General features: G+C 35.2%; 3 protein-coding genes and 1 pseudogene across 10 annotated transcripts; 3 read left to right on the top strand and 1 right to left on the bottom strand.

Annotated features, from left to right (window-relative positions):
* Positions 1–16,790: 16,790 nt before the first annotated feature.
* Positions 16,791–26,004, bottom strand: SIKE1 (suppressor of IKBKE 1). 2 transcript variants are annotated; one of them, XM_073234395.1, is made up of 5 exons: positions 25,765–26,004; positions 25,427–25,532; positions 24,067–24,209; positions 22,807–22,920; positions 16,791–18,085 (listed from the first exon to the last, which is right to left on the bottom strand). In XM_073234395.1, the coding sequence occupies exons 1-5, from the start codon at positions 25,921–25,923 to the stop codon at positions 18,020–18,022; spliced, it is 588 nt and encodes a 195-aa protein (XP_073090496.1). In that variant the 5' UTR covers positions 25,924–26,004; the 3' UTR covers positions 16,791–18,019. The 2 variants fall into 2 exon arrangements, with proteins under 2 accessions (XP_073090496.1, XP_017517302.1); XM_017661813.3 differs by having other exon boundaries at positions 16,791–21,223; positions 25,765–26,003.
* An 8,201-nt stretch (positions 26,005–34,205) lies between these two features.
* Positions 34,206–38,254, top strand: LOC108398043 (microtubule-associated protein 1 light chain 3 beta 2-like; annotated as a pseudogene).
* Positions 38,255–92,343: 54,089 nt separating this feature from the next.
* LOC108398042 (bile acid receptor-like) lies at positions 92,344–113,085 on the top strand. 2 transcript variants are annotated; one of them, XM_017661798.3, is made up of 11 exons: positions 92,344–92,581; positions 96,804–96,912; positions 98,453–98,815; positions 100,533–100,673; positions 107,884–108,023; positions 108,118–108,222; positions 108,355–108,454; positions 109,095–109,217; positions 109,610–109,732; positions 109,889–110,002; positions 112,059–113,085. In XM_017661798.3, the coding sequence occupies exons 2-11, from the start codon at positions 96,849–96,851 to the stop codon at positions 112,304–112,306; spliced, it is 1,521 nt and encodes a 506-aa protein (XP_017517287.1). In that variant the 5' UTR covers positions 92,344–92,581; positions 96,804–96,848; the 3' UTR covers positions 112,307–113,085. The 2 variants fall into 2 exon arrangements, with proteins under 2 accessions (XP_017517287.1, XP_017517290.1); XM_017661801.3 differs by having other exon boundaries at positions 112,372–113,083.
* A 1,451-nt stretch (positions 113,086–114,536) lies between these two features.
* SYCP1 (synaptonemal complex protein 1) lies at positions 114,537–241,288 on the top strand. 6 transcript variants are annotated; one of them, XM_017661817.3, is made up of 33 exons: positions 114,537–114,865; positions 115,179–115,310; positions 116,226–116,310; positions 116,506–116,549; positions 116,718–116,774; positions 117,892–118,056; positions 118,759–118,826; positions 122,486–122,559; positions 131,362–131,420; positions 132,637–132,706; positions 133,284–133,357; positions 135,761–135,869; positions 144,018–144,112; positions 144,590–144,774; positions 146,020–146,087; positions 157,502–157,563; positions 170,992–171,096; positions 171,921–172,024; positions 173,366–173,483; positions 174,269–174,339; positions 176,542–176,623; positions 179,325–179,387; positions 181,961–182,023; positions 182,175–182,237; positions 187,893–188,009; positions 188,581–188,691; positions 190,142–190,234; positions 190,829–190,903; positions 198,365–198,424; positions 200,584–200,757; positions 223,317–223,457; positions 240,624–240,713; positions 240,822–241,288. In XM_017661817.3, the coding sequence occupies exons 2-33, from the start codon at positions 115,203–115,205 to the stop codon at positions 240,957–240,959; spliced, it is 2,991 nt and encodes a 996-aa protein (XP_017517306.3). In that variant the 5' UTR covers positions 114,537–114,865; positions 115,179–115,202; the 3' UTR covers positions 240,960–241,288. The 6 variants fall into 6 exon arrangements, with proteins under 6 accessions (XP_017517306.3, XP_073090491.1, XP_073090492.1 ...); XM_073234390.1 differs by having other exon boundaries at positions 114,538–114,689; XM_073234391.1 differs by lacking the exon at positions 188,581–188,691 and having other exon boundaries at positions 114,538–114,689.
* Positions 241,289–259,405: the final 18,117 nt, after the last annotated feature.

Here is a 259,405-nt window from a genome sequence, read left to right as displayed (position 1 = left end):
GCCTTAAATAAAGCCTTCTTGCTGTTCAACTTATTGCATTTTGTCTATGCTCTCTTCCAACCCTCTTTTACCTTTTCCGAGTGGTAAGGGTCTTTGTTACTTGGCTATTTCATTCAGTTTTCTAGACTTAAGCACAAGTCTTCACTCTCTTTGTTCTACTTCAGATGAGTAGGGAAGGGCTACTAAGGTCTCTTATTTGGGCTTGCTAGTTCCCATTGTCTGGGTGAACAGGATGGCACTGCCACTTTATGATCATGCTCTCTAGTAGCCTGGCTGAAAATCTCCTTTCTTTGCTTTGGGAAGTTCTCAGAACAGAATCTCACTCCATCCAGTGCTTTGTAGCTCCCCCAAATTCTGAGGCGTTATGGGCTTACGTTCCACACTGTTCAGATTCAAGCAGATGCTGGATACCAGGTGACCCTGGCTTTGGGAGTTGGCAAGGGATCTACCCCATGCTGAGCAGGAGTTCAGTGAACTTTCCTTTCCTCCCTCTTTTCTTCCTTGCTGTCTACTGCCTGCATGGCTGCTGCCATTGACTACTACTCTCGCTTTAATGAATCCCTTCCATACATATACTCATTGGACCTGCTGGTGAATTCTTTCTACATCAGAGTGAAAAACCCTCCCTCATCCAGGCTGAGGTTTCACCTAGTGCACAGGGAGACACATCTCCAGATGCAGCTGCCTGGCAACACGTACATTTTAGCTTCCAATGCATTAAAGAAAGTATACAATGGAGTACTTTGATTAAATCACTAGTTTAAATGAGTTGTTCTTTTTTTTTTTTTCAGTTAGAGATTTTTTAAAAACCTTTTATTGAAGTATAGTTGATATATAATATGTTAGTTTCAGGTGTACAACATAGTGATTTGACATTTGTATACATTATGAAATGTTCATCACAATCAATGTAGTTACCATTTGTCATCATACAAAGTTATTACAATATTATAGTCTGTATTTCCTATGCTGTACTTTTCATCCTCATGACATTTATTTATTTATTTATTTTTTTGAGAGGGCATCTCTCATATTTATTGATCAAATGGTTGTTAACAACAATAAAATTCTGTATAGGGGAGTCAATGCTCAATGCACAATCATTAATCCACCCCCAGCCTAATTCTCGTCAGTCTCCAATCTTCTGAAGCATAACAAACAAGTTCTTACATGGTGACCAAATTCTTGCATAGTGATTAAGTTCTTACATGGTGAACAGTACAAGGGCAGTCATCACAAAAATTTTCGGTTTTGATCACTCATTATGAACTATAAACAATCAGGTCAAATATGAATATTTGTTTGATTTTTATACTTGATTTATATGTGAATCCCACATCTCTCCCTTTATTAATATTATTATTATTTTTTTTAAAAAAATGCTGAAGTGGTAGGTAGATGCAAGATAAAGGTAGAAAACATAGTTTAGTGTTATAAGAGAGCAAATGTAGATGATCAGGTGTGTGCCTGTAGACTATGTGTTAATCCAAGCTAGGCAAGAGCAATAATACATCCACAGATGCAGAAGATTTCTGTCAAAACAGGGGGGGGTGAGGTTCTAAGCCTCACCTCTGTTGATTCCCCAATTTCTCACCTGATGGCCCCTCCTGCGACTGTGCCTGTCTTAGGTTATTCCTCCCTTGAGGAATCTTACCCGTCTCTGGCTAACCAGTCATCTTCCAGGGCCATACAGGGAAATGTAAAGTTGGTGAGTGAGAGAGAAGCCATATTGTTTGAAAAGGTTAGCTTTTTACTTCTTTGCAGATTTATGCCCTGTGGCTTCTATGCCCAGCATTTGTCTTGAGGTATCTTTACCAGTTGGAGGAGTTATGATACTCAGTGAATTCGATATGAGGCACGAATTCTATTTAAGGGTTGTAATTAGGAAGGAAGAAGAAAAGCTATAGAGGTAGCAGATGGAAGAATACATGGGAAGACTGATTATTTCTTTGACATATCTTCTTGTAGAGTAACTTAAGCATGTATGGGTTTTAAACTACTAATTAAATTGCACACACATTAACATAATAGGAATAAAATTACATAACCAAAGCAGATCTATAATTACCAGCCATCTCCAGTGAAGCCAAGAAAACCAGTTAGGCACCCTAGGCATTTGTGAAAATTTGTCTATGATATAATGGATATTGTCCAACTGTACTTGAACAGTCTGAGAGAAATCAGACAAATTAAAACAAACCATTCCTGGGAACTGTTCATATCCCGTATGTTCTTTTAACAGTAGATAGTCTGTAGTTGTAAGATTTTGGGGCGCTACAACTTGCACTTCTCCTAATTCTTGGTTGAGTTCCAACAGTATAGATCCAGTCAAATTTGTTATTTTACTGTATGCGCAGGCCAGCTTAGCTATCTCCTTCTTCATTCCAATGGCAAGTCCAGGAACTGGTGGGATGAATGCAGCTACAACTGCAGCATCGCCTGGATCTCTGTTGAGGTTTTTTGATGATCATCTTCTGGTATGTCTCTTCCAGAGAGTGCTGATGTTGGAAGTTCTTCTTCATATCGTATCTTAGTTCATTTTCTGGGTAGCCAAATTAGGCTTTGATCCTCTGTATAGACACAGACCCTTTGCCCACACTTTGATATGGCCTTTATACCATTGTGTAGAACTCATTGGAGGTCACCACACAGGAACTGCTTTTTTTTTTTTAAGAGAAAGGAATATTATCAGAAAAGTGTACATCCATAGCCGATCATCTGACACCCTTTAAGTGATCAAAATTAAGGATATTTAAAGCATGCATTCATCGTTGATTTACAGTTAGTTTTATCCTATCAGGGAGTAATCCCTCTTCTCTTTCTTTTTTTTTATTATCTTTAATCTACACTTACATGAAGAATATTATGTTTACTAGGCTCTCCCCTATACCAGGTCCCTCTTATAAACCCCTTTCCAATCATTGTCCACCAGCATAGCAAAATGTTGTAGAATCACTACTTGTCTTCTCTGTCTTGTACAGCCCTCCCCTTTCTCCCACGCCCCCCATGCATGCTAATCTTAATACCCTTCATCTTCTTACCCCCCTTATCCCTCCCTACCCACCCATCCTCCCCAGTCCCTTTCCCTTTGGTACCTGTTAGTCCATTCTTGGGTTCTGTGATTCCGCTGCTGTTTTGTTCCTTCAGTTTTTTCCTTTGCTCTTATACTCCACAGATGAGTGAAATCATTTGGTATTTCTCTTTCTCCGCTTGGCTTATTTCACTGAGCATAATACCCTCCAGGTCCATCCATGTTGCTGCAAATGGTAGGATTTGCCCTCTTCTTATGGCTGAGTAGTATTCCATTGTGTATATGTACCACATCTTCTTTATCCATTCATCTACCGATGGACATTTAGGTTGCTTCTATTTCTTGGCTATTGTAAATAGTGCTGCGATAAACATAGGGGTGCATCTGTCTTTCTCAAACTTGATTGCTGCATTCTTAGGGTAAATTCCTAGGAGTGGAATTCCTGGGTCAAATGGTAGGTCTGTTTTGAGCATTTTGATGAACCTCCATACTGCTTTCCACAATGGTTAAACTAATTTACATTCCCACCAGCAGTGTAGGAGGGTTCCCCTTTCTCCACAACCTCGCCAACATTTGTTGTTGTTAGTCTTTTGGATGGCAGCCATCCATACTGGTGTGAGGTGATACCTCATTGTAGTTTTAATTTGCATTTCTCTGGTAATTAGCGATGTGGAGCATCTTTTCATGTGTCTGTTGACCATCTGTATTTCTTTTTTGGAGAACTGTCTCTTCAGTTCCTCTGCCCATTTTTTAATTGGATTATTTGTTTTTTGTTTGTTGAGGTGGGTGAGCTCTTTATATATTTTGGACGTCAAGCCTTTATCGGATCTGTCATTTACAAATACATTCTCCCATACTGTAGGGTACCTTTTTGTTCTATTGATGGTGTCTTTTGCTGTACAGAAGCTTTTCAGCTTAATATAGTCCCACTTGTTCATTTTTGCTGTTGTTTTCCTTGCCCGGGGAGATATGTTCAAGAACAGGTCACTCATGTTTATGTCTAAGAGGTTTTTGCCTATGTTTTTTTCCATGAGTTTAATGGTTTCATGACTTACATTCAGGTCTTTGATCCATTTTGAATTTACTTTTGTATATGGGGTTAAACAATGGTCCAGTTTCATTCTCCTACATGTAGCTGTCCAGTTTTGCCAGCACCATCTGTTGAAGAGACTGTCATTTCGCCATTGTATGTCCATGGCTCCTTTATCAAATATTAATTGACCATAGATGTTTGGGTTAAATGTCTGGAGTCTCTAGTCTGTTCCACTGGTCTGTGGCTCTGTTCTTGTGCCAGTACCAAATTGTCTTGATTACTATGGCTTTATAGTAGAGCTTGAAGTTGGGGAGTGAGATCCCCCCTACTTTATTCTTCTTTCTCAGAATTGCTTTTGGCTATTCGGGGTCTTTGGTGTTTCCGTATGAATTTTTGAATTATTTGTTCCAGTTCATTGAAGAATGTTGCTGGTAATTTCATAGGGATTGCATCAAACTGTATATTGCTTTGGGCAGGATGGCAATTTTGACGATATTGATTCTTCCTAGCCACAAGCATGGGATGAGTTTCCATTTGTTAGTGTCCCCTTTAATTTCTCTTAAGAGTGACTTGTAGTTTTCAGAGTATAGGTCATTCACTTATTTGGTTAGATTTATTCCTAGGTATTTTATTCTTTTTGATGCAATTGTGAGTGGAATTGTTTTCCTGATTTCTCTTTCTATTGGTTCATTGTTAGTGTATAGGAAAGCTACAGATTTCTGTGTGTTAATTTTGTATCCTGCAACTTTGCTGTATTCTGATATCAGTTCTAGTAGTTTTGTGGTGAAGTCTTTGGGGTTTTTTATGTACAATATCATGTCATCTGCAAATAGTGACAGTTTAACTTCTTCTTTACCAATCGGGATTCCTTGTATTTCTTTGTTTGTCTGATTGCCATGGGTAGGACCTCCAGTACTATGTTAAATAGCAGTGGGGAGAGTGGGCATCCCGGTCTAGTTCCCGATCTCAGAGGAAAAGCTTTCAGCTTCTTGCTGTTCAGTATAATGTTGGCTGTGGGTTTATGATATATGGCCTTTATTATGTTGAGGTACTTGCCCTCTATTCCCATTTTGCTGACAGTTTTTATCATGAATGGATGTTAAATTCTGTCAAATGCTTTTTCAGCATCTATGGAGATGGTCATGTGGCTTTTGTCTTTCTTTTTGTTGATGTGGTGGATGATGTTTATGGATTTTTGAATGTTGTACCATCCTTGCATCCCTGGGATGAATCCCACTTGATCATGGTGTATGATCCTTTTGATGTATTTTTGAATTTGGTTTGCAAATATTTTATTAAGTATTTTTCCATCTACATTCATCAGGGATATTGGTCTGTGATTTTCTTTTTTGGTGGGGTCTTTGCCTGGTTTTTGTATTAGGGTGATGTTGGCTTCATAGAATTAGTTTGGAAGTATTCCCTCCTCTTCTATTTTTTGGAAAACTTTAAGGAGAATGGGTATTATGTCTTCTCTGTCTGATAAAATTCCGATGTAAATCCATCCGGCCCGGGTGCTTTGTTCTTGGGTTGTTTTTTGATTACCATTTCAATTTCTTTGCTCGTAATTGGTTTGTTTAACTTTTGTGTTTCTTCCTTGGTCAGTCTTGGAAGGTTGTATTTTTCTAAGAAGTTGTCCATTTCTTCTAGGTTTTCCAGCTTGTTGGCATATAGGTTTTCATAGTAGTCTTTAATAATTCTTTGTATTTCTGTGGAGTCTGTCGTGATTTTTCCATTCTCATTTCTGATTCTGTTGATTTGTGTTGATTCTCCTTTTCTCTTAATAACTTTGGCTAGAGGCTTATCTATTTTGTTTATTTTCTCAAAGAACCAGCTCTTGGTTTCATTGATTTTTGCTATTGTTTCATTCTTTTCAATTTTGTTTATTTCTTCTCTGATCTTTATTATGTCCCTCCTTCTGCTGACTTTAGGCCTCATTTGTTCTTCTTTTTCCAATTTCGATAATTGTGATGTTAGACTATTCATTTGGGATTGTTCTTCCTTCTTCAAGTGTGCCTGGATTGCTATATACTTTCCCCTTAGGACTGCTTTCACTGCGTCCCACAGAAGTTGGGGCTTTGTGTTGTTGTTGTCATTTGTTTCTGTATATTCCTTGATCTCTATTTTGAGTTGTTCATTGATCCATTGATTATTTAGTAGCATGTTGTTAAGCCTCCATGTGTTTGTGAGCCTTTTTGTTTTCTTTGTAGAATTTATTTCTACTTTTATACCTTTGTGGTCTGAAAAATTGGTTGGTAGAATTTCAATATTTTGGATTTTGCTGAGGCTCTTTTTGTGGGCTAGTATGTGGTCTATTCTGGAGAATGTTCCATGTGCACTTGAGAAGAATGTATATCCTGTTGCTTTTGGATGTAGAGTGCTATGGATGTCTATTAGGTCTATCTGCTCTACTGTGTTGTTCAGTGCTTCTGTGTCCTTACTTATTTTCTGCCCAATGGATCTATCCTTTGGGGTGAGTAGTGTGTTGAAGTCTCCTAAAATGAATGCATTGCAGTCTATTTCCCCCTTTAGTTCTGTTAGTATTTGTTTAACATATGCTGGTGCTCCTGTGTTGGGTGCATGTATATTTGGAATGGTAATGTCCTCTTGTTGGACCGAGCCCTTTATCATTATGTAGTGTCCTTCTTTATCTCTTGTTACTTTCTTTGTTTTGAAGTCTATTTTGTCTGATAGTAGTACTGCAGCCCCTGCTTTCTTCTTGCTGTTGTTTGCCTGAAATATGTTTTTCCATCCCTTGACTTTTAGTCTGTACATGTCTTTGGGTTTGAGGTGAGTTTTTTTTAAGCAGCATATAGATGGGTCTTGCTTTTTTATCTTTTTCATTACTCTGTGTCTTTTGATTGGTGCCTTCAGTCCATTTACATTTAGGGTGACTATTGAAAGATATGTACTTATTGCCATTGCAGGCTTTAAATTCGTGGTTACCAAATGTTCAAGGTTAGCCTTTTTAGTATCTTACTGCCTAACTTAGCTTGCTTATTGAGCTGTTATATACACTGTCTGGAGATTCTTTACTTCTCCTCCTTCTTATTCCTCCTCCTCCATTCTTCATATGTTGGGTGTTTTGTTCTATGCTCTTTCTAGGAGTGCTCCCATCTAGAGCAGTCCCTGTAAGATGCCCTGTAGACGTGGTTTGTGAGAAGCAAATTCCCTCAGCCTTTTCTTGCCTGGGAATTGTTTAATCCCACCATCATATTTAAATGATAGTCGTGCTGGATACAGTATCCTTGGTTCAAGGCCCTTCTGTTTCATTGCATTAAATATATCATGCCATTCTCTTCTGGCCTGTAGGGTTTCTGTCGAGAAGTCTGATGTTAGCCTGGTCAGTTTTCCTTTATAGGTGACCGTTTTCTCTCTAGCTGCCTTTAAAACTCTTTCCTTGTCCTTGATCTTTGCCATTTTAAATATTATGTGTTTTGGTATTGTCCTCCTTGGATCCTTTCTGTTGGGGGTTCTGTGTATTTCCGTGGGCTGTTCAATTATTTCCTCCCCCAGTTTGGGGAAGTTTTCAACAATTATTTCTTCCAAGATACTTTCCGTCCCTTTTCCTCTCTCTTCTTCTTCTGGTACCCCTATAATACGGATATTGTTCCTTTTGGATTGGTCACACAGTTCTCTTAATATTGTTTCATTCCTGGAGATCCTTTTATCTCTCTCTATGTCAGCTTCTATGCGTTCCTGTTTCAATTCCATCAATGGCCTCTTGCATCTTATCCATTCTGCTTATAAATCCTTCCATAGTTTGTTTCATTTCTGTGATCTCCTTTCTGGCATCTGTGATCTCCCTCTGGACTTCATCCCATTTCTCTTGCATATTTCTCTGCATCTCTGTCAGCATGTTTATGATTTTTAGTTTGAATTCTTTGTCAGGAAGACTGGTTAGGTCTGTCTCCTTCTCTGGTGTCTCTGTGATCTTGGTATGCCTGTAATTTTGTCTTTTCATGGTGATAGGAATAGTTTGCAAAGCTGGGACTAGTGACGACTGGAAGAACTTCCCTTCTTGTTGGTTTGTGGCCTTCCTCTCGTGGGAGAATAGCGACCTCTAGTGACTTGTGCTGGGTAGCTGCGCACAGACAGGGTTTCTGCTTCCTTCCTGGCTGCAATGGAGTTTATCTCTGCTGTTGCTCTGCGTGTGGCCTAGGTCGGGCTGCTGCTCCAAAGTGGTGGAGTTGTGTTGGACGGGGAGTGGCAGGGAAGCTATTTATCTCCATAAGGGGCCTCTGTGCTCCCTGCAGCCCAGGGAATTAGATTGCCCAGAGATCCCCGGATTCCCTACCTCTGGACCAAGTGTCCCGCCCTGCCCCTTTAAAACTTCCAAAAAGCACCCGCCAAAACAAAACAATGACCACAAAAAAAAAAATAAATAAATGGCCGCTTGTTTTTCTTTATTCTCCAGTGCCAGCCTCAGGCACCCGCTCACCGGACTTGCTGCCCTGTTTCCCTAGTATTGGGGTCCATATCCCTTTAAGACTTCCAAAAAGCACTTGCCAAATCAAAACAACAACAACAACAACAAAAAGAGGTGGCTGCTCGCGTTTCTTTTGTTCTCCGGCACTGGCCTCCGATGCCCGCTCAACAAAAAAAAAAAAAAAAAAGAAAGAAAGAAAAAAAGGTGGCTGCTCGCGTTTCTTTTGTTCTCCGGCGCCGATCTCCGATACCCGCTCGCCATTCTTGCTGCCCTGTTTCGCTAGTACTGGAGTCCCTGTCCCTTTAAGAGTTCCATAAAGCACTCACTACAACAAAACAGCAATAACAACAACAACAACAACAACAAGAACAAAATGGCCGCCCGCTTTTCTTTTGTCCTCCGGTGCTGGCTCCCGGTACCTGCTCACTGTTCTTGCTGCCCTGTTTCCCTTGTATCCAGGGCCCCTTGCATGCACTGTGTCTGCGCTCTGGTCCAGATGGCTGGGGCTGGGTGTTCAGCAGTCCTGGGCTCCTTCTCCCTCCAGCTCAGACCTCTCTCCTCCTGCTGGGAACTGGGGGGAGGGGCACTTGGGACCCGCTGGGCTGGGGTTTGTATGTTACCCCATTCGCGAGGCACTGGGTTCTGGCAGGTATTGATGTGGTCTGGATGTTGTCCTGTGTCCTCTGGTCTTTATTCTAGGAAGAGTTGTCTTTGTTATATTTTCATAGATATATGTGGTTTTGGGAGGAGATTTCCACTGCTCTACTCACGCTGCCATCCTGGCTCCGCCCGGAGTTGTTCTTTGTATAAGTACTACCCATAATTAGAGATAGGTTCCATTTTAGAAGTTCACTACATTTTAAAGCAATATTTTTTCAGAATAATTTTGAAGTCAAATAAAAACCTGAAAACTGTTATCCTTTTTATGTTATTTTTTTTGAACCAAAGTTAATTAAAGCAGGTACTTGTGGAGTCACTTGGGAAACCATCTCCTATACAACAGGGTAGTCACAGATTTGTGGAAGATATTTCATCTATTAGGAAATAATCATGAGAACAAAAAATTGCATATATTATTTTTGATTCTTTATCACACTTTTTCTTCTCTGAGAAAATTACACAATGAAATTGGTTACAGTTGTGTTTTTTTCTTTATATTTATTAATAAGCACATAGCTCTGGAGTCTGGGAATCAAAAGCATCCTTTACACATTTATAAGGTTTTCTTGAGCAGTGACAGATGAGATTTTTGTCAGTTCTCTGTGAGATGAGAAAAAATTAGGTCAATGTAGACATATTTTAAAAAACAAGGCTAAATTTATTCAAGACTTTAAGGACTTTTAAAAGAAATTAAAGTATCATTGATATACAATCTCATGATGGTTTCACATACACAAAACAGTGGCTCAACATTCACCCATATTATCAAGACCTCACCCCCTATATTGTGGTCACTGTCTATTAACCTAGTAAGATGCTAATAGAGTCATTAATTGTATTCTCTGTGCTGTACTACCATCCCTATGACTTACCTTTGTTGTGATTGCCAATTAGACTACCCCTTAATCCCTTCTCCCTCCTCAACCCTTCCCCTTTGGTAACCACTAGTCCCTTCTCAGGGTCTATGAATCTGCTTTTTTTGTTCCTTCTGTTTCTCTTTGTTTTTATACTCCACAATGAGTGAAATCATTTGGCATTTGTCTTTCTCTGCCTGACTTATATCAATGAGCATAAAATCCTCTAGATCCATCCATGTTGTTGCAAATGGCAGGATTTCTTTTCTTTTTATGACTGAATAATATTCCATTATGAATATCTACCTCTTCTTTATCCATTCATCTGTTGATGGACATTTAGGTTGCTTCCATATCTTGGCTATTGTAAATAGTACAGTGATAAACATAGGGGTGCATATGTCTTTTCGAATCAGGGATCTGGTTTTCCTCCAGTAAATTCCTAGGAGTGGAATTACTGGGTCGAATGGTATTTCTATTTTTAGTTTGTTGAGGAACCTTCGCATTGCTTTCCACAGTGATTGAACCAATTTACATTCCCACCAACAATGTAGGAGGGTTCTCTTTTCTCTGCATCTCGCCAGCATGTTATTTCTTGCTAAGAACTGTTTTTATTTTGACATTATGTCCTTCCTATTTAGGGATGTTAAACAGAACTTCTTTTATAAAATTATGGTAATAGTGAATGGTAAAGTGATCCAAATTCAGGAATTCAGAACAGGAAAAGAATTTAGAGCTCCTAGAATGCTTTAATCTAAAACTTTTATTTATTAGCAAGAGCCCAGGTAGAATGCATTGTATAAATAATAATATAATAAGAATGACAATTATGTAATAAAAGATTAGAATTTAAATATGAACAATGCAAAAGCTTTGTATAATGCTTCTCTTTCAGTTGTCAACATTGGACTTAATGGAAGAATTTTGCAGACATGCTAAACTGCTGTGTCAAGAGTAATCACCAATAACATTTTAACTCTGGGAATCAACCAGAGGGAAGGGTGGAGCAAAAGAATCTTTTTAATAAAACTTAAATTGGATCCTGATGGAAACCGAGTGCACTTAGAATGAAAACGAAACTCTTTTATCATGGCCTACAGGTCCTAAATGACCTAGCCCTCACTAAGTCTCTATCCCTGGTTCATCGTGGTTCAGTCCACTGCTGTTTTGTTTCCTCCAACATTCCCAGTTTGTTCCTACTTCAGAACCCTGGAAGCAAGTAAATACAAGTAAATGCATTTGCCTCTGCCTGAAATGCTTTTCTTCATATCATCACCCATGTGGCACTTTTTCATTATTCAGCTTTCAACTCAAAGGTTACAGCGTCACAAGGATCTTTTCTAAAGTAAAAGTACCCACTATCACCATCACTTTCCATATAAATAGCTTGTTTTATTGTCTTCATAGCATATATTGCTATCCAAAAATCAACACATGTCTGAATTTGTTTTCTGCTCTTCCTGAATAACAGAGTAAGCTGCTCTTTGGTTCATCATTGTATCCCATAAACCTAGGAGAGTGACTGATGTGACAGTAAGTACTTAATAAGTATTTATTGAAGAATTGCACTTATTTAACTAAATCTCAGGCAGTATTGGTTATGACACACCATTATTTATGCACTAGCATGAAGAAATGTGCAATTTTCACTACATTGTAATACGTTTATTACCTAGAATTTTCATTTTATATTTATTAAAAGAGCTTTTTAAAACTTATTTTGACCTAGGTTTTTTTCATCATGTATCACTCTCATGTATATATGAAGTAAAAAATACATAAATTGGTTAAGGCATTTCTAAAACTTCTCCACAATGTCCAACTCTCCTGAATATCTTTCTTTGTAATAATAAATTTGACCATATTTTAAAAATTCCATTCCTCAAGACATAGCATAAAAAATATAATGAACCAACAGACTAGGAAAATATTTGCAACATATAATATTGACCATGTATTATGAATATATGCTAAATTAATACATACCAGTAAACAAAAGTCAAGGAAAACTGGAGGAATGACTTGAATAACTACTTTATAAAACCTGTACAGGCAAAAAAAGAAAATTTTGAAATTTCGCTTTGCCTCATTACTAATCAGGGTGATGCATATTTGTTTTGAAATAATTTTCTACTTACAAAGAATAAGAAAAATAGCACAGACATTCTCATAAACCCTTTACTCACTTTCCCAATATGTTAGCTTACCTAACCATAGAACAATTTTCAAAACTAGGTAACTTTGACACAATGTTAAATACAAAATTAATTGTATTTCAACAGGTTTTTTTTTCTAATATCCATTTTCTTTTCCAGAATCAGATCCAGGATCCCACTTTCATTTAGTTGTTCTGTCTACTCCATTCTCTGAGTTTCTCTGTCTCCTTGTCTTTTATGACCTGGATGCTTTGGAACATTAGTTGTTGTTATTATTATTATTATTATTATTATTATTATTATTATTATTATTATTTTTCAATTTATACACTTAAGGCATACTATTTAATGTTTTTTAGTCTATTCACAGAGTTATGCAACTATCACTACACTTTAAAAATACTTTCATTACTTCCAAAAGAAACCCTGCATTGTTTACAGCCACTCCCCATGTCTCTCCTACTCCCATAGTCCCTGGCAATCACTAGTCTACTTTTTGTTACTGTAGTTTCTCTATCTGGACATTTCATATAACCAGAATCATGTAAGATGTAGTCTTTTATTACTGGCTTCTTTCCCTTAGCCATATTTTCAAGGTTTTTCTGTGTTGTAGCATATATCACAATTTCTGTTCTTTTCGTTTTTGGTATCGTTAATGTACAATTACTTGAACAACATTAGGGTTACTAGACTGCCCCTATTACCAAGTCCGCCCCATATACCCCATTACAGTCACTGTCCATCAGCATAGTAAGATGCTATAGAATCACTACTTGTCTTCATTGTACATACTGCCTTTCCTGTGTCCCCCCCAACTACATTATGTGTGCTAATTGCAATGCCCTCTTTTCCCCCTTATCCCTCCCTTCCCACCCATCCTCCCCAGTCCTTTTCCCTTTGGTAATTGTTAGTCCATTCTTGGGTTCTGTGATACTGCTGCTGTTTTGTTCCTTCAGTTTTTTCTTTGGTCTTATACTCCACAGATGAGTGAAATCATTTGGTATTTCTCTTTCTCCGCTTGGCTTATTTCACTGAGCATAATACCCTCTATCTCCATCCATGTTGTTGCAAATGGCAGGGTACGTTTTCTTCTTATGGCTGAATAATATTCCATTGTGTATATGTACCACATCTTCTTTATCCATTCATCTACTGATGGACACTTAGGTTGCTTCTATTTCTTGGCTATTGTAAATAGTGCTGTGATAAACATAGGGGTGCATATGTATTTTTCAAACTGGGCTGCTGCATTCTTAGGGTAAATTCCTAGGAGTGGAACTCCTGGGTCAAATGGTATTTCTCTTTTGAGTTTTTTGAGGAACCTCCATACTGCTTCCCCAATGGTTGAACTAATTTACATTCCCACCAGCAGTGTAGGAGGGTTTCTTTCTCCACAACCTTGTCAACATTTGTAGTCATTTGTCTTTTGGATGTTGGCCATCCTAATTGGTGTGAGGTGATATCTCATTGTGGTTTTAATTTGCATTTCTCTGATGATTAGCAATATGGAACATCTTTTCATGTGCCTGTTGCCCATATGAATTTCTTCTTTGGAGAAGTGTCTGTTCAACTCCTCTGCCCATTTTTTAATTGGCTTACTTGCTTTTTGTTTGTTGAGGTGCGTGAGCTCTTTATATAATTTGGATGTCAACCCCTCATCGGATATGTCATTTATAAATATATTCTCCCATGCAGTAGGATGTCTTTTTGTTCTACTGATGGTGCCCTTTGCTGTACAGAAGCTTTTTAGTTTGATATAGTCCCACTTGTTCATTTTTGCTTTTGTTTCCCTTGCCTGGAGAGATATGTTCATGAAGATGTTGCTCATGTTTATGTCCAAGAGATTTTTGCCTATTATTTTTTCTAAGAGTTTTATGGTTTCATGACTTACATTCAGGTCTTTGATTCATTTGGAGTTTACTTTTGTGTATGGAATTAGACAAGAATCCAGTTTTATTCTCTTACATGTAGCTGTCCAGTTTTCCAACACCAGCTGTTGAAGAAGCTGTCATTTCCCCATTGTATATCCATGGCTCCTTTATCATATATAATTGACCATAGATGCTTGAATTTATATCTGAACTCTCTAGTCTGTTCCACTGGTCTATGGATCTGTTCTTGTGCCAGTACCAATTGTCTTGATTACTGTGGCTTTGTAGTAGAGCTTGAAGTCAGGGAGCATAACTCCCCCTGCTTTATTCTTCCTCCTCGGGATTGCTTTGGCTTTTTGGGGTCTTTTGTCATTCCATATGAATTTTAGAACTATTTGCTCTAGTTCATTGAAGAATGCTGTCGGTATTTTGATAGGGGTTGCATTGAATCTGTATATTGCTTTAGGCAGGATGGCCATTTTGACAATATTAATTCTTCCTAGCCATGAGCATGGGGTGAATTTCCATTTATTAGTGCCCTCTTTAATTTCTCTTAAGAGTGTCTTGTAGTTTTCAGGGTATAGGTCTTTCACTTCCTTGGTTAGGTTTATTCCTAGGTATTTTATTCTTTTTGATGCAATTGTGAATGGAATTGTTTTCCTGATTTCTCTTTCTGCTTGTTCATCATTAGTGTATAGGAATGCAACAGATTTCTGTGTACTAATATTTTGTATCCCACAACTTTGCTGAATTAAGATATTAGATCTAGTACTTTTGGAGTGGAGTCTTTAGGGTTTTTTACATATATGTCATCTGCAAGCAGTGACAGTTTAACTTCTTTACCAATCTGGATGCCTTGTATTTCTTTGTGTTATTTGATTGCTGTGGCTAGGACCTCCAGAACTATGTTGAACAGAAGTGGAGAGAGTTGGCATCCTTGTCTTGTTCCCAATCAATTGGCTGAAATGGTCTCTGCCAGGATTCTCCATAGCAAATTACTATTTTTCCTTTAATAATTGTTAAATATTTGGATATGCTTTGGGACCATAATTGACTGAATATCCTCTCAAACTTCAAGTCTACCCAGAACCTCAGAATGTGACCTTACTTAAAAATAGGATATTTGCAGATATAATCAAGTTAAAATGAAGTCATACTGAATTAGGGTAAACCCTAATCCAACAACTAGTGTTCTAAGAGGGAAACCTGTACACAGAAACATACAGGGAGAACATCATGTGATGATGACTGAGGCAGATTGCAGCAATACATCTAGAGTCAAAGAATATCAAGCACTGCCAGAAATTAAAGATGGGCATTTCACGCTCTCCCTCAAACCCTCTGCATGAACTGACCTTGCCACACCTTGATTCAGATTTTTGGCTTCTAGAACTGTGAGAAAATGGGTTTTAAGCCATCCAGTTTGTGTTAATTTGTTATGGCAACTCTAGGAAACTTCACACAGACTATGCAAATTTCGTTTTTCTGCTTTAACTTTAGTCCACTAATTTTAGCATGCATTGGTGGGTCTTGTGGAGATCTCTTTTTGGCTTATAGATAGATGTGCAGGTTTTTCCACACAGGCTTATTCTTGGCCACTGACTAATGCATTATTTCCTAAGAGCACCTCATTGCTGTCTCCAGGATTTTATTCCAAGCTGCTAAAAGCCATTGCAGCAGGAATTCTAAGGCAATCAAGATTCCCACCACTGCTGTACATGCATTGTATAATCCTCTTGAGCGTGGGCTGGGCCTGTGTGTATTAAAGGGTATCACTCGTCTCCTTTATAGCAGAAGGGATTATTGTGGATGTAATTAAGATCTCTAATCAGTTGGGTTAATAAAGAGGGAGATTATTTTGGTTGGGCCTAACCTAATCAGGTGAGATCTTTAAAGGTAGGAGACAAAGGAAGTCAGATGATCTCTTATCGGCCCTTAAGACAGGCCTTGAAGGCCTAGGAGTTTAATATCTACAAGGAAATGGATTTTGCTAATAACCTTATGACCTTGGGAGAGGAGCCAGAGACTCAGATGAGATGCTATCCTTGATTGACACCAATTTTAGCCTTGTGAGATTCTGAGGACCCAGTAGAGCCTTGCATGGACTTGTTCAGAAATATGACAATAAATGGATGTTGCTTTAAACTGCTAACTTTATGGCAGTTTGTTATACAGCAATAGAAAACACATATAGCCATACCCCAAGTGTTTATACAAGGTGTTAATGGAGAGTTCAGGGAAAACAGCTAATCCCCTATTCCTTTCTCAAATGGCCCTTAAATAGTTTATTAATGAAACAGCAAGACCGTGCCTTTGCCTGGCCATGCCACCAGGAATGCAAACCAATTATACCTATGCTTAGGATCTACCACAGCACAACCCCTACATGTGTAAGCTATATTCCAGTTTTAGAGATATTAAAATATGAAATAAAAATGAATCTTAGGTTCAATGACATACAGAAACCCACTTCAACCAACGCCTCACAACTCCTAGGTCTGGTGAAATGCTAAGTGAATTGTAGTTCATTGAAGCTCTGAATGTTCTGTCTGCTCTTTAGCATTCTTGGAGAGTGGTATCTGCTTCCCACTATGAATATTAGTGGATAATACCCTTTAGTTCACTCTGAAAGATGTGATGAGACAACTGAAAATGAAATAACTGCAAAATATGAAATATGACTGCTTATCATGAAATGTGTCTAATATAAATGAGGTAGATTAAGAATTAAAAATTAGGATGTCTGATATTAGCAAGGATTTTAAAAAATGTTTAATTTTATTACTATATATGTATCCCTTAACAATAAATCGGATAGTCACACAATGAAATACTGTACATGAAAATAACGGCTATATACAACAAAAATATATCTTAGAAATGTGTTGAATGAAAAAATTAAATACCCATAGATGACATAGAGTATACTATTTTTGTAGAGCTCAAAAAGGAACAAAACTAAAAAATACATCACCTTAGGGATTCATACACATTTTAGTTCTTTGACATGGGATAAAATTATTAAAAAGGGGGAGTTGGGAGAGACAGGACAAGGAGCTCAGATAAATGGAAAATAGGTAATGTTCTAATTCTTAGATTACATGATGAATTATTATGGTTGATAATTTGCAATGTCACATCTTTTCATGTCATATAATAAAGTGCAAATTATGCATAAAGTACTGACAAAATTCTATTTGCATGGTTGTTTTTTAAACTATGCTTACTTTATCAGTCAAGGTTCTTAACTATAGGCAATTCAAGTTAATTCTGACAAAAAGTGGTTTATTAAAAGGCTAATAAGTAATCAGCAGGATCTCCAGGATAGCCAGAAAACCAGAATTAGAGGCTACACAGCCTCTAATCACTTCAGGTAGCTGCTTCAGTGAAGATCTCACTGTGTCCACCGTTGGGCAGAAACTCTGCTGCTTACACCGGCTTTGCTGACAATGGATACTGAATGTTGTCACTAAAGCACTTCTGCTGTTCCTTCGTGGAGCTGGATGCAGTAGCATGTTGTAGGTCACCACTTTAGTCAAAGAATTCTGCATCATTCTTGCTTCTTTGTATGACTAATGTTTAAAGCAGATGTATCTTCCCTAGCTGCAAAAGAGGCTGGGAAAACATACATCTGACACTTTCACATTTTTCAGGAGAGAGGAAGGTTCTGCCTTATTAGGTGAGGGGTTCCCTAAATGTAGGAGTTAGGATTGGGCAGCCAAAAAAGAAATGACTTGTCTGCTACAGCCCATTATTCTGGCTATTCAACATCAACACAGTCCTTCAGCTAAAGCCTATTAAAAATTATTCAATGTAAAAGGATCTGTGTCAGACTTTAGGTGCCTTCTCAATTCTCTTTGCTAATAGAATACTGATTTTATTTGGGGCAGCTATACAGCCAGCCTCCTTTGCAGCTGGAAGTGAGCATTTAACAGGCCAGGCAAATAAACAGGGGAAACTCATCTGAAATTTCTGGGAATGAATTTCCTCATAAAAAAGTATAGTTAGACCTGCCTTCAACATGGATATGACATTTGGCACAGCAGCAACACTCCTGCAAACAAGAAAAGCAAGAAGGATGAAAAACATGCTAAGGAGGCAGATTTGAAAGACAGAACTGCACTCTTTCCTGCATTTAGTAAGGGCCACTGATTAGGCATTATTCCTTTTAGTTAATTGCATGCCACATATGCTCAGCTACACCATTCTAGAAAACAGATGACAATTATGTTTCATTAGTTAACATTCCACTTATTGAATTCACAATATTTTCTTCTTTTGCACTATTAGTAAAAATAGATTTGCTAATCAAAAATCACTTTGAACAGTATTTGGCATTAAAGCATCTTAATTTGATGGTTAAGAATATGTTTAAGAGTCTCTCTGGGTTTCAATCTTATTTCCAGTTTGTGCACAAATACACAACCTCCTTGTGCCTGAGTATCTGACGAAATGAGGTACAGCTGAAATGAGATTCTATAATTAGAAAGCACCAAGCTTTTGTTCCCCTACTCATTTGTTGTCTCTATTGGATTCTCAGGTTTAAAAAGTCCCTCCTATGCATCCTATACAGTCTCATATTGGATTTATCACACTGCTTTGTAATTATATATATATATATACTTGTTTGTCTCTCCCAGATTTTTTTTCTTTGAGAACAATGTCAACATCCCTCCCTCCCTTTTTTCTATTCATAACTCCAGATGAAGTACATAACAGATTAGGCACTCTCAAACTAGTGTCCTTAGAATGTATCTGAGATTAAAATACAAATTGCTTGATCCCATCCCCAAATTTCTATTTTGTAAGTCACTGAAACACATTTTGAGAAACACTGAAATAGACTTTCAATGTCTGACTCAAATAATGCATACGATACTAATATGTCAAGGTAATAAAGGTAAATATCAATAGTTTTTAAGCATTTTTCAAGATATTTCCAAATTCAGTTTTAATTTTATAATTTGATTTGTAATCATGTAATTTATGATTTCTAATCAGGAGGAAATCTTGAAAACCATTTCATAAGCAAATATTTGTAAAGTTATACTGCTGACTACATTGTGCTAATTACAAAATAGTTAAGAAAATCCCTGTCTTCTTGACATGTTCCTGGGTATGTGAAAAACAAACTCTGCACTTCTTTATAGACTCATTACTAAGTTAAAATTAGCTGATTTTCTCAAAATGAGGTTTTTATCAGAAAAGACACATTTGCACTAAGATTTTGCAATTAAGTCAAATTCCTCCATCCACTGCAAGAGACTTTACTATCCACTCAAATCAAAGAACATTCCTTCCCTACTTCGACTTTCTAACTATACAGTATCTTCATAGCAGTAACTGTAGCCAGAACATGTATTATGTAGGACACTGACAGCTCTTTAGACTTATACTTTAAGCTTTTGATTTGCTAGGGGGTAAAAGTTAACAGAGGTTTATCCTGATATTGAGATACAAAGAACTTTGTAAGCAATTCTAAAGGAACGTGAGACAGATAAAAGGACATCATATTATACTTTAATGGGCCATTTGACTACATAATCATTTTCACTGAAAAGTGGCCATGGCAACTGACAAATGTCTCCTGAATGAATTGTGGGACATACAGTGGCACTTACGGCATATACTTCAAGGCAAAGACTAAATGTTAGCTCGTTGGGAAATAAGATAAAAATGCCTACTCTTTTGAAGTGATGCAGGACTTTGAGAAGAAATTTGACAAATTCTAAAATGACATATATTCATTCATTAAAGCCCACACCTGTCAGCAAACTCCATTAGTATCACTGGGATCAGATGCTTTTAGGACATCCTAGATTGTTGTTTTAACTGGAGTTAATTCTTTGTGGCAGTACCAAGAAATTTTATGCCACACAAAGCACTAACAAAACTGTTTTAACACTGAGTCTCTCCCATGCAGTATGGTGCTCAGTGCTATTGTAAAATATAGACAGATTTAGCATTACTTCAATTATTTGGGGGTAAACCTAAATTGACAGTAAAACATGAAATAATTTGAAAATTTGAAATGCTAGTAAACGGGAATGAATTGATGGGTGAGCCTACTTGACTACTCGTATTTGAATCTCAACATTGTTTTGCTGTCTACACTGCACTAAGAGTGTAACAACTCTCTTGAGGTGATAAAAAAACTTTGCTTCCTTGTGAAAAATGGATATAAAAAGAAAGCCAACTACTAGTACTAGTAATTAAAGACATCTAACTAAGTGACAGTTCTTAACCATTAAACAGAAGTTACATATAAATTAAACAGAATGTAGTACCTAAGAATTATGATGTAAATAAACCTATTATATGTTCTTTACACTTCTACCCAGGTTACAGATTTCCTAGTTGAACAAAATTGAAAAATTAACTACCAATACCAAATATAATAAATAAAAGCTATTTCCAGCATTTGAACTAAGAGTGCATGTGTGTGTGCACATATGCAGAACAAATTTCTCAGCATTCTTTGAACAATACAAAGTCTATACTACCACTAGAACCTACTGAGGACTAGCAGTAGGTTCTCTCAAATTAAGACTAAAGACATGAGGCACAAAGTGCCAACTCTTAGCACCACAGAGACTTAAAACTTCATAAAGTTGAATTACATTATGAATCAGAGAATCTGCCATTCTAGTTCTGGGGAATAGTATCATTTTTATCAAATGGAAAAAACACCCAGGTTTATGCCAAATAGATTTAAAAAGCTAATTGCTTTAAAAAATTTTTAGAATTTCAATTTACAATCCTATATAAAACTGTTGACTTATAATAAAATGCTTTAAGTTTCAGAGATGTAAAAAAACAGAAATGAACTGAAAACACAGTTTATATAAACTGGGGTGCCAGAAATGAAAATTAAAAAGTACTCTCTTAGAGAAAGGAATGGTAAAACTTCTGTGTATTCTCACTAAACACATCCCAGAACTGTTTTCTGGACAGCTAATTCTGACTTAGAATTATAACTGCCACCTGATACCTTTCATTAACACTAAATCAAGTCTGAATGGACAATATTTGAATAGAAAGATGACAACTTCCTTCCTTGATAATCTACAGCTGTCATTCAGTAGCTCAGTTATTTAATGGCTTGGGAAGCAGTGTCCATTGAGTTTTCCTTTCTGACCGGAAGAGACTCAGTGCTGATGGACAATAATTCTCGAAGTTCCTTATTTTCAAGCTGGTAAAAAGAAAAAAATGGTGTATGTTTATTTCAGGTATTTGACTGACAAACCACATCAGAAAGCATTGTTTTGGGCCTGGAACAGAAAGCATATTATTTTAATTTTAAAAGCTTTAAGGCAACAAAAGAACAGAACTTCAAATTTCCTAAAACATTACTTATTTACTCATGTAACAAATATTTACTGAGTAATTTCTATATGCCATGTGTTAGGACTACAAAGAAAAAAACAAGGTCCCTCTCTACCTGAGGAATTCACTGCTTGTCATACTCTTTATAGTTTCCACACTTTACTACTGTTTATCTTTTAAATTCTTGACAGTAGTTTCACTCTGCTCAACCTTCTCTCCTAGATGCCCTATAGTTTTAGAGAAAGGAAGGAAAGGAGAAGAAAGTACTTACTGGGTACACAGACAGACACCATGTGGGTGTCTTCCATTATTCTCAATCTGTAGGATAGGTACCATTGCCTATATCCATATTCACTTTAAGATGAGGACATTGTGGCTCACAGAAGTCTAAAAACTTGTTCAAACTCAGACCACTCAGATGTGGTATTGCTGGGGTCTCAATGTGATGCCTGTTTTTCTGCATCTCCATATTAAGTAAAATTTGTCCCACATTTTTTTAGAGCTGTTTCCATAGTAAGGTAAATCAGGGATAGTGTAGACAAGGTTGTTCTATCATTTTAACTAACTCCTAATTCCTCTTGTGATCTTGTCACTCCCTTTGATTTCCAGATAGGGCAGCTTCACTCTTCACCATTATTCTCTCTGCAAGAAATTCTGGTAAACCATATAGTATTGTCAGGTTTCACCAAGAGTCAGACCCATGGCCACTAAATTTTCTACCATAAAAAATGCTTCCCTTAGTACTTTGTATCTCTCTTAATATAAGCACTAATGTTATTCCTTTCACTAGACTGAACAGGGACCCCATCTTTTTCTCTCTGGTATTTCTCAAAGGGCCCATGACAGCATCCTGTAATAAGGAGCATTCAAACCATTTATTATAACGTTTTTCCTTAACAACTTTATGAGCACACTAATACCCCAAGCCTTTATTTGTAAATTATTCCTATTTTAATCAAAATATCAAGTGCAAATAGCTTTAAAATAATTAAGACTACAGGCTTATAAAATAAACACCAGTTCCTTGGCTTTGTTCTCCAAAGGCAGCCACTTTTAATACTTTCATCTATTTCTTTTGGTATTTCCTTCCATAATTCTAAATAATATGCCTGTACTTCTAGTTGTTGATCATGAGTTTGAGATATCTATCTATTTGACTTCCTTTAATGCAGGTAAGAGATTTTTAGCTCACATGTAACCTGGCTCTTCTGTCCTCTCTATCCTCTCAATTTGGTAATTTCTCAATTCCTAGCTAATACATAGTTGGCATTTTCATTGTTTGCTGCTGCTATTTCCTTTCTTGAAAAGGGTATGAAGAAGTTTTAATTGTAAATTATGAGCACACAGAAAACATCAGGACACTGCAGTGATGGGATAGCAATGGCATGCCTTCCAGAGTCTATGAAAACTTCCTAAAATATTGTGAACCTAAAACAGCAACAATCTTACCTCTAATTGGGCCAGTTTTTCCTGAATCTTACAAAATTGGTCATCGTCCACCTGAACGGCTTTCCTCATGACTTCTCCCATTTCACAGATTCTGTCAATCTGACTCTCAATTTCCTGTGAAGATATTAAGGAAAAAAAGGTGAAAAAATAATCTTTCTACAGGTATGAAGTTCATGAGAACATGTGCATTATGATCTCAAAAAGTTTACTTAATCTATGTTACAGAGATTTACACAGGAGTTTCACTATAACCTTGGTCCTCAGAGGTAAAGCAGAGTAAAGTTATCTCATGGTATTTCCAAATAATTTGTTTTTGAAACATCGATTCTAGTCTAACCACCCACTGGGTGTTGAACAAATTTGAATACTTTATTGGCAGGAAGCTCACCACATTCCAAGGTTATCTTATTCTATCTTTGGATATACCTCTTAGCAAGTTTTTCATATGAGCTAAACTCTTGACTCCTTCAAGGTTCAACTTTTCTCCTCCAGACTATAGAAAATAAAAGTTTATTTTTCTGTTTCAGATGAAAAGCCTTTCATGTATTTAAAATGACCCTGTTCCCTAAGACTTTTATCTTAGTAAAATCCTTTCAATGGAATTTAAGATATTTATCTTTCAAATTCCATATAGCAAAGAGTGAGGCACCAATTTGTGAATCCAGAATTAAATGATACACTATGTGTGAATGTAGAATGACAACGATGAAGCACTCTATAAACATAAGCACAATTATTAGGTCTCCCAAATTAAATCACAAGCAACCAAAGTGTAGAAAGTATGCCATATGCTTTTAAAAATACCGTATTTCTCCTAACAACATAATATGATGCTACATAGTTCAGTTCAGTAAAGGTTTACTGACTGTTTGCTATGTACCAGGTACTATGTTAGGGATAAAAAATGGACTCATGCTCCCTACAATCAAGGAGCTTACAGTTTAGGGAAATGTACAATAACTAAGTATTTATTGAGCACCTTTAACACTAACTGGCATGTTTGGTGGAAGAACTAAGCATTCATTAACATAATGAAAAGAGATCGTGGTGAAGGACAGAGGGAGGAACATTAGTCCCACTGAAATAAAAGGACTTAAGCAGCCCCTTACCCCCTCTTTTCTATTTATATCTTTACAAAGCTGTAACAAAATCAAAAGCAAATGAAAGGAAACCCAGCTTTTCCTAAAAAAAAAAGCACTCTAAAACAATTTCAAGATTCCAATTCAGTTCATTTAGAATTTATTCATCGAAGTTTCTTACTGCAGAGTGAGACTGGTGAGCTTTCAGGACTGGTTCAGCATCCACTGCTTTTTTAGCAACCATCAGTTGTAACATCTGTTTTCGGTACTTGCTCATGATGAGTTCCAAAGCATCCTGGTGTTCTTCCAAGGAAATCCATAGCTCTATCAAAAAACAAAATAACTTGGCACTGATGTCTACAGATAGCTCCCAAAGCCAAGCTCTCAATAGTTGGAATTTTATGACACACAATGAGATACTGTGAATCCCAAATTGTAAATCAGGGTTTAAGTCCACAAAATTCAACAGTTAAGGTCTATGTGAAAAAGAACTTTCTAGGTTGAGGCAGCATAGTCTGGTAAAACAACATGGAATACAGACTCAGAAGACCTTCATTTGAGTTCAGTTCTACGAGTTACTAATTTAATACTCTCAAGCAAACCATTTAACCTCTCTGGGCTTATTTCTTATCTGCATGCAGTAAGTACCCAGCTTGTCTACCTTAAAATGGAGATAAGAGAATACAATGGGATGATATATGTAAAAACTCTCTGTAAACTTATACACAAATAACTATTCATTCTACTATCATTAATGATGTATTCAGTAAACCTAAGAGTATACAGCCCGAGGACAAAATTCAGTTCTTCCACACTGCACAAGAACATAAAAATACCCTTGAATCTTTTTTTTTAATTGAAGTATCATGATATATGATCTTATATTGGTTTCAAATGTACAACACAGTGGTTCAACAATCACCCATATTATTAAATCCTCATCCCTTCTAGTGTGATTGCTACCAACATGGAAAGATGTTACAGAATCAATGACTATATTCTACATGCTGTACTGCTGTCATGTGACCAACTTATATTGTGATTGCCTATTATTGTGCCCCTTTATCCCCCTCATCCTTCCCTGCCAACCCACCCCAACCCCTCCCCTTTAGTAACTACTAGTCACTTCTCAGTGTCTATGACTCTACTGCTGTTTTGTTCATTATGAAAAACCCTTCAATCTTAACTTTAGTGTTTATTTCAGTATTAAATATTAAATGTTAAGCCCTTGAGGATAGTAATTTTTTATTCAAGCTTCAACCTGGAAAATGCCAAAGTAAGTGGTACAATAGCTGAACTCTACTAAGCACCTCTTTGATAAGCTGCCTATAAATATAACATTGGTCAGTTGCCCTTGAAAAGGGTAATGTAACAAACTTTATTGTTACTAGGCCAGCACAGGATAACTTTATTAATTAAAAGTATTAATCTAGAAATACATATAAGACATGCACTTTTGTGAACGGTTAGCCAGTTTTGTAAGAAATCTTTGAAAAATTACTGGATATGAAAAAACAACTACACAAAAAGGCCTGACTAACCTCTGTTTTCCTGCTGCAAGTCTCTAATCTGTGTATTTTCTTGGGACAGCAGAATGTGAGGTTTGTATTTGGACATGTCCTTTATATCGGATGCATCCTCTTGACACTGGACAAACAGAGAGACTCAGCACGGCGTAAGCAGAACAGCCGCAGATACAACTGAAGCAGGAGTCAAAGAGCTGCAGGGCAGCACTCTCGGCCCCGACACCCCCAGAAATGTCTCACTGTCACCCTCTGAGACCAGGAATAAATTCCAGGCCGAGTGCCCAATTCACCTCTCCCACCACCCTTCCAGGACCCAGAACTTGAGGGCACAGACCCCTACCCTCTTGCCTGACCTGGTCCGGAAGTGCTGTCCCCGCCTCCCGCATAGCGGCCACCCGCCGGTGCAGAGCCGCTGACTGATCTACCAGCGACTCCGCGGCTGCATCGTGCTCGCGCAGCCTCTCCAGCAACGTTTTAGCGTCTGTGAGAATCTTCTCTATGGTGCAGCTCATACCGACCGCAGAACTACAGCGCCAGCACTATCCACCTATATGAATCTTCCCGGAACCCGTCCCAAAGTTACTGACGTCACTTCCCGTTACGTTTAAAAGGCGCCAATGACGCCACGGCACGCGCCTGCGCAGTGGCAGCCTAGTTCGAGGTGACCAGCTGGAACCTGCTGCTTCGCAGTGTTCCTCTCCCTGCGCAGAGCTCAAAGGGTGCCCTTGCCACCGCTTGTTTTCCTGTTCCCACAGCATGGTGGTCGTGCCGAATTATGGCTGGGCGGGTTCGAGCCTCTCCATTCCCTACTGGTTTTGATTGATGTAGATTGTTATACAGTCATCTTAAAAAAAATTAGCTTAAAAAATTGTTAAAATTACCAACTTAACCATTTTTAAATGTACGGTTCAATAGTATTAAGTGCATTCGCATGGTTGCACAACCATCCCCACTATCCACCTCTGGAACACTCTTCCAAGTCTTGCAAAACTGAAACTGTGCACATTAAATGTTCATTCTCTATAAAGCTCTTCTCCCAGCCCCTGGCAACCACTGGTCTACTTTTTCTCTACGAATTTGACTACTTTAGGTACTCAGGTTAAGTGGAATCATATAAATCATAGTTGTTGTTTTACAACTAGCTTATTTCACTTAATATAATGTCCTCAAGGTTCAGCCATACCTATATGAATTTCCTTTTGAAGGCTGTTTAACATTCACATTTGCTCATCTATTCATCCATTGATGGACATGTGGGTTGCTCCCACCTTTGACTATTGTGAATAATATTGCTATGAAAATGGTTTTATAAATGCCTATTTGAGTCTCTGCTTCAAATTCTGTTTCGTATATACCCACAAGTGGAGTTGCTGGATCATAAGTAATTCTATTTTAAATTTTTTGAGGACCATACTGTTTTCCCTAATGGCTGCACCAATTTACATTTTCTGCAACAGTGCATATAAGATGTGCACTTTTGTGAAGTTAGGCAGTTTTGCAAGAACTTTTGAAATATTACTGTTTACGAATGATACATCCAATACCCAATATCCATATTCTTCCTATTCCAGTTTCTTCCCATTCTTGCCAAAACTTGCTAATTCCTGTTTTTTTTTTTTTTGGTAGCCCTCTAAATGAGCCCGTGATAGGTCATTGTTATGTTTTGCTTGCCTATTTTTTTATATTTTAATTCAGAGAAAAAGTGGAAAATTAAAAATAGATTTAACCAGAACAGTGATGACTTTTGTGCTATATTTTATATTGATTTGTAAGAATTACCTTGTCAGGCTTACGTTGTTATACTCTTGTAAATAATTGAAGGTAATGGCAGGATTCGGAGCCTGGTGCAGGAGCAAGAGTGTCGGAGTGGCAGTGAGAGGTCGGAGAGCAGGTGGGAGTGAAATGGGCTTTTTACCTCCATACTCCAAGCAGTTAGCACAACTGAGGCATTCCATAATTGTCAAGAGGAAGATGGGGGTTCATTTTGTTAGACAGAAATGAAAATCAGACCAACAAGAAAAAAAATAATGCCGAGCCACAGAGTAAAGAGGTTTCAGCCATTCATTAAGACTGAGCAAAACACCCTCCCTAAGGGATCTCTTTTGCTTATTTGTGTTTCATTTCCAATCAGGAATGATGACCTCAAATTTATCTCTGTAGTCCAAAGCTCCTTGATGAGCCTAGAATGTTTATATTTGGCTGCTCATAGGATGTTTCTATAGGAAAACCTACAAGAGCCACAGATTCACCATATTCTAAAACTAGTCTCATTATCTTTGATTCTAAATCTATTCCTCCTTCTACTTCAGTAAAGAGTACGTTCATACACCAATTTTCCCAAAACAGAATCCTGGAAGTCATCCTTTATTCTTCCTACATATTCTTCACACTGTTACCAAAGCAATCTATCTCTTTTATATTTTTAGGGAACATTTTCTTCTTTGTATCCTCACTGCTGCTGGGTAGGTTGGGCCATCATCCTTCCTCACCCAAATAAAGCAACAGTCTCCCGACTGGTCTTCTCTCAACCTCAAGTCTTCTCCTCCTCTAATAGCTATCTCTCACAGACCCGACAAAGCCTGCTGCTCTTTTAAAGGTGACTAATTATTCTTCTATGCCTATACACATTAGGGCTGAGAACTAGACTAGTTTAACTCCCCAGTGACACTGCCAAACCATTACTCTTCCTTGCTAGTGTAAAACCTCTACTTTATTTGAAGTTTTCTATCATCCAGTGGAAGAATCTTCTATCCGTTTTATAAAAAAATTATTTTTTACTTGAAGTAGTGATACACAATCTTACACTGGTTTCAAGTATACAACACAGTGGTTCAACAGTTACCCATATTATTAAATCTTCATCCCCCTGAGGAGTACAGCTACTATCTGTCAATATAGAAAGATGTTGCAGAATCACTGGCTGACCAAGCTACATTATAATTGAGAATTTTTGTGCTGCTTTATCCCCCTCACCCTCCCCTCCCACCCACCCCAACCTCTCCTCCGTGGTAACCACCAGTACCTTTTCAGTGTCTATGAGTCTACGGCTGTTTCATTCCTTTTATTTTGCTTTGTTTCTGTATTCCACAAATAAGGGAAATCATATGGTATTTATCTTTCTCTGTGTGGCTTATTTCATTGAGCATAATGCCCTCTAGATCCATCCATGTTGTTGCAAATGGCAGGATTTTTTTCTTTTTATGGCTTGATAATATTCCATTATGTATATGTTCCATATCTCCTTTATCCATTCATTTATTGATGGACACTTAGGTTGCTTCCATATCTTGGCTATTGTAAATAATGCAGCAATAAACATAGGGGTGCTGTTGAGTAAATGGAAGTTTTCAGCCAGAATCCCCACCTGGCCTTGATAGTGATATGCATATAAGGGACTATTTGCACATCCATGTGATGTTTACTGCGGCAGAGCCACTGTCATAGGATTGCCAATCCGGGGTAAGGGATGAAGTGTAGCAGCCATTCTCTCCTGCCCTCTGTTCCTGATACATCATTGGTCAAGCACCTGCCGGTCACCAGGGACCCACCCAGGGAGTCCCTCCCAAAAGGGTCAGGCGGAAGGAGAGTGTGCCATGGCTGGAAAGGGAGGACTTGAGAGCCTGCTGGGAGAAAGAGTGCTGAGCAGCAGGGTCCACCAGGAGAGAAACTGAGCTGTGAGAAATAAACCTTTAATCCCAAACCTACCCTTTCTGTTGTCTTTCTTCAGTCTCATTGGATTCATAGGGAACTTGACCTGGACAGGGAACTAACTGCCTTCCTTCTGGAGCCACAGGTGCATATATCTTTTCGGATCAGGGATTTTGTTTTCTTCAGGTAAATTCCTAAAAGTGGAATTGCTGAATTGAATGATATTTCTATTTTTAGTTTTTTGAGGAACCTCCATACTGCTTTCCACAGTGGCTACCCCAATTGACATTCCCACCAACTGAATAGGAGGAATCCCTTTTCTCCACATCCTTGCCAACACTTGTTATTTCTTATCTTTTGGATAGTGGCCATTCTGACTGTTGAAAGGTGATATCACATTGTGTTTTCCATTTGCATTTCCCTGATGATTAGCAATCTTTTCACGGAGCATCTTTTCATGTGCCTGTTGGCTTCTTTGGAGAAATGTCTGTTCAGGTCCTCCACCCATCCTTTAATCAGTTATTTGTTTTTTGGGTGTTGAGGATTATAACCTCTTTATATATTTTGGATGTTAACCCCTTATCAGATCATTCATGAGTAAATTCTCCCATACTATAGGTTTCCTTTTTGATCTGCTGATGGTGTTGTTTGCTGTACAGAAGCTTTTTAGTTTGATGTAGTCCCACTTGTTCATTTTTAATTTTGTTTCTCTTGCCTGAGATGTGTCCAGGAAAAAACATCTCATATTTATTTTCAAGAGATTTTTGCATATGTTTTCATATATGAGTTCATGGTTTCATGTTGTACATTCAGATCTTTGGTCCATTTTGAATGTACTTTTGTATACAGAATTAGGCAACAATCCAGTTTCATTCTCTTATATGTAGCTGTCCAGTTTTCCCAACACCAGTTATTGAAGAATGCCTTTTCTCCATTGTATATTTATGGCATTTTTATCATATATTAATTGACCATATTTGTGTGGGTTTATATCTGGGCTCTCTATTCTGTTTCATTGATTCATGGGTCTGATCTTGGGCCAGTACCATATTATTTTGATTACTGTACTTTGTAGCATAGCTTGAAGTCAGGGAGTGTGATCCTCCAGCTTTGTTCTTCTTTTCTCAGGATTGCTTTGGCTCGTCAGTGTCTTACATGGTTCCATATAAATTTTAGAACTATTTGCTGTAGTTCACCAAAAATTGCTGTTAGAATTTTGATAGTGATTGCATTGAATCTGTAATTACTTTGGGCAGGATGGCCATTTGACAATATTAATTCTTCCTATCCATGAGCAAAGGATAGATTTCCACTTTTTGTGTCTTCTTCAATTTCTCTCATGAGTGTCAGAGTTTTCAAAATATAGCTTTTCACTTCCTTGGTTAGGTTTATCCTAGGTATTTTATTCTTCTTGATGCAATTGTAAATGGAATTGTTTTCTTGTTTTCCCTTTCAGCTAGTTCATTGTTAGTATATAGGAATATAATACATTTCTGTGTTTTAATTTTATATGCTGCAACTTTGCTGAATCCAGTTATTAGTTCTAAGAGGTTTTTTTGTTGGATTCTTTAGGTTTTTCTGTGTATAATATCATGTCATATGAAAATAGTGGCAGTTTAACTTCTTCCTTACCAATCTGAGGCCTTTTATCTCTTTGTGTTGTCTGATTGTCATGGCTAGCACATCCAGAACTATGTTAAATAAAAATGGTGAGAATGGACATCCTTGTCTTGTTCCTGATCTTAGAGGAAAAGTTTACAGCTTTCCACCTTTAAGTACAATATTAGCTATGGTCTTATCATAAATGGCTTTTATTATGTTGAGGTATATACCCTCTATGTTCATTTTGTTGAGAGTTTTTATCATGAATGAATGTTGAATTTTGTCAAATGCTTTTTCAGCATCTATGGAGATGATCATGTGATTTTGTCCTTTTTGTTGATGTGATGTATGATATTCAATGATTTATAAATATTGTACCATCCATGCATCCCTGGAATAAATTCCACTTGGTCATGATGGGTGATCTTTTTGATGTATTTTTGAATTCACTTTGCTAATATTTTGTTGAGGATTTTTGCATCTATGTTTATCAGGGATATTGTTCTCTAATTTAATTTTTTTGTAGTATCTTTGACTGGTTGTGGTATTAGAGTGATGCTGGCCTCATAGAATGAGTTTGGAATTATTCCCTCTTCTTCTAATTTTTGGAATACTTGAAGAAGGATGGGTATTAGCTCTTCTTTAAATATTTGGTAGAATTCACCTGTGAAGCCATCTAGTTCTGGAGTTTTGTGTTTTGGGAGTTTTTTTGATTACCAGTTCGACTTTGTTGCTGGTAATTGGTCTGTTCAGATTTTCTGTTTCTTCCTGGATCAATCTTGGTAGGTTGTATTTTTCTATGAATTTGTCCATTCGTTATAGGTTGTCCAATTTCTTGGCATATAATTTTTCATAGTATTCTCTAATAATTCTTTGTATTTCTGTGGTATCCATTGTGACTATTTCTTCTTTGTTTCTGATTTTGTTTATCTGTATACTCTCTCTTTTTCTTGATAAGTCTGGCTAGGGGGATCTATTTTATTTTATTTATTTTCCCAAAGAAACACCTTTTAGATACATTAATATTTTCTATTGTTTCATTCTCTATATTGTTTATTTCTGCGCTTATCTTTCTTATGTCTCTCTTTCTAACTTTGGGTTTCATTTGTTACATTTTCTAGTTTCTTTAATTGTGAATTTAGATTATTTGGGGTTGTTCTTGTTTCTTGAACAAGACCTGTTTTGCTATGGACTTCCCTCTAGAACTGCCTTTGCTGTGTCCCACAAATATTGGGCTGTTATTTTTGTTTTCATTTTTTACCATGTATTGCTTTATTTCTGTTTTAATTTGGCAGTTGATCCATTGATTATTTAGAAGCATGTTGTTTAACCTCCGTGTATTTGCAGGCAGCTTTTTTTTCTTCATGTAATTTACATCTAGTTTTAAACCATTTGGTCTAAGAAGCTGCTTGATACTATTTCAATCTTTTTGAATTTATTGAGGCTCTTTTTGTGGCTGAGTATGTGATCTGTTCTGGAGAATTTTCCATGTAATTTTGATTAAAATGTGTATCCTGATACTTTTGGGTAGAGTATTTTATAGATGTATGTTAAGTCCATTTGATCTAATGCATTGCTTAGTGCCTCTGTTTCCTTATATATTTTCTGTCTTGTTGATCTATTGATGTAAAGGGTGTGTTAAAGTCTCCTACAATGAATATGTTGAAATATATTTCACCCTTTAATTCTCTTAGTATTTGTTGTAGATATTTAGGTGCACCTATGTTGGGTGCATAGATATTTATAATGGTTATATTTTCTTCTTGGACTTACCCTTTTATCATTATGTAATGTCCTTCTTTGTCTCTTGTTACTTTCTTTGTTTTGAAATCTATTTTATCTGATATAAGTAGTGCTACTCCTGTTTTTTTTTCTCCCTATTATTTGCATGAAATATCTTCTTCCATCCCTTAATTTTTAGTCTGCGTATGTCTTTGGTTCTGAAATGAGTCTGTTGTAGGAAGCATATAGATGGATCTTGTTTATCCATTCTGCCACTCTATGTCTTTTGATTGCTGCATTCAGTCCATTTACATTTAAGGTAATTATTGATAGATGTATACTTATTGCTATTTTATTAATTGTTTTCTGATTGTTTTTGTAGCTCCTCTTTGTTCATTTCCTCCTCTCTTAAACTCTTCTCTTGTCATTTGATGGTTTTCATTAATGTTGTAGCTGGATTTCTCTTTTAAGCTTTTTTTGCATGTATTATAGGCTTTAGATTTCTGGTTACCAAATGTTCAAGGATAGCTTCCTGACTGTATAACAGTCTATATTAAGTTGCTGATTACTCTATTTCAAGCACAATCTAAAAGCACTTTTTTTCTTCCTCCTCCTCCACACTTTATATATTAGATGTCATAATATGCACTTTTTGTGTATTCCTTGATTGTTTTTGAATATAGATGGATTTGTTACTTTTGTTTTAATTTCTAACCTGCTTGTTAATTAATTGGTCTATTACCTTTACTGTGGATTTAGTTTAGCTAGTGAAGACTATTGAGCCTTAGAAACAGGTCCATATACAGCAGTCCCTTTAACATATCTTGTAATACAGTTTGAGCCATCATTTACCTGAAAATTGTTTAATCTCTGCTTCAAATTTAAATGAGAATCTTGCCAAGTGGAGGATTCTTGGTTGATGTCCCTTTTGTTTCAGTACATTAAATATTTCATGCCACACCCTTCTGGCCTGTAAAGTTTCTGCTGAGAAGCCTGCTGATAACCTGATAAGGTTTCCCTTATAAGTAATTTTTTCTCTCTCTCTGGCTGCTTTCAATACTCTCTCCTTATCCTTAATCTTTGCCATTTTAATTATTATACTTTTTGGTGTTGTCTTCCTGGGGTTCCTTTTGTTAGGGGCTCTCTAAGCTTCCATGACACGAGTGTCTATTTCCTTCCCCATCCTGGGGAAGTCTCCCAGAATTGTTTCCTCAGAGAGACTTTCTATCCCTTTATGTCTTTCTTTTCCTTCTGCTATCCCTAGTATGAGAATATTGCTTCATTTGGATTGGTCATAAAGCTTTCATCATTATTTCATCCTTAGAGATTCTTTCTTCTCTTTGTTCCTTAGCTTCATTGTGTTCCTGTTCTCTAATTTCCATCTTGTTGATTGTCTCCTCTACTTGCAGGAATCTATTATTCATTCCACCCATTTTGTGTTTCATTTCAGTTACTGTATTATTCAGCTCTTGTATCTCTTTGTTGAAATCCTCCCTGAGATCTTTAATACATTTCTGCAGATCTGTGAGCATATTTATGACTTTTACTTTGAAATACTTATCAAGAAAATTCTTTGTTTCATTCAGCCCTCTTTCTGGTGCCTTATCCTGTGGTTTTGTTTGGAATATATTCCTCTACCTCCTCATTTTGTCAGGGTTTCTGTGTTTCTTCCTTTGCATTAGATAGATCTGCTGTGCTTTTTGGTCTGGAGAGTAATGGCTTTATGAAGAAGACATCCTGTGTTGCCCAGAATCCCAAGACTCCTTTCTCTCCAGTTCCTGGTTTTTCTTAGCTGTGGAGCCCCAGTTGCTGTTAGTGAACAATGGACAGTGTTGCCTTTTTGTCTCCTGGCAGTAGTTTACCGTCTGATGAGGTCAGTGGTTTGCTTCAGCAGGGCCTATGTGATCAGAGCAGTGGTCCTGCTGGGATCATTGTGTGCAGGCCAACCTTTGCTTTCCCTGCAGTGATGGTGGAGCTGCTGGGTTAATGGGGTGGATGGGGCAGTCTCAGAGAAAGTTGCACAATGGCAGGGTGCATATGGCTCAGGGTGGTGACAGGTGCCTGGTTGTGGAGCACAGGGGTGCTTGGCATCAGTGGCAAGTTGTGCTGTGGGAGGGCATCTCAATGCCTAGACACTGCAATGGGGTGTGCTGCAGTGGTGGGGGGGCATGCAGTGGCAGCAGTGAATGGCATGCTGGAAGGGCACATGGGTTCACAGATGTGGCACAACATGCATGGTGGGGAGGGAGTGTGGACACAAGGTCAAGTGGTAGTAGTGATTTGCTCAGTGACTGATCTTGCAGTGGCAGAGGCAGCTAGTCATGCCAGGGCAGTGCACACTTGCTGCAGCAATAGGCTCCTTGTGTGCTCCTTAGTAGCAGTGAGGTGTGCAGTACCTGGCTTGACCATCCGTGGGGAGGAAGGAGCTTTTGGAGTTGCCCTCTGCAGAATTCTCCCAAGTTTGGCTGAAACAGGGCTTTGAAAGCTGAGAGAGTCTCTCTGTACCTGCCAGGCAGCAAAGTCTGACACTGCTGGGCTGAATGGGCTGGTGCTTCAGTGGCGAGCCTGGAGGTGACTTGGGGCTAAGCCACCAGCAAGGAGAGTAGAGCACCTGGGGCTTCTGAGAGTGTTCCACCCACTGGGCCAAGGGAGGGCTGGGGAAGTGTCATCCATGTGCCTTTCTCCTTCAGAGACAGTTCCATCCAACCCCTCTGGTTCCCCTCTCAGTACTGTCAAGTCTTTCAAACTGCAACCTCTGTGTTAGGTCTTGGCAGAGCCAGTGGAGAGTGTCTGTCCTCCATAGGTGGCTGGTATGTCAGCCTCACAGAGTTTTCCAACTGTCCCTGGAGTCTAGTCCCACTAATCACCAGAACCCAGTGCAATGTGGACTTATGTTTCTGGAGCAGATCTCCAGGACCAGGTATGTAGAGTTCCTGGGCAACTATTCCCTTCCTGCTTCTCTCCTCTTCCTCTCACCTGGGCTGGGATGGTGGGATGGGATGGTGGAAGGGCTGGGGCCCCACTTGGTTGTGGCTCTTCCCCTTTACCCTTTTCTATGTAGTCTTCTCTTCCCCAGGTGTAGATGCTGTGTTCTTCAGTCTTCATTTCTTTTTCAGGTTTAGTTGTATTTGCTGTAGCTGCTTCCTTTCATGTGTGTGGGAGGAAGTTTCTGTCTGGCCTTCCTACTGCACCATATTGAGGCTACCCACCTTCTATCCTTTTTTATTGCTGACAATTACTGACTCCTTTATTCTTAGAAGATTTGAGGAGTTGGCTTATAGTTGTTTCAGTTACTTTATACTTTGCTCTCATCTTGGGTGACATTCATGTCCGTGTGGACAATTCATCTAACATTCTATCTTTACTTGGCCTTCTCAGATCTAGAAACATTCAATTTATTTTGACTACCCATGGCCATACCCTTGATCATTCACTAGGAATTGTTCCTCATCAGAAATGTTAAGTTTTACATCCAATTATTTGTTTGACACTTTTGTTTCAATCTACCTAGTTCTTGGAACCCTTCCTCCCACTACTGTCCCTCTGATGTCATCCATCTATTTGATTTCTGAACATAACCATATTCTCCCTACCCATTAGATTATTTTCTTGTGCTCTAATCTTTTTTTCCCCCATCCAGACTGGGCCCTTATCATTGGAAAACTGAACCTTTGTCTCTTTATCACCCTTAATTTCTTTGTACCTCTCTTTTTAAGCCAAATGCAAGCAGTAAATGCCAACCCTTGACTGAGCCTTGACCATCTCATAGTTGTTAAAAGGGAATGCAGAAATAAGGGAGGGTTTTTTGTTTCTGTTTTTGCTTTTGTTTTTATGAACAAGTCTTGAGCATGTTTATTAGCTTTATAAGATAAGTATTCAATAGACAAAGAGACTGAAGAGAGTAGGAGGACATTTAAATGAGGAAGAACCAGGAGGAGAAGGGAAGTAGGAGCTATTTAATAAATCTTTACCAAAGTCATTGTCATTACAGTCAGAGCTGCTGCAATCTCAGTCGGGAGCAGCCAGAACCCTCTGCCTCACCATCCCTGCCCAGCCTCCTGCTCTAGACCCCATGAGAAGACCTTCAAGCCATGCTTCACCTTTGAAGAATAGAAGATGTCCAATTTATCCAAGAGCAACATCCCACCAAAGTCCTGGTGATAATATAATGATGCAAGGGTGAGAAGCAGATTCCTGTTCTTTTTTTTAATTAAAGTATTATTGATATACAGTCTTATGAAGGGGTCACATGAACAACACTGTGGTTTCAACATTCACCCATACTATCAAGTCCTCACCACTCCCCACCACATTGCAGTCACTGTCTATCAGTGTAGTAAGATGCTGAAGTCATCACTTGTCTTCTCTGTGTTGTACAGCCTTCCCTGTGACCTACCTATATTGTTATTATTAATTATAATGCCCCTTAATCCCCTTCTCCCTCCCACCCCATCCGCCTGCCCCAATCCCTTCCATTTGGTAACCACTCTGCTGCTGCTTTTTTCTCTCAGTTTTGCTTTGTTGTTATATTCCACAAATAACTGAAATCAGTTGGTCCTTGTCTTTTTCCACCTGGCTTATTTCACTGAACATAATACCCTCTAGATCCATTCATGTTGCAAATGGTAGGATTTGTTTTCTTTTTATGGCAGAACAATATTCCATTGTGTATATATACCACATCTTTATCCATTCATCTTTTGATGGACACTTAGGTTGCTTACATATCTTGGCTATTATAAGTAGTGCTATGATAAACATACAGGTGCATATGTCTTTTTGAATCAGGTATCTTGTTTTTTTTGGCTAAATTCCTATGAGTGGAAATCCTGGGTCAAATGATATTTCCATTTTTAGTTTGTTGAGGAACATCCAGATTGTTTTCCACCATGGTTGAACTAATTTACGTTTCCACCAACAATGTTGGAGGGTTCCCCTTGCTCTGCATCCTCACCAACATTTGTTGTTCCTTGCGTTCTGGATGTTGGCCATCCTAACTGGTATGAGGTGATATCTCATTGTGCTTTTAAATTTCATTTTCCTGATGATTAGTGATGTGGAGCATCTTTTCATGTGCCTGTTGGCTGTCTGAATTTCTTCTTTGGAGAAGTGTCTGTTCAGATCCTCCACCCATTTTTTAAATCGGATTATTTGTTTTTTGGGTGTTGAGGCATGTGAGTTCTTTATATATTTTAAATGTTAACCCTTTATTGGATAAATGAGAAAGAATATATTCCCCCATACTGTAGGATGCCTTTTTGTTCTGTTGATGGTGCCCTTTGCTGTACAAAAGCTTGTTGTACATTCAAGAGATTTTGCCTATGTTTTCTTCTATAAGTTTTATGGTTTCATGACTTACATTCAGGTCTTTGATCCATTTCACATTTATTTTTGTGTATGCAGTTAGACAGTAATCCAGTTTTATTCTCTTACATGTAGCTGTCCAGTTTTCCCAACACCAGTTGTTGAAGAGGCTGTCTTTTCCCCATTGTATATCCATGGCTCCTTTATCATATATTAATCGGCCATATATGTGTGGCTTTATATGTGGGCTCTCTGTTCTGTTCCATTGATCTATGGGTTTGTTCTTGTGCTAGTATCAAATTGTTTGGATTACTACAGCAGCTTCCTGTTCTGCATAAAGCCAAATTCCCTGTACCTCAACATGTCAACACTAGTGAACTCATCAAGGTTTGAAGGTACTTATAGCTTACCACTAATCAAGTCTTCTTCCTGTTAATGAGTGGACACAGCATGGTGAGTGTTTTCAAACTTATTTCTCAAGTATATGAAAGTGAGAAGGATTAAGGTGGATTCCTGTATATGGTATGTGCCTCTCAGGAGATATTTGGAATGAAATTCTCAGTGTAAGATTAGAAAAATGCATCTGTTCTAGAATTAAAAAAAATTTTACCAATGGGGAAAAAAAGGGGCATTAACAACTGAGATTTATCAGTTCATCTGATCACAGATAATCAAAGTATTAGTGTTACTGCCTAGGAGTTTTAGGAAGTTGTTTTTGCACTTCAAGCAGAAAAGCTGAGCTCCAAATGGGCACACTCAGCTTTGGAAAACCCTCTAGCTCCATCCATGTTGTTGCAAATGGTAGGATTTGTTTTTTCTTATGGCTAAATAATATTCCATTGTGTATATATACCACATCTTCTTTATCTATTCACATTCATCTACTGATGGACACTTAGGTTGCTTCCATTTCTTGGCTGTTGTAAATAGTGCTGCAATAAACATAGGGGTGCATCTGTCTTTTTCAAATTGGAGTGCTGCATTCTTGGGGTAAATTCCTAGAAGTGGAATTCCTGGGTCAAATGGTAAATCTATTTTGAGCATTTTCAGGAACCTCCATAAGGCTTTCCACAATGGTTGAACTAATTTACATTCCCACCAGCAGTGTAGGAGGGTTCCCCTTTCTCCACAACCTCGCCAGCATTTGTTGTTGTTTGTCTTTTGGATGGTAGCCATCCTTACTGGTGTGAGGTAATATCTTACTGTGGTTTTAATTTTCATTTCTCTGATAACTAGCGATGTGGAGCATCTTTTCATGTGTCTGTTGGCCATCTGAATTTCTTTTTTCGAGAACTGTCTGTTCAGTTCCTCTACCCATTTTTTAATTGGATTATTTGCTTTTTGTTTGTTGAGGTGTGTGAGCTCTTTATATATTTTGGATGTCAAGCCTTTATCGGATCTGTCATTTACAAATATATTCTCCCATACTATAGGGTACCTTTTTGTTCTATTGATGGTGTCTTTTGCTGTACAGAAGTTTTCAGCTTGATATAGTCCCACTTGTTCATTTTTGCTTTTGTTTTCCTTGTCCAGGGAGATATGTTCATGAAGAAGTCACTAATGTTTATGTCCAAGAGATTTTTGCCTATGTTTTTTTCTAAGAGTTTTATGGTTTCATGACTTACATTCAGGTATTTGATCCATTTGGAGTTTACTTTTGTGTATGGGGTTAGACATTGGTCCAGTTTTATTCTCTTACATGTAGCTGTCCAGTTTTGCCAGCACCATCTGTTGAAGAGACTGTCATTTGCCCATTGTATGTCCATGGCTCCTTTATCATATATTAATTGACCATATATGTTTGGGTTAATGTCTGGAGTCTCTAATCTGTTCCACTGTTCTGTGGTTCTGTTCTTGTGTCAGTGCCAAATTGTCTTGATTACTATGGCTTTGTAGTAGAGGTTGAAATTGGGGAGTGACATCTCCCACACTTTATTCTTCTTTCTCAGGATTGCTTTTGGCTATTCGGGGTCTTTGGTGTTTCCATATTAATTTTTGAACTATTTGTTCCAGTTCGTTGAAGAATGTTGCTGGTAATTTGACAGGGATTGCATCAAATCTGTATATTGCTTTGGGCAGGATGGCCTTTTTGACGATATTAATTCTTCCTAGCCAAGAGCATGGGATGAGTTTCCATTTGTTAGTGTCCTCTTTAATTTCTCTTAAGAGTGTCTTGTAGTTTCAGGGTATAGGTCTTTCACTTCTTTGGTTAGGTTTATTCCTAGGTATTTTATTCTTTTTGATGCAAGTGTGAATGGAATTGTTTTCCTGATCTCTCTTTCAATTGGTTCATTGTTAGTGTATAGGAAAGCCACAGATTTCTGTATGTTAATTTTGTATCCTGCAACTTTGCTGTATTCTGATATCAGTTCTAGTAGTTTTGGAGTGGAATCTTTAGGGTTTTTTATGTACAGTATCATGTCATCTGCAAATAGTGACAGTTTAACTTCTTCTTTACCAATCTGGATTCCTTGTATTTCTTTGTTTTGTCTGATTGCCGTGGCTAGGACCTCCAGTACTATGTTAAATAACAGTGGGGAGAGTGGGCATCCCTGTCTTGTTCCCAATCTCAGAGGAAAAGCTTTCAGCTTCTCGCTGTTCAGTATGATTTTGGCTGTGGTTTTATGATATATGGCCTTTATTATGTTGAGGTACTCACCCTTTATACCCATTTTGCTGAGAGTTTTTATCATGAATGGATGTTAAATTTTGTCAAATGCTTTTTCAGCATCTATGGAGATGATCATGTGGTTTTTGTCCTTCTTTTTGTTGATGTGGTGGATGATGTTGATGGATTTTTGAATGTTGTACCATCCTTGCATCCCTGGGATGAATCCCACTTGGTCGTTGTGTATGATCCTTTTGATATATTTTTGAATTCGGTTTGCTAATATTTTATTGAGTATTTTTTCATCTACATTCGTCAGGTATATTGGTCTGTAATTTTCTTTTTTGGTGGGGTCTTTGCCTGGTTTTGGTATTAGGGTGATGTTGGCTTCATTGAATGAGTTTGGGAGTATTCCCTCCTCTTCTATTTTTTGGAAAACTTTAAGGAGAATGGGTATTATGTCTTCTCTGTATGTCTGATAAAATTCCGAGGTAAATCTATGTGGCCTGGCGGTTTTGTTCTTGGGTAATGTTTTGATTACCGTTTCAATTTCTTTGCTTGTAATTGGTTTGTTTAGATTTTCTGTTTCTTCCTTGGTCAGTCTTGGAAGGTTGCATTTTTCCAGGAAGTTGTCCATTTCTTCTAAGTTTTCCAGCTTCTTAGCATATAGGTTTTCATAGTAGTCTTTAATAATTCTTTGTATTTCTGTGGAGTCTGTTGTAATTTTTCCATTCTCGTTACTGGTTCTATTGATGTGTGTTGATTCTCTTTTTCTCGTAATAAGTTTGGCTAGAGGTTTATCTATTTTGTTTATTTTCTCAAAGAACCAGCTCTTGGTTTCATTGATTTTTTCTATTGTTTTATTCTTCTCAATTTTGTTTATTTCTTCTCTGATCTTTATTATATCCCTCTTGCTGACTTTAGGCCTCATATGTTCTTCTTTTTCCAGTTTCGATAATTGTGATGTTAGACTATTCATTTGGGATAGTTCTTCCTTCTTTAAGTATGCCTGAATTGCTATATACTTTCCTCTTAAGACTGCTTTCGCTGCATTCCACAGAAGTTGGGGCTTTGTGTTTTTGTTGTCATTTGTTTCCATATATTCCTTGATCTCTATTTTAATTTGTTCATTGATCCATTGATTATTTAGGAGCATGTTGTTTAGCCTCCATGTGTTTGTGAGCCTTTTTGTTTTCTTTGTAGAATTTATTTCTAGTTTTATACCTTTGTGGTCTGAAAAGTTGGTTGGTAGAATTTCAATCTTTTGGAATTTACTGAGGCTCTTTTTGTGACCTAGTATGTGGTTTATTCTGGAGAATGTTCCATGTGCACTTGAGAAGAATGTGTATCCTGTTGCTTTTGGATGTAGAGTTCTATAGATATCTGTTAGGTCCATCTGTTCTAGTGTGTTGTTCAGTGCCTCTATGCCCTTACTTATTTTCTGTCCAGTGGATCTATCCTTTGGGGTGAGTGGCATCTTTAAGTCTCCTAAAATGAATGCATTGCATTCTATTTTCCCCTTTAATTCTGTTAGTATTGGTTTCATATATGCTGGTGCTCCTGTGTTGGGTGCATATGTATTTATAATGGTTATATCCTCTTGCTGGACTGAGCCCTTTATCATTATGTAATGTCCTTCTTTATCTCTTGTTACTTTCTTTGTTTTGAAGTCTATTTTGTCTGATACTAGTACTGCAACCCCTGCTTTCTTCTCTCTGTTGTTTGCCTGAAATATGTTTTTCCATCCCTTGACTTTTATTCTGTACATGTCTTTGGGTTTGAGGTGAGTTTCTTGTAAGCAGCATATAGATGGGTCTAGCTTTTTTTATCCATTCTGTTACTCTGTGTCTTTTGATTGGTGCATTCAGTCCATTTACATTTGGGTTGATTATTGAAAGATATGTACTTATTGCCATTGAAGGCTTTAGATTCGTGGTTACCAAAGGTTCAAGGTTAGCTTCTTTAGTATCTTACTGCCTAACTTAGCTCGCTTATTGAGCTGTTATATACACTGTCTGGAGATTCTTTTCTTCTCTCCCTTCTTATTCCTCCTCCTCCATTCTTTATATGTAGGTTTTTTTATTCTGTGCTCTTTTGTGTTTCATTTAACTGCTTTTAGTGGGTAGTTGATTTTATTTTTTGCCTTTAATTAGTATTTCATTGGTCTGCTTTCTTTGCTGTATTTTTGTTTTCTCTGGTGACATCTGTTTAGTCTTAGGAGTGCTCCCATCTAGAATAGTTCCTCTAGAATACCCTGTAGGGGTGGTTTGTGGGAGGCAAATTCCCTCAACTTTTGCTTGTCTGGGAATTGTTTAATCTCTCCTTCATATTTAAATGATAATCATGCTGGATACAGTGTTCTTGGTTCAAGGCCCTTCTGTTTCATTGCATTAAATATATCATGCCATTCTCTTCTGGCCTGTAAGGTTTCTGTTGATAAGTCTGATGATAGCCTGATAGGTTTTCCTTTAATGAAAAAAATTTCCTTTTTCTTCTCTCTAGCTGTCTTTAAAACTCTGTCCTTGTCCTTGATATTTGCCATTTTAATTATTATGTGTCTTGGTGTTGTCCTCTTTGGGTCCTTTCTGCTGGGAGTTCTGTGTACTTCCGTGGTCTGATCAATTATTTCTCCCCTAGTTTGGGGACGTTTTCAGAAATTATTTTTCAAAGACACTTTGTATCCCTTTTTCTCTCTCTTCTTCATCTGGTTCCCCTATAATGCAGATATTGTTCCTTTTGGATTGGTCACACAGTTCTCTTAATACTGTTTCATTCCTGGAGATCCTTTTATCTCTGTCAGCTTCTATGCATTCCTGTTCTCTGGTTTCTATTCCATCAATGGCCCCTTGCATCTTATACATTCTGCTTATGTATCCTTCCAGAGTTTGTTTCACTTCTGTAATCACCCTCCGGACATCTGTAATCTCCCTCTGGACTTCATCCCTTAGCTCTTGTATATTTCTCTGCATCTCTGTCAGCATGATTATGATTTTTATTTTGAATTCTTTTTCAGGAAGACTGGTTATGTCTGTCTCCTTCTCAGGTGTTGTCTCCATGATCTTTGTTTGCCTCAAATTCTGCCTTTTCATGGCAATAGAGATAGTTTGTGGAGCTAGCACGAGTGACGGCTGGGAGAATGTCCCTTCTTGTTGGTTTGTGGGCTTCCTCTCCTGGGAGAAAAGCGACCTCTAGTGGCTTGTGCGGGGCAGCTGTGCGCAGATGGGGCTTCTGGTTCTTGCCCGGCCACTGTGGAGTTTATCTCCACAGTTGCTGTGGACGTGGCCTGCCTTGGGCTGCTGCTCCGATATGGCGGAGCCACGTTGGAGGGGAAATGGCTGGGAGGCTGTTTATCTCAATGAGGGTCCTCTGAGCTGCCCTGCTATCCAGGGGTTTAGGGTGCCCGGAGTTCCCTGCTGCTGGACTAAGTGTCCTGGGACGCTTCTGTCCAGCCGTGGGGTCCCTGTCCCTTTAAGACTTCCAAAAAGCACTCGCTTTTCTTTGTCCCCGGGGCGCTGGCTTCAGGGACCCACTCACAGGTCTTACTGTCCATCCTGTTTCCCTAGTTTTCAGCACCCCATGCATGCACTGTGTCTGTGGTCTGATGCGGATGGCTAGGGCTGGCTATTTAGCAGTCCTGGGCTCCCTCTCCCTCCCCGCTCTGACTCCTCTCCTCCTGCCAGGAGCTGGGGTGAGAGGTGCTCGAGTTCTGCCAGGCCGTGGCTTGTATCTTACCCCCTTCACAAGGCGCTGGGTTCTCACAGGTGTGGATGTAGTCTGGCTGTTGTCCTGTGTCTTCTGGTCTCTCTTTTAAGAAGAGTTGTCTTTGTTGTATTTTCAAAAGTATATGTGGTTTTGGGAGGGGATTTTCGCTGCTCTACTCATGCCGCCATCTTGGCTCCACCCCAGTCTACTTATGTAAATTCTTAATCACCCTTTTTTAGATCATAAACATAATTATATGTGACAGTCTTGTAAATGCTGTGTGATAAAGGAAGATTCCTATAAGAAATTATGCTTTTTCAAAAAACAAAATACCATGCTGAGAGGGTGACTTATATCCCATATTACTGGGTAGTAACTTTATAGGATCTTGGAAACAATTTTTTTAAATGAACAGAAGTACACAATTAAAAACTGTCAAAAAAATCTTTGCTTAATATTGATTGGGATGATGGGCATAGGGTTAAGAACACAAATGAAGATGCTATACTTGAATAGAATAAGAGGCATTTCATTATCCTTCATTGGAAGGAAAATAAAAAGAATAGGTCCAAATATGGATTCTAGAAAGGGGAACATGGAGTTGAAGGGAGTTCTAATCTTCAAACCATCCCAGTACTTCTGCATTCCACCCATCAATTAACCAGTAAGATAAGCTCAGGCACCTTTAGTGTTTTCTGTGGATATTACACAAATTTCCCAAGATCTCTTTTGCTTGTTCTGACTTATTTCCATTCTGACCTAATTTCTTTCTGTCTCCTATATGTTGGCCCCATTCCCTCCTTATTTCACTCTTACTTTTTGGGCTAGGAAGTGATTTTGGGTCCCTCCAACTTTATTCTCATCTCTGACTGCCCTATCAACAATTCCATTTCTGACTCTATCAGAGTATATACCTTATCCTGGTGACCTCCAATGATCCAAATGCCAAATCTGACCCATAGGGCAGTGTCACTGCCACACTTACATGAACTCTAGTAAGGGAGAGACTTTAACAGTTTACTGGAAATACCTTTTCTAGTACCATGCCTACTGCTGCAGTCATACCACAGAGACAGAAGAACAGTCTTATTTCTGTCCCTGAACGTGAGAAACCATGCACTGAAGTGTGGGAATATGGACTCTGGGAGCAGATGGTGGTCCCAGTGGTCCATAACAGAAGCAAGGGGAGAGATACTTGATGGTGCCTGGCCACTAGCATTGTCGTATCTCCCTTGAGTAATTGTTTACACTTTAAAATAATATTTTGTTGATACCACCCCTTTAATACCTCTGGAAAAATTCTATAGTAATCCAAAATGCAAATATTTACAGAAACTTAGAATCTATGATTAGGAAGCATAGATTTAAAGCATTCTATGTCCCATGTTGTATTTATTAAGTACTCTGTTTTGCTTCTTTGTCATTTTCTATGTGGTAAACCTTGAGCTCTCAGACTGATTTTTTCCTGTTGCTGTTAACTAATGGTTTTCTAGGACTTGGCCTTGAAAAATCACAGACCCTCATAATTATGGTAAAATAAATCTCAACAAGATAAGGAAAAATGTTTAGTCTTCTGCCAGAAAGCAAAAAGCTGATACTAGTTTGTATCATAAAACTCTCCTCGTTTATGTTAATTAAGAGATACCCTGATTTCAGAGATTATTGCTGCGTCCCATGAAAGTTATTTTTAACATCTAAAAAGTATGTAATTCTGATTGATTGTCTGACTAATTTATTGTCCTGGCAATAATATTTAAACTGATATTCCCACTTTCTAAAAGGTTTAAATACACTTTATAGTAGGTTAAATTGTGTCTCCCCAAAAGATATGTCCAAGCTCTAGTTCCTGGTACTCGTGAATGTGACCTTATTTCGAAATGGATCTTTGTATTTGTAATTAAGGAAAAGATCTTGAGTTGAGGTCATTCTGGATTAGGGTAAACCCTAAATCCCGTGACAGGTGTCCCTAAAAGAGATGGAAAAGGAGACACAGAGACCCACAGGGAAGAAGTTCATGTGAAGATGGAAGCAGATATTGGAGTTCTACAAGCCAAGGCATACCGAGGATTGCCTACAGCCACCAGAAGCTGGGACAGAGGCATGCAACAATTCTCTCAGTGCCTCCAAAGGGCATCAACCTTGCTGACACCTTGATTTCAGACTTCTGGTCTCCACAAATGTGAGAGAAAAAATTTCTGATGTTTTAAGTCATCCAGTGTTATGTGTTGTAATAGCATAGAGAAGGAAACTGATACACATATATAGGCTTTTTTACAAAAGTGAAATTGGAAGAATATCATTGGCACTGCTCTCTTTTTTTATTTATAGAGATTAAAAATAAATAAACAAAAGCTATGACTGGTGGATTTCTTAAGTAAACGAAGAATCTAATCTTGTTCAAATTACTAAAAGGGAATCTAAGAAAAAGTCATTTTTGGTATTATCAAAATATTGGGGGAGACAGCAAAAATGGGTGGTCGTAGTCATGAAGCCCCAAATCCCTCCTGTGGATTAGACTCTGTATGCTAGAGCTGCTCACTGGGCAGAGTGGGAGGGCAGGTAAGTACAGTCTCAAAATCCTATTAACAATGGTGGAGTCAGTGTGGGACCACAGCCCAGTGAATCTCATCTAATGTGCTCCAAATCTTTCACAAGTATGCTGACACATTTTGATCAGTACATAAAATTGTGTGCAGCAGTCACAATTTTATTACACAGAAGGATAAACTGTAGCTTATTTTCTACAATCTGCAATTTCTTGTGAGACCTCATATCCACCTTGTTAGGTGATATGTGGCAGGGGGAACCTCTTGCTTAGCTTTTAGTCGAGTCTAATAAACTCAGCATAGGTTAGTAATTTAACAGGTTTTGTAGGTAAGTCAGATTCTTCTGTATGATTCAGTCTTTCAGATTTATTCACCCTTTCCTCACTTCATATATGATGAAGTATGGGTGTTTGGTGTTGGGGCAAAGAGTGCCTCCCCCCCACTCCCCACACTGCAGCCTGTAGAGTGTGGTTGCTCTGGTTCCATCCCTTGGTACATATGGTCTACATGCTCTAGGCTCAGTCAGGACCTGTTAGTCCACGCTGACCATATGGGGTGGTGGGAGGGGTTTAGAGATCTAGTATCTGCCTAGGGCTTATCTCTCATTTGGTCCCTGGCCTAGGCAGTGCTTCCTGGAGTCCTTAGCTACATGGCCACTTTAGTACCTCCTGATGTTGCACTGAACCTCTTTGGTAAGCTCCCTAGCCAACGTCTCTGCCACTACTCTCATCTCCTTAGAGGCCTGGGGGAATTTCTGGGAGTTTTCCATGCTGTAATGACCTTTCTCACTTTTATATTAAGGTAACATTTCTTGTGAAGGTTTCACAAGAAAAACAATGTGGTTGCTACATTCACCCATGTTATAGAGCCCCCGCCAAGACCTCATCGCAGTCACTGTCCATCAACATATAAGATGCCACAGAGTCACTACTTGCCTTCTCTGTGCTACACTGTCTCCCCCACGATCCCCCCCACACCATGTGAACAAAGCAAAATGCCCTTCTCCTTTCCTCCCCACCAACCCTCCCCCACGCCTCTCCTTTGGTAACCGCTAGTCCCTTCTTGGAGTCTATGAGTCTGCTGCTATTTTGTTCCTTCAGTTTTGCTTTGTTTTTATACTACACAAATGAGAGAAATCATTTGATATTTGTCTTTCTCTGCTTGACTTATTTCACTGAGCGCAATACCCTCTAGCTCCATCCATGTTGTTGCAAATGGTAGGATTTGTTTCTGTCTTATGGCTGAATAGTATTCCATTGTGTATATGTTCCACCTGTTCTTTATCCATTCATCTACTAATGGACACTTGGGTTGCTTCCATATATTAGCGATTGTAAACAGTGCTGCAATAAACATTGGGGTGCATATGTCTTTTTGAATCTGAGAAATTACATTCTTTGGGTAAATTCCTAGGAGTGGAATTCTGGGGTCAAATATTTCTATTTTTAGTTTTTTGAGGAACCTCCATATTGCTTTCCACAATGGTTGAACTAGTTTACATTCTCACCAGTATCACAGGAGGGTTCCCCTTTCTCTGCATCCTTGCCAGCATTTGTTGTTCCTAGACTTTTTGATGTTGGCCATCCTAACTGGTGTGAGATGATATCTCATAGTGGTTTTCATTTGCATTTCCCTGATGATTAGCAATGTGGAGCATCTTTTCCTGTGCCTCTTGGCCATCTGAATTTCTTCTTTAGAGAAGTGTCTGTTCTGCTCCTCTGCCCATTTTTTAATTGGCTTATTCACTTTTTGTTTGTTGATGTGCATGAGCTCTTTATATAATTTGGATGTCAACTGCTTATTGGAGATGTCATTTATGAATATATTCTCCCATACTGTAGGATGCCTTTTGTTCTACTGATGGTGTCCTTTACGGTACAGAAGCTTTTTAGTTTGATATAGTCCCACTTGTTCATTTTTGCTTTTGTTTTCCTTGCCCATGGAGATATGATCATGAAGAAGTTGCTCATGTTTATATTCAAGAGAGTTTTGCCTATGTTTTCTTCTAATAGTTTTATGGTTTCATGACTTACATTCAGGTCTTTAATCCATTTCAAGTTTACTTTTGTGTATGGAGTTAGACAGTAATCCATTTTCATTCTCTTACATGTAGCTGTCCAGTTTTGCCAACACCAGCTGTTAAAGAGGCTGTCATTTCCCCATTGTATATCCATGGCTCCTTTATCATATGTTAATTGGCCATATATATTTGGGTTAATATCTGGACTCTCTATTCTGTTCCACTGGTCTATGGGTCTGTTCTTGTGCCAGTACCAAATTGTCTTGATTACTGTGGTTTTGTAGGAGAGCTTGAAGTTGGGAAGTGAGATCCCCCCTGCTTTGTTCTTCCTTCTCAGGATTGCTTTGGCTATTCAAGGTCTTTTGTGGTTCTATATTAATTTTAGAACTATTTGTTCTAATTCATTGAAGAATGCTGTCGGAATTTTGATAGGGACTGCATTGAATCTGTATATTGCTTTGGTCAGGATGGCCATTTTGACAATATTAATTCTTCCTATCCTTGAGCACAGTATGTATTTCCATTTATTGGTATCTCCTTTAATTTATCTCATGAGTGTCTTGTAGCTTTCAGGGTATAGGTTTTTCACTTCCTTCGTAGGTTTATTCCTAAGTATTTTATTCTTTCTGATGCAGTTGTGAATGGAATTGTTTTCCTGATTTCTCTTTCTGCTTGTTCATTGTTAGTGTATAGGAATGCAACAGATTTCTGTGTATTAATTTTGTATCCTGCAACGTTGCTGAATTCAGATATTAGATCTAGCAGTTTTAGAGTGGATTCTTTAGGGTTTTTCATGTACAATATCATGTCATCTGCAAGTTTAACTTCTTCCTTACCAATCTGGATGTCTCCTTACCAATCTGGATGTCTCTTATTTCTTTGGGTTGTCTGATTGCTGTGGTGAGGACCTCCAGAACTATGTTGAATAAAAGTGGAGAGAGTGGGGACCCTTGTCTTGTTCCTGATCTTAAAGGAAAAGTTTTCATCTTTTTGCTGTTAAGTATGATGTTGGCTCTGGGTTTGTCATATATGGCCTTTATTATTTTGAGGTACTTGTCCTCTATTCCCATGTTGTTGAGAGTTTTTATCATGAATGGATGTTGAATTTTGTCAAATGCTTTTTCAGCATCTATGGAGATGATCATGTGGTTTTTGTCCTTCTTTTCGTTTATATGGTGGATGATGTTGATGGATTTTCTAATATTGTAGCATCCCTGCATTCCTGCAATAAATACTATTTGATCATGATGGGTGATCTTTTTGATGTATTTTTGAATTTGGTTTGCTAATGTTTTGTTGAGTATTTTTGCATCTATGTTCATCAGGGATACTGGTCTGAAATTTTATTTTTTTGTGGGTCTTTGCCTGGTTTTGGTATTAGAGTGATGCTGGCCTCATATAATGAGTTTGGGAGTATTCCCTCCTCTTCTACTTTTTGGAGAACTTTAAGGAAGATGGGTATTAGATCTTCACTAAATATTTAATGAAATTCAGCAGTGAAACCATCTAGTCCAGGAATTTGTTCTTAGGTAGTTTTTTGATCCCCAGTTCAATTTTGTTGCTGGTAATTGTTCCATCCAGATTTTTGTTTGTTCCTATGTCAGCCTTGGAAGGTTGTATTTTTCTAGAATGTCCATTTCTTCTAGGTTTTCCAGGTTGTTAGCATTTAATTTTTCATAGTATTCTCTAATAGTTCTTTGCATTTCTATGGTGTCCATAGTGATTTTTCATTTTTCAGTTCTGATTATTTTTTCTGTGCAGACTCTCTTTTTTTCTTGATAAGTCTGGCTAGGGGTTTATCTATTTTATTAATTTTCTCTAAGAACCAGCTCTTGTTTTTTATTGATTTTTTAAAAATTGTTTTATTCTTCTCAATTTTATTTATTTCTGCTTCAACCTTTATTATGTCCCTCCTTCTACTGACTTTGGGCATCATTTGTTCTTTTTTTTAGTGTCATTAATTGTGAGTTTAGACTGTTGATATGGAATTTTTCTTCTTTCCTGATGTAGGCCTGTATTGAAGTATACTTCCCTCTTAGCACAGCCTTCACTGCATCCCACAAATTTTGCAGTGTTGAATTATTGTTGTCATTTATCTCCATATGTTGCTGAATCTCTGTTTTTATTTGGCCATTGATCCATTTATTATTTAGGAGCATGTTGTTAAGCCTCCATGTATTTGTGGGCTTTTTCATTTTCTTTGCACAATTTATTTGTAGTTTCATACCTTTGTGGTCTGAGAAGCTGGTTGGTAGAATTTCAATCTTTCTGAATTTACTGAGGCTCTTTTTGTGGCCTAATATATGATCTATTCTTGAAAATGTCCCATGTACACTTGAGAAGAATGTGTATTCTTCTGCTTTTGGGTGTAGAGTTCTGCAGATGTCTGTTAAGTCCATATGTTCTAACGTTTTATTCAATGCCTTTGTCTCCTTACTTATTTTCTGCCTGGTTGATCTGTCTTCTCAAGTGAGTGGTGTGTTGAAGTCTCCTCAAATGAATGCATTGCATTCTAGTTCCCTCTTTAATTCTTTTAGTATTTGTTTCACATATGTAGGTGCTCCTGTATTGGGTGCATAGGTATTTATAATGGTTATTTCCTCTTGTTGGACTGACCTCTTTATCGTTATGTAATGTCCTTCATTGTCTCTTGTTACTTTCTCTGTTTTGAAGTTTATTTTGCCTGATACAAGTATTGCAATGCCTGCTTTTTTCTCCCTATTAGTTATAAGAAATATCTTTTTCCATCCTTTCACTTTCAGTCTGTCTATGTCTCTGGGTTTGAAGTGAGTCTCTTGTAGGCAGCATATAGATGGGTCTTGTTTTTTTTATCCATTCAGTGATGCTATGTCTTTTGATTGGTTCATCCAGACCATTTACATATAGGGTGATTATTGATAGGTATATACTTATTTCCATTGCAGGCTTTAGATTTGTGGGTACCAAAGTTTCAAAGGTAACTTCCTTACTATCTAACAGTCTAATTTAACTCACTTATTATGCTATTATAAACACAATCTAAAGGTTCTTTTTTTTCCTCCTCCATCCTTTATATATTAGATATCATATTCTGTACTCTTTGTGTATACCTTGTCTGATTTTGGGGTAGTTGATTTGATTTTGTATCTGTTTAGTAATTAATTGTTCTCCTTGCTTTACTGTGGTTTTATTTCCTTTGGTGACAGCTATTTAGTCTTAGGAATGCTTCCATCTATAGAAGTCCCTCCAAAATACACTGTAGAGATGGTTTGTGGGAGGTAAATTCTATGAACTTTTACTTATCTGGAATTTGTTTAATCCCTCCTTCAAATTTGAATGATAATCTTACTGGGTAGAGTAATCTTGGCTTGAGGCCCTGTGTTTCATTGCATTAAATATATCATGTGACTCCCTTCTGGACTATAATCATCTTTCTCCTTTCATGTGACAGCATTAGCAGTGGTTGTTTTAGGGGCAGCCAATAAGGAGACTTCTTCTTTAATGAAAGTGAGACATAGATTAGCAAACTCTTTATTTAAAAAAAAAAATCTAGCCATGCCATGGTTTTATTTTTCCCCCCTCTTTATATGTGGGAAAAGAAGGAAGAGTCAATGGTCCTATTTTGATTTGAGAAGAAAATTCTATAATATCTGTTATGAACGGCAATTATAACATTGTTACTAAGGCAATTATAGTGTTATTGTTAAACCATCAACCAGAGATATAAATAACTTTTAAAAATGAACAAACCTTACTTTTTAGAGCAGTTTTAAGTTCACAGCAAAATTGATGGGAAAATACAGAAAGTTCCCATATACCCCTTGTCATAATGGTAAGTTTTAGAGGTTAAAGCAAGGTTTCTTAACCTCAGCACATTGACAGTGTAGACAGGATAAGCCCTTCCTTTTGGGGGGGAGACTGTTTTGTGCAATGTAGGATGTTTGACATCATTGCTGGCTCTGAGATTCTATTTTGCTGGTATTATAAAAGCAAGAACACTTGAATTTAGAAGGCTGGATTCTGGAATTTCTTTAGTTAGAATTATGTGAGAGAATAGACCCGAGGAGTTCAAATTTTACTACAAAAATAATAGTGGGGTATGGAATGCTTTACATCTGCATGGAGTCTCAAATAAGAAGATAGTTCTTCTATTCTGGACTTAAACCTGGGAATTCAGAGAAGAAAAGTCAAGACCTGTGTGTTTTTGTGTCTTCTCATGATCCTGTAACTGATTTTTCTCACAATGCACACTGAAAGACCACATGCTCTTCTACTCCCTCTCAAGACTGGACATCCCCAAAGCATTCTTTCCCTTCTTTTCTGGAATTGTAAAGTGAAAGGAAAGAGAGATCAGTTGATTGATAAGAAAACAAACCAGAGATGTTGTTTCTAAATGTGGTATTTGTTATGAAGGTATAGAGGTATATCAAGGAGAAACCTTGTGCTAAGTGGGATATTAATTCCTGTGTTGTAAAGAGTACCGATTTGAGTTAAGAGGCAAAGTAGAATGATAAGTCGTCTCCAAAGACTCCTAAATATTTAATAAAACATAGGTAAGATTGCATGTGGTTCCTTTTGTAACCCAGGTCAACCTAAATATGTGAGCACTGAGTCTTAAGAATTTAAAAGGGTTATCACCTCTACCCTGACCTTGGCTGGTTCTGTGTATCTTTACATTATGAAAAAATATATCCAACAATGCAGATCCCCTTCTACCATATGGAGAGCCACATTATAGTAGATTCTTGGAATCTGCAGGTTTAACATTCATGATCTTTATGTATTCTCAAGTGACTATGACAGTTCATGACATATTGTAATATGTCTACTACAAGCTAGTGTGTAGGATCTTTGCTTAGCTAGTGAGTTGACTTAAGCAACAACTTAGCATCTGCATGGGCACCATTTTTGTTTTTGTCTGTGTGGTTTCTTAACTCATTTTGTGTGCTAAATTATATACTGTAGTCATCTTTTCAAATTTGGAATATCATAATAGTCCCAGGATTTGTCACTCAGAAATGTTAAGAGTCTACTCTGCAAGTCACCATCATGCCTTCACAAGGAAGCTAATATTGTTTGAGGCATGCTGTGAAACTGGGAATAAAATAGTTAAGCCATCTTCAAGACTATCAGAATACTCTGGCATCCTGAGCTGATGAGGTCTAATGGTCTTGGCTTGGAATAACTCAGAAAAAAATGAGAATGCTTAGCCTGCACCAGGTAAGATGGGAAGTTTTGACTTCTGGGAAGATGGTGGCTTACAGAGAGCTTGAACCCACCTCCTCCTACCTTCACACCAAATTGACACCTACATGCAGAGCAGTTCATCTTAAGGAGGAACTGAGGGCTGAGTGAACGCCTCTACACTCTGAGAGATAGAAAGATCACATAAGAAAATGGCAGATAAAGTGGACATAGTAATAGAGGGAACCCCACCTCCAGTGGGGAAGGGATATGTTGAGGGACCCAGACACAGATTCCCTTTCCTTGGGGCATAGAAAAAAGCTGTGTTTTAAAGTGCATCTAGACTATAAGTGAAAAAACCCAATTTATAGAGCCAGTTGGCACTGCTCACCTCAGCACCTGTTGCACCACAGACTCCCAAACAGTAGCTGTAGGGGTGGGGCTTCCCTGGAGGCTGCACGTGGGCTTGTAAGTCACTGCACTGTGGGTGTGAATCCAGTCACCGCCCACCCCTGGAGAGTGCACTTGGGCCACTGCTGTACCGTGGGTGCAGTCAGTAGCTGCAGAAGCAGGGCTTTCTTGGGAGTTGTGCCTGAGCCTGTGGCTGGACTGCAAGTATGGATCCAGTTGCTAACCACCCCTGGCAAGTGTACCTAAGCTGCTGCTGCACTGCTGGTACACAGCCAGTACACGCAGGCAGGGATTTCCTGGAGATTGTACCTGGAACTGCTATCTCCCCACCAGTATGGGCCCCATTTGTATCCACTCTGACCCCACCCTCCTCCAACCATGCCTTGGGAGCTCTGACACCAGGACACCCCTCACTCATGCTCACTAGGCCTCCAGCCAACCAGCCAAAACCACCAGGCATAAGCAATCTACCCAGTGGGTATTCCTTACAAAAATCCAATACTTTAAGACTGGGGGAGGTGCCCTTTCTACTAATTCACAGAATTGAACACAGAAAGTCAAACACAATGAGGAGATAGAGGAATATGCTTAAAACAAAAGAACATGAAAAAACTTGAGAAAAAGAGCTAAATGAAATAGAGTTAAGCAATCAACTGGATAAAGGTTCAAATTAATGATGATAAAGTTGCTCACCAGACTTGAGAGAAGAGTGGAGGAACTCACTGAGAACCTTTACAAAGAGATAGAAAATATAAAACAGAACCAATCATAGATGAAGAATACAATAAATGAAAAGAAAAATATATTAGAGGCATCAACAGCAGATTAGAAGATGCAGAAAAACAGATCAATGATTTGGATGATAGTGTAATGGAAAGCACTCAAGCTGAACAGCAGAAAAAAAAACAGTAAAAAGAAATGATAGGTTTGGAGCTCTGGAACAATATTGAACATGCAAACATTTGCGTTATAAGAGTCCCAGAAAAAGAGAGAGAGAAAGGAGTAGAAAACTTATTTGAATAAATAATGGCTGAAAACTTCCCTAACTTAGGGAAGGAAACAGAAATCCAGGTCTAGGAAGCAGAGACAGCCTAAAACAGGATAAATCCAAGGAGGTGCATACTAAGACACATTATAATTAAAGTGTCAAAGATCAAAGACAAGAGGGAATCTTAAAAGCATCAAGAGAAAAGCAATGAGTTATCTACAAGAGAAACCCCATAATGCTATTAGCTGATCTTTTCAGCAGAAATTGTATAGTTCAGAAGGGAGTAACATGATGTATTCAAAGTGCTGAAAGAGAAAAATCTCCAACAAGAATATTCTATCCAGTAAGGTTATCATTCAGAATGGAAGGGAACATAAAGAGTTTCACAGAAAAACGTAAGTTAAAAGAGCTCACCACCACTAAACTGGCTTTATAAGAAATGTTAGAGTCTTCTTTAAGAGGAAAAGAGAAAACCCTAAGTAGAAGTGAGGAAAAGAAAAGACCCTAAGTAGAAGCAAAAAAAAAAAAAAAAAAAATGAAAGCAAAAATTCCACTGGTAAAAGCAAACATATACTAGAGGTAGTTGACCAACTATTTAAAAACTAGTATAAAGGTCAAAAAGACAAAAGTAGTATAATCAATTACATCTGAAAATTAGTTAAGGGAATCATTAGATAAAAAGTTGTAAAAAAAAGGCATGATATAAATAAAGTATGGAGAAGGTGGGGTGAGAAATGTAGTGTTATTGGAATGCATTTGAATTTGAGTGACCATCAACTCACTATAGACTGCAATATATGTAGGATGTCACATAAGAACCCCATGATACCACAGGCCAAAAACCTATAATGGGTACACACACACAAAAAGATAAGGGAATCCAAGCATAACACTAAAGAAAGTCATAATGCACAAGCAGAGAGCAAGAGAGGAAAAGAGGATCAAAGAAGAACAACAAAAATAACCAGGACTTTTTTTAAACAAATTGGCAAAACTACATACCTACCAATAATTACTTTAAATGTAAATGGATGAAATGCTCCAATCAAAAGGCACAGCATGACTAAATGGATAATAAAACAAGACCTATCAATCTGCTGTCTAAAGAGACTCACTTTAGAACTAAAAACACACAGATTGAAACTGAAGGGATAGAAAAAGATATTGCATGCAAATAGGAATGAAATAAATGCTGGAGTAGCAATACTTATGTCAGACAAAATAGAGTAACTACAGACAAAGAAGGACATCATATAATGATTAAGGGCACAATCGAGCAAGAAGATATAATAATTATAAATATCTTCACATTCAACACTAAATACATGAACAAAATAATTAAAAGACATAAAGGGAAAGATTGACAGTAATATGATAAATAGTAGGGGACTTTAACACCCCAATGGATATAGATCATCCAGAGAAACAATAAGTAAACAGTAGATTTGAATTACACATTAGACCAAATTGAGATAACAGATTTATACAGAACATTACATTCCAACCAGTAGGACACACATTCTTTTCAAGTGTACATGGAACATTCTCCAGAATACGTCACATTAGGCCACAAACAAGTCTCAGTAAATTTAACAAGATTCCAATCATATCAAGTTTCTTTTCCAATCACAATGGTATGAAACTGGAAATCAATTATAATAAAAACCTGGAAAAAGCACAAATACAAGGAAGCTAAATGGCATGCTGATGAACAACCAATGGGTCATCAAAGAAATCAAAGAAGAAATTAAAAACTACTTAGAGAATAATGAAAATAGAAATACAATAGTTCAAAATATTTGGAATGCAGAAAGTTTATAGCGATACAGGCCTACCTCAAGAAGCAAAAAATATCTCAAATAATTAATCTAACATGGTACTTAAAGGAACTAGAAGAACAAATCCCCAAGTTAGTAGAAGAAAGGAAATAACAAAGATCAGAGTGTAAATAAGCGAAATAGAGACAAAAAAAAAAAATACCTCCAACAAAACATCAATGAAACTAAGAGCTAGTTCTTTGAAAAGATAAAATTGATAAACCTTTAGCTAGGCTCTTCAAGAAAAAAAGAAGGAGGACTCAAATAAAATCACAAATGAAAGAGGAGATGTTACAACCAACACCACAGAAATACAAATTATTATAAGAGAGTATTATAAAAATTACATGTCAACAAATTGTACAACTTAGAAAAAATGGATGAATTCCTAGAAACACAATTTTGCAAGACTGAACCAGGAAGAAATAGAAAATTTGAACAGACAAATTATTAGTAATGAAATTGAATTGGTTATTAAAAAAACTTCCAACAAATAAGGATCTGGAATCAGATGGTTTCAAAAGTGAATTCTACCAAATATTTAAAGAATAATTGATACTTCTCCTACTCAAACTATTCCAAAAGACTGAGGAGGAAGAAAAGCTTCCAATTTCATACTATGAGGCCAGCATCCCCCTGGTACCAAAATCAGACAAATAAGAAAATTAAAGACAAAATAAGAAAATTTGAGACCAATATCCCTGATGAACACAGATGCAAAAATCCTCAACAGAAAATAAGCAAACTGAATTAAAAAATATATTAAAAAGATCATTCACTGCCATCAAGTAGGATTTATCCCAGGGATGCAAGGATGGTTCAATATCCATCAATCAATCAATATGATATACCATATTAACAAAAGGAAGAATCAAAACTATATGATCATCTCTATAGATGCTGAAAAATCATTTGTCAAAGTTCAGTATCCATTCATGATTATAAACTCAACAACATAGGTATAGAGGGCACAAATCTCAACATAATATAGGCCATATATGACAGATTCACAGCTAATATACTCAGTGGTGAAAAGCTGAAAGCGTTTTCTCTAAGATCAGGAACAAGACAAGGATGTTCACTTTCACTACTTTTATTCAACATAGTCCGGAAGTCCTAGCCACAGCAATCAGACTAGAAAAAGAGATAAAAGGCATCCAAACTGATAAGGAAGAAGAAAAACTGTCATTATTTAATGATGACATGATACTTGCTATATATAGAAGACTCCAAAGATTCCATCAAAAAACTATTAGAATTAATAAATGGATTCAGAAAGATTCAGAAAAGTTGCAGGATACCAAATCAATTTACAGAAATCTGTTATACTTCAATATACAAACAATGAAATAGCAAAAAGAGAAATAAGAAAGCAATTCTATTTATAATTACATTAAAAAGAATAAAACACCTAGGAATAAATCTAAGGAGGTGAAAGACCTGTACTCTGAAAACTATAAAACACTGATGAAAGAAATTAAAGAATGCACAAATAAATGGAAAGCTATTCCATGCTCATGGATAGGAAGAATTTAATACTGTTAAAATGTCCATACTGCCTAAAGCAATCTACAGATTCAAAGCAATCCCTACCTAAATACTAATGGCATTTTTCACTGAACTAAAAAAAATAATCCTTAAATTTTTATTGAACCACAAAAGACCCCACATAGCCAAAGCAATCTTCAGAAAGAAGAACAAAGCTGGAAGTACCTCCCTTCCTGATTTCAAACTACTACAAAGCTATAGTAATCAAAACAGAATGGTACTGGCACAAGAATGGATAAATAGACAAATGGAACAGAATAAAGAGCCCAGAAATAAACCCACACCGATATGGTCAATTAATATATTACAAAGGAGGCAAGAGTATAAATGGGGAAAAGACAGTCTCTTCAATAAATGATGTTGGGACAAGTGGACAGCTACATGCAAAAGAATAATACTGGGTTGTTGTCCTACACCACACAGAAAAATAAACAAATAATGAATTAAATACCTAAATATATGACCTGAAACTAGAAAACTCCTAGAAGAAATATAGACAGCTTGAACATCAACATTGGAAATTATTTTTCTGGATATGTCTCCTCTGGCAAGGGAAACAAAAACAAAAATGAACATCAAACTAAAAAGTTTCTGCACACCAAAGGAAACATGAACAAAGTGAGAAGGCAACCTACTGTATAGGAGAATATGTCTGAAAATGATATATCCAATAAGGGGCTGATATCCAAAAAATATAAAGGACTCATACAACACAACACCAAGCAACAAACAGTTGATTAAAAATGGGCAGAGGACCTGAGTAGAAATTTTTCTAAAGAAGACATACAGATGGCCAATAGACACCTGAGAATATGCTCAACATCACTAATTATCAAGGAAATGTAAATCAAAACCACAATAATGTATCACCTCACATGAGTCAGAATGGCTAGTAACAGCAAGACAAGAAATAACAAGTGTTGGCAAGGATGTGGAGAAAAAGGAACCCTTGCACACTGCTGGTGGGACTGCAAATTCTTGCAGTCACTATGGAAATCATCAAATAACTAAAAATAGAAATACCATATAACCTAGCAATTCCACTTCTTGGAATCCACCTGAAGAAAAAAATCATTAGTCCAAAAAGATATATGCACCCCTATGTTTATTGCAGCATTATTTACAATAGGTAAAATATGGAGGCAACCTAGTGTCCATCAACAGATGAATGTGCATATCAATTATACTTCAGTAAAACATATTAAAAGAAAAACAAAAATTTTCACACAAAAATAATAGATGGATAAATAAGATGTGATACATATATACAATGGAATATCATTCAGTCATAAAAAAGGAATCTTGCCATTTGTGATGACAGATGGCCCTAGAGAGTATTATGCTAATTGAAATAAGTCAGTCAGAGAAAGATGAATACCGTATAGTTTCACTTACATATGGAATCTGATAAACAAAACCAACCAACCAACAAACAAAGCAAAAATAGACTCATAAGAACAGAGATTGGATGGTTTGTTACCAGGGGGATAGGGGAGGGGGATAGGTGAAGGGAATAAAGAGGGACAAATTTCAAGTTATAAAATAATTTAGTCACAGGGGTGGAAGTATAGCATAGGGAGTACAATTAATAATATTATAGTACCTTTGTACTGTGGTAACTACAGTTATGGTATGACAGATGGTAACTACACTTATCTTGGTGAGCATTTAGTAATGTATATAATTGATGAATCACTAAGTTGTTCATCTGAAACCAATATAACATTGTATACAAACTATATATACTTCAGTTAAAAAAAGATGGGCTGTTTTATTAAAGTTTTAACTTTCATATCATAAATGTAGCCAGAATTGGCAAATGTAAATTTGTCTATAACTTGACAAAAGCAACACAGATTCCCTGAGAAAGCACAATTAGTGCTCTCCTGTAATTTCCCATGTCACTGCACCACAACCTTATAGGATATCTACAGTATGCAAAGGAAAGATGCTAAGCATACACAACAGGCAGGGACCCATAGGAGAGATAATCTAGTGAAATCTCCTAATTTTGTTCTTGCTACATTTATACAGTTTGTTCCTATTGAAATCTGGAAGATAATTTTTTAGGCCCATTCACAACCACAGAGTAAATCAGCTCTATATTTTACTTCTTATTGCTATCTTGTACATTTTTTCCCTTTGACCATTCTCTGCTGTGCCATAGGAGCCCTAGACCCTGACCTTTCCTCACTTTCTCCTGACAAGGAAAGCCAAAGTTTACAGTAGAAGATATATGAGTTCTGTGGTACCGTAACCATCTCTAACATCTGGTCTAATGGAAAGGGTTGCATCTAGAAGAGATTTTAATGGAATCAGTAAGAATAATAGCAATACTGATGTTAAAAAGTACTTGCTATGTGCCAGTCACTGTTCTGTGGACTTTATGTAAATTAATATATTTAATCCTTATAATTACCCTGTTAGATTCTTTTATTTCTTCCAAATGATGCCTTATACACTAGAGAGCTTTAGTATTATCTATCAAGCTCAAACTTTTCTTTTCTGATATTGATCACTTTCCCTAAGTCAGCTTTTGTTTATGCAAGTTCATAATTCCTTGTTCAAAACCTTAGAGCACAATGTGCTGTGAGATTCAGAAAGTTTCAGATTTTAGAATGTAAAAAGATTAATATACTGTATACTGTATCAACACCCCTGGCAGGGTCTGGGGAACTACTCAAAATTAAACATAGATTTCTGCAGCAAATAAACTAATATTCATTTAATATGGATATTAAAAACTATATATAGCTTCCCTCTGTTTAGGCCACCAAAAATATTCAGGTCAGGTATTTTTGTTTTGTTTTGTTACTTTTTAATACTAGCTTTATTGAGATATTTATATATGATACATTTCACCCATTTAAAGCATACAATTCAGTGGTATTTAGTGTATTTTCAAAGTTATGCATTAATTACTACTATCTAATTTCAGAACAGTCATACCCCACACCAAATCCCATAACCATTAGCAGTCACTGTCCATTTCATTTTACCCCAGTCTTTGGCAACCCTAATTTATCTTCTGTCTCTATGGATTTGCCTGTTCTGGGTATTTCATATAAACAGAATTATAGAATATATACTTGTTTGTATTTGGCTCCTTTTTCTTAGCATAATAACATAATATCTATGTTGTAGTATGTATCAGAACCTCATTCCTTTTATGACAATAATGTTCCATTGTATGGATGTACTACATTTTATTTATTTATTCATTAATTGATGGACATTTGGGTTGTGTCTACTTTTGGGCTGTTATGAATAATGTTGCTATGAACATTTTTTTGTTTGTGAACATGTTTTTGATTTGCATGGGTGTGTACTTTGGAGTGGAATTTCTTGGTTATAAGGTAACTCTCTATTAACACTATTATTATTATAAATGTAATTATTATTATATTTTTGAGAACTATTTATTATGAATATAATAATAATTATGTTTTTTGACAACTATTTTCCAAAACAGCTGCATCATTTTACATTCTCATCAGAAATAGATAAAAATTCCAGTTTCTCCACATCCTTGTCAGTACTTGCTATCCATCTTTTTTATGAGAGCCATCCTTGGGGATGTGAAGTGTTATCGTGGCTTTGAGTTGCATTTCCTTAATAACTGATGATGCTGAGCAACTTTTCACGTGCTATTGGCCACTGCTATATCTTCTCTGGAGAATTGTGTATACAACCCCTTTTATCATTTTGAAATTGGGTTATTTGTCTTTTTGCTCAGTTGTAAGTATTCTTTGTATATCCTAGATTCAAATTCCTTATGAACTATTTGATTTGTAAATATTTTCTCCCATTTTGTGGTTGTTTTTTCACTTTCTTGATGGTACTTTATGAAGCACCAAGTTTTTAACTTTCAAAGAGTCCAAATTTCCTATTTTTTATTCATTTGCTTTGCTTTGGTTTTACATCTAAGCAAACATTGCATAATCCAGGGTCACAAAAATATACTCCTTTTTTCTTCTAAGAGTTTTGTAGTTTTAGTACTTACAGTTAAGTCTCATCCATTTTGAGTTAATATTTGTTTCTGATGGGAGGCAGTCAGATTTGCTGCCAAATGAATTATGAGAAAAGCTTGAAAATTTCAGAGATTTTTAGATTTTTGGAAGAATATATAAGGGATTATGGACTCTTATGATTATTCCCCCTGACCACAGCTGATCAAACTAGATACAGAAAAATCACCTGAGCTGGAAAGAATGCCATTTTAAGCACAGTAGGCAGTATCTATATTGTGAGATGAAGCTTGGAATTGTTCAGTTCAGTATTTTGCTAATCCCTTTTAGTCTTGGAGGTGTTGAGTAATGAGTAATACTATCTACTGTTTTGGGGGTAGTCTTTAATCAGTGAGACAAAACAAACTAATATGCTTCATTGTGAAATGATAAATACACTTTATAGTATTAATTATGTGCATTTTTTATGTATAATTGCATAGAAGATAAATTGCATAATTGGTGGCCTAAACAGAGGGGAGCTATCTATCTTTTTTTTTTTTTTTATATAGAACTGGCTGCCTATAGTTCATTATTTTCTTCACATTCTAGACTAAGGATGATCTATGACAAAAATAATCACTATTTTTCTTTGGGACATGCATGTCTTTGGTATAAATATTTGCTTATAAGAGATTGAGAGAACAGATCACAAGAACATGAAGGTCTGAAATTCTTTTCACTGTAAACTAGAGAAAGTGCAAAAAGGAACTGGACTAGATCTGACATGAAAATGTCTGGCAGGATAGTCAGTGAACCACACATGGTTCTGATTAAGGCCGAAGGTCAGACTAGAAATTGTGCTGTCAACTATTATGGGTTGGCTTCCTGTAGCCAGTGTCTGTATCATACTTTGCATGGTGGGAAATAGATCTTTCCTGAATACAAAGCTTGTTCCTACCATCAGACTTCCTTAAGGAAGAAATGTGGCTCCTAGGTAGAGAAGGCCAGCCTTTTCTCTGGCTGGGTCTGGGAAAGAGTGAGCACCTATGGCTTGGTAAGGAAAAGGTAGTGTTGGAGGGATTCCTAACTTTGGCAGGAGTCATTCTACAACACTAGCCAAATGAAGGATAAGGAGAAAGCTTACTGGTGGTAGGGAACGCTTTGGGGTAAAATGTTGCCAGTAGATTCTAGGGTAGTGATAACTGAACTTTTGTTTTAAATAATCATCTTTTCCTATGTTGTAGTCTCTTATTTTTAGGTCAGTAGTTAAATTTATAAACAATAAAGACTTAGGGTAGCTGTACTTTGGGATTTTAGGGAGGTGTCTATGTCTACTCTTGGGGCAAATGTTAGGGGGATACCTCTGGCAAGATGGAGAGATGATTTTAAGGTAGTATGAAGTGATCTTGTGAGAAACACAGAGCAGCAGTCTGGAGAAAGAGATGGCAAGAAACAATAACAATATATTTACGGAACATGTAAGCATTTTCCAAGGAATCTTAGAAATACCTGGGGAGTGGACAAAACTCTCTGAGGTCACATAGGATGGGAGCTCAGACTATGTTAGTTAGACATTAAAGAGAAAGGCAATCCCCTCAATTTTTGGACGTCTTAGAGAATATTTGAATATTTGGGGGACAAATGGCATTTATATACTTGTAACCCAAAGAATTTTGACTAAGACATACCAGGATGTGTTAGGACATTTTAAATGGCAGAAATCTAGGGCCAGCCTTGGCTCTCCAGCCATGTCAGGATAGGTCTGAACGTGGGAAGTGAGAAGCTTCCCCTGATGCTACACCTTTAAGCCAGTCTGGCATATGGGAATATGTTAGCTGTAGACAGTCTACTGCTGTTCGTATCTATGTATTGAATTTCAATTACTTTTGAATCCTTGATTCCATCTGACTCTGATTCTTGGCTTCACCTCTTAATTACAGTTCTGCTGTGGACTGGCATCAGTATTTGGATTCCCTGGTGGACTCTTGGCTTTTCATCAAGGACATGGCTCAGAGTCACCTTAGTATGTCAGGCTTCAAAAGCAAGCTTTGTTTTGGGATGATGAAAATGCTCTAAACTTAGATTGTGATGGTTGCACAACTCTGTGAATATACTAAAAAACACTGAAATGTACATTTTCAAATCATGAAGTTTATGGTAGATGAATAAATAAATATGGTATGTGAATAAAGCTGTTAAAAAAAGCTCTGCATCACTGGCCAGTGCACAATAAAAATAATAGTAGCTTATTTTTTAGAGCATTCACTATATGCAATGAAATGACCTAATTTTATTTCTAATTCTCACAACAACCCTATGTGGTAGGTATTATCATAATCCCTTCTTTTGCAAAGAAGGAATATGTAATTTTCTGCAGGTCTTACAGCTCATCTGTGTCAGAGCTAAGATAAGAGTTGGGAGTCTGGCTTCAGAATCAATACTTTACCACTATGCTATTAGTGTGGTGTTAGAACAGGGCAGGGAGTTAAGTATGTCTGTTTTTCTCATTGAGAGAGGAGGTAAAATCAAGTGCTGAGAATGGTAGTGGGGGTGGTCATTGAAGAGTGCAAAGGTTTTGAATAAACTAATGACTGAAGTTAATCATAGGGTGTATCATTTATCTATTGCTGTATAATAAAATATGCCAAACTTTGAGGCTTAAAACAATTATCATTTATCTTGTTCATAAGTTTGCCGGGTAGTACTTCTGGTCTGGGTCAGACTCATATGATTCTGGTTTGTGACTGTTTGGTTGGCATGGGCCTAGCTGGTCCTGGATGGTCCTGGAGGGATTTACTCATATGTATGGTGTTAGGCCAGCTGTCAACTGGAGTAATGTGGAAGACTGGGTCATCTGTCTCATACTCTAGTAAGGAATTCATGACTTGTTCACATGGCTACAGGATTACAACATTATTCCAAGCCCTAATTTGAAAGTGTTTTTTCAAATCTCTGCTTAGTTATTTTGCTATGTCTCACTGGCCAAAGCAAATCATAATTCCACTTCTTTAAGGGAGGGAGAAAATGTGTATCCATTTTTGTAATATACCATAGAAAGAGAGATACTGATGGTTAAAGATAAATGAGAGGTTTTAGGGGTCTGACTGAACTTAGAAATTGTACTTTTGGTGGTAAAACAATATTTGTGATTTTATAATCTCTGTAGCATGGTTCAGCTTCTTAGAGGCAAATCATAGTACCAGAGGTGGGAAAAAGTGATGCCTTTGCGAATCAGTTAAAAAATGCCTAGCTGAAGAAGATGGCAGTGGACCTAGGGAGATGGTGCCTGGAAGAGAGTGAGATATCCAACTAAGGTTGGCAGTGGTGCTTATGGAGGCAGTACCATCCAGTAAGAGGCACTTAGTAGAGATCACTTCTTTTAAGGGAAACAACAGGCAAAACAACATGGGTTACAGATAGTCTTTGGTCCTTTTTGTTATCACATGTGATGAATTGCTTGGGACATCCATAAGTATGAGTGTGAATTTTGCTGGAGGACAGCAGTCTTAGAGGAATAATTGGGAGCAAAAGCCAGTGATATGTTATATTTTAAAATTGCATACACAAAAGAAACCATAATTCCCAAGAAGACAATGGCTTCAGTTTTTAATAAATTGGACAGTTGGATGATTTTATTTATTTTCTTTCTTTTTTCTATTCATGAGGTGTGCAGAGAATGTTGTCAGGGCTGGAATTTTACTCTGTTACTCCCAAGTGGGTTAGTACTGATTATTTAGTTGACTTCCTCCACTGGAATTATGCCAAAGTTTCTGCTCGTCCACCTAAGGTTGCACCTGCTTTTAATAAAGATTTAGTATTGTAATGTGCAATTTCTAAATGATGTTGCACATTTTTGGATCTCATTAGACATCTTATTTTCCCTTTGAAAACTACTAGAGGGATTCTTTGGTGAATTTAATTTCATGGAACATCTTTGTTAAGACTTAAACCAGATATATTCTCCAAGGGCATGAAAATATCTTTAAATAATTATCACAATAATAATTAACATTTATCGAGTACTTTCTATGTTTTGTGCATGTGACAAGCAATTACAGATACTAGTACATTTATTCTTCACATTTTATGAGATAAATAAGTGTAAAGGGTATCTGTTGTTTTCAAACTTTCTTAAATGTCTTTTAAATGTAATAATAGTAAGATCATTCACAACAACTACTAAAATTTTTCCATGAATTTAAAATAGAGAAGATGCCCTTGACCAAAAGAGATTCAAACTATCCGTTCAGATATCCCTCCAAGACTACAAAACTAAACATGCTCTCATCAGATGATCCAGAAATTGAACTCCTTGCTATTTACCCAAAGCAATTGAAAACTAGGCCTATATATGTTTATAGCAGCTTTAGACATACTTGCTAAAACTTAGAAGCAACCAAGATGTCCTTCACTAAGTGGTGGATAAATAAACTGTAGTACATTATACAAAAGAATATTACTCAGTGTTAAAAAAAAAAGAGATATCAAGTGATGAAAAGACATGGAGGAACCTTAAATGCATACCACTAAGTGAAAGAAGCTAATATGAAAAGGCTACATACTATATGACTACAACTATATGACATTCCAGAAAAGGTAAAACTATGAAGACAGCAAAATGATCAGTGGTTGCAGGAGGCTGGAGGGAAGGAGGGTTAAATGGACAGAACAAAGAGTGTTTGTGGGGCAATGAAATTACTCTCTATGATACTCTAATTGTAGATACATGACTAAACATTTGCCAAAACCTACAATGTGTAACACTAAAAGTGAAACCAAATGTAAAATACAGACTTTGAGAATAATGATGCATCAATGTAGGTTCACCAGTTGTAGCAAAAGACCAGTCTGGTGGGGGATGTTGATAATGGGGGGTACTTTGCATGTGTGGGGCAGGGGAAAATGGGAAATCTTGTATCTGTTCAATGTTGCTGTGAACCTAAAACTGCTCTAAAAAAGTAAATTCTATTAAAAATATCTGTTGTTATCAGTAATATATTTTTCTCTTTTTTACAGTAAATATCTTCTACTGAAATCAAAGTAACAGATATTCTTTGAACTCATTTTTTTCTTGATTTTCCCAGAAGATTCCCCTGGTGTTTCCTTTATAAAAATGTTCAGTTAAACTTTACTTCAGAATATTAAATGTTTAAGTAATTTTTAAGTGTTACTATCTTATTTAGCATTACTTTTTTTAGTGTATTCTTTGAAATGAATATGGTCATTGACAGATGCGAAAATATTTAAGTTGATTTTCTTAGTTACTTTAAATTGGCTCAAGGAATAATACATCTATCAATTGAAGCATAGTGGAAATTCAATTATCTTGTTTAACAATTACTCTTGATTATCTAGGAGAAAGAGAATATGATGTGTATTTGGGTTATAGATAACATGACCGAGGCTCTTTGCTTAGATTACTTATATTAGTGTCCCCTTGAGACTTCAATCCAGTTTTCTCTTTTAGAGACTATCCTGAAGATCTTTTACTATCCTATGATTCAGCTGTCAAAAAAAAAAACACTCTTTCCAATGTATCTTGGATAATCAATTCTCCAAAGTTCTATCACTGTCATAGAGGAAGGATTCATTTTAGGATTCATTGAATCCATCTAATTACTCAGTAGTCTTGAATGCCTTTATCATACTTGACTTTATTGATCTAGCTAAAAATCAGAGTACCAGTTCTTTGGTTTTTCCAGGTTTGCAAGATATCCATGGACTTTTCCCTCCAGCTACTTCTTTTAGCCCATTTCAGTGATTTTTCTCCCTGACAGTTATGTGTCCCAGGAGATGAGAACTAAACAGCCATGATACTGCTCTGCTGCTGTGATGGACCACTCAGTTTAGTCTATCAGTTCTTTTGATGGTCATGTATGTGATGGGCCATGTTCAAGGGCAAGCCAAGGTCCAACATGTTGCTTCTAGGAAACGGGGATTATGTTTTTTATTCCAGGCCTCTTTCTTTTCTGTGGTCACCAGGCCCTATATATTGTGATGAGTGTTTTGAGGAACATAGTCTGGTTTATCTCTGGTGTTAACATATCCCTTCCTGAACTATTGCATGGACTTTGGAATTGAATATATCTAGATTTTAGTTGGATATACAACTACCAGCTGTGTGGCCATGGGCAGGTCATTTAACTTTGCTGAGCCTCAGTTCCCTCATCTATAAAGTGAGGATTACACTAGTACCTGTATAACACGGTGTTTGTGAAAATTAAAGAGACAGTGTATACAAAGAACCAAATCTCATGCCTGGCACTTAAGGTGATTGTGCCAGTCTGGGATAATTTCAGAGTTAAACAGCACAGAAAATTGAGCTGTACAATGTGTCAGTTATTGAGAAATGACTCATAAAGAAAGCAGCCCTGTAGTAAGGTAGAAAAACTGGACAATCTGACCATAGTGCTGTAAGCACAAGTCCAGCATTGATACTCTTTAGCCATTACTGCAAGGAGGCACTCATCTTAGGTTCTTGCCTGAGGCTGAAAGTGAAGGTCTCCTTAAATTTTGTGCCCTGGGCACCTCACTTGGCCCACCCTAATCCTGGCCCTTGATCTGCAGTGTCCCTCTAAATTCTTTAGCCAAATACTGATCAGCTCAAGTGTGTAAGGAAATTGCCTGAGGCTACAGAAAAAAACCACCTGAAAGATTAGTGGGAAGTTCCCACATGGTCAAAACTCCTGGATAAGAGACAAAGGGCTGTTATTTACTCTCTGCATAGCAGTAGCCAGAGTGTCAGCACCGTTGAGCTGGTTCCCAATTCTTAGTTCCCAAAAGGTGCTGTAGAGAGAGTCAGATGACACTGCACATGTATTGTTGTGATAGGAGAGGAACCTGGAGCTTAGGGACCACAAATATTTTGTAATGGGTGGTGTGTGTCCCCGTTTGGTCTAGAGGGAGATACTAACTTATCCTTGAAGGCTGCTATTCAAAATCTTTGAAAAGATTATATGAACAAGGGGAAGTGCCTCGCTTGAAAGATATGCAGAAATGCACTGTCTCTCAACAACTGAGAACAAGAGTATGTATTATTCCAAATACATACTGTTCCCTTTTAGGAGCTGTAAACTCAAAGGCTAAGAGGGGCCTTTTAAGTGAGTCATAAGTGAGTTAATTGGGCTTAGTGGTATTAATAGGGAGTGGAGTATTCTGTAGTGAAGGTGAATTCAAGAGAGCATGCCTGCCCTCCAACTCTACCTCTTGAAGACATTCAGATTCAAAAAATTAAAAAAATATGGTGCTTGCCAAATGAAATATGGTCACTGTTAACACTCAAAGATCAATGCCAACTCTTTATTTACACATTTGTGTTTGTATACTTTCTATGGTTTTGAAAAAATTGACTTAAATTATCATTTTTAAGTTGTCTTCTTTAATTTATCACCATAAATATGATATATTTACCTTTTGATAAAGTTAGGTAGGAAATAATAAACATTTTATAAGAATTGACTACCTGAAATATATATTTAAGATTATATGGTTTGATCAATTTTGTTTTAATACCTAATTGAATAAAACATCATTTATTGGTAGGTTTTAGTCAATGTCTCTAAAAAACTTTGGGAGTCTCACAAATACTCAATTTATCCAACAACATGGATGAAACTTAAGGGCATTATGTTAAACGAAATAAGTCAGAGAAAGATAAATGTTGTATGATCTCATTAATATGTAGAATCTAAAAAAGAAGACAAAACACAAAATTGTGGTTATGGAGAATGGACTGGTGGTTGCCAGAGGTGGAAGGGTGGGCCAAGTGGGTGAAGGGTACAACTTTGCAGTTATAAAATAAATGAGTCCTGGGGATGTAATGCACAGCATGGTGACTGCAGTTAATGTTTCTGTATAGCATATTTGAATGTTGCTAGGAGAGATCTTGAGGATTCTTATCAGAAGAAAAACAATTAAGCATGTGTGGTGATGGATGATGATGGATGGTGGTGACCGTTCTGCAATGTATACATATATCTAATCGTTATGTTGTATACCTGAAACTGGTATAGTGCTGCAAGTCAATTGTATCTCAATAAAAAAAAAAAGAACCTTAAAAAAAATTGTGACTGCTGTACTGGTCTCCAAACCTCTCATAGTTCCAAGAGATGAGGTATTTCCTTTAATCTGGTCATTGATCTGATACTTCCATTCTTGTGTTTTTGTCTGAGATTCTTTAAGGCCTAAATCAAATGTCTCAATTAATTCAGATCTCAACTCCAATATCTTTCATCAGAGAAGCCTTCTGAAATCTCTCAGTTTTGGTTAGGTTACTTTACTACATGTTGTCACAAAATTGTCTTCTTTCAGAGCATTTATTTCATTTACAGAGTATTCATCATGATGATTTGAGATTACTTCTTATTTCCTCACAAGACGATAATCTCCAGGAGAGTAGAGATAATGTTTGTTTTTGCTACTGTTGAGTCCTAGCAGCTGCACAGCACCTGAAAAATAGGTGCTCAGTACATATTGTGGAATGAATAAATGATGCCCTCAGGGCATTACCTTGAATTTGAAAGATCTTCAATTTGTGTTTGATAGTTAGCTGGACTTGGGGACCACTGATATAACTACATTGTATGTGATAGAGGTTCCTGCTTTATAAGCTGGCCTGGATCAGTGGGTGGAAATATGACAGAATTTGAAAAGCCAGGTACCATTTATTAAGTGCTGTGTCCACCAAGGTTCCTAGTTGCTAACTATAGGAACAAATTCTGGTTGGTTTGAATAAATGATCATATTTTAAAGGTTGCCTATGGTATCACTATGTAGACTAGGGAATCAAGCTCACAGTGGTGCAAATAGGAATGATATGTAAGATCATTTTGCAGAATTTGTCTACTGAAGACATTACAACTATTGTTCTGATCACTAGATGCTTCAGCTTCCTCTGCAGTTTTCAAATACCTTTGCTGCAGTTGCCACAGGAACTTCACTTGCAATTTCAGTCACTACCACAGAGATATCTGGATAGTCTTTGCTACTGGGCTGAGTTGGGTGTTGGGGGGGTGAGGTCTGATCAACTGAACCTAAGTCATGGGCTCATATTCTAGCTGCCAGGGAGGATGGGAAAACCACATTTTTAGTTTCCATAGTGTTAGGCAGGAAAACAGATATGAGCAGGGTGGAAAGAGAATAAGGCCAGTAAAACCCACTAGAAAAGACTCAAGGAGTTAACCAATTAAAAATAGAAAGCTCAGAAGGCCAGGAGTAACTTGGCCTAGAAGTTTGAATACTCCCCAGATGAAGAAAAGTATCTTAGCATAGCCTATGTTTTCACTATGTCAATTAGAACATACCATTGTAAGATTTACTTTAGCACCTGCTAAAAGGTCCAGCTTATTCAGGAAGAATTCTGTCTTAAAGCTAAGATTGCATTTTAGTCAAATGGTCAATGGCTCAGCCCACCTTGGAGGCAGGGCAGACAGTCTTGTTTGATATGCTTCCAGACAGAAGCTGATATCCTGGAAATGAATCAAAGCAGTATATTTCTTGGGTTGTTAAAAAAAAAAGAAACTTGATGTCTTATCAAAGATGAACATTCTGGGACAATTTGGCCGGTCTGCACCTGGCCCTGTGTCGCATTCCTGAAAATCTTCAACCACCTATAAAACCCCAGACCCTAAACCTTTCAATGTGCTCCTCTCTCTGAGGTCGCATTGAGTATAGCCTTAAAACCATATCTCAACCTTTCAGCACACCTCTTGTATGAGGTAACTCACACTCCCCTTTCTCTATAAAGAGAGTGTACACTTGCTCTCTTTAAATAAAGCTTAAACCTTTCAGGGCATCTCTCCTCCCTGAGGTTGCCTGCACTTTTTCTCTCTTTAAGTAACTTTAAATAAAATTTTTACTCTGCTTCATTACTGTGTCTCTTTCCTTCAATTCTTTGTTGCAGTGGGGACAAGAATTGAGGAAAATACTCAACACTCCCCCAACAACAGGGTTGGCTCTGCCTTACTAAGAATCCTAAGGAGAGGGAATTTTACAAACAGTGGAAAGTTTCGGACACCAGGTGGCTAGAAAGAATGATAAATGTCACCTACAGAACAGAACAGCAGCAGACTCACAAACTCCAAGAAGGGACTAGTGGTTACCAAAGGGGAGGGATGGGGGATGGTAGGTGGGGAGGGAGGGAGAAGGGGATGAGAGGTATTATGATTAGTACACATGGTGTGGGGGCATCATGGGAAAGACAGTGTAGCACAGAGAAGACAAGTAGTGACTCTGTGGCATCTTACTACACTGATGGACAGTGACTGCAATAAAGTATGGGGGGCACTTGATAATAAGGGTGAATGTAGTAACCACATTGCCTTTCATGTGAAACCTTCATAAGAGTGTATATCAATAATACCTTAATAAAAAATTGTAATAAAATAATAATAAATAAATAATAAAAAAGTCAGCAAAAAAAGTCACCTATAAATGCTTATTGCAGGTTATGCTAATTGTTGACTTCTTCTTCCTTTGTTATGTCCTCATAATTCTATTTGCATAGCCCTTATCATATTCTACCCTGTGTAGTATTTTCTTACTCTTCACCTAGAAAGGAATTATGTGTATTTATCCCTGCATTCCTCCAGTAGCCAGTGAACTCTTATTTATAATCAGGTGGCAAGAGGTTTGTGGTAGTCAAGATTTGTAGAGAACCTCCTATTGAGGTGTGCTGAGAATGGCTGTAAATTGAATTAAATTTGTGATTAGAGCCACTGCTATCCAAAATATTCTGATTTGAAAATTCTTTAACCTAGAATTCTCATGTAATGTTCAATAAATCAAGTCCTGATCTATCAATAATAAAATCTTGAAATTCTGAAGATTAAATGATTATAGTGAATGTTTCTTGAACAATTCCCTCTCGTACACTTTAGTTGCATCAGTAATAAATGATCAGAATTACCTTAATTAACACTAAAACAACCATTTACACTGTCTCTTTCTTCTGATGCCTTTACTTTGTATCACATTTATTCTTTTTGGCTGAAGTGAAAAAGATCAGTTATCCCTCTAGTTTTTAGTGTTTAACTTAAGCTTGATAAAATACTTAAACATGGGTACCAAGTGAAAAATGAGGTTGCTAAAGGTTAATGTTTTAATGCTTTTAATAACTATTAGTGCCACTTCTGCATCTTGTCAAAATGATACAAGTTCATTTTGGCAGGACTCAGAACAGCTGCTAACAAAGAATTACTTGATTAAGTTAAAGAAGAAGAAAAAGCCACTATTCTCTTTTATAGATAACTTAAAAAATACCCATTCTAACTCAGGCATTAATATAAAGAGAAGTGCCAAGTACTCATAAACACTACATTAAAAATGTGAACCATTTTTTATCCTTCAATGAGAGTCCAAGACAATCTTACAATGAAAGCCCAAGCCCAAGCCAGTGCCCCATTACACAAAACAGACTGACAGCACAAATCACATGCATTTCCATAATATTATGCCAAACATAATATTCATAAGAAAAGGGGAGGTGTAATGATAAAAAGTCTTAGAGCATTTAATTCTATATGTTAAGGTACATTTATGCAAAACATCTGGCAGTCTAAAACCAATGGCCAAATTTCCAGGTAAAGAGTGTCATAAACAGTGACTCAAAAATTCTCTCTGATATTATTCAGTTCTTTAATTCATGCAAAGGAGATTCACCTGGCTATTTAAACCAGGCAATTTTCTTTGTCTCATAATAAGGACCCTTAATAGGTGCTCATATACCTCTGCTAATTTGGAGAAAAAGTAGTTGTTTTTCCTGTCGATTTTCATTAGTATTATGGAAAAATATTGGTCAGTATTTTCCAAATTCTCTAGGTAGGAAACCTGTAACTAGAACACTTTAGAAAATTTTCCTGCCCTTGAAATTGAGATTGTTATAAGATTAAATTTCCTCATTGGTTTTTGTATTAATATGGTTTAAGAAAATGTATAATGTAAAAGCTGAATGAGGAAGCTTCATAAAATATTATTTAATGCTAGAGGCCATGTTTTTGGAGACATTTCTTTATAAACCAGTGCTAATCAATAAGATTTCAAAAATATATTGCTATAAATATTTAGAAATGTCCCTGCCATTATCACAGATTACTGAATTCTGAAAGGTCTGTATTACATTAGTGTATTAGACAACATAAAACAAGGAAAATATTTTAGGAAAAGTATAAACTTTGGGTTTAAAAGCATTTATTGAATATCTCCTATGTGCAAGTTGCAGTATTAAGCACCAGGAAATAAAAATGAACATGTTCTCTGATTACACGGTATACATGATTAATTGGTTCAATTAATGTGAATGAAAACAATTACAGCCAAGGGAGATAAAGTACCAATAGATGCATAAACTAAGTGTCAACTACTAGTGTTCAGTTTTCCCCCTACAAAATGAGAATACATAAATCTTAAATTCAATATAGAAAGTATAAGATAATGAACTCCTTAATTGAGTATTCTGACTTTCCTTTTGCTAGAGTTGTTACTTTCTTACATATTTATTTTTAGTCTCTGGATAGTTAGCTCAGTTGGTTAGCATAGCAGTCATTCATTCATTTATTCATTAATACAAGAAATACTGAGCACTCATTATGAGCCAGACCCTGATAATGGGCAATGGGAACACAATAGCGAAGAAGATAGCCACCGACTGAGTCTAATAAATAGAAATCAAAACAGATGACGATTGAATCACCCTATGAGCCTTTTCCTGCTCCATAGCTACAGTTGACCCTTAGCCAGAAAATCAGTAGAACTTTAACAGACATTCTTTTTGGTTGCTTAATATGAACTCCAACTATAGAGACTTGCTTTTCATGTTTTTAAATTGAGATGAGATTGATGTAAAATAAAATTAGCCATTTTAAAGTGAACATTTCAGTGGTATTTAGTACATACATGTAGTTGTGAACTAGAAAATAAACTCAAAGAACACGCTCAACTGATGATTAGCTATTAGCATTATTTATTTATATAAAGTTTGCATCTCATCTTTATTCCTTATTATCTGAATTAAAATATTTGGAATGTAATTTCTAAATTAATAATAGTTTCAAATTTATATAATATGAAGAGATTTTATAAGGAACTAAAGAGAAGAAGAGATTACAACCCTGGAGCATATTCTCCTATAAATCACTTAAAACTTTGTGGCATTTCATTAAATCCTAGTAGAGCAATCTTTTAGGATATTTAAACCTAGTTTTGTTTTTGGATACACAAACTGATAATTTTGCTTTTGCAATCTCATAAATATATCTTAAACTAAGAAATATGTCTTAAATTACCTCCTATTCTTTTTTTCACTTATCTAAAAATTGGGTAGGATAGAAAATAATGTCTCTAGGGTGGCTTGATTAAATGGGAATCTGATTTTATAATTTATAGACATAAATAAGCAGCTGAAAATTCAGCATTCCATATCAGTAGATAAAAATATTGTTAAAATAATTACTCTTGTATAAAATAATTTGGATAACTATGCCAAGAGAAATGCTGTAGGTCTTCAAGATTCCTTCATAATAAACGGAAAACAACAAAATAACTAGAATACTCTTATAATTAGTTGCAGAAGATTTTGAAGAGATGTTACTTTGCCCAGATCCTGTTCTTTGTTTAAATTTTGTTTGACAAGCACTTTATAAATGATTAGAGGAGGTGGTTTCTGTTTCATTAAATGAAGCTGATAATGGTTAATTACAAGTGGAATAAACAGTTCAAAACCAGATCAAGAATGAAAAGCCCAATTATGTAGAAATGATCCAGCTGTACTATAAATGATTTCCTTTACTACTGAAAACCTCAAAAATGTTTTAAAACACTTGAGAAAAAAACCAGCCAAACCATATATCTTGTAACTTTATTTCTTACTGTTTTGTTCAGAATTTAAAGCCACATCTAGCTTAGTTTTCAAACTCAATGAAACAGCTCCAAACACAAAATAGAATTCAATTGATTTTAACATAAAATGAAAATCAGTAGAACTTTAACAGACATTCTTTTTGGTTGTTTAATATGAACTCCAACTATAGAGACTTGCTTTTCATGTTTTTAAATTGAGATGAGATTGATATAAAATAAAATTAGCCATTTTAAAGTGAACATTTCAGTGGTATTTAGTACATTCACAGTGTTGTGCAGCTACCACCTCTATCTAGTTTCAAAACAATTCATCATTCCAAAAGGAAAACCTACACCCTATTACTCCTCATTCACCCCACCTCCAACTCCTGGCAACAACCAATGTATATTCTGTCTCTAAGGATTGATCTATTCTGGATATTTCATATAAATGGAATCACACAAAATGTGACCTTTTGTGTCCACATTCGTTTACTTAATATTTTTGACACTCACCCACACTGTAGCATACATCAGTACTTCATTTGTTTTGGGTGTTTAATAATATTTCATTATATGGTTACACCACAGTTTGCTTACTCATTTGTCTGTTGATGGACATTTGTATTGTTTCCATCTTTTGGCTAAAGTGAATAGCGTCTCTAGAAACATGTATTTGAATACCTGTTTTCAGTTCTTTTGGGTATGTTCATAGGGTAGAATTGCTTGGTTATATAGTAATTCTATGTTTAAGTTTCTGCATAATCACCAAACTGTAACACTAAACCATTTTATATTCCCATCAGCAATGTACTAGGGTTCCAATTCCTCCACATGCTCATCAACACTTATTTTCTGTTTTTTTTTGTTTATAGCTAGGGAATGTGAAGTGGTACCTCATTGTGGTTTTGATTTGCATTTCCCTGGTGACTAATGATGTTCATCTTTTCATGTGTTTGTTGGCTATTTACATATTTTCTTCGGAGAAATGTCTATTCAACTCCTTTGTCCATTTTTTAATTGGATTTTTTTGTTTGTTTAGTTGTAAGAGTTCTTTATATATTCTGTATACTAGATAGATGATATGCAAATATTTTCTCCCATTCTATAGATTTTTAAAAATCTTTTTGGTAATGTTCTTTGAAGCACAAGTTTTTTGATTAAGTCCGATTTATTTATATTTTCCTTTGTTCCTTATGCTTTTGATGTCATATCTAAGAAACCATTCCCAAATCCAAGATCATGACAATTTACCCCTGTGTTTTGTTCTAAGAGTTTAATGATTTTAGTTTTATAGTTGGGTCATTGACTGATTTATTTTCATTTTAAAACTATTTTTATTAATTTCAGAAAGTTTGGAGAGTGAAAACAGATTGTCTAAATGTCTTATAAGAATAAAATCCTTGAAGAGTTTGCAATTGCCAAAAAAGAATCAATAGAACACATAGAAAAATGGACAAGTCAATTGTCCTGCTTTTTAAATACTAAAGTACATCTAAAGGTGCTTTACAGATTACGGAGTACGCAAGGACAGATTACAGAGAACTGAATGAATGAATGAATGAATGAGTCAGTAAATTCTCCTTGAGAGTAAGTTAAGCTCTTTGGGAATGTTCCTTTTTTTCCTCAACCTACTTACACATTAATGGATGGTGTTCCTTTAGTGCCTGAGGGACTACTCTTAGGCCAAAAGTAAAATATGATGGGTCCAATGTCTTTATTAATTCATTAGTTAATTCTGCATCATTTCATTGAATGCTACAAACAAACACTGTCAGTTATCCAAATTTCTTTTTCTTTTTTCTAATGTACAGAGCTGCTCCAGATAATATATGCTTTTGATTCATTCTCTGTGTCAGAACTCTAAGAGAACTGGTATCCCAGGGCAAGAAAACCAAACTTTCAAAGTTGGTGGCAATAGATCTTATATGATACCAAATATTTCTCTGAGAATATTGATAAAACCGTTCATTTCTACAAGGGCTATTCACACTGATGGAAGGTCAAATAGAAGAAGCAAAATAAATATGGATGACCCTGGCATTGCTGCCTCTAACACTTTTTCTTATTTAATACTTTTTCATTTTTTGTTTTATTTTAATGGTTAAGCTTTTTTAAAGCATAAGAAAAATTTATGAACCAGGAAAATCTCTATAAAAGGCATATAACATTTTCTATATTTATAACCATATAAATATAGATTTTCAGTGAAAAAGCTTCAGTCATTTAGTTCCACTTTCCATTAACTTGTATTGACACTGAATCAATAAACTAAGTAATGCTCTGTATGCATTTCCTGAAGTTGTGTACACAATTCTATAGATTGTATACCACTCTAAGGCTGCAAAACGTTTCCAAATACACTATTTTCTTCATTATTTATTTCAGTTTATATGTATGCTATTAGCTTACTACAAACTGTTACTAAATTTAAGTTATAAAATTATTAGTCAAAAGCATCAAAGTATGTAATAAAAATCAAATATCAGTTAATACTTTCAGAAGTTGATGTATTAGTTTTGTATTTCTGCATTACAAATTACCGCAAATGTAGCAGTGTAAAACAATACCCCTTGATTAGCTCAAATTGATTAGCTTCTGTGTACAGAAGGTGGAGCAGCTGGAGTCTCTGCTTAGAGGTTCACAGATGGAAATCAAGGTGTTGGACATGCTGGACTCTTATCTGGAGACTTTGGGAAGAATTCATTACCAGTCCCATTCACATTGTTGGTAGAATCCAGTTCTTTGCACACATAGGACTAAAGTCTTCATATATGTGTTAGCTGTTGGCCAGGAGTTGCTCTCAGCAACTAGAAGCTACTTTTCAGTTCTTGTGGGTTCTCCCTTCCACCTTCAAAGTCATCAGAGGTGCATCAAACCCTTCTTGTGCTTTGAATCTATCTGACTTCCTCTTCAGCCACCAGCTAGAGAAAACTCCCTGCTTTTAAAGAGCTCATGTGATTAGATTAGGTCTACCCTGATGATCTCCCTTTTGATTAACTTAAAGTCAACTGAGTGGTAACCTTTATTACTTCTGCAAAATGCCTTTATGTAAGATAACATAATCACATACATGATATCCTATCATATTCTCAGTCCTGGGGATCAGGGCAAGAAATGTTGGTGGGCCATCTTTAGGCTTAGCTCACCACAGCTGAGATCTGCAATTAAAACACTGTTTTGCCATTCTTCCTCAATAGAAAAATCCTTTAGAATACTTACAATTCCACCTTCCCAGCCTCCAACACCTGTCATTTCTCTCTTCCCATGAGACTTTCTGAATGCATTCATTCCTCCCCACCTCCTTTTCTTAGGCTTTGTGGGCATATTTTAGTATTTATTTAAGTATCTATTATATGTTTCAGTCATCCTTAATTAACATTATGTTATTTATTCCCAGACAGATTATATTCATTAAGATTTAATTCTTGTCTCTTACTCACTGCAGAATCCCCACTGTCAAGAACTGTGTTGACTTGTGTTAGGCCCGCAAATGTATGGATGAATGAATGAATCTGTTCATATGGCAAGGCTCGTCACTCATCATTTATTCCTATTCTTGTTATTGCCACTCTGAATTGACTTCTCAATTTGAGTTCATTCATATTTTATCTAGACTACCAAGTATTTTCCTCAGAGGGTTTAGTAGAATGACTCTGCTTTGTCATCTGTTGAATATCTTTATTTGGATGAATAATAACTTGGCTGGATATGGCATTATTGAGATGCTATCCTTTTTTCCTGATTCAATTGTTGTTTAGTTTCCTTTGTTTACAGATGACTAGTCTAGTGGCATTATGATTCTTTCTTCTTAGTAGATAACTTAACCTTTCTTCCTGGTTTGATGTGTGCCTTCTCTCTTTTACCAAGTGTATAGGAATTGCTCAAATAGTTACCAGATTTTTTTTGAGAAGTTGCTCCCCAGGTAGCTGCAGATTTGGTGTGTCTGTAAGAGGATGGGAGCCCAGGGTCCTCCTATTGCCATCTTGAACCGGAATCTCTCTCTCTCTCTCTTTTTTTTATTGAAGTATCATTGATATACAATCTTATATTTGTTTCAAATGTATCTCAAAGTGGTTCAACAGTTACTCATATTATGAAATCCTCACCTCCAGTGTGATTACTATTTATCAACAAAGAAAGATGTTACAGAATCATTGACTATATTCTCCATGGTGTACTACCATTCCTGTGACCAATTTACATTGCGATTGTGAATTATTGTGCTTTATTCCCCTCCCCACACCCCACAACTGCCCCAACCCTTCCCCTTGGTAACCACTAGTCACTTCTCAGTGTCTATGAGTCTACTGCTGTTTTGTTCTTTCTATTTTGCTTTGTTTTTATATGCCACAAATAAACGAAATCATATGGTATTTGTCTTTCTCTGCCTGGCTTATTTTACTGAGCATAATATTCTCTAGATCCATCCATGTTGTTGCAAATGGAAGGATTTCTTTTCTTATTATTGCTGAATATTCCATTGTGTATTTGTACCACTTCTTTGTCCATTTATTTATTGATGGACACTTTGGTTGCTTCCATATCTTGGCTATTGTAAATAGTGTGGTGATAAACATAGGGGTGCATATGTCTTTTCAAATCAGGGATTTTGTTTTCTTCAGGTAAATTCCTAGAAGTGGAATTACTGGATTGAATGGTGTTTCTATTTTTAGTTTTTGAGGATCTTCCATACTGCTTTCCACAGTGACTGCACCAACTGATATTCCCACCAACAGTGTAGGAGGGTTCCCATTTCTCTGCATCCTTACCAACATTTATTATTTCTTGTCTTTTAGATAGAGGCCATTCTGACTGGTATGAGGTGATGTCTCACTGAGGTTTTGATTTGTATTTTCCTTATTATTAGCAATGTGAAGCATTTTTTCATGTGCCTGTTGGCCACTGTATTTCTTCTTTGGAGAAATCTGTGCAGGTTTTTAATTGGGTTATGTGTCTTTTTTGGTGTTGAGAAGAACTGGAATCTCCTAATGGTTAAGTTTAAAAATATATTTTTTTAAATTGAAGTATAGTTGATAATATTATATTGGTTTCAAGTACACAACACAGTGATCCAATAGTTATATACATTATTAAATCCTCACCCCAGCTAGTGTAGTTACTATCTATCAACATAGAAAGATGTTACAGAACTACAGACTATATTATCTATGCTGTACTACCAACCTCATGACTAATTTATAGTATGATTGAGATTTTGTGCTTCTTTATCCCCTTTACCTATTTCACCCACCCACCCTAAACCCATCCTCATGGCAACTACCAGTCATTTCTCGGTGTCTATGAGTCTACTGCTGTTTTCTTTGTTTTGTTTTGTTTTGTTTTGTTATGTATTTCACATATAAGTGAGATCATATGGTATCGTCTTTTTCTGTCTTGTTTATTTCACTTAGCACAATGCCCTTTAGGACCATCCATGTTGTCACAAATGGCAGGGCTTCTTTCTTTTTTATGGCATAATAATATTTCATTGTATATATGTGTTGCATTTTTATTCATTCATCTATTGATTGACACTTTGGTTGCTTCCATGTTTTGGCTATTGTAAGTAATGTGACAATAAGCATAGGGGTTCATAGGGGGTACATACGTATTTTTGAATCAGGGATTTTGTTTTCTTCAGGTAAATTCCTAGAAGTGGAATTACTGTGTCATATGGTATTTCTATTTTAAGTTTTTTGAGGAACTTCCATACTGCTTTTGATAGTGGTTGCACCAATTTACATTCCCACCAACAGTGAAAAATTCTCTTTCCTCCAAACCTTGCCAACAACTTGTTATTTCTTGACTTTTGAATAGTGGCCATTTTGACTGGTGTGAGGTAATATCTCATTGAAGTTTTGATGTGCATTTCCCTGATAATTAAGCTATGTGAAGCATCTTTTCACGTGCCTATTGACTATCTGTATGTCTTTGGAAAAATGTCTATTTAGCATTGACCCATTTTTGAATTATTTTTTATATGGTGTGAGGTAGATGTCCAACTTCACACTTTTGCATGCAAATATCTAGCTGTCCCAGCACTATTTGTTGAAGAGACTATTCTCTCTCATTGAATAGTATTGGTAAATTTTCTTTCTTATCAAATTTTCACCCTTATTAAGAAATAAATTAGCTATAGATGTATGGGTTAAAGACTGGCTTTAAAAATAACTGGAAAACCAAGTGGGTATTTTAATCTTACTACAGAGATTCTCAAAAATTTGATTCCAGATAATGGGGGTGTGTAAGGATTTTCCAGGTGTTACATATTCTGGTCTCTTGGTTTAGTTCTTATAATAGGATATGTTAGTGAGGAAGCATTCTGTAGTGGAAAAAGCATTCTCTTTAGGCTGTGTAGGGTTTTAATCACATCTCTGCACTTACTTGTCATATATCTCAGCAAATAACATTGTCTACCTCTATAGGATAATGTCTAGAAATTTTTTAGTTGAATTAATCATTATGGTGTTCATTATTGGTATGCTGCCAAAAACTGCAGTTATGCTCCTAAGCTTTGCTCTTTTATAAATGTCTTCTGCAATGACAACTGGGTGGGGAAGGGGGTCACTGATCTTCTTTCCATGATGAAGTATACTGTGGAAGAAAGAAGTTTCATATTTATTTTTCTATAGTACATGTTGTACCACCTACACGTTTCACTTAGTGGTGTGGACTCATACCGATTTTGAAAGCCAATTGTGTGCAGTTTTGGATAACTCCATGTCCTGTGATATACCGGTAGCTTGAATTTGGCCATGGTGGGAGTATAGACACCAGAGATATTATCAAACACTACAAATTATGTTTGTTTTCTCCTGTGAGCTGGCTTAGTAGCTCACCACTGCTTCCACTTCTGCCTTGTCTTCTCAATTGTTGATAATTCTTCACAAGTCAGTTTAACTGAATCTCACTCTGGAAGTCTTCATTCATCTCTCCAGGTTGGTCACCTCCTCCTTACTTTCATAAAAATGAGTGCATAACTTTCTTCCTTTTTCAAGGATCAAATTTTATATTAGTCAGGATTCAATCAGAGAAGCAGAACCAGGGATTTTTAAGGGATTTATTTCAAGGAATTAGTTAGTGCATTTTGGAGGCTGACTAAGCAAGAGAAAAGTCCATAGACAGGTGGTCAGGAAAGGAAGAGCACAAGTAGGCCAGAACCCATGGGCTTGAGCTGTTTGGAGTCTTATTTTTTTCATTTCCTTGCCTCTCTGTACCATTAGTCTCTCTCTCTCCCCTCTTCACGTGTGATTATTGCTATCATGTACATTCATGGTGTACTGCTTCACATTAAAAACAACAACAAAAATAAAACAAAAAACCTCCCTGGACCTTACAACAAAGCCTAGACACCGTCCTACTTCTTTGCTCCTCTTTGCAGCTTAATTTCTAGCCAAACGAATAGCAAATGCTTCTATTTTACTACTGCACCTCCCATTCATTCTAATCCCCTATAATCTGGTTTCATTGTCACCACACCACTAACGCTGTTGTTAAGGTCATCACTTTTGGTTTAAACCATCTATTCCCAACCCCTTTTTCCTTTGTCCACTTTCACTATAGAGGCTAGAAAAATTAAACTCTCACCTTCACAAAACTTCCTTTGCAGTTCAGGGTGGCATAGCTCTGACTAATGAGATGCAAAAGAATTCTGGAGATTCAGTTCTTGGAAAGTTTTTCTAGTCTTGATGAAAGGACATATGTTCCTGGCTCTACATCTCTGTTTTTGTTTTCCCTGATATAAACATAGGCCCAGAACAATGACACCTTGCAGTAATGAGAGAAAGTCCAAGGGAATTACACAGAAGCAGGCTCCGACATTCAGCTGCCAACTAGTGCCTTTAGCTGCTGACATTCAGACTTTCTGCTGTGTGAAGAAAAAAAAAAGATATTTGGATTTGGACTTAAATGGATTTTTTTGTTGTTTCTTGACTCTGAAATACAATAATCAATAACTTCCATGCTGCTGAATTCAATAGAAATTTTTTATTTTTTACTCTTATTTAGCTTCTCGATAGACTTCCACACTGTTGAGCACCTTCTCCATGAAACATGTCTCTCTTAATTTCTTCGGTGCTTTTTCTTAATTTTTTTGTTTTTTACCTTTTTACTACTAAATCTGTTTTGGAAGTTCACTCTTCTTAAACCAACACTTAAATATTGGAGTTCCTTATTCCATATCCCACTGCTTTTTTCTTTCTAGTGGATCTTATATTGACTTTAATTGATGCCTTTAAATACCGCCAATATCCTGAAAACTTATAGATTATTACCTCCAGCATTGATGTCTCTAAATTCCAACCTCATATATCTAATTATCTGCTTGATATTCTAGATGTTTCATAAACATTTTAATCTCAACATGCACAAAGTTGAAATATTGATTTTCTATTAAAATTGTATTTGTTTTCCACACTTATGCATCTTATAAACTGCAATATAATTCATCAGTCAGAAACCTGTGAGCCAACCATGATTCCTTATTCTTCATCATACCTAATGTGGCATATACTTCGAGTTGGTTCACTTAACAACCATTGCAATAAACTTCTCTTGCCTCTCTCTGCTATAGAGACTAGAAAATGAAATACTCATGTCCTAGCCTCCCTTGCAGCTGAGTGCCAGTGACATAGTTTTGATCAAGGTGATATAGAATCTTTCTAGAAGTGCTCAACTTTCTGAATAAAAAGACTCACTAAAAGGAAATCTTTGCAGTTTTTTCTCTATCTTCCTTTCTGGACCTCAACTGTGCTACTTGGAAGTATAGCATCCAACTTGTGACTATATGTTTCCAAGCTACATGCTAATGATGAGAAAGCAAGGAATAGAAGTATCTTGAGACGTTGATGACCTCAGTAGAACTACTGTACTAGCTCTGGACTGCTTACATTCAGACTTATTGTTATATGTGGGAGAAAACCTTTTACTTAAGTTATTGTAGAGTTTTCTATTATTTGCAGCCACATGCAGTTTCTTACTCTAACCATCCAATCCATCAGCTAATCCTACAGAGTCTGTAGCAAGCCATTGTGAATCTGCCCACTTCTCTCCTAGTCCAAATCACTTCTGTCATCCTAATCTAGGCTACCACGATAGTTCACTTGGAGTACTGTGACAGTCACCTAACTGGTAACCTCACTTGTTTTCTTGTTCTCCTCCAATGTATCCCCCATATAGCATCCAGAGTTATTAAAAAACAAAATTCACTCAGCAAGTTAGGAGTAAAGGAGAATTATCTCAACTTGATAAAAAGCATCTATAAAAATCATACAGTTAACATCACATTTAATGGTGAAAAGCCAAATGCATTCTCCCTAAGATTGGGAATGAGGTATGGATGTCTGCTCTCACCACTCTTATTGAACATAGTGTCAGAAGTTCTAGCCATTGCAATAAGGTAAAAAAAGGAAAAGAAATAAAAGGAAGAAGTAGACCTATTTCTATTTGCAGATGACATGATTGTCTACATAGAAAATTCCAAGAATAACAAAATAAACTTAGAACTAATAAGTGAATTTAGCAAGGTTGCAGGATACAAAATCAATACAAAAATGCAATCATATTTCTATACATGCATACCTTATTTTATTGCCCTTCACAAATACTGTGTTTTTTATGAATTGAAGGTTTATGGTGACTCTCTGTTGAGCAAGTCTATTGGCACCATTTTTCCACCAGCATTTGTTCACTTCATGTCTCTGTGTCCATTTTGGAAACTCTAACAATATTTTCAAATTTTTCATTACTATTATATTTATTACAGTGATCTATGATCAGGATTATGACTGCTGAAAGCTCAGATGATAGTTAGCATTTTTTGGCAATAAAGTGTTTTTTAGTTAAGGTATATTACATTTTTTAAAGATATAATGGTATTGCACACTTTTTAGACTAGCATATAGTGAAAAAATAAGTTTATATACATGGGGAAACCAAAAAATCCATTTGGCTTGCTTTATTGTGATATTCACTTTATCAAGGCAGTCTGGAACTGAACCCTTAATATCTCCAGGGTACACTTCTATACAAACAATGAACATGAAGTAACTGAAATTAAAAACAATACCATTTACATTACTCCAAAGAAAATGAAATACCTAGGAATATCTTAACAAAACATGTACAGGATTTTTATGCTGAAAATTATGACGAAAGAAATCAAAGAAGACCTAAATAAATCGAGAGAGATGCCATGTTCATGGATTGAAAGACTCAACATAGTAAAGATGTCAATTCTTCTCAAACTATCAATAGGTTTAATACAGTTTTTATAAAAATCTCAGTAAGGTTTTTTTTTTGTAGAAATAGACAAGCCTATTTTGAAACTTATTTGAAAAGGTCCAAGTCTAAAATAACTAAAAAAATCTTGACAAAGAAGGGCAAAGTGGAAGGAATCCCTCCATGCAATATCAGAGATTTCTCGATAGCTACAGCAATCAACATAGTGTGGTGTGATGTTAGAGAGATAGACACATTAATCAATAGAACAGAGACCCAGAAATAGACCCACAGAAATATGGCCAACCGAATTTTGACAAGGTGCAAAAGCAATTCAACAGAGAAGGGATCGCCTATTCAACAAATGGTGCTGGAGTAACTGAATATCCATAGACAAAAAAATGAACCATAATTTAAACTTCCTACCATATAAAAATATTAACTAAAAATCAGCCATAGACTTAAATGTGAGACTTGAAATGTAAAACTTTTAGAAAAGAAAAAACAGGATCTAGAGATAGATGAAGAGTTTTTGGACTTAAAACTTTAAGTGCAATCCATAAAAGGATAAATTGATAAATTATACTTCATCAAAAGAAGCAAAACTTTTGTTCTGCAAAAGACCCTGTGAGGAGGATGCAAATACATACTACAGATTGGGAAGTAATATTTGCAAATCACATATGCAACAAAAGACTAATATTAGAATATATAAAGAACCCTTAATACTCAACAGAGAAAAGATAACTCAATTAGAAAATGGGGAAAAGACATGAACAGACATTTCTTCAAAGAAATATACAGGTGACAAATAAGCACATGAGAAGATATCAAATATGATTAGCCATCAGGGAAATGCAAATTAAAATCATGAGATGTCATTACACATCTGTTGGAAAGGCTAAAATAAAAATAGTGACAATACCACATTCTGGCAAAGATGCGGAGAAACTGGATCATTCATACATTGCAGGTAGAATTGTAAAATTGTACAGCCATTCTGGAGAAGTTTGGCAGTTTCTTAGAAGACAAAATACAAACATCATAAAACCCACTATTTATACTCTTGGGCATTTACTCCAGAGAAATAAAAATGTATGTTCACACATAAACCTGTAAATGAATGTTCATAGCAACTTTATTTGTAGTATCTAGAAAATGGAATCAACCCATATCCCCCTCAGTGATTAAGTGCTTAAACTGGTTAAATTATGGTACACCCATAACCATAGAATATTACTCAACAATGAAAATGAGTGGACTATTGATATATGCAACAACTTGGATCAATCTTCAAGGAACCATGTTGAGGTAAAACAAGGGCCAACCTAAAATAATGTGAAATCTATTACACATTTGAAATGACAGGATTTCAGAAATGGAGAACAAATTGGTGGTCACCAGAGACTGGAAATGGGGAAAGGGAAGAGGAAGGTGGTTGTAGTTAAAACAGTGAGACAGGAAAGATTCTGGCGAACTTGGAACTATCCAATGTCTTGACTGTGATGATGGATACATAAACCTATGAGTGATATAACTGTGTAGAATTTAATACTTATGCAAAAATGAGTATAAGTAAAATTAGGGAAATCTGAATAAGATAGGTGGTTTGTATAAATGTCAATATCCTGGTTATGGTAGTGTACTATAGAGTTTTGCAAAATATTACTGTTGGGGAAAATTGGGTTAAGCAGAAGACATACCTCTCTGTACTATTTCATACAACTGTAAGTGAATCTATAATGATCTTAATAAAAAATCCTAATTAAGAAAATAAAATATATACTTAGGATTATGCATCTGTTTGCTTAGAATCCTTCTATGATTTCCTCTTATACCCAGAATAAAATTCAGACTTCTCTGTAAGGCTCTTGCAATCAGGTTTATATTTCCTCTCCAGAATAAAATGTATTTCATCTTGTCCAAATCTTGTCTTCCCTCACCATTCACTACCCCGGCCTTCTTTCAACGTTACATAGGCCAACATACCATAGTGGGTTGTTCCCACTAAAACATTGATCCCTCAGCTCTTCCTGTGATTTGCTTTTTATCATCCTTTACATCTTGGCTTGGATGTCACCTCAAGAGGCTTCACTAATGAGGCTCTGAACTTTACAGCAAACAAGTAGGTTAGACTTGTAATCAGACTTGTGATTCTTTAGATTGTTTGTTACTGATAAAGTAACAATGCTAATATTTATTTTAAATGGCATGTATTGATAAGGTAATAATGTTAATATTTGTTTTAAATAGCATATACCTATTTATCTATATCTAGGCTAGCCATGTATTGAGTGACTGAATAAAAATAATAAACTTCAAGAGATTTCACTATTTATGATTATTGAACTATGTGATAATAAATAGAATGCTTAGGTGACAGTAGCCTGTGTAAAATTTAAATATATGTTCTGCTTTCCTTATTTCAAAATATTAATGTATATTTTTACATATCCAGTTACCTTGAACTTAGTACTGTGTTAACATCACAGTAAGTTTAGGGTGTCGTTATAAACCAGGGAAGTACATGTAAAATTTTGTAAAGTCTGAATGAATTATTCTTTGTAAAACTAAATAAGGAAACCAACTGCCAATGTATTTTAATATCTCAGATATGATCAGTGTGGGATTGAGGGTGTGAGTGATCAAGATGATATGAATTAATGAAAAGTCTGGATCACTGAGCATTTGAAGATATAAAACCTGAATACAGAAACTAATAATTCTGTTTATAAATAAAGGTTAAAATTGGGAATTATTTAAATGGTACAAATAATTTGTAAAACTCCTAGAAGAAAACATCGGTGGTAAGCTCCTTGACATTGGTCTTGGCGCTGATTTTTTGGATATGATACTAAAAGCAAAGGTAACAAAAGCAAAAATAAACAAGTAGGACTACATCAAACTAAAAAGAAATCATCAACAAAATGAAAAGGCAACCTACTGAATGGGAGAAAATACTTGCAAATTATATATCTGATAAGGGGTTAATACCCAAAATATATAAAGAACTCATATATTCAATAGCAAAAACCCAAAAAATCCAATTAACAAATGGCAGAGGATAAAAAATAGACTTTTTTTTTAAAGAAGATATACAGATAGACAGCAGGTACATGAAAAGATTATCAAGGAAATGCAAATCAAAACCACAATAAGATAGCACCTCACACCTGTTAGAACAGCTAGCATCACTAAAAACAAGAAATTGGTGTTGGTGAGGATGTGGAGAAAAGGAACCCTTGTGCACTGTTGGTGGGAATATAAGTTGGTATAATCACTATGGAAAATGGTATGGAGGTTCTTCAAAAACTTAAACATATGATTCAGCAATTCCACTTGAGGGTATTTATTTGAAGAAAAAGAAAACATTAAGTTGAAAAAATATAGGCACCCCTATGTATATTTTTTTTATTAAGGTATCATTGATGCTCTTATGAAGGTTTCACATAATCAACATTGTGGTTACTACATTCACCCATGTTATCAAGTCCCCCCCCACATCCCACTGCAGTCAGTGTCCACCAGCATAGTAAGATGCCACAGAGTCACTATTTGTCTTCACTGTGCTGCACTGTCTTCCCCGTGATCACCATGCACACCATGTGTGCCAATCATAATACCCCTCAATCCTCTTCTCCCTCCCTCCCCACCTGCCCTCCCCCATTCCTTCCCTTTGCACTAGTCCCTTCTTGGAGTCTGTGAGTCTGCTGCTGTTTTGTTCCTCCAGTTTTGCTTTGTTGTTATACTCCACAGATGAGTGAAATCATTTGGTACTTGTCTTTCTCCACCTGTCTTATTTCACTGAGCATAATACCCTCTAGCTCCATCCATATTGTTTCAAATGGTAGGATTTGTTTTCTTCTTATGGATGAATAATATTCCATTGTGTATATGTACCACATCTTCTTTATCCATTTATCTACTGATGGACACTTAGGTTGCTTCCATTTCTTGGCTATTGTAAATAGTGCTGCGATAAACATAGGGTGCATATGTCTTTTGGAATCTGAGATCTTGTTTTCTTTGGGCAAATTCCTAGTAGTGGAATTCCTGGGTCAAATGGTATTTCTATTTTTAGTTTTTTGAGGAACATCCATATTGCTTTCCGCAATGATTGAATTAATTTACATTCCCATCAGCAGTGTAGGAGGGTTCCCCTTTCTCTGCATCCTCGCCAGCATTTGTTGCTTTTGTTGCTCCTAGTCTTGTCAGTGTTAGCCATCCTAACTGGTGTGAGGTGATATCTCATTGTGGTTTTAATTTGCATTTCCTAGGCACCCCTATATTCACTGCCACATTATCTATAATAGCCAAGATAAGTAAATAATCTAAGTGTTCATGTTCATCAATGGATGGATGTTAAAGATAATGTGATACATATATGTAAAATGACATATATGGTTATTTAGCTATTAGAAAGCATGACATTTTGACATTTGCAACAACATGGGTGGGAGTTGAGCACATTATGCTAAGTGAAATAAGGCAGACAGAGAAAGACAAATACTACATGAGCTTACTTACATGTGGAATATAAAATAAAAAACCCACCAAAAACCAAGTTCACAGATAGAGAACAGATTGGTGGTTGCCAGAGGCTGGGGGATAGAGGGGCAGGTGAAATGAGCAAAGGGGCTCAGACAGTAGAAGCTTCCATTTATAAAATAAATAAATCATGGGAATGTAATGTGCCGTATAGCAACTATAGTTAATAATACTGTATTGCATATTTGAAAGTTGCTGAGAGTAGATCTTAAAAGTTCTCATCACAAGAAAAGTTATTTTTAACTATGTATAGTTACCAATGTTAATTAGACTTACACTGATATCATTTTATAATAAATACAAATATGAAATAATTGTGCTGTACACCTGAAATTAATGGATTTTAATTAATCACAGAATTTTAACTCTGTGATTGTTATTCTTTGGTTCACTGATTAAAAATTTTTAAATAATGTGTCCTACATCTGAAAAAGTAAACAAAACTCCATGTGGCAAGGCTTGCAGATTTTATCATGAATTTGGCCCAGTAGTAGATGAGAACCCTTGAAGAATTCAGCATCAGTACAGTAGTTGCAAAGTCAGAAACTGGATTTGGTCTAAGATCAGATCCAGGAAAGGTAGAGGTGTATACTGAAGCTGTGCCATGCTAATGTGAAAGTAGAACTAGGCAGGACAGAGACCAGAGCCTAGAGTCACATGAAATAGGTGAGTTATAGGTCAGAGGAAGTGTGACCAGGAGAAACAGAGTTTAGTGGTGGAATACATTTGTAAGCAAGTCTCTGCAGAAATGCCTTAAAGGCATGAGGCTATGAGCCTAGTATCCAACAGACTTTGTTTGTGTAAGTGACATTAAATAAAAATCATAATGAAGTTATTTATGTATCCTGTTCAGTGGCTTGGACTTTCAGTTTCATCTGCTGCTAACTAGCTATGAGAACTTGAACAAGGACTATTATTGTTGCAGTTTTTCTTTGCCAAAAAAATAAGAGGGCTAGACTAAATGTTTTGTACACATTTAACACTGTTCCAGTCTATGAATTATTATTCACACTTCTAATTGGCTTAAAAATTCTTTTTTTGGGTAGATACTGCAAAGATAAACTTCAAGTTGAATTATTACAGCACCTATATTAGTTTGAATTAATAAGTGCTTTTTCTTTCCTGAATTTATTACCTAGTGGTTTGTAGAGACCAATGTTTTGCAACCAAAATGAGAGAATGTCAAATTCAATCAGGAAAACAAAATATTTATTAAGTAAACAAAAGGAATTCTGGGATAGTGTGACCAAAGGCCTCTATCCTTGAAGATCTGGTTATTATTTGATTTATGTCAGCTTGTAACTGCCCTTGTTTTGACCCAAGAGAGGATTGTGTGGGAAGTTTGTCTCTGAGATAGAGCTGAAACACTGCTCTGCGAAGTGTCTGGAGCCTAAGTGTATGCAGTGTGCCCGCCTCTCCATTCCTTGATAAATAGGGAAACAGCTCAGTTTGCTCCAGCTGGGAAGTTGAAGTCATTGTTAAATGTATTTAGATTCATTCTGTGAGGAAAAGAACAATCTCTAGTAATGTCATATAACTGTGAGTATTTTGTCTTCTCTCAAATGAGAATATTTTTATAATTTTATGCTGTCCAAATTAAGTATGAATGTTAATTTTGTTAATTTAAACTATTATTAAACTGTAAGATGTTAATAAAAAGGGTATTTTTAGAGATCTTTAGTTCCCATTATCAATTTAATTTTTTCAAACTGAATAACCCAACTATTGTTAATATGAAAGTTAAATTATAAAAAGCATCTTCCCTGTGAAAATAGAGAAATTTAATTAAGAAAAGTAGATTACGCAGTGATTTGATTCTCTCCTAAAGAATGACAATGCAATTTTTTAATATAGTTGTATTTTAGTTGACATTTGATGTAATAACTCAAGTCAATTCACAGTAATGTTAACAATTATATTTAAAAATGAAACATGTTTTTAAATCAAGAGCTTATTGATAAAATGTACTTTATTTTTTATAACTAAACAATTGGTTATGAATTCAAAACAACTTGAAATATATTCTGATAAAGGTATATTCAGGAAACTACACCTCTGTTGAAAATGTTTTGATGTTATAATTATGAAAATTATTCCCTATTATGGAAATAGACATAAATATACTTCTATATCTCTGAAGTATATAAAATATTAATTTCATAAACATTAATTTTCTAAATATTTTTTCTATCTTTCCTAAGTTGTGAAAATTACTTGACAGTATTAATTAAATACTTCTTCCATTTAAAACTATATATGAAATTGTATGATTACATTTGTGTGAAATGTCTAGAATAGGCAAATCGATAGAAATAGGAAATTGGTGGTTGCCAGAGATTGGGGGATGAGGGAATGGGGAATGACTGCTTAAGGGTATGGGATTTCATTTTGGGGTGATAAAAATGCTCTGAAATTAGATGGTGGTTCCAGTTGCACATTCTGTGAATATTCTAAAAAACACTGAAATTTTACACCTTAAAAGAATTAATTTTGTTATGTAAATTACATTTCAATACGACTGTATCATGTAACTATCTGTGAAGACTTCACAGTATAAAATCCTCCCTGTATTCTAAAGTTAAAGGATAGAGTCTTATAAAAGAATCAAAAAGCCTTAATTTGTATTGTTACTCAAATATATTCTTTTCATTTTTCTTGATTCCAATAACCTCGGAGAATTTTGGCTCAAAGAAGCCCTTCTACGAAAAACCTTTTTATAATATAGATCATATAGCATATTCATATAGAAGCGTTCATTTTTTAATAGAGGGTATTATGAAAACTAAAATGTTTTTCACTTTTCAGTTATATCAGTTTCATGCAATACATTATTCATGATTAAAGTGGCATATATTGCAAGAGTAAAAATATAAAAGCTGTAAAATTATTTACCATATAGATGTAGCTCTCAGGAGTCAATGTTTTTCCTGTTAAAGTTCTAGATATATTAACATTTACTAAGAACAAATTACAGTTAAGGCAGAGATGATGCAATTAGGCATCTATTCAGTAGAGTAGCTATCATAATATGTGAAAAATAGTTTTTTTATAAAGTTATATTTGTTAAAGAAAAAATATAGACTTTGCCCGTGCCAAATTGATCCTCTTGATAAAAACTCCTCTCTTAACTAAGTTATTTTTATTTTAAATAAATATTTACTAGGAAAGATAACAAATGGAATCATTCCAGGCTCATCGTAACTTTTCTCTTTACTTTACAAGGATAGGAGGTTTTTGATTACATGCTTCTCTGTATGTTATTAATGATTTACTTAAGTATTTTAAAACCAATTTTTTAAACACTTCATTTCTGAAAGTTTTGTTTTATTACACATACATATTATAATACTTCCATTAAACATTTAAAAGTTTGTGGAAAAATTTAATTTAGTAAAAAATTTTATATAGAAAATAATGCAACTATTACTATGAACATACAAAAGAGATAAATATTTCATGTTTAAAAAGGAGTATTTTAAATCAAAGGATTATTAATGTGTATGTCTCATATATGCCCTGGACTATAACTAGTTCATAATATGATAAAAATAGGTTTGCAGAACTGAAGGAACAAAATAAAGGAACAGCAACAGACTCAGAGACTCCAAGAAGGGACTAAGGGTTACCAAAGGGGAGCACTGGTGGGGAGGGAGGGAGAAGGGATTTGAGAGGTATTATGATTAGTACACTGGTATGGGGGCATCATGGGGAAGACAGAATAGCACAGAAAAGACAAGTAGTGACTCTGTAGCATCTCACTACACTGATGGAGAGTGACTGAAGTAGGGTATGGGGGGGACATGATAATATGGGTGAATGTAGTAACCACATTGTTTTTCATGTGAAACCTTCATAAGAGTGTATATCAATAATACCTTAATTTAAAAAATGTATATAAAAAAATAAAAATAAACAACAACAACAAAAAAGGTTTGCATTAGACAATATTTTTGGGCACTTATTTATCAATATTGGAAGGACTTGGTTTTAAAATATTGTTTCTTATGATACAAACCCTTACAGTGGCATTATTATAAGGTATTTATATGTTTCTTTGTCAGGATGTTGACAATTTTGTTTTAATGTGCTACCTCTTGTTCGATCTACATTATTTTTCAATTGAACTCTCACTCAGCAAAGTCTATATCTAAGCAGTACCAAATACTTTTTAATTTTCAATCTTCTTCAGGTATTTAATATTATATGAAGCCTAAAGGTAAATGCATCACTTTTAAAAGAAGGGTGAATAACAACATCAAGTTCTCACATTCATTTTTAATTTTCTAAAATCTAACTGAGACTCCGAAGAGAAGTTTGGAAAGAACTAAACAGGATTTTTGCTAAAAAGTAATCACACAAGTGAAGCCAGTAGCATTCAGAATTCTTTTAATGTGGAGAGCCAATTGACTTGTTGTAATATAGGAAAAACAGAAGTTATACTGTAAAGAACTGATCTTACTGATTTTAGTCCTTACTTTTTGAGGAAAACTTAATACTGAAATTGCAATTTAACTGGGGGCACCACTTTTGCTTCACCTGCTCCATCCCATACAACCGCTGTCAGAACAGTGGGAAATTTAAGTTCTTTTAAAGGAAGCTGGATCCTATTAGATGATTGAGACAAATTTCAGAGATAGCGCTATTTAAATCACCTTCATGAATATACGAAGAAACCTTAGTCATGAAGCCAACACATGAGTAATAAGTCAAAGTAAAAAGTTTTTCAATATAATCTCAGAAGTTTGTCATGTATATCTTTGGAAATGATTTAGAACCCATTTTCTTCTTTTTTGGCTCTTTTTAAGGGTGAAAACATTATCTTCTAATAAAGAAGATAAAGCTATAAAATATGCTGATGGATTCTAGAGTGACCTTTATTTTCTTCTGATAACTTCTGATTTCTTATGCTGTGATTTCCTGTTTAACTCTATTCAAAGATGCATTATTTTTGGAGTTCTTTCACAGGAAATAACAAAAATAAATAGTTTTCCCATAAAGGATAGTCTTAAATTTTCAATAATTTTTCCTCATAACAAATTATGCTTTTTAAGCTTTAGTATAAAAATTAAACACTTTTTTCAGTAATCAATAGTTATTTGCATTTGTCAAGAACCAGAATTAATGTTTTATGTTTAGCATATCACAGAGCTATGAAAAATATTTACAAAGGACGTAGAAAGTTTTTTTTTAAGTTCTATGAAAGCCATTCTTTTCTTACTCTCTAATTTCATTCATGAAAATCTCTAATTTTTCATCATAATTCATCTAAATTTAGAACACTGAGATCTTGAAACTATTAGAATAATTACTATGGGAATCAGTTATTAAATCAAGAACAGTGCTGGATTTTACTTATAGTAATTAAACTCTCCCAAAAATTTTGCTTGGAGGGTTTTATTTATTTCTCTTCAACAAATGAGGAAGCTAAGGTTCAGGGCAGTTTAATAAATAACCCATAAAGAAGTGGTGAAGGTAGTGTATGAAGTCTAACTCCAAAGCTTGGTACATTTTCAAGAGCCACAATGATTATTTCCAAGATTCATTAAGTTTTTTGTAAAGAGCTGAGCCATAAGAAATTGGCAGATAATCCGATGTGTAGAAATATGAAAAATGATCAATATTTTCCAGTTAAACTATAAATATGTGTTTCATGTCTAAATTCAGCCAAAATTCTTTATTTTTCAGAAACAGTATTGTAAAAAATCATACTGATTTGATAATCAGACTTTCAAATAGTCCACAACATTTTTGTTTCCTTCAGGTTCTATGTTGGCATTCACTGATGAAGTGAGAATTGGACCAGATAATGGCAAATACTTATGTCACTGTGTCTGATGGGTACTGTCTTGCTGAACCGGTACAGTACTATGGTATGTAACAAAAACCTACAGTATAATAGCTAATGAAACTTCTTTGGGGAAATTATGGTTAATTACAGAGGCTTTTCAAGAAAAGAAATTAACAAATGAATCAAAGACTTTAAATTATTACCTATATAGGAATATAATTAATTAAGAAAATCGGTTATACTAAAATGTTGTAAGCCAGAATCATATATAATGAAGGGAAAGTACAATAGTCTAGAATTGTATTAAATTTCTAAAAATGGAATTAACATGCAAGTTAGAAGTTACTTTTAGGGGTTAGCTGAACTAGTTCACATGCAAGTCAGTAATGTAGCTCAGAGTAGCTATTTAGAATACTCAAAATTTTAATCGTAATGTAAGATTTTTATCAAAGGGAAAGAAAACAATGCAAGAGACAATAGGAATTTTCACCAAAAAAACTAAGGTTATAATATAAATTTAATTTTAAATGCAGTTTTCTTTTAGTTTGAACTCTGAGTTTCATGCCGATGGAACGTCACCCAGTATTCAGTCTTTTGATGCCTTTATGACAAGGCCCTCTTTTTTTAAAAGCTACTTAATTTTTACCGATAACTTCTCTTCTTATATCAGGGTGTCATTGGTATTTACTCAACACTTTGCACTGTACTGGATGCTATAATGATTTGCAAATGATTTATGTGAATTAATAAAAACTAAACTATTTACCAATCTTGGTAGAATTCTGAGGGTAAAAATTTTTTTGGTGATTCAGCACCAGGAAAGTACAAATTTGACTAGTTAGTTATAAAGCAACTAAGCATTCCTAAGACCTTTGAAGCCAATTTTCTGGACTTTAATTTAGTGATTCTTTTGAAAGTAGAAAGTAAGCTGGTGTTTGGAAGCTTCAGATAATAATAGTAATAATGCTATCATTATCCTTTTATGTTTTATATGTGCTTTTTCATACCATATTTTATTTCATCCTTACAGTGACCCTGTGAGATAGATGAATTTATTCCCATAAAATTGCAAGTAAGAATTGCCAGACAACAAAACAAAAAAGTAACTAGCGATTTTAATCAGGTCTACAAATGGTGAAAGAGGGTGTTAAGATATATTAAATGGGGAGTTAAACAAAAAACTTTCTTTTTGCTTGAAGTAACCAGATAACTGGTAAAATTATGTTTTAGTGGGAGAGGTGGGATAATTAATTAAATTTCTCTATTGACCTGATTGCGTTGAAAACAATTACATCCACAAGGGAATTGCAGAAGATGGGGAACACCTTTCATTCCAAACTCTGGAAAACATTAATTTCTATTTAAGGAGGAAGACTGGATTGGTATGTAAGCCATTAGGAACTCTTGCCTTTTCTCCCAACTCCTGAGCAACCTCTGCATAACAAGGGATGGCAGCACTTACCAGGCATCACAATTCAGTTTACTATTTGTCCCTCATGCTGGACAGCAAGTCCCTGGCATGTTGAACTAACTCTGTTGAGTTTAAAACTCTTTGAAATTCGAAAAAAATTATGAAATTTTGACTTTTTAACAATTTATTCTTTTTTATGTTAAAACACTAGATATTTTGCCAGAACAAGTCAGTTATCAGCTGCATGAAACTGATTTTCAGGAATCACCTTATTGCCAGTATTCTACTGTCCAGTTTCCTCCAGCTCTACAGTCTCAATCTCTACAAAGTCATTTCAGCACCTATAGCTCAGATCCACAGTTCAGTGGTGGAGAGTGTGGACTTGGTTCCTGTGAATTAAATAAACCCACTTATGTGGGTGCCCATGATGCTGAAGATGGATACCCTGGAATAAAAAGGTCCAGACTAACTCATTCTTCCATGCGAATTAAGGGACAGGAAGAACCCTGTGTAGTTTGTGGTGATAAAGCATCAGGATATCATTATAATGCACTTACTTGTGAAGGTTGTAAAGGTAAGGACAAAATTAAAACAAAATTGAAATTCTAGTATTTACTGAAGGGTCCTGAAATTTTAGGCATGTAAGGCTACGCTTACTTTTTAAAGTGTGAAAAATAAAACCAGGGAGAGCCAGTGATATGTATAAAGGTGATCAGTCTATGGCACAAAAGGACATGAAAATGGGATGTAATGAAGTTTTGATTCAGTTTTCATTTTTGATCAGAGCTTTTACACTTAAATGTAATATTCAATATTTATATAGTAGGTTTCCATGATCCTAGATGAATCTCATGTTGGAATAGAAAATAACTTTTAAAAAGACCTGGATATTAATTATTTCATATTCTCATATGGTTGATATAATTCATGCCTTAAGAGGGAATTTGATTAAATACCTTCTAAGATTCTAAGTGTATTTTTTTTGGAATTTTTGAAAACAAATGTGAGGTCTGCAAGTGAAGATTATCATTGACAAAGGGATTTTCAAAGAGTGAAATAGTCCTTCATGACATTCTGAGGTTTTGAAGAACTTCTGCATTGTTTTTATTTACAAATGCTGTATTGGGACAGAGCCTGGAAATAATTAGGCCAGTACAGTACTAGGTAAACATGCCTATTAAGTAGTTCAGGGTGAAGTTTTACTGTCAGAGTCTCACAACTCACCCCGCACAAAATAGCCAAATGAAGACCATGGGAAGTGGGTACCGACTTTATGAATACAATAACTGGGCCAGTGTTTGCTTACTTTTAAAATTCAGGGACTTAAAAAAAATACACACACACACACACACACACACACACACACACACACACACACATATATATATATACACACACAATAAAATGCAGGGCCTTGTTGTAAAAACTAACTTGAAGAATGTGGCATAGTTCTGGAAAACCTAAGCCGAGCGTTCTACTCCCTTTGTTGAAACTAAATGATGAAACTTCTACTCTGAAATGTATCCATGGAGAAAAAGGATATGACAGGCCTCTAAGAAGGGCATTGACTAAGCTTATCAACTTTACTGCTTGGAATGGAATAAGAGGAAGATAGCAAGGATTACTACTTAGGAATGGGAAATGAAAGAGGAAATGGGAGAGGAACTGCTATGCATGGATTTAGGAAGTGAAAGAGAAAATGCAGATGTCCCACCATCTGGAAACACACATATATGTGCAGAAAACATGGCCCAGTCAATATCTCAGACCAAATAAACTAGCAGTATTTTCTTACCTGGGGAAGTGCTAAAAAAAGGAGAGGGTCAGAGGAGAAATTTTGAAAGAGTGTCTCCTCCTTTACGGGAAATATGAGGAGAGAGGACGAGGTTTCCCCAGTTTTATTTTACATGAGCACATATTCTTTCAAGGGAATCTTGAGAGATGCTTCATGGAATCTTGATGCTCTGTATAAGGTAGTTTTAAAAATGCTTTTAGATGACATTATATGATAGTAAAAGAGAGAGTTGTCTTAATGTGATGGGGCTATTTAGTTTAATTTCCAGATGTGATTATTGAAAGGAACAACGTTGGGATAGAACATATTAATCATGAGAGAAATAAAATAATTATCCAGGTAACTGTATATTAAACCAAATCTTCTTATTGAGGGGAAAAACGTTTTATTGGAATAACTTAGGTAACTTGATTACTTAACTCTACTATGAAGGTATATATTAATAAAAATAGCCAAGTACACTAGTAAAATTAAACACTATTTTTTTTGTTATTAGGCTTTTTTCGACGGAGCATCACCAAAAATGCAGTATATAGTTGCAAGAATGGTGGTCACTGTGAAATGGACATGTATATGCGTAGAAAATGTCAAGAGTGCAGACTGAAAAAGTGTAAGGCAGTAGGAATGTTGGCAGAATGTAAGTGCAAGTGCCACTGTGATATTTTTTTGAGGGGGATTTAAATTTTTCTTACTGAGAATTTAATGCATTCCTCAAGTTGTCATTCTGAACGTTAACCTATTTGTCCGGATTTAAACTATTTCTCTAGCAACTGCTAAATAAGGATGGTCAATTACCAACAGAGATAATTATTTCCATAAACCTTGCATACTGCTCTAATTAAGGTAATATATTTTCTTCTGAATTGGAAATCTTTGTATTTTCAAATTACTCAGCCTAAAGTTATATAATGTATCTAAAGAGAGGAGAATTTTAAATTAGTTGTTCTCTTTCTTCAGTCTTATATCTTTAATAGCCTACATGATACCTAGGTGTGTAGAGCCTGCTAACAATTAACACATAGATGTCAAAACCCAGCTCAACAAGCAGAAGAGTACCCTAAGCTTTTTGAGTTCCTTAGATGTTCATCGTGTTTTTACCTTATAAATTATATGATGTCATTTGATCATCACAACAGTACTAAGATTTGGCTTTATTTCCTAAAATCCTCTTATTTTCCAGTACTCACAATCTTACAGTGATTTAAAAGTCACTTTTCTTTTTAGAGTATTATTAGTGTTGTCTTTTCATATCTAGTCTAGTCTCGTGCAAACTTTTACTATCTTGCACTTATGCTATTATATTAGTTTCATGGTCATTTCTCCATTCTCTTTTTTTTGTTTAATTTACCTTCAAATACTATAATAACAACATTTGATTTTTATTAAGTTACAATCTTGTTCAGTAAACACCAATGCAATATTCTCTTTATATTATACTGCTATTGAAATAAAATGCAAACTCATCAGTCTAAGCTTTTTATCAAAAAGGTTCCTATTATTTAAAATTCCAGGGTTGGAGTAATCTTTTCTTATTATTATTTTTTATTTTGTTATCATTAATCTACAATTACATGATGAACACTATGTTTGCTAGGGTCCCCCCTTCACCAAGTCCCCTCCACAAACCCCATTATAGTCACTGTCCATCAGTGTAGTAAGATGTTGTAAAATCACTACTTGTCTTCTCTGTGTTGCACAACCCGCCCCATACACCCCAAAATTATACATGCTAATCTTAATACCCTCTTTCTTCTTCCCCACCCTTAACCCACTCTTCCCTCCCATTCTCCCAGTCCCTTTCCCTTTGGTAACTGTTAGTCCATTCTTGGGTTCTGTGATTCTGCTGCTGTTTTGTTCCTTCAGTTTTTCTTTGTTCTTATACTCCACATATGAGTGAAATCATTTGGTATTTGTCTTTCTCTGCTTGGCTTATTTCACTGAGCATAATACCCTCTAGCTCCATCCATGTTGTTGCAAATGGTAGGATTTGTTTTCTTCTTATGGCTGAATAATATTCCATTGTGTATATGTACCACATCTTCTTTATCCATTTATCTACTGATGGACACTTAGGTTGCTTCCATTTCTTGGCTATTGTAAATAGTGCTGCGATAAACATAGGGGTGCATCTTTCTTTTTCAAATGGGGTTGGTGCACTCTTAGGGTAAATTCCTAGAAGTGGAATTCCTGGGTCAAATGGTATGTCTATTTTGAGCATTTTGAGGGACCTCCATATTGCTTTCCACAATGGTTGAACTAATTTACATTCCCATCAGCAGTGTAGGAGGGTTCCCCTTTCTCTACAACCTCACTAACATTTGTTGTTGTTTGTCTTTTGAATGGTAGCCATCCTTACTGGTGTGAGGTGATATCTCATTGTGGTTTTAATTTGCATTTCTCTGATGATTAGTGATGTGGAGCATCTTTTGATGTGTCTGTTGGCCATCTGAATTTCTTCTTTGGAGAACTGTCTGCTCAGCTCCTCTGCCCATTTTTTAATTGGATTATTTGCTTTTTGTTTGTTGAGGTGCATGAGCTCTCTATGTATTTTGGATATCAACCCTTTATTGGATCTGTCATTTATGAATATATTCTCCCATACTGTAGGGTACTTTTTTGTTCTATTGATGGTGTCCTTTGCTGTACAGAAGCTTTTCAGCTTGATGTAGTCCCACTTGTACATTTTTGCTTTTGTTTTCCTTGCCCGGGGAGATATGTTCATGAAGAAGTCGCTCATGTTTATGTCCAGGAGATTTTTGCCTATGTTTTTTTCTAAGAGTTTTATGGTTTTATGACTTACATTCAGGTCTTTGATCCATTTCGGATTTACTTTTGTGTATGGGGTTAGACAGTGATCCAGTTTCATTCTCTTACATATAGCTGTCCAATTTTGCCAGCACCATCTGTTGAAGAGACTGTCATTTCCCCATTGTATGTCCAAGGCTCCTTTATTGTATATTAATTGACCATATATGTTTGGGTTAATGTCTGGAGTCTCTATTCTGTTCCACTGGTCTGTGGCTCTGTTCTTGTGCCAGTACCAAATTGTCTTGATTACTGTGGCTTTGTAGTAGAGCTTGAAGTTGGGGAGTGAGATCCTCCCCCTGCCACTTTATTCTTCCTTCTCACGATTGCATTGGCTATTCGAGGTCTTTGACGATTCCACATGAATTTTTGAACTATTTTTTCCAGTTCATTGAAGAATGCTGTTGGTAATTTGATAGGGATTGCATGGAATCTGTATATTGCTTTGGGCAGGATGGCCATTTTGCTGATATTAATTCTTCCTAGCCAGGAGCATGGGATGAGTTTCCATTTGGTAGTGTCCTCTTTAATTTCTCTTAAGAGTGTCTTGAAGTTTTCAGGGTATAGGTCTTTCACTTCCTTGGTTAGGTTTATTCCTAGGTATTTTATTCTTTCTGAAGCAATGGTGAATGGAATTGTTTTCCTGATTTCTCTTTCTATTAGTTCATTGTTAGTGTATAGGAAAGCCACAGATTTGTGTGGTAATTATGTATCCTGCAACTTTGCTGAATTCCGATATTAGTTCTAGCAGTTTTGCAGTGGATTCTTTAGGGTTTTTTATGTACAATATCATGTCATCTGTAAATAGTGACAGTTTAACTTCTTCTTAACCAATCTGGATTCCTTGTATTTCTTTGTTTTGTCTGATTGCCGTGGCTAGGACCTCCAATGCCATGTTGAATAACAGTGGGGAGAGTGGGCATCCCTGTCTTGTTCCCGATCTCAGAGGAAAAGCTTTCAGCCTCTTGCTGTTTAGTATAATGTTAGCTGTGGGTTTATCATATATGGCCTTTATTATGTTGAGGTACTTGCCCTCTACACCCATTTTGTTGAGAGTTTTTATCATGAATGGATGTTGAATTTTGTCGAATGCTTTTTCAGCATCTATGGAGATGATCATGTGGTTTTTGTCCTTCTTTTTGTTGATGTGGTGGATGATGTTGACGGATTTTTGAATGTTGTACCATCCTTGCATCCCTGGGATGAAGCCCACTTGGTCATGGTGTATGATCCTCTTGATGTATTTTTGAATTCGGTTTGCTAATATTTTGTTGAGTATTTTTGCATCGACAGTCATCAGGGATATTGGTCTGTAGTTTTCTTTTTTGGTGGGGTTTTGCCTGGTTTTGGTATTAGGGTGATGTTGGCTTCATAGAATGAGTTTGGGAGTATTCCCTCCTCTTCTATTTTTTGGAAAACTTTAAGGAGAATGGGTGTTATGTCTTCTCTGTATGTCTGATAAAATTCTGAGGTAAATCCATCTGGCCTGGGGGTTTTGTTCTTTGTTAGTGTTTTGATTACTGCTTCAATTTCTTTGCTCATAACTGGTTTGTTTAAATTTTGTGTTTCTTAGCTGGTCAGTCTTGGAAGGCTGTATTTTTCTAAGAAGGTGTCCATTTCTTCTAGGTTTTCCAGCTTGTTAGCATGTAGGTTTTCATAGTACTCTGTAATAATTCTTTGTATTTCTGTGGAGTCTGTCATGATGTTTGCTTTCTTGTTTCTGAATCTGTTGATGTGTGTTGATTCTCTTTTTCTCTTAACAATTCTAGCTAGAGGCTTATGTATTTTGTTTATTTTCTCAAAGAACCAGCTCTTGGTTTCATTAATTTTTTCTATTGTTTTATTCTTCTCAATTTTGTTTATTTATTCTCTGCTCTTTATTATATCCCTCCTTCTGCTGACTTTAGGCCTCATTTGTTCTTCTTTTTCCAGTTTCGATAGTTGTGATGTTAGACTATTCATTTGGGATTGTTCTTTCTTCCTTCTTTAAGTATGCCTGGATTGCTATATACTTTCCTCTTAAGACTGCTTTTACTGTGTCCCACAGAAGTTGGGTCTTTGTATTGTTTTGATTTGTTTCCATACATTCTTTGATCTCTATTTTAATTTGTTTGTTGATCCATTGATTATTTAGGAGCATGCTGTTAAGCCTCCATGTGTTTGTGAGCCTTTTTGTTTTCTTTACACAATTTATTTCTAGTTTTATTCCTTTGTGGTCTGAAAAGTTGGCTGGTAGAATTTCAATCTTTTGGAATTTACCGAGGCTTTTTTTGTGGCCTAGTATGTGGTCTATTCTGGAGAATGTTCCATGCGCAGTTGAGAAGAATGTGTATCCTGTTGCTTTTGAATGTAGAATTCTATAGATGTCTTTTAGGTCCATCTGTTCGAGTGTGTTGTTCAGTGCCTCCGTGACCTTACTTATTTTCTGTCCGGTGGATCTATCCTTTGGAGTGAGTGGCATGTTGAAGTCTCCTAAAATGAATGCATTGCATTCTATTTCCTCCTTTAGTTCTGTTAGTATTGGTTTCATATATGCTGGTGCTCCTGTGTTGGGTGCATATATATTTATAATGGTTATATCCTCTTGTTGGACTGAGCCCTTTATCATTATGTAATGTCCTTCTTTATCTCTTGTTACTTTCTTTGTTTTGAAGTCTATTTTGTCTGATACTAGTACTGCAACACCTGCTTTCTTCTCGCTGTTGTTTGCCTGAAATATGTTTTTCCATCCCTTGACTTTCAGTCGGTACATGTCTTTGGGTTTGAGGTGAGTTTCTTGTAAGCAGAATATAGATGGGTCTTGCTTTTTTTAATCCATTCTATTACTCTGTGTCTTTTGATCGGTGCATTCAGTCCATTTACATTTGGGTTGATTATTGAAAGATATGTACTTATTGCCATTGCAAGCTTTAGATTCGTGGTTACCAAAGGTTCAAGGGTAGCTTCTTTAGTATCTTACTGTCTAACTTAACTCACTTATTGAGCTTTTATGAACACTGTCTGGTGATTCTTTATTTCTCTCCCTTCTTATTCCTCCTCCTCCATTCTTTATATGTTGGTTTTTTTATTCTGTGCTCTTTTGTGTTTCCTTTAACTGCTTTTGTGGGTACTCGATTTTATTTTTTGCCTTTAGTTAGTATTCAGTTGGTCTGCTTTCTTTGCTGTGATTTTATTTTCTCTGGTGACTTCTATTTAGTCTTAGGAGTGCTCCCATCTAGAGCAGTCCCTCTAAAATACCCTGTAGAGGTGGTTTGTGGGAGGCAAATTCCCGCAAGTTTTGTTTGTCTGGGAATTGTTTAATCCCTCCTTCATATTTAAATGATAATCATGCTGAACACAGTGTTCTTGGTTCAAGGCCCTTCTGTTTCATTGCATTAAATATATCATGCCATTCTCTTCTGGCCTGTAAGATTTTTGTTGAGAAGTCTGATGATAGCCTGATGGGTTTTCCTCTGTAGGTGACCTTTTTCCTCTATCTAGCTGCCTTTAAAACTCGGTCCTTGTCCTTGGTCTTTGCCATTTTAATTATTATGTTTCTTGGTGCTGTCCTCCTTGGGTCCTTTCTGTTGGGAGTTCTGTACACTTCCATGGTCTGATCGATTATTTCCTCCCCCAGTGTGGGGATATTTTCCGGCATTATTTCTTCAAAGACAGTTTCTATCCCTTTTTTTCTCTCTTCTTCTTCTGGTACCCCTATAATGCAGATATTGTTTCTTTTGGATTGGTCACACAGTTCTCTTAATATTGTTTCATTCCTGGAGATCCTTTTATCTCTCTCTGCGTCAGCTTCTATGTGTTCCTGATCTCTGGTTTCTATTCTATCAATGGCCTCTTGCATCTTATCCATTCTGCTTATAAATCCTTCCAGAGATTATTTCATTTCTATAATGTCCTTCTGGACGTCATCCCTTAGCTCTTGCATATTTCTCTGCAGCTCTGTCAGCATGGTTATGACCTTTATTTTGAATTCTTTTTCAGGAAGATTGGTTAGGTCTATCTCCTTCTCAGGGGTTGACTCTGTGATTTTGGTCTGTATCAAATTCTTCTGCCTTTTCATGGTGATAGAGGTAGTTGTGTGGAGCTGGCACATGTGTCACCTGGGAGAACGTCCCTTCTTGCTGGTTTGTGGCCTTCCTCTCCTGGGAGAGCAGTGGCCTCTAGTGGCTTGTGGTGAGCAGCCCCTTCGCGAGGCACTGGATTCTCGCAGGTGTAGATGTAGTCTGGCTGTTGTCCTGTGTCTTATGGCCTCTCTTTTAGGAATAGTTGTATTTGTTGTATTTTCAAAAATATATATGGTTTTGTGAAGAGATTTGTGCTGCTCTGCTCATGTCGCCATCTTGGCTCTGCCATCACGGTGCTGCAGAGTCTGCTACTTTCTGCGCTGATGCCTGGGGCCATCGCCTTCTCCTCCTCGCATCTGTCAGAAGGCTCCAGGCAGATCCTCTGCCTCTCACCGCCCCATGCCTGGCTTACGACCCTCGTGGCTTTACCCAGGGTTGGAGTAATCTTAAGGTCATCGTGTCCAATGAGACTGAATCCTTCACTTTATCTCTGTATTAGTCTGTTCAGGCTGCCATAACAAAATGTCATTGTCTTGTCTTGTAAGGAAAAACATTGACTTAGTTCATTTTAAAAGTCACAAGCTATTCTCTTGATGTTATAATATAAAAATCAAGAAAAAAGCCCATAGATAAGGTAGTTCAACTACTATACCAACAGATATTCTACATGGATTCCAAGATATAATTAATGTGTCCACTTCTGTAATATAAAAAGGTCTAAATTTACAATTTGGAGATGCAAAACTAATTTTTAATTCATGTCTATGATGAGTATGTACTTTTAAATATACAGGTAGTGTGGAAGAAAAGAGAAAGTAATGTTGTAAATTTAATTGCTGTGCACATACTTGCCAAAAAAGAAAGGCTGTTTCTAAAAAGACAAGTCTATGATCATATGTGTGTACAAGACAATTTTCATTAAATCTTATAATGTTATTTGCTATACACAAAATATTTAAGATGAATTTTGTAATGTCACAGGTTTGCTTACAGAAATCCAATGCAAATCAAAGAGACTTCGAAAGAACTTTAAGCAGAAGAATAATTTTCAGTCTAACATCAAAGTGGAAGTAGAAGGAGTACACAAGCTTGTATCATCTACGACTAGATCTGGAAAAGTGGCAAGACTCTCCTTATAAAACTTCTTGTTTCTTTGATGATGTTTTTGTTTAATAAGTATGCTTTATAGTTTTCCCCCCCTATATTTTCTTATAGATCCAGAAGAGCATGGAATTAACTCAAGAGGAATATCAGCTTATTAATAATATTGTGGCTGCTCATCAAAAATATACAATTCCTTTAGAGGAAACAAAGAAATTTGTATGTGTTCATTACTGGCAAGAAATAATTTATAATTAATATTGTTAGAATATAAGAGCATTAACATAAAACATTTAAACAGTTATTTGAAATAAAAGAAAATCTATTAATTTTATTTTTTTTGTTGGTTAGCTGCAGGAATATGCAACTCCTGAACTGAGCTTTTTGCGACTCTCAGAGACAGTGGTCCTACACATACAGGGGTTAATGGATTTTACCAAGGGACTCCCAGGTAACCACTTTATCTTTGGAAAAAATCTGAAGTAATTTAATTAATTCCCTGTTTTAAAGGAAGTGGGTTTTTTTTGACAAAAAAGCCTCTACTTTTCCACCAAGGATGTTTCTAAATGTAAAAATATGTTTATTTTGCCTGCTTTGATCAATTAAATGGATGAAAATATATACATTTTAAAATATTCAAATGATTTCAAAGATTTAGAGTTAAGACAATATGATTGGTTGTATGTTTTACTTTATTTTCATTTTTTGGAAATAAATTGTTTTTGTTTTTATATAAACAAAGTTGCTTGTACAAGATGAAAAAACCAAGCTATGGTTAGCCAAAATTTAGCTATCTATTAACACGTACAGATTACTCGCTGTAAAAATAAATCCTTTGAGGCTAAATCAGCTCTATTAATTTGCTTTTGCCATAGGAAAGTATTATTATCCAGTTCTAATGAAAGTGCTTCAGAATAATACCTTGTGAAATCAAGAATTTTATTCAGATTTGAAGTAATGTAATGTGATTTCTAAGGAAACATTTATGATTCATATAATAACTAAATGAATAATCAAAAGTGTTAAATCCTATACTTGAAAATTATCTTTTCATTATTGATTTCAAACAATTGTGTGATCTTTTCTTAAAGGATTTGAAAGTTTGACTACTGAGGATCAGACTGCATTATGGAAGGGATCAAAAACTGAAGTTATGTTCCTTCACATGGCCCAACTTTACAGTCAGAAAGAATGTCTTTCCTCGGCTTCTGAAAGTAAAAAAGGCCAACTAACTTAATGTTAATGGTTATTATTAAATTTAGCAACAAATTTTATAACACTGAGTTTTTTAAAATTATATTTTAATTTTACTAGTTAGTGTAGGAACAAGTACTTCATAATAGCTTTTCCAATTCATTGGTTTAGATTTTGCTTTTCTTTTAAAGAAAGCCATTCTCTATTATATAACACCATGGACAACACATTTTTAGGTCTTTTACACAATCTTTATATAAAGTATGAACTATCTAGCTTCATGTTTCAGTAATAAAAATTATAAAGCCACTATTTGTTGGGAACATTTCCTGTCAAACAGAGATTAGACTGAATTTACTATCTGAATAAAGATTTTTTAAGGATTTACATTTCATATTTTTCCCTTTATTAGGTACTGAGAGAATATCAAATCATTTAGATCATTCACTGAATTGTCACAATCAGAGTGGTGATAGAAGTGTCATGTATTCTATGGAGACATTTTGTAATGAAGATTGTCCTACTACACTGACTGGTAATATCACATATACAAAATATTGTATTGGATGGAAAAAATTGGTCAGATATAATGTTAATTTTCCTATATTGCTTTGAGAAAAAGTAATAATGACAACATGTTTGATTCCACACTATGTTCTGATGAAAATATATTTGATATTAATCTTCTTAGGTATTGCTGAAGAATTTATTACCACACTGTTTTACTTCTACAGAAGAATGAGTGAGCTTAATATAACTAATACTGAATATGCTCTGCTTGCAGCAACAATTGTGTTTTTTTCAGGTAAAAACCATTAGGCAGTAAATTTGGATTAAGTTTGACAATGAAATCATGAAGTCTGTGGTTATTATATTATTCATTGTAGTTAAATACACCAATTTTGCTTCATCAAAATTACCTTCTCTATGAATATCCCCTTTCAGCTTATGAACACACTATAATTTCTTGTATCTTAAAAAAATGCCTTCTTGACATCAAAACCCCTTTCAGTTGTTCTCCCATTTCTCTGTTCTACTTTACAGAAAAAAAATTTTTTTTAGAGTTGCCTATACTCCTGCCTTCATTTCTCTCCTCTCATTTTCTCCTGAACCCACCACAGTCAGATTTTGCCCTCCTTTCCGCTCCACCTAACTTGTCAAGATCTTCAGTGATTTGGCATAGCTGATTCCAGTGGTCAACTCTTGCCTCATCATGGATGATCTATCAGCTGCATGTGGCAGAGCAGGTCTCTTCTCTGGACACTTTCATCCTTTGGTCTCAGTTGATCACTTCCTCCTTCTTGACATATTTTTTTCCTACTAGATTTCCTGGACATCACATTCTGGATTTTCCTCCACAGTAGCTGCTCTATTTCCTTTGTTAATTCTTCCTCATTTCCCACATTGATGAGTGGTACTGTCTCAGGGCTCAGTTCTCTTTTCTTCTACACTAATTTTCTTTGAGATTTCATTTTAGCTTATGGCTTTAAATGCCATCTATGTGCTGACAACTCCTAAGTTTATTTTACCACACTGTTCTCCTAAACTCCTTTAAATAGCCTACTCAAGTTTTCAACTTGGATGTCTAGGAAGTGTATCAAATTTAAAATGCCCAAAGGTGAACTTCTGATGTCCCCCAGGTCCTCCTATATTCTTCTGTCTATACTAAATGGCTTCTCCATCCTTTAAATTGCATAAGCCAAAATCTGTGAAGTCAGCCTTCACTTCTCTTATATCCATAACCAAATATGCAACATGTCCTGTTGGCTCTAGCCTCAAAATATATCCAGAGGGCAACTACTTCTCACTGGCTCTGTCCCTGCCACCCTAAGCCAAACTATTATCCTAACTTGCTTTCTTATTTCTGCCTTTGCCTGGAGTCTATTCTCTGTGCAGCAGCCAGTTATTCTTTGAAAAAATAAGCCAGATCATGTCATTCCTCTGTTCCTAACCCTTTAAATGGCTTCCTGTTTTATACAGATTAAGGCCAAAGTTCTTTCCATCACTACCTTTTGCTCTTACCACTACAGTTGCATTACTTTTGATGCATATGCCCCTTGAAAATTTCAAACAGGCTCCTTGCCACAGATTCTAATGTACTCAACAAATCTCCTCTTTGGAAAGCTCTTTCCCCAGATAGCTACATGGCTCCCTTTTTTACAATCTTAGATATCTCTAAATGTCATTTTGTCTCTGATTCCCATTTTAAAAATAGCTACTGCCCTTCCACTTCAAATTTTTATCCTGTTCCCTGTTTATTTCTCTCTATAACACATAACACTGTCACATTATATTCTTGTTCTAAAAAATGTATATATGTCTCTTTCCTCTTCCACTTCTCCCAGATCTAGAATATAAGCTCAATGAGGTTAGGAAATTTTGTCTGTTATGGTTACTGCTGCATCTTCAGCACAATGACTGGATGAATGAATGTTGCATAATCATTAAGAAGTTCTTGGTTGGCTCTCATATTTTACTACTAAGTACTTAAGAAGCTTTGCCTTTTACTTACTGTTGACATTGGGAAATTAATCTTTTTGAGTTTCAAGTAAGCTTTCGCTTATTCTTATAACTACTTACTGATGCTTTTCTTCCTATTTAACTTTGTGGAAATTAACTTCTCCAGGTTTTGAGAAGCTTGCCTAAAAAATGGTGGTAGTTAATAAAACTTACCCCATAAAGTATTACGAGGATTAAATAAGACATTGCACAGCAATAGTTATTTAGCATAATATCTGGCATATATTAAGGGTTCAGTAAATCCTTGTTATTTTTATTATTTAAAAATTGTATTGTTTAAATTAATTCAGTATCTTCCATCACTTACAAGTATTCATTAAGATATATACGATGTTTTTCAGATCGTTCATGCCTTAAAAATAAACAACATGTGGAAAATTTACAAGAACCAGTTTTACAAATTTTGTACAAATATTCAAAAATTTATCATCCAGAAGACCTACAGCATTTTGCTCGTCTCATAGGGAGGCTCACTGAACTGAGAACACTGAATCACAACCATTCAGAAATACTTAGCACTTGGAAAACAAGGGACCCCAACCTGGCTAGTTTATTCTCTGAGAAATGGAATTTGTATTCACATTGCTGAAATTTTAGAATGTTGTGGTTTGTCTTAACCTTCCTAAATGTAGATTGTTTACTCTATCATCATAGGATGACTGATTTGAAAAACATGAACAAGATTACTATGTTACCAATATGTCACCAAAAAATGGACACCATCAGTGCTCATCAAACTTCGTGGAATATAGGACTACCATTAGAGGGACATCTAGCAGTCTTTACAAGATTCAACTCAAAAGAAGTAATGTTTTTTGTTACTGTATGGTTTCTTCAAAAGGGAATAATGGTAAATAGAGATTTTATGTGAAGAACTCTACTTTTTTTCCCATTTACTGGAAAATTTAATGAAAAAATATACATTACTTAGAGCCATGAAAAAGACTATCTAGTGGAAACAGTTGTAATCAGACTAACGGCAGTTTGTGAACTCTATTAATCAGTCCAGATTGATGGATAAGGAACTAACATTTTAACCCTATTCCTGAGATAACATTTTATGAATTATTACAAAGGAATAAAGCTTTGTTACCTTTTCTTAATGTCTTTTAAAAAGATCTTTTATAAGCCCAAGTTAAGAAAATTGTAATGGCAAAATATGGAAAAAATTAAAATGACAAGTTATTAGAATATTTTAACATATACTGGGAAATTTAGCACAATTTACTGATCTGGTAAACCATATTTTGGCATTTTGCTAAATGCCTTTTGTAGTAAAAAATGAAGTTCTTAAAACCTGAAATATTTCCATAAATATTTTAATACTTGTAAGGATAGGATGGCTGTACATTAAATTTCAAAAAAATAAATTTCATATGAAAACATGAAAGTGAGAAATTCTATGGTGGCATTATTGTTTTGAAAGATTGAATGTAAGTAAATAAAATACTGTGAATTTAACAGTAGGAGGAGCATTTTGATTTTCAGTAAACAAACAAAAAAAAGATCACAGTGAATTTTTCAGTTATAAAAACTTTAAAAAATTGGAATATTGAATTTATTTCCTCAATTTGAAAATGATCTTAATTTTATTAATTATTGCCCCCAGAGGGTATCTTTTGCATATTCTTGGTATCATCTCTGGAATGAATATTTGATTTCCTTTATGGTATACATACTCTGCTTCCTTAAAATGCATAATGAAAGAGTTACACTAGATTATTCTGGGCTCAAAAAATAAAAAAATTTTTTTGTTTTATAGATTAAATATACAAAGCAAAACTGGTTATTTAAAATTATTACTAAAATCATTTAGAAAAGCATGAATTCTATAATAGTACTGGGAGAAGTTAGAAAACAAAGTCAGTATGTCCAAAACAGAAGATATTATTTTACTGCTCATACACAGGTACTTAGCATTAGCACTACACTGTTTATTGTATCTACTGGTCCAAGCCTGAACTCAGGCAATCATCTCAGAGTGAAAGCCATTAATATTCTATTAATTTTACTTGCTAAAGTATCTTTCACATTTGACATCTCCTTTTCTTCTCCACGGCCACTGTCATATCTCAGGTCCTCATACCTTATCCAGGCTATTAAAACTGTCTCCCTACTCCAGTTTCGTTAAGCCTGAACCATTTTTCGTATCACCAATTTTCTTCTAACGTTGGTCTTGCCTCCCTTTCTAGTAAAAATTCTTCAAGATTCCCGTCCACAAGTGCTTCGTATTTGCTAAGTCTCCTGTCTCATTTCTTGCCATTTTCCCACTTGGTCCTCACACACCTATACCATACTTCTTGCACTAATCACTCTCACAACTCCAGGGCCTTTCCTTCCTTCCCTCAGCCAGGAATAATCCCATTGACTACCTCTCCAGCTCCTCTTTTCACTCTTCAGTTCTCCAACAGGAGTGTACCACATCTGTGAAGCCTGTCCTGACGCCTCAAACCACTGTAAGGGCCCCTTTCCCTGCGTCCTAAGGACCTTTTGAAAATTACTGTGTTTAAATGACTACAGGGGTCTATGGTTGTTCATTTGCTCATTTCCTTCCTTCCTAAGACCGTGAACTCTTGGAGGCGGTAAATAGAGTTTTCACTCTCGGCCCAGTCTATCACAGAACCTTACAGTTCTGCTTGCATTCTCTGACAATACAAGCTTACACAACATCAACGCTAAGCAGAAACAGAAGCCAGGAAAGAACTGGAACCTTCGTAAAAGGAAATCTCGCGAGATGTTGTAGATCTTTGGCGTCCCGCGAGAGATGCTGCTGAGTGACCGTTATTTAGCCGTTAAACAGCGGTTTGCCTCGCGCCTCCCTGTGGGTCCTGAGGCGGAGCCATTTTTCGCTCCTCCCGAGGTTCGATGTTCTGGGCCAGAATCTCTGGTTGAATCTTTCTGTTTCTCTAATAAGGAGCAGGTTACAGTTCGCGTGGGCACCGAGACCGCGGTTTCCCGCTGGTTCTTTAAAGGTAAGCGCAGGTGGCAGTGAGTTCCTTTCCTGAGGACGGAACCCGAGCGGGGCGAAGTTTTGACACCGTGCCTTCGTCACCCAGCCAGCTGCCCCCGCGCCCGGACACCTCTGTGTCGTCTTCTTGGCAGCCACCTCCCTAGTTTTAGATGGAAGGACCTAAGTTCTTTCGGCGAGGTGATTGAACTTAATTGGGCTGGTGAGGGTAACGGGCTTCTTTTCTCGGGCTGTCGCAGTGAGGACTCTGCCGAGTTTCTCACATACTTAGTCTCTAGCGTGACGACTGGCGGTGGGGGGACGGTGGGAACAAATACCGGTGTTTTCACATTGATCACCCCAGCGATAAGTGACGCTGAAGGCTTATATTGTAGCAAAGGTTCATCTGTTCCTTTATATAGTCATTTATTATGTAAGCAACACCTTTAAAAATAATGTGTTAATGAAACAATGTAAAGCACTTTTTTTTTTAAACCCCCTTCTCGGGCTGTAGGTAATTACAACTGAAAGAGAGGAAATGGAGAAGCAAAAGCCCTTTAAGTTGTTTGTACCACCAAGATTAAGTAGCAGTCAGGTGTCTGCAGTGAAACCTCAGACCTTGGGAGGAGATTCTAATTTATTCAAGGTAAATTTGAATGTGAATCATGATGGACTATTCTTAACTTTAGGTGAATGAGGCAAAATGTACTTAATAACTGGTGATATTTTATGAGTAACTTTTTTCCAGTAAATATGGTCTGATTTACCCAAGACTTGAATAACATTGCTATGAGTGATTAATGAGCATACTTAATGTGTATTGGCATCATTCATTTGAAGAAATGTAGAACTCTGCATACATAATGGCATCTGCTTATTTTAATCTTCCCTCTTTCCTTAAATGATTTGAGACAACTTATAACAAATATACAATGAAATAGTAGAATATTAATTTAGGAGAATATTAGGGTCAAGAGAAGTTAAAATTTGGACAGATATGTTAACATACTGGTAAAAATTGTTGTGTGATTGAGCTCAACATTTGCCTCAGTTTCCTTGTTGACAGGATAGAAAGGAAAAATTCATTTATGTAGTAGAGTTCTTATTGGAATTATACCAAATTTCTCACGTGAAACAGCTTTTTTTAACTAAATTAAAAAAGCTCTCAGTGGAACTCTATATTGGAGATGGAATGAAGCAATGAATATTTTAATTTTACATGATGTAGAAAAATTCTATCAAGGGAAAAATTGTACTGAAATTGAAGAAAACTAATACTCTATGCTACTATTTAAAATCACTAATATTCCTGAATACTTAGAAAGCATTATTGTGTAATTTATACTTTAGTTTTATCTTGTAAATGAAAATACTTAAAGTTTTTAGCTTTCTTTACATAGCAAAAGCATTTGGTATCTTAAACACTGTATGTACATTAAAGGATTTGTAATTATAGTTACTACTTTAAACAGATATAAATAATGTATATAATTACATATTCCATTGCTAGTTATCAGAGTGACATGGGACATTATGTTTAAGAACCTCTTTGTGTTTCTAGAGTTTCAACAAATGCATTGAAGATAATTTTGGTTTTCCATTTGCAATGACTAAGCTCTCCAGAAATGGGGAAAACATTGATTCAGGTAGGAGACTGGAAAAGCAATATATCACCTTACATAGAAACATTTTTTAAATACACATTGCTAGATATTCAGCATAATACAGCTAGAAATACAGCATAAGTATTATATTGAAAGCCTTGATATTAAAGCTAAATATTACTAAATACAGAAAATAAGATTTGGCATATTTAATACCAGTTGTCTTTTATCTTGCAGATCCTGCTTTACAAAAAGTTAACTTTTTGCCCATGCTCGAACAGGTAAGTATAATACATGTTGACATAATTGGTTTAGGTATTGAATTGCTTGCTTGAAAAAGAAAAAAATATTTAGTTGCTGGATTACTAGTCTTCCAATATCTTATTGCTACTATTTGGAAACTCTCATCAGAAGTATTTTCTTACAGGAAACATTTATTTATTTTTTAGGTTGATAATTCTGACAGCTGTCACTACCAGGAAGGACTAAGAGAATCTGATTTTGAGGTTGGAATATTTCCCATCCATATTAAATTTCTTGTAATTGTAGTATCATTTATTATTATTTGTATATATCTTTCTTTTGAGGCTTCAAAAGGATTAATATTTGGCTAATGTTTCGTTATATCTTTAAAAGCCTTTTTTCCCATTTGTTTTCTTTTTAACTGCCGAAACACTAGGCTTCAGTATTTTCCTAGGCTATAAAAGTATCCATTGTTTAGGGGCAATTTAATTTTAAACCGTAGAAAGCAAGAATAGAAAAGGGGAGATAGATACAACCTGTGAAAAAACTGAGAGTCATCCAGTAATTTATGAACAATCCTTTAATTAATGTTATGATTGTTTGGTTTACTGTCTAAGGAATTTATAGGACATGATATACTTTTTATTTTAGTTTTAAGTATCATTCTTACAGCACATAATGTTTTTAAAACAAAGAGAAATTCCATGGCCTGATAAATTGCTGTATACTTTGTGCTGTGATTATGTATCAGAGAACTTAAAAATATGGAACTTATGTATTTTGATAGTAAAGATCCATCAGTAAGTAGAAATCAGTGTGATTTAAAAAAACAAACAAACTTACATTTACCTTATAATATAGAAATGGATAATGTAAGAAATCCAAAATAAAATCCAAGTGAAACCTCAGGTTAAATGATAGCTCTTGTGTTCACTGTTATTTTTCTTTTCATTGTATTTTAAACTTCATGTCATTGAGTTAACTCTTAAACTATTTGTATTAATAAAAATGTTTCAAGACCACTGTTACAATGTATAAATTTTTTGTAGAGTGATTTATTTTAGCTTTTAATGAGCCAGAGTTCTCATTGACTGAAATATTTCTAATTTCAGGTTAGGTACATTTTGAAGTTATTTGATATTATTCAGCAAGGTATAACTTAGGCAAGTGAGGAGTAACATTAGTGAAGTAGCTAATACTGCCTTAGTAGTTTAAAAAACTTATTGTAGTTTTCAGAGTGCTACTAGGACATAAACTGAGGAGAGATTTAATATCAACTCTTAAGATACCATTACTCATGAATATTTTCAATAGGCAGCTGTAGTTTGGTAATACTAAAATTTTGAACAATTTACCATGTTTGAAAACCTATTTTAATAGAATTCAGAGCCAATGAGCAGACTATATTCAAAACTATATAAGGAGGCTGAAAAGATCAAGAAGTGGAAAGTGGATGTAGACTCTGAACTGAAGCAGAAAGAAAATAAATTGCAAGAAAATAGAAAGATAATTGAAGCACAGCGGAAGGCCATTCAGGAACTACAGGTATAAACAAGATTTGAATTGAAAATATAGTATAGTAAATCTTAATCATAATGCTGTTTAAAATGGATTATTTCAGAGTTAAGTTGGGTTTATCTTGTTTCTATGATGTCGATTTTAAGGACAGTACTTTTTGAAGTTTCACTGGTATAAGTTGCATTTCAACTTCAAGATGGGCACAGAGAACCAGCTGTACAAAACTTAATGCAAATGATTAGGGAAATAATAAATTACTTTAGATAAAGATTAATGATTCTAATTTATAATAGAGTATTTTTATTAATTCCTATTACTGATGATGTTTTGTTTGATATAAATGTCTTATACTGGAATATGGCATTTGTAGATAAAACTTGAAATTTGAAACTGACTTCCATTTTATGGCATAATGAGAAAACAATGACAAGAAAATGCAACATTGGGTTAGGACAAAGATAAAACATCATTTTAAATGTTTAGGGAAGATAATATTGCAATAAAATATTGTTGGATACATTCTGAAAATGATTCAGCAAATTTGATTTCAGTTTGATGAAAGTGAGACCCATATTATGGGAAATCCATAAGCTGTGAGTTCTTTTTTTATGTGCAAAAAATTTTTATAGACTGTCATAGCATGTTAGCAAAGAAATGCTGCTTAATGATTATACTCATGTTGATTTTGCTAAGCATAATGTGATCAACTATTTTTGTTTTGGAAATTAGTTTGAAAATGAAAAAGTAAGTTTGAAATTAGAAGAAGGAATTCAAGAAAATAAAGATTTAATAAAAGAGTAAGTAATAATTTAATGAATTTGTTTCCAGATTTATTTATTTTTCCTAACTTACCATTAAAATAATTTCCAAAAAATTATTGAGCACTTTCTATTGTGTAATATTAATCTTATATATGGAATTCTACCTGGGTGCTATGGAAAAAGGAAGACATATTTTACATTCTTGCATTTGACCCTAGTAACTTCTCACTTTTAAAAATATCAGACAGGTGAGAATTTTGGGGATCAACAGAGATGAGGCTTAGAACCTCACACCCCCTGTTTTGAGAGAAATCTTCTTCATCCGTGGATGTTTTGTTGCCCTTGCCTAGCTTGGATTAATACTTAGTCTATAGGCACAGATCTGATTATCTACACTTGCCCTCTTACAGCACTAAATTATGCTTTCTATCTTTATCTTGCATCTACCTACCATTTCAGCATTTTATTTAAAAAAAATAAGGGAGAAATATGGGATTCACATATAAATCAAGTATAAAAATCAAATGAATCATCAAAAAAATATCAGACAGGAGAAATTATTAGTTGGCAACAAAAAAAATACATGATAATCCTGTACAATTGCCTATGTGTATTGCCTTCCTTTCTTTTTGCCTGTTGTTTTAGGTGCAGCATTTGTGAAATAAGGCTCAACTTAGTTCCAAGCTAATTTCTACTTTCAGATTCATGTTTTTGCCAATGTCCCAGTGATTTAACCATTAAAATTGGCTTAAAACTTTAGTGTCATCTTTGACTTTTCCTTTCCTTTGATCTAGGCAATAGCTAAGCCTTATTTTATACCTTTATCATATCATTCATGCAGAGTTTAATACAAAAACGTACATGTTTAATTCATCTGTTAAGCAGATATTTAATGGTTGAAAGATAATGTATGGGTCCACACAGAATACAAAATTTGTTTATTCCTACTTGTTTTAAGGAAAACATGCTAAGCATGGTTCCAGAAGCCCTATCACTTTATCAGTGAAGTTGCTAATAAGTAAAAAATGCTCTTATGACAAATTTTTTTTAGTCCAATTCAAAGACAACCTATGACTTCCTAGATAAAATTTAAATGTTACCCTTAATTTTTTCCCTCCCTAAATGAGGTTTGGTTATTACAGGTGGGGGAGAGAGAAGAGGAAAGTTCTAACAGTGTGTGTGCCTGCTGTATGTTTGGTATTTACTGGTTATTTTTATGTGGATAGTGTGATTGAGTTCCTGTAGTATGGTGTAAGACAGATCTACTGGAGCACTAACACCAGTATTTGATAACTTGTGAGCTTTCCTTAAATTTCTGCTTCCTGCACTAATAAACATACAGTTTTTGTGAATACCATAACTATTTAGTTTTGTTACATAGTGTACTGCAGTGCAACATAGTATAGTATAAAATTTATGCCATTTTTTGAGGTGGAGGGGAGTGACCTAATTTTTGGGTGTGATTTCCTTCTATTTTAAGGACTTGTTTCAGTTGAGTGTCAGTTTTGGCTTTAAATATTGAATTGTTAGTTTTCATCTGAGTGAACCTAGCATTTAGTTAAGAGCTTTGTCAAAATAAAGGTAGGAAACAAAGTTACACTTAAGGTAGAGTAACTTGATTATTGGATGACAAATTTAGTGTAAAGTTGCCTAGGACCAGCCTGTTCACTGATTATGACTTTCTTAAGGGGATGTAGATTTTTAGAGTATTATTTCATGTATTTTTGAGCTTGAAATAGACTTTGGGCATTTCAAAACCATAGTCTAGGCTCTAATAGGAGTTTGAGAGGAATGGGCACTTTGGCTCATTGGCATTTTTGAGCAGGAGAGAGTTTTAATATAATTTAGATAATACTGGAGGAACTATTGTTTTGTTTTTTGCTTATTTTGTTTTCTACATTTTTTTTTGATTTTTTTGATTTTTTAAAATTGAAGTGTAGTTGATACACAATATTGATTTCAAGTGTACAACACAGTGACTCAACAGTTACATACATTATTAAATCCTCACCCCAGTGTAGTTACTATCTGTCAACACAGAAAGATGTTACAGAACTATCAGCTATATTCTTCATGCTGTACTTTCATCCCCATGATTAACTTAGATTGAGATTTTTGTGCCTCTTTATCCCCTTTACCTACCCACCCCAACCCCTCCCCCATGGTAACCACCAGTCACTTTTCAGTGTCTATGAGTCTACTGCTGCTTTGTTCATTTAGTTTTGCTTTGGTTTTAGATCCCACATATAGGTGAAATCATGTGGTATTTGTCTTTCTCCACCTGGCTCATTTCACTTAGCATAATATCCTCTAGGTCCTTTCATATTGTCACAAATGGCAGCATTTGTTCCTTTTTTTAATGGCCAAATAATGTTCCATTCTGTAGGTGTACCATGTCTTCTTTATCCATTCATCTATTGATGGATACTTTGGTTGCTTCCATATCTTGGCTATTGTAAATAGTGTGGCGATAAACATAGGGGTGCATATGTCTTTTCAAATCAGGGATTTTGTTTTCTTCAGGTAATTTCCTGGAAGTGGAATTACTGGATTGAATGGTATTTCTCTTTTTAGTGTTTTGAAGAACCTCCATATTGTTTTCCACCTTGGCTGCATAAATTTACATTCCCACCAACAGTGTAGGAGGGTTCCCTTTTCTCCTCGCCAACACTTGTTATTTCTTGTCTTTTGGATAGTGGCTATTCTGACTAGTATGAGGTGATATTGTGGTTTTTATTTGCAATTCTCTGATGATTAGTGATGTGGAGCATCTTTTCATGTGCCTGTTGGCCATTGTATTTTTTCTTTGGGAAACTGTCTAGTTAGGTCCTCTGCCCATTTTTTAATCAGGTAATTTGTTAATCAGGCACATGAATTCTTTGTATATTTTGGATGTTAACCCCTTATTGAATAAATTATTTATGAATGTATTTTCCCATACTGTAGGTTGCCTTTTTGTTTTTTGTTGATGGTGTCCTTTGCTTTACAAAAGCTTATTAGTTTGATGTAGTCCCACTTGCTTATTTTTGATTTTGTTTCCCTTGCTTGGAAAAATGTGTCCAGAAAAAAATTACTCATGCTTAAGCTGAAGAGATTTTTGCCTATATTTTCTTCTAGGAGTTTTATGGTTTCATGTCTTATATTTAGGTCTTTAATCTATTTTGAGTTTACTTTGTATATGGAATTAGATAGTAATCCAGTTTCATTCTCTTGCATGTAGCTGTCCAGTTTTCCCAACACCATTTATTGAAAAGATTGTCTTTTTCCCATTGTATATTCATGGCTCATCTGTCATAAATTAATTGACCATGTATATGTGGGTTTATTTCTGGGCTCTCTGTTCCATTGATCTGTGGGTCTGTTCTTGTGCCAGTACCATCCTGTTTTGATTATTATAGCTTTGTAGTAGAGCTTGAAGCAGTATGATATCCCCAGCTCTGTTCTTTCTCAGAATACTTTGGCTATTCAGGGTCTTTCATGGTTCCATATGAATTTTAGAATTATTTGGTCTAGTTCATTGAAAAGTGCTATTGGGATTTTTCTTCACAGAGTAATTTATGAATTGTATGTGATACATTCAAGATATTGTAATGTTTTAAGAATTAAAAAAAATTACAACTATGTTTCATAACTTTTATATGTGATTTTGCTTTGAGATCAGATTATGTTTAGGTAAACTCTTCTCTTTGTTTCAGGAATAATTCTACAAGACATTTATGTAATTTACTCAAAGAAACCTGTGCCAAATCTGCTGAAAAGACAAAGAAATGTAAATACCTTTCCTGTTTTATGTGATTTTATCAATTTATTATTGCTTATTATTTTAATGATAGACAGGGGAAGAAATTGTCTTTTCACTTTTTGGAACAAATTTTGATTTGAAGAAGTTGTATGTGCCTCATACCATTTCATTGTGTAAGTAGGAACTAGATTCTCAGATGTTGGAACTTTGAAAGCTCAAAGCTTTTTGAAAGATAGTATAATTCAAAAGATATATACTTAGCATGTATAGTTCTCATTTTAGTTAAAGTGTGATTTTGAGACAAACCTCTTATTGAATCAAGAATATGAGATATATATATTTCATAATAGAAAATACTCGTAGAGGGCTGTGGTAAATGCATAGTACTTAAGAATAGCAATGTAATATTTAATTCCAGTCAAAATAGAATTCTCAAATTTCTCTTAAGGAAATATTCTTTTAAAACATTCTAATGAGGTTGTGTGACATATATATGAAAGTACATGTTTTTATTTGTGTATGTTTGGTTTATAGGGCAGGAATTGTTTTTATTGATGAAAAACATAAAAATCTGATTTTCAAAAATAATAGATTTTACCCTTCTCAGTTATTAATTTGACACTAGCTGTACTTTGTTCCTGCTAAGAATCTATTACAAAATACTGCCCACCTGCTTTTTCAGGAGAGCCCCTATTTTTCTCAGCCAAAAATTTTAATTTATTAATACAGCTTATTGCTTAAAAGTTTGGCTTAAGAATAAACAGCCTGTATTCAAAACTTACAGTTGCTAGCTGCTTGACCTTGCAGAATTTGAGTAAGTTACATTATTTCTCTGACTTTCTGGTTATGAATTAATAAAGTGTTTCTTATTGTTGTTTTGAGAATTAAACAATACAAAATGCTTGAACAGTGCGAAGTCATCAATAAATGTTTGCTGTTATTTATTATTAGTATTATTATTCCCAGTATATGCACTATTATAGGTTTTTTATTCTTGGTCCTTGCCTGTAGTTTTTGGAACTGTGTGTACTTTTCAGAACATACTGTACTACTACCAGCTCCTCCACTACATTCTGTTTATTCAACTTTCAAGATTAGCTTCTTTGTTGAGATATAAAAAGTGGTGAAAAGTATGCAAATGGGGTAAAGGGATAGTATATTGGCTGTGTTGCAGTGAGTAACCTGGGCTGGAGAGATAAGTTGCTAGTTGTTTCTTCCATTTAGTTTTAAGCTAAGTCAGAGATCAGATTTTAGGAGAGGTTTAAAGAATCTTCTAAACATTTTTGAGGTGATCTCTTAAATTAATTAAAGAGTGTGCCTTCATGTGACATATAGATTTTTTCTTTAAAACAAATCTTAATACTTCCCTTAATATTAGTATAAATTCTATCCAGATTCTTGCCTTAAAAGTCTTTATTTTTGATATTTTTATTTTCTGTTTTATTTACCATTCAGCATTTTTAAAAGTGTCTGCTATGTGTCGTGAAATGTTCTAGATGCTGAGGAAAAACAGCAGTGAACAAAGTTTCTGCTCTTAAGGAGTATGCACATTTGTGAAGGTGGACAAGAGAAATAAACTATATTTTGGGTGATGTGTTTGCCTTGCTGTTATGGCTGCTGTAGCTCTATTATTGGGGCCACTTTGGGGACCAGACTGAGAGAGGAATAAAACGTCAGGATATTCTTTTGCTGTTTATGCTGTTACAGATCTGCTGGCACCTTATACTTTGGTTAATGCTAGGAGAGAAGATAGGAAAAAACTAAACAAACAGGAACCTTACTTTCACATGACTCACTTCTTCAAGATTTTACTTTCCTTCCTAATCTACCTGCTTTTGCTTACTTGTCAAAGTCCTCAAGTAGTTGTTTTATGTATTCAGAGTTTTTAGTTGTAATCAATGAAAGCAAAAGCCTGCAGTGGGTTTAATTCCATCTTGACTTGCATTGGAAACTGCATAAAGAGAGAATGTTTTGGGATAGAGTGATTGGGGAAGTTTTTTCTAATTAAGACTCAATTAGAGACCTAAATAAGTGAAGGAGTGAGCCATGTTGCTGTTTCAGGAATGAATATTGTGGGCAGAGGAAATATCAACTGTAAAGTCTCTTAGATGAGACCCTGTTTAATCTTAGAAAGTTATAAACAATGAGGCCACTCTGATGTACCTTTGATATTTCTTACCCTCTGTGTATTTCTCATCTTTATTTTCATTGTGCTCCATTCAGGAGAATTTCTCCTAACCTCTTTTCCAGTTTATTTATGCTCTTTATATTCTAATTTGTATTTAAATTAATCAGTTGAGGCCTTAATTTCTGTTACTGTATTTTCTGTTTCTATAAATATTAGCTTGTTTTAAAAATATCTGTAGTGTTACTTTTTGGAGTTTGAGGTTCCTGACTGAAAATTTTCAGCTCAGCCTTTTATCTCCATGAACATATAAACGAAGATTTATCAAAATTTGTGTTCAATAATGCCAATATCTGGAATTCCTTGGGGCCTACTTTTGTGTCTGTTCTGTAGATTCTAGCTCTTGTCATGTTTCTTACTGTGTACTTCATTATTTTTTGTTTGCTTAAGACTTAGAATAATATCACATTGTGCTTTTTCTTCAGAACAGTAATATACACATGGCAATAGTAGTACAACTCCTTTTGGGTTTCTGGACCTGATTCCAGTGTATGTGTTTGTGGGAAGGGGTCTTCCCACACACACCACCACACAATTCTCAAACATCAGCAGGGTGTCCGAGAGCTTAACTCAATTCTGACGCTGTCTGCTTGGAGATGGCGCCAGATTCCCCAGGTTAAGGGGCTCTGTCCTGCAAGACTGCTCTCCAACAACCCCACTCCAGATACTAGTCGCAAACTCCAAGCAGTTACCTGTGTTTCTAACCAATTGGCTACAGATGAGAGGTTCCAATGACCTCACCCTTAGGTTCGATTAATTTGCTAGAGTGGCTCACAGACTCAGGAAAGCACTTAGGTTTACCAGTCTAATAAAGGATACCATAAGGATACAAGTTAACAGTAATATGAAGAGATGCATAGGGCAAGGTCCCAAATAAAGGAGCTTCTATCTTAGCGGAACTTGGGGCCTGACTTAGTTTTTCTAGTTCTTTGAATGGTGAGCAATTTTGGATTATATCCTGAGCATTTTGAATACTATGTTTTGATATTCTGAGTCCTGTTAAAATCTCCTGGAGAATGTTTGTTTACTTTTTAACAAGTAGTCAATTCAGGTTCAGATAACAAGTTCTTTCTGCTTTTTGTGTGCTAGGGTTCCAATGTCAGTTCAGTCTTCATAGCTTCTGCTATGCTGCTCTGGGTCTGTTTCATGTATACTCCATTCAAGGTTAGTTCTGGGACTTGGATAGTGATTTACATTGGAGTTCAGTTTTCAAAGCCTTTGCTATATTTGATTTGGGTCTGTCCTTGTACATTCTCTCTTTTCCCCATGGGACTTGTGTCAATTCAAACACATAATTAGGGAATCCACTTCTCCAACTCTCTCTAGGATTACTGCTCCACTCTCAGCCTCATAGGGGCCCCTTTTCCCTATCTAGGTGTTTCAGGATTATCTCTCCCCTTGCTGTTATGGCTGCTGTAGCTCTATTATTGGGGCCACTTTTGGGACCAGACAGAGAGGAATAAAACGTCAGGATATTCTTTTGCTGTTTATGGTGTTACAGATCTGCTGATACCTTATACTTTGGTTAATGCTAGGAGAGAAGGTAGGAAAAAACTAAACAAGCAGGAACCTTACTTTCACATGACTCACTTCTTCAAGATTTTACTTTCCTTCCCAATCTACCTGCTTTTGCTTACTCTTCAAAGTCCTCAAGTAGTTGTTTTATGTATTCAGAGTTTTTAGTTGTAATCAATGAAAGCAAAAGCCTGCAGTGGGTTTAATTCCATCTTGACTTGCATTGGAAATTGGCTTAGCTTTTTGGAGTTATAATCCTCAACCTATTCTTGGCCTGACGATTCATCATTATCTTTATAAATATTTGATTCTTTTCATAATTAAAAAAATCCTCCAGATTTTTAATTGCTTTTAGCAGGGAGAGTGGTCTGAATCACTTAGCCATTAACAGCAGAGTCCTTGATGCTTTTCCAAAATATAGATCAAATCACATTACTGTCTAAATCTGTGAGTGGCTTTCCATAATTTTCATGATAGAATGGTGTTTGCCACTTCCCTCCACCTTGTCAAATGTTTCCTACATGCCTCACATACGCAAGCTCATGGAGAACTACTTGTTTTTCCCTAAGCAGATTATGAATCTGAGCTTTTTTATATATTGTTTTTTTTTAATTGGCTGATCCTCCTTCCTTCATCTTGTTAACTCCTGTTTGTCCTTCAAAACTCAGAATAAATATCACTTCCCTTGGGAAATATTCCCTAATTTTCTAGTATGATTTAGATGCTGCTTTTCTTTCACATAGTTCTTTAACGTGTAATCATGAATTCCTTCAACGAATATTTATTGAGTGCTTACAATATGCTAGACATCTCACTGTAAGTTTGAGGGCAGTGGATCATGTCTTATTTGACTTCATATATTTAACATTTTGCACAGTGTCTTTGAAGATAGTAGGCAATAAATGAGTGAATAAAGAACAAATCTGTTCTTAGATGTACCTTAAAAAGTCTTTGAATGGCTGTCTTTGAACACAGAATCACAAAATTCTTCAGTTTGCCATTCAAAGTACTGCATTAACTGTTTTTGCAGCCTTTTCCCTTAAGTTACATAGTGTTGGAAGGGACTATAAAGCTTTTATAGTCTACTTAAATTCCTTTTGCTTTAATTTCCTGTATAGCATGTCTAACTAGATGGTAGTCTTTCATATATTTGAATATAGTCAGTGATGGAAACTCACTAACCTCAAGATTGTCATTTAAGGATAACTCTTATTTCTACATTGAAGTGAAATCTCTATGTAGTTTCTTTCTTCTTATTGTAACTTCTCCTTAGGGCATACAGAAAAAGCCTAAGCCAGTTTTTTATGTGCTATCTCTTTATCTCTTTAGATATCTAAAGATCGCTACTTGTCACTTTTGAATCTTGTCTTAAACCTAGACATTTCAAGATTCTTTTAGTGCTTTTGTTATTTTGGTTGATCTGTTAAACATCTTTGTTATATGTAGGAGTCTAGATCTGTATGGGGTAATCTAATATGTAGATTGAACTGTATAAAGGACTATTTCTTGTCTAATTGTAGGTATTGTTAATGAACTCTAAAGTCAGCTTATTTGACAGCCACATTGTATTATAGGTTTCATGAATTCAATATGAATTAAAAACTTTTTTTTTACTTCCCTCTTTGCATGTCCATTTAGATTTTTGGATCCAAATAGCGTTTTTGCATTTATCCCTACTGGATTTTACCTGGCAGACCTGTGTTTTAATCATGTACCATTAGCTTTAGGATCCTGGCAAATAATATAATCTTTCTGTATTACATTTTCCTTATCTGTGAAATGAGGATAATCACAGTTCCATATATCTATGCCTATGTCTGTAACTATATATATAGTCTGTGTATATATGTGTATATGTTTTTCCCCTTGCCAGGACTTTGGTAATTTCTTGATCTCATAATTCACAGGTTTCATAGAACCTCCATTTCAATCTGAACACAAGTCTTTTTAGGCCCAAGAAAGCTTTATGATATCTTTGGCCACTCTATCTGATTTCTGTTTGGGAAATACTTACTTGTTTATTGGTCCTCTGTTATTTTTCTCTGTTTTAATATTTGTTTTTTCCCTTCCTTTTATTTAAGTTTCTTTCCTGTATTTCCAATTTGACTTTTGGAGGATCAACTCAGGATCAACTCCATCCTGTCATGCCTCTAACCTGTAGTTCCCTTGCAGTCTCTCATTATCTAAACCATTGCCCCTTTCCTCCTCATTTATTTTTCTATTTAATTCATCCCATTTCTTGCATTTGTTTGGTCTGTTCTTTATTACTGTATTTTCCTCTTTCATTGACCATATTTTCTTGATTCTGTTGAGAATACCAAATAGTTTTCTGAAGTTTTCATCTGAATTCTCTGGAGTTCATTTTCAAAGATAAGTTGTTCCTGTGAATACTTTTCTTGTTGTTCTCTTCCTTTGTTTGATAGTGTTTTTTCATAGAGCTCATATAGGTTTTCTTACCATATGAAAAAGGTAAGAATTATCCAGTCTAAATTATCCTTATCATTGAAAAAGGCCAGAATTAATCCAGACTAAATAAAGTAAGTATTAAGCTGTCTTTGCTCCTGTTAACTCCCTTGGTTTACTGATTGAATCCTTTTTTCATTTATATAATTGTGTGGCATGTAACTGAGAAGTTTCTAAAGTTTTTGCCTTGCATAGCTCTGCTTATAATGGCTGCATCTTCTTTCTGCCCCTTCTGCCTGGTTTTTTGGTACTCTTAAAAATTTTGCAGAATATATGACTGAATAATTCTAGTCAACAAATTCAAGCGTGCATAAGGTTTTAACATCTTCAAATATTAAAATAACCTTAGTTTTTTAATATCTTAAAGCTTTGATTCTGTTGGCATGGAAGTAAGTTAATCTCAGTAAATTTTGGAATTTTTTCCCATTTTCTTGGAGTTGTATCTAAATTAGGGATACCCATATAGTACCATGTGGTTGAGAAGGGTATTTGTTTCTCAATCATCTATCCACTGAGACTGTCATCATTTCAACTGGTTTTAAATTATTGGTCAACATGAGTTGGTGCTGAGTTGTCCCTCATACCTGTCCTCAGGGCCTATTCAGGTCTGCTGGTTCTCTGTGCTTTATCCCATCGTGCTTAGGTTGCACAAGGTGTTGGGGCAAACTGAAGCTATTTAAGGCCGCATCTATCTAGATACAGTTCACAGCCATTTCTTCTCAGGTTTTGTCATCTTCCTGGAGCCCTACTGAAGAAAATAAAAAAGCATAGTTCTTCTGCTCTCAGTTTGTCCAAACTATATGGGATTTCTTTAGGCCCCAATCCAGAGGCTTGGCCTGGTGATTGTAGAGGGCTATAGAACCCCTTTTTAAGTATTTGTTGGAGTTTAATAAGCTCTCTCAGCTTCCCCTTTTAAAAGCCTCTGTCACACAAACTAGTAAATATTTCTTAGATCTAGAGGATGGGAAGCTTTGTTCTGACTTACATGTTTTTAAAATCTATTATTTATGCCTTGAATAATTCACTTAGCCTCAACACTGGGCTTTTTGAAACTCAGACTTTTTCTTTTCTTTGGGTTGAATCATCTTCTCTTTAAAGCAATGAATTCTGCAAGATCTAGTTGCCCAAACTGGGGCAAAGTGTGTGTGTTTGTGTGTGTGTGTGTGTGTGTGTGTGTGTGAGAGAGAGAGAGAGAGAGAGAGAGAGAGAGAGAGAGAGAGAGAGAGAAACAGAGAGAGTAGTAGAGAAGAGAAAAAGACACAGAGAGAGGGGGAAAGGAGGGAAAAGAAAAAAAGATGGGGTGGGGTGGGGAAATAGATGGATTGATGGATAGATAAATATGAAGAAAAAGCCCCCAAAAGATAGGCTTATATTTTAACAATATTATATCATCACATTAGAACACTCTGCTACTAGAGTACCTTCTCTGTGTCATCTGTAGCAGCTTGTACAAGCTTATTTTCTTTTCTGTAGTTTTATTTATTTGATTTCCAGTACTTGCCTGTTGGAAGAATGGCTGGAAGGTATTTTGGAGTTCTGGTGGTAGTGCTAATGGGAAGATTGCAGATTTTTGGTGATGGAATGCGATTCTTTGGCACAAATAGTTTCTGAGGAATAAAGAACTTTTGTTGCTAATTGCAACAAAAGTGAATATGAGACAGTGAATGGATGGAGTGAGAAGTATGAACTGTCTTTCTGTTGAAACACTGATGTGTTCTGCTTCTATTTAAGTTTCCCAGCTCTTTAATATTCAAATAAAAGTTCAGCTCTTGTTCCATGTGCTGTGATATGTCTAGAGCTTTCTTCGGTATTTTTGAGGGATTTAGGATACTTGTATTCTTCTAAAGTCAGTCATGTACCCTCTTTTTAGTTATTTGGCTCTTAATTGACATTTGAGTCTGAGTCTATCATAGCTGCTATTTTCTTATTTGCAGCTTGTTACTGAGAGTCTGAGAGTAATACCCTCCTTAGTTTAACATGGTTTCTATGATGTTGGCATCATTTGGGGGGAATGGTGAAGGGACAATCACACTTTTTTATACTGCCTTGTACCTTAATTCCCCACAGTGCTACCTACCAACACTGTTTTACTGACTTTATTGAAGGCTTGTGTATATAGCTAGAGGGAATCATTGTTCAGGTATAAAACTCTATAAAAAAAAAAAGATCATAGAGGATTCAAAGAGGATTTCTCTTCTCTTTGGGGTCATACCTTTTCTTATCCTACTCTTCCTTTCTTAAGGTTTATCTTCCTTTCTGCCTCCTTAGAGATAGAGCAAGAGATGAAAAGAGTGAGTTTTACCATTCATGTGTATCCCATGAATCATAAATAAAGGAAAAAATACTTTATAGAATAATTATAAGTCCCTTCCCATTGTGAAGGCTAAAACTGTATATTACAGAGTTTGAATAAATTCATTGATGGTAATTGTATAAAAGGAAATTAGAGATAATTGAATAGCACCAAGCTTTTGAGGTTGATGCCATGACGTACAACCATGCCTTATTTATGAAACTGCTTTTGATGCTACTTTAAAAGACTGAAAGGATGTATCAACACAGCATTTTAAATATTTTGATGTTTTCCTGAGGTATTTCGAGTATTCTTTTGTTGACATCATAATTTATGTTTTAAAATTTAATTTTGAAATATTTTGTACTAACAGATGAATATGAACGGGAGGAAACTAGGCAAGTTTATGCGGATCTAAATAATAACATTGAGGTAAATGGTAGTGAAAATCTGAATATTTTAAACAAGGGTATTTGTAAGTAAAGTAAAATGATAGGTACGAAGATATAGACAACTGTTCTTGCTAAAGGGATCATTATTTGTTTGTTGACATCTCATTATACCCAACAAAATTCCCAAGGTTCTATACTGTTAATGTTTTTTTAATTAGCTTTTGAATTACATGTCAGTGACACCATTTAACTTACTTAATTTTGTGTCAGAGACTAGCATATTGTAACATGTAAACATTAACATGAAAATCGTACAGTATTACTAACCTATATCAGGGTATGCATAAGAAAGGTAATCAATAATCAGTCATTCTCCACTTTGCTTCTTGGCTATAGTCACTTTTTTTTAAAATGCTGTTTTTAGTGTTTTATGTTTTTTTATCTTTTTTATATTTCTCAAATTTTCTAAACTCTTTGTGATCTTGGCTATTTTAATTTATTCCTTGTCTAAACTTGTGTGTCCAAGATCTTATGCAAACTCATACACTTCATTATGCTTTTCTAATCACTCTCTCCTTGTTGCCTTATCTAAAATACCTTTCTCTTTAGTTATTTTCTGTCTCTTCACCTTGCTTAACTTTTCTGAAACATACTTGAAACTACATGACATTTATCTGATGTACAAATGCTTTCTTACACTGGAATATAAATTAGTTCTAGTAGGGTAAGGATTTTATTTATGTCTTAAGTGCTTAAAACAGTGCCTGGCATATAATAAACACTATTTACTGAACAAATAAATGAATTCATCCTACTTTACAAATCAAGATTTGTTGAATGTTGAGTGAACTCATGCTGCCAGATGATGGAAGTATAATTTGGACATCTATGGGGAGAGACCTCACAGAAGTTGCACTTTGTGAAGATGATAGAAATTAAAAAAGCAAAAATAAATATTAAATTATAGATTTTGATATGGCTGTCAAGCAAATGACCACCAACTGTTTTGCTACTGTTGGCATTATATATATAGCATTTTTCCAATTCCTTTAAGCCTCTGGAAAGTGCACATAACAGATACTCTTAATATATTTTTAGTAAATTATTTAATTGTTAAAGGTTGTAGGGTTTTCATTTTTCAAAATTGTGTGGTTTTAAATCTAATGATTGATTACATGATACAAACTTGTTAATATTTTCCTGTCTGAAGAAGACTCTTTAAAAAGTGATTCTTAAAATTAAACTTCATATTTCAGAAAATGATAATAGCTTTTGAGGAACTTCGTGTGCAAGCTGAGAATTCCAGACTGGAAATGCATTTTAAGTGTAGGGATACTATTTAATTTTTACATTATTATTCTGCTGTTTATATTTTTATTAGATTGTTAATGTTTCCATACCTTCAATTTGATGCCTCAACTATTTAAAACTTTGTATTTTAAATCTAACTCCTCAGAATCTTGTGGAATGTGGCAGAGAATTGATATATGTTAAAAATACTCTTTAGGCTTTAAGACTACATCTTCCATGAAATCAAATTTATTATGGTTTGCATTTAGCTTTTTAGAAGTATGATTTTGTCTTATTTTTATATTTATTATAAATGTACATGTTAAAACAACAGTATATATATTTAGAATCTGTTATTTCAGATTAGTGTGTTATGAAGAATAAACTTTTATATATGTGCTGTTATAAAAATTATAGAATTTAAATTATAACTGATACTATTTAAATTCACTATTTTACTAAACAAAGTTAGTAGCAATAAAACATCAGTTTTGGCTTATTAAAAACCTTTGAGATTTAATATCTAGATAAAGAGGTAAAATAAAATATCAAACTTAAATTTTGTTATGGAATTATATTAAGATATTAAAGTATATTTGTTTTATTTTTAAAGTAAAGGAAGATTATGAAAAAATCCAACATCTAGAGGAGGACTATAAGAAGGAAGTAAATGACAAGGAAAAGCAGGTATTTTTTAAAAATCAACTCTATTTTTTGTATTTGCTAATTCATAAAATACTTAAAATTATAAAAGAAACCTGTATTTGCTGATTGCGTGACAGATGCTTTGAGAGAATTTTAATATTATGCATATCCAAATATTTAGCCTATTGCTTAGCAGTATTAATTTCCACTGACTCAAATATGCATGCATTGAGTGCTAACTCTTTTAAAAAAAATCAATGAATCCTCTATAATATTTATTTCAGTGGGTAATAGGACATAGCAGCAAAAATATATTATTTTGTGAAAACTTCTGTTCAGACCAAAACCTCAAAAAATTGACTACTCAGTCCACATTTTGCAGTTTATTTTGAAATATGCTATCTATGACACTAATAAAGGAGAACTAAAATATTCTTTTGCTTCTTTATATTAATGTCATATAATGGAAGACAAAAATGTCAAGTTTGTAAACTTTGACATTTATAAGAATGTTTATTTCAGATTATTATTATTATACCACCCTTATCAATTTCAAGCCTTCAGCTTCTCAAATGGAAGGTGATATATAGAAAGGAATCCTCTTTTTTCTATTTCTCCCTGTTTTTCCAGAGTTTTTCTTCTCTGATTTGCCTCGAGATAACTTGTAATGATAAATAACAAGGATAGTTTCTTAAACTAAAGTATCAAAGGATAATTGAAAGTACAGACAATATACTTGCAGTTTTCTTTAGGTTTTGGCTGAAATGATAAAATTCTAATTTATGTGTTAATGCTTAGGTCTTTTTAAAAGTTAAAATTGTGTTCTATTATAAAGAACACAAAAATAGAATGAGTGCTAAAAAGCTTGTTGGCATTCTGGATGTGTGGGGAGAACTTCCAGATTGTTGGGGTTCCCTATAAAATGATGGTGTGGCCAGCTTGTGTTTTACTGGGGTCTCCTAAATGTCATTTTTTTTTTTGAGTTTTCCAAATTCCTGCTAAGAGATATAAACTTGGCTACTGACATTTTGGAGCTGGATTGTCAAAGTAGAAAGAACAGGCTGAATCTCACCATTCCGTATGATGACTTTTCAGTTATAACCTTCACTTGTACCTATCCATTTGCCTGGAATACCCAGGTTTAGAAATTGTTTTCGTTTGCCTATGAGTCTCTTGCAAAGATGGAGCAGGGTTAGTTTTCTGATTACATTGGCTATCAGGGAATAGAGTCCAGGAAAGTATAGTTAAGTGGACTTACAGAGGTCTTGCTACTCTTTTTCACAGACTTCCAGATAGTCTCCCACCTACCTGTTTCATACCTACCCTTCACAATGTCTGTTGCCTCCAGTTCTTGAAACATTCTGGGGTTATTTTGGCCTTGTTATTGCATCACATTACACCCCATTCCACTCTATTCCACAACATTCCACTCCATTCCACCACATTATATTCTGTTCCATTCCGTCAAAGAAGGCTCCATTCCCTTCCAAACCATGTTGCTTCTCTTTAGTATCTTCTGTGTGCAGGCTCTTAGGTTTGACCTTACTTTTCTATGCTGAATCATTTTCCATTCTTTCCAGCTGCTTTCTTTCTTTACATATGGCAGTTTGGATTATAGAAATTTTATGGTTTCATGGCAGATGAAGTCTGTCTTTGTTGTTTTCCTGGTTATTTTTTTGGATGATTTATAGATAAAAATAGGGTAGAGAGGTCTTTCTGCCATCTTGAATCTATAAGTCTTCAGCTTATCTTTATGAGTTTGTCTTTCACCTTTTCTTCACATGGACTCTATATTCTAGCAATCTGAATATTTTCAGTTTTCTGGATGAAACATGACTTGATCCTTTGTGTTCTTATATAATCTAGAATGATCATTTTCCTGTGTTTGCATAATTAAGTCCTACTTTTCTATCAAGACTCACTTCAGCATCTGAGAAAAATTAATTTTTTATGATATTCTCTGAGGCTGCTTTAGGTGTTCCTTCCTTGATTCCTATAACATTTTGTCCTATTACTAATAATATGAAAGTATATTTGTTTGTCTCCTGGTCTAGGCTATGAGTGTCTTGAAGCTGAGTTCCCTTATCTTTATATACTCAATCCTTTTTATGGTTTTTGGAATGGAAAAGCTTAATAATATTTATGGAATAAATGAGCCAGCAGATTTCATTATATTATCTTCTAAGTAATAACTTAAAATGCATATTACAGTATCAGGTATATTGTATTAGTTTGTTCATTCAGTCAATAAATGTTTATTATGCAAGCATGTACTAAATGCCAGGCACAACCAGCTGAAAAACATATAAACAAGTACCTAAAATAATCATAGGTGATGATAAATGCTAAGATGTCATATTTAATTTTTCATATCTGTAATGTATTATAAATGTAAGTGTGTATAATGTAATATAAATGTAAATATATATAAACATGTCATTTTAGGTATCACTGCTATTGAATCAAAGTTCTGAAAAAGAAAATAAAATGAAAGATTTAACATTTCTGCTAGAGGAATCCAGAGATAAAGTTAACCAATTAGAGGAAAAGACAAGTAAGAATTTATATAAGAAAATGTAGCAATGTGTTTTCTGTATTTCTTTTGTTATGATTTAAATTTTGGCTTTCATTATAATTTTGTTGTAATGCTTTCTAGTGCTGTAATTCACAACCTGGGCTGGACTAGTTTGAGGAAGGCATAGTAGAGTCACTTAGCTTTTTCAGAGTACATAATTTCCTCTTTTCCCTTTTACGTACCCTCACCTTCTTCAGAGTTTCAATGAAGTGCTCCATGAAAACAGGGATCTTCCTCTTTTTCTTGTTCACTATACATTCCAAGTGCCCAGAACACTGCCTGGTGCATATTAGTCATTCCATAATTTTTTTTTCCATGCATGAATGAATGCTCTGGGAGCAGTATGGAGGCATAGGGAAAAATTGTTGAATTAGACCTTAGGTGATTAAAGGTTCACTGGAGAGTGAATTGTGTGAGAGAGTGTAGGCAGAAGAAATGGCTTGTGCAAGTCATGGAAACGTGAAATAGTACATTTGCAACACTGATTGATGTGTCTGTATCTTAGAGAAACTTAAGTAGATAAGACTAGAAAAGAATGGATCAGATTATGAAGGGTCTTGAATGTCATGTTATGGTTAGACTGTCTTATTATTGAATATTTAAAAACTTGTTCAAGTAGCAAGGTACTTGGAAGACATAATACACTTTGCGAAACTCTATGCACCTTTCAGAACCTCATAGAGATCTTGTGGCTTTTGTTACTTTTCTCTTAAAAACATTCTTTCATCTCTGTATGGAAAACAGTTATCTAATTCCTGCAAACCTGTGCCTGTTCATTTCACCTTATGCCATTTTATATCCTATACTACAGATATTATGAAATTGTTTAACTTCCTCTACATTTTAAGTTCTTCCTGTTTCACCGTCATGCTTTTGGCTACTTACTTTATCCAAAATGAGCTTCCTACCTCTACTCCAAATTTGTTGGCTAAATTCTACAAATGGCCTAAACATTACTCATCTGTCTGCTGCGACTATGAGTGTCATGAGGGCAGGGACTGTGTTTTTAGCTTTGTAACTCTAGTGCCTAGTATATTGGTATGTAAATAATAGGGGTTAAATAGTTGTTAGAATGAGTGAATGAATATTTAATGTTATGTAAACTGGAAACAGCTTATTGATAATAACTATGTGGTTCTATAGACTGGTAACCACTGAAATGTATTTGTTTAAGTTACTTTTCGTTGTTTCCCATATGTATGTATCTGCCATCTGTTTCTCTTTGTTTCAGTTTGGAAGTCATCCATTGACATGTTACCTAATCCTGCCTTCTGCTATGTCTAACTTGCTTTTAAGCATCTTGATTGAATTCTTAACTTTGTATTTATCTTATTTTTTTCCTTCTGAAATTTATATTTCATTATTTTTTAATTTAAACTCTCTGATTTAAGTCTCATTTTTAAAAAATGACATTTTCATCTTTTTTGAATATATTAATCATTAATATTTTATAGCTATTCTCTTTTCACTCAAATCTGGCTCACTTGTTGCTTTGTGTCTACTGCTTCTTTTTAAAAAAATTGTGATAAAATACACATAACATAAAATTTACCCTCTTAACCGTTTTTAAACATATGGTTTAGTGACATTAGATAGGTTCACATTATTTTGCAACCATATCTCCAAAACTTCTTCATCTTGCAAAACAAAAACTGTACCCATTACTATAGTAATAACTCCCCATTACCTCCTCCCCCCAGCCCCTGGTAACCACTACTAATTTCTATTCTTAGAAACCACTATTTCTTCTTGGTGATTTGTTTTTATCTTTAGGTGACTAATTTTTGATTGAATTCTAGATGTTATAACAAAAATTAGAGGCTCTAGATGATGTTTTTTATTTGCTAGGGAGAAATTGGGACTGTGGTGGCCTAATAGTTTAATCCAATTAGAGGCTGAGCTGATTGAAGAGATTTAGCTAAGTATATGAGGTTTTCAAGTTTCCAAGTTTGTTTCTCTGGCTCTTTGAGACCCCTAAAACTGTGCTGTTTTTCTGTTCCAGAAAAACCCAGCAGCCCTCTGCTGTGGCCAAGCCAGTATCTACATCTTGTTCATGTCCAGAATCAGCAAATGTCAGCTGCATTTTTGTCAGTTCACTGCTCAACAGTTCTCTCTAAGGAATTTTAGCTGCTTTAGTTCTTTTTGTTTGGATTTGTTTCTGCTTTTCTCGTTTCAGCAAGTGTTGGTCTTTTACAAACTACTCCAGCCTGCCTAAAACTATCCATTTAAATTAATCATGATCAACTAATTTCTGCTTTTCTTTTTAATATTTCTTTGTATTATCTAATTTTTGTCACTTGCCAATACTTTTTGCTTGCTAAGAATATCTGTTATCAAAGATTTAAGAAAAAATTAGAGGCTCTAGATGATGTCTAGAAAATTCTGAATATTTAATTTTCTTTCTTACATATTAAGAATACTATACTTTTAGATAGGATTCTCTTTGGAGAGAGTTTGGGTATTTCCATGAGGCCACATATCAGTTACCCTTGATCAAAGCCCATTAGTTTCTTTCATTCTCATATTTATGTTGGTTTTTCTCCCTGTCCTAACCTCCTGTTATGGTTCTTTCCAAACTGTGTTTTGGAAACACTCCTCTTTCTATGTAGTATATAAAATTTCTTTCTTTCTTAACCTATTAATACCAGTTTTCTTTACTTTCTGTCTTTAACAAATTAGAAGTCTCCTGTACCTTTGCTGTCTTTTTGAATGGAAGCTGCACATTGTCCCACATTCCATGTACAATAGAGTTAGAAGGCAGTTAGAAATTTTCTTATGGCTCTGTATTGCCATTTTCAAACCATTACTCATACCTTTATCTATTCAACTTTTATCAATCTCCTTTCTGTTCAAAGCCAGGCAGAAAGCTAGTTACTGGGAATGCAGTTATTTATTATTTCATCCCTGCATTCTACAGGAGAATCACTGTCTGTTTCTAATACATCAAGTTTGATAAAGAATGGATATTGACTTATCAAATGCTTTTTTAGGCATATATTGAGATTATTTTATGATTTTCTCCTTTAATTTATTAGTGATTATTTTCTAATGTTAAACCTATTTTTTTTAATTTTGGTATCATTAATCTACAATTATATGAGCAACATTATGGTTACTAGACTCCCCCTATCATCAAGTCCCCACCACATACCCCATTACAGTCACTGTCCATCAGCATAGTAAGATGCTATAGAATCACTATTTGTCTTCTCTGTTTTGTACAGCCCTCCTCGTACCACCCCCTACATCATGTCTGCTAATTGTAATGCCCCTTTTTCCCCCTTGTCTCTCTCTTCCCACCCATCCTCTCCAGTCCCTTTCCCTTTTGGTAACTGTTAGTCCATTCTTGGGTTCTGTGAGTCTGCTGCTGTTTTGTTCCTTCAGTTTTTTCTTTGTTCTTATACTCCACATGTGAGTGAAATCATTTGATACTTGTCTTTTTCCACTTGGCTTATTTCACTGAGCATAATACCCTCTAGCTCCATCCATGTTGTTGCAAATGGTAGGATTTTCTTTTTATGGCTGAATAATATTCCATTGTGTATATGTACCACATCTTCTTTATCCATTCATCTACTGATGGACACTTAGGTTGCTTCCATTTCTTGGCTATTGTAAATAGTGCTGTGATAAACATAGGGGTGCATATGTCTTTTTCAAACTGGGCTGCTGCATTCTTAGGGTAAATTCCTTGGAGTGGAATTCCCGGGTCAAATGGTATTTCTATTTTGAGTTTTTTGAGGAACCTCCATACTGCTTTCCACAATGGTTGAACTAATTTACATTCCCACCAGCAGTGTAGGAGGGTTCCCCAAACCTAATTTTTAATGTTTGACAACTTTTTATCCCTGATTATAAATCTACTTTTATTATTTTTATATATTGTTTTCATTCAATTTTACATATTGTTTAATTAAGGTTTTTTTAAGGACTTTTTATGTATCCATGTTCAGAAATTAGGTTGTTTTATAATATTTCTTTCCTTATCAGTTTTTAATATTAAGTATATATTTGCTTCAAAAATGAGTTTGGCAGAAATAGAGACACCGAGAAGTAACTGGTGGTTACCATGGGGGAGGGTTTGGAGTGCGTGGGTGAGATATGTGAAGGGGATAAATAGGCACAAAATTGCAATTCTGTATAAATCAGTCATGGGAATGAAAGTAGAAGATAGAGAATATAGCTAATAGTTCTGTAATAACATTCTATGTTGATGGATAGTAACTATGCTACTTGTCGGGAGCCTTTAATAATGTAGATTACTATTGAATCACTATGTTGTGTACTTGAAACCAGTGTAATATTGTATGTCAACTATCCAGTAAAGATAATGAGTTGGAAGTGTTTTCTCTCTGGTATATTCTGGAAGAGGGTAAGTATGATTTAGATTATTTCTTCCTTGAATGTTTGGTGGAGTTCATTGGTGGAGTAACCTGCTCCTAAATTTATTATTATTGCTTATTAATTTTGGGAGATGGTGATTTTTAAAATTCTGACTTATTCCTCTTAAGTGGGTTGGGAATATACAGGTTTTCTATATCTTCTGGTATCAGTTTGTTCCCTTATTTTTTTCCTAGGGGTTTTCACTTTTCCTCTAAGTTTTCTAAGTTTTCCTGTGTAAGTTTGTTTCTGGTTTCCCTTATTGTCTTTTTAATGCTTCAGTTTTGTAACTCTAATTTGATTTCATTACATTTATAATCTTATCATTTCCTACTTTCAACCTACTTTGTGTTTATTTTGCTGTTCTTTTTCTGACTTCAGATATATTTTTAGTTTAATTTTATGCTTATCATAATATATATATATATATATATATACATTTAAGCCTATAATATTTTCTCTAAATACTGCATTACCTGTATTTTACACTTCTAATATATATTATTTATTGTTCAGTTTAAAGTATTTTCTTATTTCCTTTGGGATTTATTCTTTGACCATTAGGTTATTTGGAAATGTGCTTATTTTCCAAACATATGGTGTTTTTCTAATTGTTATTTAAAGAAGATTTATACTTTAATTGCATTGCATTTTCTATAGATGTTGGCTAGAATATTCCAAAAATATGTACTAAAGAAGTTTGTTAATCATGTTGCTCAAATTCTTTGAATTTTTGTTGATATTTTCGTCTGACTCTCAATTACTGAAGGCAACATTAAAATTTTATTGCTTGATGATTTTTAAGTTTATTCTTGTTTCTTTTGATTAGTGTTTATTTAGAGACTATGTTAGGTGCATACAGACTTTTAAATTTTATTATGTATCCTTGGTGAATTGAATCTTTTATCATTATGACATGATTCTACTCATCTTCATAATGCTATTTAACATATTTTTTTCTGATATTAATATAACTGTGAAGATTTATTTCACACTTCAGGCCTTTTGGATAAATACCCAGGAGTGTAATTGCTGGGTTTAATGGTTAATTGTGTGTTTCATTTCAAAAGATGCTGTCAAACAGTTTTCAGAGTGGCTGTATCATTTGATATTCCTACTGGCTGTGTGAGCCATTCTGTTTCTCTGCATCCTTGTGAGAATTTGATGCTGTCACTTTTATTTTAGGTGTTCTTATAGGTGTGTAGAGATATCTTTTGGTTTTAATTTGCATTTTCCTGATGGCTGGTGATCTCGAACTTCTTTTTAGTGCTCATTTGCCATCTGAATAATTTCTTCAGTGAACTATCTCTTCATGTATTTTGCCTATATTGTAATTGGATTGTTTTGCTTTTTTGTTGTTGAATTTTCTTCTACATAATAGTCCTTTGTCACAAATGTGGTTATATATGTGGCATATATTGTCATCCAGTCTGTAGTTTGTCTTTTTTTTTAAATTGAAGCATAGTTGATATACAATGGTATGTTGGTTTCAAATATACAACACAGTGGTTCAGTAGTTACCCATATTATTAAATCTTCACCCCCACTAGTGCAGTTACTGTCTGTCAATATAAGAAGATGTCACAGAATTATTGGCTGTATTCTCCATGTTGTACTACTATCCTGTGGCCAACTTATATTATGATTGAGAATTTGTTACCCTCTCCTACCCGTCCACCCCTCCCCCTTCCCCATAGGAACCAGCGGTCACTTCTCAGTGTTTATTAGTCTATTCAGTTTCAATTTTATATATATCATTTCTAGAAACTTTATTTATATAAACTATAGACATCATCCTTTCTTCTTTTAGTTTTTTAAAAATAATACAATACTTATTTTTTAATATCCACAGCCAGTAATCCTAACATCTGAAATCTTTCTAAGTCCAAGTCTTCCTTTTGTTTATTCTGTCAACTCTTCTCTGGTGCTTTATTTGCCCTTGTGACTTTTGATTGTGAGGTCATGTGACTTCATCTGGGGAACTTCTTTAGGGCCTGTATTGGAAGTATATTTTTAGGGAAAATTCGTATTTGTGTTTCTGGGATCCTAGGGGATCTTAGGGAGACCTCCAATTAAGTTTTGTCTTGGAGCTTTTTAGAACATTCAGGGAGCATATGTTCAGTTTCCACACCTACTGAAGGACTGGTTTGTAATCATGGCTTCTCAGAGAAACCAGGAGTCATTATTACCAGTCTATAATAAATAGTGTCATAGTGGACACCACAGTCTTTGATTATCATTTTGCTCTCACCAGACCTTCTTTACTGTTTTAGTTATTTTTTCCTAGAGTTGGACCACTAACTCTTTCATTTCTACACAGATTTTCAGAATGGAATTAAAAAAAATTTATACCTGGAACATCATTCGGTTGCTTAACATCCTTCACTGTTTTTTATGATGTTCATGATTTAGGAAGTGTACATCTCTGAGCAAGTCATATAAATCCTGTTGTGATCTTGTCCTTATTATCTGCTATAATTCCTTCCTCATACTTTAAGTTTCATGCTATTGAAACACATTTCCTTAAGACCTCAGAATGTGTTATCCTATCTTTTCCATTTTTGCCTTTGTTCATGCTGTGTCACCTGTCTGTAGTGTTCTTTTCTTCCCCAACTCTCATTAGTCTAGTTACTTACTGGCTTTCAAATGTCTTAACTGTCATTTTCTGTAAGTTTTCTGTATGTCTGTATCCCCTTATATCTAACCCTTACTGATCCTATTTGGCTTAGGTGCCCCTTCTGTGATATTCCCAGAAATTCTGGTGATTGTCCATTAGCACTTGTTTGCCTGCTCAATTATATTTTAAGTACCATGACTTTCAAGGCACAGTTTCTAGCATTAACCAACATTATCATCATCATAATAGTATTTAATATTTACTGATTATATGCTAGGCACTGTATTAAAGATTTTAAGTTAAATTATCTTACTTCATCCTAACAGCAACCTTTCAAGATATGAATAACTATCATTCTCATTTTCCAGATGGGAAAAAGTGGAGCAAGACTGGTTCAGTGTCATGCCCAAGGCTAGGGAGCTAGTAAGAGGAAACAGAATAATTTGAATCCAGGGAAGAGCATGAACTTTTTTCCCCTACAATTTTTATGAGGTTTTAAAGTGAATGCACACACAAAAAGTGCATAGACTAGTACCTAGCACTTAGTATTTAGTAAATATTAGCTATTAAGTGGAGTCAAAAGCTCTTTTTTATAATATTTAAATAAATTATATTTTAGAAAAATTTAAAAATCAAGATAGGCAATAATGAAAATAAAATCATGAATAATTTCACCTTTAGGAGATAAATTACTTTTAATTTTCTGTATATTCTTTCACATGCATTATTTATATTAACTTGCCCTTTTTATTCTATGATATTTTATGACTATCCAAATTAGTAATCAATAAAAAAAGTCTGTATCATCATTTATAGGGGCTACATGATATACCATTATATGTAGGTATCACCATAATTTAGTCTATCTCCTGTCAGATATTTACATTTTGTTTCCAGTGTTTAGCTTTTATTAAAATGCAGCACCAAAAATATTTACCTTTGAGTACTTGGGAGATAACCATCTTAAAAAGTCAATAAAACTTGATGATGGCCAATATCAGTGACATCTGTATTTGCATAATTGTCCTTCATTTTGGAGTATCGGAAAAAAAGTAATTGCTAACAAATAATTTGTTTTCTTTGTATGTATTTTCTATTAAGTACTGTCTATCTACAACTTTCTCTTTTAGAATTACAGAATGAAAACTTAAAAGAATCAAATGAGAAACAGGATCATTTGACATCAGAGCTAGAAGATACTAAAATGTCTTTGCAAAGAAGTGTGGTATGATTTAAAAACTAATGTGTGATAAGTCTCACACAGTCAATCAACATATATTGAATGCTAGTACTATGCACAAGGATGGAGCTTCAAATAAAGAAGATACAATCCCAGTTTGCAAAATGCTTATAGTTTAATTAGAGATATTGGATTAAAAACATATAAAACATAACTAATATACAAGATCATGCTAGGTACCAACAGAGTGATTTAGGTAAAAATTGCTACAATAATTCTAAGAATTGAAAGAATACGATGGGCTGGAATGGCTAGGGGAGGTTGGGACTGTAGGTGGGGTTTGGAGGAATGGTGAATTGAAGTAAGAGTCGTGAGTTCCAGATTGGTCAGGGTGGGGCAAAGGAGAGAGGTAAGAGGGTAAGGAGGAAGGGAGGGGCAGCAAACTACAAAAGCAGATGAGTTCAGCTGTTTTTCTTAAGGCCCTTGGAACATAGCTTTTGCTTTGTATTTTATTTGATTTAGAATACTCAAAAGGCTCTAGAGGAAGATTTACAGATAGCAACAACAAAAATATATCAGCTTACTGGAGAAAAAGAAGCTCAAATGGAAGAATTTAATAGAGCTAAGTCTGCTCATTCACTTATGGTTACTGAATTTAAAACTACTGTATGCAACTTGAAGGAATTATTGACAACAGAACAGCAGAGGTAAAAAAATTTTTTATTTAGTTGAATTAAACAATTTACTTATAATATTCAGTGTCATTTTCTACTCATTGTCAATTGACTTTAATTCCCATAACAGCTGTAACCAAGTCTCTTTTTTGTGTATAAAGTAGGAATACATTTTAAAAGTTTGTACTGGATAGGCAGATGTCCTAGGAAAAGATAGTAGGTATTCTCTAGGATAGTTCCCATGCATGTTCCCATTGAGTCAAGCTGTAAAGAAAAGCTTATGAGTGCTGATGCAGTGTTATGGCATAATTAATTAAACTGCAGATTATTATTAGCTTCATAGAAATAACCTCTTATGCTGGTGCTTGTTTTACTAGAGTCTGTAATCTTTTTTCTGATTTATAAAATTAGCAACTAACCTGGTACAAAATAGGTGCTCAAACATTTTTATTACGTTAATGGGTTAATGAATATTATTAACTATAAAACTATAAATATTAAATATAAAATAAACTGTTCATTCACATTTTATCTAAATAGCAGTTTGTCTAAAACTTGAGTAGAAAAACTTGATCTGTTTTTCACTACTTTATATTAAGGAAATACTCATATAAAGCTGTGTTAAGAGACCTAGGCAATTATTTTTGTCTCACTAACATTAGGGTTAATTAAGTCTGGTAGGATGAAGAGAGGAACAGGCTTTGCTCTGAAGTCATCACGTGGGCCAAGCAGTATTTCTTCTCTACTACTGTGTGTGGTGAAGGAAGAAAAACTAGCTTTTCTATTTTTCTAGCTCAGCTGATCTTAAATATTTTTGATTGACCTATCTAGATGATTTTCAAATTTTAAAATTAAAAGTCTCTTTAGATGTCTATTCTAATTACCTCAGTTTTATAGACAAGCCAGAAAAGTTAAGCATATTGCACCAGTTTTCATACTTATATTGTACTTAAAGCAGAACTCAGTATAATAGCAGTTACATACTCAATCTCTTTGAAAGTTCTAGGATGCAATAATTTGGTTACCATCAGTAGCTAAGACATAAATTGTGACCATAAGCTTTAAGATTTTTTGTAGATGCAATTAATAAACCACTGTGTATTTATAATAGTAATTTTATTTTGAAATGTTATTTTATTTTGAAATATAAGCAAAAGATGTTTAATAATTGAATGAGTGAATCTGTGCTAAGATGTGTCATTGCTAAATTGCGCCAACTTTAGTTACAAGATGAATTATGATTAAAAGATTACATATTAAACTATTACATTTTACAAGATTGGAAAAACTTGAAGATCAATCGAAAATACTTGCCATGGAGCTTCAGAAGAAATCAAGTGAGCTGGGTAAGATTTAGAGAATAATGTGTGCATGATATTAGCCAATTGCAAAAGCATAAATGCTCTTTCAGAATAAAATACAGTTTCTCCTCTATCATTTGCCAATAGTGATTATTAGGTAATTTTTAATTTTATTTTTCAAGATAGAAAATCTAAACTTTAAGAAATACTATTCCGTTCCATTATGCAGTTCAGAGCTGTCATAGAAGTTTAGGAACCTAAGAGATGTTTGTAGGCTACTTTCCTTATTTTAGGATTCAGAGCCTTTAATAATTCTTATTGGGAAATGTCTGTTATTTTAACTGAATTTTGAAATTTCATGGTTAGTCTTGTTGGATTATGAACTATTAATTTAAAAAAATGCAATCCTCTTTTATCAAACAGTATTGTTAATATTCAGCAACTTTTAAGGCCAAAAGAGAGAGAAGTTCTGCATTTTCTTTGTAAATTTATGAACTTTTAGTCAGCTAATTCCAATAACTTTATGGTTCATATTTACAATCTTCATATCTATAGATGTGGAGAATTTTAAAGATAAAAAAACATGCTTTTTCCAATTGGTGAAATGAATTATTTTTATAAATTAAAATAACTTATGAATTAGAAGTTATTTTTCTAGAATATCTCCATAACTTTCTGTAAGCTTTATTATTAGCTTTGAATACTCATATAAAAAAATTGTAATTTTGCCTTGTTAGGATGTTTGCTTAAATCCTATATGTCTTTCCTTTGGCAATACTTAATTTTCCACTAGAGACTAGACTAATCTCATCTAAAATTGTTCTATCCAATGGTAAATAATTTTATTTTTTAGCATTATTTTATATTAAAATGGTTTGTAAATGCATTTTTCATCCAGTTTTTAAATCTTCCTTAAGAGCATTCATACTGTTTTAAATCACTGCCAATGTCTACTTTCTTTAGAATTATTCAACTGAATGTTGTAGACTAAAGAATAATTTTAGTCTTTAAAATATCTTTGATGGATATTTATTTGTAACAGTTCAGTCTAATATTGAAAATAAGTGGCTGTTATAGTGGAAAATCAGATGTATAATGTGATTTTTCTCATAATAGAGCAATATATTAAAAGAAGTTTGGATAAGGAATTATAGAACTGTGAAAAAGTTTTGTGTGTATTTCTTAGCATTATTTTAGATGGGTGTTGTGGGAACATGTACAAAAGTAAAATAGCATACTCTTGAGAAATCTCTAATTATTGTGAAAGAAAGGTTGAACACATAAAATCATTACAGCAGAGTTTCCAAAATGAGGGTGTGAACAAGAATTCTACTAGCATAAGGGGAGGAAATATTAAGACTTCTATTTCTATTTTTATGTTTTACAAATGTTTTGTAATGAATAATATAACACACATTTGTATTTTACAATCTATATAAAATATAAATATGTATTTGCATTTTGTATATAATTATCTGTTTGGGGGTTAATACTTACAGATTTCTTACTGATGCCACTGTGTTAATGCTGATGATAACAGGAAGCCGCAGGTAGCAGTGTGGACTGGAGAGTTGGAAAGGCTTTATAGGTTAGGTAGATTTTAAATATAGAGAGGCTTTAGGTAGTTATAGAGAATGATGGAGTGTGGAAAGCATTGTGTGTAGAAGAATAGCATTAACAGTGATGTTAATATGATTGAGCCTTGATCAATATGCATTTGAACTGTATAGGTCCACTTATACATGGAGTTTTTTTAGCAAATATATTGGAAAAAATTTTTAAGGTTTTTGTTGAAATATTATTGATATACAATCTTATGTTGGTTTCAAATGTACAGCACAGTGGTTCAACAGTTACCCATATTATTGAAGCCTCTAATGTGGTTACTGTCTATCAGTGTAGAAAGAAGTTACAGTCATTGACTATGTTCTTCATGTTGTACTTCTGTCCCTGTGACTGTCTTATAGGATGATTGAGAATTTTTGTGCCCATTTATCCCCTTCCCCCACCTGCTGCACCAGCCCTTTCCCTTTGGTAACCACTAGTCACTTCTCAGTGTCTTAAGTCCACTGCTGTTTTGTTTCTTCATTTTTTGCTTTGTTTTTATATGCCACAAATAAGTGAAATCATATGGTATTTGTGTTTATCTGCCTGGCTTATTTCACTGAGCATAATACCCCCTACATCCATCCATGTTGTTGCAAATGGCAGGATTTATTTTCATTTTATGGCTGAATAATAATCCATTGTGTATATGTACCACCTGTTCTTTATCCATTCATCTGTGGATGGATACTTTGTTTGCTTACATATTTTGGCTATTGCAAGTAGTGTGGTGATAAACATAGGGGTGCAAATATCTTTTCAAATCAGGGATTTTGCTTTCTTCAGGTAAATTTCTAGCCATGGAATTACTGGATCAAATGGAATTTCTTGCATTCCTGGAAGAAATACCACTTGGTCATGATGGATGATCATTTTTATGTATTTTTGAATTTGGTTTGCTAATATTTCGTTGAGCATTTTTACATCTATGTTCATCAGTGGATATTGGTCTATAATTTTCTTTCTTTGTAGTGTCTTTGTCTGGTTTTGGTATTATAGTGATGCTGGTCTCATAGAATAAGTTTGGAAGTATTCCCTCCTCTTCTACTTTCTGGAATACATTAAGAAGGATGGGTATTAGCTCTTCTTTAAATGTTTGTTAGAATTTAATTGTGAAGCCATCTGGTCCTGGAATTTTGTGTTTTGGGAGTTTTTTGATTACCAATTCAATTTCATTGCTGGTGAGTGGTCTGTTCATATTTTCTGTTTTTTCCTAGGTCAGTCTTGGAAGATTGTATTTTTTTAGGAATTTGTCCATTTCTTCTAGGTTGTCCAACATTGGCAAATAATTTTTCATAGTATTCTCTAATAATTCTTTGTATTTCTGTGGTGTCCATTGTGACTATTCCTTCTTTGTTTCTGATTTTGTTTATCTTTGTACTCTCTTTTTTTCTTGATCAATCTGGCTACAGGTTTATCTATTTTGTTTATTTTCTTAAAGAGCCAGCTCTTGGTTTCATCGATATTTTTTTTCCTATTGTTTTGCTCTTCTCTATGCTCTGATCTTATTATGTCCCTCCTTTTAACTTTGGGATTCATTCACTTCTTTTTCTAGTTTCTTTAAATGTGAATTTAGACTGTTTATTTGAGATTGTTATTTTCCTGAGGTAGGACTGTGTGCTATTTACTTTCCTCCTAGAACTGCTTTTGAAGCATCCCACAGATTTTGGGCTGTTGAATTTTTGTTTTTATCTGTCTCCATGTATTTATTGCTTGATATGTGTTTTAATTTGTTCATTGATACGTGTTTTAATTTCTTCATTGATCCATTGATTATTTGGAACCATGTTGTTTAAGTCTCCATGTGTTTGTAGGCTTTTTGTTTTCTTTGTGTAACTTATTTCTAGTTTCATACCATTGTTGTCTGAGAATCTGCTTGATACAGTTTCACTCTTTTTGAACTTATTGTGGTTCTTTTTGTGGCCGAGTATGTGATCTTTTCTGGAGAACATTCCATCTATACTTGAGGAAAATGTGTATCCTTCTTGTTTTGGGTGGAATGTTCTGTAGATACCTGTTAAGTCGATCGGATCTAATGTGTTGTTCAGTGCCTTTGCTTCCTTATTTATTTTCTGTCAGGTTGATTTGTCTGTTGATGTGAATAGTGTGTTAAAGTCTCCTACAATGAATGTGTTGCAATCTATTTCCTCATTTACTTCTTTCAGTATTTGTTTTACATATTTAGGTGCTCCTATGTTGGGTGCAAAGATATTTATAATGGTTATATCCTTTTGTTGGACTGATACCTTTATCATTATGTAATGTCCTTCTTTGTCTCTTGTTACTTTTTTTGTTCTAAAATCAATTTTATATGATAAAAGTATTGCTATTTTTGCTTTTTTCTCCCTATTATTTGCATGGAATATCTTTTTCCATCCCTTTACTTGTAGTGTGTGTGTCTTTGGGTCTGAAATGAGTCTGTTGTAGGCAGCATATAAATGGGTCTTGTTTCTTTATCCATTCTGCCACTCTGTGTTGTTTGACTAGTGCATTCAGTCCATTTCCATTTAAGGTAATTATTGATTTGTACTTTTTGCCATTTATTAGTTGTTTTCTGGTTGTTTTTATAGCTCCTCTCTGTTCCTTTCTTCCTCTCTTATACTCTTCTCTTTTTATTTGATGATTTTCTTTAGTGTTGTGATTAGATTTCTTAAAAATATTTTTTTGTGTCTGTTGTAGGCTTTGTTTTGTGGTTACCAAAGGTTCAAGAATAGCTTCTTTACTATATAACAGTCTATATTAAGTTGCTGATTGCTCTATTTAAAACACAGTCTAAAGGTAGTTTGTTTTCTTCTTTCTCTACACTTTATGTATTAGATGTCATTATCTGCACTTTTTCTGTATACCTTGACTGATTTTGCATATAGTTGATTTTGCTTCTTTTGTTTTAATTCCTAACTTGTACAATTAATTTGTCTATTACATTTACTGTGGCTTGATTTTCCTTTTTATTAAGGTATCATTGATACACACTTATATGAAGGTTTCACATGGAAAACATTGTGGTTACTACATTCACCCATATTATCAAGTACCCCCCAATACCCAATTGAAGTCACTGTCCATCAGTGTAGTAAAATGCATTTACTCTGGGTTCATTTTCAATTGTGAAAGCTATTTAGCCTGAGGAACATTTCCATCTATAGAAGTTTCATTAATATATACTGTAAGGCTGGTTTAGTGGTGGTGAATTCCTTCAACTTTTGTTTATCTGGAAATTGTTTAATCCTTGCTTCAAATTTAAATGATAATCTTGGTAGGTAGAGGATTCTTTGTTGGATATCCTTCTATTTCAGTACATTAAATATTTCATGATACTTTTTCTGGCATATAAAGTTTCTGCTGAGAAGTCTGCTGATAGCCTAATGGAGCTTCCTTTATAAGTAATCTTTTTTTTTTCTCTCTGACTGCTTTCAGTACTCTCTCCATACCCTTGATCTTTTCCGTTTTAATTAGTATATGTCTTGGTGTTATCTGCCTTGGGTTCCTTTTGTTAGATGCTCTCTATGTTTCCATGACCTGAGTGTGTATTTCCTTCCCCATATTGGGGAAGTTTTCAACAATTATTTCCTCAAAGAGACTTTCTATACCTTGTCTCTCCTCCTTCTGGTATCCCTATTACACAAGTATTATTTTGTTTGGATTGGTCACACACCTCTCATATCATTCTTTGATTCCTAGAGATCCTTCTTTCTCTCTGTTCCTCAGCTTTGTTGTGTTCTCTAATTTCCAACTCATTGACTGTCTCCTCCTCTTGAAATAATCTACTCTTAAATCCCTCCATTGTATGTTTCATTTTAGTTTCTGTATTCTTCAGCTCTTAGTAGCTCTTTTTCAGCTCTTCGTGTCTTTGTTGAAGTCCTCCCTGAGAACTTGAATACTTTTCTTTAAATCAGAAAAGTTATGTTATGACTTTTGCTTTGAAATATTTATCAAGAAGATTGGTGATCTTTATTTCATTTAGCCCTCTTTCTGGTGTCTTTTCCTGTAGTTTTGTTTGGAACATAGTCCTCTGCCTCCTCATTTTGTCAGAGTTCCTCTGTTTCTTTCTTTGTATTAGATAGATCTGCTATGCTTCCTGGCCTGTAGAGTAATAGCTTTATGAAGGAGACATCCTGTGGATTCTACAAACTCAAGACTCTTTACTCTTCAGTGCCTGGTTCTATTTTGTGGGAGCCCCAGCTGTTGTTGGTGTGAAGTGGATGGAGCTGCCTTTCTTTCTGTCACTGGTAGTGGTATGAATGTGCAATGCTCAGTAGTTTGCTTCAGCCACCTTTGTGATCCAAGCAGAGGCCTCTGCTTGGGTGATTAGGTGGTGTACCCTCCTCCTGCCCTGCAGCTGTGGCAGGGCTGCAGGGTTAATGGGGTGGGCAGGTTTGTTGTGTGGCTCTGAGGCAGAGCTGGACTTGTATCATGTGGCTTGGACACCAAGGGGATAAAGGAATTGTTGGGGATGACTCCTTCAGGCATCTCCTTGACTGGACTGAAATGGGTGAAGAAGCTTGGAGAGTCTCCCTCTGCCTGCCAGGCAGCAAAATCTGATGCTTGTTCTGGGCCGAGTGGGTTGGGTCTCCAGCAGTGAGGGCATGGAGGAGCCTGGGACTGCGTTGCCAGTGAGGGGGATGGATCATCTGGGGCTCCTGAGAGTTCCTGACCTGTTGGTCCAAGGGAGGGCTGGGGAGGTATTGTCCACCTGCCCTTTCTCCTGAGGAAAGAGCTCCATCCAACCCTCGCCCCTCTGGCACCCTTCCCACTGCTGGCAAATATTTTAGATTGCTGCCTCTGCTTTGGGTCTTAGGACCAGTGGAGTGTACCTGTTCTCCACAAGCAGCTGGAGTCTCAGCCTCCCAGATTGTTTGAGCTATCCCTGGTGTCCAGCCCTGCTAATCACCAGAAACCACTGTAATGTGGACTTGTGCTCCCAGAGTAAATCTCCAGGGCCAGGTGTGCAGTATTCCTGGTTTCCTGTTCCTCCCCACCCTGTTTCTCTTTCTCCTGACTGTGGTCTGGGTTGGTGGGAGGGCTTTTGTCCTGCTCTCTCATGGCTCTGCCACTTTTACCCCTTTTCTGTGTGGGCTTCTCTTCTTCCCCAGGTGTAGGTGGTGTGTTCTGCAGTCTTCAGGTTGTTTTCAGGTTTAGTTGTATTTGCTGTATTTTCTTCTTTTTATGTGTATTTGGAAGGAGGTTTCCACCTTGCCTTCCTACTCTGCCATCTTTTTCTCTGCCCCTGTCAGTTTGTGACAATTTGAAAAACATTTTCTTTTCTCTAACTTACTTTATTGTAAGAATATAGTATATAATACTTATGATAAATATGTTTTAATTGGCTGTTTATGTTGACAGTATGGCTTCTGGTCAACAGTAGGCTATTAATAGTTAAGTTTTTGGAAAGTCAGAACTCATACACAGATTTTTTATTGTGTGGGGGTCAGTGCCTCTAACCCACTGCACTTGTTCAAGGCTCAACTCTACTTAGCATTAGTTATTTCCTTCTTTGGTTAATAGTATAGTCCTCAAAACCAAAACTCTTGGAAATTATCCTGTAGGGTTCTTTCTCTTTTACCTTTCACTTCTAATCTGTTATCCAGTAATTCTTGATACCTAGTTCATAAAATCTAAGAGTTTCTAACTCTTAAATATCATCTGAATATTTCCTTTTTCTTCATCTCCACAGACCTAAACAGTTCAGGTCCTCATTTCCTGTTTTCTGGTTTTTAGAGTTTCAGGCACATTCTCTTAGCCTAGCAGAGGGAGGGATGCATGTGAGTAACATAATGGAACACAGATTGTCTATTTGGTAGATTAGTCTTCAAAACATGCTTCAGATTACCCTCTTTAGTCTTATATTTGTTCATCTCTTGTTGTATTTACTAGGCTTCTATTTGCTTTGCCTTTGTTTCATCACCTTCTTTCTTACTGCAATAGCCCTCATTCTTATTGCTTTGTTTTCTTACTACACTTTGCATTCTTCCTTGATTATATTTTTTGGTTGGAGTATTCCTCCATCTGTATCCATTGCCCTCTCAGAAGTCTCAATCATTAACTCATTATAAGACCACTTTTTTCTGTGCACTGCTCAGATACAGCCTGATGTACCTGTTGTATCTTGGCATTAGCTGTAGACAGATTTCTCTGGCTAGAAACAATTGTAATGCTTTGAGAATCAATCTTTTTGTTTCCATCCTTGTCTACCTTTTGTTCATTCTCTGCACTGATGTTAAAGTATCTCTTTAAAAATACAAACCTGACTATTCTGTGTTGCAAGTTTAAGAGCCATTTTATTGTGTAAATTCAGACTCTGAAGTATCAGGTGCTTTTCCATTGCTCACTTAAAGTAGTGCCTAAAAAATAAGTTAAAGTCAACTGTAAATACAAAATCTTTGTCAAATAATTTTTCTCCATTTCTTTACTTATTACAGTTTGTTTTGCTTCTTCATATGTCTCCCATCTTTGATTAGGTCTAATATTGTGCTAAACAGGTTTTAATCCTTTAGTTGTTTCTCAGTAACTATATCCATGCTTGGTTTCACTCTGGTTGTGTAACTGATTCTCCCTCTAGTGTTTTCTATTGCTTCACATATAAATATTTAATTACAAATTGGGGTAACTGCTAAAAGGAAATGAAATGATACAATATAAGAATATAATAGGGCCTAATTTAGATTTGGTGATCAGAATGGCCTTCAGCTGAGAACTAAGAGACAAGTGAGATTTAGTTAGGTAAACCATGTAAGTTGAAGAGAGTTTTTCAGTCAGAAGGAAAAGCATGTAGAAATGATATGAGGTGTGAAGGAGTAATTCAAGTGACTGAATGAAGGCCTTTGTGATTGTGTGTAAGAAGTGATGTAGAAAGGTGAATGAAATGAGTATGGGGCGATAAGGACCAAATCAGGGCCAAGGAAAGGAATTTTGATTTTATTCTAATGGGAAGGAAAGCCACTGAAGGACTTTAGAAGAATGACACCATCTGGTTTATGATTTTAAAGGATCACTATAACGTCAGTATGGCAGGTAAATTTTCTGGTAAGTAAGGGGTACTGGTAGGGAGGAAAGAGTAGAAGTGGAAAAATCACATTGGAGGCTGTTTGAGTGGTACAGGTATGAGAGAATATCTTTTAAAAATGGATCATATCATACTTCTGCTAGCATTTGGTGAGACTGTTAATCTGAGGACACATTGTCTTTAGCTCTGAAAACTTTTCTTACTTCTTTTCTGTTGTCATCAGTTCTCTCTCTGTAAGTTCACATAGGTAGGTTTTGGCAATTCTGCATTTATCTTTTATGTTTTAAAAATGTTCTCTTATACTCTTTTAGTTTTTTTTTTCCTGAGGAATTTGGGGAAAAAAGTTATTTGGCTCCCTTCTCTTAGTTCAGTCTTTAGTCATGTTTCTGTTTTGCCTTTTCTAAAATCTAAGTTGTCAATTTTTAAGTTTCCAGGAACTCTAAGTTTATTTCAGAAATATAGTATCTTGTTGGAACATATATTACTTAGCAAAATATCAACTTCTGTTTGCTCTATTAATATTAGTTCTTTATTCTTGGGTTTTATTTATTTATTTTTATTATTATGGTATCATTAATATACTCACATGAGCAACATTGTGGTTACTAGAATCCCCCCATTATCAAGTCCCCACCACATAGCCCATTACAGTCACTATCCATCAGCATAGTAAGATGATGTAGAGCTACTACTTGTCTTCTCTGTGCTCTACTGCTTTCCCTGTGGCCCCCACCCCCACTTTATGTGTGCTAGTCATATTGCCCCTTAATCCCCTTATCCCTCCTTTCACTCCCATCCTTCCCAGTCTCTTTCCCTTTGGTAACTGTTAGTCCATTCTTGGATTCTGTGAGTCTCTGGCATTTTGTTCCTTCAGTTTTTGCTTTGTTGTTAGACTCCACAGATAAGTGAAATCGTTTGGTACTTGTCTTTCTCCACCTGGTTTATTTCACTGAGCATAATACATTGGGTTTTATTTTAGTTCTTTTTAAATTGAATTTGGTGCTTCTCATGGTTTTGCTTTTCTTTACTAATTGTTGATTCTTGATTGTTTAACTCATCTAAGTTTTTGAGAATCCACCTTCACCCACCTGTATGTTACAATCTGATTCTTCTGATTATGGGGGAGAGATAGAAGGTGTTATAAGGAAGGGTGGGCTCGGTAGCTTGTCTTTTGAATATAGATGATGTTTATCTTGTATAGAGATCATGAGCTGTTTGGACATTGTTATGTCCCTTTAGCTACAATTCCCAGAATCTTTTATTTAACCTGGTATGGGCTGTTGGGTGGGAAGTATGGTCACCTGACCTGGTTGTTCCACGTATCTTTCATTGAGTTAATGTGGATTTTCGTCTCAAACCATTCCTGTTTGGTTTGTTAATGATAGTCTGTCTATAAATATATATATTTTTCTTTTTTGTGCCTATAAAGAAACTTATGGGATTGGGGATATGAGAGAGAGTAGTGACATGCTCAGTCCACTATCTTTAACCAGTCCTTGAGTTTACAAAAATTAACTATTTTTACCTAAAACGGAACTTTGTGGTTAAATAAGCCTTGCATGTGATAGGTTTTTCTTTCAGGCTCTATGTTGGCATTTCATATTTTGTTTATTTTTCCTTAAAGACCGTGGGAAATTATGACAAATTTTTTGTTTTTAATGTACAGAGACTGGGAAATTTTCAGTAAATCTATTATATCTCCAATAATTAATAACCCAGACAGTGAGGAAAGACAGTGTTTCAGATATAATAAGATTTTAGGTGGCAGCTAGATGTCATTTGGGAAATTTGTAAGCAGTTTAGAAATGTAAGAAAGGAGGAAAAAGCAGGAGGTTTGAACTGGAAAGATTAAATTCATTAGTCTAATGTTGAATTCATGGAAGTATAGAAAGGCATTGTAAAGTATTATTTTTTACACTGGCAAGAAGGAAAAGTATCAGCTAAGAAAATAGGAGCAGGAGTTAGAGAGGAAGCAGGAAACCAAATGGTGCAGTCTTGAAAATCAAAGGGAGAAAAATAGAGGGTGGTTAATAGTATCAAATTCTGGAAATCTCCACAATGATAATGATTAAGAGTTGTGCTATATAATGGTTATTGGTGATCTTTGAGATTATAATTTTATTAATGTCATGGAGATAGGCATTAGTTTTGCATGGGGTTAATAAATATGTAGATAACAGGATAACAGGAATTTGTAAACTAAAGTAAGAAATTTGACAGTATGAAAGGGCAGAAAGGTCAATTTTATACTCAAATAGAAGTTTAGATGGGATGGAGGAAATTTAAGATTCCTTTACAGGGGGTCATTGTATTTTGATAATATAGAAACTAAAATCTCAGTGTATTTTGATAATATAGAAACTAAAATCTCAGAGAAGGTGAGAATGTTGAGATCCAGAATACAATGATCAGAATTAGTTTGAGAAAAGTAGATCACTTCTCCTTTTAAGTTTGGAGTGAAGATTAAGAGGCCACATGTTTAGATAGTGATGAATTGAATGTAAAGGCACATGCTGAATGACCTCATTTCAAATATGTATTTTTATATATCCATTGCTTATTTTGTTTGATGAACTTTGGGCTCATTTGGTTATGGAATTAACTTTATAGAAACATTACTATCAATATTTACCAATTATTATCTATTCCAATAGTGGAATGAATATATGTTCCTATAAGGGCTAAGAACCTATGTCCTGTTTGTCCTGTAACCTCAATACTTATTAGCATAGTTCCATTTTGACTTTCTCTATGCTTTATGGTTTTTTTTTAATGGTGGCATTATTATTTCTTATCTCTCCTATTCTTTTTTCCATCTTTTAACACATTTATATTCTTTTGCTTATTTTAGAAGAAACGACTAAGCTTAAAAATAACAAAGAAGTAGAACTTGAAGAACTGAAAAAAATCTTGGTAAGTATAAAGTTTCTCTTACTAACATATAGCAATTACTTTACAAAATAATACTGAATCCACTGACATAGATTCTTACAATGCAGATGTTTTATGCTAGTTTTTTAAGTTAAAATATAAAAAAGATTTGGGTTTTTAGTAAAGTCACATTTTTATCTGTACCAATTTTTATATATCTTGATAACTATCTTGGTGAAGATGTTCATATTATTTGAACATGTATTGACAGTACATTTAAGTAAGATCATATATGCATGTACCTTTGATACCTTTGAGCCACAAAGCTACAATTTCAAGAAAGATTTGTATGATATATATTCAGTACCTGTGTTTTGTGTTCAGGTAGATTCATGTTTAATGAATTTGTTAAGATAAAGCTTCATTATGTTTTAATTGATTACAATGTATAGACTATTGGTTGACAAACTTTTTTGTAAAGGACTAGATAGTAAATATTTTAGGCTTTGTGGCTATATACAGAATGTTAATTTTCCCCTCATCCTCTCCCTTCCATGACCCTCCCCTCCCCTCCTTGTGTTCCTCATTTTGGGTTCTTTTATTTTTAACAACTTTGTAAAAATGTAAAAACCATTCTTACACCAAGGGCCTACAAAAGGAGACTATAGGCTCATTCTTAGAGGCTATAGTTTATCAATACTTGCTATAAAAGACAATATTGTTTATGACTACAGATACTTGATTTTGGGTTTAAACTATTACATGTCTATGTGATTTTGCAACTCCTAATTCTTCCATCTCTTGGGAAATGTTATTTCCAAATGCTTATCCTTTCTCCACTGAATTGCTTTTTGTACAGATTCTTGTAAATAATAATAATGCTTGTATTGATTTCAGATTTGATAATGTATACATATATATCAAGTCTCAGCTTAAATATAAATTCTTTAGGAAATATCTCCTGATAGTTTAAGTTAGTTTAGGTCTCTGTATAGCTTGTTCCCAGAGAACCCTGAACTTATCACAAGTGAAATTATTTTTGGTATAATTATTTAAAGCTTTATTCACGCTTTAGACTCCCTTTTACCTAGCATAGTAAATGGCACATAGTAGGTGCTCAATAAATAAATAGTGGAATGAATGTGCACTCCAAAAGGGTTAAGAACCTATGTCCTGTAACACCGGTATGTAGCATACTGACTGACACTTTGTAAGCATTTTATAAATATTTCCTGAATGAATGAATACTAAAGTATTGTTTTTACTATAAAGATTCACACCTACATGAACAAGGATTGGTTTAGGGTTTGTTGTATTTGAACAGCAATAGAACATAATTAATATCTTGGTCCTTAGGATCATAATGCTTCAGTTGGTATCCAGCTCTTTACTTCCTAGCTGTATGACCTAGAGAAATTTACCTAAGCTCCCAAAGCCTCAATTTTTCCATGTGTGAAATGGGGAAAATAAATTATACATATCTCATAGAGTAGTTATAAGGGACAAAAAAGATAATACATTTACTCATTTAATAAATATTTGTTAAGTTCCTATTATACTAAACTCTGGGGATACAGTGGGAAGCAAATGGATACATATCCTTCTTTCATGGAGGTGCAGTCATGAAATAATCATACTTAAATACAAGCAGTCAAAGGTAATATTCCAGTGGTGGCAAGGGCAATAAAGGATTAGTTCACAGTGCTATAAAGGATTAGTTCACAGTGCTATGAGGTCTATAATAAAGGGATTTGAACTAGTTAGAGGCAAGGAGAGATTTTTTTGAAAAACTGGGGATTGAACTGAAATCCAGGTAGAGGAAATATTATGTGCAAAGGTCTTTTGATGGACAGGAGTATGGTTGAGTACAACATGCAGTGAAAGGAAGAGAGTGGTGAAAAATGAGGCTAGAGAATTAGGTAGTAGGATCTTGGCAATTCATGGCCTTTTAAATGGTATCAAGATAATTTTGTATTTGTTTTAAGAGGAATGGAATCGCTAAAGGATTTCAGCAGGAAATGACTTTGCAGATTTGCATTTTGAAAAGCCCACTGGCTTGTAGTATGGAGAACAGTGTATTAAGATAGAACAGTTTAGAGTAAACGGCCAATCACAGTAGCCAGAGAACAAATGAGCATAACTTAGGTTGGGAGGTGGTTGTGGTAATGAGAAAAGTGGATGATTTTGAGAGATATTTAATATTTAAATACTTTGGATCGATGTAGCATATTACCCTTTGTTAAAAACTCTCCTTTTTTCCATTAACTTGGTTTTGCACATTTATAAAAAATCAGTTACACATATTTGAGTGCTTCTATTTCTGGATTATTTCTGTTTCCTTGGTCTGTCTGTCCATTTACCAATATATCAGTGATTACTGTAGCTTTATACTAAGTGTTAGATTTGGGTAGTGTGATTCCTCCAGCTTTATTCTTTTTCAAAATTGTTTTAGTTATTTTAATGCCTTTATTTTTCCATATCAATATTAGCATCACTTTTTCTATATCTAAGAAAATCTTATTAGAATTTTGATTAGAATTGTGTGAAATCTATAGATCAAATTAAATTAATATCATTACTGTATGTTACATCTTCCTGTACATGAATGTGGTATCTCTCTCCATTTATATAGATCTTCCTTTATTCTTTTATTGGCATTTTGTAGTTTTCAGCATATGGGTCCTATACATGTTATGTTATAGCTATACATATACAGGCATACCTTGGAGATATTGCGAGTTTGGTTCTAAACCATTGCAATAAAGTGAATATTGCAATAAAATGACTCAAATGAATTTTTTGGTTTTCCAGTCATATAGAAGTTATATTTACACTATATATAGCCTACTAAGTGTGCAGTAGCATTATGTTTAAAACAATTTATATAACTTAATTAAAAATACTTTATTGCTAAAAATTGTTAACTATCATCTGGGCTTTCAGTGAGTTTTAATCTTTTGTCTTAATGTTGGCGGCTGCTGACTTATTAGGGTGGTGATTGCTGAAGGTTTGGGTGGTTGTGGCAGTTTCTTAAAATAAGAAACCAGTGAAGTTTGCTGCAGCAGTTGACTCTTCCTTTCATTAATGGTATCTCTGTAGCATGCCAAGCCGTTTGATAGCACTTTACCCACAGTAGAACGTCTTTCAAAATTTGAATCAGCCCTCTCAAACTCTGCCATTGCTCTATCAACTAAGGTAACAATATTCTAAATCCCTTGTTAATTTCAGCAGTCTTCACAGTATCTTCACCAGGAGTAGATTCCATCTCCAGAAACCACCTTTTTGCTCACCTGTAAGAAGCAACTCCTTATCTGTAAAAACTTTGTCATGAGATTGCAGCAGTTCAGCCAATATTCAGGCTTCACTTCTAATTCTGACTCTCTTGCTGTTTCCACCACATCTGCAATTACTTCCTCCACTGAAGTCTTTTTTATTTGTTTAATTTTAAAATATTTTTATTGAAATATAGTTAGCACAATACTATATTAGTTTCAAGTGTGCAACATAGTGATTTAACATTTATATACCTTACAAATGCCAATACAAAATACACAGTAAGTGCAGTTACCATACAGTTATTACATATTACCAACTATATTCTCCATGCTGTACACTGTGACTTATGACTTATTTATTTTATAATTGGAAGTTTGTACCTCTTTATCCCCTTCACGTATTTTGCTCATCACTCCCACTCCAGTCCCCTGTTGCGACTACCATTTTGTTCTCTGTATTTATGAGTCTATTTCTGGGTTTTTGTTTGTTTTTTAAATTCCACATGTAAGGGAAATCATATAGTATTTGTCTTTCTCTTACTCACTTAGCATAGGTCTATCCATGTTGTCACATGGCAAGATTTAATCTTTTTTTATGGATGATAGTGCCCCATTATGTATATACCACATCTTTATCCATTCATCTATTGATGGACACTTAGGTTGCTTCCATATCTTGGCTAATGCTTCAGTAAATATAGGGGCATATATATCTTTTTGAGTTAGTGTTTTAGTTTTCCTTGGGTAAATATCCAGAAGATGCATACTTCTAGTTCTGTGAAAAAAATGATTGCTTCCTCTATTGAGGTCTTAAACCCCTCAAAGTAACTGTGAGGGTTGGAATTAACTTCTTCCACATCCTGTTAATGTTGGTATTTTGACCTATTCCCATGAATCATGAATGTTTCTGAATGGCATCTAGAATGGTGAATCTTTTCCAGAAGGTTTTCAGTTGAATTTTCCTAGTCCATTAGAAGAATCACTGTTAATTAGCATCTATAGCTTTATGAAATGTGTTTGTTAAATCATAAGACTTGAAAGTCGGAATTACTCTTTGATCCATTGGCTGCAGAACAGAATGGATGTTGTGTTAGCAGGCATGGAAACAACAGGTATCTCTGTACATCTCCATTGGAGCTCTTGGATTACCTGGTGCACTGTCAATGAGCAGTAATATTTTGAAAGAAATCTTTTTCTCTGAGAAGTAGGTCTCACTGTCAGCTTCAAACATGCAGTAAACTGTGTTGCAAACAGATGTGCTATCATCTAGGCTTTGTTCTATTTATAGAGCACAGACTAGATTTAACATAATTCTTAAGGGCCATAGGATTTTCAGAATGGTCAATAAGCCCTGGTTTCACGTTAAAATCACCAGCTGGGTTAGACCCTTTAGCATGAGAGTCAGCCTGTCCTTTGAAGCCAGGCATTGACTTTTCCCTAGCTATGAAAGTCCTAGATGGCATCTTCTGATATAAAGCTGTTTTGTCTACATTGCAAATATGTTGTTTAATGTAGCTACCTTCATAAATTATCTTAGCTAGATCTTCTGGATAACTTGGTACAGCTTTTACATCAGGTCTTCCTACTTCACCTTGCACTTTTATGTTATGGAGACAGCTTCTTTTCTTAAACCTTATGAACCAACCTCTGCTAACTTCAGACTTTTTTTCTGCATCTTCCTCACCTCTCTCAGCCTTCATAGAATTGAAGAGAGTTAGAGCCTTGCTCTGAATTAGGCTTTGTTGTGGCAGTTTGATTTTCTGTCCAGGCCACTGAAACTTTTTCCACATCAGCAATAAGTCTGTTTCAGTTTGTATCATTTGTGTGTTCACTGGAATACACTTTTAATTTCCTTCAAGAACTTTTTCTTTGCATTCACAGTTTGGCTGTTTTTTGCAAGATACCTAGCTTTTGGCCTGTCTCAACTTTTGAGATGTCTTCCTAATTAAGCTTAATTATTTCTAGCTTTGGATTTAACATTAGAGATGTGTAAGTCTTCCTTTCATTTGTCACTAGAGGCCATTGCAAGGTTAGTAATTGGCCTAATTTCAATATTATTGTGTCTTAGGGAATACAGACACCAAAGGGGAGGGAGAAAGATGGCTGGTCAGTGGAGTAGTCAGAACACACATTTATTGATTAAGTTTGCTATCTTATATGGGTGCATTTCATGCTGCCCTAAACAATAACAATAGTAATATTAAAGATCACTGATCACAGAACACCATTATAAATACAGTAATAATGAAAGTGTTTGAAATATTATGAGAATTACCAAAATGTGACACAGGGGCACAAAATAAACACATTGGAAAAACACTGCTAATAGCCCTGCTTGATGCGGGGTTGTCACAAACCTTGTATTTGTAAGAAATGCAGTATCTGCAAAGTGCAATAAAGTGAAGTGTAATAAGATGAGGTATGCCTATATTTCTTTTCTTTTTTTACTTAGGATAATGCTTTTTTATTTTTTTATTTTAGTATCATTAATCTACAATTACATGAGAAACATTATTTTTACTAGACTCCCCCCATCACCAAGTCTCCCCCCACAAACCCCATTACAGTCACTGTCCATCAGCGTAGTAAGATGCTGTAGAATCACTACTTGTCTTCTCTGTGTTGCACAGCTTTCCCTGTGTACCCTCCCCACATTATACATGCTAATCATTATGCCCCCTTTCTCTTTCCCCCCAACTTATCCCTCCCTTCTTAGACAACCTCCCCAGTCCCTTTCCCTATGGTAACTGTTAGTCCATTCTTGGGTTCTGTGATTGTGCTGCTGTTTTGTTGCTTCAGTGTTTTCTTTGTTTTATACTTCACATATGAGTGAAATCATTTGGTACTTGTCTTTCTCCACCTGGCTCATTTCACTGAGCATAATACCATCTAGCTCCATCCATGTTGTTGCAAATGGTAGGATTTGTTTTCTTCTTATGGCTGAATAATATTCCATTGTGTATATGTACCACATCTTCTTTATCCATTCATCTACTGATGGACACTTAGGTTGCTTCCATTTCTTGGCTATTGTAAATAGTGCTGCAATAAACATAGGGGTGCACCTGTCTTTTTCAAATGGGGCTGGTGCATTCTTAGGGTAAATTCCTAGAAGTGGAATTCCTGGGTCAAATGGTATTTCTATTTTGAGCTTCTTAAGGAACCTCCATACTGCTTTCCACAATGGTTGAACTAATTTACATTCCCATCAGCAGTGTAGGAAGGTTCCCCTTTCTCCACAACCTTGCCAACATTTGTTGTTGTTTGTCTTTCGGATGGTGGCGATCCTTACTGGTGTGAGGTGATACCTCATTGTGGTTTTAATTTGCATTTCTCTGATTATTAGCAATGTGGAGCATCTTTTCATGTGTCTGTTGGCCATCTGAATTTCTTCTTTAGAGAACTGTCTATTCAGCTCCTCTGCCCATTTTTTAATTGGATTATTTGCTTTTTGTTTGTTGAGGTGCATGAGCTCTTTATAAATTTTGGATGTCAACCCTGTATTGGCTCTCTCATTTATGAATATATTCTCCCATACTGTAGGGTACCTTTTTATTCTGTTGGTGGTGTCCTTTGCTGTACAGAGGCTTTTCAGCTTGATGTAGTCCCACTTGTTCATTTTTGCTTTTGTTTTCCTTGCCTGGGGAGATATGTTCATGAAGAAGTTGCTCATGTTTATGTCTAAGAGATTTTTGCCCATGTTTTTTTCTAAGAGTTTTATGGTTTCATAACTTAGATTCAGGTCTTTGATTCATTTCAAATTTACTTTTGTGTATGGGATTAGGCAATGATTCACTTTCATTCTCTTACATATAGCTGTACAGTTTTGCCAACACTGGCTGTTGAAGAGGCTGTCATTTCCCCATTGTATGTCCATGGCTCCTTTATCATATATTAATTGACCATATATGTTTGGGTTAATATCTGGACTCTCTATTATGTTCCACTGGCCTGTGGCTCTGTTCTTGTGTCAGTACCAAATTGTCTTGATTATTGTCATTTTGTAGTAGAGCTTGAAGTTGGAAAGCGAGATTCCCCCCTGCTTTATTCTTCCTTCTCAGGATTGCTTTGGCTATTCGGGGTCCTTGGTGTTTCCATATGAATTTTAAAACTATTTGTTCCAGTTTGTTGAAGAATGCTGTTGGTATTTTGATAGGGATTGCATTGAATCTCTAGATTGCTTTAGGCTGGATGGCCATTTTGACAGTATTAATTCTTCCTAGTCAAGAGCATGAGCTGAGTTTCCATTTGTTAGTGTTCTCTTTAATTTCTCTTAAGAGTGTCTTGTAGTTTTCAGGGTATAGGTCTTTAACTTCGTTGGTTATGTTTATTCTTAGGTATTTTATTATTTTTGGTGCAATTGTGAATGGAATTGTTTTCCTGATTTCTCTTTCTGCTAGTTCATTTTTATTGTGTAGGAAAGCAATAGATTTTTGTGTATTAATTTTCTATCCTGCAACTTTGTTGATTCAGATTTCTGTTCTAGTAGTTTTGGAGTGGAGTCTTTAAGGTTTTTTTATGTTCAATATCATGCCATCTGCATATAGTGACAGTTTGACTTCTTTACCAATCTGGATGCTTTGTATTTCTTTGTTTTGTCTGATTGCTGTGGCTAGGACCTCTAATACTATGTTGAATAACAGTGGGGAGAGTGGGCCTCCCTGTCTTGTTTCCGATCTTAGAGGAAAGGCTTTCAGCTTCTCGCTGTTAAGTATGATGTTGGCTGTGGGTTTATCATCTATGGCCTTTATTATGTTGAAGTACTTGCCCTCTATACCCATTTTGTTGAGAGTTTTTATCATGAATGAATGTTGAATTTTGTTGAATGGTTTTTCAGCATCTATGGAGGTGAACATGTGGTTTTTGTCCTTCTTTTTAGATGTGGTGGATGATGATGGGTTTTTGAATGTTGTACCATCCTTGTATCCCTGAGGTGAATCCTACTTGATCATGGTGTATGATCTTCCTGATGTATTTTTGAATTCAGTTTGCTAATATTTTGTTGAGTATTTTTGCATCTGTGTTCATCAGGTATATTGGTCTGAAATTTTCTTTTTTGGTGGGGTCTTTGCCTCGTTTTGGTACTAGAGTGATGCTGGCTTCATAGAATGAGTTTGGAAGTATTCCCTCCTCTTTTATTTATTGGAAAACTTTAAGGAGAATGGGTATTATGTCTTCTCTGTATGTCTGATAAAATTCAGCAGTAAATCCTTCTGGCCCGGGGTTTTTTTTCTTGGGTAGTTTTTTGATTACCGATTCAATTTTGTTGCTGGTAATTGGTCTGTTTAGATTTTCTGTTTCTTCCTTGGTCAGTCTTGGAAGGTTGTGTTTTTCTAGGAAGTTGTCCATTTCTTCTAGGTTTTCCAGCTCGTTAGCATATATATTCTCATAGTATTCTCTAATAATTCTTTGTATTTCTGTGGGGTCCACCATGATTTTTCTTTTGTCATTTCTGATTCTGTTTATGTGTGTAGATTCTTTTTTTCTCTTAATAAATCTGGATAGAGGCTTATGTATTTTGCTTATTTTCTCAAAGAACCATCTCTTGGTTTCATTGATTTTTTTCTATTGTTTTTTTCTTCTTAATTTTATTTCTTCTCTGATTTTTATTATTTCCCTCCTTCTGCTGACTTTGGGCCTCATTTGTTCTTCTTTTTCCAATTTCATTAATTGTGACTTTAGACTATTCATTTGCGTTTGTTCTTCCTTCTATAAATAGGCCTGGATTGCTGTATACTTTCCTCTTAGAACTGCATTTGCTGCATCCCACAGAAGTTGGGGCTTTGTGCTGTTGTTGTCATTTGTCTCCATATATTGCTTGATCTCTATTTTAATTTGATCATTATTGTTCCATTGATTATTTAGGAGCATGTTGTTAAGCCTCAATGTATTTGTGAGCCTTTTTGTTTTCTTTGTACAATTTATTTCTAGTTTTATACCTTTGTGGTTTGAGAAGTTGGTTGATAGAATTTCAATCTTTTTGAATTTACTGAGGCTCTTTTTGTGGCCTCACTTCCATGGGCACTTGAAAAGAATGTGTATCCTACTGCTTTTGGGTGTAGAGTTCTATAGATGTCTGTTAGGTTCATGTGTTCTAGTGTGTTGTTCAGTGCCTCTGTGTCCTTACTTATTTTCTGCCTCGTTGATGAGTCCTTTGAACTGAGTGGTGTGCTGAAGTCTCCTAGAACGAATGCATTGCATTCTGTTTCCTCCTGTAATTCTGTTAGTATTTGTTTCACATATGTTGGTGCTCCTGTATTGGGTGCATATATATTTATAATGGTTATATCCTCTTGTTGGACTGACCCCTTTATCATTATGGAATGTCCTTCTTTGTCTCTTGTGACTTTCTTTATTTTGAAGTCTATTTTGTCTCATAGAAGTCCTGGAACACCTGCTTTTTTCTCCCTATTTGCATGAAATATCTTTTTCCATCCCTTGACTTTTAGTCTCTGTGTGTCTTTGGGTTTAAGGTGAATCTCTTGTAAGCTGCTTATAGATGGGTCTTGCTTTTTTATCCATTCTATTACTCTGTGTCTTTTGATTGGTGCATTCAGTCCATTTACATTTAGGGTGATTATTGAAAGGTATGTACTTATTGCCATTGCAGGCTTTAGATTCGTGGTTACCAAAGTTTCAAGGGTAGCTTCTTTGCTATCTAATCATCTAACTTAACTCACTTATTGAGCTATTATAAACACAGTCTTATGATTCTTTATTTCTCTCCCTTCTTATTCCTCCTCCTCCATTCTTTATATGTTAGTTGTTTTAATATGTACTCTTTTGTGTTTCCTTTGACTGCGTTTGTGCATTGTTGATTTTATTTTTTGCCCTTAGTTAGTATTTGGTTGGTCTGCTTTCTTTGCTGTGATTTATTTTCTATGTTGACATCTTTTTAGCCTTAGGAGTGCTTCCATCTAGAGCAGTCCCTTTAAAATATCCTGTAGAGGTGGTTTGTGGGAGGCAAATTCTCTCAACTTCTGCTTGTCTGGGAATTGTTTAACCCCTACTTCATATTTAAGTGATAATCATGCTGGATACAGTATTCTAGGTTCAAGGCCCTTCTGTTTCATTGCATTAAATATATCATGCCATTCTCTTCTGGCCTGTAAGGTTTCTGTTGAGAAGTCTGATGATAGCCTGATGGGTTTTCCTTTGTAGGTGACTTTTTTTCTTTCTCTGGCTGCCTTTAATACTCTGTCCTTCTCTTTGATCTTTGCCATTTTAATTATTATATGTCTTGGTGTTGTCCTCCTTAGGTCCCTTGTTTTGGGAGTCTGTGGGCTTCCATGGTCTGAGAGACTTTCCTCCCCCAGTTTGGGGAAGTTTTCAGCAATCATTTCTTCACATACACTTTCTATTCCTTTTTCTCTCTGTTTTTCTTCTTGTACCCCTTTAATGGAAATATTGTTGCATTTGGATTGGTCACACAGTTCTCTTAATGTTCTTTCATTCCTGGAGATCATTTTGTCTCTCTCTGCCTCAGCTTCTCTGTATTCCTGTTCTATGATTCTATTCCATTAATGGTCTCTTGCACCTCATCCAGTTTGCTTTTAAGTCCTTCCAGAGATTGTTTTATTTCTGTCTTCTCCCTCCCAGTTTGATCCTTTAGCTCTTGCATATTTTTCTGTAGGTCCATCAGAATGGTTATGACCTTTATTTTGAATTCTTTTTCAGGAAGATTGGTTAAATGTATCTTCCCTGGTCCTCTCTCAGGGGTTGTCTGGGTGATTCTAAACTGGACCAAATTCTTCTGCCTTTTCATGGTGATGGAGGTAGTTGTAGGTAGGTAGCATGTGTGTTAGCTGGGAGAACAAAGTCCCTTCCTGCTTGCTGGTCACCTTGTCTGTCTCTGCTGCCTGTGCCGGTTACCCACACACACTGGGAGCAGGCTCCAGATTCATTTCCTGAGCTGCATCAAGGGTGGCAGCTCAGAGCCCTGTGGGGAGAGGCAGGCACATCGAATGTCCTCACCTGTGAGAACGGCACCCCTTCATGCCTCTGCTTGTGCCGGGCAGCTGCATGCTGGTGGCAACCCTTGGTCTTGGCCTAGGTGGCTGCGCGCTAGGAGGAGGCTCTGGGCAGCTGCTGTGGGTGCAGCCACTCCCAGGATGCTCTTCTGGGGCTGTGCAGGAAAGGGAATGAATGGCAGGCTGTTTATTGCTGTGAGGGGCTTCAGGGCTGCGTTGCCTCCCAGGGGGTTAGGGCTCCTGAATTTACCCGGGTTTCCCAGCCTGCTGGGCTGAGCCTACTGGAATGGTTCTGTCCAGCTATGAAGCCCCTGTCCCTTTAAGACTTTGAAAAAGCATTCGAGTTTCTTTTGTCCCAGGGGAGCTGGCTGCAGGGACCTGCTTGCACATTTTACTTTTCCGTTTCCCTAATATCCAGCACACCATGCAATGTGTGTCAGTGCTCCCAGTGTGGATTACTAGGGCTGATTATTTAGAAGTACTGCACTTCCACTCCCTTCTCACTCTGACTCCTTTCTTCCTGCTGGTGGGCTGGGGTGGGGGAAGTGCTTGGGTCCCGCTGGGCCGGAGCTTCTATCTTATCCCCCTTGTGAGGTGCTGAGTTCTCTCAGGTGTAGATGTAGCCTGGCTGCTGTACTGCATCCTCTAGTCTCTCTGTTAGGCGTAGTTTTATTTGTTACATTTTAAAATATATATACAGTTTTGGGAGGAGATTTCCGCTGTCCTACTTATGCCGCCATCTTCCCCTCTCCCCCCTGTACATATCTTTTTATGTAGCCTGTATTTTAACTGGGTCTTCCTATGCATTATTGCCAGAGTTAGCTTTTATAAAAGTATTTAATTTTTTTTAGCAGGTGACATTTATTTATTTTTTACTGATGTATGGTTGTTATACAATATTGCTTTCAAGGATTAGTGTTTTAAATTCCAAATATGATCATGTTATATTGCTGTATCAAAACTTTAAATAGCTCTACATTGCCTGTAGATAAAATTCAAACTCTTTAGCTATGATTAGTTTTTATCATTATTAATATAGGGCCTTTTGTTGACAAGCCTTTAATAAAATTGTTGTGATCTCATGTTTCAGTAAACAGAAGAAACATTGAGTTCATAAACATATACTCTGTCAAAATATAGGAGAAATTAATAGAAATTAAGCACCCAAAACTAAAGAATAATGATTGCATTCTACTTGGTCTTGCTCAGTTTTTAGAACTATGCTATCCAGTATGGAAAACCACTAATGAAATGTGGCATTACAATTTAAATTAATTAAAATAAATCAAAATTAAAGTCAGTTCCTCAGCTCTAATAGCCAGCCACATTTGAAGTGCTCAATAGCTCCCATATTGAACAGTGTGGAAAATATTCCTACTATTGCAGAAAATCGTATTGTACAGGACTCTTCTAGAGCAGAGGTTGAAAAAACTTTCATGTAAAGGGCCAATAGTGAATTTTTGGTCTTTGTGACACATATGGTCTCTTTTGTAGCTATTTAACCTTGCTGTTACAGGGTAGAACAGGCATAGATAATGCATAAACAAATAGATCAGCTATATTATAATAATGCTTTATGTAAAAGAGGCAGCTGCTGGATTTGACCTGTTGGCTGTAGTTTGCTGACCCTTGGTTGTCTAGAACATTAAATTCAATTCTTGATGTCTTATTTAAAATAATATACTGAAAAGGTAAGCCCATCCTGAGGGAATGAAGTAATTTAGGAAGAATGATAATGAGAATTAGAGATTTTAGAACAGTTGAAAGAAATGTTAGAGAATGATGATTACTCACTCCAAATATTTGTCAGGTATCATGTGAAAGGGTGTTAGACTTCTATGTGATTAAGGAAGGAAAAACAATGACCACTGCATGAAAGTTACAGAGAACATATATTAGTGTTATATAAGGACAAACAGGATGGATAGAACAGTGAGTGACTAATAAATGCTACTCAATTGGAGTGATTTATGCATAATGAAGGTTTGAATTCAATGATCTTGTGTGATTTTTTAAAATAAAAATATACCAGGGCTTTGTCTATTAAATCCTTTGTCGTCATATTAAGTTCTAGAATTTACCTAATAAGGACTTGTTTTTTCTTTCTAAAAAATTTTAGCCAAAGACAAACTTGTAATTCCATCAGTCTGTTTAAGCAGTTTGGTTACTTTTGCATATGTGTATGTATGCTTTGGCTGTCATGATTTATTAATGTTCCTAAATAGGCAGAAAACCAAAAGCTTTTAGATGAAAAGAAGCATTTTGAGAAGATTGCTGAAGAATTAAAAGGAACAGAACAAGAACTAACTGGTCTTCTCCAAACTAGAGAGGTTTGTTTAAAAATTATACATTTTTCTTTTCAAACATTTTGTTAATAAGAGTACAGATTTACAGAATAGATTATGGTACAGCTATTAGCTTTGTGAAAGACTTCTTCACAAAATTCCTTTAAAAAAAAAAGTGTGTGTTCTTACTACAGTTAATATGCTGATGATTGATTTAAAATATGTCTCTGTAGAACACCTCCATATTATTATGTGAGAGAAGAAGGTTAATATTTAAGATATCAGTGGTATGTGTAATACTATGGTTTATAACTATTACATTTCTTGATATCTTGAGTATTTCTTAATTTATACATTTAAAGTTTAGCCTTTATTAAGTTCTTAGTGTACAATAGTTTTTATAGTGCTCATGTTATAATTTTAGAATATGTCTCTTATTTTTTAGAAGTATGTTTTCAGTCCATAATGGTGTTTCTTTGTAACTATCTTTTTGTACTAGTAAAAACAGCTTAGGTTTTAAGATACTACCTTATTTCATTTATTAATGTGTTTCTCCTTAATAATATAATCTTTTAATTGAAGTTATTTACTTTGTTGAGTAAAATCGATAAAAATATTTTATAAATATAAATAAAATTTTATTGGTTGAGCTTAAGAATATCAATTTGGAATTTACTTCTGTTGTATTTGTCATTGCTCACTGTTTAAAAATTATAATGGTTATGACATTAAATCTTTAATTTAAAAAATTTGATATACTTTTAGCAGATACTTGGTAAATATATGACTTGATTCCATAGAGTGATTATGCTTTTTGAATGAGAAAATTGTAAAAACATTTGCTATGATTATACATGTTTATTTTCCAGAAAAAAGTACATGATTTAGAAATACAATTAACTGCCATTGGGACAAGTGAGCAACATTATTCAAAACAGGTTAAAGAGCTGAAAACTGAGCTTGAAAATGAGAAGTATGTTTTCTGTCTATAAATAGCTTATATATTCAGTTCTTAAGCTTTGTGGTAGTTAATAATAAAGTAGTAAATCATATTCAGTATTTATTTGAATGGGTTTAAAGTTGTGTTTTATTACTAATTAAAGATGAAAATAATTTATCAGTTTCATTGCTAAGGAAAGTTCATATTATTGATGTAGAAAGAGTACATCACAAGGTTGAGATCTGCATTAGAAGATCAACATAATACTTTTCTTAGAGATATTTAGTTTATAAAAATAGTCATTTGCAGTTTTAACCATGTATTTTTGTTATTTTGCTGAACTATTTCATAGATTTGTATTGATGAAATGACAGAATACAAATTAATTTCTTATATTGCCCAAATAAAATATTTAATTGAATGATTAAGTTTAATGTTAAAAGAAAGTGGGAGGAAATAATTATTGTATGATTACTCAGAAGTAAATAGCGAATCTACGTGAGCATTATTTTTCCGTTTTTGTTACGTTTCAACTCTAGATAAACAGTGAGAAATAAGCTATTTACTTGGCATGTTTTCTCTTCCTTTTCAGCTTCCATGCTCTGTTTCTGGTACCTTTTCAGCAGTGCTTTTTAGGGGTTCTGGGTAAAATCATCTATTAACCAAAATCCCTTTTAATGTATAGACTAATTATGTATATTTTAATATAAGTTTATTACCCTTAGTATATTTGCTTTTTCAACTTTTCATTTTTTAATGAAAACTTTTATCTGCTCTTTGATAAATGTCTACTACCAGTAAATTGGAGGATATAATAGGTGCTCCTGAAGTCATTCCATAGAGCCACACGCTCCCCTTTCTTCATTTAAAATTGATCCTGGCTGCAACCAGTAACAGCAGTAATCTCGCAGTGCGGAGCAGTTTAAGTGTTGTGCACAAAGGTTAAATCTAGTCTATTTATTTTAATGAAAATATTTTAATTAAAAATAGTTCATGCCTCATGTATTACTTTAATCAAATCATAAGTTTCAAAACAGGTTCTGAGAAACAGTGTACTAGGAAGAGAAAATTATATGAAGAAAGTAATATACTCTTTAAAATTTGTGGAAAAGTATGGGTGGATATGGTGGGGAGATTTGAACCACAATATATAACTTCTTGAAAAACTTACTATAGAAAAATTTCAAACATGTACAAAGTAGAATAATATAAAGAAACAGGATGTACTTCATCAACTTTAAAAATTAATTGCCAATCTTAATCATTTATATCCTCAGCCCTTCCTCCCTTTCTCCTAAGATTATTTTGAATTTTATTGTACATCATATAACTTCATATGTAAATAGTTTGGTATGACATATTTTTAAAACATAGGCTTAAAAATACTGAACTAACTGCTAGCTGCAACAGGCTTTCACTGGAAAAGAAACAACTGAAACAAGAAACAAGTGATAGGGCCCTAGAACTCAAGAAACAGCAAGAAGATATTAATGTGAGTTGAAATCGAAAGTTATCAGTGACTTAGTTTTTTTACCTGTAAAATTAGGGGGTTAGAATAGATGACTTAATGATTCTTTCAGCCTTAAAATTCTGGTTATCATAGAGCGGATACTTTGTTTGAGATGAAAAATACACATATTGACCTTAGATGGTGATAATAGGAACAAAATATAGAGGCTACCCATTGATAAAGTTAATGTAATTTCAAGCATCATGGTTTTTATCAGGTATTAATTCAATGTATTTATTAAGTAAATTATAGACTCTGGAGGATACAATTATGAATAAAATATCCTTCCTCTTTAGGAGCTTATGACTCAATAGAAAAAAAATGAATGATCAAATAATTTAAACAAAATAGTATGTCTTTTGTGTTGTTTTTGGGATAAAGTGTTATCAGAGTTCACAGGATCACTTCTGCCTTGGTGGAAGAGAAGGTTTCAGAGAATATAGCATTGATTTTGGTCTTAAAAGATGAATAATTATGAGTTCAGTAGGTAACAATGAGTAGAATAGTGTTCCCTGATGTTACAGCAGTATGAACAAAAGATACAAAGCTCAGAGTGTCACTGGGAAATAGCAAGTAAGACTTGTTTTCTTATCCATTGTATAGAGATTTATGTAAGGCTGGAAAAGTACTGTGAATCTATCCAAGTTTAATAGCTCATTCTTTTGTTTTATATATAACCAAATGAATTTTATGATAACAGAGGTTTTAATATTTCAATTTTATTTTTGTTGAAACAATAATATAAACAACATCAATTATTTCTTTAGAATAGCAAAAAGCAAGAAGAAAGGATGTTGGAACAAATAGAAAATTTGAAAGAAACAGAAACACAATTAAGGCAAGACTAATGAGTTGGTCTTTTTTTTCTGGCAAAAGATTTTAGTATTTCTATTAACTTGTTACAGTTAATTTAGTTGAAACATGCTGAAAATATTATAAAGTGAATATTAGTGTTGAAATAATGAAATAAGATAAATAAATTAATTTTAGAGCATCCTAACTTCTAATATTTAATTAAGAAAGTATGCTAATCATGAGAAAAAATTAGAAGAGAAATAAATTTAACTATTTTAAGCATTACCCATGTTTCTAGTGTTTTCACTATCATCTGTTTTAATGCCTGTATACTTTTCAATCAAGTGGGCATAACGTTATTTTAACCTTTTTTATTTTTGGTTACTTGTGTTTTCCAGTTTTTTACTGTCATAAATAATGCTTTAGTAAACAAACATCTTGGTACTTTACTATCATAAATAATGCTTTAGTAAACAAACACCTTGGCACATACAGGTTTTTTCCTTATTTTGAATTTGAAAAGATATATTTCAAGCAGTAGAATCTATTGAATCATAGGAGCAATTATTTCAATAACTTGACAGTCAAATGGTTGCTAATAGGTTATATCAGGTGTAAATCATGGAGTACAATCAATATTGTATGAAAATGCTAAATCCAAAATGTTTTAATTGGTTTGGGGTCTTTTCATTAATTGCTCTTATATTTGTAATTTTCATTTTTGGGGTAAGGTTTGGAATTTTTCTGTTTGCTTGCTAGAATTTCTTTCTAAAATTGTTTATACCTGTTGCCCATGAATGAAATGAAGTCTAGTTTTCTTATTGATTTATTTAAGCTTTAAAAAATATATTAATATTTTATCTTGTTTTTGTATTTTAAGTTTCTTTTAATCCATTAGTAAGTAATTTAGACAACTTGTAAATATTTTGGAGCTCTTGTTTGTACTATAGTCTTAAGTATTAAGTTTTTATTTCTTATGTTTGACTAGAGAATATGGTTACTAAAACTTACTGCTATTTTAAATTATTTGAGATGTCCTTTAGATCTAACTAATATACCCTCCCTCATAGAATTACTCAAAGACTATGTGAGGCAAGGTGAATGAAGTGCTGAGCACAGTGCCTGGCACATAAATGTTACTATTTTCTAGATTTGGAAAGTCATCTTTTATTATACTTCTAATAATTGTTTTTGTCCTTTTTCCTCAATTTTTTTCTTCAGAAGTAGCTGTTATTTATAGATTGAATTTCTGTGATTAAGCCACCATACATTTTGGGGATTAAAAGTAAAGATGGATTTTAGGGAAAGCTGCTTTTTATTTAAGGGAATTAGTTAATAATAAATATTTGTTATTTATATAATTAATAATTAAATTATTTAGATAATATCTTTTTGTATATCTACCTACTCTTACAGAATATAGTGCTACTTATAGAACTCTGAATGTAAATATTTTTAGGAAAAGTAAGAATATATCAATTAAAAATTTAATATTCAGTTAAAGAGTAAATATAATAGGCTAGTTATTTCACACAACTGAATACTTTTCCATACATACAGGTTAGACCTAGCAACATATTAAATGAGAGACTACAATGGAAATAGCTTCAGATATTCACCTGAGAGAAAGCATCATTGCTTTCATGTGCAACAGACATATTTTGAATTTAAAAAAATTTGAAAGGATAATACATACATATGGTATAAAATTCAAAGGGACAAAGAGCACATAGGGAAAGAAAACTATCTTTCTTACTCTTTGCCTTCTGCTATGCGTTTCCCTCCCATGAGGTATCACTGTTTTTTTGTGTATGTTCCTAGGGTTATTCTATACATATATAAGTATATATACATATGCAAATATCTTAGTCATATATTTCTTCATTAAAATAATTTATATTTATGTCCCTAATTTATTTGTATGAAATTATATGTCTTAGAATGATGACTAATTTATCACAAGAAAATAGCAAAGTGAAATCTTGACTCAAATAATAAATGTTTCTTCTAGGAGTTTTTTTTCATGGAAAAATAACAAGTATCCAGTTAATTTCAAAATAAATGCATAGATTAATTTAAATGCAGTAGTGGAAGTTTGCCTATTGGTATTAATGCATGAAAAATGACCAAACAAAATGAAAATACAAACCACCAAAAAAATAGTCTACCACCTTAGAAATTCCAGAAAAGGAATAAAATGAAAATAGAAACTTTATTAAAATGTCACTCTTCCATTTCTTTTAAGGAATGAACTGGAATCTGTAAGAGAAGAACTTAAACAGACAGGAGATGAAGTTAAATATAAGTTGCACAAGAGTGAAGAAAATGTATGTTATATTTGATTGTATCACAAAATTTCTAATCATAAAAGCAACACCACATGTCTAAAAAAAATAAAGTGAAATATACTATTGTATAAGTAACTAATGATCCAGGGACTGTAGTAAGCCATTGACCTAAGATTATAGGCAAAGTTGGATTATTTTGCTTGTAATATGGTTTATATATAGAAGAAAATAGTGGCATAATTTTAAATTTGTTTCATAAATGCTCAATATTTAATGTTGATTTACATTTTTAGGCTAAATAAAAGGCTCATGCTTTAGTAATATGAAATATACTGATAAAAAGTTTGTGTTGCACTTTGGTGGATATGATTTCAACAAGTTGAGATAGGAAGTAGGTTTTTAGGGGAGAATGTCACAAAAGAGGAATAGTATAATGTATGTGACATGTTTATAGTATATAATATGTATAACTGGGAGAAAATTGTGCCAAATTGGAAAGATCAGGCTAGATTGTGAAGGCCTTCACTCTTGTGTGTTTTTTTTTTTTCATTCACTCAGTAGCTATTACTGACTACTTACTTTGCACTAGGCACTGTTCTGCATGCTGAGTTTGGATTTCATTTGTTTTGATGGGCATTGGTGATCCAAAAGTTTTTATTAGGAAAGTGATATTTTTAAGTGGAATGGGGAGAGGAGAAAGGCACTGGAATAATTGGAAGGCTATAAAGATGGTCTTGAAAGCTCTGAAAATAATCTTAGAGAACTCTGGCCTTGATTAGAGTTCACTTATCCTAAGCCAGTCATTATGCTTAGGGGATAGAGCATGTCTGGCCAAGCCTGAGCTGCATGCCCATTCCTGGAGGCAGAGCAGATCCATCAAACTATGTGGACTGAGCAGGATTACTGTGGAATTTACACTAAAGGAATCTGGCAGGAAAGGATAGTGGCCAGACCAAAACACATATAAATGCTTTTGGAGTCCAAAGAAGGGGCATGTAATCCAAACTTGCATCTGGACAAGCTTTCTGGAAAAAGCCGCATTCATCTTGAAACCTTAGATTAATTGAAATTAGTGGAAGGCAGTTGGGTAGACACAAGTTTATCAGGGAAAAGAAGACTATTCCAAGTCATAAACACACACAAACATACACATGCACATATATTATCTACAAAGTATGAGAGAGCCTGGCAGTATGAGAGGTGCTGACAAGTTTAAATAAACATCTATGAAAAGTTAATCTTCGCTGAAGTGTGGAGTTTAAGATAGTGGGATTAGTGAAGAGTGTAGGGAAAGTTGAGAGTGGGGAGAGACTGGAGTAGAGAGATGAGGATGGGGTGGTAGGAAATGAAGGTAGGGTGAGATGAGCATAGACCATTTAAGGCCTCATAAACTGTATTTAGGAGTTTGAGGTGATTGAAGACTTTTGACCTGAGGAATGTCATACTTATACTTACACTTAAGAAAGCTGTAAGACTATTGGAATAGTCCAAGGATGAAACGAGCTAATATTTTTAAAGGTTTACAATGGACCAGGAACATTCTAAATTGTTTATATGTTATCTTATTTAACTGGAAGTCATTTTGCCCTCATTTTATGAATTAGGAAATAGGGCTTCCAAAGAGTAAAAATCTTTGAAAAGGCAACATGACTAAGTAGTAGTAGAGATGGTAGTATGGCATGGAGAATATAGCCAATGATTCTGTAATGTCTTCCTATGTTGAGAGATAGTAACAGCATTAATTGGGCTAAGGATTTAATAATGTGGGGAACTGTTGAACCGCTGTGTTGTACACTTGAAACCATTATAAGATTGTATATCAACTATACTTGAATTTTTTAAAAAAGTAAAATAGCTGGCCTTCTAATGTTCTTTAAGACTTTACCACAGTTTTTTCCTCTCGAAGAGCTAGTTTTTTCTTTTTGTTTCATATTTATTAGTGAAATTCAACCAGAAAAACATGAATTTATTCTCCTAAAGACTTGATATATAATTCACTACTTTAAAATTTATATTAGAGGCTGCTTTAAACATTAGTCTTATTTATGATGGGGAAAACATGAATTTGATACTTAATGTAAAGTAGAAATCCTTTGCTAAAATTTAAATTTATTTTATCAGTGTATAAAATAATAGTGATGAGTTAAGGGAAAAAAATGGAAGACTAGACAAGTTGTTAGTATTTTAAGTTTTCCATGGTTGGATTTAATTTACATATTGGAACAGTTTCCCCCAAAGAATCCAAGTTGCAAATATTTCTCAGGTATTTTGCCTACAATGGAAATTAATTACACTTTTTTTTCCTAATCTACTACCTTAGTTTAGACATTCATTAATCTATTTTTGCCTGTTTTTTCATCTCTAAAATGGAGATAATACCAATCCTTTCTCTATCATTGAGTTGTCATGATGTTCAGATTAACAAATGGTTGTGAAAGATATACTAAGGATATTATTAATGTTTATATGCAAAACAATTTAAAAAATTCAAGATAAACTAGGAAAGCTGATAGAATACTGCAAAGTGATACTGGGCTAAGATAAGAATGATGAACTTAACAAATACATATTAACACAAAGACAGTTTCTATTTTTAAAAAGGATACTGAAATAAACTGGGAGAACCAAAACTTATTGTAGAAATAAGACTAACCTTTATAATTCCATTTCTAAAAGATACTCATAGATGAAAATAGAAATTGTTAACATTTTTAATCTGATGTCAAGTAATATTTTTTAGGCTCGAAGCATTGAATGTGAAGTTTTGAAAAAAGATAAACAAATGAAGGTACTAGAAAACAAGGTATGAAATTGCAAAAAATATTTGAGAATATAGACTTTGTAACAATATATATATGACTAGATTCTTTAGGGCCAACCTTTACACTGTCTTGTACAAAGAATTCTCAATTCTCCTTTAAAGGCTTTGAGAAATTTAAGTAGGTTTTTTACTGCAGGTTTCTTTGAAGAGCCTCTGGGTTCAGGAGTTTTGCACAGTGTTTCAAAGAGCAAAGTTTCATTAAGCTCTGTAGTTATCTCCTCTCTTTACCCAAATTTCATACTCAGCTGCACTTGTTGTAAGTACCTTTAGAGTGGCAAGATGATTTAAAAAATCATCCTTAGGCATCTTTCCCATTCTTATAATCAAGGGAGCTGCAGAAAAATTTCTACTCTTTATGTGAAGCATTTTTTATTGCCTGTCTCTGCATCTCAATTCACTTCTCCCTTCTCTGTACCTCCCCACACACTTGTCCTAAACTTAACTTTCTAAATAGTGAGTAGTCTTCTTTAAAGCATAGTACACTTTCTTAAGTTCTGACCTCTAATACTCAACATTTTCTTTTACCTAGAATTCTAGTGAATAAAATTCTTCATTTCAATGCACATGTATTATTTCACTTATAAATGAACTGTGATGCATATTTGAAACCAATATAATGTCTATCAACTATATTTCAATAAAAGAAAAAAATGGACTCTGTTTAAAACCTTTTTAAGAATTTCTGGGAATTCTATCAGGTATATTTAATTATCCTAAAGTTTGGAGATTATTTAAATTTAAGGAGTGAACAATTAAGTTACTTTAATTTTCACTAGCTTATTCAGAAAGAAGGGAGAGTGAGATGGGGCAGTCAAAAATGACATTCAGAATTGGTAGTTCTGATGCCATTATTATTTACATGTTTTTGGATCGTGTAGTAATGCCAGTTATAAAGATGCTTTTAAGGAAAAGCCGAGTAGGAGAAAAGTATGGTCATCAACATTAACTCTCAAAAGAGTAAGGTTTGATGGTCTGAAGAATGGAAAAATACATGAAACATGTTCTGTTGGGCAGTTATAATTTGGTGATACTTCAAACTGCTGTTCTTTAAATTTGTGTAGCATTCATTTGGTAAGGCCAAGAATTAAGCGGTTTTCTTGTCTTTGTTGAGTTTGAAACTTCACTTAATGTATTCAGAGTTTTCATTACCGCAAGTTTTAATGAGTTCTTTTAAAAATCTGCTCAACTGCCTTTTATGGTCTCCTGTTTCTTGTTCAGTTTTAAGTCTTTAATTTAAAAAATATTTTAAATGATTTTATTTGATCTTCTGTGTCTGATAACTCCAAATTCTGAAGTCTTTTCAGGTCTGATTTAATTCTTTTTTCTTTCTGTTGACCTTTACTCATTTGCCCTTATTTCTTTGTGTTTTTTTATAATTCCTTGGAATTTTATCTGTGGGAATTCTTTGAGGCTTGTGTTGAAGTTGATATCCCCCCAAAAAGATTTTCTTGGAGCACTAAGCAGAACTATTTTAAATTAAATTCTTCATTTACATTTTTTCTAGATCATAGAGATAGGATGAATTCAGCCTATAAACCCATATAAGGCCATCTCATGGCTACAAATTTTCAGGGATTTTTATAGCTTTCACTCAGTGCTAGGTTCCAGACAAATTTCCTTACTGTATTCTTCAGATTTATTTCTTCTTTATGCTTTCCCCGAGTTAGATAGTTCTTTGAGTTTGTGGTTTTATACATGGTTATCGTATTGGATTCCTTATAGCTCTATTCTCTTCCTTACAGGAGCTCTAAGTTTTAGCTCCTATTTCCCTTATCCTGAGTAAGTTCAGAGATATCCTTAGGCCAAATGCTCGTTTTGGTGCTAGCTCCAAACCTACTGTTATCACTTGAAAGTCATAATTTCAAGTAAACAGATTCCTTACTTTCTAACCACTTACTTTTAAATTATTTTTATCAGGAAGGTTGTTCAGAGTGACTAGGTAGCTTTTCTGTAAAAAAAATGGATATCCTTGATTTTTTAAATAAATAAAATTCACAAATACTTTCACCAGTGAATGTGTTTATGCTAGTTAAGTTGGTGTCTAAATCAGTAAAATGTTTCTCTTCTAAATCAGTAAAATGTTTCTTTTTTCTCTGGCTTTTCTTCCTGGTTTTCTGAGGTAGACTGTGGGAATGGAGCACATTAAAATTTAGATTAAATAAATCATCTGTAAGTAGCAGTACCATGTATTACTCAGTTTCAGAATAATAGCTCACTATGGCTGCTCATGAGTATTGCAAGAAAAATGTTTAAGAGTATTCTTTTCAAAGTCCAATTAACAGTATAATTCAGCCTTCTGTATAGGATTGAGCAAGAGGGACATTTTCCTTAAGTGGTTGAATTCATGTATTCTTTGAGTGATTAAGAAGTGAAGAATTTCAAATTTGTATTGAGATAATCTTTATACTTGTACATAAAATTTTTGACATTAATGGAATTATTTAACATGACTTTTGAAGTGACCTGTTACTTTATGGAGTATTTTTTGTTCAAAATTATTTATTTTAAGTACAATATTGAAAGAAAATAACTATCATTTCTCATATAATTTTTAGTGTAACAATTTAAAGAAACAAATTGAAAATAAAAGCAAGTGTATTGAAGAACTCCAGCAGGAGGTATGTACACATTCTCAAAATCAAACCTTAAAAAAAACTATTTTTCAGTACAATTTTAGAGAAAAATTTCCTTTTGTAATTTCAGCTTAGACTAGTAGTACAAGTCTGAATTACTTTGGTACTAAATGTAATTATTTTTAACTTTTAACAGAATAAGGCCTTAAAAAAGAAGGGTACAGCAGAAAGCAAGCAACTGAATCTTTATGAGATAAAGGTAACTGGAATCTTTATTTTTGTTGTTAAAATACTAGTAAATAGATGAGAATTTAGGAATTTTTTATCCTTTATATTATAGCAGTTATTTTCAAATATTTTTTGATATTGTGGGTATCAGTCCTTTTAGTTGTAATAGCATGCATATCTGTGATTTAGCTGTGTTAAAATCATCTAAGCAGCTTAAAAATGTATATGCATGTGTGTATTTATATTCCTTATCCATACAGATACTGAAAATTGAAATTTAGTAGGTTTGGGATGGAGCCTTAGAATCTACATTTTAAAAATTCCATATATGGTTATGCTCTACAAAGAGTTTGAGAACCACTGACTTTGTAGAATACAAATTAAAATTCTGGAATGTAAGCTTATACTGTTAGGTCCATTTTGTTTTTCAGCTTATTCCCAATTCCTTGAACAGTGACCAACAGTTAGTATTCAAAAAATAGTCTTTACATCTTGAATGGAAAGCAGTGGTTCTCAGTGTTTTAAGTAGATGACTTTTTTCAGGAAAGCAAAAATCTTCTACCTTTAATACTATTTGAAATTAAAAATATGTAAATATTGTGAATAAAAATGAAAACAAATAAGAATTCTCATAAACTGCTAGAATTAAGTAGAAAAGCAGATGATTTGTATATCTATAATTCAGCTCTTCTATACCTAGGTAGAATCAGGAGAAATGTACAAAAATATTAATTGCAGCATTACTTGTAGTAGCCCTAGACTAACTACAACATGTATCTGTTAGTAGTATAAAAACAAGTCAATAGAAAATCACCCTAAAATGACTCAGATGTTGGAGTTAGCAGGTAACATCTTTTATGCAGCTATTATAACTATGTTCAAAGATGGAAAGGAAATTATGATTATAATGAAATAACAAATGGGAAATCTCAGTGAAGAAATGGAAACTAAGAATCAAATGGAAATTCTAGAAATGAAAAGTAAAATACCGTAAAACTTCAGTGGTTCTAGTAGTAGATTGAAGATAGATGAAAGAAGTGTCAATAAACTTTGAAGCTGAATCAATAGAAATTATCTAGTCAGAGAAACACAGAAAAGGGTTCAAAAAAAAGAAAAAGAGATGGTTCCTTAGTAGCCTATGAAACAATATCAAGTGGTTTTAAATGTGTACTTGGAGTCCCTGAAGAAGAGAGAATAGGTTAAAGGAAAATTATTTGAAAAATTTCCAAAAAATTTCTCACATTTAATAAAGAACATAAACTTGCAGATACATGGCTTTTAGCAAATCCAAAGCAAAATAAAATAGAAAGAAAGCCATCTTTGGGCAGGTATATCTTAGAGTACTAGGCCCAAAGATAGACATTTTAAAAAGCAGTTAGTGAAAAATATCATATTGCATACAGGGGAACAATGACATAAATGACAGCTGACCTTGTATCAGGACAATGAAGGCCAAATGACAAAGGAGTAAAATGCTGATAGAAATAAACTGTCAAATTGGAATTCTATATGCAACAAAATAAGGACATTGAGAGCTGTACTAAATACTAAAGAAGTACTAAAGGAACTTTTTCAGACTGAAGGAAAATGACATCAATTCACCAGAAAGATAAAACAGTTATGAATATGTATTTAACAGAGTTTCAAAATACATGAAGGAAAAACTTAAAAATCTAAAATGAGAAATGACAATTCTATAATCATAGTTGGGGATTGTAATATCTCTCTTTCAGCAGTTGATACAACTAGTAAAAAATTGGTAAGAATATAGAAAATCTGAGCAACACTACTAACTACCTTTACTTAATTCACAATTGTAAACACTATAGCTAAAAGTATCAATCTTTTGAAGTACACATAGAATGTTTGCCAAGACAGACTATATGCTGGGCCATAAATAAAAATACATTTACAAAGATGGGAATTTTTCAGCATATAAACTCTCACTACAATAAAATTAAATTAGAAATAAGCATAAAATACTTAGAAAAGGTATAATATCTGGAAATTAAACATCACACTAATAAATAATTCAGGAGCCAAAGAAGTACATGGAAAATCAGATATTATTTTTGACTGAATGATGATAGAAATACAACATATCAAAAGTGGTTGGATATAACTAAAGCAGTTCTTGGAGATAAATTTGTAAACAATGTTTCGAAAAGCAGAAATGATGTAGGTCTTCATTTAGAAACTGAAAAAGGTAAGCAAATTAAATTTACAGAAAGTAGACAAAAAATAATAAAGACAAAATATCAAATTAAAAGATGAAGAAAAAATTGAAGTAAAAAGTGGAGTCTTTGAAAATATTAATAAAATTGATAAGCCCCTATCAAGATTGATTAAAAAAAGAAAATAAAATTCATTATAGGTGAGAGTGAAAATAGGACATTTTAATATACATACTGTGAATATTAAAAGGATAAGAAGGGAATGTCATGGACAAATTTATGTCAATAAATTTGAAACAGGTGAAACAGACAAATTTCTTGGAAAACCTAACTTACTAAAACTAAAATAATATGGAACAGAAAATCTGAATTTTTTTGTCAGGGAAATTGAATTTGATACCAGAAATCTTCTAGAGAAAAATCCAGATCTGGAAGGTCTCACTGACAAATTCTAATAAAACACTTCAGGAAGAAGTAATTCCAGTCTTCCACAACTCTTCCAAAATTAGGATAGGGGGAACAATTCCCAACTAGGTTTTTGATAACAACTTCTAACAAGGACATTGTAAGACAAGAAAGTTATAGACCAACATCCTTATAAATATAGATATAAAAATCCCTAACAAAATATTAGTAAATCTAACTTAGTGATATATAAAAACCATGTAACATTGAACAAGTTGGGGTTTATTTTAGGAATGTAAGGTTGGCTTAAAATTTGAAACTGTAAGTGTAATTTACTATATGCCACATAATAAAAATAGAAAAATCATATGCTTATCTTAATGGCTGCAGAAAAAGCATTTGACAAAAATTCAGTATTCTTTCTTGATAAACATTTTTGATTAACTAGACTTCCTCAGTCTGATACAGAGAGTCTAAAAAGTACCTTAGGCTAGAATCATACTTAATGTTGAAAAATCATATCCTTCCTCTTTAATACCAAGAACAATGTATGCTCTTATTACCTCATTCAACATTGTATTGGAGTTCTAGCTAGTACATTAAGGAAAGAAAAGGAAATGAAAGGCATGTAGATTATAAAATAATATGTAAAACTGTCTCTTCTTAAGTGATATGATTGTCTACATTGAGAATGATAATGTTTGTACAAAGTCACTAGTGCACTAGTAAGTGAACTTGGCAAAGTCACAGGCTACAGTGTAAACTACCAAAAAAGAATTATTTGTATTTCTGTATATTGACAGCTACTAACTGAAAAATGAATTTTAAAATACAGTACTACTTAAAATAGCATCAAAATCCATATAACAGATAAATTTAACAATATTTGGGAGACTTGTACACTAAAAAGTACAAACATTACTGAGACAAATTAAAGAAGACTTAAGTAAATATATCATATTCATTGATTAGATGCCTTTAATATCTTTTACATGTCAGATTTCCTCACATTGACCAAGATATTTAGTCAATCCCCATCATAAGTCCAGCAGTCTTTTCTTATATATTACCTTGACAAGCTCTGGTAAAATGTATATGAACATTCAGAGGACCCCAAAATTTTGAAAAAGATGAATAAAGTCTGAGGACTTAGGCTGCCTAATTTGAGCTTTTGCTGTAAAGCTATAGCAATCTAGATAGTATATTATTATATTTAAGAAAAACAGATCAGTGGAATCTAATAGGAAGTTCAGAAATAGACTAGTTGATATACAATGTATTGATTTTCCAACAAAGATGCCCAAAGAATTTAATGAGAGAAATGCAAGTCTTTTTAACAAACATTCTAGAATAACTGGATATATCCATATGGGAAAAGAGAAAACTTCAACTTTTGTCTCAAACCATGTATAAAAATTAATTTTAAATGGGTGATAGGCATAAAATCTTTAGCTCTGAAGCCTCTAGAAAAAAACATTGGAGATTATCTTCATGGCTTGGAAGTTGGCAAAGATTACTTAGGCAAGGGACAGAAAGCAATATTCATAAAAAAGTATGGTAAATTAGGCTTCATCAAAATCTGAAAGTTCTGCTTATCAAAAGCTATCAAAAATAGGCGAAGTACAAAGAAGATGAAAATACTGATCTGGTATTTCATATAATCTAGAAACATTTATTTGACAAATGACATATATCCAGAATTTAAAAACTCTTAAAACTAAACACCAAAAGATAAATATTCCAATTCAAAATGGGCAGAGACAACAACAAAGAAGTTGATTAAAAAATGGGTGAAGGACTTGGATAGACATTTCTCCAAAGAAGATATACAAGTGGCCAATAAGTACATAAAAAGGTGCTCCACATCACTAATCATTAAGAAAATGCAAATCAAAACCACAATGAGATGTCACCTCACACCCATTATATATTTTATACTATATATATATATAAAAAAAGAACAAATGTGTGAAGTTGCAGAGAAATTGGAATCCTTGTCCACGGTTATTTGGGAATGTCAAATGGTGCTACCACTATGAAAAGCACTCTGGTGGTTGCTCAAAAGATTAAAAATAGAATTACTATATGATCCAGTTATTCTGCTTCTGAGTATATACCTGAAAGAATTGGAAGCAGGATCTCAAAGAGATACGTGTATACCCATGTTCATAGGTGCAGCATTTGTGGTAGCCAAAAGGTGGACACAACACATTCATGTACTGCAAAGTGAAATGGTGGGCACCTAGTTAAAAAAGTTATTCACAATTTCAAGGTGAGAACAACAGAGCAGTAACTAAATGTTGGGCATTGTATGACTATACAGCTTTCATGCCCATGTAGCTGGACTTTGTCCTCAAGAATAATCTGCTTGTCCATTTATCTATTTTTAGGATCAGCTTTGTCTGTATCAGATAAAAAGCAGTCAGTTGTAGTAGCGATTGCACTGAATTTTTTTTGAGGGCATGAAAGGACACCTCTCCAGAAGAGAAGATATTTGCAAATTGCCTATGGTCAACATACTGTATTGTGCGCTTAAAATTTTGTCAAGAGGGTAGCTATTATGTTAAATGTTTTTATGACAAAAAAGCAAAGGGACAGAAGGAAACTTTGGGAGGTTGTTATGGCTGTTACCTGATTGTGGTGATGGTTTCACAGATATGTAAATCTGTCCAAACTCATCAAATTGTTAACCACACATTAAATATGTATAGTTTTTTGTATATCACTATACCTCCATAAAGCTGTTTTTAAAAAGAAAGTTTTTTCTTTAAAATCACATGGGTGTTCTGTGTAAATGGAATAGTTATTTATTGTAATAAAACATTAAACTCTGAGACTAAACAACTTAAATATTAAGAAGTTCATTAAAAATAAAAATTGTGCTGCTTTTGAAATATTACTAACAACCGAACACATATTTTAGAGGAGATTATAGATTTTATGAAAAAGCACATTTTGACCATGTGACAAATGCAAGGAAAACAGTTCAACCACAACTTCCGTGAAAAGTAATTTTTTAAGATTCAAAAAACCACAAAATGGATACAGAATATTTTCAAGTAATCCACAATATTTACTAATGTTCATGCTATTTTCTTTACTCAAAGGTCAGTAAATTAGAATTAGAACTAGAAGGTGCCAAGCAAAAATTTAAAGAAATGACTGACAGCTATCAAAAAGTAATTGAGGACAAAAAGATATCAGAAGAAAATCTTTTGGAAGAGGTAGGAAAGACTAATGTGTTTGAGAATTTGTTATGCTGAAACTTTATATTTGTTAGCATTTTAAGAGAAAAACAATATTTTTGAATTATGATTTTTAAAAAGATTTAATACACTTATATTAGGGATAGTTAGTTTCTTATAGAAGCTAAAAGTATCCTTGTTGTTTTAAGTATTTGAGCTTTAATACACAATTATTTTATAGAAAATAAATGATCAGTAAAGTATTTTGCTGTCATCTCACTTGATAGACCATCCTAAAATAAACCAAAACAGTAATGTAATTTCTACTTGGCTTTCTTAATTTCCTGGTGTTTGATTTCCATATTTTACATAAGTGGAGCATAGGTCTTTACATTTAAATTAAATGTTTTTCATGCATTAATTTAAAAAATTTTTTTTATTATGGTATGATTGATATACAGTCTTCTGAAGGTTTCACATGAAAAAACAATATGGTCACTACATTTACCCATATTATCAAGTCCCCACCCATACCCCATTGCAGTCACTGTCCATCAGTGCAGCAAGTTTTCATGCATTAATTTCAAGAAACTTTAAATTTATTTGATAGGTTGAGAAAGCAAAAGTAATATCAGATGAAGCAGTAAAATTACAGAAAGAAATTGATATACGATGTCAACATAAAATAGCTGAAATGGTAGCACTTATGGAAAAACATAAGGTAATTTTTTCTTTTTGTGTAATGGAAGTTATTAATTGGAGCTGTATTTATGCAGAAAAATGTTGAAATCAAGATAGCATTCTGACTTGTCAGAGAAAATTATTATCTATGCAACAATGACTTGTATAGCTAGAATACCCTTGATACCTCCCATTTCTCCAGGTTTGAGTCTTAACCGCACAAAGCTGAGCTTGGGTGTCATGTCCTTGAAGAATCTCTCCTTTTCATCTATGATTGATGGAAGTAATCACTTTTTTTTTTAATGTCACAGAAATCTCTTACAACACTTTTTACCTTATATTTAAGTACATACCTAGGTTATGTATCTTATAAAAAGTTTGTATTCTCTGTGTGTGTCTAATGCTAGGCTAAACAAATTTTTATTGATGAAATAAATAGATGAAAAACTTAATGTTCGTTGTCTTTGCAAGTGTGCTCTATTTTGTGTTGTTTTAAAGTAATCATTCTGTTAAGGAATTAAGCTTTATTCCCTTCAAGATTTGGAGAGGAGGTGGGCTACCCACTCATTCACCTTTAAAAATTGTTGCTGGGATATAATATTATTATAAGGTAACTGATGAGTATTTAAAAAATATTTTAGATAATATTGTGAACTCAGAGCCTTAAGCATATTTGGTATGTCTCAATCCAAAACAGTTTTTATCCTTGTTAACACTCAAATTGTCACATCTCTGGCTAGTGGGAGCCTCTTCAAATTTACTGGCAACTCCTTTTGACTTGACCCTAATAGTTTCTGATAGCTTTCTTGCTTTCTGTTATGACAAAATGCTCAAGACTCATTTTGTGTTTCTCACCCTCCAAATCTGGAATTAGCCAGTTTTCTAAGAGGTCCTGGTGTATCTAGCCCATTTTAAAAATGATAAATTTCAATGTTTCCAACTAAGAAGAATTATTTCTTGCTCTTGGGGTAGGTTATTTCTAAGACAGTTATCTGTGTTTCATTGCTTATGTTGTAATTAAAGACTTGAAAAAATTTCTTAAATGCTCAAATATGTTGAATTCATAAGCATAATTTTCTGAAAATATTAAGTGCATAAGGATACCAGGCTTATTAAAACAAAATAAGTGAACAACACAAATAGACTCATAAACTCAGAGAGTGGAATAGTGGTTGCCATAGGGCTGAGGGGTTAGGGGGATGGGTGAAGTAGGTTAAGTGAATAAAGAGGCATAAACTTCCCATTGTAAGATAAGTCATTCATAGGGACAGGAAGCACAGAGTTGGAATATAGTCTATAATATTGTGATTTCTTTGTATGTTGACAGATGGTAACCACACTTCTTTTGGGAGCATTTAATAATGTATATATAAGGGTCAAATCGCTACACTGTACATCTGAAAATAATATAATATTGTATTTCAACTATTTTAATAAAAGTAATCTGTTGGGTTCTAATATGTCTCAAATTTTTTCTTTGATTAATATAGCACCAGTATGATAAAATCGTTGAAGAAAGAGACTCAGAATTAGGACTTTATAAGAGCAAAGAACAAGAACAGTCATCAATGAAAGCATCTTTGGTGAGATACAGAACAAGTAGCAGTAAAAACCAATTTTCATGTCAGCATGGCTAGTAGTAAAGATTAATATTAAATAAAACCATAATTTTTGAGCTGTAGAATCAGAGAATCTTAGATTGGAAAGGGATCTTAATAGATTTTTTTAGTTTTATAGGGTTTTCCAGTTTATTTTTTGAAATGGTGGAATGACCTCTTTTTTTCAAATGAAAAATCATAAACTCCAGTTACAAATAAGTTTGGATCTCTGAGACTGGGAGAGAAGGGGTAGGATAGATTAGGGGAGGATCAAGAGGAGAGATATGCAGTGTTACATATTTTTTTAGCGCAAACTAGAAAATTTGTCCAAAATGAACTCCTTAGTTTTCAGGTTATAATCTCATAGAAATAAGATTATATGGTATTTGCTTTTCTCTGACTTATTTCATTTAGTATATGAAAATAGAAGCCCTCATATCAGTAGGTTTTTAAGTGTATATATTTTATGAGTTAGTTTATTTTTCTATAAAACTTAATTTATTTGAAACACTAGTTGGCATTTTCATTATTTTGAGAACTGTATGGGTGTACTTATAAACTTTGTTTCTTTTTCTTTAGGAGACTGAATTATCCAATCTCAAAACTGAACTGTTATCTGTTAAGAAACAACTTGAAATAGAAAGAAAAGAAAAAGTAGGTTTTATGGCATTACAGAGTAACTTATAGTTAGGTTTAGGTGTAATTTTGTGTTTATAAAAACATGTTATATTAGAAAATAATAGAAATTTGGGTAACTAGTGATTAAAAAAATGTATTTTTCCCCTATTAACTTTTTTCCCAGAAGTATTTAGCATATTCCCTTGTTTAAATATGAAACACATATAAATATAGGTACATTTTAAGAGTAAGAGTGCTTTTAGATAGAAGTATTTGAGGAATATTATCTCATTTATTATAAAATATTTATATATTATATAGATGTGCTTTTTAACTGTTCATGTTTCATAAAAAAAAGCCGTATAGTGTTTTGCAGTTTACAAAGTGAATTGACTCACACATTAGAATGACACATATTATTTTCTGCTTTCTGATAGTCACTGTAATGAGTGCCCTACTTACATCTAATTTAATTCCTACATTAATGCTGTACACAATACTTATTACCTTCCTTTTTACAGAGGTTCGGTTATTTTTCAAGATCACATAATAAAAAAGAAGAATGGCTTAGAATTCAAATCTTGGGTCTATTTTATGTGGTTCATACCCTGTTCTCTTAATAACTGCAACAACCTAGATAACATGGACCTTCAATTTCAAGCCTCTATGCATTTGTTTACTTTGTTTCCTGCATTTGATCCCTTTCTTACTCTTTCCACTTATGGAAAAATCTCACATATCTTGCTGCAAACGTAAGCTTTCTGTATATAAGTAAACTCATGACACTTTTTTTTTCCTTCACCCTCAATATTTTATTATGAAAAAATTTAAATACATGGATAAGTTTAAAGAAGTATGAACATCATAGAACACCTAAATTTAACAATTACATTTTGTCATTGTTATATACCAAGATATATACCTAAAAACCACAATATGTAAAATTGTGCAATAGATACCACAAGACTTAGAAATGTGGTTGAGTCATAACACTGAGAAACTTCAAGCACTCTGTTCTTATATTAAAATAATTATGTCACTCTGTGCCCATATTGTATTTTAGGCTCTTCAAGGGCTAGGGTTATATATATTTTTTTAATTAAGGTATCATTTATATACACTCTTAATGAAAGTTTTGCAAGAAAAACAATGTAGTTATTACATTCACCCTTATTATTGAGTCCCACCCCCATACACCATAGCAGTCACTATCCCTTAGTGTAGTAAGATGCCACAGAATCCCTTATTTGTCTTCTCTGAGCTACATTGTCTACCCTGTGACCACACACACACAACATGTGCACCAATCATGATGCCCCACAATCCCCTTCTCCCTCCCTCCCCACCCGCCCCACCCCACCCGCCCCTCACCTTTGGTAATCACTAGTCCCTTCTTGGAGTCTGAGTCTGCTGCTGTGTTGTTCCTTCAGTTTTGCTTCACTGTTATACTCCACAAATGAGGGAAATCATTTGGTATTTGTCTTTCTCTGCCTAACTTATTTCGCTTAGGATAATATCCTCCAGCTGCATCCATGTTGTTGTAAATGGTAGGGTTCGTTTCTTTCTTATGGCTAAATAGTATTACATTGTGTATATGTACCCATTTTCTTTATCCATTCATCTATGATGGACACTTAGGTTGCTTCCATATCTTGGCTATTGTAAATAGTGCTGCAATAACCATAGGGGTGCATATGTCTTTTTGAATCTGAGAACTTATATTCTTTGGGTAAATTCCTAGGAGTGTAATTCCCAGGTCAAATGGTATTTCTATTTTTAGGTTTTTGAGGAACCTCATATTGCTTTCCACAATGGTTGAACTAACTTACATTCCCACCAGCAGTGTAGGAGGGTTCCTCTTTCTCTGCATTCTCACCAGCATTTTTTGTTCTTAGTCTTTTCGCCGCTGGCCATCCTAACTGGTGTGAGGTGATATCTCATTGTGGTTTTAATTTGCATTTCCCTGATAATTGGTGATGTGGAGCATCTTTTCATGTGCCTGTTGGCTACCTGAATTTCTGCTTTGGAGAAGTGTTTGTTCATATCCTCCACCCATTTTTTAAATTGGATTATTTGCTTTATGTTTGTTGAGGTTCATGAGTTCTTTATATATTTTGGATGTTAACCCCTTGTCAGATATGTCATTATTCAATATATTCTCCCATACTGTAGATTGTCTTTTTGTTCTGTTGATGGTGTCCTTTGCTATACAGAAGTTTTTTAGTTTGATATACTCCCATGTGTTCATTTTTGGTTTTTTTCCCCTTGCTTGAGGAGATGCACTAAGGAAAAAGTTGCTCATGTTTATATTCAGAAGATTTTTGCCTATGTTGTCTTCTAAGAGTTTTATGGTTTCATGACTTACATTCAGGTCTTTGATCCATTTCAAGTTTACTTTTGTGTATGGGCTTAGACAATAATCCAATATCATTATCTTGCATGTTGCTGTCCAGTTTTGCCAACACCAGTTGTTGAAGAGACTGTCATTTCCCCATTGTATGTCCATGGCTCCTTTATCATATATTAATTGACCATATATAGTTGGGCTTATATCTGGGCTCTCTAGTCTGTTCCATTGGTCTATGGTTCTGTTCTTGTGCCAGTACCAAATTTTCTTGATTACAGTGGCTTTGTATTAGAACTTGAAGTCTGGGAGCGTGATCCCTCCAGCTTAATTCTTTCTTCTCAGGATTGCTTTGGCTATTTGGGGTCTTTTGTGGTTCCATATGAATTTTAGAACTATTTGCTCTAATTTGTCAAAGGATGCTGTTGGCATTTTGATATAGGGATTGCATTGAATCTCTAGATTGCTTTAGGCAGTATGGCCATTTTGACAATATTAATTCTTCCTAGGCAAGAGCATGGGATGACTTTCCATTTATTAGTGTCCTCTTTAATTTCTCTTAAAAATGTCTTGTAGTTTTCAGAGTATAGGTCTTTCAATTCCTTGGGTAGGTTTACTCCTAGGTATTTTCTTCTTTTAGATGCAATTGTAAATGGAATTGTTTTCCTGATTTGTCTTTCTCTTAGTTCATAGTTAGTGTATAGGAATGCAACAGATTTTTGTGTATTAATTTTGTATCCTTCAACTTTGCTGAATTCAGATATTAGTTCTAGGAGTTTTTGGGTGGATTTTTTAGGGATTTTTTTGTACAGTATCATGTCATCTGCAAACAGGGACAGTTTAACTTCTTCCTTGCCAATCTGGATGCCTTTCACTTCTTTGTGTTGTCTGGTTGCCGTGGCTAGGACCTCCAGAACTATGTTGAATAGAAGTGGGGAGAGTGGGCATCCTTGTTTTGTTCCTGATCTTAAAGGAAAGACTTTTAGCTTCTCGCTATTAAGTATGTTGGCTGTGGGTTTGTCACATATGGCCTTTATTATGTTGAGGTACTTGCCCTCTATACCCATTTTGTTGAGAGACTTTATCATGAATGGATGTTGAATTTTGTCGAATGCTTTTTTGGAATCTGTGGAGGTGATCCTTTTTGTTGACGTGGTGGATGATGTTGATGGATTTTTGAATGTTGTACCATCCTTGCATCCCTGGAATGTAGGTGATGGATGATCTTTTTGATGTTTTTTTTAATTCAGTTTGCTAATATTTTGTTGAGTATTTTTGCATCTATGTTCATCAGTGATATTGGCTGTAATTTTCTTTTCTTGTGGTGTCTTTGCTTGGTTTTGGTATTAGAGTGATTCTGGTCTCAGAATGAGTTTGGAAGTATTCCCTCCTCTTCTACTTTTTGGAAAACTTTAAGGAGAATGGGTATTATGTCTTCACTAAGTGTCTGATAAAATTCACTGGTGAAGCCATCTGGGACAGGGGTTTTGTTCTTAGGTAGTTTTTTGATTACCAACTCAGTTTCTTTGCTAGTAATTGGTCTGTTCAGATTTTCTGTTTCTGGATCAGCCTTGGAAGGTTGTATTTTTCTAGAAAGTTGTCCATTTCTTCTAGGACAGTTTGTTAGCATATAATTTTTCATGGTATTCTCTAATAATTCTTTGTATTTCTGTGGTGTCCATAGTGATTTTTCTTTTCTCATTTTTTATTCTGTTTATTTGTGTAGACTCTTTTTTTTCTTGATAAGTCTGGCTAGGGATTTATCTATTTTGTTTATTTTCTCAAAGAACCAGCTCCTGCTTTCATTGATTCTTTCTATTGTTTCATTCTTCTTAATTTTATTTATTTCTGCTCTGGTCTTTATTATGCCCCTCCTTCTACTGACTTTGGTCCTCATTTGTTGTTCCTTTTGTAGTTTCATTAATTGTGAGTTTAGATCATTCATATGGGATTGTTCTTCCTTTTTTAAGTAGGCCTGGATTGCTATATACTTTCCTCTTAGAACTGCCTTTGCTGCGTCCCACAGAAGTTGTGGCATTGTGCTGTTATTTTCATTTGTCCCCATATATTGCTTAATCCCTGTTTTAATTTGGTCATTGATCCATTGATTATATAGGAGTCTCCTAAAATGAGTGCATTGCATTCTATTTCCTCCCTTGATTCTTAGTATTTGTTTCACATGTGTTGGTGCTCCTGTGTTTGGTGCATAGATATTTATAATGGTTATATCCTCTTGTTGGACTGACCCCTTTATCATTATGGAATGTCCTTCTTTGTCTCTTGTGACTTTGTTTTGAAGTCTATTTTGTCTGATACAAGTACTGCAACACCTGCTTTTTTTTTTCCTATTGTTTGCATGGAATATCTTTTTCCATCCCTTCACTTTTAGTCTGTGTATGCATTTGGATTTGAAGTGAGTCTCTTGTAGGCAGCATACCGATGGGTCTTGCTTTTTTATCCATTCTATTACTCTGTGTTTTTTGATTGGTGCTTTCAGTCCACTTACATTTAGGATGATTATCGAAAGATATGTACTTATTGCCATTGTAGGTTTTGGGTTCATGGTTACCAGAGTTTCAGGGGGAGCTTCTTTACTATCTAACTACCTCACTTAACTCACTTATTATGCTATTATAAACAGAGTCTGATGATTCTTTATTTATCATCTTTCTTTTTCTTTCTTCTCCACTCTTTATATGTTAGGTATTTTATTCTGTATGTTTTGTGTTTCCCTTGACTCATTTTGTGGAGAGCTGATTTTATTTTGCATTTAGTTAGTATTTGGTTGGTCTGCTTTCTTTGCTGTGGTTTTATTTTCTCTAGTGACAGCTATTTAGCCTTAGGCATACTTCCATCTAGAGCAGTCCCTTTAAAATACACTGTAGAGATGGTTTGTGGGAGGTAAATTCCCTCAACTTTTGCTTACCTGGGTATTGTTTAATCACTCCTTCAAATTTAAATGATAATCTTGCTAGATACAGTATTCTTGGTTTGAGCCCTTTCTCTTTCATTGCATTGAATGCCATTCCTTTCTGGCCTGTAAGGTTTCTGCTGAAAAGTCTGATGATAGCCTGATACGTTTTCATTTGTAGGTGATCTTATTTCTCTCTCTGGCTGCTTTTCATACTCTGTCCTTGTCTTTGATCTTTGCCATTTTAATTATTATGTGTCTTGGTGGTGTCCTTCTTGGGTCCCTTGTGTTGGGAGATCTGTGGACTTCCATGGTCTGAGAGACTATTTCCTTCCCCAGATTGGGGAAGTTTTCAGCAATTATTTCTTCAAGGACACTTTTTATCCCTTTTTCTCTCTCTTTTTCTTCTGATACTCCTATAATGCAAGTATTGTACCATTTGGATTGGTCACACAGTTCTCTCAATATTCTTTCATTCCTAGAGATCCTTTTATCTCTCTCTGCCTCAGCTTGTCTGTATTCCTGTTCTCAGAATTCTGTTCCATTAACAGTCTCTTCCACCTCATCCATTCTGCTCTTAAATCTTTCCATTGTTTGTTTCATTTCTGTCATCTCCCTCCAGAGTTCATCCCTTAGCTCTTGAATATTTCTCTGTAGTTCCATCAGCATAATTATGACTTTTATTTTGAATTCTTTTTCAGGAAGATTGGTGATTTCAGTCTCACTGTACCCTCTCTCTGGTGTTTGAGGGATTTTGGATTGAATGAGGTTCTTCTGCCTTTTCATGGCAATGGGAGTGGTTGCCAGCGAGAGGCGCTTGTTTCAGCTGGGAGAACAAAGTCCCTTCCTGCTTGCCGGTTGCCTTGCCCGTCTCTGCTGCCTGTGCCAGTCAACCGCATACAGGGAGCAACCCCTGAGTTAATCCCCTGAGCTGCCATGGGCAGGGCAGCCCCTGGGATGGCCTAGGGCACTGGCTGGTGTCACAAGTGAGCAGCGTATGTTCTGCTGCAAGGATGGAGCCCCTTTGTGCTTCCTGGACTCTGCTCTGGTCTCCTCTGTCTGTTCCAGTCAACCGCCCATAGGGGCAGCAACCACTGGGTCTGGGCTGGTTAGCTGTGGGCAGCGAGAAGCCTCTGTGTGGTTGCTGTGGGCAGGGCTGCTCCCTGGGTGTTCTACGGCAATGGCAGGTCAGCTGTTATGCTTGCAGTGCCCTCATGGGGGGAAACGAATGGCAGGCTGAGGGGCTCACCATGAGGGGCTTCGGAGCTGTGTTGACACCCAGGGGGTTAGGGCACCTTATGTCCCTTAAAGTTCCCAGGGTGCTGGGCTGAGTGTGCCAGGAAGATTTTTTCCACCTGATAAACCCTTGTAACTTTAACACTTTCAAAGTGCCTGCTTTTCTTTTTTCCCAGGGCAGCTGGCTGTGGGAACCTTTTCGCAGTCTTAGTCTTGGATTTTGCTTTCCATTCCTGTAATATCTTGTACACCATGATGTGTGTCTGTGCTCCCAGGTCAGATTTTTTAGCAGTCCTGTGCTCCCACTCCCTTTCCACTGATACTTTTCCTCCTGCTGGTGAGCTGGGGTGTGCAGAGTGCTCGGGACCCACCAGGTCATGGCTTTGTATCTTAACCCTTTTCCGTGAGATGTTGAGTTCTCGCAGATGTAGATGTAGCCTGGTTTGTGTACTGTATCTTCTGGTCACTCTTTAGGAATAGTTGGTTTTTCTGTATTTTCAAAATATAGTTTCAGGAGATTTCCACCACCCTACTCACTCTGCCATCTTGAGAATCTCTTTTTTCCATGTTAATACTTATGTAGGAAAAGTTTTAATAATAAGAGCATTGATTTTTTTTAAATCATTTTTTTAAAAGTTGATATACAATCTTATGTTGGTTTCAAATATACAGCACAATGTTTCAAGTTACCCACTCTGTTAAATCCCTACCCCCTCTGGTGTGGTTACTGTCAATGTAGAAAGATGTTACAGAATCATTGATTATATTCTCCATGCTGTACCATGTTCTGTGACCAACTTACTGTGATTGAGAATTATTGTGCTCCTTTTATCCCTCTTTCCCTCCCCCCACAACCATCCCAACCCCTCCCCCTTGATAACCACTAGTCACAGTGTCTGAGTGTATTGCTGTTTTAGTAATATTGATTTTTGACAATAGTTTTTTTTTCACTTTTGACTTTTTTGAATGTTTAATAATATATGTACTTGATACTCATTTTTCATAGGAGATTCTCAAAAGAGAGGCAAAAGAAACTATAGTTACTCTCAAAGAAAAAGAAGACAAGGTAAGAATTTTACATAATTCTCATAGTATTTCTTTATAATCAATGTTCTGACATCTACTCAGAAAATTATTTGTTCAGAAATAGGAAAAGAATATCTAAAATATATTACACAATTTCATATCCTAACTTCTTTCTTGCTATTTATTATTTCAAAAGCAATTGCTAAAAATTTCAAAGCATTTGTTATTTGGAGATTTAGAGGAGATTTTTATCTATAATTTTTATTATACTATTAGCTTAAATTAGGTACTTTTGTGTTTCTTGATAAATTTCTTGTTAAAGGCAAAATATTTTCATAAAAAATTTTAAAGCTTATATTTTGATTGTCTAATTTTAGGTTTTGAGATGGCTAAATGAATGACATCCTGCTTTCCTCACTTAAATGTGAACCAATTGAGAAAGACAAGGAAATTAAAAATAATGTCATTATTGTTAATAACTAATTTGGAGAACATGGCTTATATTTAAAGGAAAGGGGATTTCTTAATCTTGAAATCCCAAATTAGAGTTTACCTACTTTGTCACCAGTAAAGCTAGACTGTGACAAGTCTATCCATTTGATGGTATGCTCTTGTGAAATGTATGGCATGAGGGAGAAAAGGAGAATGTGTACTTGCTCTGGTAACCAAGAGGAGAAATAAGGAAGGGTCTGGAGTATATGTGCCCAATTTCTCCTTCCAAATTCACCAGTTCCATTAAGTCACTACTTTTCCCCTAAGGAAGCATCCCTGGAAATGTAACATTCAGAAACTTGTAGAAAAGTCCATACATTTCCATGGTGCATTATGAAGAAGCCCATTTCGTTATTCTACAATAGGGGTGCTTTTTCTTTTAGGCTACCAGGGAAATGTTAAATCCCCTGACATGGCCACAAGGTGGTGTACTTGGCATTCTCAGTCCTTTTGGAGGAGAAAAATTTTGTCTATGAAAGCAGTTACATTTTGGAGATGCTGAGGATGACACCTGATGAATCTACAGAGCAGAAAGATTTTGCTTTCATCAAAATTGTATTGTCAACTATGATGTAGAAATATTTAGGAAAGATGATGTAGAAATGCAACTTTGTGAAAAAAATACTACCCAAATCTGTACTTGCTGGAAGAAGGATTATAAAGTGAGATCTCTAGAACTGGGCAAGAAACCTAAAAATCACTTCACTTAGCTCCTTGATTATATAGATAGGTAAATTTAAGTCTGGAGATTTCCTTAAAAATTGCCCAGCAAGACAGTAAAAAATCTAAGAGAAAAGAGCATATTACTTAACTCCTAGTCCAGTGTTTTTTATAGCACATGTGGTCATCTCTTAAGCCTGCACCCTGTACCCTTCTAATTTAAACCCACTGCAGATTCAAATATCAGGCTTTTTAGAGTAGCCATTTTGTATGTATGTGTGTGTTCCGTTCTTTCTTGTAAGTGATTGCCATGATGATATTCATGGAGATGGTGGTGACCAAAGTAAGTGGTAAAAAAGAAAGTGAGGAGTATAGTTTTTTTTGCGCAATTCTACTAAAGCAACTATTACTAGCTTTCACTAGAAAGATAGGTCAGGTGCTGAAGGAAAGTTATGTATATAAAGGTAGAGAACTGAAGAAGTTGAGCTGAAATAAAATATTTAGAGTAAATTTGTAATTTGTTTATCTTCAGAATTGAGGCAAATAGCCATTTTCTCATTTTTTTTCCTGAAAATTTCTCTAGTTCTATACTTTCATAATTTTTGCCCTTCAAAAATAATAATGATTATTTTTGGAGGAGGAAGAGGCTGGTAGATAGGAAAAAGATGATATTTTATAGATGAGAGAGAAGGAATACAAATGCATAAAAGAATGAATAGAAAGAGTGTAAATTGCCCTCTGGCTTGTAGGCTATTAGAATGAACTAATAAGATATTTTTCTTTAGAAAATCCTCAACTTTTAGTAAGACAGAGAGTTGAGATGTCTTGTATCTTACATCTCTGTGAAGAAACAGGGAAAGACACCATTTTCATCTAAAATGGGAAAATAAAGTGAAAAAGAAGAGAAGTGTAGTTTATTAAAAGTTATCTAATCAATAATAAATTTGGGGGTAAATTCTGGTTTATTCCAGTGCTATTTTTACTAGTTGCTGCATTTTAATGAAAATGACATTTAATGATTTTATTTACTTTTTTTTTTCAACACAGAAAACACAGACATTGGAAACACCTGAAACTCGGTATTGGAAATTTGATTCTAAAGCAGCTCTTCCTCAAAATGTATCTCAAAATTTCCTATCAGCTGATCATGGCAAATCCAAAGATAAAAGAGATTATCTGCAGACATCTGCCAAAAGTACTTTATCTACACCATTACCAAAGGTTGGTTGCCAAAATTTCTAAGAAAGTAGTAACTTTTAATTAAAAAAGAAGGTTCTGTTATCATATACCATACATCTGATGCCACACACAGAGAGAAACCAGATTCCTAAAAGTTTTTGTGATACCAACATGAAATGGTTTCATTTTTTTCTATCACTGTCCACAACTTAATGATATCTTGGGCAGATTTGATAACTTTCAGGCATTCACCAGTACATAGGTCCTTGGTGTGGAAAATTGGCTTCCAACTTGACATTTTTCAGTATTATCCCAGTTACCTTCCTTTACTGTTTATTTCATATCATCTGGCTGTTGGAGTTCTTTACTTAACAGTCAGCCCTTGGTGCAGCAAGTGCTATTAGCAAGGTAGTTCAATTCTAGCTGTCTTCCATAGTCCACTTAATCCACAGAGAATTCATTCAGCCTTTCTATGCTAAATGGCAGTGCAGAATGCTCTACTTCTGACCACATCCCTACCCCAACTCTTTTTCTCTGCTGTCTGCCTCTTTCTAATTTCTGTTTACTCAGTCAGACATAAAGGCAGATAAATAAATCTTCTGTCTAGGTTTATATCCAACTAGAAAATTAGATGCCAGTCTCCCCTTCTTGAAGGCATGCCTTGTCTTTGTAAGGCTGTTGTTACCTCCTCACTTGTTTTGAGAGTTGAGGGGAAAGTATCTCAATCTGTCTCTACCACTTTAAGCTGTAATTTCATGCCTTTCCCTCCCAGTTTCTCTTAAAAACTGAGAAGAAAGGAGATGTTTGGTCATTGATTGTAGGGCCAGTTCAACCACTGTTTAATTAGCCTTGGAGGAAGATCTGGCCTTAATCATAGGTCACTTTCTTTAGAATATGGGTTACCAGCACTTTTCCACATAGCTTTGTGCCCCAGATGACAATTCCAGAGAAAAGAGAAGAGTCCCACTTGCATCCTGTTACATATACAAAACTACCTACCTTGTGAAAATTATGAAAATTAATAAACTATATAACCTGGCAAAACTTTTATATGAAATTATTTTGATGTATTTATTACTATATTACTTAGAATATGAAATAATCTTTATTAAAGAATGACCTTATGTAAAAGTACTTTAGATATTTGCAAGAAAAATGCACAGATCTTAATTGTGTAACATGATGAATCTTTACAAACTAAATGTAATGTTCCAACCAGCACTCAGATTAAAACACAGAATATTACTGTCACCTCAGAAGAGTTTGTTTCCCCTTTCAGTCACTAGCTTCAGGCCAATGACTGTCCTAACCTCTAGTATTAGATGTACCTGCATTTTCTCTAAATATAATCATTTTTGTTTTGACTCTTTTTACTTAATACTGTGTTTGTGGGATTCATCCATATTGTTGCTTGAAGTTGAAGATTCTTTATTTTTATTTTTATATAATATTCCACTGCATTTATCTGTGGTATAGTTCATGGAAATTTGGGTAGTTTCCAGAGTGGGCTTTCATGAATTGTGTTGCTATAAAAATTCTAGTACTTGATATTTACACATTTTGGTTGGGTATGTCTCTAGGAGGGAAACTGATGGGTTACAGGTTTAGCATAATATGTTCCATCTTTTTTTTAATTAAGGTATTATTGATATACACTCTTATGAAGGTTTGACATGAAAAAACAATGTGTTTATTACATTCACCCATATTATCGTGTCCCCCCATACCTCATTGCAGTTACTGCCCACTAGTATAGTAACATGCCACAGAGTCAGTATTTGACTTCTCTGTGCTACTGTCTTCCCCATGATCACCCCTCAATCCCCTTCTTACCCCTCAATCCCCTTCTTCCTCCCTCCTCACCCACCCTCCCTCACCCCTCCCCTCCCCTTTCATAACCGCTAGTCCCTTCTTGGAGTCTGTGAGTCTGTTGTTGTTTTGTTCCTTCAGTTTTGCTTCATTGTTATACTCCACAAATGAGGGAAATCATTTGGTACTTGTCTTTGTCTGCCTGGCTTATTTCACTGAGCATAATGTCCTCCAGCTCCATCCATGTTGTTGCAAATGGTAGGATTTGTTTCTTTCTTATGGCTGAATAGCATTCCATTGTGTATATGTACCACATCTTCTTTATCCATTCATCTATTGATAAACACTTAGGTTGTGTCCATATCTTGGCTATTGTAAAAAAGTGCTGCAATAAACATAGGAGTGCATATGTCTTTTTGAATCTGAGATCTTGTTTTTTTTGGGTAAATTCCTACGAGTGGAATTCCCAGGTCAAATGGTATTTGTATTTTTAGTTTTTTGAGGAACCTTCATATTGCTTTCCACAATGGTTGAACTAGCTTACAGTCCCACCAGCAGTGTAGGAGGGTTCCCCTTTCTCTGCATGCTCACCAGCATTTATTTGTTCATAGTCTTTTTGATACTGGTTATTCTAACTGGTGTGAGCTGATATCTCACTGTGGCTTTTATTTGCATTTCCCTGTAATTAGTGATGTGGAGCATCTTTTCATGTGCCTGTTGGCCATCTGAATTTCTTCTTTGGAGAATTGTCTCTTCATATACTCTGCCCATTTTTCAATTGGGTTATTTGCTTTTTGGGTGTTGAGGCATGTGAGTTCTTTATATATTTTGTATGTTAATCCCTTGTCAGATATGTCATTTACCAATATATTCTCCCATACGGTAGGATGCCTTTTTGTTCTACTGATGGTTTCTTTTGCCGTACAGAAGCTTTTTAGTTTGATGTAATGTGATGTGTTCATTTTTGCTTTTGTTTCCCTTGCTCGAGGAGATGCGTTCAGGAAGAACTTTCTCATGTTTATATTCAGGAGATTTTTCCCTTTGTTGTCTTCTAAGAGTTTTATGATTTCATGACTTACATTCAGGTCTTTGATCCATTTTGAGTTTACTTTTGTGTATGAGGTTAAACAATAATCTAGTTTCATTCTCTTGTATATAGCAGTCCAGTTTTGCCAACACCAGTTGTTGAAGAGGCTGTCATTTCCCTATTGTATGTCCATGACTCCTTTCTCATATATTAATTGACCATGTATTGTTGGGTTTATATGTGGGCTCTCTAGTCTGTTCCATTGTTTTATGGTTCTGTTCTTGTGCCAGTACCAAATTTTCTCGATTACTGTGGCTTTGTAGTAGAGCTTGAAGTTGGGGAGCATAATCGCCCCAGCTTTATTCTTCCCAGGATTGTTTTGGCTATTTGGGGTCTTTTGTGGTTCCATGTGAATTTTAGAACTATTTGCTTTAGTTCATTGAAGAATGCTGTTGGTATTTTGATAGGGATTGCACTGAATCTCTAGATTGCTTTAGGCAGAATGGCCATTTTGAAAATATTAATTCTTCCTATCCATGAGCACGGGATGTGTTTCCATTTATTGGTCTCTTCTTTAATTTTTCTCATGAGTGTCTTGTAGTTTTCAGAGTATAGGTCTTTCACTTCCTTGGTTAGGTTTACTCCTAGGTATTTTATTCTTTAGATGCAATTGTGAATGGAATTGTTTTCCTGGTGTATCTTTCTGCTAGTTCTTGATTAGTGTATTAATTTTGTATCCTGAAATTTTACTGAATTCATATATTATATTTAGTAATTTTGGAGTGGATTCTTTAGGGTTTTTTATGTACAATATCAAGTCATCTGCAAACAGGGACAGTTTAACTTCTTCCTTGCCAATCTGGATGCCTTTCATTTCTTTGTGTTGCCTGATTGCTGTGACTAGGACCTCCAGAACTATGTTGAATAAAAGTGCGGGGAGTGGCCATCCTTGTCTTGTTCCTGATCTTAAAGGAAAAGCTTTTAGCTTCTTGCTGTTAAGTGTAATATTGGCTGTGGGTTTGTCATATATGGCCTTTATTATGTTGAGGTATTTGACCTCTGTATCCATTTTGTTGAGAGTTTTTATCAGGAATGGATATTGAATTTTGTTGAATGCTTTTTCAGAATCTATGGGGATGATCATGTGGTTTTTGTCCTTTTTGTTGATGTGGTGGATGATATTAATGGATTTTTGAAATGTACTGTCCTTGCATCCCTGGAATAAACCCTACTTGATCATGATGGATGATCTTTATGATGAGTTTTTTAATTTGGTTTGCTAATAATTTGTTGAGTATTTTTGCATCTATGTTCATCAGGGATATTGGGTGTAATTTTCTTGTGGTGTCTTTGCCTGGTTTTGGTATTAGAGTGATCCTGGCCTCATAGAATGAGTTTGGAAGTATTCCCTTCACTTCTACTTTTGGAAAAGTTTAAGGAGGATGGATATTAGGTCTTCACTAAATGGTTGATAAAATTCAGCAGTGAAACCATCTGGTCCAGGAGTTTTGTTCTTAGATAGCTTTTTGATTATCAATTCAATTTTATTGCTAGTAATTGGTCTGTTCATATTTTCTGTTTCTTTCTGGATCAGCCTTGGAAGGTTGTATTTTTCTAGAAAGTTGTCCATTTCTTCTAGGTTATCCAGTTTGTTAGCCTATAAAATTTTATAGTATTCTCTAATAATTCTTTGTATTTCTGTGGTGTCCATAGTGATTTTTCTTTTCTCATTTTTGGTTCTGTTTATTTGTGTAGACTCTCTTTTTTTCTGGGTTTATCTGTTTTGTTTATTTTCTCAAAGAACCAGCTCCTGCTTTCATTGATTCTTTCTGTTGTTTCATTCTTTTCAATTTTATTTATTTCTGCTTTGATCTTTATTATGTCCCTCCTTCTACTGACTTTGGGCCTCATTTGTTGTCCCTTTTCTAGTTTCATTAATTGTGAGTTTAGATTGTTCATATGGGATTGTTCTTCCTTCTTTAAGTAGGCCTGGATTGCTATATACTTTCCTCTTAGAACTGCCTTTGCTGCGTCCCACAGAAGTTGTGGCATTGTGCTGTTATTTTCATTTGTCCCCATATATTGCTTGATCTCTGTTTTAATTTGGTCATTGATCTATTGATTATTTAGGAGCATGTTGTTAAGCCTCCATGTGTTTGTGAGCCTTTTTGTTTCCTTTGTTCAGTTTATTTCAAGTTTTATACCTTTGTGGTCTGAGTAGTTGGTTGGTACAATTTCTCTCTTTTTGCATTTACTGAGGCTCTTCTTGTTGCCTAGTATGTGGTCTAATATGGAAAATGTTCCATGTACACATGAGAAGAATGTGTATCCTGCTGCTTTTGTAGAGTTCTGTAGATGTCTGTTAGATCTATCTGTCTAATGTGTTCAGTGCCTCTGTCCTTTCCTATTTTCTGTCTGGTTGATCTGTCCTTTGGAGTGAGTGGTGTGTTTAAGTCTCCTAAAATGAATGCATTGCATTCTATTTCCTCCTTTAATTCTTAGTATTTGTTTCACATGTGTAGGTGCTCCTGTGTTTGATGCATAGATATTTATAATGGTTATATCCTCTTGTTGGACTGACCCCTTTATCATTATGGAATGTCCTTCTTTGTCTCTTGTGACTTTCTTTGTTTTGAAGTCTATTTTGTCTGATACAAGTACTGCAACACCTGCCTTTTTTTTACCTATTGTTTGCATGGAATATCTTTTTCCATCCCTTCACTTTTAGTCTGTGTATTTCTTTGGGTTTGAAGTGAGTTTTTTGTAGACAGCATACAGATGGGTCTTGTTTTTTTATCCATTCAGTGACTATATCTTTTGATTGATATATTCAGACCATTTACATTTTGGGTGAGTATCAATAGGTATCTGCATTTTCCTATTGTAGGCTTTAGATTCATGGTTACCAAAGGTTCAAGGGTAATTTCCTTACTATCTAAGGGTCTAACTTAACTCACTTAGTATGTTATTACAAGCACAATGTAAAGGTTTTTTTTTTGTCTCCTCCTTTTTCTTCCTCCTCCATTCTTTATATATTAGGTATCATATTCTGTACTTTTTGTCTATCCTTTGACTGTCTTTGGGGGTAATTAATTTAATTTTGCATTTGCCTAGTAATTAACTGTTCTACTTTCTTTACTGCGGTTTTATTACTTCTGGTGACAGCTATTTAGCCTTAGGAACACTTCTGTCTATAGCAGTCCCTCCAAAATACACTGTAGAGATGGTTGTGGTTGGTAAATTCTCTCAGCTTTTGCTTATCTGGAAATTGGTTAATCTCTCCTCCATATTTAAATGATAATCTTGTGGGATAATGTATTCTTTGTTTGATGCCCTTCTACTTTATTGCATTAAGCATATCATGCCACTCCCTTTTGTCCTGTAAGATTTCTGCTGAGAAGTCTGATTATAGCTTGATAGGTTTTTCCTTTGTATGTGATCTTTTTTCTCTCTCTGGCTGCTTTTAATAGTCTGCCTTATCCTTGATCTTTGCCATTTAATTATTAACTGTCTTGGTGTTGTCTTCCTTGGTTCCCTTGTATTGGGAGATCTGTGCACTTCCATGGCCTGACAGATCATCTCCTTCCTGATTGGGGAAATTTTCAGCAATTTTGTCCTCAGAGACACTTTCTATCCCTTTTTCTCTCTCTCTTCTTCTGGTACCCCTGTAATACATTTATTGTTCTGTTTGGATTGGTCACACAGTTGTCTCAATATTCTTTCATTCCTAAAGATCCTTTTTTCTCTCTGTGTCTCAGCTTCTTTATATTCCTCTCCTCTAATTTCTATTTCATTTACCGTCCCTTCCACTGTATCTAATCTGGTTTTAAAACACTCCTTTGTGTTCTTTAACGATTGGATCTCCACCCTAAATTCATTCCTGAGTTCTTGAATATTTTTCTGTACCTCCAGGAGCATGTTTATGATTTTTATTTTGAAATCTCTTTCAAGAAGATTGATTATTTCATTCTTACTTGATCTGTTTTCTGGTGTTTGAGAGATACTTGTTTGAACCAGGTTCCTTTGACCTTTCATGTTTGTATGTGGTGCCCTCTAGTGTCCAGAAGCTTTACTCTCTGGAGCTGCTCAGCCCCTGGAAAGAAGTCAGTGGTCTCAGGGGAGTGGTGCTGGTGCCCGGGAGGAGGAAAGAGCCGTTTCTTGCTTCCTGACTGCTATGCCTGTCTCCACTGCCGGAACCAGTGGGCTGAACACACAGGTGTAAGCCTCTATGCCTTCCGTTTGTAGCTGCTATAGGCAGGGCTTCCCTCTGTCTGTCCTGACGCCAGGGCAGGGGTTCCTGGTTTGCAAGCCAGGTGTGGGTTTTCCGGTAGTAAGGCACAGCAGCCTCTGTATCATGATGGGGGGCCTTGGAGCTGCAGAGTCAACCAGGTGGTTTGGAGTGCCTGAAGATCCTGAAAGTCCCAACCTGCTGGGAAGAGGGTGCCTGGGCACTTTTGTTAGTCTTTGTCCCTTTAGCAGCCCTCTCCCTATTAGGAAGTCTCTCAGATTGCCCACCCAGAGCAGCCGGATATGGATCCCTGTTTTCTACAAGCAGCTGGAATCTCAGTCTCTCCAGGTATTCCTCCTGTCTTAGCTTTCCAACCCCACTAATCACCAGAGCACCATGTAATGTAGGTTCGTGCTCCCAGAGCATATCTCCAGGACTAGGTGTTCAGCAGTCCCCGGCCTCCACTGCCTCCCTGCTCCATTTCTCTTCCTCCCACTGGTGAACTGGGTTTGGGGGAAGGGCTTGGGTCCCACTGGATCATGGCTTTGGTATGTTACCCTGTTCTGTGAGGTCTGTTTGTTTTCACCAGGTATATGCAATCTGGTGCAGCCCTCTTTCCTGTTGCTCTTTCAGGATTACTTGTATTAATTATGTTTTCTTATTATATGTGGTTTAAGGAGTTCTCTGTCTCACCTCTCACACTGCCCTCTTTAATCATATCCTAAGGGCCTGAGCTGTTTTTACTCTGATACAAAATATGTGTGTTTTTCTCACACCAACTAATTCTCCAACTCTCCAGACATGAACTGGATATCCTACAATTTGATTCAATTGTGACACTAACTACCAGGAAATGAAGGCCCCACAGGTTAAGGGCTCAGTCCCACAAGACTGCTTCCACTTCAGACACCAGTCACAGTCCTGCTTGCCACTTGAACTACTGACCAACAGGCTATAAATTTGGGGTTCCCACCTTCTGTGCAGGTTTGATAATTTGCTAGAATGACTCTTAGAACTCAAAAAATTTCTTTATTTACCACTGGTTTATTATAAAAGATGTAACTCAAGAACAGAAAAATGTGCACATAGCACATGGCAAGTTCGGGGAGAAAGGACATGGAGCTTCCTATGCCCTCTCTGAGAGTGCCCCCTCCCCACACCTCCAACCTAGAAGCTGTCTGAACCCCAACCTGGAAACACTCTGAAACCCATCATTTAGGGTTTTTTACTGAGGTTTCATTACCTGACATGATTTATTAAATCATTATCCATTGGTGATTAACTCAATCTTCAACCCTTCTTTCCTCCAAGGAAATTGGGGTGGGGCTGAAAAGCTCCAAACTTCTAATCATGACTTGGTCTTTCTGGCATCTAGCCACCACGTGGAAGCTATCTAGGAACCCCCTACCTCCAGTTATTTCATTAGCATAAACTCAGGACCACATTATGAATAACAAATGATTCTCCTATCATGTCACTGGTGACAAAGATAAAATATTATACCAAAAGATGCTCCTATAACTCAGGAAATTACAGAGTTATAAAAATTCAGTGTCAGGAACCAAGGACAAAGACAAAATATGCATTTCTTATTGTATTACACTGCCAGTCTTTTTTTTTATTGATTGCACCAGTTTACATTCTGACTAGCAGTGAATGAAAGTTGTAGTAGCTCCACATTCTTGTCACCACATGGTATTTTTCTTTTTCTTCTTTTTTAAATCTCTGATTATTTCTACTTGTACTTATCTTTATTTTTTACATTGTTTAATTTTTTAAATTAAGGTATCATTGATATACACTCTTATGAAGGTTTCACAAGAAAAAACTGTGTGGTTATTACATTTACATTCACCCTTATTATTGAGTCCTCCCCCCATACACTATTGCAGTCACTGTCCATCAGTGTAGTAAGATTCCAAAAAGTCCCTATTTGTCTTCTCTGAGCTACATTGTCTTCCCAGTGACCCCACACACATCATGTGCACCAATCACATGGTATTTTTCATCTTTTTTATTTTAGTCATTCTTGTGGGTGTGTTAATCTTAGTTTTTTTTTAAAGAAACTTTATTTAGGAATTCATTGTAGATTTACAGAAAAGTTGCAGAGGTAATACAGAGAATTCCTTTATATCCCTCATCTGGTTTTCTCCATTGTTAACATTTTACTTTACCATGTACATTTGTTGAAAGTAGCAAACATATATTGGTATATTACTATTAACTAAACTTCAGATTTTATTTGGATTTCATTGTTTTTCCTAAACTATTTTCATAGTGTTAATGTCCTCTCTCACTCCCAGGATCCAATCCAGGGTACCACATTGCATTTAATTGTCATGTCTCCCTAGCCTTGACCGTAATTTTTTTTTTCAGTAGCAATATAAATGAATTTTATTCAGTAAAGATATAAAAGATGTATGTCCAGGTCCAGGTATATTCAGTCTTTTGAATTCTCTTTGAAATAGTTATTTTTATTGGTCCCCTTATTAATACATCATTGGATACATACTTGCTTTAGATTTGTGTAGGACAATTGTTTTTAACTTTCTGGAAATTACCCTTTCACAATACTTTGCATTTTCGTATGTCTTTTTTTGTTGTTGTTGTTGTCATTAATCTGCAATTACATGAAGAACATTATGTTTACTAGGCTTTCCCCTACCCCAAGTCCCCCTCCCAAAACCCTGTTACAGTCACTGTCCATGAGCATAGTAAGATGTTGTAGAATCACTACTTGTCTTCTCTGTGTTGCAAAGCCCTCCCCTTTCCTTCACCCCCCCACATTATAATGCTAATCATAATACCCCCTTTCTTCTTCAACACCCTTGTCCTTCCCTACCCTCCCTCTCCCCAGTCTCTTTCCCTTTGGTAACTGTTAGTCTATGCTTGGGTTCTGTGATTCTCCTGCTGTTTTGTTCCTTCAGTTTTTTGTTCTTATACTCCACAGATAAGTGAAATCATTTGGTATTTGTCTTTCTCCGCTTGGCTTATTTCACTGAGCATAATACCCTCTAGCTCCATCCATGTTGTTGCAAATGGTAGGATTTGTTTTCTTCTTATGGCTGAATAATATTCCATTGTGTATATGTACCACATGTTCTTTATCCATTCATCTACTGATGGACACTTAGGTTGCTTCCATTTCTTGGCTATTGTAAATAGTGCTGCGATAAACATAGGGGTGCATCTGTCTTTTTCAAACTGGAGTGCTGCATTCTTGGGGTAAATTCCTAGAAGTGGAATTCCTGGGTCAAATGGTAAGTCTATTTTGAGCATTTTGAGGAACCTCCATATTGCTTTCCACAATGGTTGAAATAATTTACATTCCCACCAGCAGTGTAGGAGGGTTCCCCTTTCTCCACAACCTCACCAACATTTGTTGTTGTCTTTTGGATGGTGGCCATCCTTACTGGTGTGAGGTGATACCTCATTGTGGTTTTAATTTGCATTTCTCTGATAACTAGCGATGTGGAGCATCTTTTCATGTGTCTGTTGGCCATCTGAATTTCTTCTTTGGAGAACTGTCTGTTCAGCTCCTCTGCCCATTTTTAATTGGATTATTTGCTTTTTGTTTGTTGAGGAGCGTGAGCTCTTTATATATTTTGGATGTCAAGTCTTTATCGGATCTGTCATTTATGAATATATTCTCCCATCCTGTAGGGTACCTTTTTGTTCTATTGATGGTGTCCTTTGCTGTACAGAAGCTTTTCAGCTTGATATAGTCCCACTTGTTCATTTTTGCTTTTGTTTTCCTTGCCCAGGGCGATATATTCATGAAGAAGTCACTAATGTTCACATTTTTGCCTATGTTTTTTTCTAAGAGTTTTATGGTTTCATGACTTACATTCAGGTCTTTGATCCATTTCGAATTTACTTTTGTGTATGGGGTTAGACAGTGATCCAGTTTCATTCTCTTACATGTAGCTGTCCAGTTCTGCCAGCACCATCTGTTGAAGAGACTGTCACTTCCCCATTGTATGTCCATGGCTCCTTTACTGAATATTAATTGACCATATATGCTTGGGTTAATGTCTGGAGTCTGTAATCTGTTCCACTGGTCTGTGGCTCTGTTCTTGTGCCAGTACCAAATTGTCTTGATTACTATGGCTTTGTAATAGAGCTTGAAGTTGGGGAGTGAGAGCCCTGCCACTTTATTCTTCTTTCTCAGGATTGCTTTGGCTATTCTGGGTGACCTTAATTTTTTAATGTAGATATTTATGGCTATAAATTATTCTTTAATCACTGATTTCACTGTATCTCACAAGTATTTTTTGTTTTCCTTTTTCATTCTTCTCCAAGCACTTTGTAATTTCCTTTGTGATTTATTTTTTGACTCATTTGTAATTTAGGAGTGTGTTGTATTCCATATTTGTGAATTTCCTCAATATCTATCTGGTTGGTTTATAGTGTTATTGAAGTATTATATTTCCTTGTGTTCTTTCTAGTTCTTTTCATTATTGAAATTTGGAGGTGTGAAAGTCTTCTACTATTATTGTTGAATTATCTATTTTTCCCAGTTTTTGGTTTATATATTTTGGGGCAATGTTGTTAGGTGCATATACTTATAACTGTTACCTTTTCTTGATGGCTTGACCCTTTTCTCCTAATAAAATGTCCTTTTTCCCAATAACATTTTTAACGTGTATTTTGTCTGATATTAGGGTAGCCACTACAGCTCACTTTTGTGTGATCTTAGGGTAGCCACTGCAGCTCACTCTTTGCATGGTGTATCTTTTCCTTGACCTTTCAACCTATTTGTGTTGAATGTAATAGTGTATGTTTTGTGGACAGCATATAGTTGGATAATGGGATCATCACTCATTCTGACAATCTCTGGATTTTATTTGGAATGTTTAATCAACTTTTGACTTAATGTAACTACTAATAAGGTAAAACTTAAACCCATCATTTTGTCCTTTGTTTTTCTCTGTCTTACATTGTTTTTTCTGTTCTTGTATGTCTTCATTAAGGCCTTCTTTTGACTTATAGGTGTTTTCTAATATACCATTTTGATCTTCTTGTTTATTATTATACTTTTGAACCATTTTCTTTGTGACTGAGAATTACATTAACACCTTAATTTTAAATGAATATTTTGAATTAATACCAATATAATTTCCGTAGTGTACAAAAACTTTGCCCCAGTTTAACTTCATTCCCTCTTTCTGTTTTGCTATAATTGTCAGATAAATCACAAATTTATATATTTTAAGTCCATTGATATAGTATTACAATTATTGCTTTATCTGTGTGATATTTTAAATCAGATAGGAAAAAGGAATTAGAAACAAAAATATATCTACATTACCTTTTATAATCACCCATGCAATTTCCTTTACTGGTGCTCCTTATTTGTTCATGTGGATTTCAGTCTAGTGTCCTTGCAGTCTCAGCCTTTAATATTTCTTGTTGGGAAGGTCTCCTAGTGGCAAATTCTCAGGTTTTAATAGGAATATATTAATTTATTCTTCATTTAAAAAAATGATTTTGTTGAATATAAAATTATTTGGTAATAGTTCCTTTTCTTTAAACACTTTGGATATGACAACCCATAGCATTTTGGACCCCATGGTTTCTGATAAATTAGCTGTTAATACTGAGGACCCCTTGTATGTCATGAGTGCCTTGTTTCTTGCCACTTTCAAATTTCTCTTTGCCTTGTGACAGTTTGATTACGATGTGTCTAGGTGTGGTTCTCTTTGAGTTTATCCTCCTTGAAGTTTGTTAAGCTTCTTGGATGTGTGGATTAATGTTTTCATCGAATTTAGTAGGTTTTTAGGCATTATTTTTTCAAATATTTGTTCTTTTTTTCTGCTGTCATTGTGAAACATCCATTATGTAGTACGTTGGTGTGCTTGGTGGTGTCCCACAGGTATCTGAGGTTCTTTCATTTCTCTTCATTCTTTCTATTCCTTAAACTGCATAATATCAATTAAGCTATCATCAGGTTCATGGATTCTTTCTTCTCCTGTTCAAAACTTATGTTGAATCCCTGTAGTTAATTTTTCATTTCAGTTAATGTATTTTCCAACTATAACAATCTAATTGGTTCTTTTTAAAATTAATTTCTCTTTATTGATATTCTTTTTTGGTTAGACTTTTTTTATTGAAGTAGAGTTGATATATAATCTAATATTGGTTTCAAGTATACAACTCAGAGGTTGAACAGTTGCCCGTATTATGAAATCTTCAACCCTACTAGCGCAGTTACTGTCAACATAGGAAGATGTTACAGAAACATTGGCTATATTCTCCATTCTGTACTACCATCCCATGAGCAACATATTATGACTGAGAATTTTTGTGCCCCTTAATAGCCCCTTTCCCATTGTAACCACCAGTCACTTCTCACTGTCTGTGAGTCTACTGCTATTTTGTTCATTCTGTTTTGTTTTGTTTTTATATTCCACAAATAAGTGAAATCATGTATTTGTCTTTCTCTACTGGCTTATTTCACTTAGAATAATGTCCTCTAGATCCATCCATATTGTTGCAAATAGCAAGGTTTCTTTAGTTTTTATGGCAGAATAATATTCCATTATGTATATGTACCACTTCTTCTTTGTCCACTCATCTATTCATGGATGCTTTGGTTGCTTCTATATCTTGGCTATTGTAAATAATGTGGCAATAGAAATAGGGGGACATATATCTTCTTGAATCAGGGATTTTGGTAAATTCTTAGAAGTGGAATTCTGGGTCAAATGGTACTTCTGTTTTTAGTTTTTTGAGGAACCTCCATGCTGCTTTCCACAGTGGCTGCACCCATTCATATTCCCACCAACAGTTTCCTTTTCTCCACATCCTTGCCAACACTTCTTATTGCTTGTCTTTTGGATAGTGGCCATTCTAAATGGTGTGAGATGATACTTCATTGTGGTTTTGATTTGCATTTCCCTGATGATTAGCAATGTGGAGTGCTTTTTCATCTGCCTGTTGGCCACCTGTATTTCTTCTTTGGAGAAATATCTGTCCAGGTTCTCTGCTTATTTATTTATATTTTTTACATTGTGAACAAATTCTTACATAGTGAATAAGTTCTTACATGGTGAACAGTGCAAGGGCAGTCATCACAGAAACTTTTGGTTTTGATCATGCATTATGAACTATAAACAATCAGGTCAAATATGAATATTCATTTGATTTTTATACTTGATTTATATGTGAATCCCACATTTCTCCCTTATTATTATTATTATTATTATTATTATTTTTAATAAAATGCTGAAGTGGTAGGTAGATGCAAGATAAAGGTAGAAAACATAGTTTAGTGCTGTAAGAGGGCAAATGTAGATGATCAGGTGTGTGCCTATAGACTAAGTATTAATCCAAGCTAGACAATGGCAACAAAACATCCATGGATGTAGAAGATTTCTCTCAAAACGGGGGGTGAGGTTCTAAGCCTCACGTCTGTTGATCCCCAATTTCTCACCTGATGGCCCCCCCTGCGACTGTGCCTGTCTTAGGTTGTTCCTCCCTTGAGAAATCTTACCCATCTCTGGCTAACCAGCCATCTTCCGGGGCCATACAGGGAAATGTAAAGTTGGTAAGTGAGAGAAAAGCAATATTCTCTGAAAAGGTTAGCTTTTTACTTCTTTGCAGATTTATGCCCTGTGGCTTCTATGCCCAGCATTTGTCTTGAGATATCTTTACCACTTGGAAGAATTATGATACTTGGTAATTTTTGATATGAGGCACGAATTCTACTAAAGGGCTGTAATTAGGAAGGAAGAAGAAAAGCTATAGAAGTAGCAGACGGAAGAAAACATGGGAGGATTGATTATTTCTTTGACATATCTTCTTGTAGAGTAACATAGGCATGTATAGGTTTTAAACTACTAATTAAATTGCATACACACATTAACATAATAGGAATATAGCTACATAACCAAAGCAGACCTACAATTACCAGCCATCTCCAGTGAAACCAAGAAAACCAGTTAGGCACCCTAGGCATTTGTGAGAACTTATCAATGATATGATGGATATTGTCTAACTGAATTTGAATAGTTTGAGGAAAATCAGACAAATTAAAACAACACATTCCTGGGAACTGTTCACATCCCATATGTTCTTTTAACAGTAGATAGTCTATAGTCGCAAGATTTTGGAGTGCTGCAACTTGCACTTCTCCTAATTCTTGGTTGAGTTCTGACAGTATAGATCCAGTCAAATTTTTTATCTTATTGTATGCACAGGCCAGCTTAGATATCTCCTTCTTCATTCCAATGGCAAGTCCAGGAACCAGTGGGATGAATGCAGCTACAACTGCAACAGCGCCAGGATCTTTGTTGAAGTTTTTTGATGATCATCTTCTGGAATGACTCTTCCAGAGGATGTTGATGTTGGAAGTTCTTCTTCATATTGTATCTTAGTTCATTTTCTTGGTAGCCAAATTAGGCTTTGATCCTCTGTATAGACACAGACAGACTGACCCTTTGCCCACACTTTGATATGCCCTTTATACTATTGTGTAGAACTCATTGGAGATCACCACACAGGAACTGCTTTTTTTTAAGAGAAAGGAATATTATCAGAAAAATGTATTTCCATAGCTGATCATCTGACACCCTTTAAATGATCAAAATTAAGGATATTTAAAGCATGCATTAATCGTTGATTTACAGTTAGTTTTATCCTATCATGGAGTAATCCCCTTTTCTTTTTTTTTTGTTATCATTAATCTACAATTACATGAAGAATATTATGTTTACCAGGCTCTCCTCTATACCAGGTCCCCCCACAAACCCCTTTACAGTCACTGTCCATCAGTATAGCAAAATGTTGTAGAATCACTACTTGTCTTCTCTGTGTTGTACAGCCCTCCCCTTTCTCCCCCCACCTTATGCATGCTAATCATAATACCCCCTTTCTTCTCTCTGCTTATTTTTAATTGGGTTATTTTGTTTTTTTTTTATTTTTATTTTTTTGGTGTTTAGGCATATGAGTTCTATATATATATTTTGGATGTTAACCCCTTATTGGATAAATCATTTATGAATATATTCTCCCATGCTTTTTGTTCTGCTGATGGTGTCCTTTGATGTACAGAAGCTTTTTAGTTTTATATAGTCCCTCTTGTTTATTTTTTATTTTTTTCCCCGTGCCCAAGGAGATGTGTCCAGAAAACAATTTCTCATGCTTATGTTCAAGAGATTTTTGCCTATGTTTTCTTCTAAGAGTTTTATAGTTTCATGTCATACATTTGGGCCCTTAATCTATTTCAAGTTTATTTTTGTGTAAGGAGTTAGATAGTAATACTGTTTCATTCTCTTTCATGTAGCTGTCTGATTTTACTAACACCAGTATTGAAGAGGCTGTCTTTTCCCTATTGTATATTCATGACTCCTTTGTTGTATATTAACTGACCATATATATAGGGTTCACATCTGGAACTCTATTCTGTTTCATTGATCTTTGGATCTGTTCTTGTGCTACCATACTGTTTGATTACTGTGGCTTTGTAGTATAGCTTGAAGTCAGGGAGTGTAATACCCCAATCTTTATTCTTCTTTCAAAGATTGCTTTGGCTATTTGGGGTCTTTTGAAGTTCCATATAAAGTTTAGGATTATTTTCTCTTGTTCATTGAAAAATGCCATTGATATTTTGATAGGGATTGCATTGAATCTGTAAATTGCTTTGGGCATGATGGCCATTTTGGCAATATTAATTATTCCTGTCCATAAGCATGGGATAGTTTTCCATTTATTTATGTTTTCTTTAATTTCTCTCATGAGTGTCTTGCAGAGCAGAGGTCTTTCACATCCTTGGCTAGGCTTATTCCCAGGAATTTCATTCATTTTGATGCAGTTGTAAATGGAATTGTTTTCCTGCTATCTCTTTTTTTCAGTGAAAGTTTTACTTCTTCCTTACCAATTTGGATGCCTTTTATCTTTTTAGCTTGTCTGATTTCTGTGGTTAGGACTCCCAGTATTATGCTGAATAAAAGTGGTGAGAGTGGTCGTCCTTGTCTTGTTCCTGATTTTAAAGGAAAAGCTGAAAACTTTTCACCATTATGATTTTAGCTGTGGGTTTGCTGTATATGACATTTATTATGTTGAGGGACATATTCTCTGTACCCATTTTGTTGAGAGTTTTCTTCATTAATGGATGTTGAATTTTGTCATGCTTTTTTAACATTCTATTGAGATGATCATGTAGTTTTTATCCTTCTTTTTGTTAGTATGGTGTATGATATTGATTTATGAATATTATACCATCCTTGCCTCTGTGGAATAAATCCCACTTGTTTGTGATAGATGATCCTTTTGAAGTATTTTTGAATTCAGTTTTCTAATATTTTGTTTAGGATTTATGCATCTATGTTCATCAGGAATATTGGTCTGTGATTTTCTTTTTGATAATTTCTTTCTCTGGTTTTGGTATTAGAGTGATTCTTGCCTTATAGAATGTTTTTGGAAGTATTCCCACCTTTTCTACTTTTTGGAATACTTTAGGAAGGATGGGTGCCCTATGTTCTTTAAATGTTTGGTAGAATTCAGCTGTGAACCCTCTGGTTGAGGACTATTTTTGTTTGGATTTTTCTGATTATCAATTCACTTTTGTTACTGGTAATCGGTGTATTCAGATTTTTTTGTTTTTTCCTGTGTCAGCAATGGAAGGTTGTACTTTTCTAGGAATTGTCCATTTCTTCTAGATTGTCCAATTATTGGCATATAATTTTTCATAGAATTCTCTAATAATAACTTGTATTTCTGTGGTGTCAGTTGTGACTATTCCTTTTTAGTTTCTGATTTTGTTTATTTGTCCTCTCTCTTTTTTTCCTTGATAAGCCTAGCTAGAGGTTTGTCTATCTTGTTTTACTTCTCAAGGAACCAGCTCTTGGTTTCATTGATTTTTTTCTATTGTTTTATCCTTCTCTATTTTATTTGTTTCTGCTCCGAACTTTATTATGTCCGTCCATCTACTAATTTTGGGCTGCATTTGTTCCTCTTTTTCTTATTTCTTTAGTTGTGAGTTCAGATGAGGTAGGCCTGTATTGCTTGCTATATACTTACCTCTTAGAACTTCTTTTGCAGCATCCCACAAATTTTGGACTGTTGTATTTTTGTTTTCATTTATTTCCATGTATTGCTTGATTTCTGTTTTAATTTGTTCATTGTTCTATTGATTATTTAGAAGCATGTTGTTTTGCCTCCTAGTGTTTGTGGGTTTTTTTTGTTTCCATTGTGTAATTTATTGCTAGTTTCATCCCACTCTGGTCTGAGAGGCTCCTTGATACGATTTCAATACTTTTGAATTTATTGTGGCATAGTATGTGATCTATTCTGGAGAATGTTTTGTGTACACTTGAGCTGTGTATCCTGCTGCTTTTGGGTGAAATGTTCTGTAGATACCTGCAAAGTCCATCTAATCTAATATGTTGTTCAGTACCTCTGTTTCCTTATTTATTTTCTGTCTGGTTGCCCTGTCCATTGATGTAAGTGGTATGTTGAAGTCCTCCAATATGAATAAGTAGCAGTCAGTTACGCCCTTTACTTCTGTTAGTATTGGTTTTACATATTTAAGTGGTCCTATGTTTGATGCATAGATGTTTATAATTGATAAATACTCTTGTTCGACTAATCCCTTTATCATTATGTAATGTTATTATTTGTCTCATTACTTTGTTTTGAGGTCTGTTTTGTCTGATAGAAGTACTGCTACTCTCGCTTTTTTCTCCTTATTACTTGCATGAAATATCTTTTTCATTCCTTCATTTTCAGTCTTTGTATGTCTTTGGGTCTGAAATGAGTCTCTAATAGGCAGCATATAGATGGGTCTTGTTTCTTTATCCATTCTGTCACCCTGTGTCTTTTGATTGGTGCTTTCAGTCATTTATATTTAAGGCAATTATTGAAAGGTATGTACTATTGAATTTTATTGTTTTCTGGTTTTTGTAATTCTCTGTTCCTTTCTTCCTCTCTTATACACTTTACTTGTTATTTCATGCTTTTCTTTAGTGTTGTGATTGGATTTTTCTTTTTAATTTTTTTGTGTATCTATTAATAGGCTTCAGGCTTAGGGTAACATAGGTTCATGGATAGTTTCCTAACTATATAACAGTTTATATTAAGTTGATGATTGCTGTATTTCAAACACAATCTAAAAGTATTTCTTTTTTATTCTTCTTTCTCCTCCCCACTTTATGAATTAGATATCATAATCTATATTTCTTGTGTATCCCTTGACTAATTTTGTATATAGTTGGTTTTACTACTTTTGTTTGTTTTGTTTTAATTTCAAACTTCCTTGGTAAGTAATTGGCCTGCTACCCCTACTTTGGGATTATTTTCACTTGTGAAAACTATTTAGGCTTAATAACTCTTCCATCTACAGAAGTCCCTTTAGCATATTCTGTAATGCTTGTTTAGTGGTGGTAATTTCCTTCAGTTTTTGTTTATCTAGGAAATGTTTAATTTCTTCAAATTTGAATGACAATCTTGCTGGGTGTAGAATTCTTGGTTGAAGGTCCTTTTGTTTCAATACATTAAATATTTCATGCCATTCCCTTCTGGCCATAGAGTGTTGCTGAGAAATCTGCTGATAGCCTGATGGGTTTTCCCTTATAGGTGATTTTTTTTATTGCTCTGGTGCTTTCAATACCTTGTTTTTGTCTTTAATCTTTGTCATTTTAATTATTATATGCTGTGATGTTGTCCTCCTGGGATTGCTTTTGTTAGGGGCTCTCTTTGTTTCTAGACCTGGTTTCTATTCTCTTTCTCAGATTGGGTAAGTTTTCAGCAATTGTGTCTTCTAAGAGACTTCCTACCCCTTTGTCTCTATCTTCCTCTTTTGGTACCTCTATTATATGAATATTGTTTCCTCTGGAGTTGTCACCCTGCTTTCTTAGCATCCTCTCATTTCTTCTAGAGATTATTTTTTCTCTCTATTCCTCAGCTTTTTGTTTTTCTGTTCCTTAATTTCCATCTCAGTGATTGTCTCCACTTGCAGCAATCTATTAGTCATCCCCTCCATTATATGTTTCTTTTCAGTTACTGTATTTTTCAGCTCTGAGTGGCTCTTTTTCAACTCTTCTATCTCTTTGTTGAAGTCCTCCCTGAATCATCAATACTTTTCCCCAGATAAGTGAGCATATTTATGACTGTTACGTTGAAGTCTTTATCAAGAAGATTGATGATCTGTGTCATTCATCCCTCTTTCTGGTTTCATATACTGTATTTTTGCTTGGAACATATTTCTTTGCCTCCTCATTTTGTCAGGGTTTTTGTGTTTTCGCCTTTGTCTTAGATAGGTCCACTATGCTTCTTGGTCTAGACAGTAATGGGTGTCCTGTGGTGCCCAGAAGCTCAAGACTCCTTACTCTCCAATGCCTCATTCTCCTTTGCAGAGGAGCCCCAGTTGCTATTGGTGGGCTGTGGGCAGGGCTTCTTTCTGTCTGTCTGCTTGTAGTGGTATATATCAGTCTGCTACAGATGGCAGCTCACTTCTGCTGACCCTTGTGAGCTGAGCATTGTTGTGGGATGGACACCCTCTACCTGCCATGAAGTGATGGCAGCACTACTGGGTTTACATGGTCAGCAGGGTGGGCACTACCCTGGCACAGGCTGCCAGTGAGGAGGAAGGAGTGTTTGGAGATGTTTCTCACAGGTGTCTCCCCAGTTGGGCTGAGAAACTGGGAAGGTTTCCCTCTGCCTGTGCATGGGAGGAAGTTTCCACCTTCCCTTCCTACTCCACCATCTTTTTTTCCCCTCTCAGTTAGACATTGTTTTCATACTTTCTTTTAATCCTATAGACATGGTTTAGTTCTTTAGCTCTGAACATATTTAGAATAGCTAATTTAAGGTCTTTGGCTGGGAAGTCTCAATGACTAGACTTCCTTAGGAATAATTCTATTGATTACCTCCCACACCCTAATCAACTGCCCTGGGTAAGGGCCATAATATCTTATTTCTTGGTGTATGGCTCACGATTTTTTCTTGAAATTTGGCACCCTAAAAATAATGTGACAGCTCTGGAAATCAGATGATCCTCTCACTTCAGGGTTTATTGTTGTTTCTGCCTGTCATAGTTGTTATTGTTTGTTTAATGACTTTTCTGAACTAATTCTGTAAAGTTTATATTCTTTAAGCAGCATGGAAGTGTTTACGTGGTTAGCTAAAAGTTCAGCTAATGTTTTAACAGAAATTTCCTTAATTACCTGGACCAGTATCTCCCAGTCTTTACCAAAAGATTGTAAGTATGTGTACAGGCATGCCTTCAACACTCAGCTAGTTGATAACTCTTCCTTAGCCTTTAATTTTTGCTTGTTCAGAACCTCCAGATCAGCCAGAGGTAAGAGCTAGGGCCTTCTCAGGTTTTTCCAGGGCTTACTGACAATCCTATGCCTGGCTTTCTATATTTCTAGGAATATGTCAGAGCTTTTCAAAGCTCCTATAGACATCTTGCTTCCTAACTTTCTTTTTAAAGTTTCTGGTTAGTCTGTCATTTGCTCCACCTATTAATCATTGTGTCATGGAGCTGCAAAGTTAAAACACTGGCCTGTAATTGACTTGACAAATGCTACTTGCTATTCCACACACCAAGGAGCAGTCTCTTTGTACTGAGTGAACTCTGAGTCAGGTCAGATATAGATAGCCTTTTAAGTGAGGTCTTTCAGAGAGCCACCAGACAGGTCGCATAATGACAACTCTTTGGCAATAAATATTTGAAAGAGCCCCTAGTTCTATTCTGCTCTGTTTAGTGTCTGCAGAGTGGACCAAGAATATGTGCTGTTTCTTTTTTTAAAGATAACAGAGCTAGAGAGTGGGATAAAGAAAAGTTAAGATACCACAAAGCTTGCTGTTCTTACAGAGATCCAGCCATTAAAAAAAAAGCTCTCCAGGTTATCACAAACTTTTTGTTTAATATCCAGTGTTCTGAAAAAGCTGATTTTGAGCACTTTTACCAGTATTTTTATTGCTTTATTGAAAAGCAAATTTTTGGATCTCTTTACTCTGCCATTTTGTTGGTGTCACTGACCTAACTTATCAAAGATGCATTTTAAAAAATTATAAAACTTGCAGGGCAATATGGAACACTAAACTTTGATTAATATGAAGTGTTTTATGCCCCCAAAATAAACAAACCTATTTTCTCATAAATAGATTTGTAGCAAAGCAAAGATCACCCAGTTCTAGGTCTTAATCATTCTTAGAAAACTTAAAAGTTTTTCTTTTATTAAGATTACTGACTGCTCAAGCTGGACTATTTCTCTGTTTTTCTCCCCCAACAACCCTCCATTATTTTCTTTAGTCAGTTGAAGGGAAGGAAAGAGAAAGTCCACTACTGCACAAATTTTTTGAAGAAAATTATAAAAGTTTTAATAGCAAAAACATCTGAATTAAATTCTTATCCAAAATTTCATTTCATATACATGCCAATAATGGAGAGTCACTGATTACTAAAGAGTCAACTTGCCTTGTGTGTGTGTGTGTATGTACATACATACATACATACATATATATATATATATATATATAAAATGCATGTTTTAGTTGATGGGAAAACAAATTGTTTTTCTTTTTGGATAGGTATATACTGTGAAGACACCAACAAAACTAAAAATTCAGCAAAGAGAAAACAACGCAACCATTGAAGAAAGTAATAAAAAAAGAAAAATGGTCTTTGAGTTTGATATTAATTCAGATAGTTCAGAAACTACTGATCTTCTGGTAATATTCTTTGATATAATCAGGATTTATTTGTTTACATTATTTGTCTGCATTATTTCTTGACGTATGTGTATAATATGTGCATATAATATCTATTATTACAATATTGAAATAGAATAGAACTCTTCTTAAACACAGAGCCCTATGCTTTTGCTTCATTTTAGAGAAATTAGGGTTCAAAGAATCTCTACATTTCAGAAAACATGGTATTTTGAATTACTTGCTTTAACATAGTTGACATATGAGATGATTAACCATCTTGTTTTCTAGAAGAGAGTTATAAAGGAGTTTTTACCACATTTCCTCTTCCTTTTTTCTTTAAAGAAAGGTTGGTGAGTATTTTATATTTTGCCACAGCCAAATTTGTTATTTAGGGTTCCTCTTGATTTTTCATACTACCCAAGTTTATTTTATACTACTTATTGGTTGAAATCGATATCAAGGTTGACAACTACAATATTTTTTAATTGTTAAAGAGTTAATGTATTATAGATGGCATGTTTAAGGAGGATATTTCCCCTAGCAGTTGGTATCACTAATTACTCACTACCATTGGTATTCACACATACCAGTGTTTTCCAAAAGCCATAGTATTTTCTAAATGCATAATAATGATTTTTTGAGAATAATTACTTAGGTTCATTTAATTTAAAAACAGATAAATCTCATCATACAAAATGGAGCAATATTCTTAATAACAGAATTTTACTTAAAGCCATTTGTTTCATTATTCCCATTCATAACTATGAGATCCTTCAAACTTTTCCACTGTTTTCATTTGTTCTGAAATATTGAACAGTTGAAATCTTAATCTTAAAACCCTAATTATTGACATTAACTTATAGAATATGTACTCTAGTATCTGTTTATTTTACAGATAGTGACTAACATTTAAGTGATTAAAACTTTGAACCAGGCACTGTTGTAAAGACTTTACATAGATTACTTTGGTTAATAGTCTCATGCTCTAAAAGTATAGGCAGTATTGGTATTCTCATTTATAAACACAAATAGTTTGCCCAAGATCACATAGCTAGTAAGAGGTGGAGCCAAAAATTGAACAGTCTAGCTTCACAGCCTATGTAAGTCATTATACATAGTGACTGCCACTTGAAACTGAAATCCAGATAGATAAAAATGTAATGAAAATTAGTAGAAAGAACATGAGGTCTAGAATTTTACATTTCCAGAATTGGAATCCCTGCTTTTTTTCTAGCAATGTGAATTTAGGCTTGTTTCTTAGCTGATCTGAGATTCAGAATGACTCACGATTTTATTTCATTTTTAAAAGGAACATCATAACTTTGCATGACAATAAATGTACCACAGTATTATAATTTCACAGAATTGGTCAAATTAGTCTAAAAAGACATTTCACAGTGGGTTTTATCAGCTATAATTACCACTTGAAGTTACTAGTTTTTTTTGTAATTTTCGTAGCTGTTGCATTTAAATTTTGTTGAACATTAAAAAAAACTTAAAATGAATTGTTTAGAGTGAGTACAAAGTGTCAGGAATCCATTTCTCCACCTAGATAGCAATTGTGCTAGCAGAAACTGTCTGAAGTAACTATTTTGGAAATCTGGAGATTATTTGAATGCTTTCAATTTCCAAGGGGAAACTTAGCTGGTAGATTATGGTTAATTTTGGTCAAGTTCAGCCATAAGCATGGTAGCAGCTACCTATCACCCAACCCATATGCCTGTGGCAAATAGCCATGCTTATGTCTTGCTGAAGCCAGGGTAAGCAGTAAGGACTTCGGTCTCCAAATATAAAGGTTTGATGTTCTGATTATTGAACGCTGGAGCCACAGAGATTGACTGCCATTATTTCAGTCCTCACCAGCTGAAGTTTATTCCAGAGGATTCAAAAAAACCACACCTGGAGGAGATCAGAGGAAAAAGATGGTGGAGTAGGAAGGCAAGGTGGGAACCTACTCCTACACACACAACAAGAAAGCAAATACAACTAACCCTGAAAATGACCTGAAGACTGCAGAACATAACATCTCCACCTGGTAAAGAAGAGAAGACCATATAAAGAAGGGTAAAGTGGCAGAGCTGTAATCGATTGGGATCCAAGTCCTTCCCCCCATCCAGCCCACAAGCAGGAGGGAGAGGAATGGAGCAGGGAGGGATCCTGCAAACCTGGCCCTGGAGATCTTCTCTGGGAACACAAGTCCACATTGCACTGGGCTTTGGTGATTAATGGGGCTGAACACCAGAAAGGTTTGGAGCACTCTGGGAGGCTGAGACTTCTGTCAGTTGTGGAGGATAGGCATGTTCCATTGGTGTCTTGCCAATGGATTTCATCTGTGGGAAAGTTCACTATGGATTCAATGTGACCAAAGAAATGACAGTAGAATGTTCTTGGGGTTGAAAGGGTTATTATACCCAACTTTACCTCCACAGTGGCAGGTCAGTCACTAGAATCCCATCCAGTCAGAGCGAGTCTGCATGCAGAAAGCCAGTCTCTGCCTCTAGGCCTCTACCCATGCAGCCGTCTCAGTCTCTGTCCTTGGTGCTGCCACCACTCCAGTCTCATCTCTTTTCTCCTGCAGCCTTGCAGCCATGTCTCCCAGAGCACTGGGTGGAGCTCTTTATATAGAGGCAGTAACAATGTATTGTCCACACATGTGTAGTTAGCTAGCCAACCAGGGCCAGGTGAGAATCTTGGCCATAGGAATCATCACTTTATCCACAATTGGTCCCACTGAGAACCAACATGGAGGCAGCAGTTTGAAAGATGTACCAGCAGTGGGAAGTGTGCCAGAGGGATCAGGGATGGAGGTAGCTTTCCATAGGAGAAATGGCAGGTGGACAATGCTTCCCCAGCCCTCCCTCCACACTGGTTGGTAGTTCATGGGAGACTGTCCTGATGCTCCATTCCTCTTGCTGGCAACTTAGCCCTATCGCACTTTCCTGTGCATGTACTTGCCTGGCCTGCTCAGTCCAGAAGTGGTCAGACTTTGCTGCCAGGCAGGTAGAAGGATACTTTCCAAGTATTCCCAGCTGTCTCTTAGCAGAATGGCAGAGGCGCCTGCAGAAGCCAGCTCCAAACACTTGTACCCCTTGATGGTGGCCCAGCCCAACATTGAACTTCCCTGCATACCTGTGATGCCCACCTTGCCAACCCAGGAATGCCACCACTGCTGCAGGTGCAGGGCAGGCCAAGTGTGGCCCAGTTCACAATGATTCCAGCAGCACACAGAGAAACTGCTGCCGCCCATGGCTTAACAATGGGCACAGAGTGGACTGTGCTGACAAAGTCACTCCTGGCAGACAGGCAGGAGAAGCCCCATCCACAGCACACCAACAGCAGTGGGCTCCATTGCAAAGGAGAACTTGACACTGATGAACAAAGTGTCATGAGCTTCTGGGTGCCCCAGGATGCCCTCTTTATAAATCTGTTAATTTCTAGACCAGGAGGCATAGCTGAACTGTCTAATACAAAGGAAAAAACACAGAAACCTTGACAAAATGAAGAGGGAGAGGAATATATTACAAACAAAATTGCAGGATAAGACACCAGAATGAGGGGTAAATGAAACAGATAGACAATCTCCTTGATAAAAGATTTCAAAGTAACAGTCATAAATATGCTCATTGACCTGTGGAAAGAATTGATGATCTCAGTGAGAATTTCAACAAAGATTTGAAAAAGCCACTCAGAGCTGAAGAATACAGTAACTGAAACAAAAATATAATGGAAGGAATGAATAATAGATTGCTATAAGTAAAGGAGACAATGAGATGAAAATTAGAGAACAGTAAAACACAAAGTTGAGGAACAGAGAGAAAGGAATTCCTAAGAATTAGAGGATGCTAAGAGAACAGTGTAGCAATTCCAAATGAAACAATATTCACATAATAGAGATACCAGGAGAAGAGAGAGACAAAAGGGTAGAAAGTCTTTTTGAAGAAATAATTGCTGAAAACTTACCAAAGTTTTCAGGGAAAGGAAATAGACACATAGGTCCTGGAAGCACAGAGAGCACCTAACAAAAGGAACCCCAGCAAGACAACACCAAGACATACAGTAATTAAAATGACAAAGACTAAAACATAATGAGAGAGTTTTGAAGGCAGCAACAGAGAGGTGAACAGTTACCTATAAGGGAAACCTCATAAAGCTATTAGCAGATTTCTCAGCAGAAAATCCAAGCCAGAAGGTGGTGGCATGAAATATTTAATGTATTGAAAGTGAAGAAAGTTCAACAAACAATCCTCTAACCAGCAAGGTTATCATTCAGAATTGGAGAGATGAAAAGTTTTCCTGAAAAATGAAAGTTAAAAGAATTCACCACTACTAAACTGGCCTCAAATGGTATGTTAAAGGAGCTTCTATAGATGGAAATTTTCTTAACCATGAATATTTTGTCAGTGAAAATAAACCCACAATAAATGTAGGAGACCAAATACTTACCAAGCAAGAGTGAAGTTAAAAAAAATAGTAAAGACAGCTATGCACAAAATCAGTCAAGGGATATACAAGCAATGCAGATTATAACATATACATAGAGTGTGGAGGAGGAAGCAAAAACTGCTCAGAGAGAAATGCATCACTGTAAATTTCTACATTAAAAAAGAAAGATTGCACACCAATAAGCTAACTACACATCACAGAACTAGGAAAAGAAGAGCAAACTAAATCAAAAGCTAGCAGTAGGAAGGAAAAATAAAGATTACAGTGGAGTTAAATTAGAAAATAGAAAGCAATATAGAGAAAATAATGAGAACAAAATTTGCATCTTTGAAAAGGTCAACAAAATTGACAAACTTTAGCTAGACTGACAAAAAGATACAAATAACTAAAAATGAAAGAGCATTGTCAATAGATGAATGGATGAAGAAGATGAGGTACATATACACAATGGAATGTTATTCATCCATAAAAAGAAAAGAAGTCCTGCCATTTGCAACAGCATGGATGGATCTAGAGGGTATTATGCTCAGTGAAATAAACCAGGCAGAGAAAGACAAATACCCTATGACTTCATTTATTTGTGGAATATAAAAACAAAGCAAAACAGAAGGAACAAAACGGAAGTTGACTCAGACACTGAGAAGTGACTAGTGGTTACCAAGGGAGAGGGGTTGGAGTAGGTGGGGGAGACGATGAGGGGGATAAAGGGCACAATAATTCTCAATCACAATATAAGTTGGTCATGATGGTATTACTGCATGGAGATTATAGCTAATGATTCTGTAACATCTTTCACGTTGCTAGATAGTAACCACACTAGAGGGGGGTGAGGATTTAATAATGTGGGTAACTATTGAGCCACTGTGTTGTGCATCTGAAACCAACATAAGATTGTATATCAATGATACTTCAGTTAAAGAAAATGAAAGGACATCATAACCAACCTTTCACAGATAAAAGGAAAATATTGCAAATAGTTACATGCCAGTAGATTACATGCCTAGAAAAATAGGCAAATTCCTTGAAACACACATTACCTAAAGTGACTAAAGAAGAAACAGAAAACCTCAACTGACCTATAAGAAGTAGAGTTTAAATTAGTAATCAAAAACCTCCCAAGAAAAATAAGTCCTGGACCACATGGCTTCATTGATGGAGTCTATCAAACATTTAAGGACTTAACACTAACCCTTCTGAAACTCTTCCAAAAAGTTGAAGAGAGAACACTTTGTAACTCATTCTTTGGTGTAGCATTACCTTGATACTGAAGCCAGATAAATTAAAGGAAATTTATGAATGTAGATGCAAAAATCATCAACAAAATAATAGCAAATCAAATCCAACAGCACATAAAAAGGATTGCTTACCATGACCAAGTAGGATATATCCAAGAAATTCCAGGGTGGTTTGGTATAAGAAAATCAATGTTATATATCACATTAACAGAATGGACAAAAAATATCCTACGTAGTCATCTCAATCGATATAAAAAAGGCATTTGACAAAATCCAGGATCTTTTGGTTGTAAAAACTTTAGTAAAGGGGAAATCCTCAACATGAGAAAGGGTACTTATGGAAACCTACAGCTAATGTCATACTCCATGATGAAAGACTAGAAAGCTTTCCCTAAGATTGAGACAAGGATGTCCACTTTCACCTCTGTTAGGCAACACTGTACCAGAAGTTTTAACCAGAGTTAGACTATTAGACAAAAATAAAAAAATTAAGGGAGGGAGGAAGGAAGGGACAAAGAAGGGAAGGAAATATAAGACATGTAAATAGAAGAGGTAAAATGATCTCTAATTTGCAGATGACATGATTTTATCTAGGTGGAAAAATCACAGAATCCCAAGAAAGCCACGAGAGTTAAATGAATTCAGCAATACTGAAGGGTATAAGATCAAAACATAAAAATCAGTTATATTTCTATTCATCAGCAATAAATAATCCTAAAAGGAACTTAAGAAAATAATTTCATTTACAATAGCATCTGAAAGTATTAAAGCAAATCTAACCAAGAAAGTGAAAGACTTATACACTGACAATTATAAATAATTACTGAAAGAAATTAAAGAATTATAAAAAAATTCTTTGGTCATGGATAAGTAGACTTGACTTTATTAAGATATCTACCAAAATTCCAATAGCCTTTTTTGGTAGAAGTAGAAAGTTTGATACTCAAATTCATAAGGAACTACAAGATGCCTCAAATAGCTAAAACAATCTTGGAAAAGAAGGACAATATTTGAGAATTCACAGTTCTTGACTTTGAAACTTACTACAAAGCCAGCAATTAAAACAGTATAGTGTTGGAATAAGAACAGATGTATGGACATGATAAAACAGAGCCCAGAAATAAGTTCACATATAGTCAATTTTTGACAAGAGTGCTAACACCATTCAATGGATAAAGGACAGTTTTCAACTGGATATCCACATGTAAAAGAATGAAGTTGGACTCTTACCGTACACTGTATAGAAAGATTGACTTAAAAAAGATCAAAGAGGGGGCGGAGCCAAGATGGCGGCGTGAGTAGAGCAGTGGAAATCTCCTCCCAAAAACACATAGAGCTATGAAAATATAATAAAGAAAAATCTTCCTAAAATAGAGACCACAGGACACAGGACAACATCCAGACCACATCCACACCTGCAAGAACCCAGCGCCTTGTGAAGGGGGTAAGATACAAGCCCCAGCCCGGCGGGACCCGAGCGCCCCTCCCCCCGGCTCCCGGCGGGTGGAGAGAAACCGGAGCGGTTTTTTTTTTGGCGAGCGCTTTTTGGAAGCCTTAGAGGGACGGGCCCCCGTTGCTGGGGAGGCAGGGTGGCGGGACCGGTGAGGAGGTGCCTGGGAACGGCGCCGGAGGACAAAGAATATCCCGCGTTTCTCCCTGCGAGACCTGGGGGCGGGTGCCTGAGACCGGTGCCTGAGGACGGAGGAGGTCGCGCGTTTTTCCCCTTTTTTTTTTTTTTTTCTCTTTTGGGCGAGCGCTTTTTGGAAGCCTTGAAGGGACGGGGACCCCAGTGCTAGGGAGGCACGGTGGCGGGACTGGTGAGCGGGTGGCTGGGACCGGCGCCTGAGGACAAAGAATATCCCCCGTTTTTCCCTGCGGGACCGGTGGGCGGGTGCCTGAGACCGGCACTTGAGGACAGAGGAAATCGCGCGTTTTTCCCCTTTTTTTTTTTCTCTTTTCTGCGAGTGCTTTTTGGAAGCCTAAAAGGGACAGGGACCCCGGTGCTAGGGAGGCAGGGCGGCGGGACTGGTGAGCGGGTGCCTGGGACCGGCACCTGAGGACAAAGAATATCCCGCATTTTTCCCTGTGGGACCGGTGGGTGGGTGCCTGAGACCAGCACCTGAGGGCGGAAGAAATCGTGCGTTTTTCCCCTTTTTTTTCTCTCTTTTTGCCGAGTGCTTTTTGGAAGCCTTGAAGGGACAGGGACCCCGGTGCTAGGGAGGCAGGGCGGCGGGACTGGTGAGCGGGTGCGTGGGACCAGTGCCTGAGGACAAAGAATATTGAGCGTTCCTTCCCTGCGGGACCGGTGGGTGGGTGCTTTTTGGAAGCCTTGAAAGGACAGGGACCCTGGTGCTAGGGAGACAGGGCAGCAGGACCAGTGAGCGGGTGCCTGGGACCGGCACCTGAGGACAAAAAAAAAAAAAAAAAAAAAAAATCGCTTGTTTTTTCCTTTTTTTTTCCTTTTTTTTTTTTCTCTTTCTTTCTGTTCCCTCTCTCATTGTTGCTGTTGTTGTTTTGCTTTGGAGAGTGCTTTTTGGAAATCTTAAAGGGGCAGGACAGGTCACTTAGACCAGAAGCAGGGAATCTGGGGATCTCTGGGCACTCTAACCCCCTGGGCAGCAGGGAGCACAGAGGCCCCTTACGGAGATAAATAGTCTCCTGGCTGCTCCCCCTCCAACGGGGCTCCACCATTTTGGAGGAACAGCCCCAGCCAGGCCAAGCCCACAGCAACAGCGGAGATAAACCCCAAAGCAACTGGGCAGGAAGCAGAAGCCCTGTCTGCGCACAGCTGCCCAGCACAAGCCACTAGAGGTCGCTATTCTCCCAGGAAAAGGCTACAAACCAACAAGAAGGGAAGCTCTTCCAGCGGTCACTTGTACCAGCTCTGCAAACTATCTCTATCACCATGAAAAGGCAAAACTACAGGCAGACAAAGATCACAGAGACAACACCTGAGAAGGAGACAGACCTAACTAGTCCTCCTGAAAAAGAATTCAAAATAAAAATCATGAACATGCTGACAGAGATGCAGAAAAAAATGCAAGAGCAATGGGATGAGATGCAGAGAAAAATGCAAGAGCAGTGGGATGAGATGCAGAGAAAAATGCAAGAGCAGTGGGATGAAGTCCGGAAGGAGATCACAGATGTCAGGAAAGAGATCACAGAAGTGAAACAATCCCTGGAAGGATTTATAAGCAGAATGGATAAGATGCAAGAGGCCATTGAAGGAATAGAAGCCAGAGAACAGGAACGTATAGAAGCTGACAGAGAGAGAGATAAAAGGATCTCCAGGAATGAAACAACACTAAGAGAAATATGTGACCAATACAAAAGGAAAAACATTCGTATTATAGGGATACCAGAAGAGGAAGAAAGAGGAAAAGGGATAGAAAGTGTCTTTGAAGAAATAATTGCTGAAAACTTCCCCAAACTGGGGGAGGAAATAATCGAACAGACCATGGAATTATACAGAACCCCCAACAGAAAGGATCCAAGGAGGACAACACCAAGACACATAATAATTAAAATGGCAAGGATCAAGGACAAGGAAAGAGTTTTAAAGGCAGCTAGAGAGAAAAAGGTCACCTATAAAGGAAAACCAATCAGGCTAACATCAGACTTCTCAACAGAAACCCTACAGGCCAGAAGAGAATGGCATGATATACTTAATGCAATGAAACAGAAGGGCCTTGAACCAAGGATACTGTATCCAGCACGACTATCATTTAAATATGATGGTAGGATCAAACAATTCCCAGACAAGCAAAAGCTGAGGGAATTTGCTTCCCACAAACCACCTCTACAGGGCATCCTACAGGGACTGCTCTAGATGGGAGCACCCCTAAAAAGAGCACAGAACAAAACACACAACATATGAAGAATGGAGGAGGAGGAATAAGAAGGGAGAGAAGAAAAGACTCTCCAGACAGTGTATATAACAGCTCAATAAGCGAGCTAAGTTAGGCAGTAAGATACTAAAGAAGCTAACCTTGAACCTTTGGTAACCACGAATCTAAAGCCTGCAATGGCAATAAGTACATATCTTTCAATAGTCACCCTAAATGTAAATGGACTTAATGCACCAATCAAAAGACATAGAGTAATAGAATGGATAAAAAAGCAAGACCCATCTATATGCTGCTTACAAGAAACTCACCTTAAACCCAAAGATAAGCATAGACTAAAAGTCAAGGGATGGAAAAACATATTTCAGGCAAACAACAGTGAGAAGAAAGCAGGGGTTGCAGTACTAATATCAGACAAAATAGACGTCAAAACAAAGAAAGTAACAAGAGATAAAGAAGGCCACTACATAATGATAAAGGGCTTAGTCCAACAAGAGGATATAACCATTCTAAATATATATGCACCCAATACAGGAGCACCAGCATATGTGAAGCAAATACTAACAGAACTAAAGAGGGAAATAGACTGCAATGCATTCATTGTAGGAGACTTCAACACACCACTCACCCCAAAGGACAGATCCACCGGGCAGAAAATAAGTAAAGACACACAGGCACTGAACAACACACTAGAACAGATGGACCTAATAGACATCTATAGAACTTTACATCCAAAAGCAACAGGATATACATTCTTCTCAAGTGCACATGGAACATTCTCCAGAATAGACCACATACTAGCTCACAAAAAGAGCCTCAGTAAATTCCACAATATTGAAATTCTACCAACCAATTTTTCAGACCACAAAGGTATGAAAGTAGAAATAAATTCTACAAAGAAAACAAAAAGGCTCACAAACACATGGAGGCTTAACAACATGCTACTAAATAATCAATGGATCAATGAACAAATCAAAATAGAGATCAAGGAATATATAGAAACAAATGACAACAACAACACTAAGCCCCAACTTCTGTGGGATGCAGCGAAAGCAGTCTTAAGAGGAAAGTATATAGCAATCCAGGCACACTTGAAGAAGGAAGAACAATCCCAAATGAATAGTCTAACATCACAATTATTAAAACTGGAAAAAGAAGAACAAATGAGGCCTAAAGTCAGCAGAAGGAGGGACATAATAAAGATCAGAGAAGAAATAAACAAAATTGAGAAGAATAAAACAATAGCAAAAATCAATGAAACCAAGAGCTGGTTCTTTGAGAAAATAAACAAAATAGATAAGCCTCTAGCCCAACTTATTAAGAGAAAAAGAGAGTCAACACAAATCAACATAATCAGAAATGAGAATGGAAAAATCACGACAGACTCCACAGAAATACAAAGAATTATTAAAGACTACTATGAAAACCTATATGCCAACAAGCTGGAAAACCTAGAAGAAATGGACAACTTCCTAGAAAAATACAACCTCCCAAGACTGACCAAGGAAGAAACACAAAAGTTAAACAAACCAATTACAAGCAAAGAAATTGAAACAGTAATCAAAAAACTACCCAAGAACAAAACCCCGGGGCCGGATGGATTTACCTCGGAATTTTATCAGACACACAGAGAAGACATAATACCCATTCTCCTTAAAGTGTTCCACAAAATAGAAGAAGAGGGAATACTCCCAAACTCATTCTATGAAGCCAACATCACCCTAATACCAAAACCAGGAAAAGACCCCACCAAAAAAGAAAATTACAGACCAATATCCCTGATGAATGTAGATGCAAAAATACTCAATAAAATATTAGCAAACAGAATTCAACAGTATATCAAAAGGATCATACACCATGACCAAGTGGGGTTCATCCCAGGGATGCAAGGATGGTACATTCGAAAATCCATCAACATCATCCACCACATCAACAAAAAGAAAGACAAAAACCACATGATCATCTCCATAGATGCTGAAAAAGCATTTGACAAAATTCAACATCCATTCATGATAAAAACTCTCAGCAAAATGGGAATAGAGGGCAAGTACCTCAACATAATAAAGGCCATATATGATAAACCCACAGCCAGCATTATACTGAACAGCGAGAAGCTGAAAGCATTTCCACTGAGATCGGGAACCAGACAGGGATGCCCACTCTCCCCACTGTTATTTAACATAGTACTGGAGGTCCTAGCCACGGCAATCAGACAAAACAAAGAAATACAAGGAATCCAGATTGGTAAAGAAGAAGTTAAACTGTCACTATTTGCAGATGATATGATACTGTACATAAAAAACCCTAAAGACTCCACTCCAAAACTACTAGAACTGATATCGGAATACAGCAAAGTTGCAGGATACAAAATCAACACACAGAAATCTGTAGCTTTCCTATACACTAACAACGAATCAATAGAAAGAGAAATCAGGAAAACAATTCCATTCACCATTGCATCAAAAAGAATAAAATACCTAGGAATAAACCTAACCAAGGAAGTGAAAGACTTATACTCTGAAAACTACAAGTCACTCTTAAGAGAAATTAAAGGGGACACTAATAAATGGAAACTCATCCCATGCTCATGGCTAGGAAGAATTAATATCGTCAAAATGGCCATCCTGCCGAAAGCAATATACAAATTTGATGCAATCCCTCTCAAATTACCAGCAACATTCTTCAATGAATTGGAACAAATAATTCAAAAATTCATATGGAAACACCAAAGACCCCGAATAGCCAAAGCAATCCTGAAAAAGAAGAATAAAGTAGGGGGGATCTCACTCCCCAACTTCAAGCTCTACTACAAAGCCATAGTAATCAAGACAATTTGGTACTGGCACAAGAACAGAGCCACAGACCAGTGGAACAGATTAGAGACCCCAGAAATTAACCCAAACATATATGGTCAATTAATATTTGATAAAGGAGCCATGGACATACAATGGCAAAATGACAGTCTCTTCAACAGATGGTGCTGGCAAAACTGGACAGCTACATGTAGGAGAATGAAACTGGACCATTGTCTAACCCCATATACAAAGGTAAACTCAAAATGGATCAAAGACCTGAATGTAAGTCACGAAACCATTAAACTCTTGGAAAAAAACATAGGCAAAAACCTCTTAGACATAAACATGAGTGATCTCTTCTTGAACATATCTCCCCGGGCAAGGAAAACAACAGCAAAAATGAGCAAGTGGGACTACATTAAGCTGAAAAGCTTCTGTACAGCGAAAGACACCATCAATAGAACAAAAAGGAACCCTACAGTATGGGAGAATATATTTGAAAATGACAGATCTGATAAAGGCTTGACGTCCAGAATATATAAAGAGCTCACACGCCTCAACAAACAAAAAACAAATAACCCAATTAAAAAATGGGCAGAGGAACTGAACAGACAGTTCTCCAAAAAAGAAATACAGATGGCCAAGAGACACATGAAAAGATGCTCCACATCGCTAATTATCAGAGAAATGCAAATTAAAACTACAATGAGGTATCACCTCACACCAGTAAGGATAGCTGCCATCCAAAAGACAAACAACAACAAATGTTGGCGAGGCTGTGGAGAAAGGGGAACCCTCCTACACTGCTGGTGGGAATGTAAATTAGTTCAACCATTGTGGAAAGCAGTATGGAGGTGCATCAAAATGCTCAAAACAGACCTACCATTTGACCCAGGAATTCCACTCCTAGGAATTTACCCTAAGAACGCAGCAATCAAGTTTGAGAAAGACAGATGCATTCCTATGTTTATTGCAGCACTATTTACAATAGCCAAGAATTGGAAGCAACCTAAATGTCCATCTGTAGATGAATGGATAAAGAAGATGTGGTACATATACACAATGGAATACTACTCAGCCATAAGAAGTGGAAAAATCCAACCATTTGCAGCAACATGGATGGAGCTGGAGAGTATTATGCTCAGTGAAATAAGCCAAGCGGAGAAAGAGAAATACCAAATGATTTCACTCATCTGAGGAGTATAGGAACAAAGGAAAAACTGAAGGAACAAAACAGCAGCAGAATTACAGAACCCAAAAATGGACTAACAGGTACCAAAGGGAAAGGAACTGGGGAGGATGGGTGGGCAGGGAGGGATAAGGGGGGGGGAGAAGAAGGGAGGTATTAAGATTAGCATGCATGGGGGGGAGGGAGAAAGGGGAGGGTGGGCTGCACAACACAGAGAGGACAAGTAGTGACTCTACCACATTTTGCTAAGCTGATGGACAGTGACCGTAATGGGGTTGTTAGGGGGGACCTGATATAGGGGAGAGCATAGTAAACATAGTATTCTTCATGTAAGGGTAGATTAAAAATTTAAAAAAAAAAAAAAAAAAGAAAGAAAGAAAGAAAGAAAAGGGGATTACTCGTTAACAGGATAAAACTATTGGTAAATCAAAGATCAACGCATGCTTTAAATATCCTTAATGTTGATCACTTAAAGGGTGTCAGATGATCAGCTATGGAGGTACTCTTTTCTGATAATATTCCTTTCTCTTAATTAAAAAAAAAAAAAAAAAAGCAGTTACTGTGTGCTGACCTCCAATGAGTTCTGCACAGTGGTATAGAGGGCATGTCAAAGTGTGGGCAAAGGGTCTTTTTGTTTCTACGCAGAAGATCAAGGCCTAGCTTGGATACCCAGAAAATGAAATAAGATACAATATGAGGAGGAGCTTCCGGCATCAGCACTCTCTGGAGGACTCGTGCCGGGGGATGATCATCAAAAAGCCTCCCCAGGGATCCGGACGATGCTGCGGTTGTGGCTGCATCCAGCCCACCGTCTCCTGGACTTGCCATAAGAAGGAGGAGGGAGATGTCTAGGCTGGCATGTGCATACAGTGACACAACGAATTTGACTGGATCTGTACTGTTGGAACTCAACCAGGAGTTGGGAGGGGTGCAAGTTGTAGCACCCCAAAATCTCATGACTATAGACTATCTATGGTTAAAAGAACATATGGGATGTGAACAGATCCCAGAAATGGGCTGCTTTAATTTGTCTGATGGTTCAAGTACAGTTGGAAAATATGCATCATATTATAGATAAATTTTCACAAATGCCTAGGGTGCCTAAATGGTTTTCTTGGCTTCACTGGAGATGGCTGGTAATTATAGATTTGCTTTGTTTATGTCACCGTATTCCTATTATGTTAATATGTGTGTGCAAATTAGTTAGTAGTTTAAAACCTATACATACTTAAGGTACTATACAAGAAGATATGTCAAAGAAATAATCAATCCTCCCAAGTTTCCTTCATATGCTACATCTATAGCTTTTCTTCTTCCTTCCTAATTACAAACCTTAAATAGAATTCGTGCCTCATATCGAATTTACCGAGTATCATAATTCCTCCAGGTGGTAAAGATACCTCGAGACAAGTGCTGGGCATAGAAGCCACAGGGCATAAATCTGCAAAGAAGTAAAAAGCTAACCTTTGCAAACAATATGGCTTCTCTCTCACTTACCAACTTTACATTTCCCTGTATGGCCCCGGAAGATGACTGGTTAGCCAGAGACGGGTAAGATTCCTCAAGGGAGGAACAACCTAAGACAGGCACAGTCGCAGGGGGGCCATCAGGTGAGAATTTGGGGATCAACAGAGGTGAGGCTCAGAACCTCACCCCCCCTGCTTTGAGAGAAATCTTCTGCATCCGTGGATGTCTTGCTGCCCTTGTCTAGCCTGGATTAATACTTAGTCCATAGGCACACACCTGATCATCTGATCATCTACATTTGCCTTCTTACAGCACTAAACTATGTTTTCTACCTTTATCTTGCATCTACCTACCACTTCAGCATTTTATTAAAAATAAAAAAAATAATAATAATAGGAGAAATGTGGGATCAACATATAAATCAAGTACAAAAATCAAATGAATATTCATATTTGACCTGATGGTTTATAGGTCATATTGCATGATCAAAACCGAAAGTTTCTGTGATGAATGCCCTTGTACTGTTCACCATGTAAGAATTTATTCACTCTGTAAGAATTCGTTCACCATGTAAGAACTTGTTCGTTATGCTTCAGAAGATTGGAGACTGACGAGAATTAGGCTTGAGATGGATTAATGATTGTACATTGAGCATTGACCCCCCTATACTGAATTTTATTGTTGTTAACAACCATTTGATCAATAAATATGAGAGATGCCCTCTCAAAAAAAAAAAATTTAAAAAAAAAAAATTAAAAATAAAAATAAAAAAATAAAAAAAAAAAAAAAAAAAAAGATCAAAGATATAATCTTAAGGGCTAAAATTATGCAACTCTTAGATGAACATATCAAGGAAATCATGAATATTGAATTTGGCAAGAACTCTTGGATATGACACCAGAAGCACAGGCAAGAAAAGAAAATACAGATAAGTTGGACTTCTTCAGAACTAAGAACTTTGTGCATCACAGGACACTTTAAATAAAATAAAAAGAAAAACTAAAGAATGGGAGAAAATATTTGCAGATTGTATATGTGACAAGGGATTAATAACCATAATACATAAGAACTTCCATAACTCAATGACAAAAACAACCCAATTCAAAAATAGGTAAAGGACTTGAATAGACATTTATTTTCCCAAAGAAGGTGTATAAAAGACCAGTAAGCACATGAAAAGATGAATGCTACAGAGTCATCAGGAGAGAGAAGGTTTTAAATGTGGTTCATTTATTAGTTTTTTCACATGGGCAGTCATTAATGAATAATCAGTTACTGTGCACTAAGTAATATTTTAATGATAGCTTACAATATGATGTTTAAAATAATGTATCTTTTCTAAGATGGCCAGTTGGTGCATACTGGCTCTGAATGTATCTGAAAATGCAGCTCTTTATGATTCTGAAATCTTAGAATTCATGAAAATCTGTTTGCTTATTTTCATCCATGAGGCCTCTGAAGTTTTTTTAAATGTGACATTAATGAACAGAAAAGTAATGTGAACTGACTACTCACATGACTAAATTTGTGTAGCATATTCATTGAGAGAATGGTAGGAGCCAGCCCACCTGGATTTGAATCCTGGCTCCACCTCCTAACTAGCTGTATAATTTTAGGCAAGTTACTTAACATTTGTGTGTCTCCGTTCTTTACCATTTAAAATGAGGATAATAATATACCTACTTCATAAAATTGTGAGGATTAAAACTAATGAACATGTGTGAAATGTTTAAAACAGTGCTTGACATGAAGTACTAGCTGTTAGCTATTATTATTTGGGAGAATCGTAATACTCATAAATTGATCATTGACAACATTATAATTTTTATGGGATTATAAATGCTTATTTATAAAGCCTAAGTGTAAATTTGAGTAAGTAGTGTTGGGGGAAAGAAAGAGGAAAGTGGTAGTGTAAAGACTCTGAAACTAAAAGAGAAATCAGAGGAAAAACACCATTCATACACATATTTCACACAGTCTCTCAGTAAAATAGTTAATAGAATCAATTTAGGTTCTTGTTTTGCAGATTAAGGATTTGGCAGATTGAGGATTTATTTTTTTCACTGTCTTCTTTCTTCAGTCTTTCTTTCTCCTATCTCCTCCTTTCTTCCTTCTTATTTTTCCTCTTCGTATGTGATATGTAGAAAAACCTTTAATATAGTATTAGTGATGGCAACCCCCAAATTATATTTTTATATTTTTCTTTTAAGAGCATGGTTTCAGAGGAAGAGACATTGACAAAGCTATATAAGAAGAATAATCCATCAACTGCTCATCTTTGTGTCAGGACACCAAAAAAGGTAGCTTTCAGTTTTATTTCAGAAAGCAAATTTCAAAAGCTGGACTTAATTATTCTTTTAATTAAACATTCTATTATTTTATTTTATTTTATTTTATTTTGTATTCAGACCCCTTCATCTCTAACAACCCCTGGATCTTCTCTGAAGTCTGGAGCTGTGAGGAAAATGCGGGAGGACCATTGGGCTCTAGTTGCTAAAAAGGATAGGAAAAAAAAACTAAAGGAAGCAGAAAAGCTATTTGTTTAATTTCAGAAAATGAGTGTGATTAAGGAGTCTAATAACATCAAATTTATAGTTGTTATTTTTGGAAGAGCCAAACTTTTTCTGTAATTGAGACTTTTTTTGGTATTTGCATAAATAATTTATTTCTTTTATATTTTGGTCTAACTGAAATAACCACATTTTGCCTGAAAACTTGTAATTGTATTCATTTAATTAGAGGATTATATTTTGTTTTAACTTCTTGGATTCCTGAAAAGTGTTTGGCTAAGTTTTCAAATTTGTAAAGTTATCGACTGAATACTAAGAATACATTATTGAGATGTACTCTTTATTTATACTATTAAAATATTTTGGATGCAAATAAAATGCCTCTGATTGATTCTGTGAGGTCATCTGAACAGCTGACCATGATAATTTTGCTAATATTCATTTCAAAATCTGGAGGTCATTTTAGTTAAATTCCACAGTTTGGAGGCATCTTTGATTTATCTGTTTATAAAGTTGACAAATGGCTTTTAGTTGCAGGATAAAAGGCTATACCAGTATAACTTCCTAAAAATGCTTCATTGAATTAAGCAAATATTAAATGTCTACTCAGAGTCAAGCACAGTTTGAGATACTGGGGAATATAACAATGAACAAAACAGAAAAATAAATCCTCTGTTCTTTTAGACTTTGCTAAAAGACAGTGAGGGAAAAAGACAATAAACAAAATAAGCAAAACATAGTATATTAGTTAATGATAATTGCTAGGGAAAAATAAAACAGGGAAGAGCATAGACAATATGAAGGGGGTTGAAGTTTCATGTAGGGTGGCCCTCAATAAATGACATTTGAAGATCTGGCAAATAAGCCTGTGGCTATCGGGGAGAACATTCCTGGCAAAAGGAGCATGAAGTACTAAAGCCCAGAGGTTGGGATGTGCCTAGTGTATTTGGGAAGCAGCGAGGTGACCAGTGTGACTGGAGGGTAGTGAGCAAATGGGAGAGTAGAAGTAGAAAAGTTTTGATATTTAACAGGCTTTGAGTGGGCACATTGTGTAGCATTTGTAGGCCACTGTAAAAACTTTGGCTTTTTTGCTGTGTAAAGATGTGAAATTAGCAGTTTTTTTGAGCAAGGAAGAGCCATAATCTGACTCATGTTTTAACATAAGAATCTTTCTGGCTGCTATATTGAGAACAGATATTGAAAGATTAAAATAGAAAAAACAGGACATTATTTTAATAACATGAGATATGCTAGTAGCTTAAACAAAAGTGAGAGCAGCAAAGGAATAAAGTGATCAAATTCTGAATCTAGTTCGAAGATTAGATGTGGGATGTGATAAGAAAGAAATTCTAACTTCCATTTTTTGGCTGAGCAATGTAGTTTCAGACATGTTATAGGTTTGAAATTCCTATTAGAATCCAAATAGAGATGGTAAGTTGGCTTAGAGACAGGTCCAGGGTAGTGAAATAAATAAGGGAGTCAACAGCGCATTTAAAGCTGTCAGACTGGGTAAGAACATGTACAATCATGGGAGTGACTAAACCTAGAAAAGAGAAGAGATCAGAGAGATAAGAAGGAACCATCAAAAGGATTAGCTAGAGTGATAGTGAAGTCAAGCAAGAAAGCATTTTAAAGAAAAGGGAGTGATAAATTGTGTTATGCTTAGAGGTGAAGCAAAATTGATAAATGTGTTTTTAACGTGGACATCGTTGATCTTAACAATGGCAGTTTCATTGACGAGGATTTGATTGGAGGGGGTGGTTAAGGAGAGAATGGGAGGAGAGAAGGTGGAGATAGCTATCCCCATCAAGAGTAAAAAACTCAATAAGCTATACTTTAAAGAGAAGATAAGTGAGTCAGTTACTAGAACTGGAGGAGGGCCAAGAGAACATTATTATTTTTTTTTGAGAGGGCATCTCTCATATTTATTGATCAAATGGTTGTTAACAACAATAAAATTCTGTATAGGGGACTCAATGCACAATCATTAATCAACCCCAAGCCTAATTCTCAACAGTCTCCAATCTTCTGAAGCATAACGAACAAGTTCTTACATGGTGAACAAGTTCTTACATAGTGAATAAGTTCTTAGTCGCAGGGGGGCCATCAGGTGAGAATATTATTTTTTAAAAGAATTAATGGCATGTTTAAATAGGAAAAGATTCAGGATAGGGGGAAGATAATTATGGAAGAGACAAAGGGAAGTTTTTTTGTAGAATGTACTATAACAGGCAGGAATCTAGTGGGAAATTAAAGTGCCGGGTCTTAGCTAGGAGAATAGAGAGTTCTACCACAGTAACAGGAGAAGAAGAAGAGTATATGCCACAAGATGATGGCACGTGGATGGGAGTTTATAGAAGTTTTGGTCTCATAGCTTAAATTTTCCTAGTGAAGAATTAAGATCACTCATTGAGAATGAGGATCGAGTAAGTGTTGGAGGTTGTGGAGAGAAGAGTAGGTATGAAAGACTTCATGAAGTAGGGAAGTGAAAAGGCTTTATAAAAACAACTGAAAATGGATAAAAACAGTTCTAGAGTTGTTTATAAATAACAGTTTTGGTGTGGTAGAACTCTAATTCCCGTATGTTGGGGAATTATATTTGTAGAAAAGGTTAGCCAATAAAAAATGGAAACCAAAAAACAAACTCATAAAAAATAATTTAGTACTAATGAACAATTGGAAAATTTATAATTTGATCATTGTGAAAATTTTGTAAGTGAATTACCCAATTATTAATGTCTGTTTAAAAGTTGAGTGTAGTTTAAAGGTTATTATAGGAAGAAGCTATTTGTCACAACCCATTTTTAGATTGGTAGGAAACTTTCCCTGCTTGTTAGTCACTCTTTGAAGCCATTTAAAGCACAGGACTGAATGCATACTCTTTACACATAGTGAGTGTGTAGTTAAAGAAGAGAAAGGAGTTAGTACTGAGCTTTGGGACACTGGAACTTATTTGAAATAGAGGAGTTGCCGCAAAGACTAAAAAGAGAGACAGATCAACTAGAAGGGATCACAGAAGCCAAGAGAAACAAAAATGATTCAAGAAGGGAGTGTTCTGTGTCACATCCTGAGCAGCAATACCTGAAAGCATAAAATAAATCATTGGATTTGGGGTTATCTGTATGACACACAATCTGTTCTCAATGACTTGCAGTACAAGTAGTAAGTATAAATGTGTAAAAAAATAAATAATTTATAATGTCTTGGCTTCAGGGAAGGCCTGGAAGATACAGGTTTTGGACATAAACAGGAATGCTACAGGCAGATAAGAAAAAGAAAAAATCACAGAAAAAGTAGCAAGGTAAGAGATGAAGTAAAGAGTAGTTAGGAGGCAGACCATGCATGGTCTCTTCATATAGGGTATTATGTTGTTATGTTGCGAAGCTTGGACTTTTTTAGCATGGAAAATAGAATAAAGTTTAAGGAAGGAAAACAAGACTTTATTATTTAAAATATGGTGTTTAAAATTAAAATTTTATAAAAGGATGTAAAGTATAAAATTTCCCAACTTTATTATCAAGGCTTCCAGTTTAAAAAGACTTGTTTTATAAAGAACATAAAAGGTTAAATTGAACTGAGTTGAAGCAATTATAGCTACTGAAATCCAGGTGAGAGAGGGAAAATTTTGGACTGAAAGTTTAGGTTTCAGCCTTTTAAATTAGATTTAATACCTGTCTTAAGAAAAATATCTGTAACTTTATCACTCTAGCAGTAAAAATTGTCTCCTACTTCATGTAAATGTAAATTAGTGATGTCAAAGAGCAAGTTGCTTTGGTTGATATAAAGGTTAGAAATAAATTATTTATCATTTTTAAGCAACCTGAATCAGTATAATTAATAATCCACAGGCTGTAGTAGTACATCAAGAACTTTAATCAGTGGCAGGTCAACTATGGGTTAGAAATAGGAAATGACAAACAGGTGACAGATAAGACAACATTACTTAAGTTATGGAATCAGAGTTTAGACCTGAAGGGAACTGAAAGGATTATTTAATTTCAACAGCTCTAATTTGAGGCCTATAAAAAATTAAAAGGAAAATATAGTTTAAAAAATGACTTAATTTCTATATGCATATATAATTTAATCAATACATAAATATAATCATATAAAATCTTAGTGTCCTTGATATTTCCCTTTTGCTTTTTCCCTCACCCTCTTTCTTCTCCTCTCCATACATATCAGGGTTGTCGTTCACCAAACCCCACCTCCTAGTTAATCCTTGACAAGAATTTAGGATGTCTCCTTCCCTATTCTTCTCCATGACAGATAGATGTGTAGATATAATGTAATTATAGTTATATTTTCACACATGCATGCGTACACAACAGGGTTCTCTGGTCATGATTAATTTACAAAAATGAGGTGATATATATACTTTCCAGTCTTGCTTTACTCAGTATCTCATGGAAATCTCTCTGCAACATGGTATACTTACAATTCATTCTTTTAAATGGCTGTGTAATATTTCATGTATATACCATAATTCAGCTATTTATCTATTAGAGTGTGATAGAGACTTTTATGATCAACCTATATCCAATTCTTCTCTCCTTCCAGGCACATGAGAAGGTTATACTTCCCCTTCCATCTTGGTGAGGTGATGTGATAAGTTCTGGCCAATGGATTTTAGGTAGAAGTGATATGTATTAATTACTTCTGTGCCAGAGTATTTGATTAAAAGTATGAGACTCTCTGTCACTATACAAAATTATTACATATTATTAACCATATTCCCTATGGTGTACATTGTATCCCTGTGTCTTATTTTATAGCTGGAAGCTTGTACCTTTTAATCCCCTTCCCTTATTTCATCCATCCCATCACCTACCTCCTCTCTGGCAACCATCATGTGCTCTGTATTTATGGGTCTGTTTCTGTTTTATTCGTTCATTTGTTTAATTTTTTTTAGATTCCACATGTAAGTGAGATCTTATGGTATTTGTCTTTGACTTATTTTACTTAGCATAATTCCCTCTAGGTCCACCCATATTGTTGCTAATGGCAGGATTTCATTTTTTTAGGTTGAGTAATATTCCATTGTATATATACAATATCTTTATCTGTTCATCTATCAGTGGACTCTCTGATTGCTTTCATTTCTTGGCTATTGTAAATAATGCTGTAGTGAACATAGGGGTGCATATTGGCTTTCAAGTTAGTGTTTTCATTTTCTTCAGATAAATACCCAGAAGTAGAATTGCTGGATAATATGGTAATTATATTTTAAAATTTTCAGAAACCTCCATACTGTTTTTTCATAGTGGCTGCACCATTGTACATTATCATTAACAGTTTATAAGTGTGCGCTTTTTGCCAACACTTGTTATTTCTTGTCTTTTTTATAATAGCCATTCTGACTGGTGTAAGGTGATATAACTCACTGTGGTTTTGATCTGCTTTCCCTGATGATTAGTAATGTCGAGCATCTTTACATGTACCTGTTTGTCATCTATTATGTCATCTTTGGAAGAATGTTTACTCATATCTTCTGCCTATTTTAAAATCAGATTGTCTTTTTGCTACTAAGGTGCTTGACTTCTTCATATATTTTGGATATTAACCCCTCAACAGATGTTTTGCAAATATCTTCTCCCATTCAGTAGGTTGTCTTTTCATTTTTGTTGATGGTTTCCTTTTCTGTGGAAAAGATTTTTAGTTTCCTTGCCTCAGGAAATACATCCCCCCAGATATTGCTCGGACCAATGTCCAAAAGTTTACTGCTTATGTTTTCTTTTTTGGAGTTTTATGGTTTCACGGCTTACATACAAGTCTTTAACCCATATTGATATGATTTTTATGTGTGGTATGAGACAGTGGTCCAGTTTCATTCTTCTGCAGATGGCTGTCTAGTTTCCCTGACAACATTTGTTGAAGAGATTGTTCTTATCCCATTGTATACTCTTGGCTCCTTTGTCATGCATTAATTGACCACATATAGATGGGTTTATTTCTGGGCTTTCTATTCTGTTCCATTGACTTATGTGTCTGTTTTTATGCCAATACCATACTCTTTTGATTACTATAGCTTAGTCATATCATTTGAAATCAAGAATTGTGATGCTTCCACCTCTTATCTTCTTTTCCAGGATTGCTTGGGCTATTTGGTTCCATACAAATTTTTGGATTATTTGCTCTTTTTCTGTGAAAAATGCTATTAGGATTTTGAAAGGGAGTGCATTGAATCTGTAGATTGCTTTGGGTAGTATGAACATTTTTACAATATTAATACTTGTAGTCCCTGAGTATGACATATCTTTCCATTTATTTGTGTGTGTTTTAATTTCTTTCATCAGTGTCTTATAGTTTTCAGAGTACAGATTTTTCATTTTCAGTTAAATTTATTCTTAGGTATTTTATTTTTGATGCAGTTGTAAATAGCATTGTTTAAAAATTTTATTTCTGATAGTTTTTTATTAGTGTACAGAAATGTGACTGATTTTTGAATATTGATTTATATCCTATAACTTCATTGACTTTGTTAATTCGAATAGTTTTTTGGTGGGGTGTTTTGGGTTCTCTCTCTTTATAGTATCATGTCATTTGCAAACAGCAAGTTTTAATTGTTTTCCAATTTGGATGCCTTTTATTTCTTTTTCTTGTCTGTTGCTACAGCTAGGACTTCTAGTACTGTGGTGAATAACCACTAATCTTTTTAATGTCTTTATAGTTTTTGCCTTTTCCAGAATGTCAAAAGGTTGGAATCATAAAGTATGTAGCCTTTTCAGATTGGCTTCTTTCACTTAGTAATACGCACTTAGGGTTCATACATATGTTTCATGGCTTGACAGCTCATTTCTTTTTAGCACTGAATAATACTCCATTGTCTGAATATACCATAGTTTCTTTATTCTCTTACCTCCTGAAGGATATCTTGGTTGCTTCCAATTTTTGGTAATTCTGAATTAAGCTGATATAAACAACTGTGTGCAAATTCTTATATAGACATAAGTTTTCAACTTCTTTTGGTAAATACCCAGGAGTTCAATTGCTGGATACAAGTATGTTGAGGTTTGTAAGAAATTGTCAAATTGTCTTCCAAAGTGGCAGTACCATTTTGCATTCTCAACAGCAATGAATGAGAATTGTTGTTGCTACACATTCTTGTCAGCATTTGTTATCACCAGTGTTCTGGATTTTGACCATTGTAATAGGCATGTAGTGACATCTCATTTTAATTTTCAATTCCCTGATGATATATGATATGGAGCATCTTTTTATATGTTTATGTGCCATCTGCATGTCTTCTTTGGTGAACTGTCTACTCAGGTCTTTTGTCCATTTTAAAATCAGGTTGTGTTAATAATTTTCTTGGTGTCAAGCTTTAAGAGTTCTTTGTATATTTTGGATAATCCTTTATCTGATATATCTTTTGCAAATATTGTCTTCTAATCTGTGTTTTTTCATTCTTTTGACAATATTGGTTTTTTAGCTATACTTTTATTTTTAGTGGTTGCTCTAGGATTTGTAATATAGATCTTTTCCTTATCATAGTTTACCTTATGATAGTATTATAGCAATTTACATATAGTATAGCAACCTTACAGAAATATATTTCCATTCCCCATTTCTGTCCTTTGTTCTATTCTTGACATACAATTTACTTTGCAGGAGTTATAAACCCCACAATACATTGTTATTATTTTTGCTTTAAGCTGTCAATTAAGTTAGGTGAAATTCACATAATAAAATTAAACATTTTAAAGGGAACAGTTGTGTGGCATTTAATACATTTACAGTGTTGTGCAAGCCTTACCTTTATTTAGTGTCAAATAATTTTCATCATCCAAAGGAAACCTTATATCCATTAAGCTGTTATTCCTCATTTCCCACTCCTCCCAGTCTCTAGTAACTTTCTATCTCTATGGATTTACCCATTCTATATATTTCAAATAAATGGAATCATACTGTATGTAATCTTTTGCATCTAGTTTCTTCCACTTCAACTGTTTTTACACTCATGAAGTGAAAGAAGTTAATTGTATTATTATTTCTTGGCTATAATAGATTAATTTGTTAATAGACGTTAATCAATATTGTTGATTAATATTGTTGATTAGTTGCTGAGAAGTCCTTACATGTGTTATTGTGAGTACAGTTAATACTGCTTGTATTATTCATCACAAATATATAACAACCAAGAGGTTATATAAAGTAACAAAAACAGAGTAAGGGATATTATTCTAAGGGATAGAAAAATAAGTTTTTATATACAGGAAAAAAACTTAATACTGATATGATTTGTATCACTACAAAATTTTATTCAGAAGATGCTAATAATTCCTCTTAACATTTATACATGACCTTAATTTCAAAGATGTTTTGAAATGGATGGAAAAAGTTTGTGTAAATTCATATAAATCTGGCATATTAGGGGCTTTAACCTGTAACCAAAATAGAGAAAAAAATTGACATAATTTTTATACATACTAAATTCTATCTTCTCACTTGGGAGCTTCAAGATAAAATGATTAGTATACACATTAGGTCCAACTCTATTTTGTTTAAGGAGAAAGCATTAAAAGGGATTTAATAAACAGATTTTGTTTCAAATGGCAGAATATTCTAATGTGACTCTTAGAGATAACTCAGACTTCAGAGGGATAAACTTATTTTTAAAAGAACATCTGTTGCACAGAATTTTAGGATTTTATGAACATAGAGCATCTTGCAAGCTAGAAAAATATCCATTCTCAGGAGAAAAAAATTATTAAGTCTGATTCATATTCCAATGACACTTCTCTGTTTAGCTAATTGAAGATTATGGGTAGCTTTTTTTCTCTTAAGAAAATGAATTAAAATTTTAATGCAATAAAAAGGACATTATGAAGTTTGGATTTTAGCCTGACTTTGACGGTAATTATCTGTAGAACATCAGAGCAGTTAATAAGCTTTCTATGTATTTAATTTTAAGCTCTGGGAATGGCGTCCTTATTGATGAATTCAATAAGCATTTACTGAACATCTAATATATGTAACAGACTGGTTTGAATTCTTAAGGGTACAGTGATGATCAAGAAAGATAAGTTCTCCATTTATGGTGATTCTAGTTGGAAGGGGAGAAAGAGAGAATAACATGTAAACAAATGATATAATATCAGAAACTTGTAAATGCCATGAAGAAAGCATGAGTAGTGGGGTAAAAAGTGACAGGGGTGGTGCATTACATTAGATTTGGTGGTCAAAGGTGGCTTTGATGAGGAAGTAATTTTTAAGCTGAGTTAATGAGGAAGCCATTTGAGATCTGGTAAAAGAGCTCTTCCTAATGAACAAATGAGCTAATTGCTCCTATTAGTCTCTTGTGATCTTCTGTATTTTTGTGGTGTCCAGTGTAATGTATTTTCTTTCATTTCTGATTTTATTGAGTCTTCTTTTCTCCTCAGTAAGTCTAGCCATTTACCAATTTTGTTAACTTTTAAAAAATTGAGATGTTTGTTTCCTATTGTTTTTAGTCTCTTTTATTTATTTGCATTCTGATCTTTGTTATTTACTTCCTTTTACTAACTTTGTTATTTTTCAGGTTCTTGAGGTGTAAAGTTAGGTTCTTTACTTGAGATCTTTCTTGTGTCTTAATGTAGGCATTTATCACTGTGAATTTCCCTTCTACAACTGCTTTTATTGCATCCCATAAGTTTTAGTTGTTATATTTCCAGTTTCATTGGTCCCAAGATACATTTTTATTTCTCTTGGTTTTTCTCTGATCATTTTTTTACTCAGTAGCATGTTGTTTAATCTCCTCATATTGTGAGTTCCCCAGTTTTCTTCTTGTAATTGATTTTTAGTTTCATATTATTGTGGTTGAAAAAGATCCTTCATTTGATTTCAGTCTTCCTAAATTTATTGAGACTTGCTTTGTGGCCTAACATATGGTCTATCCTGAAGAATGTTCCATATATGCTCCAGAAGAATGTGGATCCTCTTGCTTTTGGATGAAATATTCTGTATATGTCTGTTAAAGTCCATCTGGTCTAACCTGTCATTTAAAGCCAATGCTTCGTTATTGATTTTCTGTCTGGACAATCTATCAACTGATGAAATTGGGGTATTAAAATCTCTATAATTATTGCATTGCTTTCTATTTCTTCCTATAGGTCTATTAATTTTTGAAATATATTTAGGTATTCCTATCTGGGTGTAAAAATATTTAGAAATGTTATATTCTCTGTTGGATTTACCCCTTTATGATTATATAATGATATCTCTTATTATAGTCTTTGTAATAAGTCTATTTTGTTGAATATAAGTATAGCTATGCCAGCTTTCCTTTGTTTTCCATTTGTATGGAATTTTTTTCCATCCCTTCACTGTCAGTTTGTATCTGTTCTTGTATCTGAAGCTAATCTCTTGTAGGCAACATATAGATGGGTCCTGTTTTTTATTTGCTACATTCACTTAACCACATGATATCTTTTGATTGCAGAATTTAGACCTCTTATACTTGAAGTAATTATTGATAGGCATGTACTTATTGCCATTTTCTTAATTTTTTTCTGGCTAGTTTGTAATTTATTCCTTTCTCTTCTGCTCTCTTTGTGATTTGATAATTTTTCATAGTGGTATGTTTAGATTGCTTTTCTTTTTTTACTTTTTAATTGAGTATAGTTGATATACAATCTTATACTAATTTCAAGTATACAACACAGTGGTTCACTAGTTACCCACATTATTAAATCATCACCCCAATTAGTGAAGTTACTAGCTGTCAAATTAGGAAGATGTTACAGAATCATTGGCTATATTCTCTATGCTGTATGTCTCTGTGACCAACATATTATGATTGAGAGTTTTTGTGACCTTTTATCCCCCTCACCCTTGCTACCCACCAACTCCAATCCCTCCCCCATGGTAACCACCAGTCACTTCTTAGTGTCTACGAGTCTACTGTTTTCATATTGTTTTGTTTTTAGATTCCACAAATAAGTGAAATCATATGGTATTTGGCTTTCTTTGCCTGGCTTATTTCAATTAGCATAATACCTCTAGGTCCATGTTGTTGCAAATGGCAGGATTTCTTTCTTTTTTTTGTGGCTGAATAATATTGCATAGTGTATATGTACCACTTTATCCATTCATCTCTTGATGGACACTTTGGTTGCTTCTATTATCTTGGCTTCTGTGAATAATGCAGCAGTAAACATAAGGGTACATGTATATAGGTGAAACAGGGATTTTGTTTGGGTAAATTCCCAGAAGTGAAATTTCTGGGTCATATGGTGTTTCTATTTTTAGTTTTTAAAGGAACCTCCATAGTGGCTGCACCAATTTACATTTTCACCAAAGTGTAGGATGATTGCCTTTTCTCCATATCCTCACCAATACTTGTTATTTCTTGTCTTTTGGATGTTGGCCATCCTAACTGGTGTGAGGTGATATCTTGCTGTGGTTTTGATTTGATCCCTGATGATTAATGATGTGGAACATCTTTTCATTGACCTGTTGACTATCTGTATTTCTTCTTTGGAAAATGTCTGTCTGGTCCTCTGCCCATTTTTTAATCAGGTTATTTATTTATTTATTTTTTGGTGTTGAGTTGTATGAGTACTCTATTTTTTATGTTAACCCCTTATTGGATAAATCATTTATGAATATATTCTCCCATACTGTAGGATGCCTTTTCATTCTGCTTATGGTGTCCTTTGCTATACAGAAGCTTTTTAGTTTGATGCAGTCCCATTTGTTCATTTTTTTAATTGAGGTATTATTGATATACACTCTTATGAAGGTTTCACATGAAAAACTGTGGTTATTACATTCACCCATATTATTGCGTCCCCCCATACCTCATTGCAGTAACTGCCAATCAGTGTAGTAAGATGCCACAGAGTCACTATTTGTCTTCTCTGTGTTACACTGTCTTCCCCATGATCCCCCACACACCATGTATACTTATCACAATACCTCTCAATCCCATCCTCCCTCCCCACCTGCCATTCCCCACCCCTCCCCTTTGGTAACTGCTAGTCCCTTCTTGGAGTCTGTTGCTGTTTTGTTCCTTCAGTTTTGCTTCATTGTTATATTCCACAAATGAGGGAAATCATTTGGTACTTGTCTTTGTCCACCTGGCTTATTTCACTGAGCAGGGGTTGCTGGTTTGTGAGCCAGATGTGGGCTGGCTGGGAGGAAGGTGCAACAGGCTTCATATCACAGTGGGGGCCTTGGAGCTGCATAGCCAGCCAGGGGGATGGAGTGCCTGAAGATCCTGAAAGTTTCCAAAGTGCTGGGCAGAGTGCACCCGGACAATTTTGTCTATCTGTCCTTTCTCCTGAACAGTAAGGTCTGTGCAGTCCTTGCTCCTTTAGCAGCCCTCTTGCTGTTAGGAAGTCTCTCAGACTTCCTGCCTTTCTTTTGTCCCAGAGCAGCCAGATATAGATCCCTGTTTTCCATAAGTAGCTGGAATCTCAGTCTCTCCAGGTATTCCACCTGTCTTAGCTTTCCCACCCCACTAATCACCAGAGCACCATGCAATGTAGGTTTGTGCTCCTACAGCAGATCTTCAGGGCTAGGTGTTCAGCAGTCCCAGCCCTCCACTCCTTCCATGCTCCGTTTCTTTTCCTCCCGCTGGTGAGGTGGGGAGGGGGAAGGGCTTGGGTCCCGCTGGGTCATGGCTTTGGTACATTACCCTATTCTGTGAAGTCTGTTCTTTTTTCCAGGTGTATGCAGTCTGGCACAGCCTTCTTTCTTGTGCCCTTTCAGGATTAGTTGTATTAATTATATTTTCATATTATATGTGGTTTTAAGAGGAATTTTCTGTCTCACCTCTCACACTGCCATCTTTAATCCTCCCATTTGTTCATTTTTTATTTTGCTTCCCTTGCCTGAGGGCAGAAAAAAATTGCTCATGCCTATGTTCAAGAGATTTTTGCCTATGTTTTCTTCTAAGAATTTTATGGTATCATGTCTTACTTTTAGATCTTTAATCCATTTTGAGTTTACTTTTGTGTAGGGAGTTGTATAGTAATCCAGTTTTATTCTCTTGCATGTTGCTGTGTAGTTTTCTCAATACCAGTTATTGAAGAGACTGTCTTTTCCTCATTGTATATTCATGGTTCATTTATTATATATTAATTGACCATATATGTGTGGGTTTATATATTGGCTCTGTTCTGTTCCATTGATCTATGGATCTGTTCTTGTGCTGGTAACAAACTGTTTGATTACTGTAGCTTTGTAATGTAGCTTGAAGTCAGGGAGTATAATCCCTCCAGGTTTGTTCTTTTTCTCATGATTGCTTTGTGTTTGTGGTTCCATATGAATATTAGAATTATTTGCTCTAGTTCATAGAAAAATGCCATTGGTATTTTGATAGGGATTGCATTGAATCTGTAAATTGGTTTAGGTAGGATGGCCATTTTGACAATATTAATTCTTCCTATCCATGAGCATGGGATAGATTTTCATTTTTTGGTGTCTTCTTTAATTTATCTCCTGAGTGTGTCATAGTTTTCTGAGTAAAGGTCTTTCACCTCCTTGGTTAGTTTTATTCCTAGGTATTGTATTCTTTTGATGCAATTCCAGTGAAATTGCTTTCATGGTTCTCTTTCTGCTAGTATACAGAAGTGCCACAGATCTGTGTATTAATTTTGTATCCTGAAACTTTGCTGAATTTGGTTATTAGTTCTAAAAGATTTTGGTGGAATGTTTAGGGTTTTCTATATATACTACCATGTCATCTACAAATAGTAACAATTTTACTTCTTTCTTCCCAATTTGTGCCTTTTATCTTTTTATCTTGTTTGATTGCCATGACTAGGACTTCCAGTACTATGTTGAATAAAAGTAGTGACAGTGGACATCCTTGTTTTGTTCTTGAACTTAGAGGAAAAACTTTCAGCTTTTTGCCACTGAGTATGATGTTAGCTGTGGATTTGTTATATTGTTCTCTTATCTTTTGTGTAGCTACTATAGGTTTATATATATATTTTTTGGTTATCATGCAACTTACATAAAATAACATTTATACATCTCTTTATGTTGATAACAACTTAAATTTAACACTTTATAAAGTACATTTCAATTCTGCCTGTTTTATATTGATGTCAAATGTACATCTTTATCAATCAACAAATTATTATATTTATTTTTATCACGTGTGTCTTTTATCCTTCATACTAGCTTTATAGGTGATTAACCCATCATCTTTAGAGCATTAGATCATTCTGAATATTACTATATATTTACCTTTACCAGTAAGATACATACTTTTGTATATTTTCCTCGTTGTGCTTAATGCCCTTTTCATTTTAGCTCAGAGAAGTCCCTTTAAATTTTCTTAAAAGGTTGGTGTAGTGTTGATAAACTCCTTTAGCTTTTGCTTGTCTGGAAAACTCTTAATCTCTGCTTCAGATCTAAAGGACAACCTTGCTTTATAGAGTATTCTTGTTTGGCAGGAGATTTTTCCAGCATTTTGAATATATTGTCTCACTACTTTCTGGATTGCAAAGTTTCTGCTGAGAAATCTGATAGTCTTATGGGGTTCTCTGGCATATAAGTTGTTTGTCTTTTGCTGCTTTTAACATTATCCCCTTATCTTTAACCTTTGACAATTTAATTATAATGTGGAAGTCTGTGATATCTATAATATCTGAGTGTGTCATGCTGAAAGGCTCTTTGGGTTTGTCTAATGTTTTTTTAAAATTTTTTATTAAGGTATGATTGATATACACTCTTATGAAGGTTTCACATGAAAAAACAATATGGTTACTACATTTACACACATTATCAAGTCCTCACCCATACCCCAATGCAGTCACTGACCATCATTGCAAGATGCCACAGATCCACTATGTGCCTTCTCTGTGCTAGTGTTCTCCCCATGATCCCCCACACCATGTGTACTAAACATAATACCCCTCAATCCCCTTCTCCCTTCCTCCCTCCCCACTCACCTTCCCACATCCCTCCCCTTTGGTAACCACTAGTTCATTCTTGGAGTCTCTGAGTCTGCTGCTATTTTGTTCCTTCAGTTTTGCTTAATTGTTATACTTCACAAATGAGGGAAATCATTTGGTACTTGTCTTTCTCCATCTGGCTTATTTCACTGAACATAATGTCCTCCAGCTCTATCCATGTTGCAAATGGTAGGATTTGTTTCTTTCATATGGCCAGATAGTATTCCATTTTGTATATGTACTACATTTTCTTTATCCATTCATCTACTGATGGACACTTAGGTTGCTTCCATATCTTGGCTATTGTAAAAAGTGCTGCAATAAACATAGGGGTGCATATGTCTTTTTGGTTCTGAAAACTTGTATTCTTTGGGTAAATTCCAAGGAGTGGAATTCCCAGGTCAAGTGGTATTTCTATATTTAGTTTTTGAGGGACCTCCATACTGCTTTCCATAATGGTTGACTAGTTTACATTCCCACCAGCAGTGTAGGAGAGTTTCTCTTTCTCCGCATCCTCGCCAGCATTTGTTGTTCTTAGTCTTTTCGATGCTGGCCATCCTTACTGGTGTGAGGTGATATCTCATTGTGGTTTTAATTTGCATTTCCCTGATGATTAGTGATGTGGAGCATCTTTTCATGTGTCTGTTGCCCATCTGAATTTCTTCTTTGGAGAACTGTCTCTTCATATCCTCTGCCCATTTGTTAATCGGGTTATTTGCTTTTTAGGTGTTGAGGCGTGTAAGTTCTTTATATATTTTGGATGTTAACCCCTTGTCAGATATGTCATTTATGAATATATTCTCCCATACTGTAGGTTGCCTTTTTGCTCTGTTGATGGTGTCCTTTGCCGTACAGAAACTTTTTAGTTTGATGTAGTCCCATGAGTTCATTTTTGCTTTTGTTTCCCTTGCTCGAGGAGATGTGTTCAGAAAGAAGTTGCTCATGCTTATATTCGGGAGATGTTTGATTATATTGTGTCCTAAGAGTTTTATGGTTTCATGACTTATATTCAAGTCTTTAATCCATTTTGAGTTTACTTCTGTGTATGGGGTTAAACAATAATCCAGTTTCATTCTCTTGCATGTAGCTGTTCAGTTTTGCCAACACCAGCTGTTGAAGAGGCTTTCATTTCCCCACTGTATATCCATGGCTCCTTTACCATATATTAATTGACCATGTATCAGGGCTCTCTAGTCTGTTCCATTGGTGTATGAGTCTGTTCTTGTGCCAGTACCAAATTGTCTTGATTACTGTGGTTTTGTAGTAGAGCTTGAAGTTGGGGGTGCATAATGCCCCAGCTTTATTCTTCCTTCTCAGAATTGCTTTAGCTATTCGAGGTCTATTGTGGTTCCATATGAATTTTAGTGGGTTTGTTATTTGGAACTCTCTAGGCATCCTGGATCTGGGTATCTGTTTTATTCCCCAGGTTAGGGGGTTTTTCAGCTATTAATTCTTCAAATTACTTCCTTCTCTCTCCTCCTTCTGGGACACCTATAATGTGAATGTGTTGATCTGCTTGATGTTGTCCCATAAGTTCTAAGCTTTCACTCTTTGCCACTGTTTTCTCTTTCTGTTTATCTGACTGGATGAGTTCTACTGCCTGCTTCAAGTTCACTGATCCTTTCTTTTACTTCATCTAGTCAGCTTTGGAATCCTTCTATTGTATTTCTCAGTTCAGTTATTGTATTCTTTAATTCCATGACTTATGTTTGGTACTTTATGTTTTATATCTCTGTTGAAATTCTCTCTTTGTTCATGGATTCATTGTTCTGAGCCCAGTGAGATTCTTCATGATACTATTTTGAACTCTATCAGATAAATTACTTTCTCTGTTTCTTTAAGGTATTTTTATAATGTTTTATGTTATTATTATTTTTGGAACACATTCCTTTATTTCTTCATTTTCCTTGACTCTCTGTGTTGGTTTCAATGCATTAGAAAAGATATCCAACTTTCCCAGTCTTGAAGGAGTGGGAGATAAATCTTTTTTTGTTCAATCCTGCTCCAGTTCTTTGTTCTCTCACAAACTTTAGTGATTGTCCAAACAACCTATTTTATTCTTATTTGCTTCCAGTAGTTGCAGGTGCACCAACACTGTTTTTGTCCCAATGGGAGGATCTCAGTCAACACCTAGACTCAGGTTGGTTGGAAGACAGACCCTCAGGCAGAAGCTTTTGAAGTATACAAAATAATATCTGATTGTCTTAAAATTTCTCTCTCTCTCTCTCTATATATATGTATAGAAATACAATTGACTTTTGTGTCTTTATTTTGTTGAACTCATTTATTAACTTAGTTTTGGTAGCTTTTTGTACATTCAATAAGATTTTCTACATAGATAATCATGCTTTTGTAAATAGAAGTTTTATTCCTTCCTTTCTAATCTGGATTCCCTTTTTTTTCTTACTGCACTAGATAGAACCTCTAGTACACTGTTAGATAGATGTATGAACAGACATTCTTGCCTTTTTTCAAATTTTCAAGGGAAAACAATCTGTCTTTCAATAAGTATTATGTTAGCCATATTTTTGTTGTTGTTGATGCCCTTTATTAAGTTAAGGAAGTTTCCTTCTATTCCTAGTTTGTTGTGAATTTTGTCAGGAATGGATGTTGTATTTTGCCAAGTGATTTTGTGTGTGTGTGTGTGTGTGTGTGTGTTTCATTTAGATGATCATATGGCTTTTACTGTTTACTCTGTTTTAGAGTGAATTACATTGATTGTAATACAACTTTGCATTCCTGGAGTCATTATGTTTTATCCTTTGTATATATCATTTTATTTGATTTGCTAAAATTTTGTGAAGAATTTTTAGCATCTGTGTTCATTTCATGAAGGTTCTTGTTCTGAGGTTTTCTTAGTAATATGTTTGTCTAGCTTTGGTGTCAGGATAATGCTGACTTTATAGAATGCATTGGGAAGTAGTCTCACTTCATGTTTTTTGGAAGAATATGAGTTCTGTAGGATTGCTAATGCAGTCCTCATCAGATGAGTTGGAAAATGTTCTATCCTATGCTACTTTCTTGATTTATGTAATTTGATTTTTTTTCCTCAAAAATTTGATAGAGGAAAAAAAAAAAAGCTTGGTAAATTTCCCCAGTGAAGTCATGTGGACCTAGAATAGCATTTGTGGGAATGTTTTTAATTACAAATTCATTTTTTAATAGACACAAGACTATTAATGTTATTTATTTCTTCTTGACTGAGCTTTGGTAATTTGTGTTTTTCATAGACAGTCCATTTCATCTAAATTATTGAATCTTTTGACATAATATTCTTCATAATACTCCCTTATTATCTTTTTAACATCTGTAGGATCTGTAGTGATGTTACTTGTCTCATTCCCAATCTTAGTAATATGTGCCTTATCTTGTTCTTTATTAGTATGGTCAGAAGCTTATTGATCTTATTAGTCTTCTCAAAGAATTAGCTTTTGGCTCCATTGATTTTTTCCTATTCCCCCCCCCCCTTTTTTTTTTCTTTACCACTATTTCCTTTCCTTTGCTTATTTTGGGTTTACTTTGCTGTTCTTCTAGTTTCTAAAAGTGGAAGCTGAGGTCATTGATTTGAGACCTTTATTCTGTTCTAAGGCATTC

Source organism: Manis javanica, chromosome 4 (assembly GCF_040802235.1).
Source record: "Manis javanica isolate MJ-LG chromosome 4, MJ_LKY, whole genome shotgun sequence".
NCBI classification, from domain to species: Eukaryota; Metazoa; Chordata; class Mammalia; order Pholidota; family Manidae; genus Manis; species Manis javanica.
This window is presented reverse-complemented; position numbering and strand designations above follow the sequence as displayed.

Excerpts from the sequence above, each read along its gene's own strand:
- SIKE1 (XM_017661813.3), bottom strand. The coding sequence starts at position 25,923 with ATGAGCTGCACCATAGAGAAGATTCTCACAGACGCTAAAACGTTGCTG. Across the intron at positions 25,533-25,764 it reads GGACAGCACTTCCGGACCAG|TGTCAAGAGGATGCATCCGA; the intron begins GTCAGGCAAGAG and ends CTGTTTGTCCAG. Across the intron at positions 22,921-24,066 it reads CTCACCAGTCTCACTCTGCA|GAAATTGAGAGTCAGATTGA; the intron begins GTAAGAAACTTC and ends ATATCTTCACAG.
- LOC108398042 (XM_017661798.3), top strand. The coding sequence starts at position 96,849 with ATGGCAAATACTTATGTCACTGTGTCTGATGGGTACTGTCTTGCTGAA. Across the intron at positions 108,024-108,117 it reads CGACTAGATCTGGAAAAGTG|ATCCAGAAGAGCATGGAATT; the intron begins GCAAGACTCTCC and ends ATTTTCTTATAG. Across the intron at positions 108,223-108,354 it reads TAGAGGAAACAAAGAAATTT|CTGCAGGAATATGCAACTCC; the intron begins GTATGTGTTCAT and ends TTTGTTGGTTAG.
- SYCP1 (XM_017661817.3), top strand. The coding sequence starts at position 115,203 with ATGGAGAAGCAAAAGCCCTTTAAGTTGTTTGTACCACCAAGATTAAGT. Across the intron at positions 176,624-179,324 it reads TGCACAAGAGTGAAGAAAAT|GCTCGAAGCATTGAATGTGA; the intron begins GTATGTTATATT and ends AATATTTTTTAG. Across the intron at positions 179,388-181,960 it reads TGAAGGTACTAGAAAACAAG|TGTAACAATTTAAAGAAACA; the intron begins GTATGAAATTGC and ends TATAATTTTTAG.